A 205,474-nucleotide genomic window follows, 5' to 3' on the forward strand; every position below is an offset into this window, starting at 1 on the left:
TAGTATGCAAATTAGCTTCTTTTGTTTTGTTTTTAATATGCAAATTAGCTTCTTTTGTTTGTTTTTAATATGCAAATTAGCTTCTTTGTTTTGTTTTTAATATGCAAATTAGCTTCTTTTGTTTGTTTTTATTATGCAAATTAGCTTCTTTTGTTTTGTTTTTAATATGCAAATTAGCTTCTTTTGTCTTTTTTAGTATGCAAATAAGCTTCTTTTGTTTGTTTCTAATATGCAAATAGGCTTCTTTTGTTTGTTTCTAATATGCAAATTAGCTTCTTTTGTTTTTTTTTAATATGCAAATTAGCTTCTTTTGTCTTTTTTAATATGCAAATTAGTTTCTTTTGTTTCTTTATAGTATGCAAATAGGCTTATTTTGTTTTATTTTTAATATGCAAATTAGTTTCTTTTGTCTTTTTAAGTATGCAAATAGGCTTCTTTTGTTTTGTTTTTAATATGAAAATTAGCTTCTTTTGTTTGTTTTTAATATGCAAATTAGCTTCTTTTGTTTTGTTTTTAATATGCAAATTAGCTTCTTTTGTCTTTTTTAGTATGCAAATTAGCTTCTTTTGTTTGTTTCTAATATGCAAATAGGCTTCTTTTGTTTGTTTCTAATATGCAAATTAGCTTCTTTTGTTTGTTTTTAATATGCAAATTAGCTTCTTTTGTCTTTTTTATTATGCAAATTAGTTTCTTTTGTCTCTTTAGAGTATGCAAATAGGCTTATTTTGTTTTGTTTTTAATATGCAAATTAGTTTCTTTTGTTTGTTTTTATTATGCAAATTAGCTTCTTTTGTTTTGTTTTTAATATGCAAATTAGCTTCTTTTGTTTGTTTTTAATATGCAAATTAGCTTGTTTTGTCTTTTTTAGTATGCAAATTAGCTTCTTTTGTTTTGTTTTTAATATGCAAATTAGCTTCTTTTGTTTGTTTTTAATATGCAAATTAGCTTCTTTTGTTTTGTTTTTAATATGCAAATTAGCTTCTTTTGTTTGTTTTTAATATGCAAATTAGCTTGTTTTGTCTTTTTTAGTATGCAAATTAGCTTCTTTTGTTTGTTTCTAATATGCAAATAGGCTTCTTTTGTTTGTTTCTAATATGCAAATTAGCTTCTTTTGTTTGTTTTTAATATGCAAATTAGCTTCTTTTGTTTTGTTTTTAATATGCAAATTAGCTTCTTTTGTTTGTTTTTAATATGCAAATTAGCTTGTTTTGTCTTTTTTAGTATGCAAATTAGCTTCTTTTGTTTGTTTCTAATATGCAAATAGGCTTCTTTTGTTTTGTTTTTAATATGCAAATTAGCTTCTTTTGTTTGTTTTTAATATGCAAATTAGCTTCTTTTGTTTGTTTCTAATATGCAAATTAGCTTCTTTTGTTTTGTTTTTAATATGCAAATTAGTTTCTTTTGTCTTTTTAAGTATGCAAATAGGCTTATTTTGTTTTGTTTTTAATATGCAAATTAGCTTCTTTTGTTTTGTTTTTAATATGCAAATTAGCTCTTTTGTTTTGTTTTTAATATGCAAATTAGCTTCTTTTGTTTGTTTTTAATATGCAAATTAGCTTCTTTTGTTTGTTTCTAATATGCAAATTAGCTTCTTTTGTTTTGTTTTTAATAAGCAAATAGGCTTCTTTTGTTTGTTTTTAATATGCAAAAAGGCTTCTTTTGTTTGTTTCTGACATGCAAATTAGCTTCTTTTTTTTTGTTTTTAATATGCAAATAGGCTTCTTTTGTTTTGTTTTTAATATGCAAATTAGCTTCTTTTGTTTGTTTTTAATATGCAAATTAGCTTCTTTTGTCTTTTTTAGTATGCAAATTAGCTTCTTTTGTTTTGTTTTTAATATGCAAATTAGCTTCTTTTGTTTTGTTTTTAATATGCAAATTAGCTTCTTTTGTTTTGTTTTTAATATGCAAATTAGCTTCTTTTGTTTGTTTTTAATATGCAAATTAGCTTCTTTTGTTTGTTTCTAATATGCAAATTAGCTTCTTTTGTTTTGTTTTTAATATGCAAATTAGTTTCTTTTGTCTTTTTAAGTATGCAAATAGGCTTCTTTTGTTTTGTTTTTAATATGCAAATTAGCTTCTTTTGTTTGTTTTTAATATGCAAATTAGCTTCTTTTGTTTTGTTTTTAATATGCAAAGTAGCTTCTTTTGTTTTGTTTTTAATATGCAAATTAGCTTCTTTTGTTTGTTTCTAATATGCAAATAGGCTTCTTTTGTTTGTTTCTAATATGCAAATTAGCTTCTTTAGCTTCCGTTTGTTTCTAATATGCAAATAGGCTTCTTTTGTTTGTTTTTAATAAGCAAATAAGCTTCTTTTGTTTGTTTCTAATATGCAAATAGGCTTCTTTTGTCTTTTTAAGTATGCAAATAGGCTTCTTTTGTTTTGTTTTTAATATGCAAATAGGCTTCTTTTGTTTGTTTTTAATATGCAAATTAGCTTCTTTTGTTTGTTTTTAATATGCAAATTAGCTTCTTTTGTCTTTTTTATAGGCAACTAAGCTTCCTTTGTTTTGTTTTTAATATGCAAATTAGCTTCTTTTGTTTTGTTTTTAATATGCAAATTAGCTTCTTTTGTCTTTTTTAGTATGCAAATTTGCTTCTTTTGTTTTGTTTTTAATATGCAAATTAGTTTCTTTTGTTTGTTTTTTTAATATGCAAATTAGCTTCTTTTGTCGTTTTTAGTATGCAAATTAGCTTCTTTTGTTTGTTTTTAATATGCAAATTAACTTCTTTTGTTTGTTTCTAATATGCAAATAGGCTTCTTTTGTTTGTTTCTAATATGCAAATAAGCTTCTTTTGTTTTGTATTTAATATGCAAATTAGCTTCTTTTGTTTGTTTTTAATATGCAAATTAGCTTCTTTTGTTTTGTTTTTAATATGCAAATTAGCTTCTTTTGTTTTGTTTTTAATATGCAAATTAGCTTCTTTTGTTTTGTTTTTAATATGCAAATTAGCTTCTTTTGTTTGTTTTTAATATGCAAATTAGCTTCTTTTGTTTGTTTCTAATATGCAAATTAGCTTCTTTTGTTTTGTTTTTAATAAGCAAATTAGTTTCTTTTGTCTTTTTTAGTATGCAAATTAGCTTCTTTTGTTTGTTTTTAATATGCAAATTAACTTCTTTTGTTTTGTTTTTAGTATGCAAACGAGCTTCTTTTGTTTGTTTCTAATATGCAAATAGGCTTCTTTTGTTTGTTTCTAATATGCAAATAAGCTTCTTTTGTTTTGTATTTAATATGCAAATTAGCTTCTTTTGTTTGTTTTTTAGTATGCAAATTAGCTTCTTTTGTTTTGTTTTTAATATGCAAATTAGCTTCTTTTGTTTTGTTTTTAATATGCAAATTAGCTTCTTTTGTTTTGTTTTTAATATGCAAATTAGCTTCTTTTGTTTTGTTTTTAATATGCAAATTAAGCTTCTTTTGTTTGTTTTTAATATGCAAATTAGCTTCTTTTGTTTGTTTCTAATATGCAAATTAGCTTCTTTTGTTTTGTTTTTAATATGCAAATTAGTTTCTTTTGTCTTTTTTAGTATGCAAATAGGCTTCTTTTGTTTTGTTTTTAATATGCAAATTAGCTTCTTTGTTTGTTTTTAATATGCAAATTAGCTTCTTTTGTTTTGTTTTTAATATGCAAATTAGCTTCTTTTGTTTTGTTTTTAATATGCAAATTAGCTTCTTTTGTTTGTTTCTAATATGCAAATAGGCTTCTTTTGTTTGTTTCTAATATGCAAATTAGCTTCTTTAGCTTCCGTTTGTTTCTAATATGCAAATAGGCTTCTTTTGTTTGTTTTTAATAAGCAAATAAGCTTCTTTTGTTTGTTTCTAATATGCAAATAGGCTTCTTTTGTCTTTTTAAGTATGCAAATAGGCTTCTTTTGTTTTGTTTTTAATATGCAAATTAGCTTCTTTTGTTTGTTTTTAATATGCAAATTAGCTTCTTTTGTCTTTTTTATAGGCAACTAAGCTTCCTTTGTTTTGTTTTTAATATGCAAATTAGCTTCTTTTGTTTTGTTTTTAATATGCAAATTAGCTTCTTTTGTCTTTTTTAGTATGCAAATTTGCTTCTTTTGTTTTGTTTTTAATATGCAAATTAGTTTCTTTTGTTTGTTTTTTTAATATGCAAATTAGCTTCTTTTGTCGTTTTTAGTATGCAAATTAGCTTCTTTTGTTTGTTTTTAATATGCAAATTAACTTCTTTTGTTTTGTTTTTAGTATGCAAACGAGCTTCTTTTGTTTGTTTCTAATATGCAAATAGGCTTCTTTTGTTTGTTTCTAATATGCAAATAAGCTTCTTTTGTTTTGTATTTAATATGCAAATTAGCTTCTTTTGTTTGTTTTTAATATGCAAATTAGCTTCTTTTGTTTGTTTTTAATATGCAAATTAGCTTCTTTTGTTTGTTTTTAATATGCAAATTACCTTCTTTTGTTTGTTTCTAATATGCAATTAGGCTTATTTTGTTTGTTTTTTAATATGCAAATTAGCTCCTTTTTTTGTTTTTAATATGCAAATTAGCTTCTTTTGTTTGTTTTTAGTATGCAAATTAGCTTCTTTTGTTTTGTTTTTAATATGCAAATTAGCTTCTTTTGTTTTGTTTTTAATATGCAAATTAGCTTCTTTTGATTTGTTTTTAATATGCAAATTAGCTTCTTTTGATTTGTTTTTAATATGCAAATTAGCTTCTTTTGTTTGTTTTTAATATGCAAATTAGCTTCTTGTGTGTTTTTAAGTATGCAAATAGGCTTCTTTTGTTTGTTTTTAGTATGCAAATTAGCTTCTTATGTTTGTTTCTAATATGCAAATGAGCTTTTCTTGTCTTTTTTATAGGCAACTAAGCTTCCTTTGTTTGTTTTTAATATGCAAATTAGCTTATTTTGTCGATTTAAGTATGCAAATAGGCTTATTTTGTTTTGTTTTTAATATGCAAATTAGCTTCTTTTGTTTGTTTCTAATATGCAAGTAGGCTTCTTTTGTTTGATTTTAGTATGCAAATTAGCTTCTTTTGTTTGTTTTTAATATGCAAATTAGCTTCTTTTGTTTGTTTTTAATATGCAAACAAGCTTCTTTTGTCAAAGACTTGATTGAGGACTTGGAAGAGTTGATTCATAATTGTAAGAATTGAGAAAAGCAATTTAATCGGTTGATAAAACAATTTGGAAGGGTTGATATTGAGAAAAAAACTTGGAAGAGTTGATTCAGAACTTGTGGAATAACTTGGAAGAGTTAAAAAAAACTTAAGAGCTAAGAAGTAGTTAAGAAGAAAAAAATTGTAAGAGTTGATTCAGAACTTGTAAGAGTTGAGACAACATTTGAAAGAATTGATTGAGAACTTGGAAGAGTTAAAAAAAAGAGTTGAGAAAAACTTGAAATAGTTGAGAAAAAACTTGGAAGAGTTTACTAAGAGCTTGAAGACTTGATAAAAAAACTTGGTTACGAAAGTTTGGAAAAATTGATAAAAATAACACTTGGAAGAGTTGAGAAAAAACTTGAAAAAACGTGGAGACGTAAATTAAGGAAGTTTGAGTAAGTTGAGTAAACAAAATTTGAAGAACTGAGCCCAAAAAAAAAAAGAATTATGTTCTCAAAAACTCAAAAACTTAACAAAACTTGAAAGAGGTGAAATAAAACTTAGACCGGGAGAACACTTGGTAGATATTTTCGGGGGACCATTTCTTGGGAAGACTTTGTCAGGAGTTTTGGGGGCGAGAAATATGATAGTTTAAGGATGATAGCTTTGATAAAGGTTTGCACTCAGGACCGTTGGCCTGAGGCCGCATATGCTCCGTTCCATGTTGTGCGTGTGGCGTGATTTTTCAAGAAAGTTTTTTCATACTCACATGTCCAAATGTAGCTTAAGATGAAGTTCAATCTGAAGTGTCGTTAAATGTTCTGGCGAAGTTAGTAAAGAAATGTGTTCATACTCACAGGTTCAAATGTAGCTACGAACCATCTGAAGTGTCCTCAGCCAAAAGAAGTTCCACCTGACGTGTCCTCAGCCGATTTAACTTCAAATTAGTAAACCCAACACCAGCTTAGCTAATCATTTTGAATGGGTCAGGGAGACTTACAAAATAATACATAATTTTTTGTGAATTCAGCATGTTTCATTGAAAAAAAAAATTGTAAAAGAAAATCTTGAAAACAAGTTAACAAAAAAGTTTTAAAAAATTAGTTGCAGAAATACTTCAAAGGGTTTCGAACAGTTGAAATAAACCTGAAATAGTTTTTAAAGACTTGGAAAAAACAATCCACACAGCACGACAAAAGTCGATACAGATTGTAAGTTTTTAAGTTCAATACCAGTATGTCATTCAGGGGGGTGGATAATAAAAGCAGGGATGCCCTAGTAAGGCTAAAAACAAGCCTACCCTCCGAATGCAACATAATGATTTACAAACTTAGTAGGTAGATCATCTCTATTGAGTGATTTTTGGTTCTGAGAAGAACCGGTGGGCTCTATATTTCAGACAGTATACTCTGTCCGTCAGGAGACTGTTGGACTCCAACTCTTGCTTGTACAGGTGAGTGATAGTTGAAGATGCGATTTGGAGCAGGAAGGGAGTCTATAATATGGTCCTAAATGAATTGACGTCGGGTATAGAAGACCCTAAGTCTGAGGGGGGGGGGGGAGACTGGTGATGAAGAGACTAGGTTCCTAATAAAATTGACTTCGGGTATAAATGACCCTAGGTCTGAGAGGGGAACTGGTGTATTGCTTTGGACAATGAGGTTGTTCTTCAATGTGAATAATCTGAAGAAGAAAAAAAACACTAATTATTCATTTAATTATTATCTAGCAAGACATTGCATGGCTGTAATTTAGTAATAATTACGGCAATACAATATCAACATGAAATGTTATCGAGAGATTGTACAAGGTTGCTTTGAAGATGACTTGAGCAGTTCAACATGAACTAGAAATGGTTTGAAGTGATACAACAAAACTGTACAGCAGGAATTTACATGATAAAATCAAAGTCACCAAAACATCAAGTAAAAATCATGTTTCAGAGTGACACAAATCATTTGGTTGGTAAGTTTTTTAAAAAGGGCTGAACAACACATTGACATGCTTTCATCATCTGTGCTTGCAGCAGCCAACCCTGTCTAAGGACAGCCAGCATGGCAACCTAAATGAAATAAATGCAAACTAGACAATATAGTTCCGAAAATTGAAACCACAAGAATGCCACAGTTTGGAAAAAACTTGACAAATGACTTTCGGTAAATTTAAATACTGCTCATCATCTTAGTGTTTGAGGAGAAACATGAGTTTGGAGCTTTCCACAACACAACCAACTTGGTGACCAATCCAAACAACGTCAAGCCTAACATTGAAGGGTGTGGTTACAAATTTGTAATGTCCAGCCCTTAAAGAAACAATTCTTCAACATTCTCTCGAACCCGCGGCCGTTTTGTACCAAGCGCTGGAAATTTACCAACGCTGGGAATGATCAAGGTAATGTACATCAGTTAACAAAACTCATGTTACATGCCGCGCTGTGCAGACATGGTACATGCATTTTTGTTACATGTCACATAATTGGTTCTCGACCAATCACGTGATTGGTTCTCAACCAATTAAACTTCACATTTTGTCGCAGAGGTAAAGCAATACAAGTTGACCAACACAGTTTCAAGGGGTTGTACACCATTGGGTCATGACCTTGTAGCAAGTTGGAAATTTATTCAGCTTAGAAAGTTTTTAGGAACTCATAATTATACTTATCAGAGATGGCACAGTTGTGGCTGAAGAATAGTACAAGTTTAATAAAAACACAAGGTAAATAAAATGTGCATATACCTTCAATAATGTCATGGCAATCTATTGTTGTAGAACCTTCAGCGATGTTCTTTTGTTCCAGATTGACAAGCTTTCATCATGGGTGCTAGTAGCAGCCAACCCTGTCGAAGGACAGCCAGCATGACAACCTAAATGAAATCAAAGCATACATGACAATTTAATTCCCAAATAAAAATCAGAAGAATGCCACATTTTGAAAAAATACTTGACAAATGATTTTCTTAGTATTTGAGAAACAACATAACATCTTTCCACATCACAACCAACTGGGTGACCAATCCAAACAAAGTCAATCCTAACGTAAAAGGGGCTGTATACAATTGGTTTGAGATAACTTAAGAGAATTTAAGCACAAAAGCAGCTCCCATGTTGCTATTTGAAAATCAATAGAAGGAACCGTCTGAAAGGCAGTGGACACTATTGGTAATTGTCAAAGACTAGCCTTCACAGTTGGTGTATCTCAACATATGCATAAAATAATTAACCTGTAAAAATTTGAGCTCAATCGGTCATCGAACTTGCGAGATAATAATGAAAGAAAAAAACACCCTTGTCACACGAAGTTGTGTGCGTTTTTTTAGATGGTTGATTTCGAGACCTCAAATTCTAAACTTGAGGTCTCGAAATTGAATTCATGGAAATTAACTGCTTTCTCAAAAACTATGGCACTTCAAAGGGAGCCGTTTCTCACATTGTTTTACACCATCAACCTCTCCCCGTTACTCGTTACCAAGAAAGGTTTTATGCTAATAATTATTTTGAGTAATTATCAGTGAACAATCTGAAGAAAAAAAAAGACACACATTAATCATTTCATATAAAGTCATCTAGCAAAACATTGCATGGCATTAAGTTAACAATACTAACGGCCACACAATGTCAACATGAAATGGTATCCAGATTGTACAAGGTTGCTGTGAAAATTACTTGAGCAGTTCAACATGAACTAGGTATGGTACCAGAAGATGCAACAAAACTGTACAACAGGAGTTGTTATGAAATACCAAAGGCACCACAACATCAAGTGAGATACACAAGGTTCATAAAAAAGTGCATATACCTTCAATCGTTTCATGGCAATCTATGTTGTAGAACTTTCAGTGATGTTCTTTTGTTCCAGGTTGACATACTTTCATCATCATTGCTAGCAGCAGCTAACCCTGTCTAAGGACAGCAAGCATGGCAACCTAAATAAAATCAAAGCTTGCATGACAACATAAATCTCATAATAAAAATCACAAGAATGCCAAGAAAATCACTTGACAAATGATTTTCGGTAAATTTAAATACGGCTCAACATCTTAGTATTTGAGGCACAACATAACATGAGGTTGAAGCTTTCCACATCACAACCAAATGGGTGACCAATCCAAACAAAGTCAAGCCTAATTTTAAAGGCAATGGACACTCGTTAACAATCACTAGAGAGCTGTTCATAGTATAAAACATCGTGAGCAAAGGCTCCCTCAAGTAACATATTTTTTTAGAAAGAAGTAATTTCTCACTAACATGTTTGAATTTGATTTTGTGACCTCAGAATTAGATTTTGAGGTCTCAAAGTCATGTATCGGAAAGCACGCAACTTATGCGTTCTTCTTCCATTATTCTCTCGCAACTTCGACGACCAATTGAGCCCAGATTTTCACAGATTTCTTGTTTTATGCATATGTTGAGATACATCAAGTGATAAGACTGGATTTTGACAATTACCAATAGTGTCCAGTGTCTATAATACAAGTTTAATAAAAAAGTAATAAAAACAGGTTCATAAAATGTGCATATACCTTCAATAGTGTCTGGGCAATCTATGTTGTAAAACCTTCAGCTTTGTTCTTTTGTTCCAGGTTGACATGCTTCCATCATCTGTGCTAGCAGCAGCCAACCCTGTCTAAGGACAGCCACCATGGCAACCTAAATGAAATTAATGCATACGTGACAATATAAATCACATAATAAAAATCGAAAGAATGCCACATTGTGAAAATTACCTGACAAATGATTTCCGGTAAATTTAAATATGACTCAACATCTTAGTATTTTGAGGCACAGCATAACATGACTATTGAGCTTTCCACATCACAACCAAATAGGTTACCAATTCAAACAAAGTCAAGCCTAATGTTAAAGGCAATGGCCACTCAAAATAATTGTTTGCATAAAAACTTACTTGTTAACAATCAATGGAGAGCTGTTGATAGTATAAAACATTGTGAGCAACGGCTCCATCAATTAACATATTTTTTTGAGAAAGAAGTTAATTCTCACTTACATATTTGAATTTGATTTTGTGACCTTAAAATTAGATTTTGAGGTCTCGAAATTAAGCATCGAAAAGCACACAACTTATGCAACAAGTGTGCCTTTTCTTCCATTATTCTCTCGCAACTTCGAAGACCAATTGAGCCCGATTTTTCACAGGTTTATTTTATGCATATATGTTGAGATACATCAAGTGAAAAGACTGGTCTTTGACAATTACCAATAGTGTCCAGTGTCTTTAATACAAGTTTAATAAAAGTGTAATACGAACACAAGGTTCATAAAATGTGAATATACCTTCAACGATACTACGGCAATCTATTCTGTAGAACCTTCAGCGATATTCTTTTGTTCCAGGTTGACTTGCTTTCATCATCTGTGCTAGCAGCAGCCAACCCTGTCTAAGGACAGCCAGCATGGCAACCTAAATGAAATAAAACCATACATGACAATATAATTCCTAAGAATGCCACATTTTGAAAAATACTTGACAAATAATTTTTGGTAAATTTCACATCACGACCAACTGGGCGACCAATCCAAACAAAGTCAAGCATTACATTAAAGGGTCTGTATACAGTATATTGGTTTGAGACAAATTAAGAGAATTTAAGCACAAAAGCAGCTCATGAACATTTTGCTATTTGAAATTCAGTAGGATGAAAAGTTTTGAGGGACTGTATCAAATGTGCGATTTGATAATTATAGGGTTGATACAAAAAGATACTTAACGATTTCATTGAGGGCATTTCAAAGCATCCAACCTTTCATCACTGCTGTTCTCATTACTCTGTTTCTGTTCAATCTCTACCATCTTGAAAACAAAGTGGTCCGCTTGAGTGTTCTGGCCCTCTTCAAGAACCTTCTTGATCTGAAGTAGTTAAACAATGATAACATCAAGCATTTTTTATAAAGGGTCATCTATTTAGGTACGCAGAGCCGTAAAGTTTAAGACAGTATGAAAGATTCTGAAATACATAACCCATATGTATACATCATCATTTGCCAAACATGCCAGAAACACCAGGGCAAACACTTCTCTTCAAGTTAGATAGAACTAAGAAGAACAGCAGCTTTGGTAGTATATTCTATTTTTAAGAAACATTGCAATTTAAAGAAGTACAATTATGGACAAAGATATAATTTTCTTTCTCATGAAGTTTGAATATGAGGAGCATTACTGCAGTAAGGCTTCTTAGATTGTCTATTCTGGTATTGATTTGCTTCAGAGTTTCAGCAATATCTCAAAACTGTGACCACGACCACCTTTCGAAAGATAATTTTCACAGGTTAACTTTAATGTATAGGACGAAAATTTATAATAAAGGATTAAAATAATGGAAAGTTTTTTTAAAGTGCACGTTACTTTAAAGCTTTAAAACTTTTCTGACTAATCTTTTTAAAGACGTAGCTTTGGCTCTTCAGTTTGTCAGGACAAGGCCTCAGACGTTAGTGGCTCTAGAAAATTGATTTGACTTCAAGAGAAAAGACAATAATGAGTAGTAACAATAGCACAAGAAATTTGAAATGGCTCAACAAAATGCCTACCCTCTGAAGCTTGGCAACATAATGATTTCCAAACTCAGAAGATATATCTCTATTGAGTGATTTTTGGTTCAGAGAAGAACCGGTGGGCTCTATATTTCAGACAGTATACTCGTCATGTGACTGCTGGACTGAGAAGAACCGATCAACGATATCTTTGAGGGCAGTTCGAAGCATCCAACCATTGTTTTGATGATGGTTGGAGGCGGTTGTCTTGATGGGGAATTCAGACGTCGTGTTCATCACTACTTTTCTCATTGCTCTGTTTCTATTCAATCTCTACCATTAGGAAAACAAAGTGGTCCGCTTGAGTGTTCTGACCCTCGTGAACAAAATTCAATTTAAAAAGAAGGATGCAAAGAGCGTCGCAGCTGAGTGGTTAAGAGCATCGAATTTAAGTTCTGGTGCTAAGCCACCGGAGTGTGGGTTCGAATCCCGGTCGTGACACTTGTGTCCTTGAGCAAGATACTTTACTAAATTTGCTTCTCTTCAACCAGGGGTATAAATGGGTACCTGCGAGGGTAGAGGTTGATATTGTAAATGAAAAAGCTTTCGGAGTGCCACGGCAGCTCGGGGCTGTATACTCCCTAATGGGAGCTGAGAAAGATTAACGGGATGTTTATTGGCCCAATGACCAGGGGACTAATGTAAAGCGCATTGATACGGTTCATTGTGAAATGCGCTATATAAGAATTTGTTATTATTATTAAGAAAAAACAATTTGAATATTAAATTTGAAAAAATGACACATACTTAGCTTGGAAACAATTTAAAACTGAAAACAAATTATTTGGATTGCAAATGTCTGAGGACTGAATCAGGTTAAAAACAACAGAGAGGTATGACCTCAGTGCATGGGACAAGGTTTGTTTATAAGAATAATAATAATAATATTAAAGTCTTATATAGTGCGCACCTATCTACCAAACAAGGTACTCAAGGCACTGAGTATATACAAACCTTCAGAAAGAAAGGTTACTGCAGTAATGAACTCTAAGACCCAATTATGTAACACCTTTTAAGGGTTTACAAGGTGCTACGGCATATCCAGCAGCCAAAGCCAGGAACACCGGGTGAACATGGGATCAACGGCTTTATGTCCAATTAGTAGGACAAAACAATTAACAAGTGTCTTGCTTAAGGACACATCAAGTGTCACGACTGGGGATTCAAACCCACACATTTTTTTTTAAATTAGACAAATCAAAATTCAAATTTAGTAGATTTGGGAAAAACCTTCCAAGACTTACCCATTGAAGATAGTAGTTGCCGTCACATGGATGAACTATAGGCCTTGTGGTTGGAGTGAAGAAATGATTATCTAGATAGCATAGTCTTTACAGTCACATGGATAACGTGCAGTGAGTTTCTACACATGTTCCAATGTTCCTTTCATCATCTGTGCAGACAGCAGCCAACTCCGTCAAAGAAACAACCAGCATGGCAACTGACACAGAATCAAAAACACATGACATTATCAGACACTTTATTAAAAATCACAAGATTGTTGAAAGACAAATGACAAAACAGTACCAACTTGTGCATTGTGAAAACTAAGAAATGGCACATTTGCTCGGGTAATAAATATTTAAGATTAAAAAAACACTAGGTTGAGAAGTTTCAAGGCACTGCAGGCAGCTTCAGCTTGTGACATCTCGGGTATTCTGATAATTAAATTTGTTCACCTCTAGTTCTGGTGACGTTTTCCAAAAAAATGTAACATTCCTAGCTTAAGGGAACACGTTGCCGTGGATGGGTCAAGTTGGTCTTTGAAAAGCGTTTGGAACTATTTGTTTTAAAAGTAGAATATATTGATTCCCACATGTATCACTCGAAATTGCCTGGTTTTCTTTTTACCTCGTCGTCAAACACGGTCGGCCATTTGTGGGAGTAAAATTTTAGACTCCCATAAATGGCCGACCAAGTTAGTTCGCAAAGTAAAAAGGAAAATCACGCAATTTCGAGGCAAATGTGTGTATGAAGGCTGGTCTTTGACAATTACAAAATAGTGCCCAGTGTCTTTATTGATAAACTTGTAGGTTCCTTTAAAAGCAGTGGACACTATTGGTAATTACTAAAAATAATTATTAACATAAAACCTTACTTGCTGACGAGTAATGGGGAGAGGTTGATAGTATAAAACATTGTGAGAAACGGCTCCCTCTGAAGTGACATAGTTTTCGAGACCTCAGATTTAGAATTTGAGATCGCGAAATCAACCATCTGAAAGCACACAACTTTGTGTTACAAGGGTGTTTTTTCTCTCATTATTATCTTGCAACTTCGACGATCGATTGAGCTCAAATTTTCACAGGTTTATTATTTTATGCATATCAATCAATCAATCAACGTCGTACGCCACTGGCGCCTTGACGACTATGACTGCGCAACACCATTGAAGATTTTGCCGGCTGTTTCTTTGGAGGGATGGACGAGCGGGCCGCCGCCTCGTCAACCAGAGTGTCTGCTGTGGAGCCCGTCCAACGGCGTAGGCCATCTACCCAGCGAAACCGAGGCCTCCCTGGGGTGCATCGTGACCCGGTTGGCTGTCCGTTGACCAGAGTTGTGTGGTTCGTGTGGCGTTGGAAGTGATCGAGCCACGCCCATTGTTGATTCATCAGGGTGGCCTGTGTGAGTTGCCAACGGTCGCCAATTCTTTGCTCGAGTTCCTGGTTCGAGACAAAGTCGCTCCATATGATACCAAGCAGTTTCCTCCACATAGTTCTGCCAAACGCATCTATGGCTTTCCCACTGGTGACAGACACTGTCCATGTCGACGCGCCATACAACATCTTGGAGAGAATGAGAGCTCTCGCGAGATGGAGTTTGGTTTCAGTGCGGATGCGGGGTTTCTTGAGGTAAACGCAGGTGTTCAGGGCGCTTTTCGCTATGGCGATGCGACTGCGAATCTCGGTGGAGTCATCCATCGTAGTGTTGATGCTGCAGCCCAGATACTTGAAGTGGTAAGTCGATTTGATGGGGTTACCATGCAGCGTGATCGGTGCATCTGCTGGTGGGTTCAGTGCAAGGTGTTCAGTCTTGTCTGGGTGCAACTTCAACCCGTATGATGTGGCTATGGAGTCGAGCTTCTCCAGCATGTAGGTGGCATCTTCTGCAGAACGGGCAAGGAGCACCAAGTCATCTGCATACCTCAGCTCCCAGAACAGATCACCGGCGACGTCTGGCGGGGTGAGATGGGACACCTGTTCCTTCCATTCGCGCATCATGGCTTCCGTGTACAGGTTGAAAAGTACGGGGGACAAGGGGCAGCCTTGCCGCACCCCAACCGGCGTCTCAAATTCGTCAGTGGTCTGTCCCTTCCATGAGATCGAACCGTGGGCACCGTTGTAAAGGTTGGCGATGAGGCGGATGACTTCCGTATGCGTCGATGGTTTCCAGCAGTTTGTGGTGTATGACGGAGTCGAAGGCCTTTCTGAAGTCGACAAACACCAAGTGTAGTCTGCGACCAACTGCCAAGTGCGCTTGTCCGATAAGCTTGAGTGTGAATATGGCGTCGGTTGTAGACTTGCCCGCACTGAATCCATATTGTGTGTCGCTAACGGTGACCTTGGCGACTCTGTTCAAATCCTCTAGGATGATTTTGAGCATTATTTTACTGGCATGCGTGATTAAAGCCAGGGTGCGGTAGTTACCGCAATCACCATTGTCACCTTTCTTATAGAGGGCGATGTAGTTCGATACCAGTGCCGAGGATGGCCATATGCCAGTTGTCCAGATGCGGTTGATGGCGCGATGGATTGCCGAAAAAACAACCGGGTCGTCTAGCATGGCTTTCAGAAACTCAGCTTGCAATCCGTCTGGGCCAGCAGCTTTCCCGTTTTTAAGCCGGGAGATGGCGCGTTTGATGACATCAGCAGGTAGTGGAGCGGATGCAAATTGGTGAGGCGTACACGTTGCACGCTGCAGGCTGGACTGAAAGAGCTCTTGAGCGTATTCGAGCCAGCGTTGTACTTCGTCTGCAGGAGTATCACATAGGGTGCCGTCGCTTAGCTTGATGGTGGCTACCGGTTTGCGTGATCCGGCAGTCAGACCCTTCGCTGTCTTGAACAGGAGAGCAGAGTCGTTGCGGTGGAAAGCATCGTTGATTATGTCTGCCTGTTTGAGTAGCCAAGTGTCCAGGTCGTTGTCACATGCTGCTCTCACCTGGTTCTTTAGCAGACAATATTCAGGTGTACCGATCGCTTTCCGCTTCCTTTCAATCAGGTCGATGGTTACGGAAGTGATGTGAGGCGCCGATTTGTTGTGTCTCATGGGGGCACATGTCTTGAGTGCTGCGTCATGGATAGCTGTTGTGATGGTTTCCAGCTCATCCGTGTCAACGACACGGTCTCTGACTTCTGTCTTGATCAAAGCTGCAAGCTCGGAGGTGAGCAGATTGGCACATGGCTTTGGTGGAGGTTTAGCGGGCTTCAGTGTACGTTTGATCTGCATCTTCATGTTGCACAAAACAAGCCTGTGGTCGGTGTCGAAAGCAGCCGAGTAGGAGCGGCAGTCGACCAGCTGTTGGAGGTGTTTCTGTCTGACTAGGATGTGGTCTATTGCATTTCTTGCATTACCAGCGCGACTTATCCAGGTCACTTTGTGCAGCAGCCTCTTCCTGAACCATGTGTTAGCGGAGGTGAGTTGGTGGGCACGGCAGAAATCCAGCAGTCGCAGTCCGCGGTCATTGATGGTGCCGATGCTATGTGGGCCGATAACTAGCGGATCAATACGGTTTGCACCAAGTTTCGCATTCAGATCACCTGCAAGTACCAGCGTGTCCGAGGGCTTCACTCTTTGAAACACACCTTCTAGTTGTTCGTAGAAGGTGTCTATTACTTCATCAGTTGCAGTGCTGGTGGGTGCGTAGGCGGCAACCAGGACCAGCGAGCCGGGGCCCTTTAAGCGGAGTCGGGCTGACATGACACGGTCTGAGATGCATTCTTGTGATATAAGTGCTGCTTTAGCTTTTGGAGAGAGGAGTATGCCAACACCAGCGTAGTGTATTGTTCCGCCGGAGAGGAGTAGTCTGCCATCCAGTCGAGTTTCGATGCCGATGCCATGGGTCTCGGTCAGAGCGATGGCGTCGTATTTATATGTCTTCAAGGCCTGCACTAGATGCTCGTCGTCTAGGGCGTGTTGCAGCGTGGTCACGTTCCACGTTCCAATAGTAAAAGTTGATAGACCCGGCGCAGCACCAGTTCCACGGCGCATCAGCCCCACACCGTCCTCGGAAGGCTTTAAGTGTGACGCGTCATTAGTCGAGGTCTGCTGCAGCGGCGGGGCTACATCCCAAGTAGCATTGAGATCCGGGTCGGCGCTCGGGGGCCACACATCCACCAGATCATTGTTGTCTTCATTGATAGTTGTAGTCATAGTTATAGTGGCTATAGTGGAGGGGGCGCCGCTCCTCACTCCACGCCAAGTAGCCCTTGGCCAGGGCGCAGTGGTGCACATCCGCGCTTGCAGTGAAGCAATCGAAGCACGTGCAGGTCGCCATGAAACAGCCGGTTACGCCATTAGTGTCGCCCGCCTGTCTCCGACATCCAAAGATGCTGCTGCCCATCTTCTTCATGCGTAACCCGGCACGGGGGGCGGCAAGGTTTGAAATAAGAGTTTGCCTTCTCCTAGGTGGGCTGCCTCCCATAGCTTACGAGCCCCACCTGCCCGGGTTTGAGATCAGAGTACCTTCTCCTAGGTAGGCTGATTTCCAAGACTTACGAGCCCTACCTGCCCGGAGCAATCTGGTTTTAAGGCGCCAGAAACCCGCCTGCACACCTCTGCCCACGGTTCTAAACAGGGATCGGCACGTGAAGCCAGGCAGTAGGAGTTTGACTAGGAGAGGCTGTTGGAGACGCAGACCATATGGGACATTTCATGGGCGTGAAGTGGCTCAGTACTTCAAACAATCCCGGTCATTCCTAATCCTTTGACCCCCATATGTTGAGTTGCATCAACTGTGAAGACTGGTCTTTGACAATTACAAAATAGTGTCCAAACCTGGTTGATTTCGAGGCCTCATGTTCTAAATCTGAGGTCTCGAAATCAAATTTGTCAAAAAATACATTACTTCAGAGGGAGCCGTTTCTCACAATGTTTTATGCTATCAACCTCTTCCCATTACTAGTAATCAAGAAAGGTTCAATGCTAATTATTATTTTTAGTAATTACCAATAGTGTCCACTGCCTTTAATAGTTACTGGTTTTTGCCCAATTGGTAATTGGTTGAATTGTCACATGATTGAATAAACACAGCACTTGAAGCTGATACAAATAAGCCGTTCTCAATATGTACCGTTTTGATTGTTTGTGTCCTCGGAGAATAATTCAAGTTTAGTAGATATGGGATAAAACTTCAAGACTTACCCATTGAAGATAATAGTTGCTGTCACATGAATGAACTTCCGTGGTTGGAGTGAAGCATTTGAGTTTCTTGACAGCAGAGCCTGTACAGTCACATGGATAGCCTGCAGTGGATTTCTCTATATGTTCCAAGTTGTTACTTTCATCATCTGTGCAGGCAGCAGCCAACTCTGTCAAAGAAACAACCAGCATGGCAACAGAAACTGAATTAAGAAATACATGACATTTTCAACCACAATAATTATTAAAATTCACAAGTTTTTGAAAGCCAGTCGACAAAACAATAGCAACTCGTAACCTGTGAAAACTTGAGCTCAATCGGTTGTCGAAGTTGCGAGATGTTTATGAAAGAAAAAAATACTTGTCGCACGAAGTTGTGTGCTTTCCGATGCTTGATTTCGAGACCTCAAATTCTAAATCTGAGGTCTCGAAATCAAATTCGTGCACGATCGTGGAAATTTACTTCTCCTCAAAAACTACGTTACCTCACAGGGAGCCGTTTCTCACAATGTTTTATACTATCACTAGCTCCCCATTTCTTGTTACCAAGCAAGGTTTTATGCTTAACAATTATTTTGAGTAACTACCAATAGTGTCTAGTGCCTTTAAGGATTGAAAAACACAAAGTATAGAAGTTTCAAGGCAGTTTAAGCTTTTACATCGAGGGTTGTCTGATTATGAAGTTGTTCAACGTCTCAATCTGGCGTTGATAAAAAAAAAGTCAATTTCTGACTTAATAAAAACACTTTTTGTTTTATTATTCGAGATTGGGGTGGGGCATGGCAATGTTGACAACAATTCATTTAAAAAACCACGGGAGAACAATTTATTACATTTCATACATGTAGCCGCCAGAATATTCTTTTTTTGTTTACCTTTTTTGTGCAGCGCCTCGCCTTTTCAAAAGTCAATAGAGGGCGCGATTTTTCATCACATTTATTTTTGTCGTACAATTGTCACAGCAGCAAATTGCCAAGATATAGGACAAGACCCATTATTTTGAGACATCTGTTGCCACAAAACCTAGGCAGCTCAGCAAATTGAACCACCACCAATCCACCAAATCACCAATCACTAGACTACAGTACCAACCACCAACTACCGCCATCTAATCAAAGTAATTATCGTCAACCTACCAGTATAATACTACCGCCATCCAGTAAGTTAATTGCCACCTCTATTTCACCAGTCAACCGTCAACACTAATAAGTAATCTTGTATACAATCAGAACTCAATCGTCAAATCAAAGTTTATTCGACACAGTAATTATAAAGTAATTCTACCTGCGGATCAAGAACAATAAAGAAAGTTTTGCAGTTAATTTGGTGCGTCTCATTGCTGAGTAACATATTCCTGAACTTAAGTAAAACGACGATCTGTAGCATCATAGGCTACAATACAAATGAGGGCTGAACTTTCATTAGATTGGCAATTTCTTTAAAAGAATGGCTCAAACATTGGTGAAACTTCACAAGCGACACAAAATCAGCTTGGCAACAATTTAAAACTGAAAAAAAAAATATATATATGTATATATATATACAAATAGAGCAGTACAAGTGTGTCCACAAAATATTGTTGGGCCTTTTGCTGTGATACTCCTGATGTGGATTTTTCTTTAAAGACAAAGCAAAATTTCATTGAAGACTGAAGAGGCAATTTTTAAATATAATCTTTACTGAAGGAAATTAAGACTTATCACCTGACAATGTTTCTTTCCCATCCCTTGTCCATACGATTTCAGAACAAAAAAGATTATGAAGCTGAGTATACCATTTTAAACAAGTTAATGAATTAATGTTAAATCATAATTTACACAAGTGTTTATGACCAATAAAAATATCGAGTTTTACCCAATAATAATGTATTGTTTGCTTTGTTTAAGCCGACTATAATCATGGTAATTGACCTTTTTCAGTAGTATTTTAATTGTATGTGTACATAATGTTTTTATTATGGTTTTTACATTTTTGTAGGCCTAAATAAAATAATATTTTTTAAATCGACTTGAGATTTAAAAAGAAAGAACATGAACCAGTAAATTGAACCTAGCGTACGAATGCAATCGTTGGTTAGATAGCTATGCCATTTTACAGATGAGTTTATTATAAATACCCCAGAGATGAAAAATGTCTTCTGAATTCCGAAAAAAAAGTAGCACGCACTGATCGCGATGTTTCAAACGAACTATATCGAACGAAGGACGTGTACAAGTTGCAGGCAGAACAAAGACACTACGGTGAATGTTTGCCGCGGCATCCCACACACGTGAGGCCTGAAAAAACGGCGGAACCAATTCTACAAGGACGCTGTAGAATGTATGCTGTATAAGGTGCCTGCTTCGCGTGACGTCATAGTAGGCATGTACTATGTTTTAGTGGATCGTATAGATGAGATCGGTACCTAAATAGCACCTGCTACGCTGTGAATGTGCGTCGCGAATTTTTGACTGAGAAAAAAAAGGGAGGGGGAACACAAGAAGTTCTTCTGCCAAAATTAAACAAAGAAACACAATCATGTTTTTTTTTAGCGTATCGACAGCGAATCAGCGAAATAAGAGATTGTCTGAATTTTTCGATAGCTGGTGGGCCCGACAGTACACGCTTTTTAATGCCTGGCTAGAACAATATTATGCACTGAAAATACACCAATTGCCTGGGAACAATATTTAACGCAGTGGACACTATTGGTAATTACTCGAAATAATTGTTAGCATAAAACCTTACTTGGTGACGACGAGTAATGGGGATATGTTGATAGTATAAAACATTGTGAGAAACGGCTCCCTCTGAACTGACATAGTTTTCGAGAAAGATGTAATTTTCCATGAGTTTGATTTCGAGACATTTGAGGTCTCGAAATCAACCATCTAAAAGCACACAACTTCGTGTGACAAGGGTGTTTTTTCTTTCACTATTATCTCGCAACTTCGACGACCAATTGAGCTCAAATTTTCTTTGGTTTGTTATTGTATGCATTTGTTTTGATACAGCAATTGAGAGTACTGGTCTTTGACAATTACCAATAGTGTCCAGTGTCTTTAAAGATGTGCATGGTAGTTTAGAAAACGTAACATTGACTTTGGGATACAGATTGAGAGTTGAACAAAATCAAAATGTTGGCAAATCGTTGAGAACTGGGGCACATGATATAGCAAAATAATTAAAGATTACATTATCCGCTTCTGAACAATTTTGGAGCTTAATATCAGTACATTAGCAACACTTTAAGAAATAGACATCATGAGCCTAAACAAAATAACCAATAAATTAATATAGAACAACATCGGTATCACAAATTGAACATTCAAGCATTTTAGATTGTCAGCTCTGTAAGTGGCAGGATACAAACGAGCAAAAGAAAATTGTATTTTTTTCTTTTTCTTTTTTCAATGTGCTAGAGTCAATTTTCAGACGTCACCATGTAACACTGGCTTCAGGGAACAATTTATCAGTTAATAAAAACTGTTCAAGTTTGGAAATTCTGAGGTACTGAACGATTTGCGCAGTATTAGCCCAGAGACAATTAACAGAGAAAGCACAACATTCATTTTAAGACAATTTCAGCGTTGAAAAACATTCAGCAAATTTTGATAGATTGGGCATCATCTTTTGGTGCAATGTAAACAGAGGTGTAAACATGGCTTTGGGGAGTTGGGCAGGCACTTGGATACGGTTGATAGTTGACAAAAAAAATCATTAGGTTGACATGTCTTTGAGGGACGGCACAACATGCGTGGGAAAATTAATATTACAACAACCTGCCACAACGTAGTAACGTGCAGCTGTAGTATCTGTACATTTACAACATTTTACAGAAAAAAATGAATCTCCAGAAATATCAACCAAATACACCACAATAACGGTAATAATTTGAGCATTGTGAAGTTCAGGATTGGCAGATTTGTAGAAAAGAATTACCAAAAAATCAACTATGTACAACAGCAGTCTTTAATTTCATCGGGTATTGGATGGGTTGGCCCATGGTGTGTGAGGCCGGTCGTTGGACGGGGTTGGCCCATGGTGTGTGAGGCCGGTCGTTGGACGGGGTTGGCCCATGGTGTGTGAGGCCGGTCGTTGGACGGAGTTGGCCCATGATGTATGTGAGGCCGGTCGTTGGACGGGGTTGGCCCATGGTGTATGTGAGGCCGGTCGTTGGACGGAGTTGGCCCATGGTGTATGTGAGGCCGGTCGTTGAACGGAGTTGGCCCATGGTGTATGTGAGACTGGTGGTTGGATGGGTTGGCCCATGGTGTGTGAGGCCGGTCGTTGGACGGGTTGGCCCCATGGTGTATGAGGCCAGGGGTGCACCGGTTTTCGCTGCGAACATACCTGCATACAGTCAGTTTGGTTTTTGGATAATGGCCTTTACGTCTCTAAATGCATCTCAGAAACACAGATTTCAATCAACCAATAATAATATACTCTGTTCAACTTCGAGATTTGTGGATATGATCGATTAACGTAACTTACGGTCTTATGTTGGGGCTCATGGTGTGCGTCTCTTAACTGTATGCAGCCGCCACTGGCACTGGGGACTGATGATTATTACACAACTCTAATAACACGAGTGAGACAAATAACATTGCCTCAAAAAGTCGTTGTTGTTCATGATTGTTGTCCAAAGGAGCAATTGAGGGAAAATTCAATATTTTTGATGCAAAGTACACCTCGCTTTCTGCAGGACAAGTAAAAGATGCATTCCTTGGCGCTGCTACAAAGAAATACTCACTCGTGGTTATTCACACTACCTATCGCGATCCCCGCTCGCTCCTCTGCACCGGGCTGATGCTAGCCGCGTTTCCGGCCTGATTTTTGTTTAATGCCAGCCGGCCAAGTATTCCGGAAGTAAGGGAAAATAGAACCCATGCAATAACAGGCGTTGTAATTGTGGCCTCCCATCCATTGTAATTTTAACGAATTTAAAATGGCTGCGTTCGTTTAGCTTCCCTGGGTCGACCCCGGTGTGTGGCGGTTTTTTCTAGGACGAACGTGGGTAATTATCTGCACACGTTCGTCATGGAAAAAGAAAACGCCACACACCGGGGTCACCCGGGGAAGCTAACCGAACGCACCCAGTATGGTCCATCGGTACAAGTCCTCTAATGTATTTATCTGTGTAGCTGTGTATTTCTAAACCCATTACAGGTCACGTGATCTCATGTAAACATTGGTAGCGCAATCGGTCTAATGTAATCATAAGAGCATTTTTTGTTACAATTTTAAAGAAATATCATTAAAAAGCAAACTAAGAGGTAGAATTAAAATAATTGGTGGTTAAAACCAATAATTAGCCGCCACAATAAAGACCTCATCATCCAGACCATTGAAAACATCTGCTATAGCACTTGCACTCACCCCAAGTAAATGTACCTGTATGTTGCTTACAAGATGAACATTGATTAAATGATGTAATAAACCATACCTCTGGGCAGACTTACTTTTGAAGGGGTGCCATATGGAAAACTTGACGAATTGTCTATACTCATATGTACATAGAGTAAAATGAAAAAAAAAAAAACGAGAACCATAACTTCACTTCGACTATGAGGGGTGCCAATTGGCTACCACCTTCATGAAGAGTCTATACCCAAATGTCCAGGGAGTAAGATGAATACAAAAAACATGTATAGTATACTTGTATATACGGTAACTTTGGTTATGCAGGGTGCAAATTGGCAAACTTGAGGAAGTGTGTGTGTGCATGGTAAAATGAATACAAACAGGCATTACAAAAATTCCCTATGGTCATGAGGGGTGCAATCTGGCGCCCTTCATGAAGAATCGATTGACCTCTTGCACGCGCTTACAGGCGGCGACTTATGCCAGGTTCACCCATAGATATAGAATAGAATAACTAGATCGGCCGCACCTACATACGCGGGTTGTGGCATGGGGGCCGCCACGGCCTTTTTTCCCGTGTACATTTTCTGTGCATTGCCGACAACGCGAGACTTTTTGCCGTCAGCACGTGACATTTATTGCGTCTCAAAAAGGCCTATCTCCAGTGTTCATTTTCTGCGCATTTCTTTCAAACGTGAATTTTTAGCACGTCCATGGTGAATCAAAACTTTTTTTTACACAGGCAATGGCGCGTATGTACGCGCTGCCGATCTAGTTATTTAGTTCTATATCTGTGCACTCACCGTGTATTAACGTGGCGTCGCCTAAAATGCGCAGCATAGAGTTATATATAAAAATACACAGTGAAATCGCCCACCAGTATGGCGCGATCAAGTCTTTTCTGATGACTTCAGGTGAATTGGGTCAATACTCCCCATGTACAGAGAAAAAATTGATGACAAAAAGGCGTACCAAAAAGTGACTTTGGTTATGAGAAAGGCCAATTGACAAACTTCACGAAGAGTCTATACTCATGTGAACAGAGTGCAATATGATTACAAAAAGGCATACCATAAAGTCACTTTAGTTTTGAGGGCTGCCAACAGGAGAAGCAGACATAACGACCTTATGTTGCGTCTTGGAGTAGGCGTGGCATGCTCAGTATTGCATGCATGCACTAAGCATGCGCACTACTGTGAAAAAGGGCTGTCTAAAAGTCTCCCATTGGAAAACATGATAAAGTGTCTATACTCATATACAGTGTAGATAGTATAATTATTACTTAAAAGGCATTCCATGAAGTTACTTTGGCTATGAGGGGTGCCAATTGGCAACAATCATGAAGAGTCTTTACTCTAAATTATGTACTGAACGCTAAATGATTACAAAAAAGCATACCATGAAGTCATTTATACACATGTTATGTGCCGAGGGTAAATTTAATAGAAAAAGGCGTACCAAACAGTCACTCCGTTTATAGTGCCAATTTAAAAACATGTCGAAGTATCTATATTCATTGTACGAAGAGTAAAAAGAATACAAAAAGGCATACCATAAAGTCACTTTGGCTATGAGGGGTGCCCATTGGCAAACTTGGCGAAGTTTGTAGACTCATATTACAGAGAGTAAAATGAAAACAAAAAGGCATACCATAAAATCACTTTGGTTATGAGGGGTGCCAATAGACCGATTGCGCTCCGTGTGTCACTACGTGACCTCTAGTGGGTAGTAAATGTAAACAAACAAGGCATACTACATATCAACGTGCGTTAAAAGGACATGATTATTGTTGCATTTGTTTGTTCAATCGAGGATTTTCTTTCTAGAAATCACTGAAGAAAATTCTGGAGTTTTTACCATGAGACCTTTCGCTGGCTGAACAATGTCAGTAATGGGTGACACAGTTCCATCAACTAGGAGAATGTTCACACGATGTAATTTGCTTGTACACGGAATGTATGGTTTTACAATGCTGTCATGATTTTTCCGCTAATATTTAAAAAAATAAATCCCCTGAAGAAGCTACGAATTCCTTTATTTCACACCCTCAAATTATTTGATTAGAAGAGGAAGCTGTCACCTAAAATCAAACTACTTCGCGGTCTCCCTTGACACAGCCCGACTTCACGCGGTGCACAACACAAAAACCATGGCGCGTGAGCTGGCTCAAACCTCGGTAATTTACGTAGCCATAATTTACGTAACCATACTCTCAAAAGAAACCTCTTTTGTAGTCAAATACTGGATTTATCAAACACAGCAAGTGATTAAAAACAATGTCACAACATTCAACTTTATTAAAAGGGCTTCGTTTTTAGTTGAAAGTGTTATTTATCGAAAATACAGCTGATTATGGTCCATCGATACAAGTATTCCCATGCCATTCTGTGTACCGTTGCTCATTATAGGTCACGTGACCACAAGTAAACATTGGCAGCGCAATCGGATAAACTTTATGAAGAATCTATACTCCTATATACAGACAGTAATAGAATACCATAAAACATACCATAAAAACACTTTCATTCTTAGGGGTGCAAGTGTCTATACTCATACATGTATGTACAGAGAGTAAAATGAATAGAATGAGGCACGCCATACATTCACATTGGCTATGTGGGGTGTGAATGGGCAACCTTCATGAAGAATCTACGCTTCTACATACAGAGACCAAAATAAATACAAACAAACATACCATAAAATTACTTATAACTAATAGCCAAGGCTCGACTTCATCTGTTTAGCGGCAAATACTGCTTAGCAAGTTTCTGTACTAAGCAAAAATTTAGTCGGGAACCAGTTGTAACAACGCATACTTTATGGAATTTTGGCTGACAACCAGTATCTGTTAAGCAACATTTTTCTGTGCTTAGCAAGTTTTTATGCTTACATGCTTTGTGAAATTGGGCCCTGATCCCCAGCCTAGTCCCCTAACAAAACCCAACTCACCTCTCTTCATTTCCTTTCCCAGTTCTTGTTGTACCCTGTCAATATCATCCAGATCCTTATCCACCTTCTTCAAGGCACTCTTAGACTTCTTGTACAACACTGCAGCCAAAATCACTGCAACTAATATCACAGCAGTACAGATGATAGATATTATGATGATTATCCAGGAAACTGTTGAGTATCTAAAGGGACCTATGGTGAAGTCTGTGGTTCCATGTTTGACCTGATTGTAAACAGACATTAGTTTCCATATTATCAAGATTTCAAGGTGCAATGTATGCAGCGCTAAACACAACACAACTGTGCAAGTCTTGTGTATATTCAGACAACAAGGCCTTCTAAATTATGGTCATATATGTAGATGGGTGTTTGTAAATTATAATGATTATTCAAAGGCAAAATTATAACTGTATACAGCTGTATGCTGTTTATAGCAGCATGCTTGCTGAGAAAACAGCAACAAATTGTCACAGAAAATTGAATCCATCCACGTTTAGAGAGGTGTATGACGGTTACCAAACCAATCAAATCTCTGGCTTCAATATTTATGAACTCTGAGAAACAATTCATGAGTGAAGAAGCTTGCTCTAGGAAACAAGCTTGATGACCTGTACTCGAACCCACACCCTAATGGCTTAGCCATCAGGGCCCAAGTTCATGGCTCTGCTTACCGTAAGCACAGAATCAGCGCTTACAGAAGCAGGGAATTCTGTGCTTGTGGCAAGCATATTTCACAGGTTATCGGCGAATTTTGGCTTCTGCGCATGTGTACTTCGCGTTACTAGACATTCTACACGTACAAGGCTAGCGCAGAATTTTGGGGCTTGCATGTAGGTGGGGAATCGTGATCGTAAGCACAGAATTCGGCGGTAAGCAGAGCCATGAAATTGGGCCCTGAACTTGAGTCGAATGATAGCTCTGCCACGACATTCTGTAAAGAGGGTTGCAAGAGGTATATTGTCAGTTTGTTGTTTATTGGTAACAAACTTTGACACACCATAATCATCAAGGCAGTATGGCACACAGATGAACCAAAAGTTAGAGTGTACCAGCAGGTTCTTGGACATGTGAGCATGCTCAGATGTCTGCTGCCACCTAGAGTCTCGAAGTTAAGTCTCAAGGTAATCAAAAGAAGACACATTACTGACCGTAACAATTGGCAGATTCATTGCGGCGTTCTCTCCGGGAGGTTGATCTTCCGGTAGATCACCAAACAGATTCTCTCTGTGCTGATTCTGTGCACCTTTTGTCCCCAACATACACCGTGATTTCATCACTCGTTATCGCGTAATTAATGCCATTACCTCCTAAAATCACATCGGAAAAAGATAAAATAAAGTACAAGATAAAGCAAAATTTTAGTTTATGAGTTTGGTTCATTTCTGCTAAGCAGAAAATTGTTTAGCAATATGTTCTACGTAAGCAGCTCTATGAGAGGCTTGAAGATTTGAAGCTGTTCCCCCCTATGCTACTTCATGAAGGTACTCACCTGCGTGCTCCCATCCTTCATGCCGACCCCATCAGTGTATCAAAGTGAGTGATCAAAGCCATGGAAGACAATCCAACAACTCCATCCATGATGAATCCAATGGTTACATTGACTCCGATCCATTGTCTAAGGCTCTTGAAGCCTGCTTTCTGGCAGGAGAGTCAGTCTGGGGTGATGCAACTCATTGAGGTTTTACTCATCACTGTACAGACCTGATAAGAAGATATAGGTAGAAAATAATATAAGTTGACCTTCCCACTGCCTGACCATTCAACATCATAATTAGAAAATGACATGAAACATTATAAGGAATGAGCAGCAAGGCATGACGTCACGTTTATGCAAATGAAGGCTCCCTTTTAGGGGTGGTGTGGGTTCCCCTAATCTCTTGAAAACCTTTTTTAAAATACTTGCGCATTAAAAACAAAAACAAAATGTTTAATCGTTTAAATTATATTAAAAAAACACTGCAGCCACCCTTCAAAAGGAATGAGCAGCAAGGCCTATCCATTGTAGTTTTGACTCAAATGACATGAACATCAAAAGGAATGAGAAGCAAGCAAGGCCTACACAACTGGCTGAAATGACATGAAACGTCGAGGAATGTACATCAAGGGTTACTTATTACCCCTTGTAACTTTGGCTCAAACTACATGAAACATGTAAACTAAAAGGAATGAGCAGCAAGGCCTACCCATTGTAGTTTTGGCTCAAATGAGTGAAACATCACAGGAATGGGCAGCAAGATTTACTCATTTTTATGGTGTATAAGTCCAACCAACATATTTTGTTAAATTTGTAAACATTTTAGCGATTTTGACCTCTTTACGTATGTTTACCCCGGATTAAAAACCAAAAACCAAAAAACAGAACAAAAAATAATATTAACAAAATCATAATATAATAAAGGTATCCAACTCCCATGACCATGAGTCCCATGACTCAAGCATTTTTATGAAAAATATTGGCAGTGTTTTAGTTGCATTTTCAGACTCTAAATAAATGCAGTAGGCTTACCAAAGAAGTGGATCTCATTAGCTCTATGGCTCTACAGATGACACTTTCATGATTATATGCTCACATCTCGTAAACAAATGATGAACGAACTAATGCTAAATTGCACATAAACATCGGAGGCGCAAGTGGTTCCAACAAGATGCATAACAAATATTCACTACTGCCCTCTAGTGGCAGGTTGGATTTATTAAACGGGCATTGTAAATAACTGAATAATATTTTGTTTATTTTTCTTTGCGGGGGTCGGAATTGAAGTTGTAGCAAAATATTTCACTTGGAAGCATGTCATAATTGTATAATTTTTGTTATGATTTTTTGATGACGTCAAAAGTGGCAGCATTATAATAGAAGAGTATACGCAGAACAGAAGTATTTTGTGCACATTAGGCCTATCCTAACTACCGAGACGATTTTTTTCAATCCATGACAAACGACAAACACCCAAACGTAACTGTCGACGTTAGCCTACACCCGATTGAGCACTACAAAAAATACATAGAAACGAACGGTGTGTTCTATATACTTTGTGTAAACAGAGGTAAGCTGGTAGCTCGTAAAGGCACTGGCTGTGATCGTAAAAAGTCTACAAGATAGCGGACGAACCTTAGGGCCGGGGCTAAGGATTCCTCCATGGTTTGGTGTAGTAAAAAAAACAAAAAACAAAAAAAACATTCATTCCCTTTTTTAAATAATCCTTGAATGGGGAACATTTCCATAGTGGTAATAAATATTAAGAAAAGGGAATTCGGGCTTTCTTTCCCTTTTTTAAATAATACTTGAATGGGGAACATTTGCATAGCGGCAATAAATATTAAGTAAATGGAATTCGGGCTTTCTTGCCCTTTTTTAAATAATCATTGAATGGGGAACATTTCCAAATAAACTTTATCCATGGTAGGGACGAGGTTGGTTAATGTCCCCCAAGGTCGGGCAAATGAAACGGAGTTCCGACCCAATCGTGAAAAACTTTTACACATCGATCCTGCACTTCATGTACACACCATACTTCATGCTACAGTACACACACACCGAACGATCACTTCGGTACATTATGTGCGGTCACTGTTCCGTGACTGCGTAGCTGTAGCCGCCGGCTACGAGGTGGTGCTTATTAGTTGCGGGGTATTCTGCAATTGAACCGACAAATTGTTTGAGTAACTGTTTGTGACGATTGATGTTTAAAAAAATAGATAAAGTTGTTTGGGGTGACTCCGCCTACCCCTTTTGTGACGTCAATCGAGGCAGACTTTGCCTCGATCGTACATCGAATACACGTACGTGCAAGTACATGCAATTCCTAGTCGTGAATTTGTACGTTTCGAAAAAAGGTTTATTTCTTGCATTTTTCCGGCAATGTCGACCAGGTGTATTGCTGCTGGTGTATTTTGCTGCTGGAGGCAGCAGACAACTAAAATGGGGTTAGTTGGCAAAGTCGTCCGATCCAAATTTTTTTCCAGCGCTGTGCAGCAAACACTTCGAGCCGTCGTGATTCAAATATCGCGCCTCGATCGACGTCACGAACAGCGCCCTCTCGGGTCGGGCCTACTTTTTAAATTTGTTAATACAATGGAAACTACATTTTTAGAACCTTAGTTAAAGGCAGTGGACACTATTGGTAATTTTCAAAGACTAGCCTTCGCAGTAGGTGTATCTCAACATATGCATAAAATAACAAACATGTGAAAAATTTAGCTCAATCGGTCAGGCGAAGTTGCGAGATAATAATGAAAGAAAAATAACCCTTGTCACACGAAGATGGTTGATTTCGAGAAACTTGAGGTCTCGAAATCAAATTCGTGGAAAATTACTTCTCTCTCGAAAACTATGGCACTCCAGAGGGAGCCGTTTCTCACAATGTTTTATATCATCAACCTCTCCCAATTACTCGTCACCAAGAAAGGTTTTATGCCAATAATCATTTTGAGTATTTACCAATAGTGTCCACTGCCTTTAACTGTTAATTCATATTCTACTCATCAAAACACATATTTAAGTGACAAAAGCTTTATTTTGACAAAATACCACTTCCAGGTGACTTTAAAGTTGTCTGCTTTGAATACACACAATTTGCTCTGATTGTTCGTCAAACTAGTTTGACGTTTGCAGACGGCTGTGGCAAGTTATATTGTTATTAGTATTTATAAGAACTTATTGTTCTCATAATAATAGAACATTTTCGGGAGAATATTAAATTATGGTCCGGAGTGCTCTTGTGGAAATTAATTTTGAAATAAGGTTGTTTTAGCTCTAATTTTTCGTCAAAATAGTTAATCCAGACGCCCGTCGGTTGTAATCAATTGCTATATTTATAAGAGGTTGTTATTTGTTTATAATGATAGAAAATGCCAGAGCGATTATAAGATTACGGTCTGTATTCCCTGTTGTGAAAATTAGCTTTTGAATTAGGTTGTTTTGGCCGTCCATTTCCAAAAGAGCTCTTTAAAGTTAATCGTTGTTATAGCCTTGCAGCACGGCCACGCTGGCGTCTAACTACCAACAGTTCCCAGTTTAAAAAACCTGATGAAAGGCTTGCAATCATGAACGATTGAGTGACGTCTTACATTTTGATTGATTTTTTTCTCTTTATTTTCTTCTATTCATTGAAAGTAGGCCAGGCGTTGACACAGCAGAGGGTGTCAAGAGAAACACCAGGTAGCTTGAGTGAGAGTAGACTTGACTCAAGTCGCAATCTTGGCCATTCCCGAGACCACATTTTGACGGCGATCGCGGCGCGATATGCTTAGGGACCTCTCACACTAGAACGGGACTTGAATCAAGTCTAGAGTGAGAGGCAATCGTCGAGATGGCATTGTGTGACTCGGGCTTTGATTAAAAAAACTGCCGACTATATATAGCCTAGTAAGCTTCTTAGAAATAAAATCGCAGTGAAGGTAATTGGACTATTATTAACGGCAATTAGTTATCGGGAAAATATTTACGAGGGATGTATATTGCTTGCATTATGTAAACAGAAGTTACGCTTTTGCCACAGTTTTTTTTCCGTTAGTCTCAAACCTGAACATTAGACTAACCATAGACTGACCATAGACTGGCCATAGACTGACCATAGACTGACCATAGACTGACAATACATTATAAAATACCAAAGGTTTCCAGTGCCTTTAAAGAGAGGTCACATAGGCTTAAACACTTCATTGTTTTTGTCTGGCTTTATCAATTTAAACTGTTAACCTATCATTCTTGTTGCTAAACAATTGGTGTTCAGATCAATCATTAAAAGGTCATTTCTTAGGGTGGATTGTATGTTGCTATTTTATCGTTTCTGGAGCATGAAAACGGTCTTTATGGCTCATGAAACCATGCCTTGATTGCAAAGACCGCCCTCTGTGTCTGGTTATCCATGGGGCAATAAACTGTTCATGAATCTGGACCCAATTCCAAACAAATTCCTGCTTAGCAAAAATACGCAGAATATCAGTCATAATTGGTACATGTGACATGGTATTCTGGCTGGTATACATAATTGTGTTGTGCTTAGCTAATTGTGCTTACGCATGTCTATGAAATGGGGCCCTATAGACTGTTAAAAATCATGTATGCATCTAGCATCACTGACACTGTATTAATACTTCCAAAACTGTACGTTTGTTTAATTTTAATATGCCATTAAAGCTTTGATATTATGAAGCTTATAACGTGAACTATATTTTCTGCGAAATATTTCCCTCTGTAATGACATCATATATGCCGAGAAAATTGCATTACGAGACCTCAAAATCTAATTCTGAGGTCTCAATCAAATTCATGGAAAACTACTTCTTTCTCGAAAACTACGATACTTCAGCGAGCCGTTTCTCACACTGTTTAATCATCAACCTCGATCCCCATTACTCGTTACGAAGTAAGGTTTTATGGTAGTAATTATTTTGAGTTATGACCAACAGTGTCCATTGCCTTTAATTTAAAAGTGGATTTGTTCTTGGATGAGTCAATCTGTGGGAAAGGTGACTTTACTGAGGCCTAAAACGGCAGCGAGGAACAGACGAACGACGTGGAAGCATATTTGCATGACCTAGAAACACATTTTCAGTCGAAATTAAATTTAAAGAGTAGTATACAAGATGGTAGAGCTGACAAAATAGTCGCACATATAGTGTTCATGTTTTGTGTTCTCAACCATGTCAATTTCTGCATGTCAACACGATGTCCTTAACGTGTGGTGTGGTGCAAACACTGTCTATCACTTTTGCATCAACTCTTTCCAAAAGGTTTTGCAGCTCGACCAGGACTTCCGTCCTAGGAGCAAATAACAGGGGCAAGAACTACATAATTTGAAAACCTTGGTTTAGAGTATATGAGGCAAGTGTGTTTGGCTAATCGTGTAGACTTCGTCCTTGATGGACAATATTTATATAAAAAGGATATTTTTTAAAGATGGTAAATACACAGCAAAAAACTAGGGTGTTAAATTTTACACTGTGGCTGTTGTTACATGATAGGTACCGAAGAAATATTTACATTCAGGGTATTTAAATAACACTAATTTCAGCCAACGTTGCTTCAACACCTTGTAATATGATGTTAATTTTGATTTTTTTTTATTCTCATGGGTATCTATGTGTAAACTGAAATCATAGTGTCAATTTTAAAGGAACACGTTGCCTAGGATCGGTCGAGCTGGTCTTTGAAAAGCGTTTAAAAACGTTTGTTATGAAATGCATATGGTTAGATAGATAATTTAAAAGTGGAATACAATAATCCACACAAACATGCGTCGGAATTTCACGGTTTTCCTTATACGTCGCGAAGAAACACGGTCGGCCATTTAAGGGAGTCAAAAATTTGACTCCCATAAATGGCCGACCTTGTTAGTCGACGATTTAAAAAGAAAACCACGCAATTTCGATGAATATTTGTGTAGATCATTGTACTCTACTTTAACAACATCTTTCTAACCATATGCATTTTATAACAAACGGTTACAAACGCTTTTTATAGACCAACTCGACCGATCCAAGGCAACGTGTTCCTTTAACACCCCAGTTTTTAAAGTGGACCAGTTCTAGTCAAGCTCATCACCCTGGGTTGTAACAGGAGGCATTTGGAACCATCTTTTACACAATATATAAGGTCATTTTAGTTGGTATGCTATTTGTAACGGCTAATTTTCTTGTTTGCCCATTTATATTTCGCGAAGGCTGTTGGTGTCCAAGGGGATTCCGTCCGACTGAGATTCTGTCCCCCATAATGGTTCTAACATGGGGTGGAGGAGGATGTTTTTAGGACTTTGGACACTATTGGTAATTGTCGGTAATAAGCATCAAATAACAAACCTCGTGACATAATCTCAATAATTGGAGACTAAAATAGGTGACTTTTATTTTAACTGTCTTGATATAATTTTTCAAATAGTCATTCATTGCGTTGACAAAAAACAGACAACGATGTCCCCACATTTAACATGTCTCGTGACTGGTAGAGCAACGTTTGTGTAATTCTTAAACCACCGTTTCCCAAATCGACACCCATCTTTCCCATGACAGCCTTTTAACTAGAATCCTCACTAATGTATACCGACTTGAAAGATACATCAATTAAAATGTAACACTACCCGTAAGTTGACACTGTAATCATAATGTAAAGACTTTCTTGAATGGGGGGGGGGGGGGGGTGGGGGGTATGCTCTTCTGGTGTGGCGATCTATTACTTGTGCCAGTACCATGCGCCATTAACTTCACCTTTCGGAAAGAAATTAGTCCATCTCAGCCAAAACGTGTTTTCAATTATACGTTTGTATTGCGCATACAATGATCCTTGTCATTTGATTGGTGGAACACACGTCACGTGCCATACTTTAATTTGCTGTGTAGTATACTACTACCTTGACAGTGACGCTCTAAAATTAACAATGGGGCAATTCACAGCCTCGCATCGTCGTTTTTAAAAGTTATATAAAATAAATATTGAACAAATGTCATTCGTGTAATGCGCATAAAAATTATAATCACTCGGTGAAATCTGGCTTTTCCATTTCATTCGGCTCCGTTTTGTGAAATGGACTCAAGTTAAGATTTCACATCGTGATTACAATCTGCAAGTGCACTCACAAAACAACCTTTAGACATATCACCGATGCTTTACAGATTCGTGAGATAACCATAAAATCGTAAAATTGGCCCTTCATTTTTGACCAAAAATATAGGTCTATGCCTTTGGATTTAATTGTTGTTTTTGGGGTTTTTTTTTTGCACCTCTTAAATTGACGATTTTTGGCGATGATTTGTTTCGGGCAGCTCCCCTGATACTGCGGAGTTCAAACTCGAACCGGCATGCCGGTTCGAGTTTGAACGTCGCAACATTTTTATTCCACGAATTTTTGAGGATCTTATGTTAAAATGATGACGTAAGCTTTTTAGCAAAAAAAAATGATCAATTCCCAAATATTGTGAACTGACAGTGTCCCTACACAGAAAAAGGTCTCCAGAGGAGCCTTGAATGAATAAAAATCAACGCATGGTTGAAGTATGTTGATGTCTGTTCGGCCCTCAAGAAAAAAAAATCGCTTCTTACGAAAACAACTTTTGTCTTGATTAATTTCTGAAAAATCACCGAGGGGACGCTTTTGTTATTATTCTTTTTCTTGTTTCCCTTGTCCCTTATTTTTATTTTATTTTTATATGACGGTCTAAATTAATAAGACAGCTAAGTGGCTGCGTACCTGGTGGATCTGGAGACAACCTTAAACAGAGGGAAACGGTGTGTATAAACGTAGCCGTTAAATTTATTACGTGAAGCCTTTCATCCGCTGCCTCCGTACTGTCCAAAAAGAAAAAAAAATCAAAAGAAAAAAGCAAAGACCTTGTTCAGTTCTGACACAGCAATAACGCCCACGTGATTCAAGATTTTCCCCTGGACCAATCGCTGTGGACTTGCATGCCTATGTGTCTGTGTGTGTGTGTTAGACTTCACTTGATGGAGCTAAAAGTCATGATGTTTACAGTGTTAAGGCCGCTGCAGCGAATCATGCCCGCAACAGTGAAATCACCGAACGAGACCCGTCACACCATCGCAATTTGGGGGGTGGACTGCCGAGATCCAATCGCCCTTTCATTTCGAGGTGACCGGTGAAGTGAAACAGCTCGTGGAAAAGCCACTTTCATCGCAATCGACAGTGGGATAGATTGGACGACATCTTAGGCCTTGACGATACTTCTTTCTTTTATGACACTTAACTCAATGGAGATGGTCACTGGAGACAGGCAGCTTTGAAACCAGTAAAACAGGTGTTTCGCGAACGACAATATAAAAATATGGAGTGTTGACGATGTTCCTTCATTCGACATTATTTCCAAATATTTTGAGTTGCCAACAAGCTTCAACGATTTATGATAGGATAAGGGATCATTTATTGTTTTTATCCCTTGTCCCAAAGTTGGTTTTAGACTGTTATTCTTGTTGGAACGATGCATCAGTGATTGACGTTGCCTTTGTGAGGCTAGGGATGGGACAGTGATTTAGAATTTCAACTGCACATAACTTTTTAACGGGATATAGTAAGCTTGGAGTGTTTGAATAAAACAAACCTTAACCATGGCGAACTTGAGTGCACTCACAACCAACATGACTGAAACTCCACCGGTTGGTCATACCGTTGACTCGAACAACATCATCGGGGCAGTGGCTGGACTGTTGGGCACCATCGGCAATGGAATGGTTTGCTTCGTAATGATTTGGTATCGTTCATTCTTCAAGTCAGTCACCAATAAACTCATGCTTCACCAGTCTGTGGTCGACTTGGTCCTGTCTTTGGTAATGCTGGTCACCAGGCTGTACACACCGTGGACTCAGTTCTACTGCCGGTTCAGTAGAGGGTGGTTATACTGGAGTCTCGCCCACACCTCCACCACCAGCATCATGCTCATCGCATGCGACCGGTACACAGCAGTGTGCCACCCCACTAAATACCGTAAATGGTTCTCTATGTATCGCATCAAGTTTTACCTTATCCCGGTATGGGGTTTCCCAGTGATATGGCAATCGTACCTGATGTGGGTACATTTGCCCGCCTATGAAAACTCGTCCTGCTTAGCGACTTGGGGCGACAATAACACCTTAAAGTTGGCATTCGGGGTTGCCACATTTTGCTGGGAGTACATGGTACCGTTGATTGTTATGACGGTCACCTACACCCATACCATTTTGTCACTTCGAATGAGGGTACTGACACGCGCTCGAAACGCAGCGGCCACGCAGCCAGCAGTCAACACTAGTAATAAAAACGCTCATAAAGACCCTCTGCAGACGGCCAAAGTTCGGCTAACAATCACCTTCATGATTGTGGCTGTGTTCTTCATTATTTGCTGGAGCCCGAGCGAAATCACGTGGCTTCTGTTTAACTTTGGTGTCATCGAGGATGGGTACTACTCCTCCCTCTGGCATCTTGGTGTGGAAACGCCCCTCCTCTGTTTAAATACATGTGTGAACCCAGTCATTTACTGCGTTACTTACACGCACTTTCGCCAGCACTTGAAGCTTGTTTTTTGCGGTAGGTGTAAAAACGAAGTGGGTGATTCAACGTATGTTGAAAACACGGAAAACAGCTCCGAGCAACAACGTTCCTCACAACGAGCCAGAGGAAAACCGCTAATGTTTCAGGTCAACACTTAAATTATTCGCGGGGACAATAATCGTATAAGTATGTATATAATGTATAAAATGGAAGAACGAATGTACGTCAACTATTCTGTGGAGAGTGTATATTTTATCCGTGAAGAACGAAACAAGACAATGTAAAGAAATATGTTGATGTAAAACGGTATGAGAAAACATAACTGATGAAAACTACGTTCATCCGATCGTTTAAATAACCACACTATTATAAATAGAGGTAAATTAGAAAATCGTGGTAAATATGTCGATGCAATATTTTGTCCATTTAAGTTTTCCAGTAAGTGATCAAGCTTGGTTAATATAAATATCATGGTGATATAAATCCACCAAAGATGTGATTATTGGGTATATAGCTAATTTTGCTGATGCGAATTTGTTGAACCACTAGAACCACATACAAATTATTGTCTTTAAACTTACCAACGATTTTTAATCCAAAAACGCAAAACAGAGATCACTGACTTAAAATACAGTGACCTCACGTAGAATCTTAATACTATGTTTTCTGGTCATCGTTTTACGGACTGACGAATGTGTCAATTCTTTGTTTTATAAATCGACTTTTAGTACAAATTCTGGATAAAAAGTACCAGTGCCCATTGCTTTTAACATTGCATTTTCAGACGGTTTCATAACACGTAATTTGAAGGCTTCGTTGTTGAACTCAGCATGACCGAAAAACACAGATTTACTAACTGTTACGTTTACACGAAGTGGTGCGAATCAAGATGTATAATTGGATCCATTCAAATTGCGGCAAAATCGGCAAATCTCAACATGCATTTGTGCACAGCGCTATAAGTTAAACGTTTCTTTGGCTTATTTTCACGAAGTGACGAATGTTCTTATGAATAAATAACTCATCGAAACATTTGGACAGGTTGAAAACATAATATCGACAGTTGTATGTGTTTGTCTGAAAAGGGGCAGTATATTTTGTTGAATGAAACAGTCTTTTGAAACAGCAATTTGAAAACAAACATCACCTTCAAACGCGTTTTTATTCCAATCACTGAAGTCACTTTTCGACAGCTCTCTCTTGCACGTGTCTGTTGTCATTGATTTTTTAATATCATCCGTGTCCTCGATTGTATATTGGTCTTTAGACTTGTGTTTTTTTTCTGTCGTGAAATGTACGTTTGGAAGCTGTCAAAATATTAACGGCGGCTATTTTAAAGGCACTGGACACTATTGGTAAATTACTCAAAATAATCATTAGCATAAAAACTTACTTGGTAACAAGCAATGGAGAGCTGTCGATAGTATATATAAATCATTGTGAGAAACGGCTCCCTCTGAAGTAACATAGTTTTCTTCCATTTTTATCTCGCAACTTCGATGACCAATTGAGTTAAAATTTTCGCAGGTCTGTCATGTTACTACTAAATTACTAAATATGTCCAGTGCGTTTAAATGGTTTGGGTACTTTTTGTAAGGCACAAAACACGATGTCCACAGATTAACATTAAACTTACAAGGTTCGAAGATAGTAGAAAGCTTCAGTACTCGCTGAGATGCTGTATTTTTGTTTGCTTTTGAAATGAGTAAAATGTCACGATGATAATTTTATGTCTCAGGAGACAAAAAATATGTTAGCATGTACAACGTTTAATTATGTGACTCTCCTGCTTTTTTCTCTCAAAAAACTTGGCAACATGAAACTAAACTACTACAGGTAAATTACATCACATACATCTTCATTAACAGTGGGGAGGGACTCATGTCATGGCAAAAAAGGGTATCGAAACCCTTTAAAGGGTCTAGGGAACTTTTGTAGGACAAAAAAAAAACACAATGTTCACAGATTTACACTAAACTTACACAGTTTGAAGATGATGATAGTAGAAAGCTTCCCTGAAAATATTACGTGCTGAGGTGCTGTAGTTTGGGGGGAAATGAGTAGAACAATATCATGAACATAATTTTCGTCTCATGAGACGATTCTTTTTTCATTTACAAACGTATTTTGATGACATTGTTTTACTCATTTCTCAAAAACTACAGCACCTCAGTAAGTAATATGTGAAGGGAAGCTTTCCACTATCTTCAAATCTTCAAACCCTATTTAATGTAAATCTATGGACATTTTGAAAAAAGTACCCAAATCCTTTTTAGCCCAACCAGCCTTGTGAAAATGACAATGTAATCAATATAACTTATGGCAGGTTTACGTCTTAGCCAGTGGATATAATCTAAGCATTGCAATGAAATTGTATTAATTGAGATAATTATGCCCTTTTCGAAACCACAGCTTCGGCTCCAGATTCGGCCTACGCTAGCTTTGACAATGGGGATGTTTAGCTGCACGTTACACGAGCAAAAAGGTTAACGTGATTGTCAGAAAATAATGTGTTGTTCAAATCTCACGTTTTTAGCATACGTGAAGTTACCATTTTTCAAGTCAGGTACGTGCGTGCATACACCTTACGTGAGCGTGAGCTTAAGTGGTGACGTCACATAGAAACAACACATTTTTTTGACGTGCACGTTCACGTGTTTGCTCGCGTAACGTGCAGCTAAACCTCCCTAAATTTATTCATCCATTATTTGCAAAAAGCGTCCTATATTTATAAATATTAAAGGACTCCCATATTAACTTTGGCGAGTATAGTGTGTGGCTAAATAAATGATATGTGACGCGTGTTCCTCCAATCAAATGACAAGGATCTATAACTGTAGTATATTTTAATTGTGTATAAACATAAATAGCGATTAACCCATAAATGTATTGCGTCCAACCAAGACAATTTATGTAATTACTTATTTAATTGTCAAATAATAAACCACAAGGGAAACTGACTGGGTACATTTTTAAATGATTCTGGGTTGAACAAAAACAATTGACTAGAGCGGGATTTGAACCAACGACCTCCGGTTTAGAAAAATTGACTAGAGCGGGATTTGAACCAACGACCCCCGGTTACGACCTCCGGTTTAAACCGAAGGTCGTTGGTTCAAATCCCGCTCTAGTAAATTTTTCTTTGTTCAACCCAAAATTACTTATTTAATTATCAAAGTTGCATGGCTGGTGTGCACCTATTCATTTGTTGACATGTTTAGGCCGTTTTCGAAACCAGGGCTTACGGGCTTGGGCTGCGGCTTCCACCCGCCTGTGTGGAAGTCACGTACCGAGAGTGAACGTTATCAACATCAATGACGGAGCCACAACCTAAGCCAAACCAGTGGTTTATATTGGGCCATCAAACCATGGTGGTCATACTTTTTTGTCAGGTAGAGTGTAAAAATAGGTTTGTGGATGAAACCTGGGTGGACTTTTCGTTTTTCGCAGAGGTTATCGTCATTATTAATTAGACGTAACGAATAAAGAAAGTTAATAATATAAAACATTAAGAATTATCTCGCATGCTCAATTGGTAGACAGGGACACTGGTAGAGAAAATATAACGTGATTATTATTGATCTAAGTCTATCTATAAATCCCTTAATTATGAATTGGCATGTCCTCATACTGTTTGCCTTCATTTGCCAACGCGAACGAAATCATTATGACCTGGGCCCGTTAAGTTAAGAAATGTCAAATAAATGAATCTATAGATTCCATATAAGTCACAGTATTGACTTGTATACTGACCTGAGTCATTGGCAAACTCGTGACTAGTTTATCATGCACAGCGCACAGAACGAGTTACAGCGCGAGGACATTCCATCGTTCCCAAAAAGCTTATTTATTGTCTTACTTATAAGAGCATAAAATCAATGACTTCGAATACACTGTGACATTGTACTTAAACGGTTCACAAGGTTAAATTATTCAGAGCATAACCTCAAAGGAGCAGTGCGTACATTTACGAACCAAACAGCATTTATTTATAGCCCCTAGGATAGTCTTATTATTGATTCTACCATCTGCTCAATATTAAAGGTCATAAGTGATGATTTTATATAACACGTATTGATCCAAATAAATAATGCGTATAAAACAAATTACGCTTCACTTTGAACACAAATGTTTCCATTTTGCCAAACAAGTTCTTTAAACACAACTCTTGACTAATAAACCCAAATTACTGTATAGGAGCTCCAAAATGGGCAAAAACGTGAGCGAAACGTAACGAAAACTATAACGTCAGTATTTGGCTGTGCTTCATAGAAAATTCATTTATTAAGTAGGCACAACAAGTTTTTGAGAGCCGTACAAGTCGCACTATGGACCTTATATAGTTCTGAGCAGAAGGTGTTATTGTTTTCATTTGCTTGTTTTAATTGTTGGTTTATGGTTCAAAGATATTTCCACTCGTTCTCTGCTGATTCGATGGTCACCTAGATATCTGTGTACTGGTATATTCCAATTCCAGGGAGGCAAAATATAAACAACATCCTTTTATGTGTAAATTCTTCTTCTGGAAGGAGAATAGCTACGCGTGCGTGAGACTCATGTGTGATTAGTGATTCTGTATTTAACTACCACCCAGCACTCCATTACCCAGTAACGATATGAAAACTAGGTCAATGTGAAAAATATACGAGACATTATAAAATTATGCGACAGAATTTAATTAATTTGCCTAAAGGCAAACGAGTATTTTATTCACTATTGAAAGTATTTGAATGAGATTGCTCATTCCACAGGGAAGGTTTACCCGGTCGTAAATAATGTGCAAACCGAAAGCTGAATTAGAAGGTTAATTGCACTTGTTAAAAGACACCGAGAACACCTTATTAATTTGTCATTAACAACGTCTGGAAAGGTTTGGCTATATATTAGCTTTAAAGGCAGTGGACAATTTTGTTGGTGATAACTCAAACTAACTATAAGCATAAAACCTTACTTTGGTAGCGAGTAATGGGGAGAGGTTGATAGTATATATAAAACCCTGTGAGAAACGGCTCCCTCTGAAGTTACGTTGTTAGTGAGAAAGAAGTCATTTTCCACGAATTTGATTTCGACACCTCGTAACTAGATATTGAGGTCTTGAAATCAAGCATCTAAACGCACACAACTGCGTGTGACAAGGGTGTTTTTTCCTCATTATTATCTCGCAACTTCGACGACCAATTGAGCTCAAATTTTCACAGGTTTTTTATTTGATGCATATAACAGGGGAGTGGCGTCGCAAGGTTAAAACAAAATTCGTTTAGGTCATGAGAATGTATGTCCATGCTTAAGAAAAGGCCAACTGAGCGTGCTTATCAAAAGGCCTTTAATAGCTTTTAATTATGTCCTTCTAAAAACCCCAGCAGGCGGGCAGAAGGTCCAGTGGCATGGCATCCTTGTGGAATCCAACACGGTTGTGTCGTTACAGACGTCGGGTTGCAAGTCTACAAAACCCTAAACCGAACTCCCTCTTGCGAGTTGTCTGATTGGCTGGAGTCACGAGCGATATCTCCTAACATGTGGTTGTCTGGTTTTGATATGGGCCACCTGTTGGTCTAAGGGGGGGGGGGGAGCTGTAGGCTACACACAGAGCCACCTCTTTAGGTTTGAAGTGGGTGGCAACCTCGGACTCCCATTAACATTCCAGAGTGACTCATTGATGTTTCGCAGAGGGGTAAATGGCATTGTGTATATACCATTTTGTACAGGGTGTTTAATTTCGCGTGTTAAATTAAAAACATTAGCCTTTAATAAATGCATCTGTTACATATGTGTTTATTACAATTAAGTCACTCATGTAGGCCTACCCAACTTTCCAGCATTTTTTAAACGCATCAAACAGCAACCCATTGTTGTGAAACTTTATTTGTTCCATTTAACTCTGCACCATTAGTCGTACAGTCCATATGTCATCCCCCACACACAGAACGTATACACGCAAAAGTTGAAACATTTTCACAAAGAAAGTAAATACATTACTGATTCTTTTTATATACATTGTACAGGTTTTGCCAGTTAAACCTACAAAAGAGTACATGAAATCACCGTTTAAGAATATATGCTTTCATAGTTACGAACTTTGTGAAACATCAACGGCTGTTTTGAAGCTGTAAACGAACATTCCATTCAAAGTTCTGAAGCAACAAAATTGTTAGAACGCAGTTTGGTCCGGACTCAGGATGTAGATTTTGCCAAATCCGTTTTGTATTAAGCAATCGGCCGTCAGGTTTTGTTATCGAAAGAGCCCTCATGTGCAGCTGAATCGGGTACTTTTTAAGAATTTCTCCATACAAAATTAACCAAACTGGCCTACAAACCCTTTAAACAACAAGGCAAATGTTTTCTGAAAGTGCATTAAGTGGGAGGATGTAGGGGTAGCTGGCATATAAACCCTCAAAATAACTAGGTAAATGTTTTCTGAAAGTGAATTAAGTGAGAGAATGTAGGAATAGTTATTAAAGACTAATACAATTACCGTTTCTATTATTTTAGTTTGTATAGGGTTCCACAGATAATTATGATAACATATTAAATTGGATGTTTTATCAGGGGACTTCGTCACGCGGGGCGCGCGCCCCGGCGGATGTTGACCAGAAAGTTTACATGAGAATTTATTGATATGAGAATAAACTAAAAATTAACGATCACGAATCCCCGCTTATACGTGCAAGCGCCGAATTTCTGCGCTAGCCTTGTAAGCGTAGAATGCCTAGTAACGTGGAGTACGCACGCGCAGAAGCCCAAATTCGCCGCTAACCCGTGAAATACGCTTGCCGTAAGCACAGAATTCCCTGCTTCCGTAAGCGCCGATTCTGTGCTTACGGTAAGCAGAGCATGAAATTGGGCCCTGATGACAGATGATTTTCTTTTAACGTAGATTTCTAGCCGGTTGATAATGCTGAATAAGATTTGATTGTATATCTGAGAAGTACCTGATTTTGGCACCGGGCATCACCTACACTGAGATTAGAAAACAACTCGCCAAAATGTGTTCAGATTGTATCGCCATAACACCCCAACTTGAACAAATAATTACGGTATTTGAATTATTTTATAGCCTTCGAGAGAAACTCTGCTAGGGTAGAAACATTAACTATTTTGTTTGCATTTATTCATCCATTCATTCTTTCATTCATTCATTTGGGTTAATGCAGTTTGCAACAGCGAATTTTCTCTCTCAATATTATTTGTAATAGTTGAATACATTTTTTTTCTTTTAACAATTCTTTAGCCTTATTTCTGGTTAAAAATATGTTTGTATAATTTTAATTTCCTTTCAAATGCACACCTTCTTTCTCTTGGCATCAACGCCTAATGACAAAACATAATCTCCGGTATGTTCTTTTTGTTCCATTTTGTGACAATGGACAGGTTATGAATAATATAAAAATATAAGGAAATCTCTATCCTTCAATCTTCATGAATGTCGCTGAGGTGTGTCGTGAAGGTTATCAATAGGCTGTTTATGGTTAAAAATAGCACAAACAAAAAACATATAGTTGTAACCACTTGTTTCCACCAGCCAACACAATTCAAATAAGACATTAAGAAAAAAAAAAAAAAAAAAAAAAAAAAGGATAGAAGTTGTTGATTTGAAATTGCATTTCTGTGTTGAGACTGCATCAAATCTTATTCATGTGAATGATGACATTAAAGTGTGCTGCAAAATTCTTAACACTGTGCCAACAACAAAAGGGTCAAGTGGTTTACGGCCAGTTCGTTATTGAATGATGAGAAAGAGATGCTGCATTTAACACACACAAACGCACAGCAGAGCAAGGTTTTTGAAAGCTGATGGAGGTCTGTAAAATGGGGAATTTTGTTATGTGGGTTAATTCTCAACAAAACGAGGTCGTTATTATTATTCTTCTATCCTGGAGTTAATTCAACCCGATTTAATTTGTACACAAAAAATACAAGTCTCGAAAGTACTTTAAAATATGTCAAAATGCCACTGTTTGTGTTTGATGTCAATCAAGTGCAATGTTTGTCCCAATTACTACACTTCAACCCTGACTTTTGGTGGTTTTTATATCCAAACGGCGCCGAACTTTTTGACTGCCACAAAAACTCATCTTTGGAATGTACAAACCCATTTGTTTTTGATATCCGAGGGCGTCATATTTCAAAATTTCGCTCTGGGAGTAAAAGGAGTATATTATTCACATGAAATGACACGTTACACCTTTTAACTTGAGGTTGAAGGCTGATTTGAATTGCATATACAGGACGTTAGTTGGATTTGATATACAATAGCGTACGGACTCTCTCTTGTTCCCTCTTTGGGAATTTTCCTCAAAACTAAATAATCGTTCAAGTTTTTCTCAACCACATAAATGATTTAATACACGGAGGGCGGAAAAGAGGTGACAACATGAAGCGAGAAGGCCGTCCATGATCTTAGCATACTTCTGAGTTGCACTCGACCTAAAAAATGCCAACGTAAAAATCAATTCGGACTGACGCCATTGGAGACGCAGAAATTTTCCTTAGTTGGATGAAGTCGAGAAAGCGGAGCGCTTTTCGAAGTCACGACTTCGGCTCCGGAATCGGGTCAGGCTAGCTTGGCCCCACGGTTGTTTTGACAAATGCGCCGTGCTTTGCGTATTATGCGCTGAGGGCTTCAGACGAGAGGAAGGAGCCTGAAGACGAATCAAAAGCCAAAGTCCCCCCCCCCCACCCCTCCCACCAATCGGCCCGATATTCTCAGCAGACAGGTGTCGAACCTTTTTCCCTGCCCACTTCTTCCCTGAAAATCGACGTGTAACATCTTTCTTCGGTTCGATGAGATAATGAATTATCTTCATCTTAGCAATAAGTAATTTTCTTTGAAAACATCCCGCACAAAAAAATCTCAACAGAAAAGAAACTTGACAGTGTCCAATACTTTGATGTAATGTGAGACGCGGTCAATAAATTCAACATGAAGATCCTACTTCGTATACAAGATTCTTTGTGGAGCACCCCTGATAGATTTAACAATTCCCGTGTGGAGACTGTTGTTTCCCCTTTCCTGTTTTGCTCTCGGTCTTTATGAAGTAGTGAATATGAAATCACAAGCTCTGTTGCGGTCACTGTTTGGACACACATATTTTGTTCTTCACACTCAAGGAAAATCCTATTCTTCAACACTGTAAATAGCACTGTGTGGGCGAATGTTGTTTGTCCAAATAGTGTTTTAAGTTCCTACATTATGTGGAACTCTTTTGTTCCCAGGTCCACACATTTTGTTCTGTACACTTAAGGAAACCCCTATTCCTCAACACTATTCATAACACTGTGTGGACGTGTGTAAGTCCACATGGTGTTCTAAGTCCCTACACCATGTGGACCTCTTTTGTTCTCAGGTCCACATTCATATGCAACGTTAATCAAAACACTCAAGGAACATCTTTTTTATTCCAAGAGTCTAAATAAATAACACTGTGAACGTGTGTTAGTCTATAAATAGTGTTTTAAGTCCCTACATTGTGTGCACGTCTGTTGTTTTCAGGATCACACTTCATATGCAACGTGAAAACAATCAAGGAAAATCGTATTCTTCAACACTATAAATAACACTGTGTAGACGTTTTAAGTCCACAGAGTGTGTGAAGTCCCTATAACTATGTGGACCTTTTTGATCTCAGGTCCACACTTATAGCGTCAAAACACCGAAGGTGAGATTTTGAGAAATCCTCTTATAAAAGAGCAAAGCTAGTAATCAATGAGGCTCAAATTCTAAGAGCTCTGATCTAGAGCTCTGCTTGCAAGCAAAAATGATGCTGACGCACCAGGTGCCTTTCATGAGAACGCGGTCGTGTAATTAATTTGCAAATTGCAGAGTTGCTGTTTGTCGTTGTGCACCTTGGCGATAAAAATTGATCGCCCAAGCAAAAGAAGTAAACTCGCCTGCCATGACGGGGCGAGTTGACTCTGAACATGGAACGAACGAATCGATACAAAAAGTGCAGGTATGTGCCCATGTTTCTCTGAGACTGGTCACCAAAATGTCGATAACAGATGTCCTTGTGTTAGAACATCACACAATACACTAAAGATCACACAGGTACGTTTGGTGGAATTTGTGTTAAAGTATTCAAAACGTTCACAAAGGTTAGGATTTGATTGAAATACCTTTGAAAGAAAAATGAATGACACAAATCTGAAGTGTGTTTATAGTGCAGAAATTGTCATTGGACATAGGGCATTGTAAAAACAATGGTCATGATGCAAACTACATTGTTGGGCTGAAGAAAATGGGTCAAGAAAAAAAAAGGGATGACAGGGCATGTGGAATAACGGTGTCCGGGTACAAGAATAACTATAAATATCAATATAAACAGTAGACTTGTGCGGGTACAACCATGTGTAAAATCTCCTTTGAGTAAGTGTTGGCTGTGAAAATAGCCGGTGTGGTCCCGACGTTTCGAACAGTATACTCCAGGTGATGTTTGATGATTCGGTTTTCAAAACATAACTTCGTGGGGATATAAACATACACCCGTGTAGCACGAGCCGCGAAAGGAAATTGATCAATTTCAAAGAGCTGCTTAAACAGACAAGTAGCTAAGCTAAACAAAAATGATACTTACCAGAATAATGTGACAAGTCAAAATACCATTTCATGTACCATGTTGACTGTTTTCCTGCACTTTTTTTGCTCAACCGCACAATGTCAAGCAAATATTGGGCTGTGGTTCACTCTCTGGTATAGACATCACTCAATTTGGGGAAAACTCTCTCCAAATTATAATAATTATTTGATCATTTTGGAGGCTACCCCTCCATAAAAGGTGTGGTCATAGATTGGGTCATACTCGAAATATTAATGACTTCGTTGGAAGCACTGCAGCTGATGATAAGGATGATGATGATGAGAAAGGATTCCCAAAGTAATACGGTTTGGACAGAAAACTGATGTTGCGGCCAGAGATGTGCTTGGTATATATTACGTCACCTCACTCAACATGGATGGATTCGGCTTTCGCGTGAAAATACAACGACAGTTTTGTTTTGCTCTTTTCACATGTGACTTTTATTATAACTTTCTTTGTAAAACAGCATTACGTCGACCCCAAACATTGTTTGGCCCTACATGAGAAGCCGAATTGCGAAAGACGCGGCAAGACAGAGGGACACGGAAAAGAACTACGTACAAACTTGTTAAATATCGCCAGCCGACTCTCATTAAAACAAGGTTACTGGGCTAGCCAAATTACCTCGTTTTGACATGAACGTTGTTAAACGAAGACAGCAAAAGAGAGAAACACAAAGCAGACATTGGAATCGTGATTTCAGAATATACACTAAAAGCATAACTTCTTTTCAAAGGGTCTGTGTACTTTTTGTAGGACAAAAAAACACAACGTCCACAGATTAACATTAAACAGTTTGAAGATAATGATAGTAGAAAGCTTCCCTGAACGTATCACTTGCTGAGGTTCTGTAGTTTTTGAGAAATGAGTAAAACGATGTTATGGAAATAATTTTCGTCTCAGTGATCGTGAGACGAAAATTATTTTAGCTTGTAAAAACGTATTTTCATGACATTGTTTTACTAATTTTTTAAAAACTACAGCACCTCAGCAACTAATATTTTAAGCAGCGCTTTCTACTGTCATTATTTTCAAACGGTGTAAGTTTAATGTAAATCTGTGACACTGTGTTTTGTCTTACAAAAAGTACCCAACCCTTTAAACAGTGCTGTTTGTAACGAGGGCCAACTGTAATTAGACGTGTCAAAATAATAATAATAATAATAATAATAATAATAAGACTTGTAATGCGCACATATCCACCCTGCTGGGTGTTCAAGGCGCAGTAAAATGTGCTGCTCGCTAATGAACTTAGCATTTTGTCAAGGCCTTTGTGGTCTGGATAGCTTCGTAGAGAGCCGCGGTCCTAGTCGACTGAAAGGGAGACCACACACTAACACTACTGGAAGACGGTAACGATTATATTTCTAAAATAGAATACAGTATATTAGAGTGTAACATTACAGCCCAAACAGGGCTCGCACTAAAAATTTACATATTCATTTGCTCCGAATTGCTCAAATTTCACGAAAGTGTAATCAATTTATCACCTCGTCTCTCCACTAAGTATCCAGAGTGTTTACACGTCAAATATTGATCGCTTATAAACGAGGGAGGGTATCCGAGTTCTTAGCAACCGAACCTCGTTGGTTATTCATTATTGGTTAATAAGAACTGATACGAAACAGTCCCGGTTCAGTTTCATTGGGTTTGAACAATTTCTGTTGATGAAAGTGTAGATAATTTCTACAAAACTACACTCAACTATGATTCGTTACGAAGCTACACTATTACTGTTGATTTGTTACAAACTAAAGTGATAGTTCAACTTAAAAATTACTTTCTTTCCAAATTGAAGAATAGACTCTAAAGTGTAGAATCGTCCAATCTCGCCTTCGGCTCGTACATTCTATCCATGAATCTACACTTTCTCGTCCATTCTTCTTCACAAAGTTGATTGAATTTGGCTCGACCAACTTTCTATCGGGAGATGTTAGGGATATTTTTTCACCATAATAACTGTTTTTAATTGATACCCCATATCACTAGTTTGTATTGATGAAATTGAAGTAACGTACGCACAGTTTACAAGACAACAAGACAATGTCATGTATATCTTTATGGTGATTGACCATGCACCATGATTTCTACATACAAATTTCACTACTAAACTAAAATGTATGGTTTAGGCTCTTGTCTTTTTCCCCTTCTCTTATACTTCCTTTACTTTTACTAAAATTGTGGCCTTTGCGCGGAACCCAGATTTCGCGCATTCACCGGATGCATTAACGAATTAGGCCTATACAACACCGAGCTGCAACTAGAATATATTGCTTGAGGCCGATAGCAGAAGACTCTCCAACTTAACAAAAAAAGGAAGTTATTTGTGCTCGGGATGAAATTCGATAGGAAGCTCCGAGAAACATATTTTGTTCCCACTCTAGTGATATAGATCGGGTGCTATTGGAGACTGTTGGTCTGGAGGGATGCTGTGTATATTGACGTGACGCAAGTAATTTCATAACACCATTGTGAACACCAGGGTCTGATCCAACACGCTATATGGACACGTCTTTTAACGGTATATTTGTACTAATTGTTCTGACAATTTGAGAAGCATACAGACATCTAGGTGTCTTCCTACAAAACAGAAAAGGCCTTTCATAAAAAAACTTTTAATCAATATGCCCTTCACGGCATTTCAATTTTTTTCATGGAAGAACTTGTTTGTTCGGTGAATCAACAGAGCCGTCAAAAGAACGTGACTTCAGAAAGGCAGTGATTTGTTTTCTTCTTCTTCTTCTTCTTCTGGATTTAATTTGTTCAAGTTTTAAACCTCATCGGACTTGATCGTGAGTTTTATTCATTAAAGGTTGGGTCATAGTTTGGTAAATACTTAAAGAAATACTGAGAATAATAACTGCTTTTGTATGAAGCACTGCAGCTGTTTGGAGATAAACTAATCCCTTCGAAGTATTATAGTTTGGCCCTGATAATTGTTAACCCCAAAACATTCAAGTTTCTCAGATTTTTATGGGTTGGTGTCCGTCCACGATGCTGCAAATAGAGATGCGGTTGGTACCCGCTATCAATTCTCAAAACATAATGGATTTGACATTCTTGTGAAACTATCGCGACATTTGTTTTACTGTTTTCTCAGTTATTAAACAACTGTATTTTGATGAAACTTACATATAATGGCCTTATATAATATTATATTTTGATACGTTTGCCTTTGACTTAGCCGTACGTTAACTTTTAAAACAATCATGACCCTATCTATAAAAGTAGGTTTAAATTTATAAAGTGCAAACCAAGTATGGGAATTTTACAATCAAATCGAATAGCCTATCCACGTGAAAGTCTCTCCACTACACCACATGTCTATTGATGATTCGGATTCAGTCGAGAAAACATTCCAGCACTTTGTGTAGAATATAAATAATAGAAGCGTCAAAGTACAACGTCCCAAACGACATACTTTGCAGTAAACTGCAAACACTTTCAAGTGTTTTTCAACAATTGAACAATTAGTTGAGATCCTGGTGCGTGCTGGGCATGTTTGACCAAACAATTAAGCGCCATTAAACATACACTATGCAACGGTGTTAAATACCGAACCTAATCAAAAATAGTATACGTAGACGGTTGTTTGTCTTCCTGATTCTTCTTATTCTGAAGAGTACACTACGAAGTCTTTCAGACTGACCTGTTTTCGAGATGACTTTTATTAAAACGTGTGCAGATTTCATTGAGTAAGCTGTCTCAGTTCAAACACTATCCTCCCGAAGATGTTTTGAAACGAGACAACATTACTTCACAGGGTCATTATAAATCGTACGGCAGCATTTTATAGTGCCGCCACAATGTAAAAACGATCCCGCTTGTGTCGTGCACGTACAAGATAACAAACTTGTACGTACGTACACGATCGTACAAAATAGCCAAGTCTACGTTCTTACATAATACATATCATACACGTACACAACAAATCTAAGTCGATAAGTCTAATGTTATCATGAATGTACACGTTATATAACCAGACCTGTACATGATAAGTCTTAAGTTCTCCTGTGCGACCAACATACGTACCGTGGTAGTTAGCTTTTACGTACCGTGGTAGTTATCTTGTACGTACATGATAGTTGTCTTGTGGGTACATAATAGCTACGAACGTACATTAATTGTATTGCGTACATACACGGTAGTTAGCTTGTACATGATAATTATTATCCCGTGCGTACACTAATTTATTGCGTACACACATGGTTATCTTATAATGTTAGCTATCATGTACGTACATGACAGTTATTTTGTACGTACATAAATGTTAAAATGTACGTTATCGTGATTGTTATCAAGGGTTTTAAAAGACCTTGCATTCTATGCACCGCAACCAAGTGAGAACGTATGCTGGAAACTGCACTTGCGCTGCAGTTTCTGTGCAAGTCTGATATCAACTGGGGGAAAACAACATCATGGTTTATGATTTATTATTCCATTGCTTAAATTTTAATTTGATCCTATTTACTGACTACTTTGACATTTACGCTCCCTGCACAGCGAGGCATTGCTTTGTACTTCATCGTCAGATTCCATACAGATCCATGGGCGGTCAAGGGTACAGACTCCTAACAACAATAGACGTCTATTTCATCCTTTATTGTGTTAAAGAGAAGGTATATACTCGGTATTACAAAAATAAAAGCATGGCTTGCGGTAACACCATAAGTGTATCTGTTGCCAAATATATATCGATACCTCACCATACAATACCTCAAATCGCATAAATAAAGGCATAAACAACTATTGGTTAGAAGCCTACATGAACGGCAGTTTTCGATAAAGTATATTAAGCATAGTGAGAAACACTTCACTTCGAATGTGTGGTGTACGAGATATCAGTTTGTTTATGACCCACAAAATATTCTGAGAAGCGTTACTGTCAGTAACGTTATAAAAACACGACCTTTTGAGAAATTTGAAGTTCTCACAGGTTAGTTTTAATGTATATATCTACATTTATATATTAAAACAAGCGAACGGTTCTAAAAACCAAGGTCTGCACTTTGCCTTTAACGTTCGCGCCGCTTCAATACCATTCTCCGTAATCCAAATCTGCTGACAGGATAATTATTTAAGGGATATGCCTTTATTATGGTGTAGCCGTCGTATTTTTCATCCATCTATTCTATCCAGAGGCTGGAAGGTAAGGACAGTCTGGTCCTTTTGTGAGATAATTAGAGCTGCCATTGTCACTGTTGTATAGGGTACTTAACCTGATAAAAGAAGATAATAAGTGCATACTAAATCAGGTGTATGAGACAAGGGAATCATGCGCCAATCTCTTACAGCCTTGTTTGTAAACAGCAATACAAACTGCTGCTTGGTTCCCAAAACACAACGCGATAGGGTCACGTTGTGGCTAGTGTTCATTTTGAGTCTAGCAACCCCCCCGCCACTACGTCATCGCCTCTGATTGGAGGAAAGTTACCTACATAGCAACAGCATTGTCTGTGCGCTTAACTCTGTCTTAAGCTCACGCCATTCAAGCTTATGATAAAGGTTAACACTGTTTTTGTTTGTAACAGACAAGAACTTTCCATCGGGATGGATTCGAACACACGACCGGTGCCATTTTATAACTCTTGTCAAGAATATTAATTTTCACAAAACAAAATGTATTTGTTTTGTCAACTACTATGTAGGCCTACGTGTGTCATAACAGCTATAAAATATCTATATAAACCGATGCCCTAGGGATTCGGTTGGCAGACTTAACACTATATAGGCTTTCTGCTTCGGCTTGATATTGTGCATACACCACCAGTTGGCTGGTTATCACGCACAGGGCAAGTATGAAGTTGTAGATTAAATTTCAAAATGCGCCTTCTTAACAAGTTCCTGGAGGTTTAGGCTATATTAACCAGACTGCACTTATAAAAGCCTTTAAAGTCACCTGGAAGTGGTATTTTGTCAAAATACAGCTTTTGTCACTAAAATATGTGTTTTGATGAGTGGAATATGAATAAACAATTAACTAAGGTTTAAAAAATAGTTTCCATGTTATTTACAAATTTGAAGAAAAAAACGACCCGAGAGGGCGCTGTTCGTGACGTCAATCGAGGCGCGATGAATCGCATGCAGTGCCAAAACAACATAGTGACGCTTGGCGCAAGCTAAAAACATGCCCTCAAAGTTGAAACAATACCTGATTTTTTTTCACGTAAGGCAAATGCTCCGTTAGGTTCGTTACGTCTTTCAGGTACCTTCTTCGACTTCCCCACTAGCTGGACAAATTATTGGGGTGGCGTCATGTTTTAGAAAAGAACTTTTCTGTTCATGTCAAAATGTGTAGTGTATTCCGGATTCTCGAAGCACGACGGCTCGAATGAAGTGTTTGCTGCACAGCGCTAGAAAAGACGTCGGACCGGACAACTTGGCTAACTGACACCATCTTTAGTTGTTTTGCTGCATCCAGCAGCAATACACCTGGTCGACATTGCCGGAAAAATGCAAGAAAAAAACTTTTTCAAAACGTACAAACTAACGACTAGGACTTGAATGTACTTGACGGTACGTGTGTTCGATGTTCGATCGAGGCAAAGTCTTCCTCGATCGACGTCATAAAAGGGGTAGGCGGAGTCACCCCCACACAACTTTATTTAATTTTTTAAACTTATAAATCGTTAAAAACAATTACTCAAAAAATTATTTTATTGTTCAGGAATATATACTCTAATGTTTGAAAAAAAAAAATCTATTTCCAGGTGCCTTTAAAGGCAGTGGCACTATTGGTAATTACTCAAAAAATTGTGAGAAACGGCTCCCTCTGAAGTGCCATAGTTTTTGAGAAAGAAGTAATTTTCCACGAATTTGATTTCAAGACCTCAGATTTAGAACTTGAGGTCTCGAAATCAACCATCTAAACGCACACAACTTCGTGTGACAAGGTTTTTTTTTTCTTTCATTATTATCTCGCAACTTCGATGACCGATTGAGCTCATTTTTTCACAGGTTTGTTATTTCATGCATTTTTATGCATATGTTGAGATACACCAACTGTGAAGGCTAGTCTTTGACAATTACTACCAATAGTGTCCACTGCCTTTAAAGAGAACGGACTTGAATTACACATGACTGGCAGTTGTTTTCAAATGTAAACAGTTGAGTACATTTCAAATTGATATTGATAACCAACGAGTGTGGACAGCTTCATGATTTTTCTAATCGCAGTCCGTCGGGATAGATTTGCATTCTTATCTCCAATGAGCGGATACGACAAGTATACAGTAGCGGATGTGACGCACATTGGGCCGGGCTTGTGGCGCGGGTAACACTATCAAATGACCCTCTTCGCATCCGAAGAGTACGAAACTCATAATATTGTGTTTTTGTTACTGCAGTCCGCTTGTGGATTTCGAATTACACGATCGGTCTATACAGAATTAGGCCTATCAGCATTGTGAAAACAGGCATGCTTGGCTCTCATCTTAAACTAAACGAGTGGTTTTGGCTATGGGCTGCGAGTAACGGTTAAAGAGAAAAGATAGCCTTGTTTTTTAAAATTCCGTTCGGTTGTTTTAAAGACAGTGGACACTATTAGTAATTGTCAAAGACCAGTCTTCTCACTTGGTGTATCTCAACATATGCATAAAATAACCAACCTGTGAAAATATGAGCTCGATTAGTCGTCGGAGTTGCGAGATAATTATGAAATATTAACTTTGAAAAATGTGTCCCCTTGTTGACCTCTACTTCAGGGTCAACCGGAAGTGGGACCATACCTCAAGAACTACACCACTAATTTTCAAACCCTTTTTTACTTAGAGACTCTTTGATCATTAAGGATTAACCTTAACAAAATTTGGCCCCCAATATTGACCTAGCTCTACTTCCAAGTCAACCGGAAGTGGGACAATATCCCAAGAACTATGTTCAAACCTTTTTTCAGTTTTAGCCTAACAAACAATACAGTATCGGGCCAATGGTGGCATGTACCGGCGTCGAGTTTCGATACGGTGCCGTTAATTATGATGATGGTATTGAGCCAGAATTGGGCCAGTGCTGGTCTTCTTCCGGTCAAGCGTCATGTCCTTGCTAGTAAAGTGCACACACTGGGCCAATGTCGGTTTTATAGAGGCGAACTATTTTAGTTTGCCTGTCTTGGCCAATATTGGTTTTGTGCGGCACACCGTTTCGGCAATAATGATGAACCTTGTGGGCCAATGCTGGTTTTGTAGCGGTGCACCATTTTGGGAAAGTGGTAGAAAACCTGCAGTGGTCCAATACTGGTTTTGTGGCACACCATTTGGGAAAACAGGCAGAAAACCTCTCATTGAGCCAATACTGGTCTGTAGCTGCACACCATTTTTGTCATAATGGTGTCATATAGAAAACCTTTTCGGGGCCAATCATGCCAATACTGGCTTTGGCAAAACGGTAAAGAAATATGTACTAATTACTAAACCGACTTGATATTTAAAAAGGAATTAGCCCATGCAAGTTATTGAAGCTGGGGTGGATTTCACAAAGAGTTAAGACTAGTCTTATCTCGAGTTAGGAAGAGTTTATCGTCCTAACTTAGGACTAGCCATACTAGTTCTTATATCTCCAAGGACTATGTCCGAAGTTAGGACTAGGCCTAACTCTCTGTGAAATCGACCCCTGATGGTACCGGCATTTTGAGAAACCGAATACTATTAATAAAACAAAATTCTAAAATGTATACCTCCTTTATTATTTTATTGGTTTTTACATAGCATTTTTAATTTGATTTATTCATTGCTGCTGTTTTTTTCATTTTTTATGTTTTGTGTTTATCATGGACAACTACACTTTATTGTAATGAACTTTTTTATTGCAAAGTAATTTCATTTAAATTTAATATATTTGATATACTTTTTGCATTTTTATTTTATTAATAAAAACTTACGAGTTGAAATGCTGGTTGAATTTTCGTTTGATAATGAAAGTTTTACTTTCTGTCATCTGTCTACTGGTTTGTTGGCGGCACACCATTTTGGCAAAATGGTAGAAAACCTCTATTGTGCCAACACTGGTTTTGTAGCTGCACCATAGACAATCTTTTCTGGCCAATACTTTTTTTTTAGCGCCACGCCATTTTGACAAAAAGGTATAGACAACTTTTTCTGGGACATTAATGGTTTCGAAGTGGCACACCATTTTAGCAAATAATGGTATAAAACAACTTTTTTGTGCCAATACTGATTTGGTAACGGCCACCATTGGGCCGGCATTGAACCGACATTGGTCATAATATGCAATTTTCAAGGCAGGGTGTCAAAGCTGTGGCACAGGATGTCTTAAGATTGTCGAAACAATTAAAAAATGACAAAGTAATGTAATTTGTTGAGATTTTTTTTGCTATAAAAAACCCCCAAAAATTGTAGATATTAATAAATCTTGATTGCAATAATGTAATATATGCCGTAGCCGTAGCCGCCAATTCGGATACGGCCAACGAATCATTCCTGTTTTCTTCTATTAAATACTCTAAAATAATATTAGCATAAAACCTTATATTTGGTAACTAGTAATGGGGAAAGGTTGATAGTATAAAACACATTGTGACACCCACGAATGTAACATAGTTTTTGAGAAAAAAAATTATTTTCCACGAATTTGATTTCGAGACCTCGGAATTAGTTTTTGAGGTCTCGAAATCAATCATCTAAAAGCTCAAAACTTTGTGTGACAAGGGTGTTTTTTCTTTCATTATTATCTCGCAACTTCGATGGCCACTTGAGTCTACATTTCCACAGGTTTGTTATGGATAAGTTGAGATACACCAAGGGAGAAGACTGGTCTTTGACAATTACCAATGGTGTTCAGTGTCTTTATTTAAGTAACATTATTATGCACTATTGAGTACTAGGCGTGCGCGTCCTTTGAACTGTCAGCAAGATCTTCCTGTAGTGGTTGGTTTATCTCACGTCCTTTATTGGTTTTTACATAGCATTTTTAATTTGATTTATTCATTGCTGTTATGGGAATCCTCTGCTTCAACCAGGGCCCAATTTCATGGCTTTGCTAATAACCGCCGACCCAGTGCGAGTGGCGAAGCTGCGAAGCGCCTTGACAGAAAGGCTATTGTGAACGAGGTTTGCGTTCACCAGAATCTTACAGCTGCCTCAACAAGCCACAGTCGCAGCCGCTGTTTCGCAACTGCATCTAATCCACTACATCTTCGTCAGTTTAAAACTGAGCCAAACACTGAACAACACCCTATTACAATCTCATCAGCCATTGTAGTCACTGGAAATATTGATACAGATAAAATCAGGTGGGCCAATCGTACGTTTGCTTGATGGATTTTTTTAAACCTGGAAAGTTATAGGACTATAGCAAGGTTTTCCGTCGTGCATAAGCGAGCAGTGTAGACGATATTCTATATACTGTACCCGTAACAATAGCGGTTCTTCACAGTAAATATACCTTGAAATGGGGACATCAAAGCCACAGTCAGGAGCATGACTTTTTAGAAATCTGTGGGTCAAACTGATACTTTGGTGAAAAAATGGTGCTTTTGTCCGCCGTGTCACGATTTTTTCCTTATCCACCTCACTATAGTTCGATTGTAGTGAAGGTATATGAGAATAATAAGAGTATGAATTTCAAAGCCAAATTCAGCGAGCTCATGAAGCATTGGTAAAGCATTAAATTGATCTAAAATATAACTACCTTTGTTCAATATACGCTTGACCTATTACCGTTTGAATTGGTGTTTGGTTTTTGGAGCTCTTTTGAATGTTTCAATCCTATACAAATTGAGGTTATGTATATAATAAAACTTTCTCATGAACATTTCATATCGAAAGGTGGTCGTGTTTTTTTTATATATTTTTTTTTAGATACCACCGAAAAATCGGAGTAAATATGTTCCACGCAGGAAGAATAATCCTTTAGAGGAATACACATCTAAGAGGCGTTGTATACACGCTTCTTATTTAAATTTTAGGGGATAAAAAGTGCATGGTGTATTTTTCCTTTGTGAGATGTTTCTCAAAATGTGACCATCCAAAGCTGATGCACTTCTTACGACGTAAAATTTTCGATTGACACCAACTTTCAGAGTCAACACCAAACGTATACAGACCCTTTAAGACCGTTTAACAACAACAACTTCAAGTTTAAATGGAACGGTTTTAAGATGTCGTTTTCACCAACAACGTTCAATGGATGCCACGAGTGGAGGCAATATTTTGACAAAGACGAGTGAAGACACTCTACTACAATGAAGGAGGGTTCAAAATTAGAAAGTTAATTAACAGTTTCTGGTTGGGGCGCGCATTTTTACAATAATATAATAAAGACGCCATTTTGGAATAATGTCAATACACCCGCCGCCTCGATGGAGAGTTTTTAATAAGGGGAGCCCGACTAGTTTCTGAGTTAATTGATTAAAATCCAAGTGCCGCATGTCTCTGATCTCTCCCTCTCTCTCCCTCCCACTCCCTTCGATGCACAAAGAAATACACCAGCTTGTGAGTATTAATTCATTGAAATTACCTCTGAACTTTAGTTACACAAATACAACTATATAGATTGAAGGTGTCTTTAGGGGCACTGGACACCGTCAAAATAACTTACTTGGTAACAAGCAATGAAGAGCTGTTGAAGAGTATGAAGAGTATAAAACATTGTGAGAAACGGCTACCTCTGAAGTAACGTAGTTTTCGAGAAAGAAGAAATTTTCCACTAACATTTTTGTATTTGATTTCGACCTCAGAATTAGATTTTGAGGTCCCGAAATAAAGCATCTAAAAGCACACAATTTCGTGTGACAAGGGGGTATTCTACTTTTAAATCATCTTTCTAACCATATGCATTTTATAACAAACGGTTACAAAATGCTTTTCAAAGACCAACTCGACCGATCCAAGGCAACGTGTTCCTTTTAAACACCGGAATCCAGTTCACAGACTGGAGATTTTGTTTAATCTTTAATGAGAGTTTTTCATTGCAAAAGTCGATACGTAACACCGAAACACACAAAGGCGCTTTTAATTTTAACACATCACCAAGCAACAGAGATGGCCGTCATTGCACGATCGCCAAAAACTAATAAATAACAATCACACAGGGTTCATGTTGAATGAAACTCGGTTAAATTTTTCTTTAGTTGTAAAGTAGACAGCTGGAGACATTTCACATTCATGTGACAGAATTATAAATCTAGAGCAACCCGTACATTGTTTGTAACCGAGCTGTCCTTCTCACAGTATTTATGTGATTTTTATTTACAGATCATGTGTTATTTTTTAAAGAGAAGTCATCTGTGAGACTTATCTTTTGAGGGCGGGGGCACAAGTATATTTTTTAACCGATATTCGAAGTGAAAGGTTTGAGACTATTCAAAGTGTTTCTTCTTTTTTATTTTGAGCTAAATTCAATAACTTTTGAAGCTACACAAAGAGTATTATAGGACTAGTCCGAACTTAGGACTAGGACTGGGAGATATTAAAAACTTCGGGCTAGTCATAAGTTAGGACGAGTATCTCGAGATAAGACTAGTCTTACACTCTTTATGAAACCAACCCTTATCCATTACCGGTCAACCTGGTCCAGAAATGGGCAAAGCCCCCTTGTGATCCGGAAAACGTATAAATTCAGACCCGCAAGTTTTCCAAGTGTGTATAACAGGAGTGTGCGTGGGTTTGCATTATCAAACAACCACTCTATATGCTCCACCTCCCTGATCCTGGATCCTGAAAGGTTTTAACTTTGTATTGCTTTAAGGGTTTATAAATAATAAATAATCACAGACAATTGCTCCAGATTCTTGTTGATTTGTAGGGCTGGAGTAACATCTTAAGAGTGGTTTCTGATTGGAATGTCATCCCCATCCTCTTTTCAAATAAAATATTTAGTTTGGGTTCTTTATTTTGCGCGCTGGAAAAACATATTATTGTGCTCACCAAACCCTTTCATGCGCTCAAAATAAGCGATTTCGTTGACTTTCCCCCTCTTCAATATCTCGTCAGGGGATCCGTACAAGTCGGTACGGACTAGAATAATTTTTGTTTTATATATATTGTTTTACTTATATAGTTATTGTACAGTTATTGTACACAATTTAAACTGAACTGCCCCATCAGGCCGGTGTTGATATCCGGTTTCCTTGGCACATAATACGACTGAGACTAATGTTGATATCCTCGAAAAGGTAAGCCTCGTGTTCTCGCTCCTCTCTTGTACATATAACTCATTCCTAGTTAATTATTATTTGCTTTAACATTATATATTAATTTTGCATAGCCTACTAATAATATGCAGTTTTGTTTTTGTTACCTTTCTATGTACTGATCAATTCTCATTATTAAACTATTTCCCAACAAGAGTATGGAAAACCGTCTTATTGAATTGAATTTAAATGAAGGGATATCAGTCTATCGCACGTAACGTTACTCACCAACTCACCCCGGCTCTCAAGTTGTACTCCTGTGTGGTGGGAAGCAACTATGGTAAAGTGCCTTGCTCAAGGACACAAGTTTCACGATTGACCAGGCCAGGATTGAAACCTACATTCCTTAATTACAGAACTCAAGTCCACTGCCCTCGACACGCCACTCATACAGTGAGAAGACAGAACTCTAGAATAAACACCCAAAATGCTCAAGTTACTACAGCCCCACACTTCACCCAAGACATCTTGCTGGGCCCAATTTCATAGAGCTGCTAAGCACAAAACTTTGCTTAGTATTGAATTTCTTCATTGATAAAAACAAGATTACCAACCAATATTCCCATGTGATTTTCGGGATAAGCAACTAACAGCTGGATGCCAGTAACACGCAATATGGCAAAAATGGAAATCTGGTTGGTAATTCTGTTTTTATCAAGGAAGAAATTTAGTGCTAAGGAAATGTTTGTGCTTAGCAGCTCTATGAAACTGGGCCCAGCTCTCGCTGGAGTCTTGTTACAACATCAAAACAGTCAAGTTGTAAACAGAAAAAGCGAAAAACCAAAGACAGAAAATCAAACAAAAGACACTTGTCTGAATGCTTGTTATTTTTCATACACAGTAAAGACGCCCCAATAAAGATATAACTATCAAGTCTCAGGACACCTGTAAACAAGAGTCTTTTCCGGTCAACTGGAAACAAGATGCGACCCACTTCTCTTCTCTCATCACTGTACCCCGTAACCCTAGGTTTAACTTCCCGTCCTTCGGTCGCCGCAACGTGGTCAATATCTCACTCGTAGACTAATTCAACCGGAAAAGTCACGGAAATTTACATTAGGATGAAAGTAAAACTTAAAGGCCGGAGTACTACACTTGACCCTTCCGGACACTTGACTTGAGTAAAATGACCAACGCTTTGCCGGACTCGAGCTTGGAGTTGGATCACTGAATTTTGTACATAATAACACTCGCGAGCAAAGTAAGTATTAGAAGACCGAGTAAGGACAGGTGCGTGTCCAGTTGACCTACGTGGTGATCGGTTCACCCCGATCGCATGCTAAATGAACAAGAAAGGGTGAAACCAGCTCTCTGAAGTTTATGTTTTCGTAGTTTGTCAACAATGGTGTCATAGAAACAACTGGGGCAAAAGCTCGCTCAAGTTAAGATAGCCTGGCAATGTTGTACTTGTGGATTGTTTGGAATGCTCTGATCGTCTTCTGAAGAAAGAACGATCAGAGCATTCTCCAGAAGACGATCAGAGCATACTGATCGAAACGTCGAGTTAATCCAACGGTTCTTTTCAGAACCACCCCAACTAGTGGTGTCATGGAAACCACCAGGGCAAAAGCTCACCAAAGAAAGTTAGATAGCCTGGCAATGGTGTACTCGTGTATTGTTTGGAACGCATGCTTACTTGGTTCAGCCCAACCGCGTGCTAAAATGGCCAACGAAGGATGACACTTAAGCTCGTTAAAGTTTTAGTTTTTGTGGTTTGTAAACTATATGTGCACTAATTCTGGGCTAAAAGCTCGCTAACGAAAGTTAGATAGCCTGTCAATGTTGTGATCGTGTTGTCGCTCGGAATGCAGGCTTTCTTGATGAAATTATCATAGATTTTGTGTCTGAAATATTGACATAGGTTTGCCGGCGTCGTGCCTGTTCCATGGGAACATCTTGCAATTACCGAGCGTGTAAACCCGGCCTCATCTCACTCAAGCAATAAATTTGGTCCGCAGCCTAATCTCCCGTGAAATTTAAACCAATTGTTGACACAGAGCAAGTAAAAGCTTGTGCCTTCTTTCCAATAAGCCAGGTCGTATGTAAATGGTAAGCAAAATAACTTATTTATCTCCTGAGACTGGTATAGTGCTATCGTGGCTTATAGCTGGCGCATGTGTGCCGTATGAAGGGTTCGAATCCCCAAGACATTGACAAGTCCCTCCCAGGGCACCGTTTTAATGTGCAATCACAAGAATCGATATAGCTACTATTGGTAATAACGCAAAACAATTTTTAGCAAAAGCTTACTTAATAACGAGCAATGAGGAGCTGTTGATACTGAGTATAAAACATTGTGAGAAACGGCTCCCTCATCCAAAACTCTTCAAATAAGGTAGTTTTGAGAAAGATATATAATAAAAGACTTCAGCTGGAACCTTAAATGAAAGCACAGAAACATTTTTAACAAGGAGGTTTTCTTTCATACTCTTGCAACTTCGATGACCAAGAGTCAACATTTTCACAGACTTCTTACTTTATGCGTATGTTGGAACACTCCATAAGTGAGAACACGGGTCTGTGAAAAAAACTAAATGAGCAAGATAGCAATTTTGTGTACGTACACGAGAGTCTCTTCTACATGTACATCCGCAGAGCAAATATATCGCTAGACTTGATGACAAGTCGTTTAGGCCCCTGCCTATTTGTTACAAACACACATTTTGCTGTCCATGCAACAGTCACAGTCCCATTATCCTGCAAGTGGCAGCTCTAACCACTGACTTACACACTGGGATCGAGGATAGGTGTATCGTCCCCGTAGCTACTCTGCGCCGCGTTTAACAATTACCGACTTGATTTCAAGACTATATCGCACGAGACAAGAAGTAGTAAAATGGATGTGGGCCTGGTTGAAAGCGAATCAGACGGATTGCCCAAGGAACTTCTCCTCGACAAATCACTTAGCTGTCCAGAAATTCAATCAATATCTAGGATGCATACAACTAAACACAGCGTTGCAAAAACACTCCCTGTGGGTGGTGATCGTGGCATGGTAACTAAATTACGGAGCCATTCCAAAATGTTCCAGTCTAGTATTTAAGACCTTTCTATCGCAACGTCACAGCTAGCCCGAGTTTCTGACAACCGAGGTTGAAAAACTATGGAAAGCCATACATGCAAAACAAACAGATGTCCACAGTTTGTAACAATGCACACAACTTATCACGAATAGGGTTGAATTTGTTGGCGACACGGCAACTAATCGTTGGAGGTATCTTATTTAATTGAAAAATTTGCCCCCCCCCCACCCCATAAATCAGAACTGTTTATCACGATTGAATGTGTGATTGAGTGATTGAACACTCGGCGGTCCTTAGCCTACCAGCCATATGCAGCTGAGTTTGTTTATCAACAATGGAAAAGTCTATAGGATTTTTAGCAGACATCTTGTTTTTATAACCCAACTTAATGTATCCAAATTAAGGCTGCATTTGTGGAAGAGAATATATAGTCTGGTTCCTTTCTGTATGGAATTATTATTGGTAATTCGAAGAGCCTGATATACGAAGCCAGCTATTTTTCTAATCGTCAAGGAGGCAGGGAACCATTGTGCACCTAGAATGCAAGTAATATTCCTTTTAAAGACCCTGGACACTATTGGCAATTGTTAAAGACTATTCATCTCACTTGGTGTATCTCAACGTATGCATAAAATAACAAACCGGTAAAAATTTGAGCCCAATTGGTCGTCGAAGTTTCGGGATAATAATGAAAGAAAAAACACCCTTGTCATACGAAGATGTGTGCTTTCAGATGCTTGATTTCGAGACCTCAAAATCAAATTCTGAGGTCTCGAAATCAAACTCAAAATATTTCAGTGAGAAATATCTTCTTTCTCAAAAACGACATTACTTCAGAGGAAGCCCTTACTCACAATGTTGTAAACCATCAACAGCTCTCCATTACTCTTTACCAAGTAAGTTTTTTTTAAATTTTAACAATTATTTTGAGAAAGTACCCATTAGTGTCCAGTGCCTTTAAACAATTTAAGTTCACAAAACACTAATTATAATTTTTTTTTTCTTTTCTTCGTCTCTCTCACTACATGCTTGCCTCAGCATGCCTAACTTCACCGTCATCACCGGCCAGTTACGTCTTAACTAAAGCAATTTAAGGTGACCACATTGAGGTCGATATATACAACTGTGACTTGTGACTTGGCGAAATGCTTAAAATGAAGGTTGGTAAATTAGGAAAAATTAACCGACCCCCAGATTAAATTACAGCACACGACACCTTCCCGACATTGACACCGTTTGTTGTTAGCTTGACCATGGCTTGACAATAAAGCAAGCCCATGGCATTCACAAGTAGTAATGGGACACCGCCTACATTAAATGTCATCAATATGATGTTAACGTCATCTGCTCTATTATTATGGTCAAACTTAAAAGGACTGGGCCACATTTTCATGGCTCTGCAGACCACATAATTCTGCGCTTGAAGCGCCTTGCACGGAGTTGATGATTCTCATGGGTCGTATGTGCAGAATTTCAGGGTGAGAATATGCCTTGGAAGTTTGGCCCTAAGTCTTTCTGGCGTTATGACATTGTTGGAGAGTACAGTGATTTCAGCAAATTATCAAGTCATTTGATGAAATGTTCTAATAATTTCAACGTTTCACTAAAAAAAATAACCGCCGTGTGAGTGAACACAAATTAGATGACTTCTCAAATTACTGCAACAACAAAAACACTTTTTATCGTATTTTGTAAAATTCTCTCCCAGCCTCGCCAGCTCTCAATGGCTCTTGTATTTACCTCCCCCAATCCCATCAAACACCGTCTCACGTTTCTTGTAAATATTTGACATCCAGAAAGGTTATGGAGATTCCTACCCGTTTATTGTCCGCTGCCGATAGAAACGCTCCTACCCGGGCTCAGAGTAAGGACTGGATGAAACATAAAACGGCGCTTGTTTGACTTGAACCATTTAAATGTTTGCAAGTCCGATTCCCCATTATTTCTTGGTATTGAAACAAGGAAGCTCATCGATCAAAAACGGCGCTTGTTTGACTTGAACCATTTAAATGTTTGCAAGTCCGATTCCCCATTATTTCTTGGTATTGAAACAAGGAAGCTCATCGATCAAAAGTCAGTTTCGCGATTTCAAGTCAAGGTGGGAATATTTACATCTCAAGTGTTGCGTCCCTCCTTGGGAAACACTCAAGATTGTACAGTTTGAAATATAAAATCATATTTAATTGTTCACATTTTATTTTATAATGTATGGCCCTCGCTACCATGTCATAATTCAAGCGTTCAAAAAAAAGTAATTTGATTTTGGAATTAAACAATATTTAGAAAAAATATTGATGATTCAAATTTGAGCTTTGTGGCAATTTTTTTTCTTCGCAGAAATATTTTTCTCTGAATGAATTGAGACACATACACATACACCAACTTTCGCAAACGTCACGGACCATGCACGAAATGCATGTAATGTGTAAAATAATTTTGTTGTTGTGCATGGCTGATGGATGTTATTTAAAGGATGCCTTTGTAAATTACAAAGTGCGCAAGACTGGACTTGCACATAACAACTTGCAATCATAAGCCCAAATACAACTCAGACAAATCTACACTTAAGTTGTCAATAGTTGAAATTGATAACACACACACACACGAACAACTCATCAAAGTTTAATCCCGCGTGCTTTGACCCCCCGATTTCGAGAATTGGAAACGTAATCATAATCCAACACTGTTTGCTCTGTTGAACGTTTGTAAACGAAAACAACGTAGAACTATGACATGGGTGAATGGAATGTGAAATCGTGTGTGTACGGACGACACATTGAACTTCGAGTAAAAAAAAAATTAACCATGGTTCAATGTTGGTCGTACAATCGTGTAAATTGGAAAGAGTAGCGTAAAAATTAGAATTTGGTGGTAGAATTGACCAGGCACTTGGGTGAAACGCACTTCTGCTGTCAATGTAAGAGTGACAGCCCGCTATCTTAACACGGACACAGGAAGAATATTACAGAATTCTTGTATATACTACAATATTAGTACATCGAGAAGTTAGAGCAAAATATATAAAGCAAAATAATATTCTTAAAAGTTTTACATCCGAGAGCAATTGCCTTTTTGAAACGACGGCTGCGTCGGCGCTAACTTGGACTGATCCTCCCATCCTACATTCTATTTTGGTGGACACTATAGGTAATTACTCAACATAATTTTTAGCATAAAAACTGACTTGGTAACGAGTAAGGTTTTTTTTCAATTTTCTTTCATTATTATCTCGCAACTTCAACGACCAATTGAGCTCAATTTTTGTTCCCAGGTTTGTTTTATGCATATGTTGAGATACACCACGTGAGACGACTGGTTATGGAAAAGTACATTCAATCTCACCCTCCCATGGTTTCAACAACCAGTGAACAAAACTCTATCTATTTGTGACTATTTGTGACGTCACCACTTCGCCATCTTGGGGTAAAACGACGATGAGACAATGGAAACGCATACTTGATTTGCAAATGAGTAAACTGCCTTGACCTCTAGTAGAGGGCGCCCTACTCAAATGACATCGTGTGATTAGTTTTCTTATGTCTTTCTTATGTCTTATGTATTATGTCTTCTTAGGTCTTCTTATGTCTTATGTCTTATGTAAGGCCCGTTTCAACAGATTTGGTGGGCACATTTGAAAAAAACCGACGCAAGAATTTATTTGTATTACATTTGCATCGAGTTTGAACTTGAGCCCAAATTTTCACAGGTGTGATATTTTATGTAGTTGGGATACATCAAGTGAGAATACTGGTCAATATTGACAATGACCAAACGTGTCCAGTACCTTTAAGTGGGTGATTTTTTCTTAGCTTTCGACATCTGGTCCAGCACGATGCGAATGTGTGTGCGTCAGAGCATACAAGCGCAAAAGAAAACTTAATTTGATCAGAATTAACATAAAAGAGTTTCACTTTCTGCAGTTGGCTTTTCCTTGTTAAATAGAAATAACGCTTGACTGTCAATTTAAAGAAAATTAAGGACAGGCTTCTCAATTTTATAATGCTTGGTTGGACATTTTTCTACTCCGCTGGTTGCTAGTCGCCATTGGCAACAACCATGCCCCGTCGTAAAGGGTTGAACATCGTTACCGAGTTTCGACGATATCTCAAAATCACGGCTAATCGTACCTGTAGTAAGCTAAATAATTTGACCATTTGAAGAATTTCTCTGTTATCTTTTTTGTGGTCGATACAGCAGCGGTCTACTGACCGTGCAACTCTGGCACCAAGCCCACTAGATATGATATTTTGCCGATTGTATCAGGCGTCCCAATTCCCAATGCCGAGTTAAAAGAAGCTTCCGTTTCGGACGTAATTTATTAGAAACGATGGTATCAATTGGAGTGCAGTGCAATATCAAAGAAAAGCCACTTCCACACGAAAGCAATTAAGCAGGGGTCCCTTGCTTTATTTTAGCATGGCTATTTGTTTGGACTGTTTGACTGTTCAAGGTCTCAAGTGAAACCTTTGTTGTTCTAGCTTTATGGACAGGTTAAACAAAACTGTGTAAGTTTAATGTAAATAAATCTGACTGTGGAGGGTCGCAATATAAATGTAACATTTGTTTTTATTATTAGTCGTATTACAACGGACCTTCGGCATTGCACTAGTTGACGGCACCGGAGCAAGGCTGTTCAAATTCCCCGTTCTGCTCGGGGGTACGACCCCGCAGCATCCGGCCAGTTCACCGCTCAACGTGCCCGACCGCCCCCAAGGCCCGTCGTAGCACGCAGCTCCCTCGCACTCCACTCAAAGATCACGGCTAATCGTACCTGTAGTAAGCTAAATGATTTGACCATTTGAAGAATTTCTCTGTTATCTTTTTTTTGTCTTCTTCATATTTTGGCGTGTTGGAGTACGTCAGTTATTCAAGCAAGCAGGAGATCTTTGGTTTTTGGAACCAGTGTTCGATTGTTCAAATCCTATATAAATGGGGTCGTAAAAAAACACACCACACAAACAACCTGTAAAAGTTTCATTCCAGAAGGTGGTCACTTGTATTTTGAGATATCGTCGAAACTCGGGAACGAGTATGTCCAAACACGCATGCAGAATAATTCCCGATACAACATCACATCAGTCTGAGAAGCTCTACCGGTAAAGCTTCTTATAGAATTCTTACAATTTGGGGGATAAATAGTGATTATCTTTTTTATAACCGTACAGTACTTCGAAGTGAAATGTTTCTCAAAATGCATTATACTATCCAAAGCTGCTTACTTCTTACATGCTCATGTACACACAACCTTTAATGACGGGGGGGGGGGGGGGGGGGCGCATATTTACAGAAATTGCAACGCATAATATTTGTATTGCTTGACACATATTGTACTTGAAAGAAAAACATATGACTATCTTAGATAGTCTAGTAAAACAAGTGGTCACGAAACAGGTCCGTTACCAGGAATTTTTTTTGGGGGGCGAATGTGGATTTTTTTGAAGGGGCGGGAGGTATTTGTTTTTAGGTAGCGTTTTTTTAAGGGAGCGCAGATTGTATTAACTTTATTTTTTATTTTTGTGGGTTTTGTTTGAGGGGGCAGCCTTTAATTAAATAAAACAATTAGTAAAAATGGGCGGCTGTGGGTGACTTTTCTTTGAGCGGACGGACAGCTTTTTTTGGGGGGGTGGGGGTGGGGGTTAGGTGTCTGTGTGTTTTTATTCGGGGGCCGGATTATTATTATTATTATTATTATTAAATTTTTTTGGGGGGATTACCGTTGTATCGTCAGAGGTACTGCATAAAGAAGGTATAATATAGGTATCATGGTGTTATAGTGAGAGGTACTGCCTAATACAGGTATAATACAGGTACGGTATAGTCAGAGTACTGCCCAAAGAAGGTATAATGTAGATACCATTGTATCTTCAGAGGTACTACCTCAAGCAGGTATAGTCAGAGGTACTGCTTAAAGAAGAAATAATATAGGTACCATGGTATAGTCAGAGGTACTACCCCCATAAGGTAAAATAATAGGTAGGGCCTACCATGGTATCTTCAGAGGTACTGCCTTAAGGAGGTATAGTCTTAGGTACTGCCTAAAGAAGAAAGTCAGATGTACTATACCTACATTAGGTATAATAAAGGAACCATCGTATTTTCAGAGGTACTGCCTTAAAGAGGTACAGTCAGAGGTACTGCCCAAAGAAGAAATAATATAGGTACCATTATACTAGTCAGAGGTACTACCTACATAAGGTGTAATACAGGTACCATGGTAGGCAGAAGTACTGCCAAAAGAAGGTATAGTCAGAGTTACTGACATCTTTTCAACCAAGTATTTGAGAAAATGGTTTGATTTCTACCCTTCGATGTTTTCTTTGATATTGCATTTGTATTGTATTTCTCTTCAACATGTTCTGGATTTCTTCTTAGCTTAGGCTTACGTTTAAATTTTGGTTATTGTACATGTAAATATTATTCTTTGTCTTTGTATTTAGCGCCATGAGCACTTTGATGGATTTGTGCGCTTTATAAGTTCTCATTATTATTATTATTATTATTATTATTATTATTATTATTATTATTATTATTATTATTATTATTATTATTATTATTATTATTATTATTATTATTATTATTATTATTATTATTATTATTATTATTATTATTATTATTATTATTATTATTATTATTATTATTATTATTATTATTATTATTATTATTATTATTATTATTATTATTATTATTATTATTATTATTATTATTATTATTATTATTATTATTATTATTATTATTATTATTATTATTATTATTAAGGGAAATTTCAATATGGTGTCCTCTATTACCACAGGAGGGTTTACAATAGGTACAACGGTGACCTCAGAGGTACTGGATCATATATGCCATAATATGGGTACTATCATTAGGTACTGACGAGGGAAGGGTTAGACATATACTGAGCCGTACACTTCAGTTTATCATATAACAAAAACAAACACAAGATAAAATAAGGGCACAAAATCAGCAAATATAGTTCCTGGCTTTTAATATCGTTACATAATTAACTTAAAGTGACAGTTGATTTACTGTTGACATGATACATAATTAAGTACACAAATAAAGTGACGTGTACCTGAAGGGGAGCATATTATAATGTTAATTTTGATCAATGAAGAAAATTACATTGAGCGAGATCAGTGATTTATTTTGATCTTACTATTTTTCTTGCAGACTAGACAATCTCTTCGGTCACTGCAATTACCACCCAACTTTTGATTGTCAGTGAGAATTAAGTAATCGACATACAGCAAAACACACTCAATGTAGACAAATTTGATACAGCCGCACAGTTACAGCAATCGAGAGATGCCATGTTCAAATCCCACTCTAGTCATCTTTCAAGTTTAAAACATGGAACACAGTCACGCAGAAGTACTGTTAAATTTGTCAAAAGATCTGTACTAGAAAGTATACGTACATGCAATTTTAGTTATGTTGTTAAAGAAAAATAGAGAGTTGTGACCGAAAGAAAAAGACGATGGTTTTAAAACAAAAACACTGAGGAAAATGCCACATCTTTTCTTTTATATAATTTAAGTACAAAACTGTTTTAATCACATTATTTTTTATTTTCGTTTTACCCTCAGTTTATTTTCGTTTGTACTCAGTACTTCCCCGAGTTCGGGGAAAAACAATCACAGGCATATTACTCGGGTGGAATTCGAACCAGTAGACCACTGAGATTGCCTGGTAGCTAGAGGCAGTTCGAATCATGTCTGTGTTTCAATCACCAGCTTCGTTTCAGGAACGGTCCATCATGAATGTTTCGGAATGAAAATTTTCACAAAATATCCTTACAAAATATTAATTTACAACAATGGCGTTCTTCGAATTACAAAATCTGCTATGTGAGGCACGGTGCTGCTTAATTAAAAATGCTGAGCAGAAAAAAAATGCAAAAAACATTTATTTGAAGTCATTCTTCACTTAAAAACAAACCGTAGGAAAAGTCAGTAATGATTACAGTACTGATTACAGAACAATGAAGCGCTGTTTCAATACACACATGGTGTGCTTAGCAGTAACACATGCATATTAACAAGAACGATACATTTCAACAGGCAAACCTGACCAATGAAAATTTGATCACAACTCCACAACAAATATATTATTACAATAAATTTCATGATTTTGACCGTCATGTAATCGTTCTTGTTTTTATCATTATTCTGATAAAACATTGGTAAGTTAAAAAACCATTTTGACATAGCTGGTGTTACATGTTTTCCGTAAATAATGGAATGTGATTAGTTTTTGTGCATCATAATTTGTCTGAACGTAGTTGTGATTGTGTTAAGTTATTTTGAAAAATTCACCATTGACTACCCAATAAGGATATTGTTTCCTACAAAAAAAAAAATCATACTTGAAGCAAGTGCTCCCAACAACACATCCCTACCCCACATGAAAACCTTAATCCCATAAATGGCTGACCGTGTTAGCCGACGAGGTAAAAGGAAAACCACGCAATTTCGAGTGATACTTGTGTGGATCATTATATTCTACTTTTGAAACATCTTTCCAATCATATGCATTTTATAACAAACGGTTACAAACGCTTTTCAAAGACCAACTCGACCGATCCAAGGCAACGTGTTCCTTTAATGTCTCATCCGTGGCTATCACGCGAGAAAAGTCCTTGTATTATGACGTTCATGGCCTATCAAAGCATAGTAAAGATAGTCTTGTTATGTTTCCGGTTTGGACGTCAAATATTGTTTCTGTACAACCCCCACGGGGTTCATCTGAAGATTTTCCCCCTATCGATATGCGAGTGTCATACAATCGGATGTTTAGTATGTAAACAATACAAACCTTGTACCTTGTCACAGTGAATATTAATTCTATAATTCCCCAAACTAAAATGTTTTGCTTCTTTGCTTCGTATGAGTCAAACTCTTAATGACATGATACAACGACAGGCATTGAGACAAAACAAAACTATGCACACTAAAACCTCCCGCATCAAAATCCTAGGATCTGTTAAGCCTGACCCATTTCTGGATCAGGCTGACCAAAATAGGCATCATACAAATCATAATGACCTGTGAAAGGGTCAAACTGACGCGGAATCAGAGCATTCTGCGTCAGCCTGCACAAGCAATCCGGGTCAATTATTACCCCAGAGGTTTTTTTTTATACCTGAAAAGTAAATTCTTATGAACTAAATTTTGAAAAGGCTTCTTCACTTATATTCACAATACTCTTATTTACAAATAAAAACAAAATAAGTTCACATTTGTTTTGAGTTTATCAAGTAGTAAAACTTAGATTAACGGCGACATATCGTAGTACTGTTCCGCAAAATCCTCTAAAGACGTCATTTTTTTAGTAGACATTTTCTTTAACCTACCTCATTTAACATGAGGAATAATAATTAAAAAAATCCAAGTTTTCCAATAGATACAGATATCTGGCTCAGAAGAAAATTATTTTATTTGTTGGATTTGATTAAAATTTTGGCTTGCTTTCTTGCCCTTGGTCTGTAAGATGAAGCATTCTGAGTCTATTGTATTATCATTTCTCTAGTTCTAGACAAAATTATTGCAAACTAAAAGGGTGCTTAGGAAACATTGATAAGAAACCAAATTTAAAAATATTTCAAAGAGATGCGCAACAATTCATAACAAGGTGCATCTTATGGAAATATTGGTCCAAAAATATAGAGCCTTCACTATAGAGTAGAAAAAGATGACGATTTAATAGCAACTACACAGCACTTTGCTTGGTTATAAAGGTTGATGGTTCACTGCATGCATAAAAGGGTACAAGGACATTCCGAACAAAGTTCTTTTTTTTCAAACATTGATCATGTGTCCCGCCCACCATCAGTTTTGATAAAAGGTTGATATTTGTAAACATTGATTATTCTGAATGGCCCTTGATCACTCTTCTCATTCGTGACAGAGAAGAGAGAGAACAAATCCTCAAAACAAATAACAAGGGGAGAGTCACTGCTGACAAAAAAAAGACCTGAAATTAGTCTCAAAACTATGGGATTAGTATGTTGACATCTTGGCATTTCCACCCTTGAGTTAAATATTCCAAGGAGCGTCTTGAAACCTTGACACTGGAGAAGTATACCAAAGAACAGGATCCCTTCAAATTTGAAGAAAATCACATAAATTATAGTTTTTCTCCCCAAAGCAGACACAAACAAGTCTGACTCCATATATCAAAGTCTGAAATTTCCTATCAATGAAACAAATTTAACCACAAACTGATTACCTGTAAAAATGCCCAAACATTCACCATTGGGGCCTTTGTCACACAAGGCAACTTTTCAAGCAACTTGGAGGCAGCCAACTGCAGTGCATGCTACAGGACCACTTTAGTAGCACACGAGTAGTTGTTCAAACAATGTCTCATGATTCCCAACAAAATTATGAGAACATATATTAAGTGTGAATGGATTCTCTTCTTTGAGATTGCCTGGAACTGATTGCCTGTAAATTGCCTCGTGCAACATGGCCCTTGCAAGCTCCATCGTGCAGACCCCCCCCCCCCTCAAAAAACTCCAGTGTAGTAATAAAATCTAGGAATCTCCTTGATTGACTGGCTCCTATTGGTCACCACTTGCACTTGCTGTTCGGTTGACGTTAACTGGCTCACTGTCGGCCACATTCTCCCTCATCTTCAGATCTCGGACGGAGCAAACCTGTCTCAAGATGACAGCGAAGACCTCATCCCTGTTCAAGATCGCTCCGAAGACGAAGGGTTTGTCCTCCAGGGCAACTTGGATCTCGATGGACATCCCATGGCCAGGAAGAAGGAAAAATGGCTTTGCCTAAAAGACAACAGATGAAGCCTTGGTTAAACATCAAACACATTGTACTAATGCCTTTTTGAAATAAAGATGTACTATTATGTTTATTTATTTTGAAGCAAAGTCTGGTCATGATAGAACTAATCTATAAATTAGGGACATTTACTAGGAACAGACAGTACAAACATGGATGACTGTATTTTTGTATTGAAAAATCTACCCATATATATATATATATATACATATATTTTTTGTTTTTGGAAAAGCATAAATAATGTGGTTCTGAGATCCAGGGCCCAATTTCATAGAGCATGTAAGCACAGAAACTTAAACACAGACAAGTATTGCTTAGCAAGAAAAAAAATGGTCACCAGCAAAGTTTACATTGTTGTGACTTATTGCAAATAGAATTTTACTATGCAGTGTTTTTCTGCTTAACAGCTTTAAGAAATAAGGCTCTGTGATGAAAGAAAGCCACAAGGAAGGATTGCAGTCCAAAGTTAAAGGAACACGTTGCCTTGGATCGGTCGAGTTGGTCTTTGAAAAGCATTTGTAACCGTTTGTTACAAAATGCATATGGTTATAAAGATGATTTAAAAGTAGAATACAATGATCCACACAAATTTGCCTCAAAATTGCGTGGTTTTCCTTTTACTTTGCAAACTAACATGGTCGGCCATTTATGGGAGTCAAAAATTTGACTCCCATAAATGGCCGACCGTGTTAGCCGACGAGGTAAAAGGAAAACCACGCAATTTCGAGTGATACTTGTGTGGATCATTATATTCTACTTTTGAAACATCTTTCCAATCATATGGTTTTATAACAAACGGTTACAAACGCTTTTCAAAGACCAACTCGACCGATCCAAGGCAACGTGTTCCTTTAATGTCAAGCCTTGTCATTGTTTTTCCTCTTCAAGACAATTTAATACAACATTGGATAATTCTAAAAACTTCAGGGCTTCATGTCAATTTCAGGGTTACAACATTGATTATAAAACAAGCTTATTCTTAACATTTCATGCAGGAATTGCATAGGAAGATAAATTGAGAAAGATAACCTTTTCAATTTTGATGATATCTGCTAGTGGGATAACAATCGTTTTTTCCATGTTCTTTCTTGCTCTTTCGAAGCACAGGAAGCTGAAAGAAAGTCAAAAATTAAAGTATTGGGTTAAAGTTGTTTATAAAGGTGTTAATAATTAGACCTCCCACTCTTCGTTCATCTTCACGCTCTTCTTCCACCGCTCATTTTGAGCTTTCCCCAGGACCCCGCACCGTGACACGCTATGGCGATCGTACTTTTATGGTCACAGCTCCGACACTTTGAAACAAGTTACCCATCCACATTCAAGCAGCATCTTCATTGGACCCTTTAAATACCCCAGACAGTTTTTCTATTGGTGCAGAGGTGGCATCACGTTGGGGTGTTTAAACCGTTGATAAAGACCAGCTGGAGCTTTTTAAGACCGGCTGGCTTCCGCAAGTCAGGCGGGCAAGCTCATTTACGCCAATTTATTATGCGGAAAGCAATTCATAGCTACTAGTATCAGCACGTAATCTATTTCTTAACGCGCATACACACAACCCAAGTGCATTAAACGCCAGGAATTTTTTTTGCCTATTTTGATGTGAGTCAGGCAAAAAGCCACACAATTTTCAGCTTCTTAACACATTTCTTCATAATTTTGTTTTTGAAACCCGAATCAGCTGCTACATTTATTAGGTTTTCAGGTACAGTTTTCTCAAATATGATTTAAATATTTCATAAGAAAAAAAACGTTCAAGTATAAAATTCATAATAAGAAAAAGCCTTCAGACCAAAATTAAACAGTGTTATTTATCCTTGTCGTCCTGTATAAAACCTTGAACTTTGCATTAATAAGGAATGGTGCATCTTTTGCAGCAACCTAGGTTCTTCTATCCTTCTTCTATGTTCTTGTTGTTTATAAACAACATGATGTAAAATGAGTTCCGTAGGAATATGTCAATGCGCAACACTCAAGCTATCCTAAACATGCTGAGAGATGGGCCACTATGCAGCCGAGTCCAGAAACACCAGAGCAAGCCCTATTTCTCTATCATATGATACGTCCTGCTCTCTTTAATGTTTATTACACAATGCACCGACCTTACAGATTTACAAGGCAATTATGGCACAACCGTGATTTGAACCCACACACTGCTGCTAACAGAGCCAGCTACCTGTAATAGCTCACTGTATAACAAGATAAGTCTTTCAAAAGAACATAATCTACCCAGCAAGTAGATATACACAAATAAAAACGGAAACCTCACCATGCAATGCCTCAAATCCACTATACACCTTTATAAATGTCACAAATTACTTCCAACGAAACGATCATTGCAAATCTCAAGAGTCTTTTCTCGTTTTGTTTTGGACAGACACGTTGACAACTTTGCAGTGCATTCCCCCATGTCAATAAAACATCTGCCTTGATGGCAAGGCAGATCCTTTAGAGGTTCAGAGAGGCTTGTAGTGATTGACAATCCCTGAGCTCAGAATTTATTTAGATATTCTTCCTGATTGAGGGAGATTTCTGATTCTATTAAATGCCAATGATCTCTAGGGAAGCGGGGCGAGTAGATTGTATCAATTTGCTGTAAATCCACAATTTCCCTTGAGATTTGCGTACATGTCTCAACTTACAGATGGCAGATTTGCATAAACAAAACATCCAGTAACTCTTTCAACTTAACCGAGTTGTTGGTGGCAATGACGCCTCTAATAGTTCGGGGAGGAAATCAGGGATTTCAAACTGAAAAGAAAATGTTGATTGAAATTCCACAGGGAGGCAGCGCATGAAGTACAAAGCCAAATTGTTCAATTAGTTAGTACTTTTTAAGTTCATATCTTAAGGAGGACATAAAGTGGAATCTATGGGTAAGCATTTATCAGTATTCGGAACATTCTGGGTTAATTAACTAATAGAGTGTTGTGGCTGAGCGGATAAGAGCACCGGAGTCAATCTGTTTTAAGCAGAGTGAGTGTTTCAGTACCTGCCGTGACACTTGTGTCCTAAAGCCTGACTTAACCATTATTTGTTATTGCTGCATCCTTCGGATGGGATGTAATGCGATGGTTAATTGGAGCCTCAATAAAACAAAAGAATGATATGTTCACATTCTTCTTGAGCTTCTCAGACATTTCCTTTGATTTAGCCATGACCTTGAAGTTTGACCTAAGGGGTAAAAAAACAATAAGCTTCTACGGATTTCAAAAACAAACCTACACACTTTGAGTTGAAATACATGGAACAAGTCCGTCTTGAGTTGTTGCTCCGACAATATGTCTTGGAGAGATCCCAAGACCAATCCCCAAACCGGGTTTGGGGTTGATGTGCCAAGTTGTTTTATCCATAAAGACCATGATATTCTGCCAAGAGGTCCAAAAACAATAGGCTTCCAGGAGATTCCAAAACATTCACACACCAAGTTTATTGGAGTTATAAAATGCAAAGTCCTTCTCGAGCCATCACTTAGACAACATTTATTTTGTTTTAGCCACAATTAAACCTTACACAACATGTTTGGAGTAGAAATACATGTAGGCCTTTTGAGTAATCACGAGGCTGGTTATCACTCATAGGATATTTCTGTTGTTTTATCCAAATGACCTTGATATTTGCCAAAGAGGGTCCACAACTACAGGCTATAGCGGAGAACCAAAGATCAAGTTTGAGTTTACAAACAAACTAAACTGACTCCTTTATTACAATTACTCTTTTTTAATTGTATTTATAATGTTAATGTTTTTAGTTTTTACTGAACACATAATGAGAGTTGCCTCAGACAGGTAGACCACAGTTGCAAAATCCATGATGCGCTAGGCATTTTTAGCATCCTACTGATCACTGACAAACACAAGAAAAGACCATCATCATCAAATCTGAACTTGCCTCTCTCTGGACAAGCAGAATATGGAGTATTCCCCTGGTTGACTTAAAAGATGCATCTTAACAAATGAATGCATCCATCAAGAATAAGCTGGCAAACAAACCTAATCCAATTGTCCATTTGTCTGATCATTCTTCAATCACTACAGTAACCATGTTTGTTAAATCGCTCGTCCTAAGGACAGGCCAAGTAGCTCTGACAAAACAAAAAGTCTTTAACAACATTGCAGCCATTGTTGGTGAGAGTGACCTAAAAATTATATGCCATAAAGTGGGTTTCGAATTTAGACAGAACAAAAGCCGTAGATACATCACATTCAGAAAAACAGTTTTAAATTTAGACCAGACTTTCTTTCTCAAACATGTAATGGAAACTCAAACTTAAAGGGGCTGTGAATCATAGTCAGCCTGTGCGAGCTGTGCATTGAAATATACCCACAGAGCAGCTCAGCCCTACCACCCATCCTAGGAATTAGAGCCTCCCCTATACCCACAGAGCAGCTCAGCCCTACCACCCATCCTAGGAGTTAGAGCCTTCCCTATACCCACAGAGCAGCTCAGCCCTACCACCCATCCTAGGAATTAGAGCCTTCCTTATACCCACAGAGCAGCTCAGCCCTACCACCCATCCCCAGGAATTAGAGCCTTCCCTATACCCACAGAGCAGCTCAGCCCTACCACCCATCCCCAGGAATAAGAGCCTCCCCTATACCCACAGTGCAGCTCAGCCCTACCACCCATCCCCAGGAATAAGAGCCACCCTATACGCACAGTGCAGCTCAGCCCTACCACCCATCCCAGGAATTAGAGCCTCCCCTATACCCACAGAGCAGCTCAGCCCTACCACCCATCCCCAGGAATAAGAGCCACCCTATACGCACAGTGCAGCTCAGCCCTACCACCCATCCCAGGAATTAGAGTCTCCCCTATACCCAAAGAGCAGCTCAGCCATACCACCCATCCCCAGGAATTAGAGCCTCCCCTATACCCACAGTGCAGCTCAGCCATACCACCAATCCCCAGGAATTAGAGTCTCCCCTATACCCACAGTGCAGCTCAGCCCTACCACCCATCCCCAGGAATTAGAGCCTCCCCTATATCCACAGTGCAGCTCAGCCCTACCACCCATCCCAGGAATTAGAGTCTCCCCTATACCCACAGTACAGCTCCGCCCTACCACCCATCCCCAGGAATTAGAGCCTCCCCTATACCCACAGTGCAGCTCAGCCCTACCACCCATCCCAGGAATTAGAGTCTCCCCTATACCCACAGTACAGCTCAGCCCTACCACCCATCCCCAGGAATTAGAGCCTCCCCAATACCCACAGTGCAGCTCAGCCCTACCATCCATCCCCAGGAATTAGAGCCTTCCTTATACCCACAGTGCAGCTCAGCCCTACCAACCATCCCCAGGAATTAGAGCCTCCCCTATACCCACAGTGCAGCTCAGCCCTACCACCCATCCCAGGAATTAGAGCCTCCCCTATACCCACAGAGCAGCTCAGCCCTACCACCTATCCCCAGGAATAAGAGCCACCCTATACGCACAGTGCAGCTCAGCCCTACCACCCATCCCAGGAATTAGAGCCTCCCCTATACCCACAGAGCAGCTCAGCCCTACCACCCATCCCCAAGTGTAAAAGCCTCCCCTATACCAACAGCGCAGCTAAGCCCTGCCACCCATCCCCAGGAATTAGAGCCTCCCCTATACCCACAGAGCAGCTCAGTCCGAACACCAGTCCCCAGTAATTGGAGCCTCCCCTATACCCACAGAGCAGCTCAGCCTTACCACCCATCCCCAGGAATTATAGCCTCCCCTATACCCACAGAGCAGCTCAGCCATACCACCTATCCCCAGGAATTAGAGCCTCCCCTATACCCACAGAGCAGCTCAGCCCTATCACCCATCCCAAGGAACTGGAGCCTCGCCCATACCCACAAAGCAGCTCAGCCCTACCACCCATCCCCAGGAATTAGAGCCTCCCCTATACCCACAGCGCAGCTAAGCCCTACCACCCATCCCCAGGAACTGAAGCCTCGCCCATACCCACAAAGCAGCTCAGCCCTACCACCCATCCCCAGGAATTAGAGCCTCCCCTATACCCACAGTGAAGCTCAGTCCTACCACCCGTCTCAGGAATTAGATTCTTCCCCTATACCCACAGAGCAGCTCAGCCCTACCACCCATCCCCAGGAATTAGAGCCTCCCCTATACCCACAGTGCAGCTCAGCCTACCATCCGCCCCCAGGAATTAGAGCCTCCTCCCCTATACCCACAGAGCAGCTCAGCCCTACCACCCATCCCCAGGAGTAAGAGTCTCCCCTATACCCACAAAGCAGCTCAGTCCGACCACCCATCCCCAGGAATTAGAGCCTCCCCTATACCAACAGAGCAGCTCAGTCCGACCACCCGTCCCCAGTAATTGGAGCCTCCCCTATACCCACAGAGCAGCTAAGCCCTACCACCCATCCCCAGGAACTGGAGCCTCGCCCATACCCACAAAGCAGCTCAGCCCTACCACCCATCCCCAGGAATTAGAGCCTCCCCTATACCCACAGTGAAGCTCAGTCCTACCACCCGTCTCAGGAATTAGATTCTTCCCCTATACCCACAGAGCAGCTCAGCCCTACCACCCATCCCCAGGAATTAGAGCCTCCCTTATACCCACAGTGCAGCTCAGCCTACCATCCGCCCCCAGGAATTAGAGCCTCCTCCCCTATACCCACAGAGCAGCTCAGCCCTACCACCCATCCCCAGGAGTAAGAGTCTCCCCTATACCCACAGAGCAGCTCAGTCCGACCACCCATCCCCAGGAATTAGAGCCTCCCCTATACCAACAGAGCAGCTCAGTCCGACCACCCGTCCCCAGTAATTGGAGCCTCCCCTATACCCACAGAGCAGCTCAGCCATACCACCCATCCCCAGAAATTAGAGCCTCCCCTATACCCACAGAGCAGCTCAGTCCGACCACCCGTCCCCAGTAATTGGAGCCTCCCCTATACCCACAGAGCAGCTCAGCCATACCACCTATCCCCAGGAATTAGAGCCTCCCCTATACCCACAGAGCAGCTCAGTCCGACCACCCGTCCCCAGTAATTGGAGCCTCCCCTATACCCACAGAGCAGCTCAGCCATACCACCCATCCCCAGGAATTAGAGCCTCCCCTATACCCACAGAGCAGCTCAGCCATACCACCTATCCCCAGGAATTAGAGCCTCCTCTATACCCACAGAGCAGCTCAGCCCTATCACCCATCCCAAGGAACTGGAACCTCGCCCATACCCACAAAGCAGCTCAGCCCTACCACCCATCCCCAGGAATTAGAGCCTCCCCTATACCCACAGCGCAGCTAAGCCCTACCACCCATCCCCAGGAACTGGAGCCTCGCCCATACCCACAAAGCAGCTCAGCCCTACCACCCATCCCCAGGAATTAGAGCCTCCCCTATACCAACAGAGCAGCTAAGCCCTACCACCCATCCCCAGGAACTGGAGCCTCGCCCATACCCACAGTGAAGCTCAGTCCTACCACCCGTCTCAGGAATTAGATTCTTCCCCTATACCCACAGAGCAGCTCAGCCCTACCACCCATCCCCAGGAATTAGAGCCTCCCCTATACCCACAGTGCAGCTCAGCCTACCATCCGCCCCCAGGAATTAGAGCCTCCTCCCCTATACCCACAGAGCAGCTCAGCCCTTCCACCCATCCCCAGGAATTAGAGCCTCCCCTATACCCACAGAGCAGCTCAGCCCTACCACCCATCCCCAGGAATTGGAGCCTCCCCTATACCAACAGAGCAGCTCAGCCATACCACCCATCCCCAGGAATTAGAGCCTCCCCTATACCCACAGAGCAGCTCAGCCCTACCACCCATCCCCAGGAATTAGAGCCTCCCCTATACCCACAGAGCAGCTCAGCCCTACCACCCATCCCCAGGAATTAGAGCCTCCCCTATACCCACAGAGCAGCTCAGTCGGACTACCCGTCCCCAGTAATTGGAGCCTCCCCTATACCCACAGAGCAGCTCAGCCCTGCCACCCATCCCCAGGAATTAGAGCCTCCCCTATACCCACAGAGCAGCTCAGTCCGACCACCCGTCCCTAGTAATGGGAGCCTCCCCTATACCCACAGAGCAGCTCAGCCATACCACCCATCCCTAGGAATTAGAGCCTCCCCTATACCCACAGAGCAGCTCAGCCCTACCACCCATCCCCAGGAATTAGAGCCTCCCCTATACCCACAGAGCAGCTCAGCCATACCACCCATCCCCAGGAATTAGAGCCTCCCCTATACCCACAGAGCAGCTCAGCCCTATCACCCATCCCAAGGAACTGGAGCCTCGCCCATACCCACAAAGCAGCTCAGCCCTAAAACCCATCCCCAGGAATTAGAGCCTCCCCTATACCCACAGCGCAGCTAAGCCCTACCACCCATCCCCAGAAACTGGAGCCTCGCCCATACCCACAAAGCAGCTCAGCCCTACCACCCATCCCCAGGAATTAGTGCCTCCCCTATACCCACAGTGAAGCTCAGTCCTACCACCCGTCCCAGGAATTAGAGCCTCCCCTATACCCACAGTGAAGCTCCGTCCTACCACCCGTCCCAGGAATTAGAGCCTTCCCCTATACCCACAGAGCAGCTCAGCCCTACCACCCATCCCCAGGAATTAGAGCCTCCCCTATGCCCACAGTGCAGCTCAGCCTACCATCCGCCCCCAGGAATTAGAGCCTCCTCCCCTATACCCACAGAGCAGCTCAGCCTACCATCCGCCCCCAGGAATAAGAGCCTCCTCCCCTATACCCACAGTGCAGCTCAGCCTACCATCCGCCCCCAGGAATTAGAGCCTCCTCCCCTATACCCACATAGCAGCTCAGCCCTACCACCCATCCCCAGGAGTAAGAGTCTCCCCTATACCCACAGTGCAGCTCAGCCCTACCACCTGTCCCCAGTAATTAGAGCCTCCCCTATACCAACAGCGCAGCTCAGCCCTACCACCCATCCCCAGGTATTAGAGCCTCCCCTATACCCACAGTGCAGCTCAGTCCTACCACCCATCCCCAGGAATTAGAGCCTCCCCTATACCAACAGCGCAGCTCAGCCCTACCACCCATCCCCAGGAATTAGAGCCTCCCCTATACCCACAGTGCAGCTCAGTCCTACCATCTGCCCCCAGGAATTAGAGCCTCCCCTATACCCAAAGAGCAGCTCAGCCCTACCAACTATCTCCAGGAATTAGAGCCTCCCCTATACCCACAGTGCAGCTCAGTCCTACCATCCGCCCCTAGGAATTAGAGCCTCCCCTATACCCACAGTGCAGCTCAGTCCTACCATCCGCCCCCAGGAATTAGAGCCTCCCCTATACCCAAAGAGCAGCTCAGCCCTACCAACTATCTCCAGGAATTAGAGCCTCCCCTATACCCACAGTGTAGCTCAGTCCTACCATCCGCCCCCAGGAATTAGAGCAGCCCCTATACCCACAGAGCAGCTCAGCCCTACCACCAGTCCCCAGGAATTAGAGCCTCCCCTACACCCACAGAGCAGTTCAGCCCGACCACCCATCCCCAGGCATTGGAGCCTCCCCTATACCCACAGAGCAGCTCAGCCATACCACCCATCCCCAGGAATTAAAGCCTCCCCTATACCCACAGTGCAGCTCAACCCTACCACCCATCCCCAGGAATTAGAGCCTCCCCTACCAACAGTGCAGCTCAGCCCTACCACCCATCCACAGGAATTAGAGCCTCCCCTATACCCACAGAGCAGCTCAGCCCTACCACCCATCCACAGGAATAAGAGCCTCCCCTATACCCACAGTGCAGCTCAACCCTACCACCCATCCCCAGGAATTAGAGCCTCCCCTACCAACAGTGCAGCTCAGCCCTACCACCCATCCCCAGGAATTAGAGCCTCCCCTACACCCACAGAGCAGTTCAGCCCGACCACCCATCCCCAGGCATTGGAGCCTCCCCTATACCCACAGAGCAGCTCAGCCATACCACCCATCCCCAGGAATTAAAGCCTCCCCTATACCCACAGTGCAGCTCAACCCTACCACCCATCCCCAGGAATTAGAGCCTCCCCTACCAACAGTGCAGCTCAGCCCTACCACCCATCCACAGGAATTAGAGCCTCCCCTATACCCACAGAGCAGCTCAGCCCCACCACCCATCCCCAGGAATAAGAGCCTCCCCTATACCCACAGTGCAGCTCAACCCTACCACCCATCCCCAGGAATTAGAGCCTCCCCTACCAACAGTGCAGCTCAGCCCTACCACCCATCCCCAGGAATTAGAGCCTCCCCTACACCCACAGAGCAGTTCAGCCCGACCACCCATCCCCAGGCATTGGAGCCTCCCCTATACCCACAGAGCAGCTCAGCCATACCACCCATCCCCAGGAATTAAAGCCTCCCCTATACCCACAGTGCAGCTCAACCCTACCACCCATCCCCAGGAATTAGAGCCTCCCCTACCAACAGTGCAGCTCAGCCCTACCACCCATCCACAGGAATTAGAGCCTCCCCTATACCCACAGAGCAGCTCAGCCCTACCACCCATCCCCAGGAATAAGAGCCTCCCCTATACCCACAGTGCAGCTCAACCCTACCACCCATCCCAAGGAATTAGAGCCTCCCCTACCAACAGTGCAGCTCAGCCCTACCACCCATCCCCAGGAATTAGAGCCTTCCCTATATCCACAGTGCAGCTCAGCCCTACCACCCATCCCCAGGAATTAGAGCCTCCTCTATACCCACAGTGCAACTCAGCCCTACCACCCATCCCAAGGAATTAGAGCCTCCCCTATACCCACAGTGCAGCTCAGCCCTACCACCCATCCCCAGGAATTAGAGCCTCCCCTATACCCACAGAGCAGCTCAGCCCTACCACCATCCCCAAGAATTAGAGCCTCCCCTATACCCACAGAGCAGGTCAGCCCTTCCACCATCCCCAGAATTAGAGCCTCCCCTATACCCACAGAGCAGCTCAGCCCTACCACCCATCCCCAGGAATTAGAGCCTCCCCTATACCCACAGTGCAGCTCAGCCCTACCACCCATCACAAGGAATTAGAGCCTCCCCTATACCCACAGTGCAGCTCAGCCCTACCACCCATCACAAGGAATTAGAGCCTCCCCTATACGCACAGTGCAGCTCAGCCCTACCACCCATCCCCAGGAATTAGAGCCTCCCCTATACCCACAGAGCAGTTCAGCCCGACCACCCATCCCCAGGCATTGGAGCCTCCCCTATACCCACAGAGCAGCTCAGCCATACCACCCATCCCCAGGAATTAAAGCCTCCCCTATACCCACAGTGCAGCTCAACCCTACCACCCATCCCCAGGAATTAGAGCCTCCCCTACCAACAGTGCAGCTCAGCCCTACCACCCATCCACAGGAATTAGAGCCTCCCCTATACCCACAGAGCAGCTCAGCCCTACCACCCATCCCCAGGAATAAGAGCCTCCCCTATACCCACAGTGCAGCTCAACCCTACCACCCATCCCAAGGAATTAGAGCCTCCCCTACCAACAGTGCAGCTCAGCCCTACCACCCATCCCCAGGAATTAGAGCCTTCCCTATATCCACAGTGCAGCTCAGCCCTACCACCCATCCCCAGGAATTAGAGCCTCCTCTATACCCACAGTGCAACTCAGCCCTACCACCCATCCCAAGGAATTAGAGCCTCCCCTATACCCACAGTGCAGCTCAGCCCTACCACCCATCCCCAGGAATTAGAGCCTCCCCTATACCCACAGAGCAGCTCAGCCCTACCACCATCCCCAAGAATTAGAGCCTCCCCTATACCCACAGAGCAGGTCAGCCCTTCCACCATCCCCAGAATTAGAGCCTCCCCTATACCCACAGGGCAGGTCAGCCCTTCCACCATCCCCAGAATTAGAGCCTCCCTATACCCACAGAGCAGCTCAGCCCTACCACCCATCCCAAGGAATTCGAGCCTCCCCTATACCCACAGTGCAGCTCAGCCCTACCACCCATCCCAAGGAATTCGAGCCTCCCCTATACCCACAGTGCAGCTCAGCCCTACCACCCATCCCAAGGAATTCGAGCCTCCCCTATACCCACAGTGCAGCTCAGCCCTACCACCCATCCCCAGGAATTAGAGCCTCCCCTATACCCACAGTGCAGCTCAGCCCTACCTTTCACTCAATTGCTACAGGGAGTAGGCATACACATTTAAACCGGAAACCATGACGAAAGAGTACAATAGGGTCTACGGTTCGAGAAAGGCCCACGATGCAAAACATGTACAAAACCAATGGTTACAAAGTATAAACAAAAGAGGGACAATAGGACGTCCACGGTTGCAGGCGTTTACACACTTGTGTGCACTGACTATTGCTTTTTGGTTTGGTTTTCCAACTACATTATCACACTAAACCAATTTTCACACTACCAAGACTACACAATCAATTTACAGAATAAATATAACGGTAGAACATTATTAACCCCCACTGCTCAACATGTTCCTTTCACATTTGAAGCAATTTTCCTGAGGAAAATGAGCACTCATCACAGCATCAGTAGGATGGCCCATGATTTATCTCGCTTAACCCCTAAACCCAAGCAGGGTCCAGCTACACGTACTTCTTGAAAAGCAGCCATTTTCAAGAAGTTTGACAAGTTTAGCATTTCAAGTGTAAAAACAACTTTGTTTCAGGTCTGGAGATGCCCATTACACTGGTCTTGGCCTTGGTGCCCCTTCTTTAGTTTCCCTACACGGTATGACATTCCTCTGGAAGTGACCTTTAAGAACCTCTCATACATAGAATGAAATGCCAGACCTGGCTTTTAATTGTCACTTTCCCTTTCAACCTCTGGTTTTAAATTGAGTTAATCTATCCTCAGAATTAGAACTCAAAGAATGCTGAATTATGTTTGTGAGCCCATTGTGCGGCAATACGTGCACTCAGCCATTTAAGACAAATTCAGCTTTTCTATCAGTGGAATCCATAAATCATTGTCATACATTGGTGGGTGAGACATGTGTAGACACATGAAGCAATCCAGCTCGAAAATAAAACAAAAAAACGCTGCCATTGAATGCCTTTGTGCTACAAAAGCGTTTCTTATTAAATTAATATTGTTGGAAAGACCTCAATGCTCAGACTTCACTATGGTTGTCAAAATAGCCCCAAAAGAAAAGAAAAAAAAAACACACACATCGCCTGCAGCGCCAACAAATTACGCATATTCCTTTGGATTATAATTTCTGTTACAAACATGCAAGTGTAACTTAAAAAAAGAAAAGTTAAAACTTGTATGGTATTTTTCAATTTTGTATGGTATAACAAAACCATGCCTGTTTTTAAGCTAGAAAAAGTTAAGGATAATTATATAATTAAGGTCTTAACCCTAAACCCTGAGACCAAGTCGGGAACATGGTACAGTCGAGACCTCAAGAAGTTGGGATGTGAGACCTACAGAAACTGCATTACTGTATAGGCAAAAAGCCAAATGAATGAAAGAAATATTGAATGACTTACCTTCTTGTCAAGTAGAGCCTGCCATTTTTAAAGCAAACCGTTTTATCTCGGACGATTTGTGTGCATCGCTTACCAGCATGCCAACCTGAAAATAGAAACATCCAAAACAGGTTCCAATCAAATCGGTAAACAAATGATTTTATGATTATTATATAAAAGTGGGGGTCATGGGTTTGTTGCTTGGCTTATTTTTATTTTGACAATTGGAATTAAAAGATAGTTCCTCCTCTTTTATAACATTTCTTAGACAAAAACATTTCTCTTCTTTAATTACCAATCCTGTACCTTGTCTTAAAACATGAAATATTGCCCTCCCCCCCCAAAAAAAAAAATGACACAACATAGACTTTTCAGAATTCCTGCCACTGCGAAGTGTATTTGTGTTTCTTCCCACTAGTTACATAGTGCATGAGGCACTTGAACAAAGAAACTTTTGTTTATATTATAGATGTTAAATTTGCATCGGGGATAGAGAATATTAATGGGTTTTTTTGGGTGTTTTTTTATACCCATACACCGATATGTGCTAGCACTGTAAACTCATAGTACTTTCCCAAGTCCTATGAAAAATATCTAATTCTAGAGCAGTGTTTTATCAACTAGACTACAGAGATTGCCGGGACCTCAATATCTACATGTAATTAGTCCCAAGTGCCTTTAATTATCCAGATACCCACTTAACTATCTAGATGATTAAACATCAAACGATACAAAAAGAGAGCAAGTATCCCCATAGCCCCTCGAAAACACACACAAAAAAACATTAGTCCAAAGTGCATTCACTTTTTTTATTATAAATGATTTGATAGACTCTAATGATCTGAGGACGCCATGCAACATTTACTTTACTGCTCCGCATATATTTGTATCCAATCAAACTCGTCATCTTTCATCCTAAAGGAACTCAGACAAACGGCCGGAGCGGAAGCTCTCAATTGTTTGCTAAATGAAGTTGTGCTGAAACTGATTTGCAAACGTGATTTTTGCCTTCTTCTATCTATCAAATTTAAGGGGGCTGTCTGTGTCATCATGACCGTGATGAAAGCCTGTAGCAGTACATTGAATCATGACTTCTAACCAACACACTCTCCATAGATTTAACATGGGTGGAGAGCACATGCATGCAGTAACTGGGTGAGAGTTCATTATTCCATGTAAAGCCACAGGCCTGCTTTAAACATGACCACACAGCCCCTTTAAAGGCAGTGGACACTAGTGGTAATTACTCAAAATAGTTATTAGCATAAAACTATACTTGGTGATGAGTAATGGGGAGAGGTTAATAGTATTAACCATTGTAAGAAACGGCTCCCTCTGAAGTGACATAGTTTTCCAGTAAGAAGTAATTTTCCACAAAATTTGATTTAGAATTTGAGGTGTCAAAATCAACCATCAAATGCACATAACTTTGTGTGAAAAGAGTGTTTTTTCTTTCATTATTATCTGGTAACTTTGAAGACCAAATAAGCTCAAATTTTCACAGGTTTGTTATTTTGTGCATATATTGAGATACACCAAGTGAGAAGACTGGTCTTTGACAATTACCAATAATGTCCAGTGTCTTTAAGCACTATTCACACCAAAAAATTTTCTCTCGATAGAATGTGCTACAAAAACACTGATTGACCTGTTCACTTGTGAGTTGCTAACCCCAGGAAATTCCTAGGAAGAACCTTTTTTTCTGGCAGCAGTATCCACCACTACTTCAAAGTAGCTTTCTAACCGAGGCTGCGTTACCACAACTTGTGTGTGTTTTTCTTGTTACCACAAACTTGGGTTGAAGATACATCAGAAGTTTCGGTTTTTAAATAAGTGTGATTGGGATAGATACTTTAAAAATAGACTTTAATAATTCACATAAATATTTCTTGAAATTGTTTGATTTTTTGTTGTTGTAACAAACACAATCATGTTATTTTGTTGAATGGCGAACCGTACATTCCACTAGTTGTATTTCAAGAAGCAAGCAAACATTGGGTTTTTTCATCACTATCCACAAATCACAAAAAAATTGTTTGTGCTTCTGTGCATGAACAACTAACGAAAAGGACATGGAGTCCTTTCAAACGGCAGCATTTTGAGAGATTTGAAGGCAAAGTGCCTCTTTAAACCCTATATTCCTCCTAGAAAACTGTTTGAATTCAAGTCACGATTCAAAAGCCTAAATCAAATCATTCCTCGGGTGATTATTATTTCTCATGCCAAGCCACGTTCATGGAATGAACCAACAATCATCCAATAAAGAAACACTCATGTCTTTCATGAAGCATATTGAATGTTGTGGACTTGTATTTTATTTCATGGAGAGAAGAAGAGAAGGAGGTTTCAGTTTTAGATGTGGGAGGAAATCCCCAGAGAATTATTCCAGGGAAAACACACGCAGTCAGGTAATCCCTATAGTGCCCACAGCGATTTGAACTGGGGTCCTAGAGGTGGAAAGCAAGGGAAGATACCACAACGTCAACCTGACAACCCTTTTGGATTTCAGCCAACTTTTTCTTGGAAGGGCATAGTAAACTTTGGTAATTGTCAAAGACTAGTACCCTCACTTGTTTTAGGCCAAGTAAAAAAAAAAAACATGTTTCGCGTCCCCGCCCGCTTCCTTTTTACAGGCCGCCTCCTTTTTTATTTTATTTTTTATTTTATTTTTTTAAATAGGGTTATTTTGAATGATCTCAGCAAAAACAATCTGAATTTCTTGTGTGAATGCCTCGACTAAACTGTTTCATTTATGTTTTGTGTATTTCAGCAGTAGAAAAAAAAATGGATATTTGACATTTTAACAAAGAATGGCGGCCATCTTGAAATAAAAATAAAAAAATAAAAAGCCCCTCTTCCTCTTTTTATTGAAAAACCCGGACGTGAAACATGTTTTTTTTTTTACTCGGCCTTTTCCCAATATAAAATAATAAAGAACTGTGTACATAGTTTCATTTTGGTCATTAAAGTTGAAAGAAATAATGAAAGAAAAAACACCCTTGTCACACCCTTTCAGATGGCTGAAAAAGGCTTCTGCTCGGATCTGAGCCTTTTTTTTTTCGGATTCAAAATTGGGGGTGAAATATTATCTCTTTCTCTAAAATTACCAAAAGAAAACCCTTGCCATCTTGTTTTTCTTTCCCACAAGTTGATTACAGCCAAAAGGAGGCCTGAAGTCAAAATTCAACATGTGTCTTAAAAGCCTTGGTATACATGTAAGCTCCAGGATAGAGAAGTCAGGGAGCTATTCGTTCTTGTCTTACCTGGCAGTGGAACCTCTTCAGTAGGTAGTGAGAACATTGCAGTGAAGTCTTCATGACCCTCTGTTTGGCTCGTCTCAGTAACAACTGATGGAATGACATACTGGGGGAAAATTGCATAACAACTGGATTCAGCTAAATGTGCCAATACAACTTAGAATAAGAGAGTGGTGACAAGTTCTTAAACGGGCTTTTAAAACCGGCAAGGTCGTGGTCATGCGAAGCCAAGCCGGTTATAAACAGCTCCAGCTATATCTATAGACCGTATTGAATAAGAAGTCACCATTCAAATATCTGCCCTACAACATGGAGTCTGTGCGTGTGTGTGTGCGTGCATGTGCCGTGGGAATCAAACCGGGAATGCTGCATGCTGCGTGCTTCGTTTATGTGCGCGTATACGGTTTGCCCTACAAGATGGCGCTTTTCATAGCAAAAAAAGGGTTTTTCAATACGGTCTATATCAGCTGTTTAAACACCCCCATGTGACACACTCTCGACAACTAGAAATAGTGAAAATGTCTGCTTTGGGGAGTTTAATGAATTGTCTGTAATACATGCCTGCACAAATAACAAAGACTGGGGATGCATACATTTATCAACAAACTTTTTTGTTAAAACGCAAATCAGTTGGATAAAAAAATAAAATAACAAAAGAGAGGTCCAGACACCCAGCTATAACAACTACATCATCGGCTGTTTCATACCTTCTTCCGTTTCTCTAAGGTTCGTCTTCGATCTTTCTGCCAGTTAGTTGGGAGAGACTGCCACAAGATGTAGGCACTGTCGTACTTGGCCTTCACTCGAGGGAATTTACGGAAAATGTTGTTGGTGATGAATATCTTGAATCCCATGTACATTCCTGGAGAGCGGTCGGGAAAAATGAGAATCATCATCAGACAAATGGAATTAGGTGAGGGTTTGCGATAACACCATGTGTAAAACTCTGTAGTTGTGTTTGTTCTGAAAAGAACCGGTGGTTGACAACGCAACGTTTCGATCAGTATGCTCTGATCACCTTCAGGAGAATCAAAGCATACTAATCCAAACATGGAGTTGTCTGCCACTGGTTCTTTTCAACACTACTCAATGGTGCTAATGCAAACCTCACCTTATTATATTCCCATGATGGAAAGTTTCAAATCCTACATAGTGATGTAGAGATTCGACTTTGTGATTGCAAATAAAGAGGATATGTTTTGATATTTAATAATAGCAACAACCATAACAATCATTGTCATAGTCATAATAATAGTATTTTACTTATTCTATGCCTTTCTATACTTAAAATAATCAAATATGCCTGACAACTAAAATGAGCTTAAAGAACTATTAAGAGTATCAGTTTTTATATAACTATTACTATAAGACAACAGCAAAGGAAACACTAGCAATAAACTAAAACATAATTTCTAAATATCAACCTTATAATACTATACTATACTATGTCAATACTATAAGACAACAGCAGAAGAATCACAAGCAATAAAGTAAAACATATTTTTTAATATCAACCTTATAATACTATACTATACTATGTCAATACTATAAGACAACAGCAGAAGAATCACAAGCAATAAAGTAAAACATATTTTTAAATATCAACCTTATAATACTATACTATACTATGTCAATACTATAAGACAACAGCAGAAGAATCACAAGCAATAACCTAAAACAAATTTTTAAATATTAACCTGTAAAACCAGGGGTCGAATTGCCACTAGCCCGCGACTACCAGACTCACAGCCGGGCTACTGATTTTTTCAGTTTGATAGCCCAACGGGCTAGTTGAAAAATAATGCAAAAATCATCATCACAAACAATAAAGGACTGTACTATGCTGTATTGTAAAGTTTGAGCCGTGACGCGAGACATAGTGTGTTTTTAGGGCTACCAAAATCTCATCAGGGCTACTAACAATTTTTGATTACTACTGTGAAAATACACTTAATTTCGACCCCTGAAAACCATCTATTATAAAGTTATTGGGGCACCCGCTACAAACAGTTTAACTATGATTCGAACTGGCCTTCTGCCACTGGCATGCTTGGTGCTCTTAAATGGCAGGAGTAAAGGGTTTGAATCCAATCAAAAACAATATGCCTGAAAAGCACCATGGTATACACTGCTCATCACATATCAGTGTGAAGTAAAAATGATATAGAATTAGTTATCTCTGGTGCAATTAATACATCTATTCAAACAAGATAGTTGTACATTTGAGATTCTGGTAAGATGTTTGAAAGAGAAATTGGCAGAGGTTGGAGAATTTGGAGGAAGGAGAAGATGGGGAAGATGGGGAAGGAGGAATGTGAATAAGAAAGGAAGAGAAATCCACACTAAGACAAAATTGATAAATAGACATGTACTCTGAAAGCACTATGGCGGGAAAGTTCATTCATCCAATCTTGGTAAAGAGTAATAAATACAACAATTTATAAATGCAATAAAACAGATTTATAAATCAATAAAACAGATTCATAAATGCAATAAAACAGATTTATAAATGCAATGAAACAGATTTATAAATGCAGTAAAACAGATTCATAAAGGCAATAAAACAGATTCACAAATGCAATAAAACAGATTCATAAATGCAATGAAACAGATTTATAAATGCAATAAAACTGATTTAAAACATTCAGTAAAACAGATTTATATAGTGAAACAGATATCATAAATACAGTAAAACAGATTTTAAAATGCAATGAGTCAAATAGTAATATCAATTGTATTTCAAGTGTATTAAAAGGTAAAAAGTCAGATCAATAAATTGAAAAATAATTCAAAATGATGAAAAATGATGAAATTCAAATGTAATAAATATGTACGCAGGCTTTCAATGAGGCAACAGAGGCAATTGTCCACCCCCTCCACCTCTCGTCATTTTCTTGGTGCCCCTTGAAATAATTCAGTAAAAAAGACACAGAACTGCCCTCTACTAAGTAGCAATTGCCTTGCCCTTGCAAGAGCAAAGTAACAGGCTTGTCTGGGTTTTGCTCCGTTGACCAACAAACCAGTTTGATGTTTTAGTTTGTTGTTTTTTGGGGTGAGAGGGGGTTTGATGCGAGGGGTGTGGAGGGGGGGGGGGTAATGAAGTAAACTTGTTACTAACCTGCACTGATGAGGAACCATTCAACCGGAAGGATAATAGATACCATGAATGCACACAGTAAACCAGTGTACAGTTTCTGAGTTGCTTCGGGACTACCCCATGATAACAAACTGTAATCGGTAAAGATGTAAAAAATAACAAATAAAATATAACAATACTAACCTATTTAGGGGGCTTGGACGAACAAACACAAAATAAGGAAATGGAATAGTCCAGATTTCACTTTGTGACTGTATTCTCTAAAAATGCATCAAATGATTTTTTTGTAATTAATTCTGTGTCTTTAAAATGTAATGTTTTTTGTTTTTTAAACGAGTTTCAAATTTACTCTTTTTAGTGCACACAGGGAAAACAATTTTCACTTTTTACTTGTAATCTGTGATGAAATAAATAAATTGAATTGAACTGAATTGAATATTTTGTGAATATAACCATTGAATCAAATTTCTAGCAATTTCAAAATATTACACCAAAATGATTTTGGGGGTTGAACGAAGAAAAATTGACTAGAGAGGGATTCGAACCAATGACCTCTGGATTAACGTGCCGGCGCTCTACCAACTGAGCTATCTAAGCCCTATGTTGGGGGGTCTCCTTATGTTGTCAATATCTTTGTTTTGGGGTGCCATATTGGTTTGTTTTGGCAATACAAATCAAACTTATTCTATTTTGAGCAGAGGGACCGTGTAGTGCTGAGCTAACAAGTTGATATGCATGTAATTATCTTCATTAAAGGGAAGGTACACGTTTGGTAATTACTCAAAACAAATATTAACTTAAAAACTGATTTGGTAAAGAGCATTGGAGAGCTGTTGATAGTAAAACACATTGTGAGAAACGACTCCCCCTGAAGGAAACATAGTTTTTGAGAAAGAGGTAATTTCTCACTTAAATATTAAAAGACTTCTAGCTAGAAGTCTTTAATTCCCATCTGAAAGCACACAAATTCGTCCAACAAGGGTGTTTTTTCTCTCATCATTTTCTCGCAACTTCGATGACCACTTGAGCCCAAATTTTCACAGGTTTGTTATTTTATGCTTATGATGGGATACACCAAGACAATTACCAAGCGTGTCCAGTGCCTTTAAGAAAAACACTAGACCACTTCTACAATGGCCTGAATATGTGTTTGATAGACTCTGATTTATGACAGATAGATACTCACTTCTGTAGTTTCTCTAGGCCATCGGCTATCGTGCCCATGTAATTCTGAACTCTTCTTGCCACAAATAAAACAAGTTGAAACTTGTCGGAGAGTCCAAGCTGTTTGTCTACTTCACTCTTCTAAAAAGCAGAGAACAAAAACTTCGTTTTCAAAAGCCTAGAATAATAGCACTACCCCAACAAAAGGTGTACCAATAGTTTTTGTAAACAAAAACTTCTGCAGATTGTTGAAAAGTCAAATCCCGATCTAGACATTTTCCTATCCTTCCTGAAATTAATTAAAATCCACCCAGTTAGTTTCCCTTGTGATTTTTTAGTTGACATTTTAAATACAAAGTTGCATCCCCTAAAGGAGATTCCTACTGCTGCTTTTAATGCTTTATTGGCAGTTGCAGGTTCAATGGCTTCTGACTGGCACCCCCGAACAAAAACATTATTTTGTATGCTTCACTAAAATCATGTCTTCACTAAAACCAGGAGAGGATTCGAACTGCCTCTAGCTGCCGGGCAACCTCGGTAGTCTAGTTGGTAAGACACTGCTCTAGAATTGCAAGGGTCGTGGGTTCGAATCCCACCCGAGTAACATGCCTGTGATATTTTTTTACAGGACTCGGGAAAGTACTGAGTGCTAACACACATCGGTGTATGGGTAAAAACCAAAATTAATAAAACCAGTAAACCGAATAGGTCTTCTGTTTATCTTCCGAGAGTTTTGCTTGTTTTAGGTGCTGCACTGCTTATTGTCTGTGCCAAATTTACGGTACAACCTGGGAAGAAGCAGAGGGATCACCTGTAAAGGCACTGGACAGGTTTGGTATCCCAACATATGCATCAAATAACAAGTCTGTTTAAATTTGGGCTCAATTGGTCATCAAATAAAAAACACCCTTGTTGCACAAACTTGTGTGCTTTCAGATGCATAATAAAAGGCTTCAGGCCTGAAGTCTTTCATAATTTGAGCAAGAAATCACCTCAAACACTACGTTACTTCAGAGGGAGCTGTTAGCCACAACACTGAGGATTTCCCTTATACAGTGCATGACTTGGTAGCTATCAACACATGTATGAACAGCCTTTTTATTTGTATTCATCACAAAGCTCTAGAAAATTATAGCTATTCAAGAGAAAATAAATCAAATTAGTTGCAGTGCTTCAACTGTAATTTTTCTGTGTTAATTTTTTTATTCCATTGAAAGTGTGTTGTGTAAAGCCAGAGAAATCTTTCCATAAATATCTCATGATTTGATTGCCGTGTTAGCCACAACACCGGTAATTCCTTCAGGGAAAAGAAACTGCCAACAATTCTGGCACCAAGTTTTAAGAGAAAAAAAAGTACATCAAGAAAATTAACTTAAAGGCACTGTATATTGGTAATTACTCAAAATAATTGTTACCATAAAAACTTACTTGGTAACTAGCAAAGGAGAGCTGTTGGTAGCATAAAACATTGTGAGAAATGGCTCCCTCTGAAGTAACTTCAAGAAAGAGAGGTAATTTCTCAACTCAAATAATAAAAGACTTCAGCAGAGCCTTTTACTATGCATCTAAAATCACACAAAGTAATGCGACAAGGGTATTTTTTTCTTTCATTACTCTCTTGCAAATTTGATGACCAATTGACCAAAATTTTCATATGTTTGTTATTTTATGCATATATGTTTGGATACACCAAGTGAGAATACTGGTCTTTTACACAGACAATTACCAAATGTGTCCAGTGCCTTTAAAGCATAGACAAACACTCTCTCTATCTCTCTCTCTCTCTCTCTCTCTTATTGATGATGCATTACTGTCTAGTTCCCATGGCATTAGTGTGAAGTTCTTATTCAATAAAACAAAATTCCCAGGGTTTGATTTGCTTGGATTATCATGTAGTAATTGAATTGTTTACTAACTACTAAAGTCTATAAAGTTAAGAGCTATAAAGTACAGAGTCAGTTCAATGCTATTTTGGCTTGCTTCTATCGATGTATAAGTACATGTAACACTCTACTCATGTGAAAACTTTTACAAATATTCAAAAACCAGTTGAGTTGGAAACTGGAGATGGAGGAGTGGGGTAGGGCTGGATGTGGGCTAAAGGGTTCAAGCAACATTTAATCTTAAAGGTAGGGTAGGGTCATAGTTTGTTTTGTTGTCGCTGCAATGCTGATTTAGACGAACAATTGTTATAACAAAATAATAAACCGGGAAACTGACTGGGTAAGTTTTAAATGATTTGAGGTTAAACAAACAAAAATTGACAAGAGCAGGAGTTGAACCAAAGACCTCTGGATTAACATGCCAATTGCTCTAGCGATTGAGCCATCTAGCCCTATGTTTGCAATCTCCCTTTTTTGTCGATAACTTTATTACAGGGTGCCAGTCAAGAGCCATACAACAGTTTACTGCAGTGTAGCCAGGCAAATGTTTTCAAACATACAATGAAATTGTAACAAGTATCCTGAAGACGAGCAGAGTATACTGTCCGAAACATGGAGACCAAAACGGCTCTTTTCAGAGCCAACACTCACCCATAAGAGATTTACACATGGTTGTACCCGCATGTTTACTATTTATTTATAGTTTCTTCTTATGAAATTGTAACTGTTTTAGATTATAGTGTCTACTTGTTGAGAAAACACGAAAACTGTCACAGTATTTTCACCCGAACGTTGAAACCATCCCCGGTAACAAGGTGACTGCCCACAGCATCTCAGGCTGCAGCACTTGTGATTGGTCACTAAACCCTCATAAATCTGTGACACAACTCATGCTTGAATCGCCTCTTTTTTTTGGAATAATTTGATTTATTAACCAAAAGGGGGCATTTCTGAAAAATAATTTTGCAGGATGATTACTATCTCTATAAAAATAAAAAAAAAATCCCCCAAGTCATTAGTAAAGTACAACTGTACCTATGAATAGTGGGGAAATTAAATCTAATTTGATTCAAGGGAACATTTATTTTCACATTTGCACATGTAGGCATCATCCTAAAAGCCATGCGGCTTGTGATGAATGGGCCCGCTACAACAGTACAAAACAAAACAGGATAAACAGCACTAAATTGTAGAACAATGAAATAACAACTATTGTGTTTTGAAAGTTCAAAGAAAAACAAAACAAAACTTCAGTTAAGCATACCTCCTCTTCCTCTGGATAGGGCAGAAGGGAGAACTTGATATCAAATCCTCTGAAAGACAAGAACAAAAGGGGAAAACTTTAAATTTTATCTTCAAGATTTGCAACTCTGATTGGCCCATCCATGGCGGTATTACACAGTCCATGGCCCAATTTCATAAAGCTGTTAAGCAGAAAGTACTGCTTAGCAAATTTATTTGCCAAGAAAAAACTAGTTACTAGGCATTCTTCGCTTAAATAGCTAACGCAGAATTTTGGTGATTGCACAGTAAGTGGAGCGTGCAGAAATTGGCAGGGATATTTCAAAAATTAAATAAATTGTATGTATTTTTGTTTTAACTTCAAGAATTTTGTCAGTAACTTTTTGTTAATTTTGTCAATTTTTTTCAATAAGTTAATTAGCAAGTCTAAGTTTGGTACAGTTCTGTGCAATAAATTGTATTAATATTGGGAGTCAAGTAGCAATAATTATTGGACCCTTCACAAGTTGTTCCCAAATGAAATCGTTCACAGCCTGTCCGTCCAAACAAGGTAAGGAGAGGACAAGGTCGTTGTCTACAGGGACTCAATTATGATGTCCAGAAGATGTTTTTAGAACTTTTAGATGTGTTTCTTTATATCTATTTCATTGTTTTGAGGAATTTTTGTTTTTGTTTTCAAATGACAAGGAATATAGAATGCATTTTATCTGTGCATTGTCAGAGAGTATAATCATTCAGTGAAGCATGAAGAGAATAGTCAAGATTTCATCCTCTGATTATATTCTTCAACAATGACAATTTACATCCCCAAATATTTGGATATAATATCTTTTTTGGGGGGGAATGTATAGTCATTCTTCTAAAATTATCAAAACGAAAAAACAAAAAATTGACAGAACAACCTGAAATAAAATTGTAAAACTGTATATAAACTTGATGTTTGTAGACGTGAAAAAACATCAACAAAGGTAAATCCAGAAGAAGAAAAAATAATACAACATAATGGGGGTAGAGAAAATTTGATACAAACAAGGAGTAATTTAATACTTGTCCTTCACATTTCAATACAGACAGTTTCGACCTACATGTACATGTAAAAAAATCCACAAAAATTGGTGAGGTGAAAAAACAAAAAAAATAAAAATTATAGTTTGTCTGGGAATTTTTGCAGGTTTATTTTATGCATATTTTGTAAACAAGCTGTGTCAATCGCTACAATCAAATTACAATTACTTGGTCAGTCTTCAAATTTATCTGGTTATTAAAATATTTTTGTTGATGTTGATAGTTTAGACAGAAAAATTTTGCATTGTTAAAAATGTTAAAAGATGTGCCAAATTTAATCCAGCTGCTTGAGAATAAATTATAGCTAAGCCCACAAAATTATGCTTACTAAAATAAGATAATTGGCAACAAAAACATGTCTTGTACTATCTGTGGCTGGCATCCTGCTTGGTTTTGCTTAGCAGAAAATGATTCAATAATATGCAGCAATATGAAATTGGGCTCAGTTTGAATCTGAAGATTTGTTTTACCAATTTTGTATATTTCAAGTCAATAAGGTTTATCGCGAATAGCAAAATATCAAGAGAGGGCGCTGTTGAACCCACACAAAGGTATAGGCGTTGCGTGCGCGAGTCGTAGAAACTGCATAGAAACCGCCCCATATTCCTTCCCACAATGCATTGCGTTTCTGAATCGCGATAAACCTTATTCAATTCAATTAAGTTCGGATTCAAGTTCAAACATTATTCATCGTACCAGCATGAAAATCATTCCCTCGGTTTACACATATAAACAACTTTAAATATAAAATACACAACACAAACATGTATTAACAGCAAGACAGCAGATAAACCGTAAACAAGAACAAGATGCGTTGCTAATAGACCGTATTAAATATGACGTCACTGTTCAAATATCTGACCTACAACATGGCGTCTGTGCGCGTGTGCGTGCTTGCATGTGGCGTAGAAATCAAACCGGAAATGTTGCGTGCTGCGAGCTTCATTGATGTACGCGTTTGGATGCGCATACAGTTTGCCCTACAAATGGTGACTTTCATAACAAAAAAAGGTTATTCAATACAGTCTATTGAACCATTGTAGAAGACATACACCATGCAATCAAAGTAGGTCAGTTGATAAATAGGAGGAGACAAAACTGATACATGTCAGAAGTTTCGGAGCTGAGCACGAGTTGTTTCTTCAAACATTTGATTTGTTTTAAATTGTATCTTGTGACACAGTTATAGTGGCTTCACACTCAAAGCATTTACACACGACACCCTGTAGGTGTAGAGGGAAGGCACTGCATTCACACCTTCAGTGGCAAAAAGTTGCCACAATCTGCATTCGCAAATGTTGACATAATTGAATAAGTTTGCTGCACACAATTTACCGGCGTACAGACGAGCTTGTAGTGTGCAGGCATTTGTGTACGCACTGCTGAATGTGAAAACAGACCTTGACATTGGATATACATGTATGCAGTTACAAATAAAGCAAGTGTGAATCAAGCAAGTGTGAACTTCAAAATTACATTGCACTGTTTTCCTGCAAGTTTCTACAAGACAGTGCTTTGACAGCAGGATCCCTGCACAAATGATCCTAGTTGTATATTCTGGTTTATTTATTAACTCCACTGGCGGCCGAGCAGGCTGAAAAGTACATTTTACAAGTAAAAATAGTTCATGTATGTAATTGGTTAAACATTTTGTGTGTTTTAACTCTACATATGAAGTGTGGACCTGAGACATAGAAGAGGTCCACATAATGAGGACTTGAAACTAGGTGGACTTACACATGTCCACTCATTGTTTTTACAGTGTTGAAGAATATGACTTTCCGTAAAGGACACAAAACACAATGTCCACAGACTTGTATCAAACTCACACAGTTTGAAGATATTGATGGTAGAAAGCTCCCCTTAAAATATTACTTGCTGAGGTGCTGTATTTTTTTGAAAAATGAGTAAAAACTGTCTCTCAGGAGATGATTTTAGCATGTAAAAAAGTATTTTCGGGACATTGTTTTGAATAATCATTTCTCCAAACTACAGCACCTCAATAAGTAATATTTTAAGGTAAAACTTATAACGCGCACATATCCACTGTTAGAGTGCCCAAGGCACTTATTTGTTATAGCCTATTTTATTTCTTTTTCATAAACCCCACATATAAACCTGTGTGAAGTAAAGGTGTGAGTTAACAGGTAGAATAGCTATTACAGTCCACATCACATTTGACTGTTGGGGTATCAGGTATTGTACAATTTAATAGTTGTAATCATTTATTATTGTATATTCCTTTTTTTTTCCTATTAACACATAAACATGTGTGTATTAAACGTGCGAGTTTTCAGCTCGCATAGCTTTTAAAGTCCACCTCAAATTTGATACTCAGTCTATTGGTATAATATTATTTTCATTTCTGTATTTGTTTGCCTAGAGACGCACAATACTTTGAGTTAAATTGAGCCAAAACCAAATATCAGGATCGATTTTTCAACCTCTACATTACAGTTCTGGCCTAGCAGCAATGATCAACAATGTTTCGTCTCCAACCCAACCAGATCAGCTATACTGAAGGACACACCACAATCAGCTTTAATATTTAATAAAAACACCTTTAGCAATGACCATACCTTCTCTAAAATGAATTCAAACAATGGCTGAGAGGAACCTATGTAAATCAAGTGAGAGTTTAGTTCCATATTGGAACCTTGACATATATTCAGGACAAGTGAAAGTGTCTGAAATCTTGCAGCCAATGGTTCTTGAAAAATGCTTGGTGCTCTAAAGGTCAACTTTCACAGTCTATTCTAACAGTATGTTTTCAGAAGGACAAATGTGACCCGCTCTGTGAAAATTAGTCAAAAGGATACAAATTAGGCATAAGTATGATCACAAAATTGTTATATTCATAGCTTTATTGCCTAAAAGTAAGTGTTCTAAAGGTTAACCATGCAACTAAAGATCTTCAAAAGAAAAGAAAAGAAAAAAAATATATACTTGATTTTTTTATACATTTTCCACATTAAACTGTCCATAACTTAATATTGCATTGGGCGACATGTGACTCATTTTCACAGAGTGGGTCACAAATCTGTAATGGCCCTATAGCCGAATATATTTCTCATGGCATCTCTGTGACTGTGTGCCAAATAAAGGTACAATTCATCCAATATTTCCCCTATCTGCCCCAATAAACAGCAAAGTAACATGAATCTGTTGAGGCAGTGGTTTACACACATCTTTGACTTCAGATCAATGAACTAGCCAGCAGGACAACTTGGTTACAATTTTCGACCAATCCTTGGAAGATTCAACTCGCATTTGGTAAGGGGGCCACATTTGATTTATAGCCTACCACTAAAACTGGTCTAGCTACAACCCTGTCAGGTCTGCTACGACGCAAGAAACAGGCAATTGAAAAATCTAATCTGAAGTCAGTAAAGATTGATCAAGAATGGCTTGGAAACATCTTTTCTGAATCCAAGTGAAAAAAGGGTATGATTTCATTACATTAATAACCCATCTTTCTGTTTGGTTGGATACGTGCGCTATATAAGACTTCAAAATTATTATTGTTATTACTCTAACAGAACTGCAAATGTTCTAAAAACTCAATTGAACTAAAGAATTGAGTCAAGTGTTAAGGTAATAATTCTTCAGAGTTTCCACAAGACGAGATTCCATAATAAGAATGCATCGCTTCACCTTTTGAAATATCTACTTTGGAAGTGTTTTTTTTAACAAGTTTCCCGAAAGGAAAACAGCATGGTCCTCAGATTGCTTTTGCGAAAAACAGCTACCTATAAATAATATGTATCGGCATGAGTGCATCCAATAGGAAATCAACCACTGATATAATTTATAAGACCGACCATGGTCTTATAAGGTTGATGATTTAAAGCAATTTGCGACTTGTTATTTTATTTCATTTTTAATTTGATTACACGTCCAACAGCGCAAATCACAAAATGAACATGAAACAATGGGGAAAACTTCAGTTTTAGATGTGGAAAAAAAATAATAAAATAAAAATAGAACAACAAATGCAATCAGGTAAAGACAAATTGAGTTACACTTAAATATTGCACTACACAAAAACACAGAATATGGATGCACCTGTAATTACATCCTCTTTCACCTGCCAAAAGCCAAAAGAAATTGTTGGAAGAATAAAATTGTGGGGGAAAACATCTACCCTGGGTTATTTGTGTATTTCTGTCCTCTAAAATCCAGTGCCATAACTGATGAAAAAGCATAAATCTAAAGAACACTTTCTTCTGCTCAGTTGATTGGAACCCTGATCTGCTGCGCTGGCTGAAAGAGCAGTCAATATAAGCTAAGAGCTGCAGAGTAAAGAGTTAACCTTGGTATGCTGGCTGTGGCAATGATGTGTTTTGCCAAGGGTACATGACGAACCTGCAGTTACATACATGTACAAGGACTTTTAAACACTAGTTTCATGCTCACAGCAGTAAACCATCGTCCTTACCATTTTACCTTTGCTAGATTGACAGCCTTCAGATTGTTCTGATTTCATTTTTCCCTAGCTCTACTAATAGCAATCCTTGACAACCAACCACAATGGGAAAATTGCCTGTGCACGTAGTCTATAAACACCGTAATTTCATTTGGATAAGACATTTGGCGGAAAAGAGGCAATGCCAAAAATTTCAGGGAAAAAACAATTAAAATCCAGCATACAAGACAATCCGCCATAAACCTGTATGTATCGCACATTTTAATTTCTGCTAGCAGGATCCCTGCACTGCTTGTTCATCAACACATACGGGGGTCACTGTGATGATGAGAACACTTACCATAATGTAAAGGGATTGTAATTTTATTATCACAATGGTAAATAAAACATATTTTTATTGTTTCGATTATGCACACACATACGTTTTCCAAACGTTTCACAATTAAATACATTATGTGCAAGCTACAACAGACAGCAAACGCTAGAGGGCGCTCTGAACAATCTTTGAAGATGGCCTTTTTTTCAAAGATTTGCGAGCAATTTGCAATTTAATAACATAGAGTGCTTAAAACAAAGTTTGTGCCGAAAAAAAAAAAGACAACAACAGCCTGCGTGAATTTCAAAAGAGCCCATCTTTTCAAAGTTTGAATAACACTGGACAAGAATTCAGAAAATTATATTGATTATAAGAATGGTAGTCTTATTTATAAAGCACTGGTTCAAAAGTTCAAAAGAAAATGACGCAAGTATGTATATTACAAATTACTTGCGAGAATACTTATGCATAGTATGGCCTAAGGCTTGTCATCTTTAAATAATCCTCGGAGTCATATCTGACACCATTGGTTTTGGTCTGATTCAATCTCACTGAATTAAACAGTGATACTCGGTGGAATAGTTGGGGAGGATTTGGGGATGAAGCTGGAAGTAATTGTACGGTCATATTATTTCAAGCAATTCAGGAAGAATTTAATACTCACTTTGAGATGAGATACATCTTGGTTAGATGCCAGAGAGCAAGTCCAAACACTAATGTAATGAGCCAGCCTCTACTGATGGCATACATGTACAACTGTAATGAAGAAAACAAAGAGAACAAATCAAGACAAGTTTGCCATTCTTTTTGACCAACTTACCATGTATAGGATTTGAGGCATTGCATGGCAAGGTATCAATGTATATTTGGTTTGTGGTAACACCATGTGTGTATCTACTTGCCAGGTAGAGTTTGTTCTTAGAGAACTGTCTTGCTTTGGTTGCGTTTGTTTAGCTTCCCTGGGTCGACCCCGGTGTGCTCATCCAAGTGGCGTATTTTATTTTTTCCAGGACGACCGTGGGCACTGATAGTTACCTCACGTTCGTCCTGGAAAAGTCGCCTATTTTTTTTCAGGACGAACGTGTGCAGATATTTACCCACGTTCCACCTGAAGAAAAAAAATACGCATCATGACGTGACCCTTCTCGTGGTGACGTCAGAGTACCTTGGGCCAGCTCCCAAGTGCCCCTACAAAGCGAAACACATTATGCTACTTATATAGTCATAATATCAAAGTCTTATATAGCGCACGTATCTACCAAACAAGGTACTCAAGGCGCTGAGTATATACAAACTTTCAGAAAGATAGGTTATTGCAGTGATGGATTCTGAGACCCAATTGTTTAGCATCTTATAGGGGTTTACAAGGTGCGACGGCGCATACAGCAGCCACAACCAGGAACACCGGGTCGAACCCGTTCTCTTTTCGATAAGTGCACTGGGTTCTTTTACATGCGTCACAGAATACATGGGACCAAAGGCGTTACTTCACATCTAAAGGACGAAGCAATGGTTAAGTGTCTTGCTTAAGGACACAAGTGTCATGGCTGAGGATTCGAACCCACACTATGCTGATCAGAAACACCAGAGTTTTAATTTGATGCTCTTTATCGCTCGGGCCCGACACTTCCACGACACTGTCATGACTGTGTATGAAGCTTGAAAATAATACAGACAACAATGTTTACAGTTTGGCAAGAATAGAAATAAAAGTTTTACTCACAGCAAATGCCAAGAATGTTCCTGGTATTGATTTCCAGTTGAATAAGCTATCAATGGCCTTGAACCACTGCACAATTGGCTGGTAACCTGCCTCTGGAGAAAGCAGAAAAACAAGGATATCACCGATAATAAACTGCATTTTCTCATTAGGTGAACTTTTATACAAATATTGACTGCTTCCAGTACTATGGTTAAAAATACTACACCTGAGGTGATCCCCGGAGCGTTCTATTTTTCCTTGGCGCAGCCGAGGGAAAATGGAACAGTCATGGGATCCAAAAGGCAGAATTTCTGTAAGAGGTGTAATAATTCAGTTTAGCTTTTTCCGGGGAACTCAAAAGGGCACAGTACTCAAGAAGCAACCTTGTCCACCACTTCTGAGGACACTTCGGAACACTCATTGACTAAACTTTTTACACTCTGCCACGGCTAGCAGCTGCTCAGCCATGACATGCTAGATTTTCAGATGAATATGAAGACAAGTTGATGTGTTGTGCATAACTCCTAATAGTGAAGAATGTCTACAAATGCCAATAAGCCATTATGAGGTACATGTATTGATGGACATTTTACTGTAACACTAGGGAGGCTTAGCTGCACGTTACGTGAGCAAGAACGTGAACGTGAAAACATTTTGTTGTACCAATCTCCCTTTTAAGCATACGTGAAGTTACTATTTTTCATGTCAGGAACGTACGTGCAGATGCCATACGTGAGCATGCTCTACAAGCCCAAAGTGGTGACTTTCACGTTTAAACCTTCCTACTATTTAGGTTTAGGTATATTTGTTCATATACATCCAAACCAAACAGTGGACTCCTATAGTGTCCATCGTATCTCTAAAAGGGTAATGACCATACTCCAATTTACTCATAAGAACAAACTAAAAATAAATAGTAAACACGCGAATTCAACCATGTGTAAATCTCTAAATGAGTGAGTGTTGGCTCTGAAAAGAACCGGTTTGGTCTCAACTTTTGGAACAGTATACTCTGCTCGACTTCAGAGCCAACACTCTTGGTTGTACTCGCAAGTTTACTAGTTTCTTCTTATTTCTCCACACCACGCGAAGCTTCAAAGAATACTTCCAATTTACTCATTAGGAAACCTGAATAATTTATCACCGACACCACAAACTGACACATTTTGTAACAACCCAATTTTTGTTTACATGTTTATACCTGTCCTTCAGTTTTACATGCTTATATAATCTCATTTCCCAGTGACTTCCACCCTGCAATCTTGAATCATACTACTGGGGAGTACATGGATGGCAGCCCCACTTTAAACTCACAAGTGAAGTGGTAAACAGACGCACAGCCAAAAGGTGGCAAGCTTTCACAGTAAACACTGCCCACCATAAAGCAAATTGCCATTTTTTTTTAACGTGTGATCAGAGGGTGCTTTCAATGGCGAATTTTCTTGCATCACAATATTACAGTTATATTTTTTGACTGCCTGTATGTTGTTTTCTTGTATCAATGGCCAAACAGATACCAGTAGTTAAAAATAATTACAATGGAAAACTTTGTTTGTTTAACTTGTTTTGTATCATGTAAACTTGGTTCACACATGATAAAAAATACTGCACATTCAGCATGTTTTGGGAGGTTTTGACGTGGGGGTTTTAAGGGGTGGCATTTTTTGTTTTTGGGATGGGGAGTCTTAAACACACACCACAACCACAAAAACAAATGAAAGGTTCTTTAACCCTTACTCCCTTAAGCATTTTAAGATGATCCTTTATCATTCGAACACAATCCATTATGGTAGCCCAACTCAACCCCTAACCTGTAGGACTCTGATTATGCCTGACCCCATGTAAAGCATCATCAAGGTCACTAGTGTAGTCCGAGTTCCCAACAGAATAAAATTAAAACATGCAGTTGACGGGTTTAGAATGGTTAAAACTTTAAAGAGTTTGAAGCCCGCGCATCTCCCCTCCACCAACTCTTAAAGAAGTGCAAATGGAATCCAACAAAATTGCGCAGATTGATGCAAAACCAGTTGGCACATTTGAAGCCAATTACCTTATTTACAAGACGTCATTTAAAAGAAAATCCTGATGAAGACCACAAAATAAACAAACCAAGGTACATATTAAAACAAAGATCAAAATTCCTAAACATTTGTTCCCAGTGTACCAATACAAAGCTATTTTGACAACTGCTCTGATACTTTTTTTTTCTTAGTGTGTCTTTGTAACCTTTGTATATTGTAAAGTGCATTGCTGGATCTATGATCTGTATAAAGCAGGCATGCAACTGTAACTTCTCCAAAAAAGAGGAAAATACAAAATTTCAATACTTTTGTATTGTATTTTTAAATTTTGGTAAAACTGAGAATAAAAAAAGAGGAAATCAGCTGATCTGAGGAAAAATTGCATGCCTGATAATTGCTAATTTTATATTATTGATGTTTTTAGAAAATCAATCATATTAATGTACTCAGCCGACAGGTGTCCTTGTCTTGGTCACTCAGCAGCTCTCATAATGTTCCCCTACAAGTTTTAAGCTGATTAGTCATGATCAACGCCCTAGGAACCCGACAGGTGTAAAGGTCTCAGATGTGATTATTCCACACTGGCCTTCAAGCGCATGCTGCAAAACAAGGACAATTTTCTGATGCGCTAAATGGATTATGATTTACAAGCTGGAAATAACCAGGACTTAATTTAATAAGAGCTGGTAATTATAAATATATCCGACTTGGCAAAACAGAAAGGGTTTTGTATTGTATTTATAAATGTAACCCGATGGTACCCTGTTGTTTTGATGCTAAGCAATCAATGAAGTTCCTTTGCCGAGTGGTCTAGCACACCTGACTTAAACTTTGTTGTGGGTTTGCATCCTAGTCTTGACACTTGTGTCCTCAAGGCAGACACTATAAAAAAAGTTTGGATGGGTTTTATAGCTCGATGAAAGCCATACGCCCCATGTGTTGTAAATGCATGTTATTGGTCTATTATTATTGGTTTATTTAAAAAAAAAAAATCAAAACTCACTGCAAGAGTCCGAATCGAATTTGAATCACAATAAGACTAAATACATTAAATTTTTTTAAATAAGTTCATGCGCTCACCATAGTATATTGCTAGCATGGTTGGCAGCTGACTGAAAATTGTGATTGTAGCACTACAACATGAATTCTGTGATCTGGTCAAAATAACTTCCCCGGTGTATTATGATAATCTTTGAAGAAAATATCTGTAAGTCGGTGACTCTTTTAATAGATGTTGTACATATCGTCACTGTTTGCGGGAAGCGGGTTAAAAATAACTATTTGGTTTTTGTACAAACTGTCGATACATTCATAACTGTTCAGCAAAGTTAAACTTGTAGTGATCCCTGGCTAAACAGCAGTTACTGGTTGGCTTCTGACTGGCACACCGAACAAAGGTATGGACAAAATAGAGAGACCACTAACATTGGGGCTGGACAGCTCAGTTGGTAGATTGGCGGCACATTAATCCAAAGGTTGCAGGTTCAAGTCCCACTCTAGCACATTTTTTGTTCAAACCCTCAAATGATTTTACTCCACAACACACAAACGAGAATAACATAGAGAAAATACTTACTAAATCTCTTGATGTTTGCCTTCAATCTGTAAAAGTAGAAGAACAAAAAAGATTTAAAGAATTAGAGAAACCGAAATGACTCATCATTCAAAGATACAGACATACACTTTATACTCTTAAGAGCAAAATTTATTTCCCCCCCTTATTTTATATATATGATTATTATTTTATAAAAAAATTGGGGGGGGGGGGGTAGGGGGTTATGAGAGGGGGGTGGCCATGGAACTTGTACAATATGCTTGTGTATGTTACATTAAAAATTGCAAATTCGAACAAGACTATACTATAAGTATAACCTTTAGAGACTATGCCTTTCTGCATTTCACTGCCACATATCAAACATTAAAAATTGTTTAACATACCTTTTTCAAGTAATATCTTAAAGGGGAAAAAAAAAAGAACCTATGCAACATTATTGACTGTCTATGCGAATATGACCGATAGATGGATTGCACTGAGCGTCATATCGACTGCTATATTTGATGAAATGTGCACGCGTGCAAAGCTATCATTGGCTAAGAGCTGTGCGCAGCACGTACATGTCTGCACTTTTGCATTGTTTATCATCAATTATAACACCCCTTACAAGTATTCTGCCTGCTCATTGGTTTAGAGCGCGTCACATGACATGTCTTAGTTTTGCTAGACGATGGCCGTGTGATAGTGCGTCGGTTTGCCGTGCGCTAGTCTGAAGACTAGCACACGGCGTGCAGTACCCAGACGTCCGTTGCGTGTACGAGGATGAAAAAGTAATAGTCTGTAACCATTTCGGATTGCACGACACTAAATGCAGCACAGTAAAAGTTTTTGCAATCTGTATTCGCGTCGTCCGTGGATTGTAACATTCAGGTATGTAACTTAATAATAATAGTACAGTATTTAGAAATGTTTGGGGGTGTTATAAAACAAATATTGACTGCTTTGACTCGTGCAATGGTTAAAACTATGACTCCCTTGGTGATCCCCGTAGCGCTCTATTTTCCCTCGGCTTCGCCTCGGGAAAATAGAACGCTCCAGGGATCACCTCGGGAGTCATAGTTTTAACCATAGCACTCGAAGCAGTCAATATTTGTATATTATGGCGATTGATGTTGCTTAGTGCAACCCATCTATAAGACCCAAGTGTGGCTCCTTTTAGCAATATTTATATAACAAGTCACTTGTGTGGTGCTGTATAAGGAATGTGGACTGAGCCTCACTTTTTGACAGCTAGCTCCTCTCCCTCGCCATTCTCTCCCGTCTTCTCATCATCAGGTTCCTCTGTGAAGTCTGCAATCACCTCATAGACCTTGTTGGTCAACCACTCTTGCAATCGATACACCCTTGATGACTCTGGTGGTCAAATAATAAAACAAGAGAGATATGTGAATCGCATAAGGGCAGGTAATTGTCAACGACCAGGATCCTCACTTGGTGTGTCCCAACATATACAGTATAATGCATGAAATATTAAACCTGGAAGAAGATGCAAGAAAATAATGAAAGAAAAAAAACCTTTGTTGCATATAATTGTGTGTTCTACAGATGCCTAAAGCCTTTCTCAGATTCAAATTTCTTAGTGTAAAAAAAATAGCCTCTTTCTCTAAAACTAAATTAGTTCAGATGTCATTGTAATTTCAGAGTAATTACCAAGTACTCCCTTTAAGGGAACTATACTGTACAAGCATGATAGGTTTGCCAAAACACCATGTAATACATCTCTCTGTGTTGGTTATCACCTTCAACAACGAAACAGGAGAGGAAATAAAGACAAGAATCCAGTTAGGATGGGTAAAGTTTGGTACACTGAGCTACATCATTAGAGACCACACCCTTCTGTTATCCCTGAAAAGGCAGGTATTCAATCAGCGCATCATACCTGTCCTATCGTACAGTGCTGAGACATGGACAACCACCAAATGACTAGAGAACAAATTAAGGGTAACAGAGAGGGCCATGGAAAGGATTATGATAGGAGTAACAAAGAAGGACTGGGTGACGAATGAGGACCCAAGAAAGAAATCAAGAGTCTAGGATATTATCAAGACGATCAAATCAAAGAAGTGGAGACGGGCAGGCCACCTAGCAAGGAGGCATGACAACAGGTGGGCATGCAAAACAACCAACTGGACTCCAAGAAACTGGTACATACAAGGGCATTGCTTTGCACAGACAGCGCAGGATAGAGTGAGATTGAGATTTGGTGAAGAGGCTTTCCTCCTGCAGTGGAGTGAAACAGGCTAGACGACGACGACGTGTTGGTTCTGAGAAGAACCTGCAGTTTTAAATCGACTCAACATTGCAATCAGTCTTCTTCTTCTGAAGACAATCAGAGCATCCTGATCAAAAAGTCGTTAGACCACTGTTTCTTCTCAGTTCCACCACAGATCATAGAGAGATTTCTCACATGGCGTCACCACAAACCTCAATTAATTGTAATTTTAAATGCTACATGTGCGACCTCTTGAGAAACAAATTGCAATCATCACACGACAGTAAAAAAAGGGAACTTTCTGAAAGTTTTTAGGTATTGTTTTTGCTGTCCATATTTCTGTTATGTAATTATACTAGTACTTATTTTGGTTTTCCCGAGTTCTGTGAACAAAATCCAGGCATTACTTGGGTAGGATTGGAACCAACGTGTTAGCTAGCGAGCCGTGCACGCCGTGCACGCCGTGTTAGCACGGCCAGTTGGGCTGAAAACACGGGCAAAAATTTGATACACGGCTTGGGTAAAGCCGTGCTGTCTAATAATTTCACTGGAAATAACTGAACTTTTATTATTTTTTTGTTGTTGAACAGTTTAAAAACAGCAGTGAGTAAAATTAGAGTTGGTTTTACAAGATTTCCTTCTTCTTTATGAATCAAAATTTCAACGACGCAACCATAAACGATCATCCGAAGTTGCCTCGAAAACGCTGACCACATCGCAACCACACAAAACACAACGCACAAACCTCACATTACACAACGCACGTACAAATTACACAACGCAAGCGAGTCAGTCGTCGTCATCGACCGTCATCAGCAGGCAGCATGAACTCCACGCACGCGTGGTATGATAGAGGCGACTTCACATGCGTTTTCGTTCAGATTATTTTAGGTACCTACTCATCTCCACGATCTTACAAACCATCGCGCTCTGGATTTTTGTACTATGACGTCGGTATCGTTAACTGAGTGACACGTGGCGCAGTGCACCTTTTACCGCATACATTCTGCAGTTGCTTTGTAGATTGATTCTGCAGTTTTTCCCAACTCGACGGCGGCAAACATGACGATCTTTTTTCCTTCTAGAAATTCAAGGGCACATCGTTTGTTCGTTGTAGAGTTTGTTTGAAACATCAAGACTTTTTTTGGATTTTATTGTTTGCATCTCTTGGGTGTTAACGCAGTTGACAAAACGATGTTTATTTTCCGCTCGAAAGGTTCAAAAACTGGTTCATGTTTCTTTACAAATCTAAAGTCGGTTTTGCTGTAGACCTCCCAAATTTATTTTTCAATGCATGGTACGTTTTTTTACCCAGTGGAACTATTTAAATGGCACTGTCTTTCTGTAACTGTTTGTTCTTTATTCTCGGCAGACTGTTAACAAATTGCCTTTGACCCAGTTTCAACGTTATGAAACCTAAACAAATACTAAGGAAAATATTAATTACCATGATCAGTCAGTTTAAATTAAGCAAACAATTATGGTACATGTAAATCACTCTTGGCATTTTGATTGGTTGCAAATACTTGTATTTTACATTAATTAATTGATTTGTTTAAAATAAATACAACAACTACTATCAGCTTCTTGACCTTAGGCCTAAAGTTCTGAAATCGAATGGACAAGAATGGATAGAAACTTAACATTAGTAAATGATAACTCTTAATTTCTTCAATACCTCTTCATTTTTTTTTAGCCTTTAAGCAAAAATTTGTATCAAGAGTAACACATGCCCACAAATATTTTGTTGACAGCAAACTTGCACTGCATTATTTGTATCGCTTTTGAATCATTTCAGGCTAAATGGGTCTAAGCTTCATGGTCCAAGTAACTGCTTTGAACTGGCCTAATATTGACCCAGAAACGTTTTATAGAGTTTAATAATGTATAGTGGACATCGATCACCTTTACAATATCTGTGCTTTAAGCCTCTCATTTTCGAGTTGAAAACAAAACAAAAATTAAATCAAAATAGTTCACTTGTAACAGAAATAGGTACCAGAAATACATCAGAAACCACCAGAGAGCACCTACAGTAGCCAGAGCTTCAAGGGCCCCTTAATAGGGGGGGGAACAGACTTGGCGATGCGCGCTCGTGTTGTGTGCTACGCACTCAATGTTTCTATTTTTTTGTAGTGATTTTAGGTTGCACTCCCACTTTTTCAGTTTGCACTCCCACTTTCCAAATTCCTGGCTAAGACACTGATTGGAACCCAAGACCTATGCAATTCCAGAGCAGTGTCTTACAACTAGACCACTGAGATACCCAGTAGCTATAGGCAGTCCGATTCCTATTCAGCAGTGGGTATTGCATCAATTTAATATACTAGCATATAATTTTTTGTTTTGGACAAAGTAGGACAATACTGGGAAATTTGTCTTACTTGTATCCAAGATGGTAGGAAAGTCAGTCGTGTCAGCTTCCTCTGCCAGCTCCACAGAAGATGGAGATTCTTCCAGACTATAGCTCCTCCTAAGGAAATGAGAGAAAGATAGAATTGACTCAATTCACCTGACGTCATCATCACAATAATGTGGCCTTGCGCCATTTTGGGAGTCAATATCACTTTGTGTTAACTCTTTCAGTGCCAAGGTCATACATGTATGATCAATTTGATGTAGTCTCAAAGCACCGTTATTGTACATGTGCGGTCTTTTCATGTACTCAAAAAGTGTCATGTACGACCCATAATATACACGTTATTATACAAATATTGAGTAGCTCAGAGTGGAATGGGAGGAATATTATCGCAAGGTAAAATTTGGACTGTTCCATTTCACAAGGCGAAGCCGAGTGAAAGTGAACAGTCCAAATTTTACCGAGTGATAACATTCCTTCCTTCCATTCCACGATTTAAAGCCACTCAATATTTGTTTTATATAACTGACATAATATAGATCCGTGTCATTTGATGTATTTTAAAAGTATAACATTATGAAAATCTGTTTGTTTGACAACCAAAAATCATATAGCGCCGCGTAGCGGCAACAATGCACAAATTTAATAGCAATCGGATCACAACCTTTTGCACAGGTGCCCTTTGTTTTAGCAGCGGCGCGGCGGCGCTGTACTGCTCAAAAACATTGGGAACAAGGATGATCCTAACTGTTGAAATAAATGGGAAATGCTATTCAACATGGGCGAGTAGGTCTTTTTGATCGCCGGTGCGGATGGGAGTAATAGTGAATGTCACGTGAAGCAAGTTCCACCAATCAAATGACAAGGATCTGTATGTCAGTTATATAACACAAGCTATGACATTATCAATCAAGAAATACTATTGACTTTGGGGTGCACCAAGGCAACACAAATCAGCAAGATACATTTTTGTTAGGTTAGAAAGACTTAATTGTTCACTTGTTATACAGAATTTCGAAAACCTAAAAAAGCTGGGCATTTTAGTTTCAAAACATTAACAAAAGGCTGGCACTAAAAGAGTTAAATGGTGTAGTACAATTTTCAGGCAATGCGCCCCTTACACCTATACCTGCGACTCCCAAAAAGGGTGAGTATGGTAGCTTTAAAGGCAGTGGACACTATTGGTAATTACTCAAAATAATTATAAGCGTAAAACCTTTCTTGGTGACGAGTAATGGGGAGAGGTTGATGGTAGAAAACATTGTGAGAAATGGCTCCCTCTGAAGTGCCATAGTTTTCGAGAAAGAAGTAATTTTCCACGAATTTGATTTTGAGACCTCAAGTTTAGAACTTGAGGTCTCGAAATCAACTATCTAAACGCACACAACTTCGTGTGACAAGGGTATTTTTTCTTTCATTATTATCTCGCAGGTTCGATGACCGATTGAGCTCAAATTTTCACAGGTTTTTTATTTTATGCATATGTTGAGATACACCAACTGTGAAGACTAGTCTTTGACAATTACCAATAGTGTCCACTGCCTTTAACTAGTAAATTTTTGGTACAACCATTTTGAGAAAAGTGTTAGCTCTAAGAAAACCTAGTGTAAAGGAATGCAGGGTTACACTAACTTTGACTCCCTTAAATGATTTACTAGTATCCCTCCTCACTCTTACAAAATAATTAGGATTTATAACTAAACGCAATACTGTTGGACTCTGATTAAGGGAATTAAAGGGTAGCGACGAGTTCTTTAACGGCCGTTTAAAACCAGCACGGTCGTTGTCGGGTGATAAAGGCCCGAGCAGAAGGCACTTCGGCAATTGAAAACTCGAGGTTTGAAGTATTTTTTTTCAAAAACTTTGTGAAGAATCTGTTTGATGCGCGTGGGTTGTGTGTACGCGCACGTGCTTAGAAATAAATAACGCGCTGTTACATAGCTATGAATTGCGTGTTCTGTGTGATCATATTGGCATACGCGCGCGCCCGACACGCGGAAGCCAGCAGGTTATAAACAGCTCCAGCTGGTCATTATCAACCGTTCAAACACCCCAACGTGACGCGCTCTTCACCAATAGGAGTAGCGAAACTGTCTGGGGTATTTATGAATATGGGTTTATGCTTGTTCCCACATCAGTTTACTGGTGCAGTCCTCAGTCCATCGGAACCCAACATTGGATTGGGGATGGTTTGGGTTAGTATGTACCTTTCCACGTTTTCCAGCTGCTGATGCAACTCTTCACATTCCTGGCCGAGTTTCTCCGACTTGTCTTTCTCCTGGTCTAGCATCTGAAGGAGGCGAGTCATGTCACTGTTAGACTTGAATTTCTTTAACTCCCCAGCTACAGATTCAAACATCAGAAGAATTTTAATAATTTAGACCTTGTACTTGACCATGAGGGCAGCATACATTTGAGTCAACATCAAAGATGGAAAGCAGTTATTGTACAGACACTTTCAGAAAATCAGTCAAGTGAAAAATATATCATTTTAAAGTGGAGTTATTTGAATGATTCCATATTTTTATAACTTGTTTTTACCTTTACACCGATGTGTATTAAGCACTGTTCTAAAGACAATGGACACTATTGGTAATTGTCAAAGACCAGTCTTCTTACTTTGTGTATCTCAACATATGCATTAAGTAACAAACCTGTGAAAATTTGAGCTCAATTGGTTGTCAAAGTTGCAAGATAATAATTAAAGAAAAAATACCCTTGTCACATGAAGTTGTGTGCTTTCAGATATTGATTTCGAGGCCTCAAAATCTAATTCTGATGTCTCGAAATTAAATTTGTGGAAAATTACTTCTTTCTCAAAAACTATGTTACTTCAGAGGGAGCCATTTCTCACAGTTTTTTATAATCAACCTCTTCCCATCATCATTACTAAGTAAGTTTTTATGCTTATGATTATTTTGAGTAATAACCAATAGTGTCCACTGCCTTTAAGCACTGCATACAGTTCGTGAAAAAATCCATGGGCAAATCACTACGATAGGATCACAACCCACAACCTTTCATTTCAAGGCCAGTGGTCTTACCACTAAACCACCAAGCTAACCCGATGGCTAGAGGCAGGGTGTATTGTGCCTGCCTGCAATGTCATCTTTAAGAGGGCAAGGCCATTAATTGGAAATATTTTAGAAAGGAAAACTTTTGAAGGGGCATGTATACCCAGACCAGGGCAACAGAGTTAGCTTTGCCTCTTCACATGGAATAGGCCTTTTTGAGGTATGGCGGACGTGATAGGAGTGCACTGTTTGGTTTGGGTGTTTACACACAAATTAACCCAACCCTTATAGTGATGTGGTAGTGTGTCCACCACATCTCAAAATGGCTTAATAGTCCAGACTTCACCACATGATTATATTTAGCTGCAGTGCACACACTTGCATCAAATGCAGACTATAAATCAGGCAAAGGTTCAAAAATTACTTGCTTAGATTCAAGGATGTATATTTTTTATAAAAATGTGTACACTAATATCTGTTTTTTTCTCTGCATTGTAAACAAGGAATTTTTAATTCTTGACACCCAGTGAGTTGACCAACCAACTATTTCGAAACATTCAACTAACCACACTGGTGGTTGCTTAGGCCGTGTCCGAAACGTCTGCCTATTCTTCAAATTTAATGACCTGTATCGTCTGAACTTGGGTAAATTCATGTTCAAGAACAAATACCACCTGTTACCTAATAGCTTCAATGAAATGTTTACTTTAGCTTCATCAATACATTCCTATGGTACTCGTAAAGCATTGAAGGGGGATCTGTATGTCAATCACAATAGAACTTCAATTCATAAAAATAGCGTTGTGCAACGAGGAGTAGAATATTGGAATAGTCTTCCCATACATTTTAAGCAACCTTCTACAATCAGTACATTTTCAAGAAAACTTAAACACTACTTGCTAGATACTTATCTGTAATGCCATCAAACTCTAATGTTGTTCTTTTTAATCGTTTGCTTTGTTTGGTCTCAGCTGTCAGCTTGTGTATACCTGTGTGTCTGTGTCTCTCAAATAGGGAATACTTTGGTACACTAGTAGTAATCGGCGTCTTACTTCACGAAAGCATATTCCTTATAACCCTATAATTCATGACTTTAATAGTACGAGTCCATTTAATGATGACTCGCCTTTGTGTTGTTTGTAGGCCTACACCTATCGTCTGACCATGTTGTCCCTTGTCTTTGTCTTTGTTTGTGTTCCTTAGTATCATGTTTGTCTGTCAATAGGTTAGGGCACAAAAGCATTTTGCTTAACCTTACACCTTAATGTTGTCTTTAAATTACTACTTGTTTATTTTTTTTTAAGTATTGTGTACCTAATCATACCTCATACTATATTGCTTGTTTTAATTTTGACATAAATGTACGCTATTGTATTATTGTTTTGTATGACAACATTGAAATAAATGTACTGAATCTAACTCTTCAACACTGGTAGACGCGCTGATCTAGACGTAGCTGTAGCCGAAGTCGTCGTTTCAGACACGGCCTTACAGTCATGGCAGTGGAACAATTGTGCATGCACAAAACTAAATGTGTACATGTGAGAACTAAGAAGATGCATTCCTATCATGATGTACAGTGCCAACATACACAACCAGGGCCCAATTTCATGGCTCTGCTTACCGCAGAATTCTGCACTTACGATCACGATTCTCCGCTTACGTAGAACGTAGAATGCCCAGTAACCTTAGGCGCAGAAGCCAACATTCGCCGCTAACCCGTTAAATACGCCTGCCGTAAGCACAGAATTCCCTGCTTCCGAAAAAGCAGAGCCATAAAATTGGACCCAGTGCAGTTCGATAAGCGAGTACATGATAAAGGTAGACACAATACTAGGACACTAATTTTGGTAAAACCCAAAACCAAACAGTACACTCCTTTAGATCCACCATATCTCAAATAGCCTATTGGACCACCAACAAGGGCAAGAATGGTAGTCTAGAAGTCTAGCTCAGTGTCCACCATTAGTGCATTAAGCACCATATGTCAACAAAAAATACTGCTAATTCTGTTCATTTTTTAATCCAGCATGAGTTACTGAAAGCCATGTCTCCTTACCGAGCGTCTGATTTTCAATCATGGAGTCTACCAGCTGTTCTTGAAGTGTTCTCAGCTGAGTTTCATAAATTTCTTTCTCTGTCCCATCCCATGCGCTCATCTTGGAGACAGCCGAAGATGAACTCCTCCGACGATTCCCATCCGATGAGGAGAGCTGGTTGCCGGAATCTCTTTCCTTTAAGAGTTGAGAACACTAATTGTTAGAAGACACACTAGACTAGTTCCATATGATAGGCATTACAAGGTATTATTCATTTTGTCATTTGCCGCACAAATGGAAGCAATTAATCGGAGGGAGTGCAAGGTACATTTATTTTTCCAAAGAGCACTTCCAATGAAAATCTTAAAGGGAAACGTTGCCTTGGATAGGGCGAGGTAGTCTATAACAACTGTTTGTAACCATTTGTTATGAAATGCATGGTAAGAAAGATGTTTTAAAAGTAGAATACAGTGATTCACACATTAGGCCTCAAAATTGCAGTTTTCCTTTTACTAACGTGGTCGGCCATTTTGTCGAGTAAAAAATTTGACTCCACAAAATGGCGTGCCATGTTTTTTTATCACGACGTATCAGGAAAATCATGCAATTTTGAGGTATATTTGTGTGAATCATTGTATTCCACTTTTTAAAAAAAACTTTTTTTTATAGGCAACGTGTCCCTTTAAAGGCCAGAGAAAATTTTGAAGAGGCACCAAGGCAAATATCTAACAGGTGCTTTTTAAAAGTACAAAAAGTAGTTAAGCGCAACAAAATTTGGCATGCCAGAATAGACGGTTATCTGCCAAGTTGCCATGTAGTGACTGTATCCTCCTAACTTCTGCTTAGCAGAAAATTGTTCTGTGGTTCCATTGGGCCCTTGGCAACAGAGGCCATGGCCTGTTTTGTAATTCCAGGCCTGATACTATAAAACAAAATTACCTATAGATGAAAAATTGTTCAGAAATGGTTGTTTTCTCAATTAATATGCAATCATCTCGACCATTAAATTACAACAACTTGTACCTTTCTCCTATCGGACAACTTTCTCCCAGCTGTCGAAGGCAGACTCCCGCCATCCAAATTATAGTCCGCCGACAGATCCTCGATACTGGAGTTCACATCCTCCGATCCTGAGGAAGCGACGTAGTCAGATGTCCGAGATAGGTTTGGACTACCAGTCTGCTTCACCACTTGTTCATGCTCCCCAGGCGGTGTTTGCTTCTCTGGACGGAATTTATTCCGGAGGTGAGCTCGGAGACCAGTTACCGACATCTTAGAGCATTAATCGGCAAAAGTGATACTGCATAATTTTTGCTCTGTCTGACTCTGAGGAATCAATTCATAAAAGCATACACTCATTTTTTGTTGGTGACTTGTTAACGGGCCTTTTTAATACACATTACGTAACGAAGTTGTAAGTGTAAAACTTGTTAAAAAAATGTATCAAAAATAAGGCCCTCAAAAAGTCACATGAAAATGTGTCATACTCATAACTGCATTCTCAACAAATTATTAATATTATTATTAGCTTAAATAAATTAAATGTAAACATACGCAAAAGAAAAGCTTTACATTCCAAGATTCTGGCAAAAATATCATGGTTGTCAACCAAACTAGAGTAGTGTTACTGTCAACAATGACCCGGCTATAATTTGCACTTTCTCGATACACTTCAGCCTCGGTAGCTTTGCTCAAGGCAGTCGAATTATTCACTCCGAAAAAAGACCTGCCGCTGTATAAAAACCCACCCGTATTCAGTGTGCATAACATCGCACGACACGATGCCCCCGTACACTATCCGCATGCGTCGGCCGACAGCCTTGTAGGGTCTGTGTTGAAGCCACTGACCTCATTACTATAATAAGCGAAGAGTTCACACGGTCAGCTCATTACCATAGTGCCCGCGAAAGACCAGACATGTTTACATCACACACCACCACCACAGACGCTCAGCGAGCATGATAGGGTCCAAAGGTCGTGGTCGTGATAAGGGAAGTGCGTGATTGGACGTCAAAATGAATAATTCATTTGCCTCACAGATCCTGTGTTGTCTGATAGGTCTGACGAAAGATATACATATTCATGAGCTGCATACTAGCATATCCGAGAGCCCCCCCATTTTTTTCCACTAGTGGAAATTTTGTTCATGAAACACATTAAACCCGGAAGTTACAGACCCGACAAGGCTGTCGGCCTGACGGCCTCCGCATGCGGTTAGTGGTACGAGTGCGGATGACTTGTGTGCATAGTAGTCGTAAGATGTGACAGTGTGTATACGGGTGGGTCATGCGGTGTGATTACACGCACCACACACAAGGTATACGGGTGGGTTTACAGCGGCGTCTTTTCGGAGCGAATAATGCGACTGCCTTGAGCAAGGCTACAGCCTCGGTAAAACATTTGGAGGAAAATAACAACAACCATCACATGACCATGACTGAATACAGACTTAACAATACGACTGACAACATTAAGCTTTTCTTTTTTCACTTAAGAAAAATAAAAGTAAACTCAGGTGAAGGACCTGTTTTAACCCCGTTTGGGATAACTTTCCGTATGGCGCCACCACCTTTTCACTCATTTTTACAAAAAGGGATATCTCATAGAGGTAAATAAGATACTATATTATTTCATATCGAATGTAAAAGTGGTGGTGCCATACGGAAACACTCCCCAATTGTGTAATAAGGCACAGCATGTAAAGTGTAAACAAAAAAGTGTAAAATATCCACTTCCCGATACCTTTCATATGTGGTAGTGTCATAGAGCTATAGCCCCATATTTAGCTCTATGGGTAATGGGAACACTTAATAATTATTTTTACATAAAAACAATGTGTGTAAAAACGTGTCCACATACCTTTTTCCTGACTTCAGGATTCGTTAATTCAGACGCCGTTCTTACTTGACTAGACTGGGAGCATGACTAGCTGTCAGCTGATGTTTATGTATAGCGCCACCTATTGTCCAGTAAGTCAACAAAAACTGACTAAGTGTCAGTAATTTTGTTCATATTTTTAGTTCCCTCGCATAATAATCTTCTTTTTGTAATAAAGTAAGATTAGCAGATGGCTTAGCATGTTTGGGTTTAGACTTGTTAAAAAGGGTCGACCCTAAAAATTATATACACCCAGACACCTGTGCACAAAATGCCTGTGAATAAATTATGAAAAACTCTGTATTGGGTGAGTTAAGGTAAAATCATGCAAGGTATTACAAAATTTCAATTGCGAGTTCCAGTGATGAACAAAGCAGTCTGTCTTTTATGGCACAAAACAAAAAGAGTCTTCCTTGAGCAATTCTAAGTTTTAAGAAAAAAATACAACTTTTTCATTTTGCAACTCACGATTCATGGCCTCCGGGCAGAGTCCCTGCATCATCGAACTGTCTCCGTACTTTGACTTATCAGGCTACACAAAATTAATTGGCACCTACAGTTACTGTTCACAGGCCGGTCCGCGAGCCTCTCACAACCTGACAACCCTCCATCCGTTGTCATCTCCACAGAAAATTCTTCTAAAATTCTTAGCAGAAATCTTATTTAGTGTGCTAATTTTAGTGAAAACAATTACACACCTTGAGACAAAACAATTGCATAGATCGAGTTTTTGGTTGAGCCAAAACTCGCACAGGTCCCACATCGATAGAAACCTGCAGCTAAAAATGGTAAATGCGGCAAGACAATTAATTAATTGCCTAAATTTGTCAACCACGTGTTTACAGGTGTGGCGTAGGAATAAGTGTGTAAGAAATATACAAAAGTAGTAACTCAAATTCATCCCCGTTTTAAATTTTTCATCTTTCTGAACTATTAAGCAATAATATCTCGGCAACTTATGGTTAAATAAATAATACAGTTAAAAAAACACGTGATTTGCAACCTTTACTTCCAGTAATAATGAATCTTGTATGAAAAAAACACTGCTATTATTTTGTTTCCGTTCTGGAAGAAGTGACGTGTCCATGCGGTCACTTTGGTCGAATTTACTTGGTTAACCAGTCAGTGTGACGGGGCTCATTAACCTAAATGACAGGGGCTTTTATCAGACGATAATTTCGTTGCTCTGCTATAGCAGACGGATTGGTAATAAAACTATGAGGGGGGGGGGGGCATACACTGTTCACAAACTTTAAAATATGATCGATTGTCTACAAAATAATGGCGATTATGCAAATTGATGGGTTTTTTTTCAGTGACTCACATACATGAGATTTAATAAGAACTAATGTGATGACAAACATTTTAAGTCCTGTGACTACACAAAGATCCACATAAGACAACTCGTAACAGGGCCTTTAGTTTGCAAACACACCAATTTACTAAGCACATACAACAATATGCTTAGCAGAAACGGCTAACAAACCAATACATCATGTGCTTACATGTAATGGGTACTAACGGCTGTCATGCTAAGCAATTAAATGTGTCAAGCAATGTTTCCTGCTGAACTGTACTGTAGGATTGGGCTCGGATAGTAACTCAATAAATCAATCAAAATGCTATTCAAAACAATCAAAAAATATCTTCAAATGACTCACAAAAAGTACAACTCAGCAACAAACAATTATTTCTGCTTTAAATAATTTGAGTTGGTGCAAAAAATATGAGTTCCAAATTTAAAAAATTAACATTTCACAATAAGTGTATTTCCGTAGTTACATTTCAGTGTTTTCTTCTATTAACTAATTAACATGCTAAGCTCAGGGATCCAATAATTAATTTTTACTGATAACATTATTCTAATAATAATTCTTGGGGCACCTAGTTGCAAAGCATTGCTACATTTCCTGCATTTCCAATATTTATCAACAGAAATCAGTAAAAGATTTAATAACAGTAATAAACTTCAAAATTAAGTTTGAAAGATGTGTCGATGGTTTTACTTCGGTATCAAATATTCAAAGTATTGGAAATAAATATGTTCACTACATTTAATTCCAACTTCAAATTCTCTGTTTTTCCTAACAAGTCCATTAGTTTTTGTTTTTATTCCCCACCAAACAAACATTGTTTAATAATCAAACTTAACAGTATTACACAATTAATAATGGTACCTTTCTGCTTACATTTCTTTCCAAACAAAATATCAACATTTCATACACAAGTACTGATCAAAATTAATCCCATTCTTGCCAACCTTTTTTGTTTTGGTCCTTTGGCAAAAGGCCCATAAATATCTCCAAAATGGGGTTTCACAAAAAAATTGCAACAGGGAAGAGGAGGTTTGTAAGATGATATTAAATTTTTTCTAAGAGCACGTCAAACTGTATCTGAACATACCCACATTGTGCAGTGCTTTTTCAACACTAAAGTTAGACGCAAAATCTTTAAAGTTCAACATTGTGTTGACCCACAGAGGACAATGGTCTACTGTAAAAGTTCTTAAATCAATTTATCCTTCTTCAATCTAGAACCAAAGAACATGAACAAATCCCACCTAAAACAAAGAAAATTTACATCTGAAAAGTACCTCAAAATATGACAACGGCACTTTGCCATCATGAGATAACATCATTTTTGGTGAATACATGGATAACAGAATACTATAAGGTAGACAGGTGGAAGGTGGAAGTTGTAAACAATCATGCAGTCTGGAATGCCCTTTATCTCCTTAAAAAAAATTTAAAAAAATCAAATGTACACAACTGTACAGCACCTTCTAGAAACTGTTCCAGGATAAGTTGCAGACAAGACTATAAAAAAGGGTAAATTATTGAAGACAAATTGGATTTTTCAAATAATTACATGAGGATATCGTGCGGGTTGGAAAATTCAACCATCGAGAAGTCTATCTGCAACTTATCGTTAAATAGTTTTGAGAAGGTGCATAATCTTATTTCACACAAAAATACATTATTTCTCACAATTGGGACACAAATACATAATAACTTTCAAAATATTACCACTGTAGGTAGACAATTCCTATAACAGGAATTATTTGTTGGGGAACCCCCCCCCCCAAAAAAAAAAAAAACAACAACAACAACACATTTTCAAACCAAAACACTCACACTAACTACAGTCGGTTATTCACGTATTGTTGGCGTCATATAAATCAAAATTTGTTTCATGATTTTGCAAATTTACTCAAAAGATTTTGTTTCAACTGATTATCAATGTTAAGTCAAACACCATGGATCAAGTCAAAAATATCAAAAGCAGAACAATAAACATCAATCCAAACCTTTTGCTGTGTTTATTAGCAAATAATTTCTAATGGAATAATTACCAAAAGGTGTACCCTCCCTTGAAAAAAATAAATAAATAAGAAAGGATTATTTTAAAGATATGAACATGCCAACCCGTCAAATATCTCAATATGTATCAGTATTTGTTGAGCAGCATAATTTTAAGAATCCAGATCGACACAAGAAAGATGCACTTTCCATTTAGCCCTTTTGAGGTAAGGTGAACACAAAACTTTGACACTGTTTGATTTGGGTATATTTCTCTGTAAAAAACCAACAGCAAACAGTGTACTTCTATAGCGTCCACCATGTCTCAAAAAAGCTAATTGACTTGATACAGGATACAAGACCATCTTTTCACAAAACTCAACACCATTTCAGTATGGATAGAGTCTGGTAACCATAGATTATATCATAGAACTGGAGGGCGCACAAGCCTACAGATACGTGGCCCCGTGTGCGGCCATCTTGACAAAGCAACATTGCATAGCATTATCATAACACACACACCATCTTGAACTTCGTATTGAACACGCGTACAAAGTTCATCTTACAAAACGGCAAGCGTGTCTCCTTGCGGTCCCAGTGTATTTGTGCACGCAGCATCACCAATGCGCCCTCTAGTTCTTATATATAACTCTATGCTGGTAACTCATCTTAAAGTTCACCTAACTCATCATAACATGTATCGACTACAGAAGACAGTGTGACTTCATTTTGGTTTTGAAGAATACCTTGTGCATTTTAACCACAAGAGGGGGTGCTTTCTGTGCAAAAATACTATGTGTGAAGACCTGATGTTTGAAGAAAATACTGGTGCACCAATGAAATGTGGAAAGAAAGGCTGTTAGGACAAGGCTGGAGTCTCAGAATAGTCTCTTCTCATATCTGGTGGGAAAGGAAACAAAAATACACAAAACATTTGTAAATTTTAAAGAATAATTGAAGCCTTTATCTGTAGATCAAAGGCAGTGGACACTATTGGTAATTACACAAAATAATTATTAGCATAAAACCTTACTTGTTAACGAGTAATTGGGAGAGGTTGATAGTATAAAACTTTGTGAGAAACAGCTCCCCCTGAAGTAACTCAGTTTTTGAGAAAGAAGTAATTTTCCACCAATTTGATTTCGAGACCTCATATTTAGAATTTGAGGTGTCGATATCAAGCATCTGAAAGCACACAACTTCGTGTGACAAGGGTTTTTTTATATATTATTATCTCGCAACTTTGACGACCGATTGAGCTCAAATTTTTACAAGTTTTGTTATTTTATGCATAATGTTGAAATACAATGAGTGAGAAGACTGGTTTTTGACAATTACCAGTGTCTTTAACCAGACATTTCACCTATTTTTGACATGAACCCAAAAAATAGACTTTGATGTAAAGAATATCATGCCTGAGATCAACCTTGACGTTGCAATATTCTTTAAAAAGATTTTAAGGGATTCACATGTTTTTTTAAATTTTCTGGAGGGTTAGGATAACTTTGAAGGCTTGAAGTAGTAGGGGATCCTAAAGAAACTCCTTCAGTTGGTATAGACTTTGTGAACACTTGTATCACTAAATCTTGAGGATTGAGGCTGACCCTAAAAAACCTCCCCTTGTAGATGCAGAACACATGATCTCCAAAAAGTATGTGTCTACCATTTTCATGAGGGTCCATTTCTTCACGTACATTTTAACACCCGAAAGAAGGGACAGGATAAGCACAATGTGCAAGGGATCGGTCAACAAGTTGATTTTGAAGTTGAAATTTTCATCATTGGGGTCAGAGTGTCATGACTTGATGGGTTGGCAAGATATACAGTACTAAAACCATTACACTGTGTGTGTTTATCTGGCCAGTTTGAGGATTTTAAAGGCTGTTTTCTTATGCACTGTTCCTTTAAAGCATGTATCTATTATTTGATCAGAACTTTAGTTGAGGGAGTGTCTCAAAAGTCGGGGAGTTTTTGCGTAAAAGATTGTCCCATGGGCACACACACACAATCCATTTGGCCGCTAGAATGTTCTGCTACGCGCTTTATAGTGCCGAAGAACGGGAGCAATCCTACACGGGTGAATACATTCATTAGTATTTTGAACATTCCAAAGCTTCAATAGAATGGTCAATGTCTTGCAAAGATTTCACGACAGATTCTATGTGAATTACTTACGAATGCAAACCATGGACACTTCCTTCCACCTGAGCAGATGTTGTTCTTCTCTCAAACTTGAGTTCACCAGCATACATTTTGTCTCTGTCAAAACAAAAAATTACAATCAATCTTGAACTCTTACAAAACAAACACCGAGCCACTTGTTTTTAGAAACTGAAAAACAACGACAAGATATTGCCTAGCATTGTACAACCTTTGAATGCTGAGCTAAAACACCCTTCCCATGAAATATGTTAATTGCACATAGTGCGTGCACTTACATTTTGGTTGGCAAAATGAGGGAATATTGCGGGCTTTTTTTACACGGCTAATGGGTGCATGACACAGACGCGATTGCGCGTCTGCTTAGTGCACAACTCTATATGGCGTTTGCCAACCAATAGGGTATGTACGCATAAGTGAATCTACAGTAATTAGCATATTTCATGGGAAGGGTCCATTGTATAGGTATGCACAGCAACTATCAAGGGTACACATTTCCTTGGTGCACAAGAACATATTAGGAACAACTGTTTGAAAACCACCGATGTTTAAAGCCATTGGACCCTTTCGGTAAACAGTATTGTCAAGAGAAGTCTTTCACCATTACCTTCTGTAAACCCTGTAAGTTATTTGTAAATCTGTGGACTTTTATTATTTTTTTCTGTTCCGAAAGTGTATAATGGCTTCAACGGTTATCTCATCATAATAAATCAATCAATTCTCTAGCCCTGTGTCAATAAGGAAATAAAAGAGTAGACCGAAGGTCTAAAACAATCGTGTAAAAACTGCATTTAAAAAAAGATTTTTCCTTAATCAACTTACCTGAGATCTGTTAGACTCTTAGCACCTATGTCTTGGCAGCCATGTTGGACTCCAGCTATAAGGTATGGGGCAAACTTGTGGATTGAGCCCTTATCAACTATGTTGCCTGATACACCCTGTGCTACCTTGAGCTTGTCCCGTTCACTGATGGAAAAGAAGCAAGACAATCAGGACCCACAAAAATGTACTTAATTATAGCAACAAAAATGTGTTCACTGGAAAATGGTTATCAACAACTTAGCTACTGCGTCAAGTACACAGTTTGTGACCGATTGTGTGCTTTTTTTTGCCAAGCAGAAATATGTATAGCTAATAATTTTGGCTTGATGCAGCAAACGGAGGCCAAAACTGTGTCGTATTCAGATGTCACCTTTTAGTTAAATCATCCAGAAGTGTGTTCGTATCTTGTCAGCGATTTGAGCATTATCATACATGCTTTTGGAAACTTTCATTTTGAAGTGTTCCAATAAATTTTTTTTGTTGGAAATATGTCTTAGGAAAATTGATAACCAATCTTTTTGTTTGCCCCAATCATTTACAACTCTTTACTTTGTCTAGTATAAATCAATTGTTAACCCCATCGTTGAATCTATTGATTGAATTACCTGAAATATCTCTGTGCACTAGATTTGTTGCACTCCATGGCATCTAGGGAGCCCATACCTCTGTACTTCTTGAGTCGCACACCGTCCGAAAAGAAGTACTCTCCCGGTGCTTCACTGGTACCCGCTAGTAGACTTCCCATCATAACTAAAGATAAGGAATTAGTGAAACACATTAACGAATGAGATTTGAAATGTTGGGCCGTTTCGAATGAATGAGTACATTTAGGGCAAATACTGGCACTATACTTGAGCACTTGCAGAGTCTAGCGAAAAACAAACACCACAGGCAACTCAGGTGGTATTCTATGGGAGGGTAAATGCATAGAGTAAATGCATAGTATGTATTACGCCACCATCTGACTGCACAAACAGAGAAAAAGGCATCATGTTCCCCATTTTGCCCATCGGTAGCGTTTATGGTGTGCCACCAAGCTTTGCAATCTGCATATTCATGCGAAAGGTCCATTTCCAAAAGAACTGATGAGGTAGTAATTTCCAATTATTTGAAACAACAAACTCTTTATTTATCTGCCACAGGGATCTGCAACGGGGATAAAGAATATTAATTTTGGTTTTACCCACAAACACTAATGTATACTCAGTACTTTCCTCAGCTCTGTGAAAACAAAAATCACAGGCATATTACTCGGGTGGGTTTCATACCCTCGACCATAAACTCTTTATTGACGGTAATTTTCAGAGACCTACCTGTTGAAGCCCCGAGTGCCAAGGCCTTGGTGATGTGCCCAACGGACGTGATGCCACCGTCAGCCACGATCGGTATGCCGTAGTGACGGGCATACTCTGCTACCTTGTATACTGCTGTACCCTGAGGGCGTCCTACTGCCATCACTATGGACAATCAAGAGAAAAGACCAACAGTTTTTAAGAGCTAGCCAATCTAAAATTATCAACGACAGGGAACAATTGCATCCAGCAAAACATATAGACTTGCACTGAATGCTATACTGAGTTTGCAAAAAAAAAAAAAAAAAGAGAGGAAAACTTGTGCCAGGCAGACAAGACTTTGTACCAAGTTTTTTTTCAAATTTCAATGGCACAGCAGAGAAGCTAAAAACCAAGGAAATCAGCTATTCGCCTGTTTGTGCAGCATTTTCCTACACTATATAAAGGTAATTGCTCTATGAGCAACCTTACAAAGAAAAATTGCACTTTTGACAAAAATAAGTTTCATTTTATATTCTATGATCAGCACTTTGCAAAATGGTTACTCTAATTGTTCATTCATACTTGCTTTTCTGTTACATCATTTGCCATTTTTTTGTTTGGATTTGCTCATTGTTATTTTTGTTTTCAGCAAAAACCTTCCAATTAGTATTCGTGTATAATTCATGCAGTTACCAACATTTACAATATTATCCAAGGAGTTAACAGGGCTATTCGGACTAGTTTCCGTGGTATTGTTCTACAGCAACGCCCAGCAGAGCATATTGACCTATTGCACTGGCATCAGACATGGCTAGACTTGTGGTCAAGTCATTGAAGGTTTGGCGCAGTGATAGCGAGCGGTCTTCCTCCCTGAAACTAGTTCTAGCTCCTGCGGGACTATTCCTCTCGCAACCTACGGCCCTACAGTAGGGGGAAGCTAGCAGCCTCAGGCGAGAACAGTTACCCAAGAGTGTAGCAGTATCGCAAAAACATTGGGAGAGCTATACGCTATCACCGCAACAAACATTGAACGACTTGTCCAATTATACGAGAGCTTGTAAATGCGCCCATGACACAGAAAATATGCACTATACAGTATAACTAGCTAGCTGACCCCCAAAATGGTGCAACCAAAATGGATTGTGATGACATCAGTGCCTAAATTCAGAGAGCTGCTTAAGAACAAAAAAGTCCAACAAAGTTCAACAAAATTATGCCCAAGCACTGTGTAACAAGTACAGTTTGTACAAATTGTATTTCTCCTTGTCTGTTTCTGCTTAGAGCTCTTTGGGTCGGGCCCTGTGCCTTATTTTAGAAGACTGCTTAGAAGCACAAAAAGTAGCTAAGCCTATAAACAAAATGATGCTTACCAGAATAATGTTACCAGCCAAAAATACCATTACACATGTAAATCTGTGACTTCACATACGTACATGACTGGTATCCTGCTCATTTTTGCTGAGCAGGAAATTGCAAAGAACTATTTTCTGCTTTTTATATTAAGCAACTCTGTGAAAATGAGCCCAGGTGAATAGGGTCAATACACTAAGAGAGCAGCGTCCCTCGCTAAATAATTATGTTACAGCGTTGGTTATTCTATGACCTACTCAAACTTGTCCTAATCCCCCCCCCCCTAAAAAAGAGAAGATGTTTACATAGACAGGTTTAAGAACACTATGTGTACATAAATTCCATACTCCAGGGGCGAGGTTGTGTGAAAAAGAAAACAAAAATGAAAACTGACGATTTAATAACTGTCTCCCCATCATGTGGAGATGTACATCGTAGCCCCTAAATTACAGAGGCTTTCAGACTCTATAAGATAAGATGTATCATTTACATGTAATACATATATCTGCAGGTTCTGCTATGGTAAATTTGCTTCCTTAGGGTAAAGGGAAAATTGGCAAATCAAAATGTGAAGCTCCATATTACACATGTAAGCCAAACCTTATCTACATCAAAAACAGGATTTAAGAAGTGGGTAGAATGACACTAACGCTTAAAATTCACGTAACAGTCAAAACCCTACAACCTTATCTCTCTTTTTGAATCTTATATTTACGGGAGCTAGCCAAATTTTCCTTGTAATGGCCAGGCAATGCCAACAGTAATTTTTTTTTTTTACATTCAGTGACTCAAGCTAGTTTTTGGAAGGGTAAAGGTCACCCTAATTGCAAATTTAAACTGGAGCATTTCAAGGGTACCATGGGAATGACTAGGGGACATGGAGGCAATTGCTTTCAATGCTTCCGTAAGGGAACAGGCCTGCACGCAGCACCATAGATAATGGCCCAGGAGTCAAACTGCAGGTTAAGGTAAAGTGTGCATCCAACCATAGGAGTACATCCCCTAAAACTGCCTGACAAAGTAAAACAAAGGAAAGCCGACTCCCAAAACACTTTACAAACTGCAGAAAACGCTATGTACATGTATATCAATGAAATATTTACAAGTTAGGAACAATACAGCTTCCATTCATTTTTAATTCATGAACGTTTGAACAAAAAACTGCCATCAAACTCATGTAAAACAATACTAATGGAAATTAAAACAAAATAAAATAAAGAAAATAAATAAACTAAAGCTGTGTTCGCATTGGACTTTTGGATCTGGTAAAGTTAACAACTGCTCCCACTTGGATTAATTTGTGTCCGGTAACTTAACATGGGTCTTTCTCAAACCTTGGATTGGCCTCCTGCTCAGGCTTGGGCTCCGCGTGCTGCGTGCACAATGGAAACACAGCCATGCGTTTAATCGGACATTATTGGAGCAGCGCTTATTGTGGTTCAAACATCAGCAGAAATTTTAGATACATGTAAAAGTCACGTGATGGTATTGTTAGTTACCGAAGTGGTGCGTTCACATTGGACTTCTTGTCCCTGTTTAGTTAACATTGTTAAGTTACCGGGGCTCAAATCGGCCTGTTAAGTTAACGTGGCGGTAACTTACCAGCCCGGTAACTTACCTGCTGTTCGCACTTGGACTTATTATCGGTAAGTTAGTAATTTGGGGTGGTAAGTTAACCATTTTAAGTCCAATGCGAACACAGCTTAATACATGTACATCAATAAAATGAATTGCATTGGGATATGCATGCAATGTTAGCAAATGATAAACTAAAAGCAAAATAATATCTGTGAAAAAAAAGACATCATAGTAACATACATTTGACAACATAAACTGAGAACAAAATAAACAACATTGACACAAACATGCTTTACCAAATGGTCAACATGGACCCCACATAAGCAAAACAAATGAACAGACATCTCTGACAGGGTAACCATGGTAACCAATAAACTGTTCTTGTTGACAGAATCCAACAAAGTATAAAGTTACATGGTGCTGGATTTTTAAGCTACACAGCCAAGCTGATGTTTCAATAAGCTATTTGCGAGTAAAATTTGAATAATGTCTTGAATAATTGGTGAAATTACTTTCTTAGTCACAAGCTACGGCTTAAATCTTAATTCCGCAGTGAGACTACAGAGACAGTTGCTAATATCACATGGGCATAAGAGATGGCGAGCAATTCTGAATGAGTGTGTATGGGACAATGGTACATGTACCGTGGTTTGCCCATATGGAGGTTGCTATACAAAAGCTTGCCCCAAATTAGTGACATAGCAACAGCTCTACAGTCTGAGGAATTTTTGTAGATGAGTTAAAGTTCTTGCTGTATGCCGGTGTGGCAGTTTCAACTTTCCGCCGTGTTCAGTTTTCCGAATGACCAAATACGGTAACATTACGTCATGCGACGCCTGCGCACAGCAAGCGAAAGTAGTCAATCTTTAGTGCCGCACTGAGTCCCGGAAAACTGAACATGGCGGAAGACTGAAACCGCCACACCGGTGAAGCCTATAAATTGATGTAAGTGTAAACAAATTGCTTGTCGCATCAGTTCCTACTTCTTTATTTCAAAAAGAGGAATAAACTTCCTTTTATTAAATTGGAGTGTCCAACAGTCCAACTACATGTAAAATACCACTGTCAGTTTTACCACAACTAAACAAAACTAAAGGAAAGAAAAAAAATATGATGGTGTGTCCATGTACCAAAACAAATAAAAACATGAACATGCAATGAACACAAGCTTTTACCAATAAATCAATACTAGTTTTAGTACCTACATTATCGATGTGTCAGCAATGTTACACCAAATTAAAATACACAGGTACATGAACGTACTACAGTCAGTGCAAAGCATCAGCATCGGTGTCAGAAGTGGGATGCACCAACATTGACTGGCTTGCAACTTTAGACATTAGTCTGTCTGTACAAAACATCATGTGTCAGGAGCCGGACTCACTGACATGACGAGTTTGCAACCTACAGACAAAAGCCTGTCCGTGCAAAGCATCAGTGCCAGTTGAGGGATTCGCTGACATTGATGGGCTTGTAACTTGTGGACATTAGCCCATTAGACAGTGCAAAGCATCAGCATTGGTGGCAGAAGTGGGATATACATGTACCAACATCTATGGGTTTGCAACTTACAGACATTAGCCCTCCCGACCACCTCTTGCTTGGTCATGGGAATTTTGGTGGTGCTTGGGAAAGCTGTAACTCAAAAACCACAAATAATGAACTACATCAGTTTGGTGAGATCAGTAATCATATTCAAACCCAATTTTTTAACACTTGACAAATCTTTCACAGCATGCATCCAGAACAGCTGTGGTCAATATTATATTTATACTGTTGTGAGTTCCACTCTGCACAGACACAGCTTCTAGAAAAGCCATTTGAAATCAATGTCTTTTGGACAACATTAAAGTTACAAACTTCCTTGTGTTATAAAATATGAAACGCACTTAATATTACATACATCAAATTGACTTCTTTTTTTCAGAAAACATATTCATGCATGTTTAATATTCTTTACATCACGTTGGTAGGAAAGACAAACATATTGTGAATTTCAAGTAATTAGTATACTAATAGCAATACATGTTCGAGCAATAGACGACGTGACCTATGTTTACATTCAAACCGCCCTCTGTTGACAAAACACTATATACGTCATGTTTCGCCGGGCACTGAGTTGCGCAGTCATAGTAAGATTGCGTACACTTTCTAGCTGGCTGCCAAAACACAAAGGTTTTGCCCGGCGGTATGCGCGCGAATCATGTTATGGTTTTTGTGTGACGTCAGAGGTCACATCGTCTATAGAAACCACTTCAGGTAACCCTCCTACAGAATGACAGTTTAATTTTGGTTAAACAGTTTTGTGTGGTACTGCATGCCTGTGACTGCATTAGACCGATCTATCAACCACTCATACTGTTATACGTGTATGGTTTGGATGTGTCAAGCATGCCATGTGCATCTTACTCTGCAACCTAACACACTGAACTCTGTGTTGCAGTCACTCTGTGGACATCCCTTTTTTCTACAAAGTAACACACTGAACTCTGTGTTGCAGTCACTCTGTGGAAATCCCTTTTTACTATAAATTCAAGGAAAATCCTATTCTTCAACACAAATGAAAACCATGTGTTTGTATGGACATTTTTCAATATGGACAATGGGTCCTCACTAGTCGCTTCTTTGTTTTCATGGGTTCTCTGTAGTAATTTGTGTACAAAACCAATGGCGATTGCTTCAATACAGGAACAGAAAGTACAATACATGTAGGTGTCTTCTAACGTAATGGTCAAAAACGACTGATTGTTTGGACATGTGTTAAGTCCACATAGTGTTTCAAAACCCTGCCTTATGTGGACATCTTTCTCACCTACATGTAGGTCCATATTTCAAATGCTTACCCACATGGCCATAAACAAAATGCACCCAGCAACAGCTCAAGCTTGCATGATTAACCATATCAGATTCTATTGCAATGTCAAAGCCCAAAACAGCGCCCTCAAAGAGGCCGAGTTGTGCATGGCGTGTACAGATTTCCATTGTTTGACCTTCGCTATAGTATGATAAATAGACCTGAAAAGTACAACTATTGATGTAGTTCATGTATGAGCGGATTTGCATTACAAATATTCCATTTTTCACAATGGCATGAGGTTTTTTTAAATGGTTACTGAAGTCGAAAAACGTGCTATTGACCCATTGCAAAACATGCAACACACTTAAACACGTAAACGCACCTGTTGGGAATCAAAATGTACAAAGTAGATGAATTGACTCCCAACATGGTGGAAATGGCATATTGGGCGGAAATGTGTTCCATATTGAGTGTACATGTAAGGGTTCAATAAGCCGCTTAATGTGATCAACATTTTTGAGGGAATGGTCTTTTTTCGCCATGAAAGTCTCGTGCACGCTCACACTTCAAGGAACCCTTTTATTATGGGAACCTTCCATTACGGTTTTTGTTTGCGAAAAAAAAAAAAACACATGACGAAAGTGTGCAATCTAATAGAACCAAATGTTCAAATACTGAGACTTTACACAGGCTATCACTGACTAACCATTGTGTATGGTTTCGTAAGAAAACCTACATGAATCTGATCTCCTAGCCGGGGGGCTTGTTTATTCGCAAATTAACTATTAATGGCCCTCTTTGAGAAACCAAAAGAAAACACACAAAAACAAACACTACGCATGATTTTTTGTGAACCTGGGCAAAATTTCATGAAAGCCTTTAAGCACAAAAACTTGCTAAGCAGAGTAAAATCTTGCTTACCAGAAACAGTGTACCAGCCAAAATACCATACAGATAACATTGTCCTGCAACTGGTACAACGTACCTCATGTATTTCTTTCAAAACAAAAAAAATTCTACTTAATACCTTTGTTGCGTGTCGTGGCAGCTCTGCCAGTGTCTAGTTAACATTACCCAGGCTCTGGTGTATTCAGCAGCAGATTGTGGGTTTGAATCCTGGTCATGAAACTTATGTCCTTGAACAAGGCACTTAAACTTAACTGCTTCAAGAAAAGTTGGGAAAGTAGTGCATTCTGCTCTAGCAGCCAGGCTCCTAGTGGATGATACCCAGGTAATTCATGTATATATGCATAAATACAATACAATAATTGAGATCTTTTGGGACACTTGGTGGCAGCAGACTTACCAGGTTAGTCTCTTCTCTTACCATGACACAAAGACTCAACATAATTGGGGAAAACAACCAACGACTCACGAGCCTTTTCAAGTCTTCAACAAGCAGACCACAAGCCTCTTAAAATAGACATAAAACTTTGCATTGGTCTCTCTTGATTGGGGACAAAATTACACGAACATGAAAAAGGAAAACAAGTTCTTTTAATTCTTCCAAAAGGAGACCGCACGCCTCTTAAAATAGATGTAAAACGTTGCATTGGTCTTTGCATTGGGCAAAACAGCAAAATATTACAACATCAGGAAATTAAGGAGACCTAAAGTCTCCTAAAAATAGATGTCAATCTTTGCATTAGCCCCTCTCAATACATTGTAGTTGTTTTAATGAAATCATCAAAGAGTTGAAGATGAATGCCTATTTTTTAGCCGAACGGATTTTTTTCATTTAGAATTTTTTATCTGAATCTAAATTTGAGGGTCAAATCTGCCAAAGATCAGACCTACACTAGGATCTCTAAAGGCACTGGACACCTTTGATAATTGTCAAAGACCAGTATTCTCACTCGATGAACCCCAACATACGCATTACAACAACAAATCTGTGGAAATTTGTTACTCAATTGGTCATCAAAATTGACAAAAATAATGAAAGGAAAAAAACACCCTCGTTGCACAAATTTGTGTGCTTTCCGTGGCCTAAGTCTTTTAATATTTGAGTGAAAAATTACCCCTTTCTCAAAAATGACATTACTTCAGAGGGAGCCATTCTCACAATGTTTTATACTAACGGCAGCTTTCAATTGCTCGTTACGAAGTAACATTTATGCTAACAATTATTTTGAGTAATTTACCAATAGTGTCCCGTGCTTTTAACTCCTTAATACATGTAGTTGTCTTAAATGAAGATTGCGTGAACAATCAAAATATTTACAGAGGGCAGACTGAAATCATGTGCATGTAGCTGTGTGCAAGCAAGCAAGTCATGAGATGAAACCATGTGTGACCACAAAAAAAAAACAATTTGATGGTACTGTTTATGTTAAAAGCATCATAGAGAGACAATTTTTTTTAAGGAAAAGCTAGCAAGTTATAGAGCTGGAACGCACTCAAAATGTTCAAAAATGTTATAATTATGTCAGTTTTAAAGCTTCTCTCAGTGTTGTGGGAGTATAAACAGAATCTAAACAAACATCTTTTAAAATTAACATCTTAATTTGTGGGTCCTATCTGTCCAAAAATCTGACATTTATTAGCATCTTGAACAAAAGCAAAAATAAAAACTTGCTATTAAAGCACAGAAAAACCTTGCTTAAAAAGCAATCGCACAACATCGGTAAACAGTAGGCCAAAGGCCCACACTTCGTGTATCACAATTTATATAAACTAATAAAGTTGTGAAAATTTAGGCCAATCAGCCATCGGAGTCGGTAGAAAATCACGGGAAAACCCACCCTTGTTTCCGCACATTTCGCCGTGTCATGACATGTGTTTAAAATAAATCTGTTATTCTCGATATCGAGAATTGATAATTGTTTTAATGTTTCCTCAAAAAGTAAAGAATTACATGGAAAAAATATTTCAAGGGAAGTCTTTCACCATTATCTTCTGTAAACCCTGTAAGTTATTTGTAAATCTGTGAACTTTTAATTTTTGTTCTGTTCAGAAAGTGTCCAATGGCTTTAACAGAAACCACAAAATGTTCATTGAGTTAACATTGTTGCAACTGGTGCCCTGTGGTTTGCAATAGTAAACAAAATTGCTAAGCATTGTTTTTTGCTGAACAAGTTGATGTAAATGGGCCCTTGTTGTTCACACAAATTAGGCAACCAGGTTACTCTTCTCTCATGCTTAGCAGTAAAAGACCCTGCATATACAACAAAGAAAGCATAGCACGAAAAAAATGATGATACAATGTGATTTTTCCCTTACCTTCTTGTGTGATGCAGATTGAGCCACTGCCCATTCCAACTCTTAAGGCATCCACCCCACTGTCAATCAGATTCTTGGCTTGAGACGCCGTCACCACTGTAGAGTACAAGATTGTTTGTAAAGAGGGTTAACAACAAAAAAAGGACACCAGGGCCCAATTTCATGGCTCTGCTTACCGTAAGAAAAGAATCGGCGCTTACGGAGGCAGGGAACTCCGTGCTTATGTCAAGTGTATGTCAAGGGAATTTTGGCTTCTGCGCATGCATACTCCATGTTACTAGGCATTCTAGGCTTACAAGGCTAGCGCAGAAATTCGGCGCTACTAGGCATTCTGTGCTTACAGATAGCGCAGAAATTCAGCGCAGAAATTCGGCACTAGCACGTAAGCTGAGAATGGAGATCGTAAGCGCAGAATTCGGCGGTAAGCAGAGCCATGAAATTGGGCCCTGATCATAAGGGTGATGTGACTCAACTGTAAACCACACCTTCCTTCTTCACACCTGCTAGCTCCATCGATTACCAGAAGCTCATAAAATTTTTTGAGATACATGTATGATGGACAGAACACTAAGACTACATTAGGTTTGGGAAAATCAGTCTGTATACACCCAAACCAAACAATGCTCTCCCAGTGGCGAAACTACATGAAGGGGAGGGTAATATGAAATCTAGACACTTAGATTGGATATTACACTTTAATTCTTAATTTTGATGTTTTTAAAACTATTTTTCCATTAACAAGCACACAATAAATATGAAGATTTGTGCAAGACAAGTTTAATAATTGGAATTTGCTTTTGCATACATTCTTCACGGACTAAGGTATTCTAAGATGTAAAAGTTTATGTCATAAGAGATGCTTTTGAACATTAAAATGGACGATTTTAGGTTAAATTACTCCGAAATGTATGCCAGCTTTGGAGACGGCCGTAGCAAAATGTTTAGACGTGTAGCAGATACGCACGCATATGGTGCAATGACTTTCTAAAATGATACAGAGAATTACAGCTGGGTGATAACAAGCAATTATTTGTCAAGTGTCTTGCTCAAGGACTAGGATTCAAACCCACACTCTAAACCAGTAGCACTTGCGTTTGAGTTTGAAGCACAAGACTGCTTGGCGGCCACAATAAGCTTGTAACCATGTACATACCATTGCCTCCAATGACTTGAAGGTCTGGGTACTTCTGTTTGATGTGCTTAACCATGTTGATCTGGAAAGAAGAATTACCCTGTGACGAATCCTTCAGACAAAGAAGAAGATAAACAAGTTTGTTCAACTATGGTGGTTTTCTTTGTTTTCGTTGAATTTAAGGGCAGTGGACACTATTGGTAATTACTCAAAATAATTATTAGCATAAAACCTTGTTTGGTATCGAGTAATGGGGAGCTGTTGATAGTATAAAACACTGTGAAAATTGGCTCCCTCTGAAGTAACATTGTTTTCGAGAAAGAAGTAATTTTCTACGAATTTGATTTTGAGACCTCAGATTTTGAATTTGAGGTCTCGAAATCAAGCATCTGAAAGCACACAACTTCGTGAGAAAAACAAGTTTCAACGACGGTGGTTTTTCTTGTTTTTCGCTGAATTAAGCTCCTTAACCCTTTAACTAGAGGCCATTCATTTCTGTATTGATCATAACCATATGCCCAGACATTGCTAATTTTGTTGATTTGTTAAGACGCTACTTTCAGGTAAAATGTAAGGAAAATGAACAAGAAACAGAAAAAACATGGTTATGTTTTTGAGTTGTTTACAAGGGAAACAAAGAAGAATGTCAATTAAGTCCCAATTATTTTCTTTTGACCCCATAGTTTGATTAAAAGTTGGTCAAATATTGCGGCCGTTTGCAGAAGCTCTAGGCATTTTGGAACGATCCAGTTGCAGTTGCTATGGTCTCTATAGGGTTAACCTCTTCGAACATCATTAGTTTTAATAACATTTTGGAGCTTCCGGAGGAAATATTTTCCTTTGAAGATATCATTGTCACAAAAAAGGGACAAGTTCTTAAAATAAGCACCATAAGTGGTTTTTAAAATTCAGTTAAGGGAGAATGCTGAAAACGGAAAAGAGAAAGGTCTTCCAACATAGGCACACTAAGAGAGGTTTGCAATCTTTTTGAGTAGAGATGGTTTTGAAAAGAACTCAACATTCTCTGATCGTCTTGCAAATTGCCTCCTTACCAAAACAACAACATCCACACCGGCTTGAACCAGCATTTCCAACCTGACTCTGTCTTCGTCTCTGGTTCCAATCGCTGCTCCAACTAGAAGCTGCTTTCGAGCATCCTTAGAGGCAAGAGGGAACTCACGATGCTTCTTCAGATCGGTTCTGGAGATCAGGGACACTAGCTCATCCTTCTCGTTGACAATCGGTAGTTTGCCTGAAATCAATCAATCATTCAACTTAGTGATAACAATTGATGAGATTTTAACACCGAGTGTGCAGAGCTTGAATTTTACACTGGACCGCGGGCCCGAGGCCAGTGATTTTAGCATCGGGCCAGTAAACTTTTGACCGACCAAGTCCAGCGGTCTTTTGTTTTTCAACTTTCAAAAAAAAAATTTTTCAAAGCAAATATACTGAAAGTTAACAGTTTTTATCTCCCTTTCTATTTTTACTTTTGAACACCGGGCGAAACTGTTCTTTGGACAATTACCTAAGGTATACCCTGCCCTCTGTAAGCAGACGCTGTACTCAGCATTAAACAAATTCAGGAATCATATAAACCTAAACTTCATTCAGGAATTCCCCATCCACAGTTTACCATGGTAAATTAACCATCAGATCATCTACAATGTATGTGAATATAAAGTGACAGCTCCTGGAACAGGCGACAAGCAGGTTGCCATTTCATATATTATGTGTGAATACAGTCCACGGGCCATTAGCAACTCTGCAAACACCTGTTCATTGATTAATATTGAATGCACTATATTTACGATAAACACAATCAAATCATTAATAAATTAAATAAACACATCCCCCAACATCAAGAAGTCATTATCCCTTGTCTGAACCATCCTAAATATGGGTTTACCAAGTACACGGGCTGAGATTTGGTGTCCATGAAAATTCCTTCAAATTGCTTGTGGTACTGGGTCCCCCTTTTTTCTAGACCCAGAACCGCCCAAATGTTACAACGCAGGAGATGTTCAGACTCTGTGCATATATCCTGTAAATATACAACTACAGATTTTGACATGATGTGGACTACTTACGCATCCCTGTGGGAACTTATTTACTTCTTTCAAGATCCTTTGCATGCCCCAGGAGATTTTTCAGAAAATCAAATCAGGAAATATCCTGAGAAATCACAGGCATGAAGTACTTAACAATCTCAACTTGTGCAACTTGTAATTGTGATGACTACTTGTACGTAATAGCCTATCACAAACTGACAAACAGGCAAAAGCCCCAAAGTTTATTTCCGTGGATTTAGATGGGTTGAAGAAAATAACTGAATTCTTAAGTTTGTTAGCAGCCCAGGTTTACTTTAGACTATCTTTATAACCTTTTTTTTTTTTAGACTTCTGTTGCAAGACGTTGTCCTCCTCCAGTAAGATAAAATAGGAAGACCCACACATATTAGGCAACATGTACATAGCTCAGTTGGTCGAGCGTCTGCATGTAATCCAAAGGTCGCAGGTATCAAGTCCTGCTCTACTCAATTGGTCTTTGTTTGACCAAAATGTATTTTAAGATTTACCCAAACCCAGTCAGTTTCTTTTGTGATCTTCATTACCTTTCTTATTCTTCATTACCTTTCTTTGACTTCTTCATTACCTTTTTTAGACTTCTGTAGCATGACGTTAGCCTCCTTGAGTGTGATGTTTGCAGACGCTACCACCAGGTCCTCCCTCTTGGTCATCACTTCCTTCAAGGTGGTGTTATACGTACCGGCTTTAAGGAAGTCTATATCCCGAGCTGTTACAATACCTAGAAGCTTACCCCCTAGGCTGCCATTGTCTGTGATTGGAATACCTGCAATTGTTGTGAGTGCGGGGTCAACGACAAGAGTAACAATTAACATGAATTGCCATTGGTAATGCATACAAGTGGCCATGCTACAAGCCTGGAATTTCAATTTTGAAAGGGCAAGGCCATTTTCATTTTGCAAAGGGCATTTTTATTGTAAAATCTTAGAGTCAATGGGAAACTTAAAAAGGGGCACCAAGGCCAAGGAGTGTAATTTCAGGCCTGATGCCTTCCGACCATAACTAACTTTGTGTTATTTTTGACCGTGCGAGGGCGTGTGTGGACTAAATATAAGTGATGCGAAACAAGTAAGAAATAATTTGTAGTAATGTTTTTATCCATTGTAACTATGTTTTGGCCATTGACACAAGAAAACAAAATACAGGCATTCAAAAAAAGGTAAAACAGTAACATTGAAATCTGAGGAAATTTGTCATTTAACACACCCTAATGCAGTCAAAAATATTACGGTCAATGGGAAACTTTTTGAGATGATTTTATGCCATTAGATCTGAATGATTTTCTTATTGTTTTATTGTTAAAATTTATGTAATGCATGCTCAGAGTTAACTCAACAATGAAATGAATGACAGGGGTCAACTTTCACAGAGCTGTGAAGATCAAACATTTTACTGTACTGTAAAACTATACAGCTCTGAATCAGCACCCAATGTAGAATTTGTGACTCTCCAAACCGAGCTCTTTCGGCCAAAACTCACAACTTGATTTATTTATTCATCAAATACTGCCTAGGGAATCTGGAACAAATTTGAGAAGCTATAAATTGTTACCACTATACATGTACAAAATGTATACATGCATTGATTTTTAAACATGTATGACAATGGACAACACAAATGAACATACATGTAATACCCAATAGGGACTACATGTACTAGCATACATGTACATGTAGTCTTGAACTGAAATGTCCTAGTACATGTACTGGTAAAAAAAAACGGTTTTGCAACTTGGCTATTTATTGTGTCAGATACATCTGAAAATGGCATATCAAGGTTTGATCAGTTAGTTTATCCCAAAACCCACTCACAACTGCTTCAGATTAAAGGGCCAGAACTGCTACCACCAGGATAGTTTGTTATCACTGACAGAGCATACAGACATACATGTACCATGTTGAGGGTCAGTATGTTAGTTTTTAAGAAACATGTCACTGAAGGCAGTTTACAGGCTACCAGTTCTAGGCACTCTCAAGGAAAGAAAGGGTCATCACGTTTTTATTTCACATCATTTTCTCTGGCATATCAAGGTTTGATCAGTGAGTTTATCCCAAAACCCACTCACAACTGCTTCAGATTAAAGGGCCAGAACTGCCACCACCAGGATAGTTTGTTATCACTGACAGAGCATACAGACCATACCATGTTGAGGGTCAGTATGTTAGTTTTTAAGAAACATGTCACTGAAGGCAGTTTACAGGCTACCAGTTCTAGGCACTCTCAAGGAAAGAAACTTAGGGTCATCACGTTTTTATTTCACATCATTTTCTCTGGGACTATAGCGTTTCAGTAGCAGTGGAGTTGGTTGCATTGCATCCTGGTCGCTGAGCAGAAATTGCCTAGTGCGATCGACACTGAGAAGCACTGACAGTTTTAACCTGACAGATGCACCTGCAGGAGTATTCTGAGATGCTTGTTATCACACTTCATTACCTAACACGTTGGCAGTCAATTTCAAGAACGGAAAGATTCTTGCAGGCTCAACTACAAAGCTAAAAATAGAAGCTAAATATCTGGATATCAGACAAATGTGAATGAGTAAAATTTCACTTACAGTTACATGTACCCCATGTACTAAGTATTAATTTACGCCCACAACCATGTCAACTCCCTGGACGTATTAATTACATAGGCCTACATGTACAAGTGCAGTTTGACGTGTCAATGATGGAAATTTTGTCTGACACACCGCTATTTTGGGCAAAAGCAGGGTATTTGGTGCGGGGTTATTCCATGGAACATGTAGGTTTCACTGATAAAATAAATCCCTCGAATTTTTTTCTGGAAAACTTATTGAGTTTAACTAACTACTTTAATTAGTAGCACAAGTCTGAAATACTGAGCAGCCTTTGTTTCAATGAAAATTGTTAGGAGGAATGTTTAGCTTTGCTATTATTTAATTAAACGATAACTCAATTATATATTGTTGGTGTCTTCACCCCATTCATCTACATGTAGTTCTAGTTTGTCGACAACGACAAACATATCAAATGAAAGAACTGTAAACATTTCATCCAATAATAAGCATTTAAGTTTTTTAATAATGTAACATGTAAACCAAATTAGAATTTTTATGCTGTCAGGGTTTTTGTGCGTGATAAAAATGCGCCTGTTTTTAAGTAATGTGGAAAATTGAAACAAAAGTTAACGGAAACAAACGTTCTTACATTCACATCACAAAATTTCAAATGAACACAATTTTCTGGAACATTTTGTACACATTTCTAATCTTGTTTTAAAAAGTAACCCTTTCAAATGGAAAAACCTGAAGTCATAAATTCAAATTGTTTCCTTGGTAAAGGGGACCCTATAAAATTGTAAATTTCTACTGGAGCATTTCAAGGGCACCAAGGCAATGACCAGGGGGCATGGAGGCAATCGTGATTGCCTTCGTGAAGCTTCAGGCCAGCTTTAGAGAAGATACTTGTCAGAATAGAGAGATAAAATTACAGGGAAAACGTGCTAGTGCCACACAGCAAATTAACACCGGCTCGTCCGGGTGAATGTACACACATGTGTTGAAGTAAAATCACTCAGCAGTTACTGTCAAAATGGTCTTGAAAAAACATGTAAACATGTAGCTGCTTAAACTAAAACAGGAGTTAACTGAAAAAATGAAGATGAAGTTATGTGACAGAAGAATGGCAAAGTCGTCAGAACCCAGATCACAGTTTTAAGGACCAGTAAAAAAATCATAAAATTGCCAAGTTTAATGACCGTTAAAGATGAAGGAAAACATGGATTTGTGTTAAGCACGTTGAAACAGCAAACTTTTACAATTTGAGGCATCTTTAACAGCAATGCTGTAAATGGTTTAAAATTGAAAAGGACCGTAGGATCCAGTTTTGATAAATATTTTATTTGTTTGCTTTTCGCTCAACTACTTTATTTTGGATAAAGTGTATATCTGCCAAACTTTTCTGGACTGGAATACGGTAGACAATTATTATGGTCTGAATAACTTTGGAGCGCCTTCAATTCTTGGCTAGTCCAGAGCATGTATACTGTGCACCTACTGTGCTACGGTTTGTTTTTGGGGAATATTTTGTAAAACAAATGGTGTAATTCCCGATTCCGGACCTTTGTCTCGTGCTTTTGTGCGAATGTGGGATACAAGAATGGACAGGCTCCCACCATTGTTAATCATTGTATTTGGCTCAGTGGAAGGCAAGTCCGAACGCTCTAAAGTTCTGCGAGTCATGATGAGTGCGAACTCATTTTTCCTCACAAGACAACATCAAATCCTAGTGCTTCTTACAAACAACTTATAGCATTTTTTCTTCTTCAAGTCGGGGTTTCACTGGGCAACAGCATTTTCAAAGGAAACAATCAGTTCAGAAGTTCAGAAAAATAACATCGCAGGTGGGCATGGGAAATGTTTCTGAATACCGACCCAAATGGGTTAAATGTTACAACACACGCCAAAGAGTAAGCACAACCCAAGAAAGACCAACTCAATCTGAGAGACAACCCACCAAAAATTGATTTGGATTTCTTATCTTTCTTATCTTCATCTGCAAATAGAGCATAAGATTGAATCAGATTCAATGACCAACAAACAATGAACATGTTATTAGTCATTTTTATTGCAGTGATTTATCCTCAGAGACACCTATTGAGGATATTGTTCATTAATTAATCTGGGTGTTAAATTTTGTTTAAACAATGTTTGATACAATAGAACATTTTCACGTAACCACCATCTTGGTCATGTACATTGTTTGCAATAGCAGTAATGGATGTGAGTACGCGCCAAATTCGCAATCTGCATCCCAAAACCTCACTGCAGGTGAACCGGAATCAGAGCTTAATAAACGAAGCATACATTATTTTACACCAGGGCCCAAATTTCACAGAGCTGCTTAGGCACAAGAAGTAGCTGAACAAAACAAAATCATGCTTACCAGAATATGGCTACTAGCCAAAGTACCATACTACATATCTGTGACTGGTATCCTGGCAGAAACATTTTAAGTACCGCTTTCTGCTTTAGCAGTTCTACAAAATTGGGCCCAGCTTCAAGTGGTAAACTTCTCCCCTACCCGTACAGAACCAACATGGAGGCTACACAATGAATAAATGAAGTAAGGGATTGTAGTGGATGGACGAAAACTTACCAGAGAAACCATGTGCTGACTTGGCTGAGAACACACGACCCACTGTGTCGTCCGGACCCATACACACCGGATCCATGATGAAACCCTGCTCATATTTCTACAAAGACAACAAATAGTTTTGTTTTTTATTTATTAACATACATGTTCGCAGTATGCAAATATCATTTCCAACCATAGTATCATTATTTGGATTTTCCTTTACACTGTGTACTCAGTACTTTCCTGAGTTCTGTGAGAAAAATCAAAAGGCAAATCACTCAGGTGGGAATTGAATAAGCGGCCTTTACATTGCTAGAGCTATATGTAATCGATGGCTAGAGGCTGCCCTAATCCTAAGCAGCAGGCATGGCGGTTACCATAACAAAATTATACTCTTTATACCCGATGCAAAAGTTAACACAAAACACAAGTATTGTTGTAAATGTAAATTCAAATACACGAACGACTTCCAAAAAAAACTTTGTTCGGCCACTCCACCTCACCCTGGCATACATTGTCTTATAAAAACTACTTAGTTCTACATATATACACTTGCTCCGTCGGCTACTAAAAACCTGTATCCTACTTTAAAATTGTCATATTTCTTCCTTTTCAGATGTGAATACATACTGTACTTTTTGTATGTCATAAAACAAAGTACTATTTAAAACCCATTTTAAGTCTTTAAAATAAGCAATTTCATATGCGTACAAAATTAGCCAAACACCATGCACATGAATATATTATTATAATGCAGAGTTGTGAAAGGCCGATGTCACATCGAAAACACATCTTAATCATTGTAGGTTGACTGCACATTGTAAAAATGCGCTTATAATATTGTCGGTTGGTATTGTTTTCTTTGTTCATTTGATTGATGGTGACTGAACAGTCAATGAGAGGTTTGACTACACATCTAGGCTGACTAATCGTCTAATGCACAAACTGTACATGTATCAAATTAAAAACATCAATCATCTTGCTTGGTTGGTGCAGGACTCAAAATTAACACAAGACCATACATGTAGGTCTGAGGCCTGTGATTAAAGGGTTGGGACAGTAAACTCACAATGGGGCAGGCCTGGTGGTTGTGTAATACCTTTATGAACAAATGGTATTGAAGTCTTATATAGCGCACGTATCTACCAAACAAGGTACTCAAGGCAATTTGTGTTATACAGAAAGATTGGTTATTAAGTTATGAATTATGAGACCCAATTATGTAGCACCTTATAATGATTTACAAGGTGCTACGGGGCATTCAGCAGCCACAGCCAGGAACACCGGGGGCTAACCCCTTCTGTTTTCGAGAAGTGCACTGGAATTTTTTTATATGCGTCACACAACACATGGGACCAACGGCTTTCCACTCCATCCGAAGGATGAATCAATGGCTAAGTGTCTTGCTTAAGGACAGAAGTGTCATGGCTGGGGTTTCGAACCTACACTCTGCTGATCAGAAACAACAGAGTTTTAATTTGATGTTCTTAACCGCTCGGCCAAGACACTTCCACAAACGTTGACTGTATGTGCTAATTACATGTATCTTTTAATTGTCTTTCAAAAGTATCGAATTACACTTACACATATTATGAAATACATGTAGATCTTCTACGAGTGCTTCGTCAACTCATTTTGATTCAGGCCCTGCAGTCTTGTGATTTTCCCCACATTCAAGCCATGTGGTGAATACATACGATTCATACTCCCCCCCCCCCCACAGAACAGAACTTTGTTAAAAATACTGAATGACCAATTATAACTGGATGGGTAAATTTAACATCGGAAGAAGGCCTACAATTGCGGAACAAACCCTCACAAGACAACGGCCATTGCAGCTTAGACCTGTCATTGAACCAGCGTTTTTTTTAATGAGACCTATAAATAGTTACTTGTCGTTATATTTGATGAATGTTTATGAAATAATGTTTGGGAAAAAGACTGGACTGCAAGACTTGTTTGGCTGTGGGTTTACTGGCCCAATACTAAAAATACAATCTTTGATAGTTCTTGCCCAGGGTTCTCCACACCCACTTTCGGACAGGTGCCCCGCTCGCCCGTACCAACAAGGTACTCAAGGCGCTTTTTTCAGAAAGAAATTATGAGACCCAATTATGTAGCACCTATTAAGGGTTTACAAGGTGCTATGGTGCATTCAGCAGCCACAGCCAGGAACACTGGGGCGAACCCCTTCTCTTAGCCCTAAGTGTTGCTGGAATATGTGACCATCCACCACCAATGGGCTGTAAAGTTGACACTTTTACTGTTATGGGCTCAATGCATTTTTGGAGAGAGTGTGTAATCAGCTTCAAAATGATACCATCCACATTTAAATCAGACTTTTCTTGACGAAGTTATGATTTCTCAAAGCCACCTACTTTTTTATTCAGATTTCTCAAAGATTTCTTGAAAACCCAAACAATTTAATAGGCTCTGCAATGTACAAGTGCAACTTTACAGCCTATTGGTGGTGGATGGTCACATATTTTACGCGCATTACACAAAGCTGGGTACCATCGGCTTTAAGTCCCATCAAAAGATGAAGCACGGTCAAGTGGTTTTTCCACATACTGAATATTCAAGGAGACAGTGATTTACGCAATTACAATATGAAAGCTAACAATTAGTAAGCTTCTTTAACAAGGCAATGTCTTAATTAGGCATATAGTTTCCTGTTGATACTAACCTTTACTCTGCGAACCTCATTTGCTTGAAATTCTGGGGTACAGTTGTGATGAATAATGCCTATGCCGCCACATAGCTGTGTATTGAACAAAAAAATAATGGCAGAGATTACATGTAGCCTGCATTGTGTGTAATACAGGAATGAGATTTGATCATAAATGTTAACAATCCTGAAATTGGCATCCACATGTAGGTGTGGGTTCCCCCTTTTCTAGACCCACAACCTACGAGATGTCACAATTTCGGGAGTGGGGGGGGGGGGGGTAGGTGGGGGGAGGGGTTACAGACTCTGTGCTTCCATTATTCAGGAGGTTTAGATACTCTGTACATCAATAGAACTATACAACAATCAAACATTTTCGATCTTGGCTATGCTCCGTGGTCATAATGGGTTGATGTGGCTGGCAGCCAAAGGCGCCCTTGCATGCCTGCTTCTCAAACACGTTGTAGCCGCGTCCTTCGTGATTCAGCTCTTAGCTGCGAGTAAGGATGTTTAGCCCCCAAGTTATTATTATTATTATTATTGTTATTATTACATTGGCTATTTCTCTGCTGCATACAAGAAAACATGAAGGCTCCAGGATATTTTGAGAACATCCTAAAGACAAATCCTGAGAAATAACACGCCTTGTATTTAAGCACTATGCAGTAACGAGATAATTTTAGCTCAAACAGGACCTAAACACTTTATTAAATCACTCATTAAATTTCTTCTTGTGTGCGTTGTGTATCCTTGGGCAAAGACAGTGTTGATATCTCAAATTCTTGATACAATATTCAAATGTCAGACCAACTGTCCACTATTCTTGCGATCACCTTAGTACAGTACACTCAAGAACATAAAACATTGACAATGGCTTTGATGCGTATGTACGTCAGTGAAATTTGACACCTGCACGACACTACATGTAAAATCCAGGTACTTGAATGACGTCACAATATCAAGCTTCTATATTTAGGGTTAGTACAGAGTGAAATTACTACATATTTAGAAGACTTGCTTTGTGTATGACGTGGTCGGCCATGAGCCTTTTCTGTCGGTATGCTGCTGTTTTTACCAGCCAGTTTATGACTTTGTTCTTGTGTACAATCATGGAGGAAGGAAGAGAAGGAGCTCGAACGAATGGACTTGGTCGAACCCGTGGTACTGCGGTCATTTAACGACATCTCGTAATCACCCACATACCTTACACAAACAATGGGTGACCTGGCGTGTGTGAATTTGCGCGTGCGCACTTGGTTCTTCGCCAAACTATGGCGTCGTATGTCGTATGGATATAATAGAGGAAAAACTACTTTTTTGAGACACGATAACATTTTTGGACGCTACTGTACACTTTAACGATTAACACAATTGAATACCAACCACCCTCGTGTAACTATACCCAAAATTTGATCCACCGCTAGTGACCGGAAAGACACAAAAAATGTAAAAATATGCCATGATGTTTCAGTGAAACACTACAAACGGTAAATGAAAACGTGTATATTCACAATTCTTGTCTCCAATGATTCAACTTTACACGAAGGCAACGGTGCAGAGCAGCGGTACCGCACGTTCTGTACAAAGAGATCTACATGTAATCCTGCTCGTTAATCGGCGGTCCAGCTGGAGGTCTCCTATCTTTTTCCACTGGTCAGACAGGGGCATTGTCAGGGTACTCTTTTGTTACTCTGCGGTTTTGCGGGTCGTTCGAGCTCCTTCTCTTCCTTCCTCCATGGTACAATGAAGGCGAGACTATCTTTCCTAGTCAGATGGCTTCAGCAAAACATTGTAAATGATTTATACATCTTGTGTCGTCACTGGAATGCGTCTATATTCTGTCTCTGCATACCAATATGTAGAATGATCTGTTTTATGTTTTACCTAATCCGTTTTTAAATTTTATTGTAACTGCTTACCATCACTGTGTTTCAACTTTTTTATTTGTATGTCTTTTCATATTTCAAATAATATCTCCAGCAATTCACCTCTTTTCCTACACAGCGAAAAAAAGAAAACAAATCAAGAAAGCAATCTTACCGCCATGGCGATGGCCATTGAAAACTCTGTGACTGTGTCCATGGGTGAAGACACAAACGGTGCCTTTAAGATGATCTTCTTGGTAAGAGCTGAAGTAAGATCCTGCATAGAACAAACATCACAACAAATATTCCTTAATTTAATTGATTGAGGTAACAATTAAATCAGGAATCATTCTTTTGCAGCCTTACACCGACTTGTGAAATATAGGATCATACTCAGTACAAATTTCGGCCAACAAATTTCAGCTGATTATTTAATTTTTTTTTTTTTTTTTAACATTGAAAAAACATGAAAACCAGCTGATGATCGCTTAGTTGTAGGGATTTTAAAACCAAGATAAATACATTAAAAAAATTCAAAGTTGTTTTAATTCCATGTGCTTCAGCCAAACATCCATTTTGGTCTAAGAACACCCCTAAGTTCATAAAATAATCTGGTAGAGAACCGTATGTGAACACGATGAAAATAACATGGCGTTGCAACACCAAGGGATTTCCTGATTCCGATTTCACAAACGGCTCAGATTGATCTTAAAAGTGTGAATCAATCTCAATAGCCAAGTGTGATCCCCCAATACAAATCACAATGGAGATGTTGACAAATAATCTTTGATGAATCTTTGTGAAATCTAGCCCTGGACTGTCATTTCCAGGGGAGTTGGCTCTGTGGTGGGAATTGAGTGTTGCATACATCATGTATGTTTAAAGGTGTGCCTACATGTAGTTAAATGTATGTGTAACTGAACTGTCAAGGACAAAAATGTGTTACAAGTTCAAATAATTCAAACTACACTTGGTACACTTGTCACCTAATGCAGTCAGCTGCCAAGACCAAGGTCTTTAAAATCAAATTGTGCGTCGACAATCAAGAAAAATATCAAATAATAATCGTCCGAACACATGGGGCTGGATGATGTGGCTATGATTGTGTTATCATGACAAAGTTTGAACAGACCACATGGTGTCTTTCTGCTATTTGCTATAGAAGGCTTTGTTGTATCAGATGTTTCAAGCATGTTGTAGATAACCAACTTTGAAATTATTATAATATAATGTACAATGCTTTTAAAGGCAGTGGACACTATTTGTAATTACTCAAAATTATTATTAGCATAAAACCTTACTTGTTAGCATAAAACCTTAATGGGGTCTGTTGATAGTTTAAAACATTGTGAGAAACGGATCCCTCTGAAGTAACGTAGTTTCCGAGAAAGAAGTAATTTGGCACGAAATTGATTATGAGACCTCAGATATTAGATTTTGAGGTCCTGAAATAAAGCAACTTTTTGAAATTCTGTGTTGTCCGTTTGCATGCTGCCCTCAGTCAATGTGATTTGGCCAGTGAGCAGTTGACACTTGTGCTGTCACCTTGCTTAATGTGGATTGATTTAATATTTTTGATGTACACTGTAACAATGTAAATAATATGACAGTTTTTAACTGTGAATTCCCAGAAAGTACATGTAGTAGACTTGGTATTTAAACGAAAGTTTCACAGATGACCATTCTAGAAAATATTGACTTAGATTTTGTACCCATCTTCCCTAAGAATTTAATGCCGACTGGTCAGTATGAATTGAATGCGAAAGACTTGCACACCTGGCCCATCACATACTTGTTTGTTTTATCGTACAACATCTAGACTTGTCATATAATATTATTTTTTAGATTGTTCTTGATTACCCGTGCACAAATTATTTCTAATTTCCTTATTCCTTAAACATGAAATGATTCTACTAAACCTTCCAGAAAAAAGCTATACATGTATGTCGAGGCCAATCGGTTCTTACATTTAGTTGTAAACCACGCTCAGTATGTAAAATGTACACCATACAGTGAACATGTAGTACCTCATATGAGATTATTTTAAGTACTTTCAATTATAATGTGTAAGATGTTTAATTCCCTTTGTCAGATCCAACACAAATTTGCGAATTAAACCAGCAAAGTGCCATTTTAATTACATTGTAAGTGAACAAAATCTTGCAGGTTTTATTGGTTTTGTTTGTTTTATTTATATCACAATATATATATTCATAAGGTTACACAGTGAACGAGTGCACTTTATAATAAATAAATATGCACAACTTAACAAATTAAAATGTGTACTTCATGAAAGCCGCAAAATGCATGACTACAACAGCTTGCTAATTTCGTAGCGCATAGTACGAAACATAACATAATTTATGATGCATTTTCACTTTGCTCTTAATAATTATAAGTGGCAATATTCCCCTCTGTAATGTAACAGCATTTCCGATGGTAAAAATAGTTGCTACGGTAACCAAAAAGAACAAAAGATGATGACGTCTGTCTTACAAATTATGAATAGGCCTATCAGCCCAAGACTCATTGAGAACATAACAGAAGTAGTTATAAATAGATGGCAGACGGAAATCAATATCATATCTTTCTGCAGTACTGTTTGTAGATGAATGGGAGTAACCAGGACTTCATTTTTGAGTTGGTGTCTGAAACAAATTTTGAAGGGGCTGTCGCAGCATTTCCATGGAATTTTTTTCCATAAGTCAGGGGCAAATTCTTTGAAGGGCAGCCAAGTAGGGCCACGACCGCGTGGCAGCAGCAGGATTTGCCCAGTCAAAGAATAGTGAAAAGTAGTAGTGAGAGTAGTAGAAGAAGAAACAAATATATTGGTTAATAAAAAAAAAGGGTAGGTATTTAAGAGGCAGTGTAACTTTCAACCGGCTGTTATAAATCTGTAAAGGGGTCGAAATTAAGTGTATTTTGATGGTAGTCAGCAGGGCTAGTAATCCATAATTGTTAGTAGCCCTAATGGGATTTTGGTAGCCCGAAAAACACATTATGCCTTGCGTCACAGCTCAACTTTACAATAGTACAGTTCTTTATTGTTTGTGATGATGATTTTTGCATTATTTTTCAACTAGCCCGTCGGGCTATCAAACTGGAAAAAACAGTAGCCCGGCTGTGAGTCTGGTAGTCCCGGGCTAATTTTGACCCCTGCTGTTGAACATGCAACTAAGACAACACAAATTTTGAGAAGCATTTTGTTATGATTTTAATTTCCTTAAAGAAGATTACTCTTATACATTTAGAAATGACTTACCACTTCATCTGATGTGAAATCGATGTACCCTGGCAAGATCAGAAAATCACTACAAAGAGTAAAAAAATAATAATAAATAAGTCAGATTTTAGTAATAATAATTAATATTCAGTATACTTGATTGCAAGTCTGTGACCATGTTTTTTGTGTTTTCCTGATAGCGCACAGTAAGGCATAACAAAAATATATGTTGAGTATGTTGGCGTAACAGGCCCCCCAAAAATAGGGATTAAAAAAAAAAATTCCCCACTCCCAGCAATGAAAATGACGTGTTTTCTACTTGTTTTAGCCGGTAACAAAGAAAACAAGGCTACACACAATAAATAGTACATTTTAAACCTTGATGACATTTATTTTATTTTTTATGTCTTTAAAGACACTGGACACTATTGGTAACTTTTGGCAAAGATCAGTCTTCTCACTTTCTGTATTTCAACATTTTATGTATAAAATAACAAACCTGCGAAAATTTGAGGTCAATCGGTCATCAAAGTTGGGAGATAGTAATGAAAGAAAAACACCCTTGCTACACGGAGTTGTGCGCTTTCAGACGCCTGCTTGATTTCGAGACCTCAAATTCTAAATCTGAGGTCTCGAAATCAAACTCGTGGAAAATTTCTTCCTTCTCGAAAACTATGTCACTTCAGAGGGAGCTGTTTCTCACAATGTTTTGTACTTTCAACCTCTCCCCATTACTCGTAATCAAGAAAGGTTGTATGCTAATAATTATTTTGAGTAATTACCAATAGTGTCCACTGCCTTTGAAAAAATAAAAAATATCAAGGTTTGGCCGTATTTTTAGGGTAGGTCGGGTTTACATTTTTTTTTGTTATGCCTATAAAGCTAAGAAAAGGGCACCCTACATGTAGATGAGGAAATTGTAAATTTCTATTGTTAGCATTTCAACGGCACCAAGGCAATAACCAGAGAGGCGGAGGCAATCACCTTCGTTGCCTCTGTGAAGTATATTCATTAGTCCTGCAGTTGTAAGCATTCTGTACTTTTTGTTCAGAATATTGTTTCGTTGATGATGTGTTTAGTGGTCAACATTGGAGCTCCTTTATATCTAAAAGTGGTAAACAAATCAAGCACTGCATGTAGGCCAACAAAAAATGGGTGAAATTGTAAGAGTTCAAACAAGATTCTAGGATGGACGAGTTTTCATAACCACTGATGTCTCTAGTGTTGTCCTTAGGACACCTTGCGGTGCATGCACCAATGCACGCATTCTTTCTAAAGGGGATGTGAACATTTAAACAGAGGCCATCACACCATTCTGTTCGTAACACAAACAAATGAAGTTTGACAAGTGCTTTAAAGCAAAATAACTTTCTCTTATTTCAGATTTCTTATTTCTACTTTTTGAAGAATTGAAAGAAACTTGGATACACTTAGAAGACTTACACGTAACTACACTATTTAGTAAACTGGGGCCTACAACTTTAAATTGGTGGTGTGGGTAGACCCCCTTAACCACGACACGCTACCTCCTTCAAACAACTAATATTAACGTATAGAGCGATGAACCTAAACACCTGAACTTTGCAATAATCTAATCTTTTACAGGGTGACTCCCATTGAAATTTAACTCCCATTATATAACACTAAAATGCTAAATTTTATAAATTCAATAATACACAAAAATACTTATAAATCTCACAGCTTTTTTACAGTAATAAGGAAATTGTTCATTGACTCTTGAACTTTTATTCCCAGCTCAATTTAGTATTGGGAGTCCAGGGGCACTTCAAGTTATTTTACCTCCAAATAAAAACACCCCTACATTATGCTAGCTACATGTATGCTGGTGTAATTTTCAAAAATGTCTCTACACCTCTCACGCCTAATAAGATGGAGAGATTTCCATATTAGATGCCAGACACTTTGTACTTGTTGCCACTTCATACCCTGGACACTTTGTACCTTCGGGACACTTCGTACAGGTTACCAATTTTGTATCGCCAGCACAGTGCGAAGTGAACGTTAGCCGGGTCACTACTTCTAGTTTCTAGAAGAAGTACCTGGTCAATGTTGTTTCTTTTTTGTATAACTATTCTAAGTGACTGTGTGCGTTAATGTTTAAAATCAACAAAATATACGGAATGAATTGTCATTTCTGCTTGATTAATTTAATGTTATTTCCTAGTATTTTGGGGGGCGAGCGGTGGTATTTGAAAGTTCTTCATTTTATCAGTGACATTTTATTTTAAAGTTTATAGTTACGGGCCACGGGCCACTAATTATTATTAAATTTTGCCACCACTTTTTCACTCATTAATTCTTACATTACAAAAAGGAATTATTATTTGTCGAGTAAAGTAGTACTTACTTGACTATTCATATGAAAAAGTGGTGGCAGGATACGGATTTAATTTACACTTACAGTATGCATATTCCTTCTTGGGGGTTGGGGTTCCCATTCAACTTCAAGCTCAAGTCAACAACTGAGCAAGAACAACCCAATGTCCAATCCCAATGTCAATGACATTATTTGATTTTGAAGATAGAATTTCATTTTTTTCATGATCAGGTAATATTATCATTAATGATATAGGCCTATGATAAAAAAATGAAACTATTATTATGAAGTGCAGGTGAGGCCGACGCTGTTTGATTTCTCATATTTGTGTGGTGCACGTTTAACAGCACCAACACGAGAGTTATGTGAGTAATATCAGGTTCAGATCATGATATAATAAAGATTACGGATTGACTTGCATACAAACAGTCGACGGGTTCACTATCAATTTATCATAATCACACACTGCACTGGGGGGGTCCTACTAAAAGCCTGACAACAAGCCGACAACGCCGACAACAAGTCCAGAGCGCCGCCAACACGCCGCCAACAAGTTTTAAATACCTCAAAAATGGCAAATAAACCATAGATATATTAGAACTAATTAAATTTATGTTTATGTTACACAACACATATAGTTCTAATATATCTATGGTTTATTGGCCATTTTTGAGGTATTAAAAACTTGTTGGCGGCGTGTTGTCGGCGCTCTGGACTTGTTGTCGGCTTGTTGTGGACTTTTACTAGTACTACTAGCTAGTACGGTAGTACCGGCACTGGGTTTTCGTTATGTACAAAACGTGCACATTACATTGGACACATTGTTTGTAAATAAAACTAACTGTGAAAACAGACTGAACAAACGGAACAAACTACTCACTTGTAAGTCAGTCCATCACCCAATCCAAATAGCTGTGCCCCCGCCAGTCCATCATCAATGGCAGGGTCGGGAATCTTGCCGTCAGAACTCACTAAGTAGTCCGCCATCTTTCTGTTTCAATTTGCAAATGAAAATATTTATTGTGAACACAACAAACACATGCAGTGTGCGCTAATCTTCCGTTACAATGTTTTGGGACGCCATCAACGACCTTATTACACGTGCATGAAACTGCGCATGCGCACCACACGATCGTTTTCTACCTGACGCTTTTTCATGACACAGCCTGGCCAGACCCAAAACAATTTTTTTGTATTGCCCTTTATAAATTCAGGCCTACACCACACGACACATCATATCGACGATGACGAACTCGATTGGTAGCCTGGAAAAGGCCTGCTAGTTTTGTGTTGAATTGCTTACATATTTTTTTTCTCGAGTGTAAAAATGAGGATACGCAAAATTACTACATAAATTAATTAAAGTTGGGCTTAGTATGATCATCTTAATCCCAAAATAATGTAATGCTCTTCTTTGAGAAACAGCCGCTTACCCAAAAAATTACTTGTTATGTACATGAATATGCAATGCCAGCCAGACGTGCCAACCCTACTTTTAGAATCTTAGAAAATGTTAAAAGTTTGTTTGTTTGTTTATTTGTTGTTTGTTTGGGGTATGGTTTGCTTGATTGTTTTGTTGAAACCCCCATTGATGAAAAGCACAATAAATTTGATTTTTCGAGGTACCCCCCTCCCAACTTTTTGCTCGAATGGGGGTAAAGTAGGCCTAATCTAGACTTGTTCTGCTAGAGTGACAACGGGTGGGCTTTAGTATAATTCATTTATATTATTTATGTTTCATCTTCTTCTTCTTTTTCTTTTAAGGGGGCCTACCTTTTTAATCATTGGTTTATTTATTTAACTTCTCATTGCAACTAGTGCAATCCTCACTTTTTTAGGAAATGCCCCCAGAACCAGAGGCACTTTTGTTCACTCTAGTGTACGGATGACTTTATCTCACACATATCAAAATATCGCATAGTGATGTTATCATAAAACATACAGCGATTATATAGGCTATTTACAAAGCAGTAAATTTAGATTATAGTATAATCAACAAAATACTGACAAAAAAAATGTTGATAAAAACTGATCCACCTATAATTATTTTCAAACAGTGTGCATTTAGCAGCTCTTTGAAATTGATGATTTGCTCAATTTCCTGACGGTCCACACATACAATGGCATTGTCCACCTCCGTGTATCATCATATATGCTCATGCTCACCCTATGCTTTCCTCCCCCCCCCCCCCCCTCCACCACCGCCATATCTCGTCTTATATCAACATAATAATTATTACAGCAAAGATTAACTAAAGAAGATTAGCCGAACGCAAAATTCAACACATCAATAATAGTACGGTACCTCTTAGCTGCCGCGGCAGACGGTATCACATTCCCATCCTCTGATGACCCGCTGCAGTTTGCAGCCTCCTCTGCATCCTCCATGCCATGTTTACTCACATCAGCACTACCTGCAGACGACGATACAGCGACGACAAAGCCGTTCTCTTCACTATCACGGCGCATCTCACTCATGCTTACACACTGATCCATGGTGGAGAGAGCTGTCATCAGCTAGTGGTGGATGAACCGAAATGATGCAGACTGAGACGCGCTCTGATGATGAGAGAGGCTTTTTATACAATAACCATTTTCACCGTCTAGACATCTCATTTCATGGACTCTCCCCCAACCTACAGAGGCAGGTTGATCATCATGAACTTCATGTCTTAGGTCATCACGTTGGGGGAAGATGCGTTATTTTTTATATTCTCAGACCTGATGTGACCATTTTTGGTGTGTTTTTTTTATTATCAAGAAACGGATGAATGCAAATAATGTGCCGTCGTGAACAAAAGAGAAATAAATGAAATTTGTATTATTTGGTTTTATTGTTATTTTTATCTCACATAATTTCTTTAGCATTAGTGGTTAGAGGTTTGTGGTGGTGTTGCTGTTGTTGGTTTTCTTGTTTTTCTGTTCAACTGCTGCTGCTGCTGTTGTTGTTATGTTCACGTTGTTGTTGTTGATGTTGTTGCTGCTAGCTGCTCCTGTTTAGTGAATTAATTAATATCATTGGGTTAAAAAAAATCCTTGCTTGTTTAAATAGACCTATGTTCGTTTGTTTGGGTAATTGTTGTGCTTGTTTTTTGCCTGTGTGTTGTTTGTTTGTTGCTGTTGTTCCCTGTTGTTGTTTTTGTTCTCGTATGCATTGTCACATAATCCGCAGAGAAATAAAATATGGGGGGGGGGGGGGGCTGATTGTCCCGGGGGGGCCATGGTTGAAGAGTACTCAAAAGAGGGCGCTATCACTTATCAGAACGACCGTGTAGTGTGTGCATATTTATGTGGAAGTGCTGTTTACATGCACGACAAATCACCGGCAAAGTGTGGTTTACCGGCAAAAAGGAGGTCATTATAACTCAAAGTAATTCTCAATCACCAAAATGGCTGGTGTTCGATCCTTAAAAGTGAGTAATAATATTTATTTCCTGCTGGCCATTAGGCTAAATTTTGTTCCAAAGATGTGGGGCAACAGATCTACTACGGATCATAGTATGTATTTGCTTTTGTTGTCCCTTGCCCATCTTGGGGTATAAAATAATGTTGTCAATGTATTTTGTTTTGTACTGTTATGGCGAATAAAATAATAATAATAATAATAATAATGAGCAATTGTTAATGACGACTCGAGCCTTCATTCAACCTCATTCAATTTCAAGGCTTCAATTCATCATGCATTGGATGGCTCTAATTCTTAAGTAATCCTCCATTCACCTACACATTTTAGCATATCATTATCATTATCATTATGAATGGGAAAGATTATTGCTGCATGGACAGACCATGGAGGTAGAAATAGAACTTACCATGGAGGAATAACAATAGAATATTTGTAGCTCGGTCGTATCTCCGTGGTCGTATGAACAGTTCCGGATCATTGACCAGCAGTTCCAGATCACTTCAACAATAAGTTTAACAAAATACAATTACAATACAGTGCATTGAAAACAATGGTTCAATCAAGAATGATAAATACCCCACCACAAGCTTGCTTGTTTGGGGTGCTCTGTAATAATCCTTGACCTTTTTATCGAAATGTTTAAATCTGGACAAAAAACTAAATAAAAATATGTAAAATTTGTAAATTATTGGCAAATGAACTTTGGCAATTTTCTGAAGTTGTTTGCAATAAAATTTATAAAAAAGAAAGAAATCTTGTTTGGTGGTTGACAAACTCTGTTAAACAAAACTCAACACCCTTGTCTGAATCGGTTGGTTGTTTTGATTGCTTTATTCATATTTAATCATCTGTTTATTGGTGTAAGAGTATTTATAGTGGGAAAGGAGATTGCTTGATTAACTTTTTCGTTGATTGACCTTTTTTGTTGTTAAATCCATCCCTATATTGAATTATTTGTTGCTTTATTTCTTTTTACATGTACTTTTCGTAATGTTTATTCATTTGTTTGTTAATACTTTTTCTTTATATTTTTTTTAATTAACTATTTATTTGTTTATTTATTTATTTGCTATTTGCTTGTCTAATTTCTGGTTTTGGTTTTGTTATTTTTAAATTGTGCTTTGTGTATACAGATCATTTATATTTATATTTGTTTCAAATTATTATTACTGGAAATTATTAAAAATAGTGGTAATAAATTTAAGAGTTCCCAATTGACATGTGTTGTTTTTTAGGGTTTGGTTGGTTTAGTGACCGGTGGAGGGTCAGGTCTAGGGAAGGCGACTGCACAGCGGTTGGTCAATCAAGGAGCTAGAGTTGTTGTTCTTGACCTTCCTAACTCACCGGGAGAAGATGTCGCTAAGGGACTCGGAGACGATTGCAAATTTTCTGCCGGAGATGTAAGTAAGCAGGCGTGTACGATTGGGAAAGAGCACCAAGGCATTCTCTCCATAGTCAAGGGTACCCTATATGACAAAATTGTAAAATATCTACTGCAGCATTTCAAGAGGCATTGACCAGGGGGCATGGGGGCAATCACCTTGGTTGCCTCCATGTGATGTATCAGGCCTTGAAGCCCTTTATTATTACCCTTGCTATTTTGTGTGATGGTCTATTCTCGCAAATAGCACCTTGTCAAATTGATCAACAGCACCCACAGCAATTAGCCTTTTTGAGGTATGGCGGATGTGATCTATTTGGTTTGGGTATAGATACACACCAATTTACCCAACCTTATAGTGTTGTAGCAGTGTGGTGGTGCCCTTTGCAAGGTTTCAATACAAATTTAGATTTTCCACAAGTTTCCCTTTAGAGGAAAATAGCACTGTGCCCCTTCACAAGCAAAGTTCAAGGCCTACTTTGTAATTGTATGTACGAATTACCCTGAAATATTTGAGATCTATTGATCATGTCAACTTGTCAATTGGCAACTGCGTGGCAAGACATGGAACTGGTCATATGAGATATACTCCGCTATTTTATCAATCCAAACCACATTATATTCTTCAGAAATTGAGGAATAGCTAACTTGTTTTCCTTCACCAACAGGTAACCTCAGAGTCTGAAGTAAGCGCAGCCTTAGCTATGGCTAAGAACTCATTTGGCCGACTAGACTTGGCCGTCAACTGTGCTGGAGTTGGTATCGCTGTAAAAACGTATAATTTTAACAAAAACCGAGCTCATCCCCTAGCTGACTTCCAGAGAGTTTTAACTGTGAGTATTGTTATTTTCTTATTACCACGGTTATCAAAAACACAAGATGGGTAGACAAAGAAGCCACAGCTGAAAGAACCAATTTTTGCTATGATAATACTTATGGCAACACGTAATATGTTTTGTCCAATTTTAGACGTATGTTCGTGACTCTAGTTCACAAAAGACCTTTTTCTAAGCAAGTGTGCACATGATCAAAATTATGTGAGAAACTACAATCAGCATCGTCCGTGACTCCCAGGGCACTCGTACAAAAACATCAAAGAGCCTGTATCTCTTTCTCAGCTTATCACCTGGTCATCAAAAGATGAAAGGATGAAAAGGGGGAAGACAGAAGCTCAGATAGCCTACCGATGTAGTTGCTAGGGACATTGGGGTGCTTCCAGCTGATCCTCCCAACCTAATGAGGGATAGATAAGAATTGGCAAATCTCAGTATGATTCGAAATCCAAATCATACTTCAGATTTCGGTCGACTAGAGAGAGATGAAGAAAGACAACTCAATATTGTGACCTTTCTTTCAGGTAAACGTTGTGGGTAGTTTTAACGTCATCCGTCTCTCCGCTGGTGAGATGGGCAAGAATGATCCCGGAGCGGATGGACAGAGGGGCGTCATTGTCAACACAGCTAGTGTGGCTGCGTACGACGGACAGATCGGCCAGGCTGCGTATTCAGCATCGAAGGGCGCCATCGTTGGCATGACGTTGCCAATCGCTCGAGATCTTGCCTCGCAAGGGATCAGAGTTTGTACCATAGCACCAGGTGAGAAGAGATGGGTGGCGGGCCAGACTGGGCAGCATTTGTCTTGAATTTAACTCTTTAAGATGTAGTTTGCAGGCCTGTGTGTTGTTTTTTGAAAGGGGAAGGGCACCAATGCATTTTCTCCTTGGTTAAGGGCACCCTGTGAGCAAATTGTAAATTTCTTCTGGAGCATTTGAAGAGCACCAAGGCTGTGACCATGGGGCATGGAGGCAATCAACTTTGTTGCCTCCGTGAAGTATCAGACTGAGTTTGGAAGGGCAGATTAGTCTTTATTAGCAAGATGGGCAAATGTACTGAGGGAGGGGTAGATGCTTTAACCGTGCTTAAGCCCTTAAGGGACCATAGCAGCTGGAGACAACTTGTACCAAACTGCTCATCAGTCGCAAATGACAGCAATATCCGACTTGCTTTCACTAAACCAAAAAGGTCAAAGTAAAGGTCATGACTTGAATTGAAATTTTCCCAATTTTTCTTATGTTGCAAAGTATACATTCCTATAAAAAATGTTTGGGTGTATGGTAATGATTATATAGAAACGTAAACTAAAGATTTAGAGACTATCCCGAAATCAGGAAAATTCTTGAGAAATCGCAAGCCTTCTTGGGGTACTTCTTTGATTGGCTTGAAACCATGATGAAACCATTGATGTAAGCCAAGTCTTTAAAGCATTTTTACTTTTCATGTGTTTGTTGTTTCTTCAGGATTGTTTGACACACCACTTCTAGCATCGCTACCAGAGAAGGTGAGGACCTTCTTAGCTCGTATGGTTCCGTTTCCTAGTCGTCTTGGCCACCCTGACGAGTACGCACACATGGTTCAGTGTATCATTGAGAATCCCATGATGAATGCCGAGACAATTCGTCTAGATGGGGCCATAAGGATGCAGCCTTAGATTAACGGACATTGGTGTGGATAGGTGACATACGCACACATTGGCATGGGATATATTTGTTTAGATGATCTTCTCGTCGGGGGTACTCAGCCAACTCCCACAAGGGGATATAAACACCAAGCTGGCGAAAGCCAATCTCTTTCATACAAACATTGGTTTAACATTTATGATTATGTATTGCACAAATCAAGAAATTGTGATTCAGTAATTAGACGACATAATTATTCTAGACATTGTGGAAGAAAGGGATCTGTTTGTTTAGAAGATCTTCCTGTCAAGGAAAACTTGGCAAAATCCCACAAGGGGATACAAGCACCAAGCTGGCAACAGCCAATCTCTTTCATACAAACATTGGTTTAACATCTATGATTATGAATTGCACAAACTAAGAAATTATGATTCGGTAACTAGAAGTCAATACTTATTCTAGTCATTGTGAAATCAGCGGTTTGCTCGGTAGGGTTGGAACCCTTGTAATTGCAAGTCCTGCAATCTAACCACTTGACCACAGAGACCCGATCATCTCTCCATCAAGTTGATTGATGTTGTCTTTTAGACTCACATGTACATTGGTGTAGGATTTACATTCCTGTGCAAATGGATATAAATGTCACTTCAAAAAGTTGGGTCGACTTGGGTGGGGTAAATGGGGCCTACCAGGTACAGGTTGAAAGGAACATGGTTTGAGGAATTTTTCACCTAAATTATAGCACATGAATATTTTTGAAATTACAGGGTAACAAAAACAGAAGATAAATAGTTCACCCGAACAGTCCAAAATCCAACCCTGTCAGTTTTCTGACTTTGTGTGAGATGGTAGTGGAATTCCAAGTACTAATTACATATCATTGGAGCAAGAATTCACTTTGTCAAAACATTTGGATATTGAGTTATTATAGAATGAAGTATTTTGGGGGATAGAGGAGGATCCTACAACCAAAGACATTAGGGGGAATTCAAGTCAATTCTAATCGTGGTGTGATTTTAATTATATCTGTTGATGTTATAATATCTTAAATAATTTTACTGTACAGTTTAATTAAAGTCGAGACAAGCCTCGAGTCGGAGAACAACCATGCATATCATCTTGAGTCGAGTTTATTATGCTGCTTTGCACCGCCCTGTTAACTGCTAAGCAGAGAACTTCAGCCTCACTTCCTAATGTACCATATTGATCCCTCTTGTCACTAGACCCCAGAAAGAAGACACCAAACAAACCAACACCAATTGGCTTTTAAAAGCCACTACCTTTGCCCGCACGCTTGTGATAACATTGCAAGTACTTGTTGGGCACTTGGCACGTCAAAATACAAGTATGTTGACGTGATCACAATTCAGACCTTTACGAGGTCACCCTAAACTGAATGCATGTACATGTATAAGGTTTCTAAACATTTTATAAGATCAAATAAGGGAGATCAGTTCTCAAGGTCTCTTTTGTTCGCTACTTCAGAGCTTGAGCACACTAATAGCTTGGATCAACTACATTCCTAATACTACGAAAGCACGCTGTTTTTATAGTGCTTTACCACACTTGAGTGCCTCCCAAAGCACTCATTAACGTCTCGGCAAGATGTGTGGAACTTTGTACGAAACATTTCATGCAATTATGAACATAGCACCATGTACAGGGATGAGAGTCATTGCGCACAAAAAGGTCTGAAACTACACATGTAGGAAACAAATTCTGCTGATTTATGTTGAAATTATGGCTTTTCCACCTGTACGGTAACACCTGGAGTTATAGATTCCACTGAGCTTTTAGGGACAGTGTTCTCAGCACTAGAGAAGTTGGTCAAAGAGCAGGATTTTGTTTTATTGTTGAAAAAGTAACAGCTGGTTTCCTTCACCAGGCCAACTTCAAAAAGTCTGAATTCAGATAAAAGTCTGACAAATCTCATCCCTGCATGTAACAGTTTACAAGGCATTGTGGTGCAGTCTGGAGCCAACTACACCGGTAAACAGTACCCAGTACCTTCTCTTAGCAATAAGTGTACTGGGTTCTAAAAACTTCTTTCACATGCATTACACAACACACGAGATCTATGGCTTCATGTCCGATCCCTAGGACAAAGCAAAAATGATCAACTGTCTTTCATTAGGACACATACCAAGACCAGGAATCAAACCTACATTCTGGTTTTCTCGAGTCCAGTGTGCTTGGCCTCTCGGCCACAGCGCGTCTAATTAAACTCCCACTAATATGCATACATGTAGTTGAATCACACAAATATGGGGGTTATATGATTATAAGCTAGGTATACTAGAGAAAAAATGGGGGGGGGGCAAGATTGATGCACAAATCGGAATGAGGTTGTAGAAAACAGGCTTAGCACAGACTTGGTCCACCATGTGATGTATGTAAATCGTGAACAGTAACCCTGACAAACTAATCTTACTTCATGAAATTGAGCCCTGTTGAAAGCCAGATGAAAATCCCACCTTAATTATCACCATGTTATCACAAAAGGTTTTAACAACAATAAAAATTTAGAGATATACAAAAGGTTAATTTATTTATTGTTACAATTTTATTTAGTGTAAAATTTTATTAACTACTAGTTGCAACCAACTATATAAAAATACACAAGAGAGTTAAAAATATAGCGAGTTCCAAGAGATTTTTTGGAAAGACAAAAAAAAGCAATAACATATACTTATAAAAAGGCATTGATCAAATATTGGATTAAAAACACAAATTCATGAAAAATAAGTTACAGACACAAGAGCGAATCTTACAATCACATGGTCTTGTTTAAAGGGACACGCGTTGCCTTGGTTCGGACGAGTTGGTCCATGAAAAGCGTTTGGAACCGTTGCTTATAAAATGCATAAGGTTAGAAAGATGTTTTAAAAGAAATTTCAACGCATGGTTCGTAATTGCATGGTTTTCCTTTTACTTAGCAAACCAGCATGGTCGGCCATTTGACTCCATAAAATGGCATGCCGAGTTAGTTCACGGCGTAAAAGCAAAATCGTGTAATTTCGAGGTATGCTCGTGTGGATCATTATATTCTACTTTTAAAACATCTTTCTAACCATATGCATTTTATAACAAATGGTTCAAACGCTTTTCATATATCAACTCGCCCAATCGAAGCCAACGTGTCCCATAATAATATTTGCATTTTGAAAATTTGCATTGGACAATATTGGAATAACAATAGTGCATACAATCAGAGTACATGAACCATAGTCTTCTAGCTTCCTCTAAAAAGGAGTAAAGGCCTGGTCACACAGACATCGAGAACGACAACGAGAATGTTATCTATGCACGCCTTTGATTGATTGAATGAGCGTTGGCGTATTCTGCATGGAGTATTTCAACCAATGAAATAAAGTTCTCTTTGTGTTGTGATAGTTATCTAGTTATCGCTGCAGTGTGACTAGGCTTTACAGGCAGTGGGCACTACTGGTAATTGTCAAAGATCAGTCTTCTCACTTGGTGTATTTCAACATTATGCATAAAATAACAAACCTGTGAAAATTTGAGCTCTATCGGTAGTCGCAGTTGGGAGATAATAATGAAAGAAAAAACAACCATGTCACACGAAGTTGTGTGCTTTCAGATGATTGATTTCGAGACCTCAAATTCTAAACTTGAGGTATCGAAATCAAATTTGTGGAACAGAGGGAGCCGTTTCTCACAATGTTTTATATTATCAACCTCTCCCAAATAATTAGGTTTTATGCTAAAATTATTTTGACTAATTAACAAAAGTGTCCACTGCCTTTAACGCACGTTTCCCATGGTTGACTTTGTTGCATCTAGCCATACCAGGACTCTATTCCGTAGCGCTGCTTTAAAGCACTACAGGTAGATAAGCACAACCAAAATTACGCTTACCAGTATAAGGTTACCAGCCAAAATACCATCCCACTTGTACCGTTTGTGGCTTTAATCCAGCTTAATTTGGCTTAGCAAAGCACGTTTCAGCAATATTTTCTGCCTATGCAGCTAAGAAATTGGACCCGGGTTAATTCCCATTGTTGCCATAAGTCTGAGAAATGGATTGTATTCTGTTGGGAAAATTGTTTCCAACCACACTCAATTCAAATACTTGTTGTCAAGTGGTCTTTGTCGAACACCATGAATAATTTCTTTTTGACTCATTAATTGGTCTACTCATTGATCTAATATCAATCTACAACCTACTTCTGTTAATCGGTGGGAACTTGAATCAATATCAGAAAAAAAAACCTGGAAGGTGAATATAACTTTTAAAAACTTGACCTTATGCAAACTGAACGTGTTGGGAGGGAGTCGTCACAAAATCAAAAACACAGTACAAGCACGGGGGAAAACAGTTTGGGTACTTTGCTGTTGCATATTTGGCAAGCAAGACCTTGGCATTTTTGTTGTGCATGCGCCATATATTATAACTTTATCCGGAAAAAATTGTTTGATTTGTGTAATTCTTTAAAAAATACATATTATAAACATTTTAAGGATATACAAAATTCTAAGACTAGACTAGTATGTACATGTATTAACTTCACCAGTTCATTAAAATAATGAGCAATGACTTGATCAGTAAAAAATACTTTGCTTCATAAAAATGTCAAATTCAATTTGCGAAGTTACAAATAAACAAAAAAGAGTACAACTGTGTGGCTAGACTTGTGGACAAGTCGTTAATGGTCCCACGAGATAGTCAAGTTATAGCAGTGCAATGACGAGATCGCGAAATGGTGGTTGCCGACTTCTGCTTGTTAAATGGGACCGTAGTCGTGACCGCAGTATATCGCTGGGAGAGTCGGAACGCTATCACTGCAACAGACATTTAACAACTTGTACACAAGTCTACTGTGTGGCAGCAGTTATTTTCCAAAGGAGATAGTGAACATACAATTGCTAGGCTTAGCCAAAGGCACCTATGGTGTAGTTTCACAGTTTGTAAAGTTCTATCAGAGCTGTTTAGGAGTGAAGTTTGAAGCTTTGAAAGGTTGTGGCTCATAATAAAAACTACAAGTAAACTTAAACAAAAATGTACAAAAGTCTGTTGGGAGATCTGTTTGTAGAAAGGCTAGCTCTGAGAAGACGCTTAGAACAGTATACTCTGCCTTTTTTCAGGAAAAAACAACTTGGCAATACTTGCTATTTTATTAGTTATAGTTTGTTTAAAATAAGGGGGGACTTTATACAATTCAAAGCTTGAATGTGGACTAACTTATGAAATTTGGTGCTTGACCACTGTATAAAACAAGTTATTATTTGAAGACAAATCCTAAAAGATTACTACATTCTGAGCTCATTGAATAAAAAAGGAACACAGACAAAACTGTTTGAGGATTCTAATGTATCCTTGTCGTGCCTTGCCAAGCTTGTTATGGCGATGGCATTTAGAACCAGTGGGCTCCGACATCGATGCTAATGATAGCAACATTTATGTTGACGATGTCATAAGCTTGATTATATTGTCTTATCTCCAGACGAAGGTCTGTCTCAAACGGACCTTGAACTGACGACAACAGATACACCGTTCCTAATTGGGGGAAAACAAATATTTCAGTAGAATTTGAGATAGATTTGAGTGATACATGTATTCTTTATATTTGTACACAACAGATGCATTTTGGGGAGGTGGTGGCTTTCTGTATAATCATCACAAAAAGCCCAGACAATGATACTATTGTTAATTTCTTAATCAAATTTTGACAGTAAAAAATGTTAAAATGAAACAGAAAATTTAATTTAGAAATTGGGATTTTATGTTAACATACTACTATGAAAAATTTCATGTCTGGACAAGGCCTTTACTTTGACCCCTATTATGTGAATAAAAGTTGGTCAAACTTTGCGGCTGTTTGCTTTGGCTATGAACATTTTGACACAAGCCGTATAAGGCTGCTATCGTTTCTTATGGGTTAAAACCATTTCTATAGAAATAAAAATAAAAAATCATCTAGGGGTGAGAGATGGTTCATTGGTCATTCTAGTTAGAAATTAACCAATCTTTTTTGCCTATACTCACCGACTACATTAAAGTATGAATTTGGGGCATATCGGGAGTCTGCAGTTTGGCTCTTTTCGACCGAGAACATGCCCAACTCATTCCCCTGAGTCAGCTGGAACTCAATCCTGTTGACCTGCTCCCTCTTGACATTGGCAACCTGGAGATTGAGTAACTCTATGGGAGTCTCTCGTCGGTCCTTCATACTCGGCAATGCAAACTTAATGTAGGTGATCAACTTGACAAGCTCGTTGATGCAGTTCATGTCATTGTTGGGGCACAGATCAACTTTCCTGCATCTTATGTCTCCAGCCCTGTGAATAAACGTAGAGATTTCTCAGTGGATTACGATCGTGTTCAAGGGAGCCCTATAGCTGATTGTGAATATTTTCTTGTTTCTTATTTAAAGGCACTGTCAAAGACCAGTCTTCCCACTTGGTGTATCTCAACATATGCATAAAATAACCTGTGAAAATTTGAACTCAACTTGTCGTTGAAGTTGCAAGAGAATAATGGAAGAAAAAACACCCTTTTCACACAAGTTGTGTGCTTTCAGATGCTTGAATTCGAGACCTCGGCTGAGGTCTCAAATTTGATTTAAATATTTCAGTGAGAAATTACTTCTTTCTCAGAAACTTCAGAGGGAGCCGTTTTTTACAATGTTTTATACTTTCAACAGCTCTCCATTGCTCGTAACCAAGTAAGTTTTTATGCTAACAATTATATTGAGTAATTTCCATTGAGTATAAATGTAAGTGTCCAATGCCTTTTAAGAGAGGAAAATACTGAACAATGTATTAAATAGCCCCAATGGTGCCACCACTATGGGGCATAGTCATTATGTCAGGTGCTTTATACACTGAATCATTATTTTCATTTATAGCAAAATGATAGGATAGTTTTTGGAGGCAAGTCTAGCTGCCGTAGGTTGTCCCTTTTCCCTCAGTGTAACTCAACATTTTGTATAAAGTGATAGTCTAACTTATAGCCAGAGACTGAAGGGTTGGCTCATTCTTTTAATGTCATTGTTGGAAGTAAGTCTATACTTTACAATCGAGTATTTTATCATTATGGTGGCAAACAAACTATTGATTTGAAAATTAGGTGATTCGTTTAAAAAGCAAGATTCATTCAAACAAACCTCATTTCTTTAAAGAAGAATCCTGAGAATCATGTAGGGTTCTTTTAAATAAAATTGTGTCAATAAATTAAAATATAAAAGAAAACCTTAGTTTTTAAAGTACAATACAAATGATTAAAATACCAAACTTATTTAACATTATTTTATTTCAATAAATTAGTAAAAAACAATTACGTTTTACGCTGGACACAAATAGTAATCGAAGTAGCTCCTAAAGTAGACCCAAAAGCTTTTAAAAGATCAACTTGAATGAAAAAAGCTTTTAAAAGATCAACTTGAATGAAATTATCATTATTGTTCATTTGTTATAAAAAGGTATTGATACATTCCTTTGAGTAAAACGCAATGAAAAAAGAAAAACTGTCGAAAAGGGCAACACTTTCAGTGAATTCACTCAAGAAAATCTTAATAAAAGCTACACAATGGGTCTCCACTGACGATTAAAATCACTAACAAATCTCTGAGAAAGGGGTTAATCTTTCAGAAACACCTCCAAATACTAACCGACTGGGATAAGAATAAAAACACAAATAATACTGTTAAAATTCGCAGCATTTTCTCTTGCTATCACTTTAGAATCCCCTATGATTCAGCTGAGTTGGGAGAAAGCGTCTTTATGTATAAAAAAAAGACATACGTGCAACTTTCTAGTTGCAAGAGGAGTAAATTACAGACCAAACTTGACGTTTGTACAGTATTTTTCAATTTTCTATGGCACTGTTTTGAAAAGAAAAAGAGGAAATCAGCTCATCAGCTGAAAAGTTGCACGCTTGATAAAGTACTGAACTTATGCAAAGAACTTCACGTACATATCCAGTATTCTTAAAAAACATAAGAACCAAAGATTTTTCATTAGCTTTATCATCAAGAACAAAAAACACAAATTATGCTGAAAACATTTCCCAGTTATTTCTCTCACTCTCTCTCTCTCTCTCTTTCACTTTCAAAAAGAATACTCTGCCACATTAAATAAAATTTTGGAAATATAACGAGCGGCAAGAATTCCATTTTGATAAACTTCCATCTCCACTTCCAAGTTGAATTCCTTGGGTCCCTCAATACTTCTAACGACGTTGACAGTTGCGACGTAATCACTCTGTTGCAGAGAGAATTCACCTCCTTTGTTCCCTGCGAGGAACTTGAAGCGATAGCTGAATCGACGATCTGGAACCGTAGCGATCTTGAAGAGGGTGGCGGGCGCCACAAAGCCCGAAGAGAACGCGATGTAGTTGTGGGAGATGGAGAGGGGAAGATTCAAGCAGTTTGTGTTCATGATGGAACATCGTCGACGGACACACTTGCCACTGCTGTGATTAAAAAAAATATATAACAAATTGAATACTTTTTAAAAACTTTAATGAGTTTGCAGTTATCAAAGAAACTGGGTTTAATAATAAGCAACATCAAACATACTTCAAAATTGCGCGTTGATTTTATACAAACTTGTGCATTGATTTTATACAGCATGCTGTTTTCTTGATTACTTTAACGGATATTTCTTGCTGTTGATTTTCACAGAATCACTTAAACACATTTTTATAACTTTCATTTAAGAATTTAAAGTCTCAATATACATCATTATTTAGTAATGAAGGTTGTTGTTATCTCCAAAAAATGTAATGATGTATTTTTTACAATTATATTGATGATAAATTTCTTGATAGATTTCAAGTGGGAAGTGGCAAAATAATTTGGGAATCATTGAAAAATGTCTTCTTTACTGAACAAAAAAATAATCACCAAAACACACACAATTAATCCAGCATATATTAATCATTTCTACTGCCAAAGTCTCAATTATGACAAAATACCCTCCTCCCGTCAGTAACATTAATTACCAATGACAGTTTAACTGCATGGATTATCATGCTGAAATAACTGAACCATGGTGACATGACCGCAGGCTGGCATAGTGTAACATTATCATTCAAAGCCATAATAGATGGTATGATTAAAAGGTCACACAGTGGGAGGGTTAACACAGACTTTAAACAATTATTTCCAATTCATTAAATCGCTGAGCGGCTTTTTTTTTAAACACAATTTTTCAAAATGCACTTTAGAGGGGCCATAATATGTCATCTTGATCAAAGTGGGACTGTGGCTGATTATGAATTCTCATCCAGTTACAGCACACTTGTTGCGCCCTCTATGTTGAGTGTGAACGTGCCGTGAGAGTTCATACTTTTATGGTCAGCCAGAGGCCTGGTCCCAATTCCATAAAGCCTGTAAGCACAAAAATTTGCTCAGCATGAAATGTTTTCCTTGATAAAAACAGGATTACCAACCAAATTGCCACGTAATTTTCAGGATAAGCAAACAACAGCTGAATACCAGTATCAAGCAATACGCAACAAATGGAAATTCGGTTGGTAATCCTGTTTTTATCAAGAAAGAAATTTCATGCTAAGCTAATTTTTGTGCTTACACGCTTAATGAAATTGGGCCCTGCTTTGATCATGACCACACAGCCCCCCCCTTTAACAACTCCAAAAAACTGATGAGCACTCACCTTATTGAAACAGCATGCAATATTTGAGGGGCCATTCATTCAGGCACTCAGGCAGATGAAGCTACGATGAAGCCAACACAAAAACACGGCGGCCATCACAACAAACCACGGCCATCACAACAAAACCACGGCCATCACAACAAAACCAAGCCGTCATAAAAAGGCACATGCTTTCGAGAGTAAACTCAATATCAAACACTAATAATACACAAAATGCATGAAACATTGAGCATTGACATAATGATAAACTATAAAAAAATCTCATTCTTGACATTCTAAGTAAGTCACTGTGAAAACCTTTTCAAGACAGTCGTCACATGCTCTTGACACTTAACTCAAGAAGTGCATGATAATACACAAAATGCATGAAACATTGAGCAGATAACCAATAACACAGTCTGATTCCCCACATTCTAAATAAATACAAAACACAATGCCAGCCTTTTCAAGATAACAATTAAGACACATGCTTTAGACAATAAACACAATATCAAGAACTGATAAAACACAAAATGCATGAAACATTGAGCATTGACATATGATATACTGGAAACAAATATATAGTTTTCAAATTCTAAGTAAAAATTCTAGACAAATCCCTATTTTCATCAGCACACCAAAGAAGGAGGGGGTCACAAGGGTCTTGATTCTACATATACAACACAATCCTGTAAACTAAGACATTTCTTTCCTTACTTAAGAAATTGCAATGGATGCATGCTTCATGCTCAACTTAAAATGAAATTTTACTGAGAGAAACACAGCACAAATTCATACAAAAAATTAAACACTGTTTATGTTCATAAACATAATACAAAGGGGGGGCTTCAATTGTGATTCATCACTTAAAACATGGAGCAAAAATAAATAATTTTTTTCAAATTGATTTTCTTACATTAAAAATAAAATTATGGATTTTTATATTTATTTTCTTCAGGTGACCAAATATGACTTGGTCTAATACCTGATTTGCGTTTATCATGATTTTAAAATACTTTGAATCTTTTTTGTCATAAATACAAAATGTTCTTTGTGCCTAAAATACGGATTAACAGTACAGTACAGCACAAAAGAACATTTGAGTTCCAAATTAGAACAAAGATTGCCACTATGACGCCCACCAATTAAACCCTGATTTCTCTGGGTCCATTCTGACTTGAGACTTTGTATGAGAGTGGAGTATACTTACAGGATCTCCTTGCGGTAGTACTGCGGACACTGAATGTACTTGCACTTGAACCCTCCTCTGGTATCGAAGCAAGCAGACTGGGAGCTACAGTTGTGGATGTTCCTCGCACACTCATTAATATCTGGGGTTTACAGAAAACACAACGTATATACAAATTTTACTAAAACAATTGAATTTATATTTGAAAACAACTAAAAAATCAGTAACCGAATAAATATCTTGACAATTAATTACATGAATAAATAAATTATTTTCTTTAGCAAGACCAAAACAAAACTATATATTTTCAAAAGAAAAGAAGAAAGTTTTTAGACGGACTAGTCTACTTACTCCTGCATGTGGATCTGCTGATCAATTCATAACCCTTAGGACATTCACACCTGTATGATCCAAAGGTGTTCTTGCAAAAGCCCAAACACCGAGGCGGATTGGAGTCACATTCATTCACATCTACAAGAAAAACAATTAAGATAACATGAGAGAGACAGAGGATTCATATCGAAGTTAAAAACGAGCTTATTTTGGATCATACTCGAAAACTTCCTGTGCCAAAGTTGACCTGGATTCCTAGTCCTGCTGGGCCTGACCCATTTCTGGGTCAGTTCGACCTGGATTCTGTTTCAAAATTACCAAGAAACGGTTCAAACTTATAGAGAATCCGAGGTCAACTTGATCAAGAACTAGGTCAGGCTCAACAGGACTCGGACTCCAGGTCAATTCTGTCCCAGAAACTTTTTAGAGTGATACCCCAACCAGAATTTATGTTATAATAATATATAGTGATAGTAGGAGAGATAGCCTTAGCTTTTTATCTTTACAAACAATGGGGTACTTGCTAAGAACCAACAAGAGTAAAGTAGTGAGGACCAAGGATGGTCAGTATCTATAGGTACTCAAGGTGCTTCAAGAAACAGAAACATAGTTAAGACATTGGACACCATGGGTGACTGTCAAAGACCAGTCTTCTCACTTGGTGTATCTCAATATAATATACACAAAATAACAAATCTGTGAAAATTTGAACTCAATTGGTCATCAAAGTTGCAAGAATAGAATGAAAGAAACGTTTGAGAGATCAACCATATGTATAAATGAAATATCAAACCTGTGAAAGATTTGGCTGAATCCATTGTGATTCAGATGAAAATAGTGAAAAACCAGGCAGTGGCTGCTGAAAGTAAAATCTTATTAGTCGTTGGTCCCATGTGTTGTGTAAATGCATGTAAAAGAACCCAGTGCACATATCGAAAAGAGAAGGGGTTCGCCCCGGTGTTCCTGGCTGGATTGACAGCATATTGCGCCACAGCACCTTGTAAACCATTACATGGTGCTTAAGGATAAGGTCTTATATCTCAAAATTCACCCCACTCCTTGCAGAGATACCTGGCGCTTTGTATCCTTTGGCAAAAGGCGCGTTATAAATACGGTTACTATTATTACATAAATTATTTTTTTTAATTAAAAGAATTTTAAGAACCTGTCTTGAAATGTTCCTGTTTCTTAACACACCTTGAGTACCTTATTGGCTGATAAGTGAGAACACTAATGAGATTTCAATGTTTAAAGGCAGTGGACACTTGGTAATTACTCAAAATAATTATTAGTATAGACTTACTTGGTGATGAGTAATGGGGAGCTGTTGATAGTATGAGACATCGTGAAAAATGTCTCCCTCTGAAGTAACGTAGTTTTCGAGAAAGAAGTAATTTTCCACTAATTTGATTTTGAGAACTCAGAATTAGATTTTGAGGTTTCGAGTCAAGCATCTATAGCACACAACTTCGTGTGACAAGGGTATTTTTTCTTTCATTATTATCTCGCAAATTCGATGAACAGTTGAGCTCCAATTTGCACAGGTTTGTTATATTATGAATAATTATGTTGAGATACACCAAGTGAGAAGACTGGCATGACAATTACCAATAGTGTCCAGGGTCTTTAAATGGTTCTATTGCTAACAAAAGTTCTTTTTGGCCAAGATCCCAATCCTCTTAGTTGGATGTATTCATACCGTCACATCGTCTTTCTTCTAAGTTGGCCAACTGGCCACGGGGACACGGTTGGCATCTGAAGGATCCGGGAAGATTAACACATTGTGAGTTTCCACGACACGGGTATTGAGGATCCTCACATTCATTAATATCTGAAACGGAAGCACCACAACAGACACGTTAAAATCACGTCAATAATAAATAGGGAAATAATAAATTCTACACAAAATATAATTAGGGAAAGAATTATTTTTAATGCATTGTTCGTTTTTGTGCAAAGGAATGTGATAAAAAGTACTACACAAATGTATGTCTTAAATGGAAGGACCGCAACAGATACATATTAAACATTTAAAACAAATCAACAATTAATTATTACCAAGTACAAAGTGCTTATGGGTTAAGGGTAAAAACCAAATTATATGAAAAAATACATTTGTAACAAAATATAGCGATGTGAGCAAGTATACTTAAGAAATGTTATGGAGTTATTTTGCAGAGTGCTAGTGATAAAAAGTATGCCACAAATATAGATCTACAAAACAAGTTTTCAGTTTCCCTGACACATTTAAAAAAACATTGTAAACTCACATCAGGCTACACAATCATAAAGCATTATCAGAAAAAGAATCAAATAAAAGAAAAAAAATTCCCAATAGAAAAAAAACACACAACTTAAAATGCACAATCAAAACTTGTCAACCACCTCCAAACACTAAACGATCTGAAAAAAAAATACAACAATACAGTGTACTCCAAATACGGTTATGCATAGGTACAAATATCACTCATTGGTGGTCCGATTGGTGTAGAGGTAGGCCTATCTTTCCTCACCGCATGACCCTAGTTATGAACCACGCGGGGGCACCATGTGGACCGAGTTTTCAATTAATAAATAAACTCATATGAGGAGGTGAAGCCTTTATTATAAACTGGTCTTTAGATTGAGTAGAAAGCACAACCATGGAGGTTATTATTATCATCCGTTTGGCCAAAACATTTAAATTACAAACATTTATATACAAATGTCATACATCAAGGAACGTCGAGATGAAAGGAACCGTATATTTTAAAAAGTCAATTTAAAATGAATTCATGTAGAAGTACAGTAGGTAAGAATGAGATGGGGAAGAGATGTGGGTGGGGATGAGGAATGTATAGAAGGGGGAGCAGATTTGGGAAGAGGGGATTGGGAGGGAGTACAACAAGCAGAGTAAAGACAATCCAATATAAAATGGCCAGGATGAACAAAACTTATAAAACACTGTGACTCGACAGTCTGTTCATCCAATCCTAGAATCAATTCAATTCAATTTGAGTCAACGTTTATTTCATACTACTCATCATCTCAATATACCAAATATGACATAGCAGGCCTGTATGCTTAATTTTGTGAAAGGGCAAGGGTACCAAGGCAATTTCTCCTTGGTAAAGGGCACCCTGAGGAAATTAAAAATTTCAACTGGAGCATTTCAAGGGCACCATGACAATGACAGGAGGCATGGAGGCAACCTCCTTTGTTGCCTCTGTTAAGTATCAGGCCTGCATAGATAAGCAAAATAATAAGCACAGAGGATTGAGGGAAAATAGTTTAACTATGTTAACCAAAATAAAGAGAGATTGAGGCTGTCAGATTAAGCCAATGCTTGTAGAGGACAGCCTGGACAAACTGCAAACAAAAAGACAAGATAAACAGGTAATGAGAGAGAAAATTTACAAAAAACAGACTGGGTTGCTGTGAGGTTGGTAAAGTATTTTGGAGGATGTAATCTTACCAACACAGCCCACTGATGAATTGTATCTGTAATTGATCTGACACCGTTGCTGACAAGTGAAGGAACCCATGAAGTTGAAACACTGCTCATTGATACGACAGTTATGAGTTCCTTTCTCACACTCGTTCAAATCTACAGGAGAAACCAATGCAAACAGGGCAGAGAAATTTTGGTGAGGCGAGGTTCATAACATTTAAAAACTCTCAGGAAGAGACAGCTTTAAAGTTAAGATTCATGGTAATGGCTGTGCTCTTATTTCCAATTGAGCTGTCTAGCAATTGAGCTGTTTTCACATCCCATCAAGGTGATCCCCTGACTGCCGATTTGTGTCATAAACATGAGTGTACTCCCTGGCTACACAGCAGCTGACGGTTGTATTTAATTGACAAAATTATTGACAAAATAACTCAATTGGTAGAGGCGCCGGCACAGTAAACCTGGAGGTCAGTGGTACTAATACCGCTTTAGTAACATTTTCTTTGTCCAGCCCCCCAAAATTGAAATGTGAATAGTTGTTTCCTTTTGGAGTTTGCATGGTAATCATGTTGCCTGTAAATATGTGAATAGTTGTTTCCTTTTGGAGATTGCATGGTAATCATGTTGCCTGTGAATATGTGAATAGTTGTTTCCTTTTGGAGTTTGCATGGTAATCATGTTGCCTGTGAATATGTGAATAGTTGTTTCCTTGTGGAGTTTGCATGGTAATCATGTTGCCTGTGTATATGTGAATAGTTGTTTCCTTTTGGAGTTTGCATGGTAATCATGTTGCCTGTGAATATGTGAATAGTTGTTTCCTTTTGGAGTTTGCATGATAATCATGTTGCCTGTGAATATGTGAATAGTTGTTTCCTTTTGGAGTTTGCATGGTAATCATGTTGAATAGTTGTTTCCTTTTGGAGTTTGCATGGTAATCATGTTGAATAGTTGTTTCCTTTTGGAGTTTGCATGGTAATCATGTTACCTGTAAACAAAATGACCTCATTTGACTCAACCCTCCGGTGGGAACAACTATTTGTATTTAATAATACTAATAATAATTTTATATGGCGCATAATGCAGAGCTTCTACACGCAACACAAAACATAAAACAATGCAAAAAATATACTAAAACCAATTGTTACAAAAGAAAGATTCAAACATTAAGGGAATCAATGTGTGGTGAAGAGGTTTTTAACAAGTGGTTTAATCCCAACGAGGCCTTGTTCTTGATAATTTTACCAACCAGTCAACTGTTTCAGCCATTGCTCTCGACCAATAGGAATAAAGAAACTGTCTTAAAAGAACAGGTGCAAGGTCGCGTGTCACGTCCATGAATTAACACTTTTTTACCGGTCATAAACAAAGGTATATACACAACCACGTGACGCGCTCTCCACCAATAGGAATAGAGAAACTGTCTGAGGTATTTATGAATGAGTATTTATAAGTCCCTTGAAGATCTGAAGCCATGCATATTTCTACTCAACTTACCTACACAGGCCCTTGAATATGGGTCCATCTCAAAACCGGTGCGGCACGTGCACTGATATGATCCCTCAACATTCTGACAAACCTGGTTAAGGCTACAGTCATGTGATCCTAAAACACACTCATTCACATCTGGGGGGAAAAATAAATCAATAAAGGGATGTTCAATATAGGCGCATGTCCCCCAATGGCCCCCTAGATCCGCCCTTGTTGTTAATTTATATCACTATGATAACTGTTACATCCGTAATTTAAAAAAATGTTTACCCATGACATAACTGCATTGATCAAGAATTTAAACAATGAATATCAGAAGAACATCAACTACAAAAATGCTCTTATTCTGTCGTTTTGAGTCTTTTACTCTGATCAGATTCAGAGTGATATACCTTTGCATTCTCGGTAGACCTCATCATATTGCATTCCTTGTGGACAGGAAGGGGCGCAAGTATAACCACCGTAATTATTGGTACATTGCTGACCGAATGGACAATTATCCAACTGCTCTTCACACTCGTCAATGTCTGCAGACAAATAATAATAATAATAATAATAATAATAATAATAATAATAATAGCAATTTCTTATTACAATAACCGTATCAATGCTCTTTCCCAGCTACTGCTTCTGCTGCGACGCTCTAAAATTTAATGTTTGAGTCCAGATATTATCTACAGTGTCTCTCCATAAATAATCATTCTCAGACGCTTATCCGAGCGAAGCAAGATCGTGTCACGGTGAACAATGTTACATCTTTATTAAGTCATCCACATTGTAATTTGTCAATATAAACCACAAGGGAAACTGACTGGGTAAATTTGTAAATGATTTTTGGGGTTGAACAAAGAATTGACTAGAGTGGGATTCGAACCAACGACCTCCGGATTAACGTGCCGGCGCTCTACCAACTGAGCTATCTAGCCCTATATTGGCGGTGTCCCTATTTTGTCAATATCTTTGTTCGGGGGTGCCAGTCAGAAGCCATGCAACCGTTAACTGCCGTGTAGCCAGGGATCACACCCAAATTACGATACAACCTGGGTTGATTTTTTTTTATGTTAACCACTTTTACTTTAAGAGTGTTAAATTAATAGACTTTCCGGATCTACTTCATGTTTATCGTAAAAACATTTGAAATGGCAAGGATCTGTGCTTGAGTTGAAACAAGGATTGAGTGCATTTCGCTTATGAAATGTTGCTAAACTAATTGATCAATAATTAGTGATTATTTACTCATTAGCCTTCCGAGCTATCACCTATGACCACTATCAACCAATGAGTACTTGATTGATCAGTTTTATAATTGATTGATTGATCATTTTATAATTGATTGATAACCAATATATACTGATTAATTGATTGTAGATTGATTGATTGATTGATTGATTGATTGATTGATTGATTGATTGATAATTGATCCTACCTAATGCACAGCCATCACTGGCATCAGCTCGGAATCCTTCCGTACATCTCTTGCACTTGTAGCTTCCTACGGTATTTTGACAGTAGAACTCTGGCGGGCAGTTGTCGGTATCCAAACGACATTCATCAATATCTGGAACAAATTTTTTAGAAAACATATCGCAAGTTTAGTCAACAAAAAACAAATAAGGAACATTCTAAACAGGTATTTTAATTTTATTCTATTGGGAACTTGGGTTGTCTGCTTCCACCTGTAGCTTGTCAAAAGTGTTTTTCCCTTTAGAATTTGACAACATAAAATTAGCCGTTGCAAAATGCTTACCCACTAAAATAACCATGATAAATGCTAAATTTATGTGCTAGTCTTGTACATATCGGAAGTTCGTTGGCCTAAACCAAATCGAGAACTATTACGCAAATGCGATTTGTTTTGTTCAACAGTTTAATATATTTTATGACTACAAAAGTTTTGGCCAATAGTTGGAAAATTAAAGAAATTAAGAGCCACACAATATCTGGAAAATTAAAATAACTATTCAAGAAATCAACAATCCTTTAAACCATTTCATTTCAATTCATTTTATTTTATTCGCCTGCAAACATCATCTACCAAAGTTATCCAGCCTTCGATTTCACCAAACTCTTCCTAACTTAGGATTAATCTTAGGACTTAGGACGAGTTCAGTTCCACATCCGAAGAAGTTAGGACGCATTGAACCCATCCTAAGTTAGGACGGGATACTCGTCCAAACTTGAAATAGGATTAATCCTAGCGTTTCATGAAACCGGCTGCAGTGCCTTTAAATATTTGTCTACCCACCTTCACATGTTTGTAAGTTGGCATTGATGGTATAACCAGTGCCGCATGGTGAGATGCGAATACATCTGAATGAACCTGGAGAGTTGTCACAACGGAACCCATCTTCACAATCATGCAATCCAGCGGCACACTCATCAACGTCTGCAAAGTTACAAAACAAAACGCTTTTTAGTAGCTTTTCACAGCAAAATAAAACACAATTATGTAAATCAGCACTTCAATAAATTGACAAGAAACTAAAGTCACATAAATTTATGAAGAAATTATTAAAATTCTCTAATTATTAAAACAGAAAAAAAAAAAAAATAGTTACAGGTTGCATGTAGGTTTATTCCAATCCCTTTAGGGCCCATTTAGGGTCAGTCAGCTTTTTCACTAGTCCATATTAGTTCATTTAAAATATTTTGGGATCTCCAGATTATTGTGCCGACACTATAACTGAGCTGTCCATCTCTATGTGGGCGGTCTCCCTATTTGGTCACTATCTTTGTCCACTGGTGCCAATCAGAAGTCATACAACCATAAAACTGCCATATATTGCCAGGGATCACACCCAAGTTTACGATATAACCTGGGAAGTAGCAGCCAGGGGATCACCTCAAGGGGATGCAACTTAAAATTTCCGATATTGTATATTATAAATAGAGATATTTTGAGAGAATTCCACCTTTTCCTCTGGTGTTTTTATAAACTTAACATTTTGGCCAGTGGACCACTATTGAGGCAGAACCCTGCATTCTGGGTTTGTAATTTCTCTAACCTCCGCATTCTCTTGTGAGTTTATCCACATACTGTCCCTCGGTGCAGCGTGTTCCCTGACAGTAGAACCCTCCAGCGTAGTTCTGACACAGCTTATGGGGAGGACATACATTATCCTCAAGGCATTCATTAATATCTGTAAGTATGGATCATAAACCAATAAAATAAGTAATAAATAGTCCATTATATAGGCCTTTTTGGTTTGCGGTAACACCATGTGTGTATCTACTTGCCAGGTAGAGTTTGTTCTTAGAGAACTGTCTTTCTTTATTCTACTAACGCGGAGTAGATTCATCAGGTGTTCGGGAAACTTTAGTGCCCATTCCAATATGAAAAAAAAAATGAAAAAGGGAAGTTCAAGGCCTTATAGGGATGCAATTATTCCCCCACTTTTAAAAAGTAATTGTTGCTTTTAACTTACCGCCAAGCTATAGTCAATTTAAAAGCTCAATCAAATTTGAAGAAAATTCTGAAATCTGGCAAAAATCCTCAAGAAATCACATGCCCGAGTTTCATCTAAAAAAAATGTTAAAATTTTTTGATGATGTACAAAAAAACAATGAAAAGTAATGAAAAAGCCGATTAATGCACTTTTTTTGTTTACTATTTACTATCATCTGTGTAATTGGTTATGAACTCTTTCACTACGGCGCGCAGCTAAAATCGGCTCAGTAAATTACACCACATGCTGGAAAACTGCTGCCAGCAGTTCAAAGTCAACACAATTTAAACTCGCTTCAGATTGGCCTTTCCCCAAATTATGTGCAGTTATATACTACCCAATGAAATGACTCGTTATATACCTTGCTCACTTTATTTCGATAACAAACTTCTGGAAAGAGCAGAGAACAGGAAAGAAAAACAGAAAACCCCAATTTTGTTTAACTGTGCTACCTTTTGCCTATGCACTGAATCACATGTACTGTTTAAGTAAATAGTGAACACGAATGTAAAGAATTGCAAACCTTAACAGCTGCACATTTAATTCTTAACAGCTGCACATTTAATTCTGTAGTGAAAGAGTTTTTAAAAGCACCAAAAGTGAAAATTAATTAGCATTCTTGATAAATGAGATTATTATGCAGCTTATTATAATGTAACTAATTAATATCTTCATTATTTAATGAAAGCATGAATGTCCAATGCGGCAAATTTAAATGATTGATAAAGATAACAACTTTAATCATTTTAAATAATACAAATGAAAAAGAATTTAAGCCAAGTGTGAAACTTTACAGTAAGAAAATGCATAGCTGTTACAAGATCTATATCAACAATGGTCCAATACACAGTATGTTGTTAATAAAGCAAATACATTTTTAAAACTAAATGGTTTATTCATATTTTCATTAACAAAATCAGTTTGCAAGGAAGAATTATGCAAGCAACAATTTAAAATTACAACTTAAATCATATGAATTAACTTAAATGAAAGAGTTTTAGCAGAGTGTGGAACTAAAGTTAAAAGTAAGAAACAGCACAGATGTTACAAGCATCTACACAATTATCTGGTCTAACTCACATTTGCGATGTTAATAAATTGTTTATTTTGATGAATAAAATGCTGCTTATAAAATCAGTTTGCAAGGAAGAATTATGAAAGCATGGTGATGCTATACTTCTTTATTCCGATACAGCCAGCCATCTTAAGAGAATTACAAATTAAGCTTTGAGACATCTAAAGAATAAGAATGCTTAGTTCCCCAATCTACCCATCAACAGCAGCAGTAGATAATTACCAGGACACGCTCTTTCAGAGCTAAGCAGAATGAGTTCTTTTAGATAAAAAGCAAAACAATTTTAGAAGCAGGACAAGTTCTCTACTCAGCAGCTGTAGATAAATATCAGGTCAAAATCTTACAACTTAGAAGGATTGGTTCTTAACAGAGCTAGTTCGAGATTCCAACACACTATGATAATCGGCCATGGCTTACGGTCATAATTTCCTCCACATTACCTGCCATAATTTCTTGACAGAGAACAGAAAAATCCTGGAGCATATTTTTACGACAAAGGTTTCAAAACTTCTTTTGAAAGACTGCAATTCTAAAAACTGCAATTCTAAAAATGTTCCCAAAAACTAATACCACGCAGAGGAAACATTGCAAAGTGGTTAGTGACTACATGTATTAACTCACTGGTATGTCATTTGGATTTGTTTTGTATATCCATCCAGTACTTTGCATTTAACAATCTTTCACATGGGTTTGGAAGCCATATAGATTTGTTGTCATTGCCAGTTAAAGAGGTAAAGCAGCGAGGAGTAATGAAGTGATTTTTTTTTTAAGCAAGTTTTTGAATATTCATGTGTTACAAGCGTTATGAATTATTCAGTGGTTAAATAATGACTGGGCTACCTTCACACCGAGAGGTTTCCGGATCGAATATCATTCCCGTTGAACATGTGGCGGCATGGCACACATACGACCCCACCGTGTTGGTACATGTTTGACCTCGAGGGCAGATGTCCCCCACTGTCTCACACTCATTTAAGTCTGTATAATAGCAGCCAGGGATCAGTGTTGTTCTCTCAGTGGACCCGACTCACTTTTAGACTCAAACAATTTTTCAGTTTTCTACTGACCTTTAAGTTTTCTGTTTATTAATAATAATAATAGTAATATGGCTTCTAATACTATAGCGCTCATTTCCGTCACCCAGTGACGCTCCTGGCACTGCAACATAGCATACAGTGTTTCCTACAAGGTTTGTGGGACTATGATGGAATTACTGTGAGAATATCCTCTTGATAGATAAGTTACCATACCATCTGGAGGGCAAGTGGCGTGATAAGATAGAGCGTTGGAGAGCTAACCATAGTGAAGCAAGCTACCCACCCTTTTCTGAGTTTGATCAGTTTCTCAGAAGAGCAGCAAACAAGGCTAACATGCCGGAGTTTGAAGGTCTATCCAGAGGCAGAGAGAACAGCAGACCAAGTGGTCAATACACCAGTAGCCATACCTCAAAGAAAGGCACGAATGCATCCGCTCAAGCATTTGCTACAACAACTGTTCATGGTGACCAGTCCAGTCTTAGTCAGCGAGACGATGCATGCCCCCACTGCAGTAAAAGTCATCATCTTGAAGACTGCAAGAGTTTCAGTAGCAAGTCTTTCTTAGACAGAAAGAATTTCTTCTTCAGAAAGCGACTATGCATGGGATGTGGAGAGAGTACCCAGCATCAAGTAAAGGATTGTGGCAACCGCAAAACATGCAAGGTCTGCAATGGTAGGCATCTGACTAGTCTGCATCGTGACCCGAAGAAACCATCAACTGATAGTCCCGAGAAGGAAGTCATCGAAGTTCAACCACGTGATGTAGGAACATCAAACTGCACCAGAGTATGTGCTCAACCCAACCAAGGAGGAGAAGGTGATCACTGCATGATCATTCCAGTTATTGTGAGGTCAGCAGATAATCCACATAAAGAGTCCAAGGTGTATGCAGTGCTCGATGACCAGTCAAACAGCTGTTTCATCACCAAAGTTCTGTGTGAACAGCTCGATCTGCAGGGACCAGAGACACAACTTCTGCTGACAACAATGCATGAACAAAATGCATGCATAACTAGCAATCGTATATTTGGTTTGGAAGTACTTGATCTTGAAAGAGAGCATGTGGTAAAGCTACCAGTCTGCTTCAAGCGTGACAGTGTACCAGCCAAGCATTCCCAGATACCCAAGACAGAAGTCATTAATCAGTGGAGCCATCTTAAGCAGATTGCAGGAAAGCTAATGCCGTACGACTCCTCTATAGAAATCTCCTTGCTCATAGGGAGCAACTGCCCGAGCGTCGTTCGTCCAAGACAAATAGTTGCTGGAGGAGAAGATGACCCCTACGGTCAAAGGTCATTGCTAGGATGGGGTGTTATCGGCAGAGTATGCAAGTCTTCAGTGAAGAATCATGAGGCTTTTTGTAATAAGACAACGACGGCTGTGACCTACCATCACTTTGCGTATGGCACCAAGGTAAAAGAGATCTTCGACTCGGAGAAAGTTCTTCGTGCCCTCGAGTCTGACTTCCAAGAGAAAAGTCCATATAGACAGCCATACTCCGTCGACGACCAATCTTTCATGAGCATCCTTGAGAATGGGACAACTAGAAGACAAGATGGCCACTATGAGATGCCGCTCCCATTGAAAACATCTAACTTATCAATGCCAGACAACCGAAGATTAGCAGAGAAACGGTGGCTTCAACTCCAGGCTAGATTTAGAAAAAACCCAAAGCTCTTCACCGACTACCAAACCTTCATGAAAGATGTTGTCACCGAGTGTGCAGAAAGGGTTCCAAAAGATCGCTTGGGTGTCCATGATGGCAGAGTTAATTACATCCCTCACACTGGCGTCTATCATCCTAAGAAACCGGATAAGATCCGTGTTGTCTTTGACTGTTCAGCGAGATTTGAAGGCGTCTCCCTCAATGACCATTTGCTTCAAGGACCCGACTTGATGAACCGGCTGATTGGCGTTCTTTGTAGATTCCGGCAGGAAGAGGTAGCCTTTATGGTAGATATAAAGAGTATGTTCCACCAGTTCTTTGTGGAAGAGAAGTATCGTGATCTTCTTCGTTTCTTGTGGTGGGAAGATGGAGATCCAAACAAAGAAGTCATTGATTACAGGATGAAAGTTCATCTTTTTGGTGCAGGTAGTTCACCTGGATGTGCAAACTTCGGTTTGAAGAGAGCAGCCGACGATGGAGAAGAGAAGTTTGGACCAGAAGCTGCAAACTTTATCCGTCGAGACTTCTATGTGGATGATGGTCTCAAGTCAGTTCCAAGTGTTCTTGAGGCAGTTGCCCTCATCAAGTCCAGCCAGGCAGTATGTGCAAGTGCAGGTCTGAAGTTACATCGCATCATGTCGAACAGAAGAGAAGTGTTGGAGTCAGTGCCAGAGGAGAGAGAGCTAAGGGCTTGAAGGATCTTGATCTGAAGGTCGACCCTCTACCCATAGAACGTGTTCTTGGTGTGACGTGGTGTGTCGAGAATGACACCTTTGGCTTCCGTATAGAGTTGAAAGATCGTCCCCTCACTAGGCGTGGAATCCTTTCTACAGTGAGCTCCATATATGACCCCAATGGCTATGTTGCCCCAGTAACCTTGATTGGAAAACAGATACTTCAACAGATGTGCAAAGACCAACTAGACTGGGATAGCCCGCTGCCAAATGACCTCCGCCCAGTATGGGAGAAGTGGCGTTCGGACATCCACCTCTTGGAAAAGCTTCATATCAACCGTTGCTTCAAGCCAGGAAACTTTGGTCATGTAAAGGCCATTGAGCTCCATCATTTCTCAGATGCAAGTGAGTATGGGTATGGACAGTGCTCATACTTGAGACAGGTGAACGAACAGAACCGTACGCACTTAGCCTTTGTCATCGGTAAGGCAAGAGTTACCCCTCTGAAGCAAGTGACCATTCCCAGGTTAGAGCTGACTGCAGCGACCATTTCTGCCAGAATAAGTGAGTTCCTGCGAGCTGAGCTTTCATACCAGCACATCAAGGAATACTTTTGGACCGACAGCAAGATTGTACTCGGGTATGTAAAGAATGAAGCAAAGAGATTTCATATCTACGTCGCCAATAGAGTTCAACAGATAAGAGAATCTACCAACCCAGAGTCTTGGCTGTATGTGAATACAGTTGACAACCCAGCAGATGAAGCATCTCGTGGTCTGACAGCCAAGCAACTGGTAGAGAACTGTAAGTGGTTGTCAGGTCCTGACTTCCTGTGGAAAGATGGCCCATTCCAGTGTGAGCAGCCGGCGGATACTTTGAAATTAGACAGTTCTGACCCGAATGTAAGGAGTTTGACAGTTCTAGCAACCAAAACAGAAGACACCAAACAGTTTCCGAAAGGCTTTGAGATTTGCCGACTAGATCGCTTCTCCAGATGGCACCGAGCATGCAAGGCTATTGCTCTATGTCTACGTCTTAGAACCAGGTTGTACAACAGAGGAGTGAAGCTACACAAGGCTAAAAGACAACCATTGGCCCCTATCTCTGTCATTGAGCTTCAGAGTGCTGAGAAGTCTATCGTCAAAATTGTGCAGCTAGAGCACTTTGCAGAAGAGCTGCAAGTACTGCAGAAACTTAAAGTGACAGGTGAAATTGTTGACCGTGACGTAACGAGAGAAAGAAATAACGACATCAAGAAAACCAGTTCTCTCTATCGGCTAGACCCTTATCTCGACGAGGAAGGTGTTCTTCGTGTTGGTGGCCGCATAGATCGAGCAAATATTCCAAGAGACATCAAGCATCCAATCATTTTACCACGCAAGAGTCATGTGACTGAGTTGCTGGCAAGACGCTATCATGAGAAGGTGAATCATATGGGAAGAGGAATCACCCACAATGAGATAAGGCAGAGTGGTTATTGGTTGATTGGTGGTTCATCGGCAGTGTCCAACCTAATATCTAAGTGTGTCACGTGCAGGAGGTTGAGAGGTTCTCTTCAGACGCAGAAGATGTCAGAGCTACCCGAAGATAGGCTGAATCCTGCTCCCCCCTTTTCCTATTGTGCAGTTGACTACTTTGGACCTTTCTATATCAAGGAGAAAAGGAGTGAAGTCAAGCGATGGGGAGTTCTCTTTACATGTATGGCATCACGCAGTGTACATCTCGAGACGGTCAACTCCTTGACAGCTAGTGCCTTCATCAATGCCCTAAGTAGGTTCCAGAGTCGTAGAGGCCCCATTCGTCAACTTCGTTCAGACCAAGGTACAACGTTTGTAGGAGTCCTAATCTTGAACCATACGACAGAGCCAGCTCAGTTCTCTTCTGCACGAATGGGTTGCACCTTAAACTTTTTCACTAAAGGAACACAGTGCCTTGGATTGGTCGAGTTGGTCTTTGAAAAGGGTATGTAACTGTTTGTTAAATAATGCATATGATTAGAAAGATATTTAAAAAGTAGAATATAATAATCCACACAAGTATCACTCTATATTGCATGGTTTTCCTTTTACCTCGTCGACAAACACGGTTGGTCATTTATTGGAGTAAAATTTTGGACTCCCATAAATGGCCGACCGTGTTAGTTCGCTAAAGTAAAAGGAAAACCACGCAATTTTGAGGCAAATGTGTGTGGATCATTGTATTCTATTTTTAAAACATCTTTCTAAATGCATTTTATAACAAATGGTTACAAACGCTTTTCAAAGACAAACTCGACCGATCTAAGGCAAATGTTCCTTTAATCAGCCAGCAGTTATTCCACTAGTCCCCCAGCTTTTTCACTTGTCCATATTATAGAAATATTGACTGCTATGAGGGGCACGGTTAAAATTTTAGGCCCAAGGTGATGTCAAAACCATGACCATGCCTGAAGCGAAGGTGAGGGTATGAAACGTTTGATTGAATTAGGACTGACCTACTTGTACACATATATAGGCTCCAAAAGAATTTTCAGGCTATTTTATCACAATTTTCAGATTGTTTTTAATAAATCAGACTGAAGTAGGAAGAGTATCATGTCTGATTAATTCAACGGCTAGAACAAAAGGTTTCTTTTTGACTTGAACATTCCCAAACAGGTGATGGGAATGGGTTTGAATCCCAAAGCTAACTGGGCAAGAATATTCACAAGGGTTACCCAATGTGATTTATAAAGCCCAGTTCAAACTTGCAAAATGCAATGCGAATAATTCACAACAGCTGAAATGTGCTCAACTCCTGCAAAATATTTTCCTGCGAAAAAATGTCATGTGACGTCAAAATTTATATCTCATGCGCATGAAGTATGAACCAGGCTTTTTGACGTATAGTGGACACTATAGGAGTGCCCTGTTTGGTTTGGGTGTCTACAGACAAGTTTAAAGAAAGGTACACGTTTGGTAATTGTCAAAGACAGTGTTCTCACTTGGTGTTTCCCAACATAAGCATAAAATAACAAGTCTGTGAAAATTTGAGCTAAATTGGTCACTGAAGTTGCAAGAAAATGATGAGAGAAAAAACACACTCGTGGACAAATTTGTGTGCTTTCAGATAGGAATAAAAGACTTTACTGAGAAATTACCTTTTCTCAAAATCTATGCTACTTCAGAGGGAGCCGTTTCTCACCCTATTTTGCTTGCTTAATACCAAGTCAGTTTTTAAGTTAATATTTGTTTTGAGTAATTACCAAACGTGTACCTTCCCTTTAAGCCAGATTCAATATTGTTATTTGAATGTGTTCACCATAATTATCTCAAAATGGCTTTTGGGCAGCTACAAAAAAACACAAAAAAACAAAGGAGGTGTTAACAACTTTGCTTATAAGTTACTTCTGCCAAATACATTGAGTGACTTACCGATGCATGTAGATCTATCCGAATCCAGATCGTACCCTTGATCGCAATAGCATTCATGAGAATTAATTCCAACGGGTCGGCAACCGTACTCACAGTCTGCAAACATACAGGCCACGGATGGAGACGTTGGTGCTGGGGGAGTCAAGCAAAACAGGAGGAGGGCGTAAGGGGACAAGAAAGGATTTGGGTAACTTTTCAAAATGTCCACAGATTTACATTAAACTTACAGGGTTTGAAGATAATGATAGGGGAAAGCTTCCCTTCAAATATTACCTACTGAGGTGCTGTAGTTTTTGAGAAATGAGTAAAACAATGTCATGAAAATACGTTTGTAAATGATTAAAATAATTTTCGTCTCATGAGACGAAAATTATTTTCATGACATTGTTTTACTCATTTCCCAAAAACTACAGCACCTCAGCACGTAATATTTTCAGGGAAGCTTTATACTATCATTATCTTCAAACTGTGTAAGTTTAGTGTAAAATCTGTGGACATTGTGTTTTTTGTCCTACAAAAGTTACATAGACCCTTTAAAGTCTGATCAGAGATTAGTGTCATTAATTTTCAGATAGGTGGACAAAGTAAACATTTCTTTAACAACCAAACAAATATACAACAGTTTATACAACAAATAAAACCTAACTGATATTGAGTACTTTGAATCTTTGTTTGTTGTAAGTTTAGTACAAATATTTTATTCAAAAGACAATTTCATCAAAACAGGGGTATCTCTGTTTGAATGTTGTTTGTTATCAAAAGTGTCAATATTATTGTCTTGAAAAGAGACAAAAAATTCCCTAAAAACATCAAGTGTTTCTAGTGAACCAAAACACCTGAAAACAACATTATATTGTAAAGAGCAAACTCAGTAGAAAAAGAAACATTGTTTCCTTCATGGTGCTGCGGACTCATCAAGATGTTTTATTGAAAGTCATTTTTCATCAAACCTGCGTTGGTCCCTGTAATAAAGAAATATGTAAATGATAGCACACTATTTGGGTATCCTTTTTAATAAAAAGCAAATGAGCAAAATAGCCTTCAAGCATTTGTTCATTAGTTTGTTAGTAAAGCTCTCTCTCTTTTTTTTGGCTGATTATTTTGTATTAATATTGATAAAATTAGCATCCTGGTTACCACGGCAACTGAAGCCATCACGTTGAAGCTGATATCCTTCGTAACATGAGCACACATAGGAGTTTCCGTAGGGCTGGCAATTATGTTGACAAAAAGAGTCATCGCAAATGCTGGTTAAATCTTGCCTCTCTGTGATGGGTGGAAAAAAAAACAAACACTGCAGGGGGCACAATCTGATAATGTGCAGCTAAAGCAAAACATAAAGGAAAATGTATGCATTCGTTCTTGGCACTCTTTGAATTGTTTAATGGCACTGGACACGTTTGGTAATTTGTCTAAGAACAGTCTTGTCACTTGGTGTATCTTTCAACATTTGCACAACATAAAAAACCTGTTAAAATTTGAACTCATTGGTCGTCGAAGTTGTGAGTTACAATTGAAATAAAAAACACCCTTGTCACACGAAGTTATGTGCTTTCAGATGATTGATTCCAGGACCTCAAAATCTAATTCTGAGGTCTCCAAATCAAATTCTTGGAAAATTACATCATTCTTGAAAACTACGTTACGTTGGAGGGAGCCGTTTCTCACAATGATATATACTATCAACAGCTCTCAATTGCTCGTAAACAAATAAATGTGCCACTGCTGTTAAATTTATTTGCAAGCCATTTTTTAAAGGGGAAGCAATAAAAGCTTGAGAAAAAAAAAAAGGAAATGCTGTTAGTGTTTGTCTGAAAAGCAAAATTTGCAGTTATTTCTTCTTGGGTAAATTTTCCCACTGAGCCACAAATTAGTCCTGCTTTCTGGCCCAATTTAATAATCAGAAAAAAATATGCAAAACAAATTCAGCAGGAAACAGTCAGAGATGTTATAACTGATAAAGTATTTTTGCTGCTTACTTAATTCTGTGCTTACATGCTAATTAATTTGTGCTTACGCAGCTTTAGGAAATTGGGCCCAAAAGGAACTTTTTCTCGTGATTAATTTAGTTTTTGTGTTATTTTAAAGCTTAAGCACCACACTCTCAAGGGCTCAAATGTATAACTGGACCACAGGCCTGAGGCTGATGACTGTTGCATCGGGTGAGTAAACTCACAACTGGACAGAATTATTCCATTGTGGACTTTTTTGAGTCTGATTAATATCTGTTAACTCCGTTGAGTTTTTTATAAAATAGTTGAAAGTATACTGTACTGATCCATAAAACAAATGAGACCGATCTTCCCTTTTTACTTTGAACTTTGGGTTTTCTCCCCCTTAATTGGATTAACTGGTCTTGTAAGATATTTCCAGTAATTTTAAGCTGAGCCCTGCTTTAAAAGCTGAGATGGTTTTGAGAATGAAATATGGGCAAAATGAAATGACTAATGCCATGAAATCAGCCTTAAGCCCGATTCATACTTTCTGTGGATGCGCTCACAAATGTTGACATCACAAATTCGCAAAATTGTTTTTGTATCAGCTCACTTGTGCGAAACATTCCCTGCGAAAACAGCTCTGTGATGTCAAAATTTGTACCATGTTTCTAGTATGAACCGGGCTTAAGATTGAGTTTTATAGGTGGCAAATGAATACATAATTTATAAAAAATATACACAAATGTTGTTACTTTTTTACTTAGAGGAAGGGAGGAGATGTGGGGACACGTTAATAACTGTAACGCAGGAAAAGGGTCTTAAAAGTCTTACATTACCTCTGATACAGGTCATGTTGTCGGAGGTAGACAAGATATATCCAACCGGACACTCGCAAACATATGAGCCAATCAGATTGACACATTTACTGGTACACAAGGTCAATCCATTGGCCTTGGCAATGTTGCATTCATTCCCTGAGGAACAAATATCGCAGGGATGTTAGCATAAAGAATGTAGACTTAAGGCCCGGTCACACAGGCCTCAATAACGAGAACGAAAACAAGAACGTTAAAAATGAACACCCTCGATTGGTTGAATAAGCATGGGTGTATTCTGCGTGGAGCAATTCATTTCAACCAATAGAATGGGTTCTCTTTGCGTCGTTATCGTTATCGTTTTTGTTATCGTTGCAGTGTGACTTGGCCTTTAACAAGATAACAACCCAACAACATTTCATTTTATGAGAAGTAAACAGTTAATTCCCATAAAAGTATAGGCACATGTATCTTACCAAAAATGACTTTAAGTTGTAATTCCCAATTGGCATAGTTAACTGAACATAAAAAGGATATGGTTATTCCCAGGGCAGGGCTCATCCTGAACACTAATCAAACTGCTATGGGCTAGCATAAACACAACTTTTCAACTTGCCCTGTGGGCTGCTGAAAAGTCACTCAACCATCTTGTTTAAAATTCTCAGATTTATTTCTTTTCAGAAGCTACGTTAACCTATTTATGCCTGTGTGAATGTAAACTTCATTTGACCATTAAACTGGTTGTGATAACATCAGAAAGAAACATTTATGGCAATATTTGATTACTATCTTGGCTACTAAAACTTTCTGTGGGGGCGAGCAAGTAAAACCAATACCCATTTTACGAGCCCTATAAGCTATTTAACATAAAGCTGAAGCGCAATTCCTTCTGAGAAAGGGTCATTTCCCTGGAGTTTGCAAGGATTACGAGTTAAAAGGTGAAACGGTCAATCAAATTTTCTCAGGTATTTCATGGGGAAATTCGTTAGATGTGAAAGGGGTGTTTTACCTGCCTCCTCTCCTCACAGGTTGTAAATAAACCTGTGTTGAATTTCACAAAGCAGTAAGACAAGTCTTATCTCAAGATAGGACGAGTTCCTCCTCCTTACCTAGGAATAGCCTTAAGTTTTTAATAACCCCTGCAGAACGTCCTACTACCAAGTTTGGACTATCTTTGTCAAATCGACCCCTGACAAATTATCACTTCTACATGTATGTTCCCTTTCAAACAAGAGGCATTTAACAAGGGTCCCTTGCTAAGTTTTAGCATGGTTAATTTTTTTTAACAAAATGTACGTGAAAGGTGACAATTCATGTACTGTCCAAGATCTCTTGTAAAATCTTGTCAAACAACATTTTAAAACTGTGCTAAAATCAAGCAAGGGACCACTGTTAAGTTCTGTCTTGTGAATATAGGGCTAAAGTGACTCACTTTCATTGACTTCACCAGCTCTAAGGCAACATTCACGGAAGGCATAATCACACTCCACGCCCAGGCCGAGTCCATCACATGGGGCATCCTCTGTGTGCGCTCTTATACCAAGCGCACAACAATCACAGCACGTCTGCAAGGTAATGTAAACAACCAATCCAAAGTCAAGACAGGTGGATTTCACAGTGTTCTATTGTTCAGGTTTTCAAATAGCAGCCAATGGCATAAAGACCTGGACACTATTGATTGTCAAAGACCAGTCTTCTCACTTGGTATATCTCAACATATTCATAAAAAACCAACCTGTGAAAATTTGAGCTTAATTGGTCGTCGAAGTTGCAAGATAATATTGAGAGAAAAACTTTGTCAGAAAGTTACGTGCTTTCAGATGCTTTTGAGACCTCAAAATCTAATTCTCAGGTCTTGAAATCAAACTCGTGGAAAATAATTTCTTTCTCGAAAAACTACGTTACTTCAGAGGGAGCCATTTCTCACAATGTTTTTTTAAACTATCAACAACTCCCCCATTACTCATTACCAAGTAAGGTTTTATGCTAATAATTATTTTGAGTAATTACCAATAGTGTCCACTGCCTGTAATTCAAAGACGCACAAACGCTGGATCAATTTAAACCCCGTAAAAGGAACATTACAGAATTGGTAAGAAGAAAAAAATGGTTTAAGATAACAGATTTGTATGCAATTCACACAGTCTAATGATACTGATAGTAGAAAAATCCCTTGAAACATTTCTGTTTGAAATTAATGAAGCTAATTTCCCGTTTGGAGTTTATCGCTCAGTGAGCGCTTTGTTAAGTTTTTATTTATCAATATCATGCAAAATGTGTAATATTTTTTCCCACTACTTTCTCATGACCCAGATGGTCTATCGATCTCAAACTTCTACAGGTTAGTCAGCTTATGTATATGGTAGATTACATAAAGTGCTTCACCTCTCCCTGTATGATTCAACGCATGTTGACCCGGCAGGCCCAATTTCATAAAACTGTTAAGCAAAAAATACTGCTTAGCAAATATCTGTGTTGGAGCAAGAAATGACTGGGATACCAGTTCCAGTGATATTCTCTATGGTACTCTGGCTGGTAACCTATTTTTGCCAAGCAAAAGTTTGTTGTGCTCGGCAAGTTTTTGTTCTTTACAATAATAATAATATCAAAGTCTTATATAGCACACGTTTCTACCAAACAAGGTACTCAAGGCGCTGAGTATACAAACTTTCAGAAAGATAGGTTACTGCAGTGACGAATTTGGAGACCCAATTATTTAGCACCTAAAGGGTTTACAAGGTGCTACGACGCATACAGCAGCCACAGCCAGAAACACTGGGGCGAACCCCTTCTCTTTTTGAAACGTGCACTGGGTTCTTTTACATGCATTACACAACACATGGGACCAACGGCTTTACGTCCCATCCGAAGGACGTAGCAATGGTTAAGTGTCTTGCTTAAGGACACAAGTGTCACGGCTGGGGATTTGAACCCACACTCTGCTGATTAGAAACACCAGAGTTTGAATTCGGCTTTACTGGCATTATGAAAATGGGCCCTCTGATTAAGCCAAAGAAGTAGCGACTTTTAACACGCCAAACATCTTCACAAATTTTTCAGAAAAGAAAAGAAAATGTACCTTTTTAGGAGAACCAGAGCATGTGTTTTCTTTCATGCGATCGCAGCTTCCTACGTTGCTCCTGTGCTGAATCCCATCACTGCAAATTCTCTTCTGGCAGCAGGATTGCATCGAGGTGCGGCAATCTTTACGATCTGCCTCATCTTGCAGTCTACTCATAGTATCACTTGAGCCTGCTGCAACACCGGAGCAGTTATTGTTGCTATCATTAAGGTAGGCTGCCCCTTCATCACAGCATCGAGTGATGTACTGATGCATCAGTATAGCTAGCAAACAACAAGGAAATGAAGAGTTATTAAAACTTTAAACTAAAACTATATTAAGTAGGATTTGGATAAAACTATATTTGCCTTCTTTTTAATAATTTTTATACAGGTTGAGTCAAAAAGAAGTTAAACAAGACTTTGGATTTAAAAACCAAACAACAACCAACACTCAAACCCCAGTGATGCACATTTATTAAGCATTCTTTCCTACTTACCTGTAAAAAAAAAGAATGAAACAAATTGAAGCAATTCTATTTCTTAAGCATAATAGTCAATCATGAAGATAGGGCTAATATTAGGGTCTTCAGATTTACTCAATTTTTGCAGTTATCTACATTTAGTCGAGCACTTGTCATCTCCACATGAAAATCTGTAAACTATTATGTCTTAAAAAACTTCTTCACTTTTAGGTAGTGCAAAAAAGCGCTTAATTGACTGCTCTAAACCCCCATGCAAATTTAAAATCGTTGCAGTAGTACCCGCAACAAACACATTTAGGATTCAAACTGCCTCTAACTACCTAGACTGGGCCCCTGTCTTTATCCGCAAGGATAAAAGACAGGTCGCTGCCGCTAGATCCAGTGATTCCATTGGATACAATGGTATCATGGACATGTGCAGTGACATAGATGCCCAAATAGTCACTGCTCTCAAGTCCGCAATGGAATTTGACTGCGTATCTATATGTGAAATGACCGAGGTCAGAGGTCAAACTACACGCCAGTTTTGCAATTTTTTGAAGCCCGTCTCTGGCGTTATTCGCAAGCCTCAAAGAATGACGTCAGACGTTCAGGCTACTAACTACTGAGCAATCTCAGTGGTCAAGTTGGTATTTCTTCTTCCTCCATGATATGACACTGCTCTTGAATTGTGGTCAAGTGGTTAGACTGTAGGACTTGCAATTACAAGGTTGTGGGTTCAAATCCCGCAGCTAACCGCTGATTTCACAATGACAAGAATAATTATTGTCGTCTAGTTACTGAATCCCAATTTCTTGATTTGTGCAACTCATAATCATAGACGTTAAACCAATGTTTGTAAGAGAGATTGGTTGTTGCCAGCTTGGTGTTTATATCCCCTTGTGGGAGTTTGCCGAGTTCCCTTGATGGGAAGATCATCTAAACAAACAAACAAACAAACAAACAAACAAACAAACAAACAAACAAACAAACAAACAAAGGTTATGGGTTTGAATCCCACCTGAGTAATATGCATGTTATTTGTTTTCAAAGAACTCTGGGGGTGGGGTGCTAACACACATTGGTGTATATGGGTAAAACAAAACAAAACATTTATATGCTCCAAGTGGCTTAAAGACAGTGGACACTATTGGCTATTGGTAATTACCCAAATTAATTATTGGCATAAAACCTTACTTGGTAACAAGTAATGGGGAGAGGTTGCATTATTATAAAACATTGTGGGAAACGGCTCCCTCTGAAGTAATGTAGTTTTCGAGAAAGAAGTAATTTGCCACAAATTTGATTTTGAGGCCTCAGAGTTAGAATTTGGTCCTGAAATCAAGTATCTGAAAGCACACCAATTGAGAAGATTGGTCTTTGACAATTACCAATCGTGTCCAGTGTCTTTAAAGCCCCCATTCTTCAGATCAGATAATGTTTGCTTGTGGTTGGTTATAACATGGAGGATCTTATTCCTCCATGGTTATAATAAAGATAAACTTTCCTTCTCTTATGCCCCAACATAGGGCCAGCTAGTAATTGGTCTCCATGGTCCAATTCACTGATTGAACCATGATTTTATTAACTTGTGGTATGGTATGCAAGGCACTTCCAACCCCCACAGTTCACGAAGGGCCTTCTGTCCAGGGAGAAAAGCAACCATCAACAAAAATGAACTTGGGTTTTATGACCCGATTTCACAGCTGGCGAAGAATCAAGTTCCTGCTTTAGTCTCCAGTGAAATACACTCATTAATTATTTGAAAAATATCAGAACAGAGGTAACTCATTTGTTAAGAGTTGTTTTCTTTGACTGGTAAATTGGTTTATCATGTGTACTACTGCAGTATTCTGGTACCTCCCTCAGATTTATTTTCAATTAACTTTCATAAATGTAGGCCTATGATCATTGTTTGTGAATGGATGAAAAATACTTCTGGAAGTTGAACAACAAATTTTAAACTACATTTTTTTTATATAATGGCAGTCCAAATTTGTGTTGACAGTCAACTTTAAAACTTGTTTTCGAAGTCACACTCAGAACAGGTAACAGTAACAACCTTTAACTTCTGTTTTGAGTTCTTCATAATAAAAGTGATGTGTACTGAATCAATCCAGAAGTATTTTGTACCAAAACTGGAAAATACAGGCCTAAGCAATAACTTAAGTTGGATTTCATACTAATGTTTATTTTACTTTCAGTGGAAGCAAGCCACAAAACACCATGAGAGGGCACGCAGTTTGAAAATATATCTTACTTAATATAATCAACCATAGGAATTCCGAACATGCGGTCTGTCATGGTCATTTTGAGTTGAACATTTTGTCTACAAAAGATGACAGTATTTTGTCGTGAAATTTAACAACATTCAAGGGATATATTTTATGTGAATCAATACATCCTACCCTTAGAAGCTTTCCAGCCATATTCATTACATATAACAATGCTTTGTATAGCCCAAAGAACCAAATTCAAAGGCAAAAATGTGCCCCTCTAAAGGCACTGTACACACATTCGATCATTGTCAAAGACCAGTCTTCGCACTTAGTGTATCCCAACATATGCATAAATTAACAAATCTGTGAAACTGTTTTGGACATCCAAGTTTCAAGAGAATCATGAAAGAAAAACACGCTTGTTGAAGAAATTTGTGTGCTTTCAGATGCCTTAAAATGGCTCAGGCCAACAGAAGTCTTTCTAGCATTTGAGTGAGAAATTACCCTTTCTCGAAACTGCCTTTGACTTTAGAGGGAGCCGTTTCTCACAAGGTTTTAAAACTGCCTTTGACTTTAGAGGGAGCCGTTTCTCACAAGGTTTTATATCAACAGCTCTCACCCTAACATTTATTTTGAGTAATTACCAATATGTCCAGTGCAATCTTTCCAACATGAAAACCATCATGATTTCCAAGACATTACTTCTTTAAATTTGATGCAATGTTTACTTTGGAGTATCAGATGAGGTTACTTTAAACAACAGGTGTTTGCCATGTGTCATACCAACATCCAGGGGGTGGTAATGAAATCCAATTAGGTACATGTGGGAGTCATTAAACACCCAGTACCAACCAGCCTGGTACCACCAGAGACAGAATGTTATGCAATCATGCCTCAAGCCAAACAGCATCTACTACAAGATATGTTTGAATCATGAAGGAATGCTTTTTAGCCTATCTTTCAATTACTCATTCAAAATGGAGGTTCAATGGTTCAGTCAATTCAATAAATGTTGTTGTTACCTATACATCCAACACCTCTAATGCCTGGTACCAGTGACAGAAAGTTATGCAATTTTGCCCAAATCCTACTGCACCACACTGTACATGAAGGAATGATCAATCAAAAAGGAATGCTTGTTCAAAATGGAGGAGTGTTACGTTATCGCAACCATAGAGCATAGAGCTAGGACCCGCTAGACCTAAGTATTGCATATTTATAAAGCAAAGTTTTAACTATTGTTGCGATAACGTCAAAGGCCAGTCTTCTCACTTGGTGTATCTTAACAATATGCATAAAACAACAACCCTGTGAAAATTTAAGCTCAATATTGTTTGGTCGTCAAAGTTGCGAGATAACTATGAAAGAAAAAACACCATTGTCAAATTCTAAATCCGAGGTTTTGAAAGTAAAATTCATGGAAAATTACTTCACTTCAAAAGGAGCCGTTTCTCACTACGTTTTAAACTATCAACCTCTCCCCATTACTCGTAAACAAGTAAGGTTTTATGCTAATAAATATTTTGAGTAATTACCAATAGTGCCAACAGCATATTGACATCATTTTATCAATTTTGTTACAAAACTCACCATTAGCTGTAGCCATCGATATCGCCAACATCAAGATAACTTCTTTCCACATGATGATTTTTAATTCCTGGAGTAAAATCCAAATAAAATAATTAAAAATCCAGAGAAGTATATGATGAATAAACCATATAGAATAGTCGGATAACTTTCCGTATGGCGCCACCACCTTTTCACTCATTTTTACAAAAAGGGATATCTCATTGAGGTTAATTAGATACTATATTATTTAATATCGAATGAAAAAGTGGTGGCGCCATCCGGAAACTTTTCCGAATAGTCTTCCTGTGCATATTCGCCAAGCTAATACTTTACAATGTTTTAAGTCCTTGTTGAAAACTCATTTGTTTAAAGCTTCTTTTTTGTAATTTGCCTATTTGTATCTTGTATCTTTCTCTAATTGTTTATTTTATTGTTTCTTTAATGCGCTTAGAGGCTTTTGCATTAGGCGCTTTACATATGTCTTTTTTTTATTATTATTATTATTATTATTATTATTATTATATACACACAGTAGTACACACAAAAAATCAAACAAGTCTATAATTTGTTTTTAAAGGCAGTGGACACTATTGGTAGCTGTCAAAGACTTGCCTTCATAGTTGGTGTATCTCAACATACACATAAAATAACCAACTTGTGAAAATTTGAACTCAATCGGTCATCAAACTTGCGAGATATGAATGAAAGAAAAAAACACCCTTGTCACACGAAGGTGTGTGCATTTAGATGGTTGATTTTGAGACCTCAAGTTCTAAATCTGAGGTCTCGAAATCAAATTCGTGGAAAATTACTGCTTTCTCGAAAACTATGGCACTTCTGGCTGAGGGTGCCGTTTCTCACAATGTTTTATTCCATCAACCTCTCCCTATTACTTGTCACCAAGAAAGGTTTTATGCTAATAAGTATTTTGAGTAATTACCAATAGTGTCCACTGCCTTTAAAGGAACCTACAAAAGATGCCGAAAAAGGGCAGCTTTGATGTGGTGGCTTGGTTTACATTCAGCATTTTCTTTAGAACAAAGTTTTAAGCTGTATGGATTTCGCATAATAATTGTTGTAGCAATGGAAAGGAAATAGATTGAAAACCAAGGAACAGTTGGAACTAATCCTAGAACTATGGAGACGATAGCGGAACGAAACCTCATAGTTCTTGGAGTAAGTTGGATGGTTGGAACCAAGGAAGTTGGCTGGTTGAGAAGTATTAAATCAAAAGAGAGACAGGAGAGACTGAGTGAAAATTAAACAACAAAAAACAAGGAACTTCAGAAGAGTAGTTTGATTAATTCTACTCGGAATAAAATGTAACCACACACACACACGACTTTACTTACTCAACAAAGATGTCAGGACCTTGGCAGAAATAAAATGTGCGACTGAAATGTGCACTCAACACCTGCTAACTAGTTCCTTGGAGAATAGATACCCCGCCTAAAGCACAGTCACATACGTCCTTCCTGTGGAAGCTACGCTCTTAAAACTGTCGAGCAAAGGTATCGCTACATTACTCCATGTGATTACACACTTGTGTTTAGGGAGTTTGTTTTACTCCACTGGCCTTTTGTGATGAGAGGTCCTTGGATCAATAAACATTCCAGGGGCGTTGTTTGCGGGACGGGTCCTTAAGCCAGAATGAAATTGTTGCTCTTGCATCGCATACATGTATAATCCAAGGTGGTTTAATCTCGGAGGGAGAACATTAATCTTATCTTTCATCGAAATGGTGTATTTTTGATCATAAGATGACTCGATAAATAACAAATTAAAATTGGACTTTGTAGCTAATCTCCCTCTACAACTTATGGTTTAGCCCAAGGCCTTGAAGTTGCGGTTACATTAAACGTTCGCAGTAAATTTATGTGACCCCATGCAATGCTGAAAGATTGGTACAGGGTTGCCTTCTTCCGCTTGTTTCTCAGCGATTTTATTACACGATTTTTGATTTCCCCCTTAAACATAAACTCCAACTCCATCCATGATCCATGGAAGTTCCTCCATACCATTCGTGGACGAAGGTTCCTCTGTTTGTTGTTATGGTGGAGGGCATCAGCTCATGACATCAGGGGGCGGGTGGGGGGGGGGGGGGGGCATCTGCGGCGCTCCATAGTCTTCATATGGGGTGGGGAGGGACTGGGACTGATTAAGTGTTCAGAGCTTTGGATAGTTTTTGTTTGAAAAAGGATATAGTCACCAACAACCAAAAATCAAACTTTCCTCCATCAACTTACTTAAACATTAATTCATGTTTTGGTTCAAAATTAAGCAATGTTTGAAGTCTTGCAATATGTGGAAAATAAGAAGTATATACTTATTGAACCCCCTGAAGACGAGCAGGGTAGGTGTCTGAAATGTCCAGACCACACCATCTGTTTTCAGAGCTAACAAGTTAACTTTGTAGTTATGCTTCTTAAATCGGATTCTAGGAACTTGCTAATATCTTTCCGTATCTTGTATGTGTAGTCGGAAACAAATTACAAGAGGTCAAACGCTATTCCAAACATCAAGGTAAAAAACATATTTTTTGGGAGCTTGCCAATGCCATAATAAACCATACAAGAAAAACAAGTTTATATCCTGGTGGTTGGAATGCCAACAAATGTTAATTGAAAATACAAATGCATTTCCCCACTTTCCAACCCGGGCTATAGCTCTGACTGGTGGTTCATAGACTGTTCTTATAGGCCCTACCATGGATTAAATTCAACGCTGCTAACATTTGCGTCTTGCAATCAGGGAAATTTTTGTACAATAAGGGGATGTAGAAAATAGCAGAAAAGGGAATAAGTTTCCATAATCATGGAGATCAAAATCTGGAGAGGTTGGTTTATTTTTCGGTCATTTTCAGGTTTATTGGTTAACTTTCTGCAGAATCAGTGAGAGCTAGCGCCAGCTCGAATTAAACCCATGGCTGCCCTTTTCCCCCTTTTTTTTGGCAACCATCAAAAGACACAAATACAATCCTTGAAATGTTTTAATAATAGCTTCCTTTAACACAAAACATTTAAACAATAAACATGAAATATTAAACATTAAAACTAGTTGACAAAAGTTCTTGCTCGGATTGATACATTTTTGAATCCCTCTCTCCAAAACCACATTCTTTCGAAGGGAGTGTTTGTTAGAAGTAAGTTTGTAGGTCATTCATTTTTTGAGTAATTTCCAAAGGTATATCTTGTTTCTTTAAGATTATTTTGTGAAAAAGGCCGTGTTTTTTCTGCTAATATCCGATATTTTGGGAAAACAAGTTTAATTGAAAATCTGTTGGTAATACTTATAGTCCTACATTCTAGCAACTTGTAGTAGTAGATGTGGAAACAGAAATATTGCTAAGTAATACTACATGGCAAATGCATCAATTAGAAAACTTGTTAATTATAGAGCTTATCAATTAAAAGGATGGTGCATCATTTTTTCAAGTCCCTTTTTTCCTCTCTTTTTTAACAATTAAATCTGTAAAATTCATTTAATAAATTATGCAAATAATGGTTATTATTCATAATGATTTGTTACATACACATA

The 205,474-nt window shown here is 38.5% G+C and overlaps 6 protein-coding genes across 8 annotated transcripts; 2 read left to right on the top strand and 4 right to left on the bottom strand.

The window, feature by feature from the left end:
• Positions 1-14,902: 14,902 nt before the first annotated feature.
• LOC117303346 lies at positions 14,903-16,975 on the bottom strand. Its single transcript, XM_033787516.1, has one exon. It carries the CDS (start codon positions 16,973-16,975, stop codon positions 14,903-14,905), a length of 2,073 nt encoding a protein of 690 aa, XP_033643407.1.
• An 18,730-nt stretch (positions 16,976-35,705) lies between these two features.
• Positions 35,706-38,623, top strand: LOC117307056 (galanin receptor type 2-like). Its single transcript, XM_033791699.1, has one exon. The coding sequence runs from the start codon at positions 36,312-36,314 to the stop codon at positions 37,386-37,388; it is 1,077 nt and encodes a 358-aa protein (XP_033647590.1). The 5' UTR covers positions 35,706-36,311; the 3' UTR covers positions 37,389-38,623.
• Positions 38,624-72,510: 33,887 nt separating this feature from the next.
• Positions 72,511-123,146, bottom strand: LOC117307077 (GRAM domain-containing protein 4-like). Its single transcript, XM_033791729.1, has 18 exons — positions 122,841-123,146; positions 122,355-122,454; positions 120,519-120,821; positions 119,516-119,690; positions 116,650-116,785; positions 114,468-114,556; positions 111,092-111,224; positions 109,893-109,918; positions 106,317-106,408; positions 105,258-105,349; positions 98,809-98,857; positions 95,684-95,802; positions 94,519-94,628; positions 92,108-92,262; positions 91,407-91,506; positions 88,165-88,249; positions 75,803-75,884; positions 72,511-74,760 (listed from the first exon to the last, which is right to left on the bottom strand). The coding sequence occupies exons 3-18, from the start codon at positions 120,765-120,767 to the stop codon at positions 74,536-74,538; spliced, it is 1,917 nt and encodes a 638-aa protein (XP_033647620.1). The 5' UTR covers positions 120,768-120,821; positions 122,355-122,454; positions 122,841-123,146; the 3' UTR covers positions 72,511-74,535.
• Positions 123,147-123,683: 537 nt separating this feature from the next.
• On the bottom strand, positions 123,684-159,923 carry LOC117302845 (inosine-5'-monophosphate dehydrogenase 1b-like). 2 transcript variants are annotated; one of them, XM_033786822.1, is made up of 16 exons: positions 159,589-159,923; positions 158,164-158,274; positions 154,985-155,033; positions 151,898-151,999; positions 149,876-149,950; positions 147,211-147,307; positions 142,662-142,859; positions 141,059-141,258; positions 140,028-140,118; positions 138,875-138,970; positions 134,428-134,490; positions 129,967-130,110; positions 129,259-129,403; positions 128,654-128,797; positions 127,847-127,930; positions 123,684-126,571 (listed from the first exon to the last, which is right to left on the bottom strand). In XM_033786822.1, the coding sequence occupies exons 1-16, from the start codon at positions 159,795-159,797 to the stop codon at positions 126,550-126,552; spliced, it is 1,830 nt and encodes a 609-aa protein (XP_033642713.1). In that variant the 5' UTR covers positions 159,798-159,923; the 3' UTR covers positions 123,684-126,549. The 2 variants fall into 2 exon arrangements, with proteins under 2 accessions (XP_033642713.1, XP_033642714.1); XM_033786823.1 differs by lacking the exon at positions 134,428-134,490.
• Positions 159,924-160,553: 630 nt separating this feature from the next.
• LOC117302867 (3-hydroxyacyl-CoA dehydrogenase type-2-like) lies at positions 160,554-164,920 on the top strand. The gene is made up of 5 exons (XM_033786831.1): positions 160,554-160,696; positions 161,925-162,089; positions 162,739-162,903; positions 163,428-163,665; positions 164,367-164,920. The coding sequence occupies exons 1-5, from the start codon at positions 160,673-160,675 to the stop codon at positions 164,555-164,557; spliced, it is 783 nt and encodes a 260-aa protein (XP_033642722.1). The 5' UTR covers positions 160,554-160,672; the 3' UTR covers positions 164,558-164,920.
• A 3,321-nt stretch (positions 164,921-168,241) lies between these two features.
• Positions 168,242-203,495, bottom strand: LOC117307182 (fibulin-1-like). Of its 2 annotated transcripts, XM_033791856.1 has the most exons (19): positions 203,290-203,495; positions 201,959-202,025; positions 197,705-197,970; positions 196,058-196,190; positions 194,647-194,784; positions 193,011-193,139; positions 191,874-192,005; positions 185,945-186,082; positions 183,589-183,723; positions 182,829-182,969; positions 182,010-182,141; positions 180,976-181,110; positions 180,590-180,718; positions 179,120-179,251; positions 177,365-177,496; positions 175,684-175,803; positions 175,354-175,474; positions 170,533-170,825; positions 168,242-170,043 (listed from the first exon to the last, which is right to left on the bottom strand). In XM_033791856.1, exons 2-19 carry the CDS (start codon positions 202,008-202,010, stop codon positions 169,901-169,903), a joined length of 2,601 nt encoding a protein of 866 aa, XP_033647747.1. In that variant the 5' UTR covers positions 202,011-202,025; positions 203,290-203,495; the 3' UTR covers positions 168,242-169,900. The 2 variants fall into 2 exon arrangements, with proteins under 2 accessions (XP_033647747.1, XP_033647748.1); XM_033791857.1 differs by lacking the exon at positions 193,011-193,139.
• Positions 203,496-205,474: the final 1,979 nt, after the last annotated feature.

This window comes from Asterias rubens, chromosome 2 (assembly GCF_902459465.1).
Source record: "Asterias rubens chromosome 2, eAstRub1.3, whole genome shotgun sequence".
In the NCBI taxonomy this organism is placed as follows: Eukaryota; Metazoa; Echinodermata; class Asteroidea; order Forcipulatida; family Asteriidae; genus Asterias; species Asterias rubens.

Coding starts and splice junctions, on each gene's coding strand:
- LOC117303346 (XM_033787516.1), bottom strand. CDS start 16,975: ATGACTACAACTATCAATGAAGACAACAATGATCTGGTGGATGTGTGG.
- LOC117307056 (XM_033791699.1), top strand. CDS start 36,312: ATGGCGAACTTGAGTGCACTCACAACCAACATGACTGAAACTCCACCG.
- LOC117307077 (XM_033791729.1), bottom strand. CDS start 120,767: ATGTCGGTAACTGGTCTCCGAGCTCACCTCCGGAATAAATTCCGTCCA. Junction 114,557..116,649: donor CAGCTGGAAAACGTGGAAAG/GTACATACTAAC, acceptor TCATTTCCTTAG/GAGGAGCTATAGTCTGGAAG. Junction 105,350..106,316: donor GAACATTCTTGGCATTTGCT/GTGAGTAAAACT, acceptor TCTTCATTACAG/TTGTACATGTATGCCATCAG.
- LOC117302845 (XM_033786822.1), bottom strand. CDS start 159,797: ATGACAGCTCTCTCCACCATGGATCAGTGTGTAAGCATGAGTGAGATG. Junction 142,860..147,210: donor GTCAGCACATGGTTTCTCTG/GTAAGTTTTCGT, acceptor CAACAATTGCAG/GTATTCCAATCACAGACAAT. Junction 126,572..127,846: donor AGTGTCCATGGTTTGCATTC/GTAAGTAATTCA, acceptor CTTTCCCACCAG/ATATGAGAAGAGACTATTCT.
- LOC117302867 (XM_033786831.1), top strand. CDS start 160,673: ATGGCTGGTGTTCGATCCTTAAAA. Junction 160,697..161,924: donor CTGGTGTTCGATCCTTAAAA/GTGAGTAATAAT, acceptor GTTGTTTTTTAG/GGTTTGGTTGGTTTAGTGAC. Junction 162,090..162,738: donor GCAAATTTTCTGCCGGAGAT/GTAAGTAAGCAG, acceptor CTTCACCAACAG/GTAACCTCAGAGTCTGAAGT.
- LOC117307182 (XM_033791856.1), bottom strand. CDS start 202,010: ATGTGGAAAGAAGTTATCTTGATGTTGGCGATATCGATGGCTACAGCT. Junction 192,006..193,010: donor TGATGGCTTCAGTTGCCGTG/GTAACCAGGATG, acceptor TGACTCCCCCAG/CACCAACGTCTCCATCCGTG. Junction 182,970..183,588: donor ACTCACAAGAGAATGCGGAG/GTTAGAGAAATT, acceptor GTAACTTTGCAG/ACGTTGATGAGTGTGCCGCT.